At 41.2% G+C, this 288,358-nt stretch overlaps 10 protein-coding genes and 1 long non-coding RNA gene across 18 annotated transcripts; 5 read left to right on the top strand and 6 right to left on the bottom strand.

Moving 5' to 3' along the window:
* Nucleotides 1–59,489: 59,489 nt before the first annotated feature.
* Nucleotides 59,490–71,137, bottom strand: LOC106904372 (WW domain-containing adapter protein with coiled-coil-like). 2 transcript variants are annotated; one of them, XM_014968696.2, is made up of 13 exons: nt 70,458–71,137; nt 70,004–70,037; nt 69,396–69,588; nt 68,497–68,588; nt 66,644–66,753; nt 66,415–66,512; nt 65,613–65,888; nt 63,348–63,464; nt 63,065–63,213; nt 62,903–62,991; nt 61,105–61,240; nt 60,892–61,019; nt 59,490–60,803 (listed from the first exon to the last, which is right to left on the bottom strand). In XM_014968696.2, exons 1-13 carry the CDS (start codon nt 70,496–70,498, stop codon nt 60,734–60,736), a joined length of 1,533 nt encoding a protein of 510 aa, XP_014824182.2. In that variant the 5' UTR covers nt 70,499–71,137; the 3' UTR covers nt 59,490–60,733. The 2 variants fall into 2 exon arrangements, with proteins under 2 accessions (XP_014824182.2, XP_014824181.2); XM_014968695.2 differs by having other exon boundaries at nt 61,105–61,243; nt 70,458–71,132.
* A 7,310-nt stretch (nt 71,138–78,447) lies between these two features.
* Nucleotides 78,448–99,091, top strand: LOC106908056 (MAGUK p55 subfamily member 7-like). Its single transcript, XM_088014741.1, has 15 exons — nt 78,448–79,057; nt 80,802–80,936; nt 83,119–83,200; nt 84,735–84,820; nt 85,870–85,947; nt 87,124–87,320; nt 87,405–87,463; nt 87,971–87,991; nt 88,369–88,422; nt 92,039–92,212; nt 93,960–94,040; nt 94,154–94,247; nt 94,353–94,461; nt 95,075–95,215; nt 98,719–99,091. Exons 1-15 carry the CDS (start codon nt 78,986–78,988, stop codon nt 98,947–98,949), a joined length of 1,614 nt encoding a protein of 537 aa, XP_087870867.1. The 5' UTR covers nt 78,448–78,985; the 3' UTR covers nt 98,950–99,091.
* A 5,234-nt stretch (nt 99,092–104,325) lies between these two features.
* On the top strand, nt 104,326–117,024 carry LOC106908054 (homeobox protein Mohawk-like). The gene is made up of 6 exons (XM_088014376.1): nt 104,326–104,909; nt 105,040–105,208; nt 105,292–105,445; nt 105,800–106,138; nt 113,178–113,211; nt 116,613–117,024. Exons 1-6 carry the CDS (start codon nt 104,728–104,730, stop codon nt 116,944–116,946), a joined length of 1,212 nt encoding a protein of 403 aa, XP_087870502.1. The 5' UTR covers nt 104,326–104,727; the 3' UTR covers nt 116,947–117,024.
* A 1,351-nt stretch (nt 117,025–118,375) lies between these two features.
* Nucleotides 118,376–123,473, bottom strand: LOC106908055 (ras-related protein Rab-18-B). The gene is made up of 7 exons (XM_014974013.2): nt 123,256–123,473; nt 122,808–122,863; nt 122,630–122,691; nt 122,095–122,167; nt 121,058–121,176; nt 120,723–120,789; nt 118,376–119,478 (listed from the first exon to the last, which is right to left on the bottom strand). Exons 1-7 carry the CDS (start codon nt 123,321–123,323, stop codon nt 119,306–119,308), a joined length of 618 nt encoding a protein of 205 aa, XP_014829499.1. The 5' UTR covers nt 123,324–123,473; the 3' UTR covers nt 118,376–119,305.
* Nucleotides 123,474–124,278: 805 nt separating this feature from the next.
* On the bottom strand, nt 124,279–135,714 carry LOC106908053 (ATP-dependent zinc metalloprotease YME1L1-like). 2 transcript variants are annotated; one of them, XM_014974009.2, is made up of 18 exons: nt 135,503–135,714; nt 135,046–135,180; nt 133,584–133,770; nt 133,358–133,456; nt 133,095–133,204; nt 132,641–132,791; nt 132,482–132,565; nt 132,097–132,270; nt 131,004–131,156; nt 130,148–130,280; nt 129,957–130,019; nt 129,754–129,866; nt 128,858–129,013; nt 128,025–128,176; nt 127,805–127,931; nt 126,589–126,662; nt 126,425–126,511; nt 124,279–126,336 (listed from the first exon to the last, which is right to left on the bottom strand). In XM_014974009.2, the coding sequence occupies exons 1-18, from the start codon at nt 135,536–135,538 to the stop codon at nt 126,193–126,195; spliced, it is 2,178 nt and encodes a 725-aa protein (XP_014829495.2). In that variant the 5' UTR covers nt 135,539–135,714; the 3' UTR covers nt 124,279–126,192. The 2 variants fall into 2 exon arrangements, with proteins under 2 accessions (XP_014829495.2, XP_014829496.2); XM_014974010.2 differs by having other exon boundaries at nt 132,097–132,249.
* A 1,327-nt stretch (nt 135,715–137,041) lies between these two features.
* Nucleotides 137,042–148,055, bottom strand: LOC106928306 (acyl-CoA-binding domain-containing protein 5-B-like). 5 transcript variants are annotated; one of them, XM_088014755.1, is made up of 13 exons: nt 147,810–148,055; nt 147,253–147,401; nt 146,778–146,901; nt 145,468–145,540; nt 145,055–145,196; nt 143,452–143,622; nt 143,149–143,364; nt 142,191–142,285; nt 141,117–141,303; nt 140,382–140,584; nt 140,189–140,239; nt 138,032–138,147; nt 137,042–137,956 (listed from the first exon to the last, which is right to left on the bottom strand). In XM_088014755.1, the coding sequence occupies exons 2-13, from the start codon at nt 147,383–147,385 to the stop codon at nt 137,923–137,925; spliced, it is 1,545 nt and encodes a 514-aa protein (XP_087870881.1). In that variant the 5' UTR covers nt 147,386–147,401; nt 147,810–148,055; the 3' UTR covers nt 137,042–137,922. The 5 variants fall into 5 exon arrangements, with proteins under 5 accessions (XP_087870881.1, XP_087870880.1, XP_087870882.1 ...); XM_088014754.1 differs by having other exon boundaries at nt 147,253–147,477; nt 147,810–148,054; XM_088014756.1 differs by having other exon boundaries at nt 137,042–137,935; nt 147,253–147,477; nt 147,810–148,053.
* A 912-nt stretch (nt 148,056–148,967) lies between these two features.
* On the top strand, nt 148,968–238,227 carry LOC106928308 (abl interactor 1-like). Of its 2 annotated transcripts, XM_015004466.2 has the most exons (10): nt 148,968–149,344; nt 216,997–217,164; nt 223,601–223,777; nt 226,118–226,221; nt 226,844–226,984; nt 227,803–227,903; nt 228,024–228,239; nt 230,891–230,980; nt 232,909–233,094; nt 233,992–238,227. In XM_015004466.2, the coding sequence occupies exons 1-10, from the start codon at nt 149,228–149,230 to the stop codon at nt 234,165–234,167; spliced, it is 1,476 nt and encodes a 491-aa protein (XP_014859952.1). In that variant the 5' UTR covers nt 148,968–149,227; the 3' UTR covers nt 234,168–238,227. The 2 variants fall into 2 exon arrangements, with proteins under 2 accessions (XP_014859952.1, XP_087870724.1); XM_088014598.1 differs by lacking the exon at nt 230,891–230,980 and having other exon boundaries at nt 148,970–149,344.
* Nucleotides 238,228–239,882: 1,655 nt separating this feature from the next.
* On the bottom strand, nt 239,883–256,676 carry LOC106928297 (amyloid beta A4 precursor protein-binding family B member 1-interacting protein-like). Its single transcript, XM_015004441.2, has 13 exons — nt 256,621–256,676; nt 252,697–252,756; nt 250,142–250,226; nt 248,307–248,512; nt 246,829–246,900; nt 246,590–246,749; nt 246,384–246,505; nt 246,251–246,319; nt 246,002–246,145; nt 242,293–242,403; nt 240,768–240,866; nt 240,604–240,688; nt 239,883–240,424 (listed from the first exon to the last, which is right to left on the bottom strand). The coding sequence occupies exons 2-13, from the start codon at nt 252,754–252,756 to the stop codon at nt 240,375–240,377; spliced, it is 1,263 nt and encodes a 420-aa protein (XP_014859927.1). The 5' UTR covers nt 256,621–256,676; the 3' UTR covers nt 239,883–240,374.
* Nucleotides 248,530–251,857, top strand: LOC106928298 (uncharacterized). The gene is made up of 3 exons (XR_001420445.2): nt 248,530–248,644; nt 250,395–250,494; nt 250,975–251,857. It is a non-coding gene; the product is annotated as an uncharacterized LOC106928298 (long non-coding RNA).
* A 3,135-nt stretch (nt 256,677–259,811) lies between the features above and the next one.
* On the top strand, nt 259,812–267,172 carry LOC106928296 (uncharacterized). The gene is made up of 6 exons (XM_015004440.2): nt 259,812–260,761; nt 261,441–261,646; nt 263,570–263,740; nt 263,889–264,041; nt 264,644–264,710; nt 264,824–267,172. Exons 1-6 carry the CDS (start codon nt 260,110–260,112, stop codon nt 266,386–266,388), a joined length of 2,814 nt encoding a protein of 937 aa, XP_014859926.1. The 5' UTR covers nt 259,812–260,109; the 3' UTR covers nt 266,389–267,172.
* A 4,584-nt stretch (nt 267,173–271,756) lies between these two features.
* LOC106928305 (annexin A13-like) lies at nt 271,757–278,564 on the bottom strand. Its single transcript, XM_015004455.2, has 11 exons — nt 278,107–278,564; nt 277,448–277,523; nt 276,687–276,781; nt 276,368–276,538; nt 276,156–276,189; nt 275,865–275,944; nt 275,290–275,358; nt 274,092–274,193; nt 273,920–273,995; nt 273,728–273,840; nt 271,757–272,910 (listed from the first exon to the last, which is right to left on the bottom strand). The coding sequence occupies exons 1-11, from the start codon at nt 278,119–278,121 to the stop codon at nt 272,791–272,793; spliced, it is 951 nt and encodes a 316-aa protein (XP_014859941.2). The 5' UTR covers nt 278,122–278,564; the 3' UTR covers nt 271,757–272,790.
* Between the last annotated feature and the right edge of the window lie 9,794 nt (nt 278,565–288,358).

Raw genomic sequence — 288,358 nt, 5'->3', positions numbered from 1 at the left:
CAGAAAAGATTATGCCCTTAAAATTCAAAATTTTTTTACTTGTACAATTAAACCTTATCAGTAGGGAGCAGCTTGATGGTAGGTTATGGTTTTGGTAAATTCAAGAACATTGTAATCCAGCCAGATTTAAATAACTAGCTAACTAAGTAGCTACCTTGCTAACTAGATACATATTACTATATAGCTATCTGGCTAACTAGCTAGCTGTCTATTTATCTATCTAGCTATTTATCTAGTCATTAAACTACTTGTCTGTCTACATACATATATTTCCCACCACAGCAGATTGTACTATTGTTATTGCAATGAATCTCCTCTGCTTTTATACTTAATATTATCCTACTCGCTTATTCTCCTCAATCTGCTGCAGTGAATGTATTTTTTACCTGCACACGATAGAGACCCAAAAAAAAAATCATTATTTTTAAAAAATGTGAGCACAATAAATGAGCTCTCAGGTGAGAAGTGGATTCTAGCCTTCATGCTAATGAGCCGGCACCCGGCCCTGGATGAGTAACAGACGGCACAATGTTACAGCAAGAAGGGAGTCTCTTACATAGAAAGCAGCGGCTGATGCCTCTTTTACCAAAACACCAGTGCATTACTCACCGCGGGCTTCATAAGACGACCGTCTGGAAAAAGTGTAACAGGCGGTAAACTTGCTGACGGTCCGTATCTCTGAGCGTTCCCTCGGTGACTGATGGTGTGTTCTTTGGGACTGGCAATGGAGAAGTGGGACAGCGAGAATATTTATGCGTGTGTGTGTGTGTGTGTAAGAGAGTGCAGGGAAAAGATGGGGAACATTGTGTAGGAAAACCCAGAATAGTCAGTGCAGGCCACATTTGTTTGCGCCGCTGGTAAAAATCCTAAATATGAATTATTCTTTTATCACGGCAACATGATTTCCCACATAAACTTTAAAAGAAGTAAGCTGTTAATTTGAGTATACTTTTTTTTTCAGTGTCAGGAAAACAAAATCAACGGATGATTGTTTTAAATGAGGTGTCACTTGTATTCGTACTTTAGTTGATGGCGCACTTTTACCAGCAGGGAGTTTAAAGCAGCAGTATGTAACATTTATTAAAAAACAAAATGCTTTTTGTACATTTGCTAAAACTGATGCTATGTCATGAAAGCAGGGTATGAAACAATTTGAAAAAGAAATAAAAATCTAACAAATATACTGCTGTATTTGTTTGTCAGAAACAACCAATCAGGGCCAGGGGGAGGCTCTTACCGCGGTCAATCATGCTTGTATACCCGCCACACACATTCTCACATTTTCTCTCTGCTACACCACAGCTGGTTCACCACAACAAAGCCTGCCATGAATGCTAACACTGCTTAGCATGGCCACTGACGATATCAAGAGATAAAAGGTTTTCCTGGAATGGTAAGTTGTTTCGCCACCACTGGCACATTTAGCAACACGTACACAAGGTTGATTAACAGCACGAAGACCCTCCTCCTTGTTGTGATTGGCTGTTTCCGACCAGGAGTGGTCCATTCCTTCAGACGACAACAGTAGTTCAGGAAAGAGGTGGAGGAAATCGATCTTTTTTACAGATCATCTGTCTCACATCAAACTGTCATAACATGGTGACAGTTTCAACAAATATGTAAAAACCATATTTTTGTAAAAGTTACATACTGTAGCTTTAACGTGTCACCCTGTTGGAGCACAGAGAGAGGATGTTCTTTGACCATTCCCCTTTATAAATGTATGTAAATTATCCATGTGTTGATTTATCTTTTCACTTATTACTCAAAGTGATGATCTGGAACCAATTTTCTGGCTGAGAAAATTTAACCATTTTTGTCTGAAATGGACAGACAGGAAAGGTCACATTAAAAACACTTGGTAGAGGAGTGCTGTGGTGGCGCATTAAGCACAGCCCACATATGGAGGCCTCAGTCCTTGATGCGGATGTCCCAGGTTCGATTCCCGGTAGGCGATAAATGATAAATCAATTAATCGCACAATAAATTAAACCTATCAACATCATTTTAATTATCGGCTTTATTGTCTCTTCCTGCCTTTTTTCTTTCTCTTGATGACATTGAATGAAAAAAGGCTCAACTCCAGTGTTCTTCACTAACCTACCCCTAACCCAAACTCACAACCATGGTGATGCTAACAAGTTTCCCAGGATTCTTCACAGAGAAGCAGTCTCACCTCATCACAGATTCTTCACCATACTCAACGGCAAACATAATGCGCTTTTACCTCACATTGATCTTTGGTTTCACATCAATCCTGCTGTTTGTTGCTAAAAGCCTCAATCTTTGTCTCATCTGGACAAAGCCCAGAGATTCAGCTATAAAGTCACGCTTCAGTTTAGCAATTTTCACATTTTAACAAATGAAAAGAATGTTTTATCCTCCAGTTTTATTTTGATACCTTAAGGTCGGTGTTAAGGTATCAAAGCTAAAACTTTGATACCTTAATTAATATTTTGTCTCTGACAGAACAAATTATTTTACGTAGTAGCAGACTCTGCCTGCAATTCTTTTCTATTATTTTTATTCTTTTGTTGCTTTTTGTGAAATTTATTTAAAGTTTGAATTCTGTGCAATGGTCACATACCAGCAACAGTCAAAGCCACACCAGAGCATTTGTGGCTGGTAGTTCATACACATTATGGATACGTTGTTTCTGTCTTTCCACGCTTTGTTCGAATGTACATGACCTGTGTGAGTTTTCATTAACCCAAAAAACGTTGGGCGTGTATGATATATATACGGCATTTTTTTTTTATAACAACTGAAGGTAATATAGTTACTTGATTGTGCTGTAAAACACATAATACCACCCATTTAAAATAATTTCCCCATGGCTTAAAAATTGCAAACACTCTCAGAGAAAAAGTTTTTATCCGGCTGCTGGTTGCAGTCGCAGTACTTAGGACTAAAGCGACCTATTGTCTACAGTCACTGATGTATCGGTCCAATCATAATGTCCACACTTTAGAAAGCATTTGCCTGTACAGAAGCCACTCTGCAAAATTTTTATAGTCTCTGAATCACAAGGCAACTTTATGAAAGTGATATCTACCAATAAAAAAAAAACACTTTACCTTTTAAATATCTATTTTCCGGGGACTGATTTTGGTTTGTATATGTTGTTTGCGATGCATCTTGTTCACTCTGTTGCTTTCTGCATAAAATACAATGTTAGAGAAGCTGCAAATGTGCAACTTCTCGCTGTAAGGCATAGACTCTGTGATTTCAGCAGAAACTTTGTATATTAATAATGTACATAAGTTGATACCAAAGCAGAGAACATGTCAATATTTTTAGAAGGATGTTCAATAAAGTTTTTTTTTTGTTTGTTCGGCAGAATTTCTTTAGCAACTGGAGAGTTCAGTGAATTCAGGAATAAAAAGGCTGCAAAGTGGTAATATATCATTTTCAAAGTGTTTTGTCAGCATGAACAAAGGTGAGTGTTTTTGTTTCAGAGCGACTGATATTCTGACTTTAATACAACAAAATGTCTGAACTTCAGACCTGAATACTCTGTGTCTCAGAAGGTTCTGGAAATATCTACAGCAGGTGAACAAAATAGCTACGTTTTCATTGATTATAAAAAATTGCGCAAATTAGACTGTAGAAAATAAATCTGCTTAATGGAAACATAAATTTTGGAAAAACAAAAAAAATCTAAAATTTTTCAATAACATATTTTGTGTGTCAGTATTAGGTGGTTTTTCAGCCATATTGAAACGTGGACAACGGCCAGATGTTACTACTGGCTGAAAAGATGAAGAAGGAGAAGACAGGAAGTGGTAGGAAGATGATGGAACTGTGGGTTTTTTAATGGCTTATCACGTGAACAAACGTATTCATGTGTGATTTCAATCACATTTCTTATTTATTGGAATGTTGCAAAACTGTGTGTTTTTGACATTAGTGGAATATCAACAAAGTTTTGCGCAAAACCGTAACAGGAACGCAGCTAGTTTTGAAATTCAGTCAGGTTATTTACCCTTTGTTCAGCTCTTTTCTTTGTATTGAGAGCAGCTCTGGTATTTATTGAAGCTAGCATGTTGTTGAAACTGTTAAAACTGATGTTTTTTCTCTTCCAGAGCAGGACTTTTCCCAGATTTTCCTTATGACCAGAACAGATTAAATGAAGCCAAAAAAGCCGACTCTGATGATTCTTGAGCTGAACAAGTGCCGATAAGGATAATGACTTGTCCAAATGAATTTATTTAGACTCCTTTTATTTATTTATTTTTATTATTTTTTTCCCTTAAATTTAGCTGAGAACAGAAATCCCAGTATTTTTCCTGTCAGCTGGCCTCGCACTGATACATTCAGCTTGTTTGCGTCTTCATCTTTACCAGTATTTCCTCCCAGCTTGATGCTCCCGTCTGTCACCGCAGAAGCTTCTGGTGTTGAGCCATAACCTGTTGACCCTTCGGCCTGATGCGGCAGGTGTATTTGTTTTGTGTTTCTGGGAAAAGCAACAACCCCAAAAGAATCAGAAGGCCCTTTTAGACTCCACGCCTCGGGTTTAGTCATTCTGCTCACTAAAACTGATTTGAAGTCACTTCCAGGCTCCAGCGCTCCTCCAGGGCTGTTCTGCTAATTGTTTCTGTGTAATGTTTGGGCCTGAGCCTCCCCTGTTTACAATGAAGCCCCTGGTGGAGCGCAGATAAGAGGCACCTGAATAAATGAAATATGCAAAACACGACATTTTCATTCCAGAGTCATCTTTACAAGACATTTTCTGCTAAATAAACCACCTGTGGTCCCGAAGCCACACAGAAATACAGTTTTTTTTTTAATTACTTCGGATATTAGCTGTGTATTTTTGATCATTTTAAACTTTAAGTGAGATGCAGAGCAAAAGAAGTGCATGTTATCCCACAGACTCAAGATTATTTTTCTCATTACATTTATGAAAGAGCATTTTTAAACCCTAAAAGTTTGATCTACACTACGTTTACTATGCTCTATTGCAGGACTGAGATTTGAGATTCAGGGTGAACTTTCGACATCAGCTCTGTGACATAAACAGAACATAAGGAGTATCCAGAGTTGATAGAGTTTTCACCCCTTGGATGTTTTACTCTTTTTTATTACTTTTACAAATCAGTCATGATCAACTAAACCGCCAGAGATCATTCATTATTTTTAAAAACATGCTGGAGAAAAACATGAGGTCATCTTTAACGACATAAAAGTGAAGCCGAAGACGATCCTGCAACCCAAAAAGTCCCAGCAAGTCCATTAAGAACTGACTGACAAGTGAGACGCTAACAGTTCTGAGTCTAGTCAAAGCCCAAATCCACTGTGTTTCCATTACAAATGTAGGCAAAACGTTGTCCAAATTCTGCTAATGTTTAAAAAGAAAACAATGTGGTGTTTCCCTCAAATAAGAAACTAGAAGAAATTAAATTCACATGTGAATAATCTTGTTCACGTGTTAAGTCATTAAAAAACATCCAGCGACATCGTCCATCCACCACTTCCTGTCGTTTTCTTCGTCTTTTCCACCAGTAGTAATATCCGGTTGTTAATCATGTGACTCTTGATGCAAAGCAAGTGTTTCCGTAGCTGTTTTGCGAAATGCACAAATTTCATTGTGAAAAAAAAACACAGACATTTTAGTGAAAAAAACTTGATTTACATGGGGAATTTTCCTAAATTCCCTATGATCAACGGAAATGCAGCGAGTGAGATTCTGGAGAGTGACTTCACTCTCCTCGAAATGTTTATTAAATCTTTAAATGTTAAACTGGCCACAAATTCCATCTGATGCCAAAAAGATTTAAGAACCAGTTGAATCATGACACTGTCACGCAAAAACAAAACCAGGATGAAAGCAAGTAAAATCCTGTGCAAATAATGATTATAATAGCCTCAGCAGTAACCAATTTTATAGTCAATGTAATTTTTCCTTTTAACATTTTTGATGAAGTTATTAATCTTTCCAACAACGCTTGATTGGCCCGAGGAACATATAGAAGAACAAAGAAAAGCACCAAGACGAAGTTTTGATTTTAGAGTGAACATTTTCAACTTTCATTCTCCCCACAGCAGCCAAGGTAAGAAGGTGGAACGGCTTTCATCCTACAAATATAAAATATATAGTGTGTGCTGGAAATATATATTCTTAGCATCCGACAGCTTTGTGTTGCACTGAAAGCCTCATGCCTGGAATGCTGAACGTGTACTCAGCAGAAATCCGTTTCATACGCCTCGCTCTTTGGATGTCATCCCTGCACCGCCTGGCTATTCAACAAGCCTGTAAACTAGGCTGGAAGGTGATAAAAATGTTGTCAGGTTTTTTTCTATAAAGAAAAAAAAAGGTGCTGGAGAATATTCTGTTGTTCCTCGCAAGAGATGCCATTTCAAAACTGACTCTGCCCTGAAAAAGTAGAGGCCATAGGCGCCTTATCTGCCCTGATTTTGCCACAATGCTGCCACAAATTCAGGCATTAATCTATTTTATTATGTATATGTGAGATAAAACAGCACAAAGTTGTAGTGGAAGGAAAATGTCATATGGTTTTCAAATATTTTTCGAAATAAAAATCAGATGTAGCGGCTCTTGCTTTCAGAAGTCAACTTGTACATAAATAGAGGCACCAGGGTGTAAGTTTGAACATTTCTCAAAGCTCGTTGTATAATTTTAAACTCCTTGGTCATTTGTGAACCTTAAATACTGAAGAGCAAAGTGAAACACTGAAACCAGGTGTGAATATTCAATAGAACTCAGACTAGGTAGGAAAGAAGACAAAAACCTGGAAATGATCAGAAAACAAACCCAGAACTAGCCTGATCACTTCCTTCCTGCGCTATTCCGCTCACATCTACTCCAGCTCAGTCTGGGTTTTTTCTCCCTTGACTTGGATTCAGTCCGGTAGATTTTAAACAGAGCCAATCAATGAACACAAGGAGCAGGTGTGAACGATGACGTCAATTTTCTGTGCCGTTTTAGAGTTGTAGTCTGCCTGTAGTTTTCGCGACGGCAGCGGAGGAAGTGAACGAAGCCGTTCAGACCGTGTTGGCCACGCCTACAAATAATCTACGTAACGTTAAGAGCTGCCTGGTCAGGCTCTGTACTTCTCTCTTCGCAGTGGAGGACGGTTGTTTACAGCGCAGGAAATTTCCGGTAAGCTTCTCAGCGTCAAACTGACGCAATACAACAACAAAGTTAGCGGTTGGGTAAAGTTTCAAACTTCCTTACAGAATTTGCTATCAATACGCCACAAAAATCCGTCGCTATGAGTTGTGCTTTCTTATTTAATTAGCATGAATGACCAGGCAAAAACAAAAAACAGTGCTATGATGTAAAAGAGATACAAAGAGCAACAGGAGGAATTATACCTGCGTTTCCAATTTTGCGCTAGTAGGAGGTGGTTTCTAATTGAATATATCTATTTCACAAGTGAAATAGATATTATTTTGCAAAACCGCAGTGGAAACGTATTTTTTTCCACATCAGGAGTCACTTGGATGTTACTCCTGGTGAAAACGACAAAGAAGATGACAGGAACTGGTAGGAATATGATGGGTTTTTTTAGTGGGGGGTTAGACAATGTGCAGCTGGCTCTCTTAAAAGGTTGTGCTGAATCCATAGCTCTTATGTAAATTTGCTGACTACAAATTCCCCCAAAACGCAGCACACACAGCCACTTACCGCTCCAACGCCTGAATAAGACACCAACGTCTCCTCTGGTGGCTGATGGATGATGAGCGCTAGCATCATGGTGGAATTATGAGCACATTTCATGCAGCCGTTTACATCAGCTGCTTCCATGATTTTTCCATGACTTATCACATGAACAAGCTTACATTTCTTCTTTAACAGATACACCACAATTGCAAAATAGTTTTTTTTTTTTTTCAACGATAGCAGAATATCAACAAAGATATACAAAAAGAATGACATTGGATGGAGGGGAGTTAATCAGATACAGCCGAGACAGAGGGAAGGTGAATAATTAACACACAGGAAGCTATAAAACCAGGGAGGGAAGACTAACATTGATTTAACAGGTTCAACTAACCACAGACTGAGAGCAGAATGCAAGAAAAAAGCAAGCTGAAGCTCAACGTATGAGCCTCTGTGGGAACACTTTTCTAATAACAATGTAGAGAAATTAACTGTACTTGGCCGAACCTTTCAAACATAAATAAACACAGATCACAGCATTAAACGGGTCGATTCGGGCGAAGTGTTTTGCTTCTGCGCCATCTCTATAAGTCCTAATAAGCTCTGTGGTTGCGCTGTCAATTTACCAGATATCCACTGCCATCCCGCTCTGATCTCATTAGAACCTCGGTACCAGCCGGCATTTCAGCCTGAGAGCGCACCGGCCGCTTGTCTGCTGCAGGTAGGACACCAACCACTAACCATGAGTAAGTCACAAAACCTCCTCTTTAAAATACAACCAAACAAACTTTATAATTGGAGAAATTGTGGGTGCTCTCCACCTGACAGCTTCAACTAGTTAAAAAACTTAAAAATAGCACCCAAAGTTGAAACACTACTGCATTTAATTGGATGCACCGGTTTTGGAGGTGCTGTATGTCTTATAACAACCAATGTTTTATATATATATATATATATATACATACACACACACACACATATATATATATATATATATACACACATATAGTTTTGGACCATATTTTATGCCGTCTGCAGTAACCATGGCTCCACTAAGCAGACTATGCACAAATAACGGTAAGTCCAGTTTTTATTATAGTAACATCAACTACTTCCAGGATAATACCCGACGTATTATTAGTGACCATAGTTACGCTCCAGCTGTTGAATAGAAAGTCCTCTGCATTGTAATGTGTTGATGATAAACGTTGTACCGTTAGTTCTCCCGTGTGACAGAATGACGGAGAGCATCATGGGCCTTTCAGCCGATGCCAAACTTTCCCCAACTGTCAAATCTTCATCGTTAGAGCCTGACTGCGCGCTCCCATTAGTCCAACCAGCTCGCAGCGCACTTAGGGCCAGCCATAAGATTTTAATTAGAGCCGAGGGATTCGGATCAGGTCACAGCTTTCTGTGAAGTCTTCATATGCGGTTTAAACCACATATTTACACAGTCTGTATAAAAAGGCATTCAATGTATTTTCCCCCTCATTGTTTAACATTAATACTTTTACTTTTTTTCTATTTTTATTTTTTAGCTTAGCTAGGATTAACGAAATGATTTGTATTGGCGAATGCCAGATAAGCCTTTTGCAATCAGCTATTAATCGTATGATCAATTAAAATTAGCTACATTTTCATTTAGTTGTTGTGGTTTTGGTTGTGTTCCTTTCAAAATGAGTTTACTGGTCTTTCTGATGGTGAACTTACATCATTAGATCAGTATCAAGATATTGCTTTAAAGTGGTCTCAAAACAACAACATTATTGTTTACCCTGATTAGGCCTGTCACGATAACAAATTTTGCTGAGCGATTGTGTAAAAAAGTATTGCGATAAACGATAATATTGTTTTGAGACCTATTGACACTGATTTAATGGAAATCACTAATAATGCATGCGATTTCCTGCCATAGATAGATAGATACACTTTATTTTCAAACAAACACATAACACTGGAACTAATAAACTAAATAAACAAAACAACCAAAAACAACAATAAAATGGATTCTCAGTCTCCATTAACAAAAAACGTACTTGAATAAAAACTAAACATAAAGCCAAAGTGGAAATAAATACTGCATTCAACCAAAAGAGCGCAGATTATGAAGTCTGTATACTATATTACCCTTCAGTAATCACGAGATTTAAATAGAGAAGATGGGCACATCCGGCCACCTGATGCAGTAGTTCATACTACACGATTTTTTTTGCCCGTTTTCCCCTTATGACAATCTTAGATCGTTGGCAGCTGGTGATTTCGTAACCGATCATCCTGCAGTGTGTGGTTTGTTACGGTAGATCGTCGTGGCTGCTCAATCAATGCAGCCCGTTGAATGTGACAGGTAGCCAATCAGAAAGCGCGGATTCTCCTCCTGCTTTTTGAGGGAAAATTATGGAGGGGAATCCCAAACAGCTGACACAGCGCAACCTGAAGTCCTTTATTCAACATTTCGTTCAAAGAATATAGAAATGACAATCGGAGGAACTGGAGCCAAATTGCTACCGCAACCCGGTAAGTTTTCAGCTGTTCTTCGTTAACGTGACATAAATAGGTTATAATGATTTTCATTCAGTCAGGACTTTATGCTGACTCTAGCCACATGCATCACAGGTAGATTCTAATAAAGCATTGATTAATTAATCGACTTTTTTGGGGGCAAAATGAACGTACGTAGCTGAAAATAGACACCAGCATCGGTAGCCTGCAAGGTACTTGTTAAGCTAAAGGTTCTGTATTGATATTAGCTAGCTAGTCATCTTTTAGCTAACATTACCTGCATCCAACAGCTTTACTCAACTCAGTCGGTTAGTTTGGAGGGAAAAACTGTGAAAAGTTCTTTGCATTTTGCTGGTTTGCTGCCGTGATTCTAACACAAACCTACGTAGCTCCGCACAGCAGCAGCAGGTCTCCTTCACAGGTGGAAACCCAGCGCGAGTGTCATAGCGCTCATGTTGCGTTTAAAGGCGGCTCGGAAAAACAGGTTACAACATGTTAACAACGGATTAAACAGTTTTAACTGCTGATAAAAGTGACAGAGGACACAAATATGGGAAGTGTGGAAGCCTCTACTGTATCAAATTGACATAGGAATAACAGAGAGTTGGCCATTCTAAGGTAAAAACCCAGCGAATACAGTGTTCATGTTTTTTTTTTTTTTCATCCAGACGGGGCGCGCCCCACTGTTTGGGAACCTCTGTTTTATAGTGTGTGTGCATTAACTTCTGTTTTCAACTATAGATTCCATATTTAGGTTGACATAAGAAAAAGCTTTTGTAATTCATTACAATGGAAACACAAACACACAGATTAAGACAGTACTCTCATTTATTTACAGAAATAGTGTGCGTGTGTGTGTGTGTGTGTGTACATTCTCCACTCCACTGCTGCCGTTTCTGCCTGAAGATGTGCAGCAATACAACAGCATGAAAGCAATCAATTTGAGACGTAAAAGCAGAATAAATGAGTTACCTTTCATCCTTTGTACAAATGTCATGGAGATTTATGTCGAGCTTGCATTGTCTCTGGAATCGTCCGTGAGCTTCAGGTTCGAGTTCATTTACTGCGACAGAAACTAATGGGGCCTTACGGAGGTAAAGCAGCAAAAATGGAAGGTTATTACGCCATGCTAATTGTCCCATCTGGTATTATATCAGTCCATTGATATAAAACAAAACCCAGGCTGGAAATAAGCCCCAATTAGACACTGCTCACATACAGCCAGACTGAGAGCTGGATGGATGGCGAAGTGAAGAAAGGTTTGTATGGATGGCTGAATGGGAATGGATGGGGAAAATGGAACATTTATGGAATTATAGATATTAAATTAATGTATTAGAGCTTCCTGTAATTTGAGTGGGCTATTTAAATAAACCCAGGGAGTAGACAAAGTCAAAACAGCGTAGCACAAAAGATAATTTACAACAAAATGCAAAAGAAAAAGTTCATTTAATGGGGGGGGGTTTGACCCAATTAAATGAACGGAGCCCAGTGAAACTTTTCACTCATTCATAAGCACTTAGCACATTACAGATCCTTGTTTCTTAATCTGTAGCTAATGCAAATCTTCAGCTTTCTCTCACTCTTGAGTTTCATTGACTTGGACAAAAACTCCTGTTGAAACTTTTCAGTTTGTTTTAACTAGTGCAGCACAGAGAAGTGGAAGGAAAAACTTGCTGTTTTTTTATTTATTTTACAAGCAACAATCCATAAAGTTTGGAGAACCCTGATATATTCAGCTAAATTTATTACAATAACCCATACTTGGGTAAAAATTGTGACCAACTGGATGGGTTTTAAAACTAACATTCCAGATTTAGAAAATTTTTACAAAAAGACAAACCTACCAAAACATGGCCATCCACCTCGACTCAGAGAAGCTGCCATGGTAACTCTGGAGGAGCTGCAGATATCCACAGTAGAGTCCTGTTTAAAGGTGACCTGTTATGCTTCCTTTAAACAAGTTGGGATAGATCTATGGTTTATGCGTAACATATTCATTACATTTTTTGCATGAAGCCATTATCAGATAATGAGATTTCACCAGCTCAGTTCTGCCTATTTTGAACTTCTTTCAGAATGAGCTGCTTTAGAGCGCTGTGACTTTTATGCAAATAGGCTGCTGCTGGCCACGCCCCCCTCCACCCCCCCAATCCAATCACTTGCAGTTAAACTTCTGAAAATGGAAGCAAACTACGATGGCGTGTTAAGGCTGCTGCAGATTGGAACAAAGGGAGTAAATTTCCACCACAAAACAGGGAAATGTCTGCACTCCAAAAGTCTGATTTTGCTTGAAAAAAGAGATGTTTCCATTTCACGTTTGCATCAAAACAATTTTGCCAACGTAAATTCAGTTTCATAAAAGTAATAAAAATCAAATACATCAAACACCCCAAAGTCTGTTGTTTTCCAAGCAGAGACCATTGCAGACAGGTGGTAAATAATAATAATAATAATAAAAACCAATGTAATGTGTTGTACACCCAGGACAACGATGATGGAGAATGATGTCCAACATGTCCATTTCAAAAAGCCCCATAGGCTGAAATATGAAGCCGTCGCAGAATCACAGACGTTGTTGTTCTCCTAATCAATGGACCCATCATGTTGTCATCCTGCCAAAGACAACTCCCATCAGTACAGACATGTTTTATTACCCAACAGTGGCGATCACCAGGAACACTGTATTGATTGGCATATTTCTGTTATCTAATGCATCATTACAAACCTGACTCCATGTTTCAGGTACCACTGTCTATAAAACCAGGGTAAAAAAAGGAGTTTTTAACTCGGAGATGCCACCATCTCTTGTGTTTGTCTAATTTAAAGCGGATATTTTCGCTCTAACGCCCCGGTCAGCTGTTGCGTCGCTCTCGTTCATCCAACAACACAAAGACCTCTCCAGCCTCTTCTCAACAAATTTTTCTGCAAACCAATTTCCTCCTTTGCTTGACCTGCTGCTCTGATCTCGCCAGCATGAAGCGGAAATGGCTCTTTTGGCCACAACAAGACACAAAGAGTGATTCATAACTCTAGCGTCATTGTAGCTCATGTGTCAATTGAAAAAAAAAAATCAGTTTTTATTAAGCAAAGGGTCTCGTGTCTCTCAGATTTGTTGGACTGTTGTTACGTAACCCCAACATTAGAAACATCCTGTATTGTATAAATAAAACTGTGATAGTTAAATGTCCCCTCAGGAGCTACAAAGTGACCTGGATGTAATGCTGCCTTCCAGTTGTACTTGGAAGTGGGATATTCCGACTTCTAAGTCGTAAAGAATCAATTGGAACGAACTTCGAAGTGGAATGTCCCAGTGGGAAACTGGGAGCAATTTACCACTTTACTCCCATAACATTCTGACTTTATTCTCGTAATTTAATTATTTTTATTCTCTTAGTGTGGCCATAAGACTCCGTTGTATAAGAAAAAAAAAAAGGGTTTGTTGATATTAGTCTTAATCCAAACTGGGCTTCACAATATGGTCGATTTTCTCTTTGAAAGCAACAAGAAACTAAATCAAAATCCCCAAATGTCTCTTACTATGAAGAATAACCAATCGAAGTTTTTATATTTTCCCTCTGATGGCAGCAATAAATGACAATCTCAGTTTTTCCCCTTTTAACCTGTGATAAGTTATCAAGTGCATCTGTTATTCCTCAGTTTTCCATCTTTCCACTTCGGTGTCACGTTTGCTGCTACAAACATCCACAACAAAAGTAACTGGGCCGTCCCCAATTACTGAATGTAAGCAGAAAAGCAGAGCAGGTTCGGGGTGGGGAAAGATTCAGACACAGGATAACGAGGGGCCATCTCTCTGTCTGGAGGGGTGAAATTCCCTGGGAAAACAGATGGGATTCCATACTTCATTAATCACCAGTCAGGATGACAGCCAGACTCAATTGGAAAGGCAGACAGTCTTTCTCCATCATCCTTCCTCCCCCCTACTCTTCTTTTTTCGTCTTCATCAGCAGCACTTTCTCTGACCTCTCTGCCTAGTTTTACTTGTTTGCACACGCACACACAAACACACACACACACACACCTGTCCCAATTTTCTCCACAAAACCTCCAATCAAACACTTCCTTCTGATACCATTAGACCTCTTCTTTCGTTTGTTTGTTTCAGGCGAGGTGCTTTGTGAGCAGATGTCGTCTGGTGTCAGAATTTTACAGAGTGATGATTCAATTACTTCCATGTAAAACAAACCAAACAATGCCTTTCCCTAGCTACAGATGGATAGATATACGTAGATGACGAGTGGTAATTTGAGCCCCTATATCTAATTAGTCTGTGCATCGTCCTCTAATTGCTGACATCAACAAAGTAGTTTTGGTCACATTCCTGCCCCCCCTCTGGATATTTTATGTGCTCTTAATAAATTCGGTTCATGAACCCAGTTTGAACTTTCATAAGTCAGGCTTTGCGCCAGGGTTTAGAGTCTTTAATCCACTGAGTTGCCACATTGTCATTGTTTGATTCCCTCTCCATTAACAAGCAGCTCAACAGGCGTGCCTAATAAAGTGGCCAGCATTTTTCAATAAGCGCTTCAGTATTTCCATGTTCACGTCTCACATGGCTCTATTAAACTGTCGTCAACATGTCAGAGGATTACATGAAAAGAACCTTATCAGAAAGTCGTGGATTGGATTTAACAAATTCTCAACTTATTTCAGGATGAAAACTTAGTTCAGGATGAAAACCGCTAGCGCCGCTACCTGAACCATCCGATCAGTATTTCTTCAAAGCTGCTAATTCTGTCAATTTCATTTGAGGCTGCGGCTGTAGCCAGATAAAACTTTCATCAGTTGTCACAGATCTGCTAAATCTTCTGCGTTGCGATCGCGAGAATCCAAGACGGAGCCATTCGTGGGGGAAGAACGACCCGTCAGCTCAGTGAGGTTACCGACTTTCTTTTCTCCTCTGCTGAGAGAATCAAACCAATTACCAACACTGCGGGTCTGACATCTGTCAAGAACCATATGGCTTGTTCAAAAGCCGACTCGACCTTCCTTTGTTTCCAGTGCGATCTTTAAAAACGCTAAGAGGAACTGAACTGCATTAAAATGTCAATTATTAGATGAACAGCTCTAGGTGCTACTGTGAACATGAAGTAACATGTTCATGTTTTTGTTTTGTTTTTTAAATTCATTTACTCACTAATGACTACTAAATCCCACAGTTCTGGACATATTCATAAATATCAGAATATTTGGCAATATTGTATTTGAACTGTGAATGAATGAACAAGGAAAATGTAACTTGAGTGCTTTTCAACATAAAGTATTTAGTGTGGGACGTTTCGTGGGGTAATGATAGGGTTATTAGTGTCCTAATAAGCAGATACTATAGTTTATCTCTCACGTTCAAGACAAAAGAACTAGAATTTGATTACAGCAAACTAAACAGGGCTGGTGTGAATACATCCTCAATCCAACTCTGGTTGTCTACAAAGTCCAGTTCCTTTGAGGAAGTGTGAACATGCAATCAAACTCTTCCTGCGGACCAAAAGGGCAAACTCTGGTCCGCCTAAAAACCCAAGTATTGATCCGGTTGAAGTGAACTCTGATGTGATTCATGTGTCTGATTCCAAAAGCTGGAATCGAACCAAATCAACTCAAATCAAGAGAAATGCATTTGTAACTTAGATTAACTTTGTTGCATAAAACCAGCAGCTGTTGGTGAGTTTGTGACTCTGTCACTGTAATATATGAAATATCTGCCCACCAGGCTTGCTTTACTTTAATCCCCAACATCTCGCACATAGAAAAGAAATATAGGACTCGACAACCTATTAAAAGTAGATTGGGTTATTTTGTCACTGCCTGGCGTTGTTTGCATGTAAGCACAGTGACTCTGCCAGAGTTATTGCTATAATGCATCATTTGTTCCTCAGATGGCTGCAGGGGGTTAATGAGCCTACAAGGAGCACGGAGCGCGCGTTAACGACTCCAAAGCTAGTCTTTATTCAAGGCTGTGTGCTGATGCTCCTGGTTAAAACTCTGCAAATATTGAATATGAAAGAGTTGCTTTCTTATGGTTCCAACACAGTACGGAACATATTTCCACCAAACACAGCGGCGACGCATGGCTCGTCTTTAATTTGTTGTGCCTCTGCTTTGAGTCATCCATCAGAGCCCAGCACACACGCTTCAAGGTCAGAAGGTCACCGAACCGTCTGAGCTTCTACGCAGCCTCACTTTGCTCACTTGTTCTGCAAGTTGAACTGGTTTTGTGTGTCACATGTTCCACCGCGTTTAAGACCGAACGGAGCAGCGACGATCCAACCAAATTTGCAGAACTGTAATTCCGGCACACTTTGGGCTGTCTGAAAAATTCTAACGGTTTCTGAAAGGGGAGACGTTGCACTTTCCAGCCAGTATCGGGTTATTATGGTAATTTCACCCCCCGCCGTTGCAGGGAGTGAAATTAATCTGATGTGACACGCTTTCATTAGACGGTAAATTGTGAAAATAACTTGTTAGATATTTACAGTTGTTATGGATAAATGGGCAAATATATTTACTCACAGGACATTTAAAGAACTGCATACAATTATGATACGCAAAAATATCCAGATTTTAAATTTAGGACATAGAGGGTTAAATATATATATATATATATATATATATATATATATATATATATATATATATATATATATATATATATATATTTACACTTTTAAAGAGAACAGACGATCCAACTTAAATATATTGTGTTAATATGCCACAAGGAATCAGATTAAGTGTATCCCAGTTAATTTCCCAAGTTTATTAATTTATATTTATTTTTTATTGTTTTTTACTCTGTTTTGAGTTAATTTGTGTTTATTTTTTGCTTTATGCCAACTGGAGGGAGCATTAAAAATAAAGAGTTTAAATTTTTGTAATGAAAAATACATTGATAATACTAAGTTAATTAAGTTGTATTTATGTTTTGATTAATTTATTTTTACTCCGAGTAATTTATGCCACCTGGAGAGGGTAGGGAGCGTTGACATTTTTGTAGTGAAAAATAAATTAAATTCTACTTCAATCTAAAAATGATAAATAAAGCTGAATAACAAAATGAGTCTCTTAAGTTGTAATATTAAACAAATGTACATAAAGTAAGTTTGAGAAACTTCTTTCGGTTACTTGTGATCAACTAGCACGTTTTCTTTTTTCAGGTTGGATCTCCATTCTTTTTTTTTGTCAGTGTATAACCTTTCTCTGGTTTTATTTAAATATACTCATATTTATCTGAATGTTTTACATAATTATTCTATTTGACCAGAAACAGATTTTTTTCCTTTTTTGTCCCAATCTAAACATAAGCAGACATATTAGCGGACAACAAGTCATTGCTGACCTTGTGCAGCTAATGAAGTCCCGGCGGGACTGCCGGGCGACCTTCCTCTCTGAACTGCAAAATACAAGGGGCGGAGGGCGTTGTCAGGGGAACACAACGGAAAGCTAATGAAGAGCATTGGTGACTGATGGAAACACAAAAACGTACGACTTTGGCGAACCAAAGTTGGAGAAAGTTCGCCCCCCTCCCGCAGCCCTCTGTGCCCTCCGTCCTCCGCAGGCCAAGAGGAGCAGAGTCGGAGGAAGGAAGACACAAGCCTGCGAGAATTGGACTGCGGGGAAATCAGTGTGTCGTTCCTGAGGTCCTGAGGAAAGAAAAGGGGGCTCTGCAGCTGTTGGAAGGTGGGAGAAAGAGAGCTTGTCATTTTCAGACATTTAATTACTTTCCGTGGTCCCTGAAGCTGGCGGCTGTGGGATTTACAGCGAGGGCAGAGAGAGTGAGGCAGGGCCAGACAGAAGGAAGGGGAACAAGAGCCGAGGTGAGATATGCAAGACGCCGTTTGCATTAAAACCTCTCATGGTTTTCACTGGAAACCTGCTCAAATGGCTTTAGTCTGGAAGAAGTAGAGAAACTATAAGAAACTAAGAAGATGTATGAAGAATACGAGTAAATTATACATTTATACATGTGTTTTTTCTTAAAGGGGCAGTATTATGTAAAGTAGGTTTTTCTTATGAGCTTTACATTCTATAGTTTAGTTTTATTCCCTCATGCATGTTTTGAGAAATCCTCTAATCTCTCATGGCAACTCTCTAAATCCTCTAATCTCAGAGCAGTAGTTTCCAAGCTACTGAGCTTTTCCCTCCCACTGAGCTCCTTCAGACTAGCCAGCAGCAATTAGCAAACATCTGCTGAACTCCGTAGAGGGGCTACTTCCCAGAGCAACGCTGCTAAAAATGTTGCAGGCAGAGACAAAAGCCCAATTTCAAGGCATTGAATTACAAAATCAAATTCATTTTAAGTTGTATTCGATATACATTTTTATAACATCTGAAGGTGACAGTTTGTTTTGCTACAAAATGGCTCTATGGGCCTGGAAGCCACATATGTACCTTTCAATGTGCTTTGCAACATACAGACCCATTCAGTATATTCCTGAAAAGTCAATTTATTTCATCACTAAGTGAAAAACATTATATAGATTAATTACACACTGATTGGTGTTTATTTCTGTTAGTTATGATAATTTTTCCATATGCAAATTGTGAAAACATGACATTTAAAATCAAAAGTTTTTTTACAGGTTGTTATTTTCACAAAGGTGCATTTAATCTGACAAACTAACCTCATCTGAACTCTTAATTAATTGATTATGACCGTAAATCCAGTCACATGGAGATGAATTTCTTTGTAAATTTGATTTAAATCGATCCAGATCTTCACAAAACAATTCAGTCGCATCGACAGATCCAGATTCGATTGCATGCAGTCCACTATAACAGTACAAGCAAAGTCAACCAGAACCTTTATGGTGGGAGGAAGGTAACTTTTCAGATTACCCCTGAACACACCACAGTAACACATGGTGGTGGCATCATCATGTTGTGGGGAAGCTTTTTTTTTTTCTTTTTCCCCAGACTTGAGACATTAAACAGCCAGAGAGCAACGGATTGGTTCAGAACAAACCAACCCGTATTGATGTGTTGCAACGGCTTAGTCAAAGCACAGAGCTAAATTCAATTGAGAATCCATGGCAACATTTTATTTGATATTATATAGCTAATATGAAGCTATTTTTGCTGAAAAGACATGAGTCTAGGCGAGCTGGAGGCTTGTTAAAGAAACAAACATTCCCTCAGTCATAGCAGATAAACAGCTTTCCTTGTTTTCGCGGTAACTTTTTGTGCTTTTCAGAGCACATCTCAGGCTTGGTGTTGGCGGCTGAGAAATTGCGAGCAAATAAAAATGTTTGCATGCCATCATTCTGTTGTGAAGCCCTGCAGAGAGGAGTCTGGACGCCTGCGGAGCTGAAATATGGAGCTGTCATGGTCGGGCACACAGCGGCAGACAAAGGACGCTGTGACCCAGCCAGGAAGTTTGGTGCAGATGTGGTGGGACGAGTTCAGACAGCTTTATGCCTACTGCTGCTTGTCAGCGCCCTCACTCAAGTCCTTATCGGAGTCTGCCTTGATCACTTCAGAGAAAAAAAAAACAAAAAACAAAAAACTGAGCAAACGACAATAAAATTGCCACAACGTCAACCCTCCATCAGCGGGGGACTCACGATAGACGTGGCGGTTGTTTAAACTGGATGAAGCGCCGCGTCAAAACGCGCCCTGCGCTCTCATCAGTTTGCGAGTTCTTCAGAAGAAAGATAAGCCGTTCTCCGAACGCAAGTAAATGGTAAGCTGAAACTGTCAGCGCATCCTCACAGTCAACTCCAGTTTCGCTGCGGTGCTGGCACTCACACCCGCAAGGTGGCAACTGGCTGCTCTTTAAAGGGTAATGAGGTTTGGCTCCTATGATGACTGCCGCTGGGCTGTCCTTGAACAAAACCAAAAGAATAAAGTGGTCATGTCGTATGAGCCGGCTCGACAGAAGGCGTAAGGAGAAAGTCCAGAGATGGCGCTTATGGCTCTTTGAAGGGAACTTGAAGAGGCCTTCAGCCCTGTTTAGTCTGTTTTAATCTAACTCTGGTTCATTTGTCTAGAAAGTCCGGTTTGTTTGGGGAGGTGTGAAAACGAAATGGATCTCTGATGTGAACCAAAACATCAAACTCTGGTCTGCCGTCTTGGTTAGGTTGAGGTGAACTCTGGTCTAGTTCCAGTACATGTGTAGATACAAGCAGACTGCAGTGCCAGACATTCAGGGTACAAACATGAGTTTGAGATTTATTAGTTTAATTTTGGATTTATGTTGTTTGATGTATACACATGGTCAAGCTTTCCCTCGAGTGAGGATTTATGTCACATCATACGAGGTTTTTGTGCACTTTTTAATGGACACTCAGCTATTTTGCTGGATTTTACACTTCAAAAAGGGATTAAATGATCTAATCAGAGTAACTGCACCTTCAGAGTTGACTCTCTGGGATTAGACGATGGGACACGGCTCTCCAGTCCAACCAGTCGACCTTCAGGTTCAGCAAGTCGATGGCGGCAGCAGAGGTCGTGTTTTGCTCGTACGCATTCGCTGAAATGGCCTACTTGCCGGACAGAACTTTGCGATTCTCCGTCTGTTCCGCCGCGTTCTGGTCCGTGAATGTGCGGCCTCGGTGATCATTCATTTTATGCAGCTGAGAATGTTTGCGTTTTTAAATTATCCACAGAAGATTTATGGGGCCGATGGAAGTGTCGGCGTTGCCGCTCTGCAAACGACAACGGCGAGGTGCAATTGTGCATCTGTGTATGCTTCATCAGCTGTGTGGATGTATACAAAACAGGAGCGTGTCGGCTGCTCACATGTGTGCGCAACAATGCGTGCATGAGAGGTACTTGGCAGCAGGGGCAGGTTGTGGCCATGCGATAACAGCGATGAATGGCTCCGCCAAGCGTCTAATGAAGCATTAGTGACACGGGGAGGAAGGGCAACGTTTGCCTCCTCTGCAGCCGTTACTTTAGTTTCCATTTTTCATCCGGCGTGCGAAGGAAGTGGACAAAAGATTCAAACGGAGGTGAAGCGGCGTGGAGGAGGTGCGTATGACAAGCAAAGGACTGTCAGCTCAGCGTTAAGCACCAAAACTCTGCATCTCATTTAATACATTCATTAGCCACAAGCGTTTGCTGAATATGCTAAATGCAGAATGTCTCTATGTATCAGCATGACAGTATTGGTTGTTGGCTGAGTGTGAGAAAAAAAACTGTAATTGAAAATCCATGTGTGGGAACCACCAGCTGGTGCCGCATTAATGAACCACTGAAAACACGTCCGCACACGTCGGATACGGAGCATCGGGAATTTATTTATAGCGCTCCTGGTTCCCTCCATTTTGTTACATCGTTTTGGCTTATCACCTTTATTAAACTAGTTCTATTTTAAATTAAAAATCAAATCTCCATTTTTTTTTTTCCTTACCAGATTCGATTTTAATCAATCGTTTTATTTTATTTTCTCACTTGCTTTAATTTCTAATTAAATTACAAATCGCAAAAATTATTTTGGAAAAAGTGGTTTATTTCAAGCATTCCTGATGCGAATTGTGTGACGCAGTGTCACTTTTGTGGAATTTCGAGAATATAGTCAAGTAAACAGAGAAACTACACAACTTTACAAAAAAAGTGTCTTAAAGTTACAAGAAAAAAGTTATACAAATGAGAAAAAGCTTATTTATCAGAATCTGACATGACCAGCTCAGTTCGTGTGGATTTTTACTTGAACTAGACTGTTTGCTCAATCCCTTAAAAGACCTGCTATTGATAATAACTTGATGCCAACTTGTTCTGTTGGTCATCAGCATCGAACGGCTAGCATTAGCATTGAAGAGGCAGGCAAAAAACATCGGTAGGCTGGTAAACTGTGGCATGTAACTTATTTTTAAAGGAGAAAACAATTTGTCTTTTGTAGAAAAACGGTTGATGTACAATATCTGTAAGTGATATACGTGTTTTTTTGATAGCTTACTGAAATCCAATGTGACACCAAGTATATTCATTGGACCATTCATCTACCAATCACCGGCCCACATGTGTATTGACTCGTATGTATTTAGGGTGTTTCCAACACACCTTCACAAACAACCACATTCCACAATTTTGTCATTTTAAGACATTTATTCAAATGGATTCGCTGACTGCTGTCACCTCTGCAACGACCTTGAGTTTCACCACCTGCACCTCCTTGCCTTCTTCAAAGTGCCAACTATGGACTTGAAATGAGTTACGGCCGGCTGCTAGATCAACATGCGATCCATCCATCACGTTGCTGACAGCGCTTCACTGCTTTCTTGAGACAGAGAGCATCATTCCCCCAAATACTCAGAAATACTCAGAGAGCATATCTGCCTGAAATTGACCACTAACTCGGATGAACCCTCCGACAGTCATTTTGAGCAATCTTACTCATCAATAATGTAAAAACATTTGGCCAGGGACAAGGTGACTTCAACAGAAAGTAGTAAAGTATTCGTCTGTGGTTAAAGTGGAAATTCAACTGGATTCTGTGTTGCCTTTCATGGAACAAAGATTGCTACATTTTCTGCTTTCTCACTGTAAAATTTAGTAACCTTTAGTGACCTCTCTGAACTTTAAAGATGGGGGTTAACTTGATAGTACCTACAGGGAACAATGATATTGAGTAACTTTGACCAGTTTTTAAAACTAAACAGTTTGTGCGAACCTCTTTCAAATTGACAATATTCCATTAAGAAAACTCACAGATGCCCTAAACATGTACAGCCAAGATAAGATTGCAACGCTTTCCCCAATTCCCCAATGTCATTTTTATACAGAACAGCTGATTCATCTTATTCCTGGCTTTGTTGGTGTAACTTTGGGTGTAGGTGCAACTTCTGGTACTGTGATAGCACTAAAGGTTGGTTTTGGTGCTAACCTTTGCTTTGTATTGAGGGTCTTGACCCGTTGCTTCCTGGAGGTGTGGACTCTGTTGATGTTTTAAATGCTACCCAGTCACTAACGTTTAGCCACGACGTATGTAATGTGCCAGTTCGACGCTATGAAGCTTACCGGAAATGGTGTGTGCTGTAAACAACCGTCCTCCACTGTGTAGAGAGAAGTGCCGATCCAAACAAGGCGATTGTTAATGTTAATTCAATATTTATAGGTATGCCAACGCGGAGTGAACGCCTTCGTTCACTTCCTCTGCTGCCATCGCTAAAACTATGGCAATGGCAGCAGATCTTGCAACTAAAGCAAGATGTAAATTGCTTTACATCGGAATAGTGCAGGAAGGCAATGGACAAGGTACCTAAAGGTTGGTTTGGTATTTTTCAAGTGACTGGATTGCAATCTTGTCAAACTCTAGCTACGTCTACGTCTTGATAATCACAGGCTGACAGACATACTGCTGCCAACATCTGGTATGGATACTTTGTTTGTGGCTTTAACTATAAATGGTCAAAGCTGAACGAACCCTTGTCCTCAAGTGTTTGCTAAACATGCACCCAAAGTGAAACAGGATTATTTCTGTGCTCAGTGGCGCATTTTCTTTTGATATGAGCTTCTCCTTGAGACATTTTGCTATTTGTGGTCACGGAAAATATCAAAAATAACTTGAGTATTTATATTGTTTTACAAACATATCTTAAGGTTTTCTTTCACATGATGTTAACATAGCAACACTTTCCAGTTCTCCTTTAAAGCAGAAATACTTCCCACTGTGTCCAGAGACCCAAGCTGAAAATGTCTGCACTGCGCTCTGTGTTCACTTCTCTTCACCTGAATCACTTTATCAGAATATGACAACTTTAATTTATAAGGTTGGGCTGCATCTGCTTGAGATACACTGCAAGTGCCTCAAAGTAGTCATTCAGCACAACCCTAATCAGCAAAATGAATAATAAGCTCTCAGGATGGAAATGCATGCTGAAAGAACAGACCTCAAACACTGCTTGCACAAGCTCTTCGCTTAGAGAGCAATTTTTCACAAACGATTTAAAGTAGAGCGCTACAGCTAATCCCAGCAAGTTTTTTTTGTAATTATTCCAGGAAGCAGATCAATCTGACATCTTTAGGAGGCCTTCCAGTAGTAGTGGGCTTTTTTTTTCCACAGAGGAAATAAATCATTCATTCAATTTATCCATTACCTATCCATTCATAGCCAAAAAGAAGCAAGCTTATTAAATATGAACACGTAGAAATCTAATGGTCAAAGCACAAAGGTTGCAATAAGTTGCAACTTTTGGTCAATATTTTTGCTTCTTTGAAAACCGTTTGCTGCTTTAAAGGTGTGAAAAACTTAATATTTTTGTATTGATCCGATACCAAGTCAATACACTGCCTGTATCATCGATACCAATGCTGATGCCGATATTTTTTGATATCTCACCAAACTTATAACTGTAAGGTGTTTTCCTTTGAATCATTTTGTTCAAAATTTGGACATAATTTTAACAAAGCTTATAGGTATCTACAAAATACTTTAATAATAAATAATTAAAAATATTGTCATTTGAGAGCGAATCATAAAATCTCTTTTTGGAGTAGAAAGTATTACCACTAGTTTTAAATTTGAGCTACACAGATCCAACACAGAAACACAAAGACACTTAGCAACAATAGACATTTTACCCAGCATGCCTTGGGGTGAGAAGTGGGTAGAAACAACTTAATAACAGTGCAGACACACAATAAATCCTATCAGAAAAAAAAATATAAAAAAGTTCAGGAGTTATACAACCATAAAAAGCAATGGCACTTGAAAGGCACAGCAGATAAAAAGAAAGCCGTGCGACACGAATCCCTTTATTTGACATTACAAAGAAAATCAAAATGGGAATTTGCAACTGAAAAAATATATATTCATTTCTTCCCGGAGTGCTTTTGATCGAGATTCAGAATCAATCTTTTGCATAAAGCAACTCTGGACAATAACAAAATAAAATACCACGAAAGGATATTCTGGGTTTTTCGCGACTCACATCAGTCTGACGAAAAAGCAAAAAAGCCCTTTAAACTGTGTAATTACTTAGCTGCAGAAATTCTTCAAGTCAGAGTGAAATTTGATTCTTATTTGAAAATTGAAGACGTATCAGAGAAAGATTTGACGTCCGGGTACTGTCTACTTCGTCCCTTCAGTTCAATTTGTGCAGCAACGGTTAGCAAACAAACATCACCTCAAGGCGCTTTTCATGACAAAAACATTCAAATAACATCCAAATGTAGAGAATTAAAATAAGCCAACGTTCGACGCAAATAAATCCAATTTATCAGTTTGACAATCCAAGTACACAGTTCAGTTTAGCTCAACGCCTTGTGGTGACGATGAAATTCAGTTTAGCATTTCATGGCAATGCAGATCTGGTACGTGACAGCAGTCAAAGTGAATAATTTCCAGATGAATCAAGCCACTGAACAACTGGACCAGAACGTATCTTTATAGGAAAGAAAAACAAAGAATATACAGAGTTAAAAGCAAATGCAGGTCTTTAAATTACTCCACTGAGCACAGAAATGGCTAACCATAAGCTTCATCGTGAAGACATGTTTTAAGTCGAACTGTAAAAGTAAGTTGTTTTCCTCGTGGTGTTTCTGTGTGCTATAACTTATAATTATGGGGAATTAACTTGTTTTTTGTTTGTTTCCTTTTCGCAGCCTTATTGCTAATCTTACTTGAGTTAGTGAGCCGTTAACCACAGACCCGCTGTGCTGACGGTAAATCACAAACAGCTGATTTCCCCGTTAACTGCATGTTTTTGTCTGCATCCTATTTCTTCTACTTGTAAGCTTTTCTTTTTGAGAGGGAGAATTTTTTCAACTGAGAATAATAATAATAATAGTTACTGCATTTCTCTCCAACAAACACTTTAACATTTGCCTTCCTCAAGAAAGTCATCCTGTTTTTTTACTTACCCATTTGCTGTCAAAGTTGCAGGTGCGATTGCAATCAATCGTGTGCCTGGATGAAAACCTAAGCACCTTTTCATTTTACAGAGGATATCTGTGTTTATTCTATGTGAGTAGACAACACAGGAGGTGGACTGATGTAAGCTTCTGCAACACAAAGCACACAGAATATATAAACAAAGTATTTAGTTTCTGCAAATCCGTCTGGATGCCTTTCTCCTGTTGTCTGGGGTAGGTTTCAATTTTCCTTTCAGTTTATATTTTAAAAAATATGAACTGTGGAGTACTGTCAATTGTGTACTCCACAGTTTGTGACATCAAGGGTTGATCGAGAGCAGCTGAGGGGCTGAAGAGGTTCATGCTTGCTAGATTTGATCGAAGGAAGCAAGACGAAAAGACAGTAATCACAATTGTTCTGAAAGATCATTGGCTACATTTCCAGTAACCATAAAACTGCACAAACTGAAATTATGAAAATAAACCTGCCTCATGGAAACATATCAATCTCGAAAAAACTTTTCGATAAAAGGTTTTAAGCACTAAGACATGAGGTAGGTTTTCGGCCAAATCAAAATGGATGTTTTTGACAAAATTGCAATGGAAACACTTTTTTGGTATCAGCTGGATGTTGCAACTGGTGAAAACCATGAAGACAACTGGAAGCAGCAGTAGGATGATGTTTTTTGTTTTTTTCATGAAATGTGCACCTGGCTCCACCAGAGCGCTCACAGCATCATACAGTTCATAAAAGGTTTTGTCATTCCAACGTGTTGAATCCACAGCTCTTCTCTAAAACAGCCAATTGTACTTTTCCTAAAACACAGCGTACATAGACACTCCCAAACATTAGCAGCTTGTCGCTCCAACACCTGAATAAGACGCAGACGTCTCCTTTGATTGGCTGTTGGATGATGTTAGAGCGCCATGGCGGGATTATGAATATATCTCATGAAACTGTTTACATCGTTGCTGCTGTGATTTTAATCAATTTATAACGTGAACAAGCTTATTCACGTGATTTTAATTTCATTTCTTATGTAATAGAAACAGTGGGTCATCAAAACCCAAAGAGCTGTTGCATGTTGTTACCTTTCCGTTCATCCTCTCCTCAGCTGCCTTTGCATCCGGTCATGTCCAGGGTCTCCTCTGGTGTGTAGTTCATTTTGGAGTGTCCACTTGGCACCTGGATGGTATTTTTGCCTTGAGGCTGAGAAAGCAGAGCTGGAGTTCTGTGACTCTCTAAGGACGGTGTGTATTTGTGAGTGAGGAGTTTATGGTAACTTTTTTTTAACACACACACATATATGTACGGGATATGAATCATTTGAGGAAAAATGTCAGTCTATTACATCATCCATTTACTCTCAAGAGCTTAGAGTTCTTTGTCATGAACTGCAGAAGACACTTTAGATCCAACGTTCATCATAAAACTCATCTGGAAATTTATTTTCCTGGCAACACATGTGACCATAATAACAGATGTTTTCTGAGATTGCACTGTGATTTTCTTTCAATACCAATAAGCAAAGGTTATTTCCCACTCTGTGTGACTTATTGCAAAATGTGAAAACAGGAATCAAAGAACCTGTTTACAGGGAAACGACACAAAAACATCCAAAGACACAGAGAGCAGAATCTTTCTTCGCAAAATGTAAATAAAAATGGAGCAGCGTCAGAGTTTAGTGGGTGAAGGATTTCTCCTTTGTCTTTGGTAAAAGACCACAAACCATTTCTTCCGCTAGCGTTCGACTCCAGAGTTTGTTTTGGTCATATTTACCCAAAATGCCCGTGATCAACATCAAGACTTTGAGATATTTGATTACTTACGAGTCAAAGCTCTATTCAGGTCCGTGTTCACAATTCAAGGCCGTAGTCGGAGGTTTTTGTCCCTGCAGAAAAACGATTACAGTGATGTGTGATGGCATGATATGGATTCTCTGTTCAGCTAGCTAAACATTAAACTGGATGAAAATGAAATACCACTGAACATGTCTTTATTACTTTAAAAACTGTCAGGTAAAAATAGATTATGACGGGATTATGACAAATAGTTTTGATGTCAAAACTATTCGGTTAAAAACATTAACTTTTTTTAACCGAATAGTTTAAGTTTATTCCCTAAAGTTCGTCATGCTTTTAATTATTCAGTTCCCTGTTGTGGTGATGACTGAGGCTCGATGCTCCTTACTCTTTCTGGATGAACTAGTTCGACCCCCTGTGACTTTGGCCAACACAGCAACTCCAGTTCCCAAACTTTGCTTTGTGTGTTGGACCTTTGGTGGTATTTAGGAACCCACAGAAAATGGCCGCTGGTCACTCTCTGGGCTGCTGAGAGATGAGTGTAATCGACAGTGTTTAAAAGTTGTTCAGCCGTTATTTGAAAGCTCTTGTCCTGATGCGCAGGGACAAGCGAAAGCTGCAGGAACAATGTGTGTCCTTGGAGAATGGGAGACTGCTGGAGTCACATAGCCTGCATCACAAACACTTCTCCGCGAATATGACAGGTGAAACACGAGATTAATGGTGTCTTTTTCTTTTTACACCCCCTTAAAAAGAAAGTCACTAAAGCCCAAAGCGATCGGCGAGAGATTTGAGGTCAGATAGTACTTTGTATCATGTCAAAATGTGAGGCAAGGTTTTGAATTTAAAGGGAAAATCAGATTGATATCAGATGTGAACGTTTTAGCGGACTAAATCTACATAACAAAGAAGTGTCCGCGTTTGGACACAGTAAAATATAATCCAGAACAATAATTTCACATTTATGTACAAAGCGCATAAGAAGCTTTTACCAAGCAATGTTCAAAGAGATTTGTAAAGAGAGAAAACAAATACGACTTAAAGGAACTGATATGAAAAAGAGATTCAGAACGGCGTCAAAGGAAAGATGCTTTTCAGTTGAATCTTTATTAGTGAGATTAATAAATGCAAATCTTTCTCCATTTAAAAGAAATTTTAAAATTATGAAGAGATATTTTGTTGAATAAGCTGAAGTTTTTTTGTGTATTTGAAATATGTTTGTCATAGTCTTCTGAGTTAACTAGCTAATTTAATTTTCATGCACTTTTTCATTCATGATTTCCTTCAGTTAACTATTCATAATTATTATTGAGTGAATTAAATATAAAATTTTAAAAAAATTAAATCAAATGAAAATCCACAGAGTATAAATCTGCAGAGTAAATTTTGCTCTTATAAAGACATTTTTGTCTCAATTTACTCTCTACCAGAGCTGAATTGACAGAGTACAATTAACTCTTAATTAGTGCAAATTTAATACTTTAATCCACACGATGTAAGAAACAACTTATTGATTATCTGTGGCCATCAGTGGCTGTACTAACTAGCGTTAGCATCCATGGCAGACTGCTTACGGGGCATGGGTGCGAGTACAGGAACTTGATTGACAGCGCGAAGACCGCCCTCTTGGCCCTGATTGGTTGTTAACACTGGGACAACAAAGAGGAGCTCAATTTTTTTCTCCCCCCCCCCCAGTTTATCTGTTCTATACTGTGCAGTCATGATGTAGTGACAGATTCAACAAACACACACACATATATATATATATATATATATATATATATATATATATATATATATATATATATACACATATACAATTACATAGTCCAGATACACCTATGACTTCTGTAACTTTCTCTGTTTTTCATGGACCGAGCTGTAAATTGATACGCTGAATAAATAGCAGATGTTTTTCTTTGAGTTGTGGCTTAAATTTGTTTTGGTTTTTTTGCCTCTACAAATTGTCACAAGTGTCTTATCTCTGAAACCTCGCCACAGCAACACCGTCACAATCCAGGTGAAGAGAAACAACCGGAGAGGCACTCTGAATCAACCCAGCCGACTCCTGTCAGATCACCCGGCGCCCTCCTGGCCCGGTATGCACCGAAGGGGAATTGCTTGTTAGCAACGCTCCTCTTCCCCTCAATCCCTCCATCTGGATGTGTGAAGCTTGTAGATTCTGCAGCTGATCAGCACGCAGGTGTCACGCAGAGGCACTTTTATGGGATTTATATGACGGCTGCCTGGAAGATGAAGGCTAGTCGCGGCTGGCAGGGTGAGGGCGCCGGCGTTCGTTTCAGAGGCCGCAGCTGTTCGCTCTCACCGAGTCGAGACGTGACTTATACGAGACAACACCTCGACGCACCTGACCGCCGTAAACAAGAGATTGATGTGTCGTGGATTTTCAGGAACCCATTCGCCCGTTGTGCTTGCAGGGGACTTTCTATTTATCACTTTATACAGTCGGAGCAAAAATAAACTTTTTTTTTTATTATTTTATAGCGTATATGTCTGTTCTTATTGTGAAAGACGATCGTAACTTTTTTTTTCTTTACTACCCAGACCTGAATGAGACATTTTGAAATCCTTTCATGCTTTCATCGAACAAGCAGGGAATCAATCACAATCCGTTGTGCCACTTCTCCTAAATAAAAAATGACTTTTGTATAAAAATTTTTTCTTTCTTTTCGTCTTTTACTCCACGAAGCCATGAGCAAATATTCCATGGCATTCATTTGATCACAGATAATAGATTTTGTGCGCACGTCTCTCCAGGACGGCCATTCAAGCTTTAATAAATAAAGCAACAAAAGAGCCGTCTGGCGTTTCTCTTTCTTGTTTTTCTTTCTGAGTGTCTCTAAACTGAGGCGAGTGTCTGCATGTAAAGTTAATCTAACAACAGGAATGCATTGCACTAATCACATTTTTGTATTAAAACAGAATGTCGATCTGTGAACACTGGCAGGGAAAATAAGTCTGCCGCTTCATCTCACCTGTAACACGTGAAAGGAAACTTGATTGGAACATAGAAAATAAATGAGAGAATATGAACCATGACATAAACGTTTATTTTTTTCTTTTGAGGAATCCTTTTTTACATTTATTCATTTGCCGACAATAATCAAACTGCACTCAGTAGCACAGGTGAAACCAGATATTTACATACACTACATTTATCTCACTAAAATTAAAGCAAATTTTTGATGTTTAAGGTCAGTTTTGATTACCAGAATTATTTACAACATGGCAGAATGATGAGAAATAGGTTTTTATTATTAACTTTCTTCAAAATCAAGTTTGTGCGCACCAAAATGATCATAGACCTGGTCGATTAAGGATTCAAATCTTCACTCTGAATCGTGGCTCTGCCAGGTCCGCAAGGGGAATCGCTCACCTGCAACACTAACCCAACATCACAGCTATGTTGCGCAATTCGCCATTTTTAAAAATGTCTTCCTTGTTAAAACACGTTTTCTTCGTTTCACAAAGACAACTTTATTCAAACACATGAAGCCTGACTAAAGCTGACATCGTTCTGTCAAACAAACACGTTTCAGTTTACAAGATGCATAGAGTCAGCTGGAGTGCACCGACTTTAAGAAAACAGACGATAAATGAGGTAGCTCCCACCAGTTCAAGTCATAAAGTTCCAACGTGATTATTTTATCGAGGTTATCTTAAATTGGATGTTTTTTTCTTGTTTTGCTAACTACAAAGTAGCATCTGCCACATCGATGTGTGGAAAAGTTTAAAATGTTCCTTTTTTGCAGGATCATGATTTGACAGTGAAAAACATTCTGTTTCTTAGTGGAGTATGTTTATGTTTTCCAGAAATGCTGAAAGTCAATAACTCAATGAAATCTGCTGGGGTTTCTTGACTGGGAACTTTTTTTTTTAACCAATTTGAATGAGAAACTGAACTTGACTGTGTTGTTTGGAAACTAGGATAGATTGGATTGAGGTTTTTTTTTTTTTTTTTTTTTTTTTGCACACTGTCACCAAAACATATTTGGAATTAGTGGCACTTAAGTGCACTAAAATAAAATAAATTAGTAGTGAGCTGAGAGTTTGTGGCAAGATACACATTATTCTTTGATGGGCAGGATTTATAAAAAATGTGTTTTTTTTACAACATAATGAAAAAGAAGCTACATTAAAATAATCATAGTGAATCAAACAGCCTCCACTACAAGTTCAACAAAGTTATTTTACTTTCTATTTATTTATTTTTTTTGCACTATTACTAAATTACATCAAGATATAATGCAGTTTACAACATCCAGCGTTTTGTTTCTTCAGCTTTCATCACCTTTTTCATTTTATTCAATTTTTGCGAGTCATAAAACTTTGTGAGAGAGATGCTCATTTTTTTGGATTGCCTTCTATCCTGCAGAGCGTCGTCACCTTCTGAAAACTAAACTAATCTAACGTCAAGTGTTTCCACTGAACCTGAGAAGAACCTTCTAATGTTTCAGTGACAGAGAAACCGGAATGACAACGTAGAAGTTTGTACCATCTGAAATCACAAATAACATTTTTATTTATGAGGACTCTGTTCTTCTCATGAGCTACTTTTGATATAAGTGTTGGACATGAAAAGGTAGATGTAGTGCATAGGAAGCCAGTTTTATGTAGAAACTAGGATTTAATAAATTCTCGTTGAAATATTCTGAATCGTATTTTATTTTGGACCACCAGCCATGTGATCTTGCTGTATTAACCAACTTTCAGCAGCAGGAAGAGACAGAGCTTCAGAAGGAAGTTTATGTTACAGATAAAAATGCACTTTGTTAATTAACAAGTTTACGGCACTGTTTATTTATATGTGAATTTTTTCTTTTGAGCTTTTATTTTGAAGGTCCAATTTTCGTTGCATTCTTCAGCTTGTGTGTATGTAACTTCCTCTCCCCCACATTGCTGTTAAGCTTTGTGAGGTTAAGTCACAGCTTGAAAAGTTGCTGATATATTTTTTTTTCTACATTTCCTTTGTAAATATTTCCTCTTTTGGTACAAACCCAATGGAAAGTTTAGTATATATTATTCTTAAATGTTACTTTAACACTTTGTTTTTCTTTGTCGTCTTCTACAGGTTTGTGTAACATGTTAAAGGTCAGACATGAACGTACTCGCTGTTTGTTGCTAGTTTAGCTAGTTGGTTGTATAAAATGCTTTTAACAGAAGTTAATTTCCTTTTGTTAATAAACTTGTATGTTAGTCACAAGTTGACTCTTAATTCCATGCAGGTGCGACATCCTGCTGTTCAAGATAAGGCCAGTGTTGGACTTATGTCTATTTATTATTTTAAAACCTAAATTCCTAATTTTATTGATAATTACTGTAAGCAAATATTTTTTCATAGCTAAAGTTAAATCTACTGAAGTGCAACATTGTGATGCCCCCATTAATGCGTTGGCACATTTTTGTTGCCTTTATTGTGAGGCGCCCATACAACACTTATGAGCCAAAGATTCAAATTTATGCAAGCTGCACCGCCTGCATGTAGTTGAGCTATGAAAACATTCTATTATCCCACATTTTATATTTATATTTATGTAAATACTTTATTTACTGGAGGAGATTTAATGAATCAGGAAGATTAATAAGGTTAATTCCAGGTTTTATAGATTCTTTTGCTTACGGACTGCACCTGTGTCGCTCTACCCAACATTCTCCTAATCTTACTCTGTGAGAAACAGAGAAAATGTTAGCAGACCTTCACAACTCACCAAGAGATTTGCTTCCTGTGGCAGAAGATCAAGAACCTGTGGATGGAAATGCTTTGCAGAAACTTGTTAAACTGTCCTTACTGGTATAACAAAACTCCAAGATAACGCATTAAAATTAAATCCAGCTTACAAGATAAGAGGATAGGCCAAAGCCACATTGGGTCTTCGCACATTAGTAACCAAGCATTCATATTTTGTCAGTACCTGTTGCCACACAAACAATTTGAAAGTTCGGAGGAGTTTCTACGCTGTTCTTGTAAACCAAATGTGTTGGATAGCTCTATTAGTACAACGGGGCAAGTGAAGTGCTTCCTTTGTTTCTTCAAATTAAGAGTTTCAGCTCCATTCATCTCTAGAGCTTATAGTAGCGTAAACCTACTTTATGAGATCGGGTCATGTGCTAACGAAAACTGATCTACTTTCACAAGATATACTAGCAATTACCATTGCAAATGTGCACAATACTTTGTCCATACTTTCTAAAAAAAAAACCATGATTTTGCAGTTGCAGTTTTTCCATTAAATAACAAATGCAATTAAAATCACGTGAATATTTGTGTTACGGCCAGGCGTTACTCTCAGAAGATGAGGTAAGTCATTAAAGTTGCGCCAAATCTTTTAATCAAAAAACTGTTGTTTTTTTTTCTTTTAAATTGCTGTGTTTTCATTAAGCAAATTTATTTTGTAATGTCAGATGGCGCATATGGTTAATGGAAACACAGCTGCTGTAACACTGCAGTATTGTAACATCCCTATTCATTTGACTAGATCCCAATTTACTCAGAGAAGGAGAAAAACTTTTTCTTTTCTTTGTCTCAGAGAAACAAATGAAATTGGAAAGCTCAGAGCACAAAAATAGAGCCCCAAACCAGGAACATTTTCCCCAACACCTTTCTGCCCAGCTGTCAGACTTTACAAGAGCAAAGACATTACAAACCAAAGAGAAGGCATCGCGGTGTTTGATGCGACAGGAGGAAGTCCTAAACCTGTTCCTATCTCTGTATAACCCAGATGAAATCTCTTAGTTTCTGGCCGTAGCATCTATCAGGAAAGAGAGTATGGTAATATCATTCAACAAAAAAAAAAAAAAATAGACGGTGAGAGCAGCTTGTACCCAGCTGTGGGGAAAAATGCTCAAAAGCACAATAAGAGACCTTATCTTGCCTAATAAATGGAGGTCTAAGAAGTTCAAAGCTTTTAAGCGAATGTCTTTTTGCTGGTTAAACTCTGACAGAGCCCATGGTGGGGAATGAAAAGGCACTCCTCTGCCTTTTAAAAAGTTCTCACACAGGGATATCTTTAAGGTCAGTTCATGGAGAGCCTTGAAAAGCTGCGCGAGATTGGCACATTTCCCCTGGGCAGCACAGGTGGAGTGCGGCTCATCAACTAGCTAACAACAAGACGGCCAGGAGTTACTCTCAGAAGATGAGGGCTCCTCCAACTGTGATCGCTAGCCCGGCGTTAACCGGCGAACACGCAGGTGGAGAGAGTCTGAGCTGCATTCATACCTGCAGCCTGAATGTGAAAGTGAAGCTCAAGAGTCAAGTGAAAATCGGGGGATTGGCGTCAGAACTCAAACTGGAGGCCAAAACGAACACATTGACGATTTCGAAGCGCTTAATTCAAACGTTCTCGGACAGAACAATCGTTTCTTATTGCTGTGTTACTTTTCGGACACTGCTTTTGTCTTTTTTTTTTTTTTTTACTTGGCACACCGTTCCCTACCACTTTCTTTCTCTCTGATTGACTCCCTCTTTCTCTCGAATTCCGTCCTTTCCTTCCTGTTCTGTCCTGTCCTGCCCGGTACGAGCCGGATAAATGAAGGACCATCGAGAAGATATCAAGATAAACATAAACGTACTCTAGGGTTGACAAGAAAATAAGAGTCATCCATCAAAGGGCCAAGCTACTTTCACGACGTGTCAGAAGAAACCCAGGATTCTCAAGGCACTGCCCAGCTCACTTTAATTTAGGACAGTGAACCGGATCAACACGTCAGCGCAGCAAGCCTGAGAGATGGAGAACGGGAAAAAAACATGCCTAAATGTGATCTTTACCAAGGTTACTTCATTGACCTGTTCGGGCTCCAAGCAGTGTGTTAATTATTTTGAGAAAAGAAGAGTGAGATAAATCTAAATAAGGCTTTTACACCTGTAAAAGACATAAAAAAAAATGCTGCTCTATGGGAAAAGAGGTAGAAATATATATTCTTTTATCCTATGTTAGCTGTGTCTTACTTGGCATCCACTTGAACTAGATGGCACAAATTTTAAAACCCCGTCTTAAAGATATAGATTTAACTCTTTGTAGTTACGTTATAAATTATAACCCTCTCCTTTAGTAGAAAAGCAGATCAATCCTCAGAGCAGTTGGACCAAGCAGCTGTAGTATCTGATTTTACCGAATTAAAACTACTCAAACAGAAATGTTCCTATCCACGCAATGCCGTTTTCAAAGGTCTATAGTGTTGCGTAGGGCTGTTGTAAACGAATATTTTAGTAATCGAGTAATCTATCGATTATTCTTACGATTAATCGAGTAATCGGATAAAAAAAAATATAAAATGAAATATTGGTAAATCTGGCATAATACCGGTGTTACAATCAGATATCAATGTCAGTCCAATTTTTCATATTTGAGCATCCCTAACAGTTGCTTTTTTTGTAGTTTAGAAAACTAACCTGTAACAATAATAGCTCACTTTCTAAGTTAACCAGAAGAAAAGTTATAGAAAAATCTGAAATTATATTGAATTTAATAACAAAGAGGCAGGCTCACAAATATGCTTATAAAAAATGTCTACAATCCAGCTTTTAGTTTATGTATTCATCTTCAGTGAGTTTAATAGATTAATTAAACTCACCTTGCCACCTAACCTGTCACGCTTTGGGTTTGAAAATACGGGAAATGCCGCCTGGAGTGGGAGGAGAGGGCGAATGAACGAACATGGGGTGGAGGGGAGGAAATAGACCAGCGGACTGACGAACCGTTAGACCGGGGGACGAACACGGGGGGAAGCAATACGGGATATTTACGACACCTTCACTGGTCACACTCAGAAACTCATCTACCAGCCATGTACGATGCGCTCCGCCACCCGTTTCTTCAGACCGGGATATGAAATTTATTGTGCGGTTCGTCGGTAAAGCTACATTTACACGGTAAGCATCAGCTACTCAGCCGCCCGCCCTGTTCAGGCTATCCGCTCACCTCAGCGCTCTTCCCGCCGTTCGCTTTCAACCAGCAGCCCCGGAGGAGAAATGCTGCCGTACTCCAGGCATTCCCCCAGTCATTTTAAGGTCGGGCATTATCATCAATCAATAAAATCCCCACGGGCCAATCTTGAAAATTGGACTTTATGCCGCTGAGACTTAGCTTTTGTCAACAACTCAGAGGCGGAAGTGAGAGCTTCGCGCAACGCAAATGAAGTCCCGGCCGGAACACGGTGCGCTAACTAATAAAACATAAATTAACGAAGCTTCGAGGCAGGTAAATTTTCCTCGAGGAATTTTAGTAATCGAGGTACTCGAATCATTCGAGGAATCGTTTCAGCCCTAAGTGTTGGTATGTTGAACTTCAGAAGGGGGGTGTGTGTGTGTGTGTCTTTGGCGGGTGGAGGGAAGGGGGTTGGGCGTTTGAATGGCGGGTGGTGGTGGAGGGGTGCAAAAAAACAGCTTACATTGATTGAACATTTAGATTACTAGTTCTTCCCTAAACCTTATCCTCAAGGCAAACCGGCCTGCGTGTTTTCAGTTCAGCAAAACCCCGTTAATCAGATCTCAATTAAAATCTTGTGTGCTGAATTAGGGAAATGCCTAAAACTTGCAGGGCACTGTGCCTGGTGGACCAGTGCTGAAAAACACTGGATTCGATGTTGGCATTTCAACCAGTGGATGTTAATTGGCTAGAATTGAATGTTTGTTTGATGGTTGATCCAGCTTCTGTCGTTGACCTTAACCATAAATTCAACCTTTGTGATCATAATTCAACATTGAATTAACATCTTTTGCAAACAAGCCAACAGCGAAGTGGCTGTGTGTTTGGGACATCCCAACCACAAATCACCGATTCTAACTATATTTCAATGTTGATTTAATGTTGTGTGCTATCTGGGAATGCAAGTGGATAAATATGTATATATTCAAAATATATGTATTTTATTCAGTTTTTTATTTTGCTGCGTAGCTTCACTGATGGGACACTCAGGATTAAGATTTTCACAACTCTGAGCATAATTAAGTTTCCAAATTTATTGTTTTGGAACAGGAACGTAAATTTACTGTGAATAATTTAAAGAAAATATCTGGTGCATAACGGATAACCTCCCCATGGTCTCTTCAGGTTTATGACTGTTCATAAAGTAAATATATAATTTAATGACTCGGTAGTGTAATATGTAAGTGTTTTGGGAGGGAAAATAAAGACGTTCAGAGGAAAACACCACCAAGTTGATCTTTGCTTGTTAGATGTAGATTATAAGTCATGTTTTCCACCCAAATGTGATGCTAATTTTTTAAATGTTGCAAATTAAGCATGTTTCCTTCTTCTAGTCTGAAGTGAATCAATCAGCCCACGCGAAGCGTAATTTCATCAGATTATACGTGGAAATGTTTAAGAGCTTTGTGCAGGGCCATGCAGAGACCACTAAAGGGGCAGGTGCTCAAAAAAAAAGGGCACATCTAACCGCATTTTAGGACAGAATATTAAAGCCACACAGCTTTCAGAGTTTAATAAACAATGATAAATTACAAAATTGTGAAATATACAATCAAAGCTAAGGAAAATCTCTACACAGAGCATACAACTATGCATATGTAAGATATTTTATTAGTAATTTCTGTCTGCAGGTCTATTTTGTTATAGGAAAGTATTGTAATATACAAACCCGCAATTTAGCAAGATATGTAAATCAGAGCTAGACCACCAGACATATTTTGTCTTTATAGAATTACACTATTAAAAATATAAACAAGGGCCCGATGCAACCTTTTAGTGAACTGTAACCTATAAAACAGAGCTGCCCGTTTGCTGCAGTGGAGATGAAGATGGTCCATTCAGGAAAGCAGAGTTCAGCAGTTCAGTTTTGTGAACAGTTCTTTACTCTGTGAAACTTGTCCAGTTTCAAAATTCAGCATTTATGAAATGTAAAGCTAAGTGCTGATCATATTACCACAAAGGTAAAATTTGTGCTTTGGAAAAGTGAATTATAGTGCTTTTATGGTAGACATGTTATAGTACTAAAATACTCTAAATTTGTGAGTTGATTGTTTTTTCTTTACTCAAAAGGAACCTAGTAGGTACAGTTGTGTAGGACCTTAATTTTCTTGCATTATAAGAATCGGAAAGTTAAGTTTGTCTTATGTCATTTATTTTCTAATACTTCAAGCATAGATGAACATTCAATAAAATATTGCATAAAAACAGTTTCCGTTTCATATTTCCTGTACAAACAGTGCTGACTTAGAAACTCTTAACATAGTTACTCTTAACATTTAAGATTTACAGGGATGCTTGACAAACATTTCAGGTAGAATAATGGCTTGGCAGGTGTAAACGCTCACTGCAGGTGGATGAAGTGGGCATGTGGTTTGGTCCAGTTGATGGCACAACTTCAGACTTCAGTTCCTGGCATGGAACCTCCCAGCCAACCCAAAATCTCATGAGCTAGCTAGGAAAAGTATAAATCTTTTTTGTATAGATACATGGTGAGTTTCCTGTAGAATGGAATCATTCTTAAAGCTGACTTTGAGATATGACTTTATGTGAATGTCTTTTCTATCTAAGAAACTAATCCATATGAATGTGATATCCTTCAAAAATCATTTGAATACCTTTTGCCATGTTCACTAATCAACCTGAAAAGCTTTATCAGCTTTATCTGTGCAATGTTGTAAGACATGCTTATAAGAAAATAAATGTACTGTATTATGCTGGTATTAATTGCACGTCTTATCCTCAAAATAACATATAAACATTGTCCAAATGTTTATACAGACATTTTACCTTCTTCGAGAAACTGACGGAAAAACCCTGTCACCTGCGTAGTTTCTGCTTCCAAGATATCATCGCTGTCGTCACTGTCATCACTTTGCTTCGCCTGTGGCCAAATGATTGACTGCAGGACCATCTGTAATTGTAGAAATAGAAGTAGCTCCAAACGATCACAGTGTCTATCAGAAATATGATCCAGCAAAAAGTTCCTTGAAAAGAGAAAAAAAAAAAAAGTCAAAAACATTGTCAGTATAAAAAAAAGTATTTGAAATCAGTAGGTCAGTATTGAGAAATCAAATTAAATAATGATATTTAATCTAAAATAAGTCCACAGATGTACTTACAAGCATATATTTTCTTCAAAATTAGTTAAAATCAAATGAAAAAAAGGAGGTCGTTTCTAATGTTGCTAGGTAACAGAACGACGTTTTGTACCGCAAAGTAAAAAGAATGTAAATTAATATTGTATATCAACACTTGTCAGATAAGAGAAGCAGTAGTTTGGATGACGCTATAATGACCATAAATTTATTAATTTATTCATAAATGAAGTCACATGAACATTACAATAGATGAACAGAATGGGGTTGTGGTTATAATTAATGTCGGAAGAGTTCACAGCCCCTCCTTGAAGGATACAAGGCAGCCATATTAGCTTACTACATTAGCGGTAGCATCTCCCGGAAAATTACGACTTTACTAAGGCTGCCTGTCTCAGTCTCACCTAAGACAACATACAAACAACCCGGAAAGTCGCCACCCATCGGTTCTCTTTAAAGATTCTAGACTCGGCGCAAGTGGTATTTCTTTTTGAAATAAAACACGGGAAAATTGGGTGTGGGACAGCCAAGAGAAAGGGGGGGAGGAGGGGCTGGGGGTCCAGGAGGTAGCGAAAACTAATATGCCAGCATTACATGGTGTAAGATTAACAACGGCCCAAACCCGTGTTTTAAATCAAGCTTTAAGATAATGTATCAAACTTCATGCGCAAAATAAAATATCCTACAGAAATATGAAAGCATAGACTCACCGGGTTCGCGTTCGCCTCCATGGTCGCTGGCCTCGGTGATGCTGGTATTTCTTCAATATGACACCTGCGTCATGTGATTGGCTGGGTGTTGAAATCTGACAACGATTGCTAATGTCTGTGACCTGAAGTAACCTTGCCATTTTTGTACAGCGAATTTTTAGACGCTGAATTTGAGACAGCGAATTTGAGCAAGTTGAATTTTTAGGACACTGAAAATATAGCATTTGAATTTTTAAAAGTTGAATTTTTTTATATGCTGAATTTTTTTTTAAATTCAGCATATAAATTTTAAAAATTTATATGCTGATTTATCCTCTCTACAGATGGTAGAGAGGATTATAATCCATAAACTCCCATCATCCATGAAAAGTTTTACACTAGAGCTTACTTCTTAAAAAAAAAAAAAAAAAAATATATATATATATATATATATATATATATATATATATATATATATATATATATATATATGTATATATATATATATATATATATATATATGTATATATATATACATAACCTGATCTCAGGAATATGAAATAAGTCGTTCATCTTATTGATTCATGTCAGAGATAAAACATTGGTTACACAGTTTTAGCCTCATTGCGTATATCTACGACATTGTTTAAATAAATTTGACACTGTTGAAGCAAAAAATCTTGATTTAATCTCACACTTTGTCACTTGGTTATAAATCATGCCTTTACAAAATAGAAAGAAAAAACACTAAGAGGTTCTGTAAGTTGCAGCGTGGGATTATTGAAAAAAAAAACAGAAAGTAAACCCAGCAAATCCGCTAACAAGTGACGTGTTGGTGTGTATTAGTTCTAGAAACCTCCTGAATTTAATGTGATTCAAAGAGTTTGCCAAAAGTGGCTGACAGCCCACTTTATGACTCATTACCTTTGAGTCAATACTTCAACATAATGAAGTATTCGCCGCGCCGCCGTAGATAACATCAGCATGTCATGAACGCTGCTTCAGTGTACTGTAATGAACTGCACTTGGTGATTTAATTAAATATTACTAAGTAGGGGTTAAAGCTCAGCACATTTCCTGTTTTTTACTGATATTATTCTGATTAAACCTGTGACTCTCACCAGTTCCCAGGATGTAGATCCCTTCTGGCTATAAATTAAAAATTCTTTCTTTGTCCCTATTTTATGGCAGAGGGATAAATGAGTCTCAAACATATCAGAGTTTGTGGAATCTAGCATTGTAATGAATCCAAACACAAACAGTGAATTCCCGTCAGAATACCGTTACATATAAATAGCAAATTGGTTCTTGGGTTGCATTGTAACTTCAGCTTCCTGTAAATGTGGCCACTAATATGGTGGAAAATGCTGCTTGGGTCTCTGACAAATTTGTGCGTTTCGCAATCCTTCTTTTTCTTTCTTTTTTTTTATTTTTTATCTTAGACACCTGAGTTAATTTGCGAATAAAACAGAGAGTCGAACGTCTGTCGGGATATTACGTATGCGCATGTTTTAACTCTGAAAAAAAGAAGGCGGCAGACAGGCTCCATCCATAATGTGTGTCTGTTCAGAGACCTTTAGCTGTCGGATGATGAGGTCAGATTAAATATGTTTATCTTGTTTCAAAAACGTGTGCAATATGCATCGATGTCAGAAATCCTCCATTCTCTGTGCAAAAGCAGGAGGCAGTGATGTAACGTTAGCATTGTGTGCTGAAATGATCCGTTCGTTGCCTGTAGCCTGTTCACCCAGTGAAAACAAACCTGGAGCCTCTTCCATCTGACCCTGAGAGCAGGGTTGCCACCTTTCCGATCAAATTAAGGGACGTCCACCACGGCGCGTCGCTCCACTCTCATGTGGTGGGACGTCCACTGCAGTGATAGACATTATTTTATGGCGGTGTTTTTTTGTCGTTAAAAAGTGATCCATAGAGCAATCGTTCAAGCACAGAGGTTGGTTAAAGTACCCCAAAATTGTACTCCAATCAGAGTAGTATACTTTAACACTGTCAGCTGTTATTGATTCAGGTTGTGAGCATAATTTAATGGATTCCAGTCTCGTGCAACAAATGGCCATCAAAACCGTTCCGTTAAAAAAGCCCCTTGAAGGTTTCGGCTCTGGACGACAAAGACCTACATCAGATAACTCATCAAACTGTTCCATTAAATCTCCTGATCTCCGGCAATCATCATGAAATGATTTTATTCTTTGTGTTTCAGCAGCCAGCTCGGCAATTATTCTGGGATTTGACTGGTTGGAACATCTTAACTCCCACATCGACTGGTCGGAACGACACGTTATGTCATGGTCACTCATCCTGCCTCTGCTCAGCCATTCCGTCAAGTCCGCCACCGGCGGGTCAGCATGAAGCCGATCCACCAGATCTCTCAACCGTCCCGTGGGTCTTACCATTGTGCTATAGAGCTTCTCCTCTGCCAAATAGCCGCCTGTATAACATTTCTAAAACAGAAAGAGAAACCATGGAAAAGTACATTAAAGAATCCCTCGATGCAGGAATTATTCGCATCTCTTCCTCTCCGTTAGGAGCTGGTTTTTTCTTCGTCGGTAAGAAGGATGGCACCCTTTTGGTGTCAATTTCACATCAAAGTCTGCGGGGTTTTTTTACCCAGACAAAAGTGGAAAACCGCTGCGCTTACCAACCTTAAAGAATCTAACTTTAACAATGAGCAATAAAATCCCACTTCCTCAGTGTTTCAGAGTTTATTAGGAACATTATTGCGAGACACTTTATGACTCTCGCTCTTAATGGTTTCACCACCCGTCATAGGGCTGTTAAAGCATTAGTTTTAAAAAAAATAATGACTAGGCAATCTGGCAGCAAGCTGAAGAGCTTCTAAAACTGTGAAAGCAAATCATTATCATTTATTTTGGGATTACTCTTTGATTTTGTGCTTCTCAGTCACTTTTAGTGATGGCTAAAAAAAGTTATTTTAAAAATCCTGGAAATTAAAACATAATTTTTTCCTCTTGTGTCCACATCATGGATGTCCCCATAAATAAACTGTAGAACATAAAGGATAAAGCATCGCTCACAATTTAGGTTTATTGGTAAGGTGTCATTTTGAACCAGATTCCATCCCAAGGTGCTTTACAAAGATAACAACAGAGCTCAATGGAAAACGGGGTTGTTGTTGGATTAATGTGCTGCAGTTAAATCGAGCCGAGCGCAATGCAGACCGTTTGTCCAGTGGCCTGGATGAAGAAAGCAGCTGACGATAAATTGAGTATTTGCTGCGATTCAGTGCTGAGCATGCCGTGAGGCGACGTGCATCAGTGGAGTCTGAACTGCAAGAGACGTAAGCAGAGTCTAAATTAACGAACCGTTTCCAGTGGGAGTGGGGAGTGGGCCACGGTCTTAAAAAAAAAAAAAAAAAAAAAATCTGCAACAGGACAGAGGAAAAAAAAAAGATAAAGTTACTGATTCGAATCATGACTTAAGACAGTGAGGAAGAGGAGCAGAGAGAGGGCGTGTATATTGTTTTATTTCTGTAGTGTCAAAAACTACATTTAATACTTGTGAGAAAAGCTGGAAGCAGTTCATTCAAACACATTTGATAATATTGGAATGATATTTAATTGGGTACATGCAATTCAAAACAAAATAACATCCGATGCAGTAAAACTCATATTTAGTGCTAAAATGGTAAAAAGTTACTAGCCTAACCTGGGCCTTCCTGTGCAGTTCCGCTCAGAAACGTTCCCTCATACAGGTCAGGTTGGGCTTTCTACCGTTCACTTGGACTCCTTCTGCACAATTTCTACTGGGCCAATCAGAAGGAGAAGTTGTGAATGATGACATCAATTTTCTGCTCTGTTTTAGAACTGCAGTTTGTCACTTGGTTATAGTAGTTGTAGTTTGTGGTAGCGAAGGAAGTGAACGAAGCGGTTCAGTCCGTTTTGGCCATGCCTCCAAAAATTGAATTAACATTAACAGCCGCCTCGGTTAGATCGGACCCTCTAGTCTCTCCTCACAGTGGAGGATGGTTGTTTACATCGCAGGAAATTTCTGGAAAGCTTCATAGCATTGGACTGACACATAGTACGCCACAGGCTAATGTTTGCGATCGGGTAAAACTGAAAACGTCAGCGTCAGGTCTGTATTGATAATGTACTAAAATATTGTGTGTTCATGCATGACATGCTAACTCTTACCTAGGCTTAGCAAGTGGGACACTCCTCTATATGAAGCTCAGTAAAATGAATATTAGTTTAGAAAACTGATATTCTAGAAAACCATTAAGTAAACAAAACAAAACAAAAAACATTTGCATCTTTGTTTACACTTTATTTAAAATGGCGTGTCAAATATTAACAATTCTGTTCTCAATAATCAGTGGAAAAACCAGAAACCTGAAAGCCTCCCTAGAATTCCTCCTGGAGAAAAAGAGCCACCAAGCATAAATGAATTGCTAGTTACCATAAATTAAAGGAGAGCTGCAGTCGAGAAGAAATGAATTAAGAAGAACATGGAGCCTGGTTCTCCATTATAAAGGTCCCAAGTTTCCCTTAAAACAGTTTCTAGGATGAAAACATCTCATCGGTTTCTTGCACATCTCTGCATTTATCCCTCCAATGATTCCCCTTTGCACAATATGAACCCCCCCTGCTGTTCATGCTATCACTTCTGCAGCATTTTAGTTTTCATTTTCACTGCAGCATGCTACAAAGTTATTAAATGTGTCTTTTAATAACTGATCATTTGAAATGATGAAACCAGCTTCATCTCATTGTAATAGTGAGGATGTTGAGGGTCAGTTGATGTTAATTTTCCTCCAGGCAGAAGACATAAAAAAAAAAAAAAAGTTCGTCTGATTTGTTCAAAGTATCTTTATCTGCTTGTGTTAAACTGTCTATCTGGGCTCTGTGGGCGGTTGCCCAGGGTGGCATAAAGAAGAGGGGCGCCCAAGAACTAGAAAGTAAAATATATCTTATGTCAGTTTGCTTTTATTTAAACACAGAGGAGTAAGTTTCCTTTACTTGCAGCTGAGTACTTAGTACTTAAAGCAAGCTTCTCTATCTTAATGAAAAGTTGCTTCAAAGATTTCTTAATTAAAGTGTGCCAGGTTATTATGCACTAGAAACTAGATCAAAAATACTTGGTAAGATTTTGGGGACCAAACACATATGGAAAACCATTTGTGTATTTTTCCTCATTCTTAACAATTTGTGTTGGTTTATTCTAAAAAAAATAAAATAAGGTTTGAGCTCACTAAATCTAAAATAGGTCAAAGGTCGAATGCATTTGCAAGTCTGCAATATAAGCAGAGCTTTTAATGATGTTGCAGTTACTTTAAAAGGACATGGATCTTGCTGCAGGTCCGCCTCAAGTTGATCTTTTTCTGGCTGTGGTTGCCTAACATCCCCAACAATACAGAGGAAGGGAAAAAAAAAAAAGAATCTGGAGAGCTACACGGACTTTACTCTGGCAACCCTCCAAATACACTCAAGATAATCCTGAAACCACAGCGAGGACCCACGGCGCTATTCATCACTGCCAGGTTGGAAGCCACAAGCCATTAGTTTTAGAAGCCGGGGCTGTCCACGCCGACGCTCACCGCCGAGATCATCACAAGCAAACGAGCGAAGCGGCTGAACGGCCGAGCCGGAGGCCGCGCGACCCGCAAACAACTGGGAAAAAAAAAGAAAACAGGCAGAGGTTACATGCCGCGCTATCACTTATCACCTCAATTAGAGCGGTTCGTAGGTTCTCGTCGTCGTCAAAAAAAAAAAAATCTTTAATCTTTGTTTTCTGGGCCTCGCTGTGCAACCGGCTTCCAAGCTACATCACCACTGGCGTGAGAAACAATGGATTATCGATCGAGCAGCGCGCTTTAGTATAATTAAAAACCCAACATAATTAGTAAAAGGGGAGGTTAGGGATAAATATTGGCCGATGAATCTCTCCCTGTATTTGTACATTTGCTGCTGAAGGGATTCTGGCAGGCATCCTCATTTAAGCAGCCAAGTAAATGAACCCAAGCTGCATCTTTACAGCTTTTCTTTTCTTTATTTTTTTGTTATCTGTTTTGCTGTCGAGGTGGAAAGAAAAATGCTGGAGCAGAAATAATGAAGATGTATGGATCTTATTAGACGCTGTGATTGGAAGTAATGCATCAAGAAAAGTGTGTCGTTTAAATTAAATTAGGTCAAAGTGTTACAATTACAAGCAATCGGTAAATGAGAGAAGATGCGTTTTTTTTTTCTCTCTGATATTCATTTTTATGGACGACGGCGTGCTGTGGCCATTGTAGATGGACAAAAGGAGGTTACATACTCCAAAAATTCTCAGATTTTCTACAAAAAACTAAACTTTTGAGTTTGAAAAGTCAAACTTTGAAGAGTAAAAAAAATTGCGAGAAAAACCTCAGGGATTTTCAAGAAAAACAGAAAAATGTTTTGGAATTTTTTTCAAGCAAATTTTTGATTTCTACTACTTTGAAAAAAAAATCTGAAACATTTCTGTATTTTTGTAGCAATTTTTTTTAACTTTTCATAAGTAGAAAAAAAAAAGTTGACAAATTGTTGAAATGGTGTCAAAGCAGTATAGGGGTAAGAGAGTGTAAGATATAATTAAGAAAATATTTCAAAAAAAAAATTCAGTTTTTTTCTAGCTAATTTTCAACTTCTCAAACTCACAATTCAAGAAGGCATCGAAAGAAGATAAGACTTCGAACGAGGGTAGCGGTGGGTAGGGTATCAAAAAGGGAATTCTAAATGTTTTGTAGCAAAATTTTTATTTCTAAAACCTAAATTCTTTTGTCAAAAAAATTTTTTTCAAAAAGGCATTGATAGAAAGAAGTGGGCGGTAAGGCATCGCAAGATCGTAAGGGTCGGTGGGGTAAGGCATCAATTGTTTTTAGCTTTTTTCTAAAAAATTTCTGCGCTAACAGATATAGCCTAGCAACTGCTGCAGCTTTGCAGGACAGGAAACATCGCCTGATTTGTGTCTGTAAAACAAAAACAGTAAATTCTGACTGATGGTGAGACGCAGCGTACCTCCACACCACATTCTGCCCAGTTACCTTATTATTTTACTTTTCAGTGCAGAAGAAAAATCTGCTAACGCGGCACACCACTCGGAGTTGACATTAATGGCAGATGACGAAGCACATCTTCTCCTTCCAGCAGCTGCTGTGATTCATCTCCCATCTAATTCTGCCGTTTCCTCAGCCTGTTATGTTTCATTTTGTCCATCCATGCAGGAGCAGCTCTCCACCGTGAGACATGTTTGGTTCATCTGCCAAATGTTTCGTGAGAACCAGTTGGCTACAACAGTAGTTACCAAACTTTTTGCCACATTGACTAAAATCATTTCAATCTGGAAAGACTCAGACGGAGAAAAGGGAACAATTAAAAGATTTAATGACAGGAGTGAATAACAGTTCTTTGGCGCTCGGGCCCCGGCAGCTGATTTGAGCTGAGATTTGATGTGAACTCGATGAACATCCCAATAACTGATTAGGGATGCTCTCCCCCGGGGCCCGACACTGGTGGTGGTGGTCAGGAAAGGGTTCCATCCTGGAGAACCGAAGAATGAGGGTGGAGATGGGGAGGTGGTGGGTTGAACGCAGCTGGGAAGCGTCTGAGGGTTTGGGTGTGGATCCTTTTATGCAGAGCCTGATTGCTGATTGAACGTGCAGGGTGAGGTCCAGGCTGAGGACGGGGATGAGCATGACGTCGCTGGGTGAACGGAGGGGGTTCCAGCTTGAACTTCTGCTATAGCTCCATTTCTCAGAATTTTGGAATCAGGTGTAAAACGACACACACACACACACAGACACACACACACACGCACGCACACATCAATCACCTTGTCATGTCTAGAAAACCATTGGCCAATTAACTCATTACCAATCTGGAAAAAGCACATGCAGAAAACATGTGCTGGGACACACTGAGCAGGAAACCTTGAAATTCTGATTGCAGATTCCTTACATCCCAGTTTTATGTTGGAAATATTTAGTCTGTAAAAACAGCACCATTCATAAAAGAGCTGCAATATCTCATAAAAAGAAAAAGCTCACATGCATAAAATCCGGGCAAAATGCTTTGCCATCCAGATACAATTCAGATATTTCAGTGGTTTGAAAATACCTCTGCACAAATCAATCAGTTTTGCACGACTTGGTGGGGGGGAGAGAGAAAAAGAAAGAAAAAATAGGAACACGTTTAAAGTACAGCTGCCCTTGAAGCCTCAAAGCGCAGTGAAACTTTATATCCTGAGCCACAAGCGTTAATCAATCAATCAATCAATCAAATTTTATTTGTATAGCACATTTCAGCAGCAAGGCATTTCAAAGTGCTTTACATAATTTTAAACAGTGAGAAAGAAAAAGAAAGTAATAAAAAGATAAAAAGAAAAGATAAAATCACAGCCTAACAGGACAAGGCCTCCAGCCTTGCAGCACCAGGCTCCGTCCGCCTGTTTCGCGAAAATTTTGCGCTAGGACTTTCGCTGTCCTACGCGGATTTTGTGCATTAATTGGTTACCTGTTAGTCTAGAATTTACAGGGTTAAACAGTGAGAAAGAAAAAGAAAGTAATAAAAAGATAATAAAATCACAGCCTAACAGGACAAGGCCTCCAGCCTTGCAGCACCAGGCTCCGTCCGCCTGTTTCGCAAAAATTTTGCGCTAGGACTTTCGCTGTCCTACGCGGATTTTGTGCATTAATTGGTTACCTGTTAGTCTAGAATTTACAGGGTTTTATATACGCGCAATGACTCCCAGTCACTCGCAAATACATAGAAGGCATCAATTGCCATAAGCAACTGTAAACAGGTGGGTTTTAAGTTGAGATTTAAAGGTTAAGTGTTAATGAAATCTCTGGGTCGGTCTCTTGTTTCTGGTGGTTCTGCTGAGCCGGATCAAGGGCTTCCATCAAAACACGTGGAGCGTTTGTGGAGGGCTGATGGGATTTCAATCATCCGAGCATATACTTGTAATCACCGGGCGGAAGACGTTCTATCATCTGTGTGCAAGTGGCTCAGCCGGCAGACATTTATTTACGTGAAGGCGTAAAGACTTTACGATAAAGTGTGAGCGGAAAAAAATCATCTTTGAAACGAGGAAGTTTAAAGAGAAAAAATAAAGAAGAATCTGACTGACTTTAAACCCACAGTGGGGTCTTCAAACTTTATGTATTTTGATAATACACTGTTGTGCCATTTTGTTCCAAATACCCAAGTAACAGGCTGCTCATTCACCGTGTCGCTTCTTCCAGATTAAAACCTGAAGGCTTCATTACTTCTACAGTTTGCCTGACTTGCAGTTGCAAAACCATCTGATCCAGCAGATCTGCTGTCCATGAATACATTTCCTGTTTATTTTTTTATTAAGCATTAGCATTTAAAGTGTAGCAGCAGGTTACAGCGCTGTGGCGTTTTCAGCTGTGTACATGAACCGCCTCTTGAAAGTTGTCTGCTTCAGACATCTTAAAATGACCCAGAGCCATTTTATGGGCCAATGAAAAGTATTCACCCTCTTGGACGTTTTACCTCCCCACCCCCCTTTTTTTTAAATCGCTTTTCCAAATTGCTCAACAAAATGTGGCTTTCTTTGACCAAACAATTACAAGAAAACCCTCTAATGTGAAAGTGAAAACTGATTTGTACAACATACTTACAAATAAGAACAGGTAATAGTGACCTGCCACTGTGACTCAACCCAGTCATCTAACAAAAGCTGCGTTTCCATTGTAATTAATGTATTTTGCCAAACTGCACTTTTTTTTTTGTGATCAACAACCGGATGTTACTACTGGCGGAAATGACAAAGAATAAGACAGGAAGTGGCAGGAGGATGACGGCATTCGGCAGTCAGCTTCTATGCACCTCAAATCTGGAACAAACTTCCAGAAACCTGCTTAGAGTTGCCTTTGATTTGCCTTTGTAAATGGAACATTGATCAACATATTTGATGTCTCTTGATTGATTTTGATGGTGGCGTTTGATGAAATGTATCGTTTGTTGCTTGTTTCACACAATTGGTGACGGTGTGTTTTTATGACGTAAAGCACTTTGAACTGCCTTGTTGCTGAAATGTGCTGTACCAATAAGCTTTAACTTTCAGGGCAACACACACACAAACACAGTGAGGGTTTTTGGTCTGTTCGTTCATGTTTGATTAAGATCAGATCAGACTGGCAGTTTGATCCTGGCAGACCGCAATAACTCCTAGCTGATGCACAGCGCTGACTCAGCACTGACTGGACAAATCCCTTTTATTAAGCCGATGTAACCCGGAGGTCCAGAAGGAGAGCTACCAAGTCACTGAGCAGCAAAACGATGAAGTAAACAAACCATGTAATGGAGACAATTAAAAAATGTGGGGAACTGCTTGGAACCCACTAGGAAGAAAACAAAAGTCTTTCCCATCAGACCCTCTGATGGCGTCTTTGGTGAGGGTTTTTTTGTACTCAATGGCTGCGTTTTTCATGGGCAGTCCTGGGCACTATTAGGCGTAATTCACAACCCCAGAACTCCACACTTTATAGTTTCATCTGGTCTGTTCGCACCCACTTTGTCCTCCTTACAGTATTGCCACTCATTTGTCCAAAAAACAGGAAATGCTAAGAATGTTGAGTCATTTCTGGTTTTGTTTGTTTTGATTTTGGTGTGTGTGTGTAGTTTAAGCTAGAATTGTTCAATTGCAAACAAGTTATAAGTTGCTTAGAGATAAAAAAAATAAATAAAAATAAAACCATAACATTTGGAAGTTCCTTTGAAATCTACCACAGGGACTAACAGCACCCTCCTGTGGTGAAAATGTGTAGTTACAACTTTAAGGTAACAACCCACTGTCACCTATGATGACGACTTGTTAGGATAGAAAAACAAAGAGTATATTCCTGCCAAAAAACAACCTCAAATTTTGAGATTTATCTCAGAAAATTGGACATTTCTTTCTGAAAAGTCGAAACTTTGTACCTTAAGGTTACTTTTAGGTCACATCTGATTGATATGTGCCTTTAAAAATATTTTTTTAAAGCCACATAAAAAATATGTGCCTTTATGTGTCTTTCACTTGTCAGTGAAAAGACAAGTCAGCTTGTCTTTTCACTGTAACTGAATGCTTGTCTTTGGATTCTGAGCATGAAGTTTTGAACAGATGAGCCTTCAGTGTTTGGAGAGCCGGGAAAACATAAATGTGTGTTGAGGAAACAAACAAGAACAAGCCAAAAGATTTTAGATGCGCGTGTGCTCTGTTATGGTGAGAAACTCCAAACTGTGAGTGTGTTCATTTTAAGGGACTTTTATTGCCACAGAAACAATGAGCAGTGACTTGAATAATTCATGTATGCTTTGATTGCTAGGCGATAAATCATGGCGCTGCATGGGATTGTCAAATGGGATTACAGCTTTTTTTTCCCCACGTTGGAGCAAATTTGACATTAACATTGAAGGCCAGCACAGGAACACCTTCTCATGTTGCTTTATGCATTCATGCAACATGGTGTTTAATTTGTACTTTGTTTTCCTGGTAGGGCTCTAGATCAAATCGACAGTCATTAATGTTTAACCCCGCAGTAAGGAATTTTATATCCGACTGTGAGCTGAATAACAACAACTGTACAGCGCGGTCTTCTTTCATGTGGCTCCTTTAGACGTCCCCACAGCTGATGCGCCTGCCTCTGTCGCTCCTATTCCTATTCTTCACACAAACCCTCTGCCTGTAATCCGTAAACCTCTTTGCTGTTTTCTCTCGTTTCCTCCCCCTTGTTAGCTCCATATTCAACATCCTTCACACAGTAAATCCACCATCACTCCTCTGCAGGTCTTTTCAGCATCTCCAAACCAGTGTTGTGAAAATGCATTTGCCCATTTTAATCTCAACTTTGACTGTTTGATAAATTAATCTTAGAAATAGAACCCATCTGACAGCATGAAATAGGCTAAAATATCTCAAAAAGCAACACATCCTGCCCTGCAAGCTTCACTTGCCTCTTTTAAGATCAGTATTCATGATCCAACAATAAGAAAATGTTGGAGTACAAAGACACAGAGTCTTTGTAGCAACAGAAGGGTCCGAAGAGAAAACTACAGTTGACCAAACTAAATACATTTCCTAAAATCTTCTTGATGAGAAAAAGTCAAACTTTTGGGAAAGTGCTTTGGAATGTTCTTTATGGAATTATAATTTATGAATGGAAATATCTTAGCTCTCCTGCGGTCTTAGCATGACACATGCGGAGTCGGTGTAACCCCGCCAGACTGCGCACAGAGGAGACAACTTGTGGTCAAGATGACCCCGTCTCATAAGACGAGAGTGTTAAGGCACAACCAGTTTTTAGGTCTAGGGTTGTAGTGCCAGGTTGCTTTACTGAGTGCCTTGGTAAATAAAACCATCATTTGAAAAATATGCTTTGTATTTGCTCAGGTTGTTTTTCTCTGTTCTTCATCTTTCTGCTGATCTCTTTTCAGAGGTCGCCACAACAAGTCATCCTCCTCCACATAACTGTCATCTATGTCTTCATCTCTCACTCCTACCACCTCCATGCCCTCTCTAACTGCATCCATATGTCTCTTCTATGGCCTTCCTCATTGTCTTTTTCCTGGCAGGTGCATCCCTAACATCCTTCTCCCAGTATACCCACTGTCCTTCCTCTGGATGTCAAATCATCTCGGTCTAGCCTCTCTGACTTTATCAACCAGGCCTTCAACCTGTGCTGTACCTCCAAGGTCCTCATCATTAATCCCGTTCATCCTCGTCACTCCCAAGGAGAACTTCAACATTTTCAGCTCTGCCACTTTCCAGTTCTCCCTCCTGTCTCTTTGTCAGTATCACAGTCTTCAATAATATTGCTGCTTTGGAGAAATTTTACACAGTCTTGTAAAATTTCCTATGGACCTTTGTTGCCACTCTTTAGTCACAAGTTCACTCCTGAAACTTTTCTCCATCCTGGACTCTGCTTTACCACACTCCATGTTTTCCTGGGCAGTGGACACCAAGTACTCAAAGTCTTCCACCTTTGCAACCTCTACTCCTTGTATCCTCACTAGCCACGTTTCCATTACCCATAGCATTGTGCAAATTGAAATTACAAAAATAAATTTGCTTCACAGAAGAACAAATGAAAAGTTTTTCAATAAAAGCTGCTACGCTGGGATGAGGTGAGTTTTCAGCCACTTTGCGAAACGCTTTTCTCGCACGACACGAGCCACGTGATCAACATCCGAAAACCACAAAGACCGCAGGAAGTAGTATGAGGACGATGGTTCTCTTACTCACAGGCCTTATAGCATCGAACAGTTCATAAAAGGTTGTGTGCAGTTCTAATGTGTTGAATCCATAGTTCTTCTGAATACAGTTTCCTTAAAATGCTGTGTTTGTAGCTGCTCCAAAGCTGACAGGGCTTGTTGCTCGAGTGCCTGAATAAGATGCCAACATGTCATCTGATGGATACTAGATTAGTAGTAGCGCCGCGGCTAAATTATGAATTTATGCAACTGTTTATATCCATCGCTGACATAATTTTTAATGTCATATCGCGTGAAAAAGCTTATTTAAGTGTGATTTTCATTTCATTCCTTATTACTAAATTGTGTTTTCTCAACATTAGCAGAACACGGAGAAAGATTTGTGCAAATTTGTAATGGGAAGACAACTACTGTTCCACCTTAACAGAACAGCTGTTGACTTCTGGATTTCATTTCGGGGTATCAGAATAAAGGTAGTTTACTAAGAAAAAGAAAAAAAAGAGGCAAACCCACATATTTTAGATTATGTTTGTGAAATATGTTTTCTTGCTCTTCCCAACTATGCACGACTTTGTGTCAATCTAGCACATATACTTTTTTTTTTTTTTTAAAAACCCCATAAAAGTCTGCGGTTGCAAATTGCCAACAACTGAAAAAGTTTGAGAGGTATGAATACTTTTGCATAGTCCTTTTATCACAATTCACCAGCCTTTAATTCTGCCACCGCCATCCACAACATCCTTCACCTGCAGCCATGAATTCATTATCCCTTCTCCACTAATGCGGCTCTGCTGCATGTACAGACAAATCCTCCCGGCACATGCAGAGACGACTAAAAGTAATGACAACACGTCCCGTCAGTGACACTCCAAACGACGTGAGCTTTTTTAAAAGGCTCTGTGCCATGGGCTCTTCTCGTTCATCAAAAGTTTTTTTTTTTCTTTTTTTTCCCCAAAGTCAACTGGAGCCAACATGTTGGGCTCAGTGTGAGCGGGGGTCGGTCACTCCAGCGAAACTCCTCCTCTGGCTGCGACAACGGGAGCAGGACACTGAGTAGTCAGCAAAGTCAGGAGTGTAAATGCATCAGGGAGGGGCGTACCGAGAGTTCGACTCCCGTTGTCGCTACAGTAAAGCCGAAAAAAATACTCATCAAGGAGAAGAATAAATAGAAACAGGTGAAATGGGATGGAAAGTCAAAGTTTTAGATAGCAGTGGGGGGGTAAAGGTGGGGTTGAGAGGGAGAGGGGCTAATGGTGGCTCAACCACAGCTGGCTCCCTTATAAACGGGTAGCGGCTATAAATATATTATGACAGGCAATCAGCGCAGTTACCCACGTCCCCCAAGGATGTTTTGGGTTGAAAGGCCCAGGGTCCCACACATACACACACTCACACATCGTGACAGATGAGCTGTTGGCGAATATTCAGAGTGTGAGAAGATGTCACAAAAATCTAACCTTCTGGAGATAAACCTGACTCAGAGCAGGTGAGAGAGGCTGAGGACCTTTAACCCCTGACACGTGGGGCCAACACAAACCGCGATGGGATCTATAAATCACAGGGGCTAAAAGACGTGCAGAGGACATGAGGACAGACGGTTCAGGCCTGTCACAGATGGAGGGGGGACAAAACGATAGGTTTTCAGATATAAAAAAAGGACAACATCCTGTCAAGAGGTTCTTTGATGGGAGTTTTTATCAAATGGTTGAGTGGTGTAATGTAAAAGAGAAAAAAAGAAAATTGAGGAAAAAAACATTTCAGCCTTAATCTTCTGAAATAACATTTAGAGTCTTGAACAAAAAACATTTTTAGGTCTTGGATTGGTTTGCCTTCACATCCATTTGACTGTTTTTTTTGGGGGGGGTTTTAGCAGCTCTAAAAGGTCAACGTCGAAAAAAAAAGGAGTTTGGATCATGCCACACGCCTGAATTGCCTAACAGAATCAAAACAAGGGGATTACTCTAAAAATGGTGAGAAACCTAAGGCAGCTCTGCTCACAGCTGTAGAAAAACAACAGTTTATTCCTCTGTGGGGTTCTGAGTCCAGCATTTTCTGCAGCAAAGCGTTCCTGCAGATCGATTCGGTACACAACAGACTCTGTGGCAACACGAGTTGGTCTCATGCCTACAAGTTTACTTAAATAAAAAACACTTGTTCTCCTAAAATGTCGAGGAAAACCCCGTTGTACACCACTTACAGCAACAGCAGATGGTTAGCAGCGCTTTTGTGATGAACTTTTTAAAAATTATTTCTATAAAATGATAAAGATGCTTCACACAGTCAAACTAAACTAATGGATTCTTATTACTCATGTTCACATGCGAGCTACACAAATGTATTGCTTAGTGCTTCAAGCAATCATACTAAAGCCATATTTTGAAATCTTTCTTTTTTAAAAGGTTTTGTTGGCTCTAGTGACGTTTATTTGAAAGTAGTTCGACAGGAAAGAAGGTAATGAGAGAGGAAGACATGCGGCAAACGTCACAAGACCAGGAGTCAAACCTGCAACCACCAGCCTGAGGACTAAGGCCTCTGTACTGGGTTGTGCTTCGCCCCTGCACCACCACAGCATGTAAAACCCTGTTTTACCATGTTCCTTGACTGATACGTTGTACACTGCTAATGCGCTGTTGAAATTAGATTCAGGTTCATAAAGATGAACCCTGTTTTGGTTGGCATTGGTTTTGAAAAGTAGAGCACCTGTTTTTTGGGGGGGGGTTTGTTTAGTAAAAAGACATAAACTTTGTGCTTAATGTTTGGTAGACCCCTAGTATTTAAGGACAGAAAGGATAGATTTGACTAAATTAGACAGAACAAGAACACTAAGTAAACCTCACCAAATTACGCTCTGCAACATTGACATCAGCACCAAGAATATTTAGTAGGAGCTGGAACTGACGTCAGGCCTGAGCGAAGTAACGGCAGGAAGTCTGAATTTCAAAATAAAAAAAAAAGTCTGAATTTCAACATGGCGACGCTCATTATGTAAGTTATGTTTACAATCATTTTAAGCTTCCCATAATCCATCACCACTTTCAATTTGGTACTTTCAGTTTAGAATTGTAGGTTCTAATTTTAGACCCTTTTATTTGTGTGTCTTATGAAAACATTTCCACCTACTACAGTCGATGCGAGGAGCGTCCATTTTGAAACGCATAGTCCGTCTAACTAGTCGTGACTGAAAGTAGTTGGAGTTGCTCCCAGTTTCCCAGTGGGGAATCCGACTTCGGCGGGCGTCCCAGATGAGATTTCCAACTGGGAAGTCGGAATTGCCCAGTTCCGAGGGGAACACACAACACAAGTATTATCTCTTGCCTTTCGCAGCTGCGCCACACTAAGCTTTATTTAATGACAGCGCCCTCTGGTGATGCAATACGGTAACTGTAGTGTAAAGTGCTTTGGGGTCCTCTGGACGTAATAAAACACTATATAAAGTACAGACCATTACCGAATTACAAATCAACCTAAAAGCTACAGCTATGCATTTCTGGGTGTCACATATAAAATTAATGGAGGTAAACTATCCAGCCATCATTTATACCCAAGCGGCGAAAGGCGTGGTGCACTCCGGACAGGTCACCAACACAGAGACATATTGGAGAAACAATCATGCACACTCAATCATTCATGCATAAGGGCAATTTGGAGAGACCAGCTGACCTTAAAGTCATGTTTTTGTACCGTGGGAAGAAACCAACAGTCCAAAACTCCCTACAAGGCCACCAACTGCATTAGAAATTAACTAATTCTATCAACAACAAAAAAAATGCCCTCCACTCTTTTTTAATTCACTACAAATGGGTTCCTGTGACAACAGCTCAAAGTTGTGAGGACGATTTGAAACTGACGGTTTATGATGATATATCGTATGTGGAACAGGAGACACTCTTGAAGCGATTTGACGATATGGGCAGATTTGCAAAAATAACCACTACAATGAATTATTTATGTTAAAGATAGTAATTACAGATACAAGAATATTCTAATTATTATTGTACTCGTTACTCGGTAAATTGCTTTAAGTACACCATGGACAGGTCACCAGTCCACAAAAGGGCAACATGAAGAAACACTCAATTTAGAGAGAACAATCAATCAGTCATGTTGTTTGGACTGCGGAAGAAAGGACAAAAACATTCAGGACAACATGCCAACCCTTTGCACAAAAACAAAAAAAAAATTCTAGGGCCTTCTTGCTGCAAGGCAACAATGTTACCAACTGTTAACTTTTTATACCACGTTGTCATTGTGGAGAAGCATGCTCCACACCAGCAAATTGCCAGAACTCCTGTTTTTGTAGATCTGTTCACAGTTACAGAAAACTCGAGAATACTTCATCAGGAGCGACTCATTTCAACTTTTCCTCCTAAATCCCTATGGAAGAAGCAGCAAGGATTATTATCTTTTTTCCCCCTTTCCTGTCTAGGCACAAGTTGTGTATCGTTATTGATCATCGATGCTGGTGCAGAATTGTAACAGGCCTCAACTTAGTTTGATTTTATCCAACAGCCTGGCTGCTGTTTCAACCAAATTTCACATGTGACATATGAGGTAATGGGTTTTTTAATCTGATGAAACTGTGCAACACGTGTAGATAAGAACAAGGTTCAAGAGAAAAGTGCTCAATGCTGCCATCTGGTGGCCTGGGAAAAACATTGCAAGTGTGGAATTTCACGTATTTTGCTTATTAAAGTCAAGAGCTGCAAAATGGATTATAAAACAAAATACATCAAGTTCATTTTTCGGTGATTCAATTTACCGAAAAACGAACTGACTCACCGAAAACATATGTTGTGTTTAATTAGTGTATCCTTTGATGTTTATGGATAAAGATAGTCCAAAATTAAGTTTGTCAAAATATTTTATTTCCACAGACCAACACAAATTGCTTATTGATGCAGAAATGTTGGTCTAGTGAACTATATGTCCAGGTGCTGCAGAGTACATCTGCACACTTGGTTGGAGGTCATTTTGCATGAATTGCTGCATCAATGTGGTATAGAGGCAATCGACCTTTGACACTGCTGAGGTGTAATGGAAGCCCAGCTTGTCTGCAAAGTTCACTCTGCTGTCTCATCTTCCTCTTGACATCACCATGAGGTTCGGTCAGCCTGGTTTGCCATTTTCTAAATGTGTCTCATTTTCTTCGTCTTTCTTCCTACTGTTCAATCTTTTCTACCTCACCTGTACCCTTCAATCCTTCCCTCCTTGGTTTTTCCACCTTGTCCTTTTAAAGGTATGGTAAACATCCAATGAAAATCGAGAACCCTGGGCCTCAGCAGTTCACCATTTACCTGCATACTTGACTTTCTTAGCAACAGTGTTGTGGGACCACATCTCCTCCACCCTCATCTTGAGCAAAGGCACACCACAAGGGTGCGTCCTCGGTCCCCTCCCTTTTTGCACACAACTGTTCTCTCATTCACACCTGCATTGTAATTTTTTTTTTTTGTCAAAATAATCTTAGTATGTTTCACTTGGTGATGAGTTACTGAAATAAATTAACTTTTCAATAATATATTAATTTATTGAATGCATGCTCTCAATCTTTGTGTATTTATAATCAATTGTTTTGCATAATTGAGTCATGTGAAATGTGTACATTCCTTTCATACATGCCGACACACAGAGAGCTGTTAAAGTGTTTTTTCCATTGTTCCTGTAATGACAAAACATCCATTCTATCAAAATAAAGAATTTAAACACATTAAATGTCACAAAATTCCACTTTTTAAAGGGAATCATTTACATAAATTAAGTTTTCGGTGACTTGCAAAGCAATCAAGAAGAAGCTGAGAAGTCTAGCATTAGGTGCAGTATAGTATTTATTCACATATTTTATGGAATACAAATACCCCTAAACGCCCCAACCGCCCTTTACCCTGGCCCTCCCTCCCACCCCACCCGCAAAAAATGTGCACATCAGACCTGACGGAATCTATTGAAAGAGTAGCGAGACAAAGGAATCTGTTTTATAGGCGATAAAAGGGAATGACTGCAGTTAAATGCGATGTTGGTATAAAAAGTTTTCCCTATTGTAAAGAGTTAATCCTTAAAAAAAAAAAGTTGCCAGATCAGGCTACAGTCAGGTAACAAAAAAGGTGTGCAGCAACAACAGCTGCATCACAAAAAAAGAAAAAAAGAAAAAAAAAAAAAACACTGTCCTTACAGAAACCAAAAAAAGGAGAACTTCCCACTTTACCTTTTTCTGTGTCACTACAAAGGACGGTAATCATCATGTGCAACAATAACTTAGCTTTGCGTGACTGTAAATTCAATCACTTTTGTAATGCGTCACAAAATCTCTCTCCAAGGTAAAATTGATAGGAATGCAGAACTTTCCGGGACCGAAGGCGAAACGTCGGCCGATTGAGTCGAGACTACAGACAGAATGAGAGCGTTGGCGGCTGAGAGACGATAATGTACAGAAGCTCAGTTTCACAGGCGGTCACTGCATGTGTCCTTTAATCAGAATGCTTCCAACTGAGAAAACGGATGTCACATCCTCTCAAATCATAACAGGATGGCAAAACAATTTCTAAGTATAGTGAATAAAAAAAAGAAAAGAAAAGTTATCAGTGAGAATCTGTAAGTTTTAAATGTATGAGAAAGTCTGTTTTAGAAGTGCGACGAACGGCGTCGTTCGTCGACCCACAGAGGTGTTGTGGAAAAGTTCACGATATCTATTTTTAAATCTCGTCCTCAACACTACACGTCAAAAAAAACAAAACAAAAAAAAAAAACACGCCGGAAAACAACTTCACCCAATATGATACACACGATCTGAGCTCTGTGGTCCAAGAAGGTGCCGTCTGCCAGTAATCACAGGTCCTCTGTGTCCACGTGTCTGAACCACGAGGTCTGGCCTTTTCAGACCAACCAGTCAAAGTGGCGGGACACTGAAAAAAATTTAAAGTTAAAACTAAAAGAAGGGAAAAAGAGAAAAAAAAAAAAAAAAAGGGGGGGACTCGGCTGTAGCCTTTTGAAAACATTCCGGAGCAGCTTGCTGTCCATATTTCAGCTGCTTCCGCTCACAGGCTCTCTCAGGTCCTCACACCATGTAGGAGTTCTGGTTCTTCAGTTTGTCCAGCTCTTTGCTCTGCTGCCTCAGAAACAGGACTCTGCACAAAGGAGAAGACGACACAAATCCTCAGTTGGAGACTTGAGTTTGTCCAGTCTGTTCATGCAAACCTCACTTCCTGCTCCTACCTCTGTTCCCTCAGCGTAGCCTGGATTTCACACACTCTGACCAGAGAGCGGAGGTTCTTCATCTCCGTGCAGATTTCAGACATGTACAGGCTGCCCATGTTGTGGAAGTCCTCTCGCAACCGAGCCGCCTGTTGGAATGGAACCACAACGTCTCGTCACGAAGGCCGCTCGTCAGAAAGTTGCAGAGTCGTTCGGGGTTCTGTCGGCACCTACCTGTTTCTCTGTGTTCTCTGAAGGCCACCCTTGGATGTGTCGGATTAGGGTTTCATCGAAATGAGTCGCCAGGGTGGGAGTGAAGGAGCCGGGGGGGTCCGATTGGGTTTGGCTGCTGCCGCCACCGCCACTGCTACTGCTGGTGGATGCATGGGGCAAAACAGACATGATCAATCCAGTGCACAGAACCTCCTGGCTGCTGGAGTGAGACAACTCAACATTTTTTACATTCTGTCAAGCTACATTTCCAAACTTCGATGTATTTTAAACAAGTGGAACTTTTGTTCTACACATTTTGAATGCTGCAATGTGGCTGATGTTGGTTTCAAAAGGCTGGGCTGATGAAGAGGACAGCACATGCTCAAGAGCTTATTCGCCTCGAGACAAAAACGACGTGAGACAGACAGAGTGTGTGTGAGGCTGCTCAATTCTGAAGGCGAAGTGGGCGACTTTAGTGGCGTTGGGTGTTTTCACACCTGATAGTTTGGTAGATTCTGTTCGATTGAGGATCAAAATTGTAATGCGGGTTCACATTTACACTGCACTGTCAAACAATCTGTTCACCACCATGTGATGAACTGTTGAAGGAAACGACATGAAAACCTCAGCAGACACTGAGTGCAAGTTTATTCTTCACGAAATGTAAATAAAAATGGTGTCAGATTTTAGCGGCTGTAGGATTTTTCCCTCGTCTTTGGTAAAAGGTCTTTTTACCAAATAGCTTGTGGTCACAAGCTATTTCTCTTGCTAGCGCTAGACTCTAACGTTTATTGCGGTTGTTTTTACCCAGAACGCCCTGCGCAACAGTTCGCTTCCTGCTTTTGGAGCGGCCTCCGATTCACTTTGCATTCCCAGATGCATTTGAACCGCACCAGAGTTCACTTCAATCAAACCCAGACGAAGGTTTTTAGGCAGACCAGAGTTCAGTTTTTAGGTTGGCATCAGAGTTTGATTGGTCAAACAAAGCAGATTAAAGGGGCACCTTAGTGCACAGGAGGAAGATGAAGATACTGATCAATGGCTTTTCCTGTGTGGCGACTGCATCATCATTATTTTTTTAAGCAGTCGCATTACAAGCACTTTTCAGAGGAAGAACTTACACATCCAGCTTATAATCACATTTCTAAAAAACGTCTGACATAAAAAGACTTCCTTTAAACCTTTCTGAATATAAAAACCCAAAAAACTGTCATGCATTATTTATTTATTTTTTTCCATTTCAAGCTGACAAATTTAAAGCATAGTGATTCATCACAGCGAGAGAATAATTTTTTTTTCTAAATCAATTCACAGCCCATGATTTAAAGACATTTTAAGGCCTTTATTTTAGATTCAGGGATTTGAGCCTTTTAAGGCCTAATTTTTAGATGAGTGGATTTAAGATCTTTTAAAGATGTGCAGATATCCTGTACCATAGAATGGTTCATATCAAAGGTTATTTACATGCTTGAACTTCATCTAATAGTTTAATGGCAAGGCTGGAAAAATTATGTTCAGCATCTCCATCCAATCTGACGGAGTTTAACATAACTAGCGAAAGAAAACAGACAAAAAAAAAAAAAATTCTGTCTCCAGATGTGGAACGCTGGTATGTTTTCCCTTTAGTTGCTCTGTAACATAAGCACCATGTGAAAAAGATCAAAGGGTGCGGATACCACTTTACAGAGAATGGGTCAATCTTCTCCAAAAGTGTATTTCTAAACAATACGAAATTGCGTAACAAAACCTTTTCTATATAACACAGGTGAAATTAGCCTCCAAGATCACAAGTAAAGTTTTGAGCAGCTGGGGCTTATACCTTCTCTGAAGAGTCCTCGGGTCCTCTGGACGCTTTTCTGTTGTCTGACACAAAGACGCTGATCCCTGCTTTCCTGATGGCATACCACCCTGAAGAGGGAAGTGGAGAGAAAATAAGCGGCAGGTGGAGAAGGAAGTGGTGGTGACTCCTGAAGCTACATACTCTAGCTTGTGAGGGTGTGACGCTGCCGATATGCATGCCCAGAAGGGGCTTCTGGCTGTTCTGGGGCGTGCCGTTCCGCGGTGAGACGTATGGGTGCGGGGATGGCGAATCTGTTGTCGCGGAGACCGGGGACTGACTGGAGTGCTGGGCTGAAATCAGAAACAAGACAGAAGAAGGGTGTTGAACGTGGGCGATTCTCTCACTGTTACGCAAACTTTTCGTTTCTGAAAGCGTATTCTGAGGAGGCGAGGAGGACAGGAAACGGCGGAAAAAGATGCCATACCTTGACTGGAGTGCTGCGCAGCTGAGAGCAGAGCAGAGACGTTGAAAGCGGGTCCAGCAGCGAGGAGCTTATGAAGCACAGACCGCAAGGAAGCCTGGGTGACAGCAGCCGCCAGGACTGGAGGGAGGAAAGAAGAAATGAACACACGTGACAGCAGAAACACACATGACGAAGGAGAACTTTGCTTTTTTTTACTGTGTCACGAGAGGCGTCTAACGTACATACGACACTAGGGAAGGAAGTCCAGTGCAACCTGACCAGCGAAAGCGCCACGTTCTCCCAGTAATGTTACAAAATTCATCAGAAATAACGGCAACTACAAAGCGCCGTCATCCATTAAGGAAAGGACCGCATTAAAATCACAATGTATTCAGCACTAAGGACACAAAAATCTCTAAATTATTCAGCCTCCAACTCAAATTTAAGACTTTTTAAGATTGTCAAAATGTAAGACCTGTATCATGACATAAATGTGGAAAAGAAATTTATAGTGGTGGGTTGGCAACATAAGCAAGACGGAACAAATTTATAGGTAATTAAATTTGTACTTACCCATAACAGATACAAAAAAAACTAGCTACCTGGCAACTGTATTTTAGCAGCTAGTTAGCAGTAGCTGCAACCAACTCAAGTCACAGAATTCAATGAAAACGTCTGAGTGACTCAAACGTTTCTAAGAAAAAAAAATTCCCACAGGAAAACTACATAATATATGAGACTAAATATTCCAATTAACAAAATATATAACCTGTGATTAATGTATTTAAAGCCATCTTACTTTTTCCCACAATTAATTTAAGACATTAAGGCCTTAATTTACGATACATTAATTAAAGACTTGAAAGATGTGCGGATGCTCTGGCCCTTTGAACATCACAGAAATACACTTTTAAGTAGAGGTTAGGACAAAACAGCACAAATATCTGAATGTTTCATTGGATGTAACAAAAATGTCTTAGCAAAATGTTATGTCCATAAAATGAGGGGACAAAACTCTCCGTTAGATCCGCCACACACAGAAAGACAGGAAGTTGGAGCTGCTGATCGTCTGTTTCAATTTGACAGTCAAAAGGAACAAAACATGACAGTCACAGCTCAACAGAGTGGCAGATTATATACCAAAAACCTCTGGGATTAGATCAGGAGGATTCCTTAAAGTTAATAATAAACTGTTAGTCAACATGCAAAGCTTGTGGTTTCAGACTGCAGCTGGACTGAAGTGTAGGAAACCTGCACTTGAAGCATTTCATGAAATCATAGAAACAATTACTGATACAAAGTTTCCCCCAGAAAACTTGCTAACTCTGTTGGAGGGTAGGGGCTGCACCAATTAGTCGATTCTTTTCTCTGCAATGACTTTTTTCCTGGGCTAGTCCACTAGTCGCAATCACAAGACAAAACAGATTTTTCCAAGGAAGTGAAAGAAGGTGGACTAGGTGAGTTCGTCAGAAAGTTCAAATTGTATAAAAATGTAAATAATTTAACAAAGAGAAACTGTAAATTACAGCATAGGCTACCCCAAAAGGGGCGTTGCGCAGCGCGGTGGTTAGCGCGGCGCCCCGCATACAGAGACCTTAGCCCGCGGTAGTCAGGAGTCCGTCTCCCGTCCTCCATTCGCTGAGCCCAGGCCTCTCTCCCCCGCTCCGCTCTCTCTGCCCCCTTACAGTCAGGTTGCTCTCAAATAAACTAGGGCCAAAACAAACCTTAAAAAAACAAACAAAACGAAAAAAAGACTACCAGAGTAATGTGCGACAACGCGTCATGATGTCAGGCTTTTTTATCCCTCAACTACCCCCAACCCAACTAGAAAGTCTTAAAATAGACAAACATTAAAAAAAAAAAAAACCTAAATAAATAAGCAATGTTTAGCCTGGCTGGGGCACAATTAAAACCTGGTGGCCCGCCAGGCTTATAATATACTGGGGTAAACCCTGCAATATGATTAGACACTTAAAGTTTGAACATTTACTATGCCGATTCAGGTTCAGGCATGTTGAAGAAGCTGGTTTCCGATTTCACAGAAGCAAAAAGCTGTTTCAGAGTCAGCAAAAGATAAGCACTGTGACATAGTTACTGATTTCATCATCTTAGACAGAGGAGGGCCAGCCAGCTGAGGCTACAGATATGAATGATCCGTTCTATTTTGGACCTGTGAAGCTCAGGTAAGTCACTCAGCGACCCCACATATCCAAAACAGCACCAACTAAACCACGGATAAGCAGTTTTTCTTTTTCTTTTAGGTCTGTCGTATCGTGCCGTCCTCACCTTCGTTGAGCTTGGCCATGTCCATGCTGCCGTTGTTCATCTGCAGAGTCGCCTGCAGAGCCGGTAGGAGCTGATGCAAGAGGGCCGGGTCCTGAAGCAACGCCGACGACTGCGACTGTGCACTCTGAGCTGCCGGTGGCGCTGCTGACGAGGAAGAGGACATGCTGGACGGGTCGGAGCCTAACGGGCCGGCTGCAGAGTTTAGGTTCTGAGAAGAAGAGAGGGAGGAGGAATGGCCGCTGTTTGATGGCGTGGATTGGTCCGCTGATGTCGTCTCTGTGTGTGAAAAACAGAAAAGGAAGCAGAGCAGCCGCCTTGGTGAATTTAAGCATTTTTCTAGCACCACAAATTCACTATTACTACTGTTATTAATAATGTCTTCTGGGAGTATTTTACATTCTACAGCAGGGGCATTTTGTTTATTTATTTTTGCATATTCAAAATATCTTCCAGTTCCATTGTTAAATGTTCATTAGAATTTGAATTTATTGATTTTTGAGAATGTTTTATGCCATTACAATTATATTACTGCAAAATGATCTCAAAACATCAACGTTATGGTTATCGCGATAACTTCTGTGACAATTTATCGTCCAGCAAAATTTGTTCCGGTGGCAGGCCTACTTTCAAGGACCTTGTACAGAAACCAAAACACTTTCAAAACCTTGAAAACACCTCGATGAAATTCAAGATTTTCATGCAGCCATACAAACCCTGCAAACCGGTGAACAGACGATGCTTCAGAAGAGAGAACATGTAGACAACCAAAGATTATTAACGGAGTTTCACAGTCCATTCTTACTAGTCGTGGCTTTGTCCTGCAAGGCCTCTTGTCTGTAGTCCATATCCTTGGGGAAACTGTTTGCTGCCATCTTGGCCGAGTCTTTCTGTCGTTGTTCCCTGAAGCAAAAGCAAGCACAATCTATGACTCCACTGCGACCGAGCACAAAGCCGCTCTATGTGAAGTGCGTAACACTCCAAGCAGTGTAAGGAATATTTCTGGTTGAACATGAAGCGAAATTGGGCCTTGCCTCTCCAGCAGGTCCTTGGGCTTTTCCCACTGGGAGACTTCAGTTCTACAGTTGTAGTAGTACTTCTTGCCGGAGGAGCTAATGTGTTCTGTCCAGTCGTCGGCAGGGTCCTGGAGCAGAGACAGTTGCCATAGTGATAAAGATCAAGACACACCCAGGACAGGACAACGTTTGTAGGGAAAAGGGGAAATATCGCAAAGCGGGACCTCCGTCCACAAAACCGAAAACATCAAATTCACGTATAATCGTCTGGATGAGCTTTCATGCCATCTTTTGGCTGATAGATGACATTACAATTGATGTCAAGTGTTCATAACTTCTTCTAGTTTTATGTTGTTGTTTTTTTATATTTAGACAGAGCGGCTTTCGGATAAAGCCTAAATGATGTAATAAAATAGGAAATACGTTTTCAATCCTTTCAAGTCATTGCTAGCATTTTATGAACACATACAATGTTAGATGACCATAAGTTGCACTATAGGGCCTTGCGAAAGTATTCAAACGTTCTCATGTTACAACAAGCTTATATTTATTAGAACTGTGTGAGACAGACCAAAACAAGTAAAGCTTAGCGGTGAAAGTAAAAGCAAAGCAACACCTGATTTAACACTAAACAGATCAAAATCTGAATAGTGTGTTCTGCATTTGTAATCAAACCATTCAGTAAAATCTGGGGCAAGTCACCATACAGTTACCGTACGTCCCAAGCAGCCATTGATTATTTTAATAATCAACTATCCTGATGATTAATCAGATAAAAAAAAAAAAAAAATTTCTGTAGATTTTTTTTGTTTAAGCTTAATATTGTATTTTATACAATATTAGAAATACGTAAGAAAATGCAAACAATTCAGTTCCTTTTTTAGATAAGAAAAACATTTTCTCGCTTAAAATGCAACAAAGAATTTCTCTAGTGAACGTTTGATCATTTGCAGCAAAGGATGCATCTGCGGCTAAAATAAATAAATAAATAAATAAATAAATACTTCCAACATCATATTAAGAGGTCAGTCATTTCTGCTTGACTTATCAATACAGTGTAGGGTTGATCTACTGACTATTTGTTTTGATTGATCATTTTTGTACAGTTTTGGCTTCATTATTTATCTGAAGGTGTTGTTCTTTCACCAAATGTTTTTTTTTTCAGTCTGTATACTTCAGTCAACGATTAATCGATTCAGTAATTCAGCTGATTTCAATAGTCAATTAATCACAATTAACTGTTTCAGCTTTAGTACCCGTGTTTAATATCTCAGGCTAAGCAATATTACACACCACCAATATTCTTAATTTTCATATCACAAAAGGTTGTTTGGAGCGCAACAGATGCTGGATTACAGATACCAGATGTTATGAACTCGCATTTTTCATGCTAATGCAATAACTCACTCCAGCAGATGCTCCTAAACAAAGCCTAAAAATCTTAACGCGACAGGTGACGAAGTCAAGACGAGAACAATAGGAAAGAAGAAAATAGTAACATGTCGAAACTGATATACTTAAAGTTATCGGCATCGCCAGATTTTCTACAAATGAGCAAACAAAACTTTTTTGGCCCACAAGAAACACACATAAAACTGACAACCTGATGAACAAAAACACAAGATCCTAACAGGCTGACAAGTAATGAAAGCTAACGATCAGTTAGCTGTGTGTGTGTGGATTAGAGTGTGTGGCTCAAGAGCCACCTTTTCGAATATTTATCCATCGAGCGTTGCTGTGGAGTTTGCTTTGACAAACACCGGCGCACACAACGGCCCGTGTCTCGCTTCTGACCACGGTGAAGAAACTCTGAGCAGCAAAGTGAAAAGGGAAGGAAGGTGGAGAAGCAGACAACAGAAACAGTAACTCACTCGTTCTGCAGGCTTGCTCTGGCTCGCATGAGTTTCAGCGCCTTGGTGGGAGCTGTTGTTGTGAGAGGCCTCCTGAGGCGAGCCACTGGTCCCTGGAACAAATTCTTCCTTTAGTCAAACAAACACGACTTGCACACCAGAGTGTTTTGCGTTTGAGGCGTTGTGTTGTGCTGCTATTAAATTGCAAAGAGCGGAAGGATTCAACCAACCTCCATCTACAGTTGACATCATGAACGAGTGCATGGATTTGTTCATTGGATTTTCTCTAAACCCACAAAAAAAATTAAGCCTTCAGCTCAAATATCTGCGTTTACTCCTCCATCAATTTGGTGAAATGTCCGTTTAGAAATTCCAACTCAACTACATCCGTTTTGGAGATATTAATAAGATTCTACCTTGATTATCAACCACCGTTAATCTTGGAGTTCTTCTGAATTAATTGATTTCCTTTAACAGACCTGAATCCACTTTTTTTTTCTAATCTTTTTAAAATATCAAGCCCGTATATCCATATATGTAATTCTGATCATGTCAAAATTTACATTTTAGTAAATGTACAATATTCTTGTGTTTTCTTTTTTAACCCTGCAGTTGGATCCCGTTTGCTCTCATTCCACCCTACAAGAAGAAAGGCTAAAACAACTAAAGCCTGACATTAATATGAAATTCCTACCAGATATGAGTGTATAGAAACTTTTGACCACAAAATTAAGCAAGAGCAATTTGTCAAAACAAAAACGCTACAGAATAAAATGAAAACAAACATTATTTACTTTATCTATAATAGTTTCAAACTTATATATATAAAAAAAACATCTATTTTTACCTCATTGGAAACATTAGCAGAATGTTTCAATGTTTCAAATGAAGCATTAGCAGAATGCAACACCAACACTTACCGTTTTTTCCTCGAATAGGGAAGGAGGTTTTGGCCTTGCCATGCTGCCCGATAGCATCCCCTTGCCTGCTGACGGGACTCTCGTCGGAGCGTCGCAGCACCTTGTATGGGGGTATGGGATCTGACGAACCGTCACGCACCTTGGTGTAGCGGTGAAGGCTGCTGGACTGGCTCTTTGGCTGAGATTTATGGGCCTGGAAACAAGAACAATGGACAGTAGATAAAGCTGATTAGTTAGAGTTCAATCTAAAGTCTTGGACATCTCTAGTCACCCTCAACCTCTTTTCTGAAGAGTTTGTGTAACTAACGGTATATCCAACTGGTTTTTCCTCAAACCAGTTAATACAACATTGAACTTAAGTATTAGCTTAAAGTTGGAAAAGAAGGTCTAATGGATTCTTTTGGCTACAGTGGCTTGCAGAAGTATTCATACTGCTTCAACTTTTTCTACAATGTGTACAAAATACACAGTGTATTTTGTGTTATAAGGAAATACACAGATGTAAAGTGACAAAAATGTGTTTAGGTTCACAGAACAGAAAGACATTTGCAAGGCACTGAGCCTTAATGTGCCATAATAACAAAAAAATAGTAACAGTGAAAGTGTACCTGATAGGACTGAGAATCCCTTCTGTCGTTGCACCTGTGGAAACACAAGGAACAAACGTCAGCTCAATTTATTTTCTTCCAAGACACTTTGTGGACGACTTTAAGTTAGCTAACGTTAGCAAAGTTAGCACAATTTCCATTTGGCTCCCAGTAGTTAGTCAATTTTTTCCCCATGAAATATAAAGAGTAGTCTAAATTTCTCAGTGACTTAAAAAGAAGTATATATGATTTACAAGTTTTAAATCACTATGTTAGTAGTTAACGTCATGCTAACGTATGTAGCCTAGCTAAAGAAGGAAAAAAAATTAACCGGAACCTCCAGCTAACCAACTGCAGTTAGCTGGTAGCCATGACAGCTAACAGCTAAAAGAAAACTACCACTCCTGAGGCTAAAGCAGTTACACGTATGCGCCTTATTTACACATGACAATGCAATGACCAGCGTTTCATTTACCCATCGCTGACTCTTGTTGGTTTCCTTGCATACATCACCATCAAGGCCCCGGTGATGTGTGTGTGTGTTTGAGGGGGAAACCGTGGCCTCCTGTCTGTCTGCTCTCACAGTTCTTTTTTTTTTTTCTTCCTTCAGCTTCCTGGAGTCTGATCTCGGGCCTTTCTCACCAGACAAACGGCTACAAGTCGAGCGCCGAGCACCTGCACTGCATAGCGGGTGGTACAATTAAAACCCACCCTCAGTGCATCATCTGGCATGTAGTTACGGTATGCGGTGAGACTCGGCCGATGTAGCTCAGCGGAGAGCAGCAGAGGCAGGCAGGAGGAAGCGGAGGAGACCGACTTATGGTTAAACGTCTGGTTGGGGGTGAAACTGGTTCCGTGACGACCTGTCAAAATAAAAGAGGATGTTGGTGCGAAAATGTAAGACTCGGTTTTCAGTTTAAAAATCAGATGAACTTGCTGTAGTTTCATTGTAAACTAAATGGAATTCAACAGAACTAGACGGAGTTTCTAAAGGACTTCAGTTTTTTTTCTGCTTTCCAAACTGAAGTAAAACGGTTTGGTAAAAGATAATGATATATATTTTTACTTGCCTGTCTTGTAGCATAAGGCCTTTTCTCACACAGACAACTGAAACCAGACATCGTATTTATTTTATCACTGTCTGACTTTCTCTGTTTTTGCCGTTAGATTATCAACCTAATGTGTATTGACTAAGTACAAGAGTAATGAAAGAAAAAAAATGTAAATCAAATTTATATGTATTTAATAAATAATTGCTTTTAAGCTGTATGAGAGCCATTCATCCATAAGATTCTCACAATACTTTACAGAAATTTTGATTAAATCCTGCTGAAGGACATGAAGCTTTTTGGTATGGCCAGTCTAACTTCATTCTCACTTCCGGTGGCGGTTTCTGATATGGGCAACATAGGCAACCACCCAGGGTGGCATCTTGTGGAGGGACAACATAAAAGGGTTGATCACGTACTACATTAGGTTAGCAAGTGATCCCATCCTTCAGTTGAAGGATGGAATCATTTTTCAAATCCCCACTGTGTTATTGTTTCCTCGAGAAAACCAACAGGAAGTTAACTCTTCACCTTGAGAAAACCATCAGGAAAAAGTATAAACCGAAAACAGGAAATTAACTTATCTTGAGAAAACAGTCAGAAAATTTAACTTATCTTGAGAAAATCATCAAAAACTAATTTCAAGAAAACCATTGAGGAGAAATATATGCGGAAGACGGAAAATTAACTCATTATCTTGAGAAAACCAGAAAACCTTTGGGAAAAAGTATATGAGGAAAAAGTCCCCTCTCTGCTTCCATAGGAATAGGGTTCTCAAACAACTGTCCTGGAAAAAGGAAAAAGCAATCAAATTTAAATCCAGACAGTAGGGAAAGAAAAGGTTGACATGCTTGTATACAGTTCATATACATACCTGGTTTTAACTATATTTCTACGTTCCAAGCGCTGCAGACGCTGCTCTAATTTTGCCGTATTGATTGACCGCTCAATGTAGGTCAGAATTGATGGATATCGACGGAATGGGAGTGAGCCTCTTTTCCAGTCCGCCCAGTCAGGCACTTCACATCCTCTGTTTGCAACGTGAACGTTCAAATGTCGTTTGTTCTTTTAAGATATGCAGCAAACGACTCTGCCTAAACCAGGCCTAAAGGAGAGAGTCCGTGGTGAGTGAAGATTATGTTGTCATTTGCACTGATTTAATATAAATATACAACGCTGGAGCTTAAAGAAAGAAAAAAAAATGCTCTGCTGATTAGACTTAAAGATTTACTTTTCATTTTGGTCAAAGATCTTTTTTAGGCTTTTTTCTACTGTTGCTAATTTTTAATGTTATAAAAACAAAGAGTGTGTTCAAACTTACAAAATAAGAAGATGTGCATTTTATGATAAGACTGCTTCAATTTTTTTTTAAACTGTGAATGTCTGTTGTGAAGCAAGTTGTTCTTCCATTTCATAACTGAACTTATGAAATGGAAGTATTTGATGTCACCAATAGGGGGCACCAATATCTCAAAAGAAGAAAGCTGTTCCATGTAAAAATGAGATTCATATGTATATAGATATACATATATTTCTGTTCTCAGACTGATGATGCAGAGGAGAACTGAGGACAGAGGTATGTTCAGGTTTTATCTTTGTTACATCTTTATTTGAAAACTTACAGCAGTCTGAGAAAAGCACATTTTCTTTCTGTTTAAAGAACAATTTTTTCCAGAATAGTATGTTGATCTCTGTAGTTGTACATTAAATTTAAGTTAAAATGTAGTTTAAAATAAAATATCAAGTAAAAAAAAAGAGAGAAGAAGTTAGAGTTCATCCACATGCACCTTTTCTCCTTTATTCGGTGAATTTAGCAGTCAGTGAATAAAATTAAACTCAACTGAATTTTATTCATCTGAGCTGAAAGAAGTTCAACTCAGCCACATGTAAATGAACTGAAGTGAGTTTAAATGAACTGGAAAGATCTGGACTCAAAATTAGTTCATTTAAACTGAACCGAATCGGACTGAATCAAATTCAGTCAAACTGATCTGAACTAATTTTTACCCAAACTGAATCACTTAGTACTGAATTGAAATAAACTGAATGAAATTCAATTTAAACAAACAGATTTTTTTTTTTGTATTAATTGATCCTAGTTCGGTTTAAACTGAACTAATTGGTTTAGTTCAGTTTACCAATTGGTTTAGTTCACATGATTCTAGTTCAGTTTAAACCAATTCGGTTAGTTGAGTTTAAACCGAACTAGAATCATGTGAACCGAGCAGCAGCCGAACCGAACCGAACTCGATTAAATCATGTCGACATAAACTATTCTGAAGTGAATGACATTAAACGTATCTAAGATTGAATTCATCTACTACACCGAGCTGAATGTGACCGGACAGAACTGATGTGGACTTCATTCATTTGATCTGGACTCGAGTCGAACCAAATGACATTTTTCGAATCCTCCAGGCGTGTGTAAGCGGTTATCCGCAGCGATGTCTGCGACAGAGTTTCACACCGACAGAGAGGAGGACTATAGATTCCTGCACAGCATGCTGATGGAGAAAAAGGTCCACCTGCTGTTTAAGGTAAACATTCCTCTCTCTCTCACTCTGTCTCTCTCACACACACACACACACACACACACACACACACACACACACACACACACACACACACACACACACACACACACACACACACCCTTGGACTGCGCTTTTTCTAAGTCGAAAAATAGATGACGGAAAACTAAAGTGAAATATCACCCTGGCAGTAGCGAACCAAAATACTAAAAGCTTAAGTTGTAATCTTTTCCCGGAGTGAAACCCATTCTTCTCGTTTTCTCTCTCTCTCTCTCTCTCTCCAATCTTGACAGATTCACGAACGGCTGAAGCGCTTTGAGAAGCGGAGGCCTGGTCCCGTCCAGCAGCACGCGGCGAGTCTGGCCTCGCAAGTGTGTGACTCACTGCTAACATCTTTAGCAGACCGACGAGCCGCTGCGGGTGACAGTTTGACAGCCGAGAGAAACGAGACGTTTTTCTCTCCTCTGTTATAGAAAAGACTTCCCCGTCAGACACACGCGCGACTGGAATTTGTTTTCCCCGCATATTTGTCCCGAATTATTTCCGTAATTCGCACTTGGAAAGGCTGGTCGAGAGATAAAGGGGTGGGGGGGGGGGACTTCTGAGTCGTGTGTTTTACGATTTAGGATATTGTAGCTGCATGGGGGGGTGAAGGATGGGCTGCTTGAGCTATGTAGTCGGTTGGAAAGTAAGATTTTAGATTTAAAGATAAAGTTACAAAACACTTTTCCCCAGTGAAAAGCAAAACGGCACGTGGTGATCTTTTTTTATTGTTATTATTTCATTATCTCTCTCCTTTCATTCTTTTGTGGTTAATCTCTCTATTGAACTGACTTTTTGGTCATCATTCATCTCCAGCGTCCAAATTCCCCCGTTGGGGAACTTAAACCGCCAGCAATCAAGAGATCTGCCATCACACACGTGTCAAACTCGAGGCCCCAGGGCCAAATCCGGCCCACCACAGATTTTTATGTGGCCCTCCAGACTCTAAAACAACCTTCACAACCCAGAGAGACAATTTTGTCCACTGTCTGGTGAAACAAAACTTGCTTACAAGCCGTAAAATTTATATGGCCTTTTGGAAAAATAAAGAGCTGATAGAATGTTGTTGTCATTCTTACAGAATCATCCATTTTTTTTCTATTTTTGGATTTTACAATCAAGAAAAATGTGAACCTTTGTAAACAAAAAAAATGGGGTAGGTACATTATTTTCCGTGGAAAATTATGTAACTCCTCCCAACTCATATATTTTAAAACCTAGAGATCAAAAAACTGATTTACTAAATGTCATGTGTTGTTGAAATTCATCCCATTTATTCCAAAAATCTGGATTTGTGATTACAATTATGCCTTAAATGGGCAGTATTTTGCATTTTTCCAGGCAAAATACTGCCTGATTGACATTGTAGAGCACAATCAAGTAATGATGTTACCTTCAGTTGTCAATAAAAAATGTTGCATATAACAAATGTGACTTAAGAGTATTGTCATTTAACACCTTGAAATTGGCTCTGTATGTCTTTAAGAAGCTCCTGCTCTGTCTGAAACCCCGCCTTCAGGAAGTCATCACAACATGGCTCGTCTACTAACCCTTTAAAAATCTTTTTACCAGTGTTTCAGCAGAAGTCGAAAATTTTCGACTTTTGAAACGTAGAAATATTTTGTCTTTTTCTAAAAAAAAAATAAAAAAAAATTCTGATTAATCTAAAAATTTCTGAGTTTTTTTTTTAATGGAAATTTGCTCCTTTTTTCCTCTGTCTACGAAGGTTTCTAATATGTCATAACAGAGACATTTTGTCATGAAACTCAGAAAATTTATACGTTTTTTCTAGGAAATTTTCAACTTTTCAGACTCTGAAACTTCCACTTTTTTTTTGTTTAACCTCAAAATTTTCAAGATTTGTGGCGGAGATTTACTCTTCATTATTCATTCTGTCTACAATGGACTTGATACGCCGCCACGCATTTTAAAATCCAATTCACAATCACAGTGCGTGATTGTGACGTGGCGAAAAAGTTAAAAACCTGAAGAGGAATCTTTTTTGGGTTTTTTTTCCAACTCTCCGCACTCTCCCCTATTTAGTTTCATATTAGCTCTCCGCTGTCCTCACTATTGGACTGCATGCGCAGCATTTTCTGCCATCTTTCCATTTGATCTCCCCTGCATTTGTCTCTTTTCCTTTCGTCGCGTTGCTGTTGATTTGGTTCGACAGCCGCTCTGCGCCTGGCTTAAGTCAGGAAGGGCCGTTTCGGAGGGGCCAAGCTGTGGTTCTGTTTCCTCTCACACAGACTTGTGTGGGTGAGAAACGGTAGGAAGAGTAAGTGAGATGATGTTAGATAAGGATAATGGCTTTGTGCTTGTTCGGTTAAATAGTTAAATAAATGCACAGTTATTCAAGAACTTGTCTTGTTTCCAGACCACTACACTTGTGTTTGCTCTCGGTGGAAACTAATGACCTCTGTGCGCGTTGTGACTCCGGAGATTGCCGAGAAGGCACCGCAGTAACGAGCTTCACGAGATCAGCACAACGTGTTTGTTCAAAAACGACCACGCTAAAAACTACAGCAGCTTACCGGAAAGAGAGAAAGAAACTCGCTGTGCGTGATTTATTCGACACTCTTTTAGCTGCGTCTCGTTCCTATGCCTCTCTACGCTGGCTTGAAATAAATCCTAACAAGTTTATGCCACTTTTTTCTTCCTTTTTTTGTTTCAGTTGGCAGAAGAGCTGCTGTACCACGGATGGAGAGATGAAGTCAAAGAACTGCTTACACTTATTTCCAAACCTCACTTTAAGGTGAAAAACTATTTCTTTCCATGCTGATGCATTTAGCTTTTAAAAAGTCTGTGTGGTCTCGAACATTTTACAAGTCTTCAGCCCAGTCAAATCACACATTGTCCACCGAAGGAAAAGACGCGTAAAAGATGTGATGTCATGAAAATACATAAAAGAAATTGTTTCGCATAGTTTAGGTTCCAAGAGATGCCAAAAAAAATAAAAAAATAAAAAATAGAAAAATGTTATAATGAAGGAATATTTGGACCCAGTTAAATATGTCCTAATACTGACCAGGCCGATCAATCAATCCTGGTTTAGGGAGAAAAGTTAACATGTTAGAATGAATTCAAAATGTTTATTACGAAGTTGATAACATTTTACGTCTAAAACATACCCCTTTATTTTTGATGCCAGACGAGGACGATCTTAAAGATGGGTTAGGCTACCATTTAACTAATTTCGTTCAGAAATTAGTTGGAAATGTATTTAAAAATATTGTTTTGTCAAGGTCTTTACTCCACAAAAGCAGATAGGTTCGGGGGGTTTTTAAGTCAAGTAAACCCCAAAGAGAGAGAACTTTGGATTCAGAGTATGAAACACAACAAAGTTTCTTCTAACTAAGATGACCAGATCTCAAGTGGAAGTTTTTGTTGTTTTTTTTGCATCGTATGATTTGAAAACGTTGGATAATTCTCTATTCTGAGTCATTTTTGGCTCTCCGTTGCCAGTTTGAGCCACTGGACTCTTATCAAGTCTGACAGATTTTCACCCCAAGTGAAGCCAAAAATAAAACTGTAAGAGACTTTCTGGTTGATATATAACACGATTTCCATTTGTGGACGATGAGTTGAACAAAGCAAAGTAAATTAAAACATTTGTTGTCTGTCTGGTGGGTATGATAAACGCGTCGTAGGTCAGAAACATCCAGCGTTTGATGACTTCATTTCAAAGATCCTGTGACACATTTTGGTTTACATTAACACCTTGATTCCATGAATGTCATTTTTAATGTTTTAATTCAGACACATTGGAGTTTGGTTTTCAAGCATGGAAAGCCTGTTTAGCACCATCTCAAGTGATCATACTTTGACTAGGCTGATCCAAAACATTTTTTTCCCCTTTGTGAAATAAACAAAAAAGAGGTGGATTTGCTGACATGGTTTGGATCATTTTCCTGCTTTTTAATCTTCTTAGTTCCTTTTGGGCCTCCTTGTTTTAGGTGTCAGTGCCCTCTTGGAGTAATATTGGTAGACCAGCCACTCCTGGGAGGGTTCACCTATTTTCCATTTGTGGATAATGGCACTCACTGTGGTTCAGTGGAGTCCCAAAGTCTTAAAAGTGGCCGTGTAACCCGTTCCAGATGAACAGACAGAAGAGTTTCCCATCTGTTTTTGAAATTCTGTAGTTCGGAGGCAGGATGTGCTGATTTTAGCCCACATCATGTTGTTAGAAAGTGATTTTTCTTTCTTTCTGTCTTTTTTTTTTTTTTTTAGAAAAAAATCTTCAGGTCTAGCAGTAATTAGGTCTGTAATCAGCTTCTTTTCTTAAATAAATGAAATCACCATTGAAAAATGACCAGAAACATTAAAGTGCAATTAAAAAAAAAAACTGAGAAATATCAGTGTCAACGGTATGACCCAAAGTTTCCAGAATAGCATGGCTTTGTGACACAAAGTTCATTGTTACTCATCATCTGCTTGATATTTTAATGGCTTGTCTAATCAGACTCAAATGACAGTTTACGTTACTGTAGCGGTAAACCTAGTAATTACTAAAACACAAGCTGTCACGGACATTTTCTTTCTCACTTTAATCCGCTTGGGCGGTTCACATTTAAAGGAATTACAGTGAATTAAGCATGTTCACAACTAACGCTGTTAGAAGCGGAGGTATTTTCATTGCACACTACCTTGACATTGGATCTATAAATAATAATAATAATAAAAAGTTTAATTTTCATGCTAACACACTTCATTTGAGTCATTCCGCTAGAGTGACTGAACACAGGAGCTATAATGACCGACAGCATTCTGTTTCCTACAATAAAGTCAAACATGAGTCACACGCAGCGACAAATGAATCCAGCAGTAAGTAAAACGTATTCAAATTGATTTTCACCACATCCCCGCCCCCCCAGGAGGTGCTGACATCTTTTAACCACACTGGCACCGAAGCTAATGTTCTTCCAAACTATGTTCATTACAGCGGACCCGGAGATGCCCAGACTGCTCCGGTGAATGTTTTCCTATGTCGAATCTGCTGACAGCCGTGTCTCAGATGCACTCATACGTTCATAAATGCACACAGAACGTATTTTCGTTTATAATGTGTTGCCAAAAATTGTGTGTGTGTGTGTGTGTGTGTGTGTGTGTTTTCTTCTTCGTAATTTATGAGGAGTCAAAGCCAGCCGGTAAGCTAAAGTTTGTTTAAACAGCCCTAATGTTCTTGGCCGCAGCGCTGGAGCTCACACATACTTATGAGCGATGCTGGATATAATGCTGTAAATGAATGTTTGTTTCCTTAAAAAGAAAAGAAAAAAAAACACCTTATGAAAGTAGCCAGAGCCGAATTGCTCACGCGCTGGCAGCTTCTGAACAGAGCAAGTGCTGATGGACTTTGGTGTATCCAGGAGAGTTACTGACAGATGGATTGTCTGACTGGTAAAAATGAAGTTGACGAGCAGATGTTTCCCATATTCACATTCCTCCTCGTTACGGTAAATCTCCACTTTTTAATCCATGATCGCAGTGAAAGATTAAAGGCTTTTCTGAATAATATTTTTCCGCAAGCAAAACAGCGGTTGATACCGTCTCGCAAAAGCAAATGTTTAGAGGAATTTGGTCTGATAGACTCTACAAAGTAGTGCATATTGTAAATGCATGGCCCCGTTGACTGAACGTGTTTTGCTGCAATTACAGATGGACAGGGTGTCTGCCAATCCTTAAAAAGTCTTAAATTTACGTACGTAAAATTAAGGTCTTAATATGTCTTAAGTTCATTAAAAATGGAAGTTGCACTTAAATAGGTTAATCACAGGTCTTAAAATTGGTCATGGCAGAACTATTTACATATATTGTATGTTTTATTTTATTTTATTTTTGAGGCGCATGCAGATATCTTCTTTGCGTTCTAGGACTCTTGGCAAGCGAGGCTGAAATTTATCTACAGTTGTCTGGCGATGTTGGTCTTGGCCACTGCCTCACTTCCTGTTGCCAACCCTGCATGATGCTACGCAAATTTTGTACGGGGAAAAAAACCTAACTGCTATACCCTTTCAAGCTAGCCAGCTAGCTAACTTCTTTAGATTGGTCATGGGTTACAGAACTTTAAAATTTATTGACAATGGGCTAGATGACATTCGTCTTTGACACTGGCTCACTCCTGTTTCCAACCCTTACGATACTATATGGATTTTGAGGAGAAAAACACTAGCTGCTAATATACCCTTTCTAGCTAGCTAGCTAATCAACTTAAATTTTAAAAATTAAAAGTTTTCTAACCCATGATAGATAGATTAGGAAACTTTAACATTTATTGGCAGATGGCTGGATTACGTTGGTCTTCGCCACTAACTCATTCCTGTTTCCAATCTGTACATTAATTGCAATGAACTAGTAGCTAATATACCCTTTCCACCTAGCTAGCTTTTTTGCATTTGTCATTGGTTGGGTAACTTTAAAATGTATCTGCAGTTGACTGGACAATATTAATCTTCTCACACCTGTTGCACGATCCTGTACAAAGCTGCTGCCAAAAGCCTCAACAGACCCCATAAATGTTAGTTTTGACATAGCGAGACTAAAACTGCCCAGAAAACGAGCACAGATCTCAAAGCAGCATCTGATGCGTCACAAACTCTGAAGTCAGAAGTTTAGATGAGGAGGTGAAACGCTAGTAGTCTTACTAGGACTAAATTACATTCATAAAAAAAAAGTCTTAAACTTGAGTCAGTGAAACTTGCAGAAACTCTGGATGCAGGTCTTTTGAGTCTTATCTGAACAAACTTTGCAAGGAACAAGTTTCTTAGGGATTTTTTTTATTGCAAAGTACCTCCAGACTCAACATGTGAACATTGCTTTTCAAGTTTCGCAACACATTCTTCACTGGATTTAAGTCTGCACTTTGACAGGGTTATTCTAATGTGTGAACATGGTCTGATCTAAGCTTTTCCATTGTAGCCCTGGCTGTAATGTTGAGGGTCTCTCTCCTACTGGAAGGTGCCATCTGATGTGTGAATTGTTTTTTTCTGACTCACACACTGTACCACTTTTGGCCACTAAACTTAACAAGTTTGACTTCTGTCTTGTTTTGCCAGAGTACCGTCTTGGTGTTTGGAGTTTCAGGCGACAAATGAGACAGCCCATGGCAATTAGTGACAAAAAAAAAACGACACAAAGGACAAAAGTCAGAGTGAAGGAAGCCTTGAACACATTTACAGTCTTTTTTTTGTCCTTTTCCAGAGTCTTCTGCGTACCCATGACTCTGTAGCCAAGAGAGACTTTGAACCTGCTCTGCCACCCCTACCTGATGATGCAATGGAGGAAGATGAAGAGTCAGTGAAAATTGTGAGCCTTGTGAAAACCAAAGAGCCACTGGTCAGTATTTGTGTGGCAGTCAATCTGCAATCAGACCATCAACAAAAGATCTCGGACTTCTCACTTCATTTTATTGTTTTACAGTGCAAATTTTTACATAAAGAGTTTTCATTTATTTCTAAACCTATTGCTAAGAAAAAACCCACATGGAAGTGCAAAAACGTTTATAATTTATTCAGGATATTATTTGAATTGCTCAGATTTCTGTTTAAGATTAATCGTAATATACCGGTCACTTGAATTGTATTGGTTTTCTTGCATGGCTGTAAGATGAGAGACTCGGGTCGGGAGGAAGATAAAGTAAATTGGTTGCAGTTGCCGAAGTCACCGCTAGGTGTCACAAAAATGCAGATGGAATAATCATAAATTATTAGAAACACTGTAGGCTTTCGAGGTCTAAAAGAGTCATTAGCAGGGAAATTAAGTATTAAAAAAATATAATCAAATATATAGTTAATGTAATCAATATTTATAATCAATTAACATTTTGTTAGCCAAACGTTAACTATAAATACAGTGTATTCGATGAGCTACAGTTTTTTTTTCTCGCTACACTCTGCAGCGTAGGAACCACGACAGCTAATTTCAAATAGTTTTAAGATATAAAAACTTCTAATTTTAATTGATTTCACATGAAATACCTTAATGAGTAATAATTTTTTTTTACTTTAATATTAAAAATGTAATAACTATTCATTTATTACATTATGGCTGTTCTGGCATTTAATGCAGCTGCACCAAAAAGCTTCAGCTTCTTAAAGTTATCCAGCCACATCTCAGAATTTGAGACATATGGAGCTCATGGTTATATTATAATATATATATATATATATATATATATATATATATGTGTGTGTGTGTGTGTGTGTGTGTGTGTATATGTGTGTGATTTCAAAAACGCATTCATACCAAGAAAAATGCCTGCTAAGAATCATTTAAAAGGAACCTATAGGACTCCCGCGGCAGCCTGTGCTGCTTTTGTGTTTAAACTTTTAACTTCGTTCTTAGTCCAAGTTTTGTTTTTTTTTCCTTTCCACAGCTCTTTTTGCTACATATCACTGTGACACACGACACACCGCAGCTCCAGCTGTTCTGTTTATCTAAAGTGAAATAATGCAAACACTGACATCATAATTGAGTCATTAAAGCAGCACTGCAGATTTAGAAGGCCTGGGTTAATTTATGTTTCTGTTTCTAGTGCGCATTGATTAGCTTGGAGGCCTTTAATCACGGGCCATTTTCCTGATGCTGCTCAAATGTTCTGCTTTATTACTTATTCCATGTCATTGTCTCTTAATTTAAAAAAAAAAAAGTTTCCTGGATTGAGTAAAGGAGAAAAGGCGGGAGGGGAAGAAAAACATCCTGCAATGATTCGAGAGCGGCAGATGTTCAGCAGTGCCACAAAACCTCGAAATTTGTCGTTTTAGTGAAAATAAGATAATATAAAAAAAACAACTCTGGATTATTTTTTTTAGTTTGCAACTGGGACAAGTTTTTCCATCTGAAACATAAACATATTCCAGTTTTGACTCAACAGAAGAAATATTCAGAAATACATTTAAAATGTAGAGAATCGATGAAAGATTTAGTGAATATGCAAATATGCAGGTTGCCAGGTTTTGTAGATATATTGCAAACCAGAAGATAAACTTCCATTAACATCTCTGGAATAGCAGCAAAAAAAGAAAAAAAAATCTCTTTGTGACTCATCTATCAAATACGCATTTTTGCTGGCGTTTCTGCATTTGAGAGACACTTTTGGACGGATAACTGTGAACATTTTTGCGATGGTTCCGACGCTAGCCTGGAAGAGAGGGCTGACCTTCCTCTGACTTCGTCCCGCTGATCGATCCAACATGCTCCCATTTTCCAGACAACAGGGTTTCACCCGAGCGCGAGCCGATTGCAGCCAGCCAGCCTGCCGGCCGGCCCGCCCGCCCATTGCATCAGATGCTGTTTCCATTCTTGCATCGCCGCATCAATAACATCTGTTGTAAATAACGTCGCTTTTGTGCGGCTCGTTGTGTGGAACACAAAGGCGTATAAATCATTAAAAAAAAGATTTGTTTTTAATCAAACCAAATATATGAGCTGAGCTCGAAGCGTTTCTGCGATAAATTCAGTATGTTATCTTCACTCTGTATCCGTTTGTCGGTTCTTCTTTTTATGTGTGTGAATGAAGGGAGCGACAATTAAGAAGGACAAATCCACGGGGGCCATCGTCGTCGCCAGGATCATGAGAGGAGGCTCAGCCGATAAGAGCGGTAAGCAGACTGCTAGAGTCGTAAGAATTCAAGTTCAAAAACACTTCACTGATCCCAAAGGGGACATGAAATGTTTCCTGAAACTCATATTAATTCAAGATCCCTCAAAGGTCTCCTGCAGCAGTCCGTACTGCGTCCAATTTGAAGAAGCCTCTGACTGGAGACGGTGAGGACAGTTTCACGAGGAAGCGGCTTACGCACAAAAACACATAGCATGGTCTAATTAATCCTGCTTATGTGTTATTTATTGTAGTTTATGATGGTGATAGTGATACTTTAACACTACTATTAAATTTAGCAGATCTGCGTTCTATATTTTTAAATGCTGTACAAAATGTTGGTTTTTTTTTTCCTCTTAATCTTTTTGACTAAAAATCTTTAAGCACCAACCAATGTTTGTAAATACAGATATGACAACAAATGTGGATTTTTAGTGTGAATTCCTCCTCTGTCATTGAATAACTGCATCGAATTTACACAACAGAAAGTTACTGTTGTCTGTAGGTTGGAAACATGGATTTTTAAAAAATGTTTCCACAAATATAATCGTCACACAGAAGAAAACATTTGTATCCGTTTTCATATGTATATTACCAAGTTTCATGTTTTTTTTTTAATTTCAAAGCCTAAAAATAGAAAGAAAACAGTGACAACATCCCTACAGAAGATATTTCACTTTTTTCCCTCCCTTCCAAAAGGTCATGTGACATTTGAGTAATAAATGAGTTTAATGTTACTGTGCTGAGAGTGAAAATGGCTCTTTGGACTGGAAAGGTTGCGGAGTGCTATTACGGAGAAACAAACCTGCACCAAGCTGAGATTAACTCCTGACTCAGCCCATCAGCTAGCCTACATCCTGCTGCTGAACAGATTTCCCTCTCCCACACTGACAGCTGTCACTTTAAAAATAAATGATTTATTGAGTAAAAAAAAATAAAAAATATCAGTGCATACATTGTTTAGGTCGTTTCTCCAGAGCCAAAGTACATTGATTCAAAGCAAACAAAGTAAAAATTTGGGAAATAGGTGATAACTTTTGTTTCATTATCGATTATAATCTGGTTACATTACAGCAAACAGAATTACCAAACTGCAAACACAGCCATCAAACTACAAATATTTATGATTACCGCTCTTAAATAAATCAAAAATTTGTGGAATTTGAAGCTCTTCTATAAATTGCAGGTTTGGAAATCTTGAATTAACGTAATTTGGCTACAAATTACAAATTTGACAACAGGTCTGGCACTTTTGCAACCAAACCAATTTTTCAGCAATGTTGCTCTTCTTGTAAGCGAGGGAAACATGCAGCAACCTTCTTGGAGCCAGCTGACCGGCAGCCTGCAGCACCAAACGTGACAGAGAAAGCTTGGCGTTACTCTGCGCCTCCTACAAATTCGGGAACTCCAGAAGATTGGAGCGCTTCTTCTGAAAAGCTAAAGGAAAACCTGAGCATTTTGCTGGAAAATGTTTGAGTTCAGTAATTAGTCATATTCCAAACATAATAATAATAATGACGCGATGTGTCTTTAAGGCCTGATTCATGAAGGTGACGAGCTGAAGGAGGTGAATGGAGTTTCACTGGAGCACAGGAAGCCAAAAGAAATCCTTCCTCTCCTGGTCAGTCACGTCACTTCTTTGTCTCATTTTTCTGCTGGTCCTTGTTCTTCCTCTTCCTTGTTCATTTAAAGAGGACATATTGCTTTAGCTTGCATTTTTATGACTGCTAGTGTGATACAAAAACAGCAAAGCATAAGTTTGTGAGTGGTAAAGCTGAAACCGAGTGAGGTTCGCTGAGTTGCTACTGCAAGTCGTCAATGAAATAATGTCCTACACAGGCTCCTGTAGCCTTTTAAAGGATGTCTTCAGCTTAACCGTGTTCCAGCTGTAAGCCGGATACTTGTTACGATTTTCCTGTTTTAAAGAAGAATGTGTTTGCAAAGTGACGCTGCGGCATTATTTTTACGACTACCATAGAGAGATGCAAGCAGTCCAAATGCGCAAATAAAAAGTATATTACTGCAACTTCCATTGCAATGCGTACATGTGGCAGCCATGTTGGACAGGGAGACTGGGTCGGTGGGGAAACTTCTGGATTTCCAACTGAAATCTGAGTTTTAAATCAACTCACGTGTCTCCTTTAGCCTGAACCGCAGCATCAAGGCTTTAAGATGGTTTCTAAAATGAACTAGGTTTTCAACGCGTTTGCTAGATATGGTTTCAACGTTAGTGTTTTTATAAATTATATTTATTTATTTTGTTTTCTTCCTTATAAGATATGCATAAATCTCAAGAGCTTCCTCGTCTACCATACTTGATTGGTTTCTGTTACTTTAAGTTTTTTATTCTTAGTAATTACTATTTCTTATCCTTGATTTTGTCATTTTTATCATATGTTTTCATTGTGTATCTTGTGGTTGATGCATAACTAAGATCTTTGCAAATATTTTTGAAATATAAAGTGAAGATTGACTGGAAAGTTATCAGACTTATTTAAACCGTTCATTTCACTTTATGTTTCCAACCAACTTTCCATTTTAATATTATTAATTAGCCGGTTAAAAATATATATATATAAACAGATTTTTTTTTTCATGGTTTCCAGTTTTGAGTCTTTCTGTTTGAATATCCTGAACATGAAATAGATTTCTGTGTTTTATTCTGTGTAGGCTTGTTCTGAGGGTGCAGTTAAATTCAAAATCATTCCTGGATCCACCAAAGAGGAAATGACATCACGTGTGACAAAGGTAGATCAAACAATGAAGCCACTCCTCATGCTGCGTGCCTTGTTTTTAATTTTTGTTTAGCATTTAGCGTTTAGCATTCAGCATGGCTACATGAATTTATGGAGAAGAGTCGACTGGAATCTGCATCCCTTTAACTTTTACACTCTGTCAGAACCAGAAACTTCAATGTGTTTTATTAGGATTTTATGTGACGCAGCAACACAAAGTAGCACATAAATTATGGAGTGGAAAGAATTAGGCCCTACTTTGTTTGTGTTGGATTCATTTGGTTAATTTTTTATTTTATCATCCAGTTAGCTGTCATTGCACTGCAAAAACACAAAATTTCTAGAGACAAATTATAAAACTGTTTAGATTTTGCATATTACTTGCATTAGATAATATACAAATAGATATTTTCTTGTGCAAACATCTTAGTACAACTGAAATAAGACAAAAGTAAATTTCAAGTTAGTTTTCAGCAAGATATATGAGATTGTTTTAAGTAAATAATTCATTATTATTGGTGAGAGAAAAAATTAAGTTTCACGTTATAACAAAACATTTTTTCCTTGTTATAAATGTAATATTTTAGCAATTTGAAGGAATTGCTGACTTACAACGAGCTCCTATATCCTGTTGAAAAGTTACTTATAAGTTAGTTTTGTCTTATTTCAAGTGTACTAAGATATCTGCATGAAAAGAGACCAAAAATACTTGTTTGTTCGAGTTTGTGTTTTTGCAGTGTATATACCACAGCCTCCTCCTCGACATCTGTTGATTCTGTCAGAATCCCTTGGCACCGTCTACCGTTTGGGCTCCTTTTATTTAAATAAAAATAATTAATTGTTATGCTGTGCAGAAAATATTTGCAGCTCTACAGTCTTTGTGTTCAGAAAGAGTTATGGACCACAGCCCTGTTGTGCGCCGCGCAGGTTGGACGGGGAAGCTGGAAACGGACCTGAGAGCAGGCAGCGTTCGCAAATTATTTTCAATAATTGGAGTCGTTTTTCAAAAATGACACATAGGGGGAAGTTAAAAAATGTTGCGTTTCTTGTCAGAATACAGATGTTCAAACAGCAGCCAGAGGACAGACATACGGAAAAAAAAGAAGTAATTTTCCATGTTTCTCACCATTCTGGGTTCTCAAAGCCGAAAATGAATAAATAAATAAAATAATAAACTGTCATTCCTCAGGTGTTTGTGCGGGCGCTGTTCGACTATGATCCCACGGAGGATCCGACCGTCCCGTGTAAAGACGCGGCCGTGGCCTTCAAACGAGGCGACGTCCTCCAGATCGTCGGGACGGACGACGACACCTGGTGGCAGGCCCGTCGCCTCGGAGACGGCAGCGGTCGGGCGGGCCTCGTCCCGTCAAAGCAGCTGCACGAAAGGTGATCTTCTCATACCGCCAGTCGCTTGAATTTTGGGAAAGAAAATCAAACAAATATCCGTTCTGTTTCTTTTAACTCCTGCAGAAGAGTTGCATTGCAGCGACCCAGAGCTCTGTTCAAGCTTCAGAACATCAAGCCGCCAGGTGATAGCTTTTGTTCAAGGGTGTCCAAACTGTGGCTAAGGGGCCATTTTTGGCGTGTCAAAGAATTTTTTTCAGTCCCTGACCACAAGTCAAGAATGGTATAAATTTGGCCAACAAAACAGAAAACAGTTGCTGACCCAAAAAATTTGGAAATTGTCTGCCATTCTTTTAATAAAGCAACTGTCTGAAGACTTTTTCATGTTTTGGATCTTTAATGATAAACTTTTTTTTTTTTTTATAAAATCTGTGTATCGTCGGGAGAAAAAAAAATCATCGTAAGCAAATTTTTGCATTTTTAATTTAATGAATTCTGTGCCACGCCATTTGTTTAAATTTGCCAATTTTGGCCTCCAGCAGAAAAAGTTTGGACACCAGTGCTTTAGTTCATAAAGTCACACCACCTGAAAAGCATAAAACACTTTGTAAAGAACATCTTCCAGGATGAGAAGTGGAACCCAGTGCAGGAGAATAACTTTGTGTGTTTTTTTTTCTCCACATGCTCGGCAGATGACAGGGAAGGTACCGTCAGTACGCATTCTGTTTTTCTGAAAGCTCTCCTTTGGCACAACTCATAAAATAAATGCGCATGCGATGAATCGCTTCAGCAGTTTAACATTTTAAAACGTTGACTTTTCCGAGACCAGTGTGTATTTCTCAAGGTTGCCTCCTCCTCCCCTAAGATGTGAAATTTTTACGAGCCGTATCTATGCTGCAAGTAAGATTGTTAAAAGTATCCATGAACTGAACGGGCTCCCTTATACGGTACTCACAGTTACTTAAATTTTACAAGGCTAACGTATTTCAGAACGTTTGTAATGAGCATGAGGTTCATGTTTCTGGATCATTTTTTTTTTTTTTTTTTTTTTTAGTAAAGGTTTTTCACATTATCTGTTTCTCTCCTTCAGTTTTTCCAGTCCCAGAGGACGTAGACTACGGAGCCATATCAGGAATCCACATCGGTGAGACGCTGGACACTCAGAGCACACTCACTCCTATCTGAAGACAGTTTTTAAAACATTTTTCACTATTTTATTCAACAATAAAAGTGTTCTTGAAGTGATTCAGCTGTGGAACGGCAGAACATGATGCTTTAAAGTGCATATTTTCAACTTCAACCAAACCACAAAGAAGACTGCTAATCTTTTGGATTATCTTCAGCCCTGTTAGAAGGTGTCATATTCACAAGGATTAATGTCTGAAATCCACAAATACTTCAAAATGTCTCCAGAGATACTTAGAACTGCCTATTTTAATAATCCAAACACCAAATATGCCATTAATACACCCAGTGGAAGCCGTTTCACCACTAACACAGAAGCTAAGGTCCACACTTTTTGCTATTTCCGCTCTTGAGAGTACAGCCAATCAGCTCCAAGGAAAATGAACGGAGCTCCTGCATTGGCTGCTTTGGAAATGCCAGCCGATAACAGAGTTATGTGACGTTATTTGAAGTCCTGGGTATTTGCTGGATAAAAAAAATAAAATAAAATCAGCAAACTGGTGAATTTTCCACAAATAATTTCTAAAATATGTTCTTTAGTTATCGATAAGTGCTATTAATAAACCAAAACCATGTGGGTTTCTTTTTTGCAAACTTATATTTACAAGGGTGATGAATTTATTTATCAAAGTAACATCAGCTGGAACGGATCCACTATTGTTACCTTAGTGTAAATTGACAAACATGTTGGAAGACAGAAGGATGAAGGTCAAATCTGAACCTAATCTCAAACTCGCATTGCAAATGCTGTGGAAAGTATGTTGCCATAGCAACAGTTCTGTCTGTAAAAGTGCTGCAAGACATCATGTGGAAGGGAATAAGAGTGAAACTGAAACCACCGTAGGGACTGAAATCACTCACCGGACACTTTCACACCTCGCCTGTTAGTTCTGGGTTTCAGAAGTAAAAATGGTGTTGATGAAAGGAGTCCACATCACTAAATGTTTAAATTCTTTATCGAGAAACGTTAACATTCTGACGTTTAAGCAAAACTTTTTTCACTTGAACAGGGAAATTAATTTCGTTTTGCTCATCGAGCAAAAAATCGAAACAAAAACACATTTTCTAGACAAGGATAAAGTTAGGACACCCTCCTCTCTTTGGGAGGCTAAAATGGCACGAGTGAGAAAACGTCTCCGTCTGAAGGTTTTACACTCGTCTCTCAAAGTCAGCGACATTTCATAATGTCTTGATGTAATTTATCTCCAGCAAGCTTTATAGTCTGAACTTTGTGTTTCTCTCAGAGAGCAAAAGTTTCCCGGCTTCAGTCTCTGAAGAGATTTAAACAGCTCAATCCATCAAAGTGCTACAAAATGTCTAATGACGTCTGATGTGATGGTTGTACGCACCGATACATTTTCTAAATAACATAATTACAGTAAAATCACCAACTATGATTTACCAAAAACTTCCATTTAGCAAAAAAATATCCACGGATTACTGGTTTAAGCAAACACACAGTGACGTTTAGTGCGACGCGTGAATGGAGCTCACTGCCACAAAACATCAAACAAAATACACCATAAAAATAATGCATCCTTTTAATACATGTATATGTGTGCGTTTGTGTATTTACGAAAGTAGAAACGTCATTGTACACCCTGAGAGTGTCATAGTATAACACAAAACAGACTAAAATGAATGAATGAAATATTTTCGCAAACCTATCTTGAGGGATGCTCTTATTTTCTCACACAGCTGTACGTTTCAAAAACAACCCAACAACGCCATCATGAGCAACATCTGACTACTGCATGGAATAATATCCTTTAGAATCACTTATTGTTCTCTGACTTAAGTTTTCAAGTCTTTTGTGATGCAGAATGAAACTCAGATCATTTCAGCTGTACTGGCTCAGTGCAAGACTCATTTACAGCATGTCCAGAACGATCTGCAGGAGGATTCATTTGCAAACGACCAAGAGATTCTCTGACAGAAAGACTTAAGATTGAAGAAATATGAATTTATGTTATGTTTCAGACTCAACGCAAGTGTTTGAAGGGGCTTTCCAGGCACACAGTGCCATTTTACAGCACAATCAAGTCACTATGTTAACTTGAGTTGTCATAAAATTGCTATATATCAAACTTGACTTCATAATTTAACACCTTGACATTAGGTCTCTGTCACTTTAAAAGCTCTTCTGAAACTCCGCCTTCAGGAAGTCGTCAAAACATGGCTCCTCTGTTAACCCTTTAACTTTTTTTTTTTACCAGCGTTGCGCTGAGAAGTAGCTCGTATGATGAGATCTACAGCTGCTCAGTTCCACCAGGTGTTTGCTAATTGCTGCTGGCTAGTCTGAAGGAGCTGAGTGGGAGGGCTACCCTGTGACACAGAAGCTCGTAACCTTGGAAACCACAACTCCGAGGGTGAGCTGCGCCTCAAAGGCGGGGCTAGGTCCACCCGGATGTTTTGCACAGCTGATTGGTTGCCGCGGGAGATTAATGGATTTCTCAAACATGAATGAAAGAATCAAAGCAACACTCCAAGTGTGTTTTTGATGTGGAAATGACATCATAACGTGATATGAAGATAAGAAAACAATCCATTTCACATATTACTGCCCCTTTAATGTTTTCTTTTCTCCACAGAGGAACATTCTTCTTTATGGGGCCAAAAGGAACACATTTAAACATGCTATAGGAGTTAAAATTAGTAAAAAAAAAAAAAAAAAAAGGGCAACTGGCCTTGCCACCAGAGTGGTGGTTCTGATCGTGAGCCGACCAAAGGAGCCAGACCACAGACGCGCTACAGCAGCTGGAAGTCAGACAGAACACCAGCAAAGCGTGACGGACCGAGTCGTGTCTTCACCGAGACATGCTGCCGCGTTGCACAACGCCAGCACTCCGATGGCTCCTGAAGCAGGGGCCGCTCGCAGTCTGCCACTCAGTAATTCCCCTCTCTGTGTTTAGCGCCGAGCTTTATAATTTGTCCCGTTAAACAAGCCGTTCCCGACTGGCCCGCCGCCAGGGACGACGCTGAACGACCCGAGCAGTCCCTGAAAGAAGCAATACGTCAAAACAAATGACCGTAATTTTGCTTCAGGATTTATGAAAATTTGATCTGATCTAAAACGTTGAGCTTTTAAAAACGTCGGGGGTTTTGCGTTTCTGCTTGAGGAGAAAAAGATGGCGGGTTCATAAGCAGACGGTTCTGACGCTACGTCACACAGAGCACGACGTTACACATCAGACCTGTCAAAGTTTTGAATAACTGAGTTTTTACCATCTGGACACAGGATTAATTTAGTACTTTTTATAATAATTGTGATGTAGTTTCCTTACTTTGTTTTTACTGATGTATTGATTGTATTTATTGACAAAACTTAAGTCATTTGTGTAACCTTTGTTTGTTTTTAGCGAGACACATTACTCATTATCCAAGGACAACAGATGAAAAATCTCCTTTTGGCTAATTCTGGCACATTTACACAAATGTTCATTAATGTAACTCTTACAAAGAAGTTATTAGCTAGCTATGAGTAACTATAGCTTTAGCTATAACTGGCTAATTAATAGTTTAGATTTCTGCAGTTTCAGACGCTTTAAAGACTGTTGTTGGTTTTATTCCTCCAGCCGGTCTGAGAAGGAGCTTCCGACTCGGACGGAAAAGCAGCAGAGCCAGGAAACCTGCTCAGTTACGGAGGTGGAGCTCTGACACTCATGGTGCAGTCTGTCCCCGTACTTATATAGAGGTGGTACCCTACCATAAGGAGCCAAAGGACAGACAACGCCTCATTGTCCTGGTTGGTAAGTGAAAAAAAGACAAAACTGCATATGAATCTGTAAGGCTGGATTTCTGTCTGATGTGCATCAGCTTTGTAATATACTACACTGACGTGCTGCAAATGGTGAAAGTTGGTGGAAAAAACAACAACCCGTGGTGCTGTGGTCCGTTGAATTCTGCTTTATATCTGCTCCCTTTATGGCTAAGCGGGAACACAAAACACCTTCGTCCTATTTATTTGAATAAAACATATCGAGCCTGTTGTTGATCTAAAGAAAAAAGTAACGCCTTGATGAAGATTTATGTCTCCACTTTTGATCGGAAAAATGATCCCTTTCCATCAGACCCACGTAAACAGTGTCAGAAATCTGTGAGTCAAAATATATTGCGTTCACTTAAGCAAAGCAGCGGTCCAACCCCGCATTCACTCCTCCTGCCAATCCTGCAGGTCTGCTCTGTGTATTTTTGAGCTCTATCTCCCCACAGGGAATTCCACCGCGAGCGCCGCCAAAGGTCTTTTTAATGTCATAATAGGATACAACTGAAGGTCACGGAAGAACCGAGGGGGAATAAAACAAGGGAGGAAATGTGGGGAGGCGGAGGAAGAAAAAGTAAATTGTGAAAAAGTGAAAGACAGGAAGGCGAGAAACACCAAGAGCTGAAGAGATGTAAAAGCAAGGTCAGATAGGGAAGAGATAAAAGACAGCTGACTGGGAGGACAGAGACGAATGCTCACGAATCAGATCCCTTACGATGTCCGCCAGAAGGTTTATCATCAAACTGGAACACTTAAGCCAGCTTGGATTTACATTTAGACTCCTTTAATTGAATTGGGGCTAACCTCGACTCCGGGTCCAGTTTTACTGTCGACTGTCGCTGGGGACAGTCGACATCGTTAGGTCATCATTAGGAATATATCGCTCACAGGCAATGAAAAGTTACAGACAGGAAAAACCTAAACCCGGGGCTCCCCTTTTTGCGAGACAATGAAGGCCGTTTCTGTCCTAATCCAGGACCAGATGGAGGATGTTAAACCAAATTAGAAGAACACCTTTACCGTTTGCGTCGCTTACACGTTTCGTCTTAAGGTAAAGACCCGTTTACCGCCAGACGGCATGATAAGTGTACCCTGTAGCTCTTACAAAGAAATTAAGACTGGAGAGCTTCCAACGGGCCTGATGATAGTCCTCTGCAAGATCTGCATAGCAGCTGTGGAGCACATCAGCGGTGAAAGAGTAGCAAGTCCATAAACTGGATATTTGGTTATGCATCAAACTCATGGATCCCAGTGATGGAAAAGGCAGGTATGACAGGAATCCTGCTTTTAGACTGCACCCCAATAGAAACCGATGCAATCTGGCCGCGCATCAATCCCAGCTGCTACAGTACTGAACAAGTGGACGAATGCCTGCATGCGTGCATGTGTGTGTGTGGTTGTGTGTGTGTGTGTGACTCCATCCTGCGTATGCTACATTATAACGACACTGATACTGCACGGCTTTGCAGATGGTACATTTAGATACGATGCTATGGCTTTTCCAGAGAGTGTAGGAGCATTAAGACCGATCAGACAGAAGGCTGTTTGAGCATCATTGTTCGAATGAAATCAGAGCTCCGTCTGTCTGACTTTCATTTGCTCTCTAATTCTCTGATGATAAAGACAGCTGTGTCATTTGCCATTGGGCTCCGCTCAAGGAAAGCATTACTGCACGGCGATATTGAGAATTAAAACCCACATTCAGAATACCGTGTTCTGATCCGTGTCTCCAGGGCCCAGCGGGGTTGGCGTGAACGAGCTGAAGAGGAGGCTGGTGATCTCGGAACCGGACCGCTATGGCGTCAGTGTGCCGTGTAAGTTGCACATCTTGAGGTTTCATTACTTTCAGCTTTTACGTCCGGCACGCAGCGTAAATTCTCTCCCCGCGAACACAAAGCGGTGTCCCGTCTCTTTTCCTGTTTTGCAGACACGACACGCAAGAAGAGGAGGCAGGAGAGCGAAGGCCTGGATTATCATTTTGTTTCAGTTCAGGCATTTGAAGAGCTCATCCTCAACCACAGGTGTGGGATAAGTGGCCCTACTTGAGCTGTTCGCCGACTGCAGGTCTTATTCAACCATTCGAAGACTTCTTACCCAGTTTTCTGCTTGCCTCACCGTGTCTGTAGGTTTGTAGAGTATGGACAGTACAGAGGTAACTACTATGGGTCAAATCTGGACTCGGTGCAGAGAGTGATGGCTGAAGGCAAAGTCTGCCTCCTGGATGTTCACCCAAGCGTAAGCATAACCCCACCAAAAACACGTTCACTCAGTTTTGATGAACACTCGCCGCGTTTTCGTTACAAATGTGCACAAATCTTTGGCGATGTTCTGCGAATGTCAAAAAAATACAATTTCTCAATTGCTGTGTTTCCATTAAATAAGAAATGAAATTAAAGTAACGTGACTGAGCTTGTTCACGGGTGAAGTCATTAAAAATTGTGGTAGCGACAGATGTAAACGGCTACATGACATATATTATATATTCAGCCACGGAGCTAGCGATCATCATCTATCAGCCAATCAGAGCAGAGGTCCGTGTCTTATTTTGAATCTTCTGAGGGATGTTTCTGATTTGACTCACTGGTTATGAAAAAGTTGCCCAAATCAGAAGTGGATCACGAAAGCATACAGGATTTACAAAAAGGAAATTAAAGCAAAAAACTGAAAAAAAAAAAAAAAAATTACCGTAACAAAACTTTTTCGTACGAATTGCAATTTCTTTTACAATATAGCATTGAAATTACATTGACAGACAAAAAATGCTCACAAACCATTAATCCTCATTTCTTTTATGTTATGCATTCATCTGACCTTATCCTTTTTCTGTTATTTTTTCCCCTCTCTGCAGAAAATAAAGCATGTTTACACTTCTGAATTCAAACCATACGTAGTGTTTGTGAAACCGCCAATGATTGAGGAGCTGCGCCTCACCAGGCGGAGAGCTAAATTTGTCTGTGATGAAGACGGTATGCAGGTCAGGATGTTTTCAGTAAGTACATATGGATACTTGTCAGTTCACATAACTACTTCCATCCATCCATTTTCTGAACACCCTTGTCCCTTAGTGGGGTTTGGAGGGGTGCTGGTGCCTATCTGCAGCGAACATTTTGGCGAGAGGCGGGGTACACCCTGTCGCAGGGCAACACAGAGACAGACAGGACAAACAACCATACACACACACACACACACACACACACCTAGGGAGAATTTAGAGAGACCAATTAACTTATCAGTGGACTATGGGAGGAAGCCAGGGAGAACCCATGCTTGCACAGGGAGAACATGGAAACTCCATGCAGAAAGGCCCTGGGCCAGGAATCGAACCCAGGACCCTCTTGCTGCAAGGGATCAGTGCTAACAACTGCTCCACTGTGCGGCCCACATAACTTCACGCATTTAATTCTATTATTTTCACAGAGAGTTTTCTTATCTGGAGAGTTGTAAGTAGTGACACTCAGTACAGTTAATAGCTTCAAAGCAAATACTACCTGCTAACAGCGTTAGCAGCTAAAGTTTAGCCAGTCATGGCAATCTCATAGTGTTGGGAAACCATTGTGTTTTTTATGTTACTGTAATACCATTTCTGTTTTATACAAGTTACCCAAAATTTTGCTACATAATCAATTTAAAAGGCAGTCAAACATAGATGCAACTAGATGTCAAGCTAACAGCACATACTTTTATATCAGGGGCCCATAATAACATTATGAGCTAACTTTACCAAGCAATGATAGGGACACTTTGTGAGACAGAGCATATAATTGATAAATGTTATAGACCAACATAATGAGCCTTATTATGAACTGCAAGAAAGAGTATACAGTTTTAATACCTTTTTCTTTTTTTGCAAAAAGAAAAATAAAAATGTCTGACAGGTGTGTTGTGCATTTGTATTCAGCCTCCATGAGTCTACAGTTTGTAAAACCACCTTTTGGTGTAAATGTAGCACCGTTTTAGGGTTTGCCTACACCAGGAACTGAAGCAATTCTTTCCAAAATATCTCAAGCTCAGTCAAGTTCATTGATGGTAGGTACGATCCCATCCATGACCCAAGAGAGCATCACTGATCAGTGATTTTAGGTCTTCTTGTCACAGTCTTGGATTTAGTGAATGTAAGTAGGCTTTCCGACCAACATTGAAACAGCACTGAAACTGGTTATATGAAGTCGGGTGCTTATTGCATGCCTTGACACTTGCAGGCCAATGTGGGGGTTAGAAACCAGGCACACACCTTGCTTTAACCGTGTAATTTGCTTCTTAGACACTCCAAAGAGACAGGAGACATTACGGGTACTATGCGGGTGGCTTTCTTGGTCCTTGGCCGTTTGCCCAGAAAAACGTTTGCATTTTTGTAGATGTGCAATGTTTCTAGTCAATGACTGAAAGCAGGTGGTGGTTCAGTTTATCTTGTAGGGTTTTTTTCCCCTCAGAGTGCACATACATTTACTAAGAAAGACAAGTAAGCTTTTTCCTAATTACCATATGGCTTCACATTTACTGTCGGACTCTGTTTGTCCGTGTGGCCCTCATTAGAACCGTGATGCAGCAAGGCTTTGGTGCTTTGCCTGACACCAACAACCCAAACCTTCAAAGAGTCTGAGCCAATCCAAAAAGTCTGCTTTCAACTGGAACCACATCTGGTCTGAAAAGGTCTCGTAGCCATTACGCAGAGCATGTAACTGCTGTGGCATGCCTCACCAGTGCAGCTCTGCGGTCATGGTTTTGAATCCTGTTGTGTTTGAGCGCTTCAGGTTAAACTCAAAAAACCATCAGCAACAGCGAGGACCTCTGTGAATTCAGGTGGTTTAGTGGATTGCTGGTTTGGAGAATACAGGTGTGTTTTAGCAAATGTAAAGACATTAGCAATGACATCAAAGAAGCAATTGTTTGTTGCCCGTCAATCTAGGATGGGTTACAAGGCCACTCTCATGCACATTTTTTTTTTCACACATTCAAGATAGTTGCCAGTCTTCACATGGATGTCTGGGAGAATTTACCCCAAGGATGGTCCGGGAAATACTTAAAAAAAAAAAAATGCAAAAAAACCAAAGAAACCAAAACTTCAGTTGAACTTCATGACATGACAATCAGAAACAGGGAAATGAGTATTCCTTGTTTAGAGGGATTGCCAGAAGACGACTTCATCCCTTCAAAAGCAGATTAAGTTTTGGCACCAGCAAAAGAGAGAACGTTGGCACAAACATGTCAAAATATCTGTTGAGTATGGCGGTGGAGGAGTGATGATTTGGGCTTTTCTACAGCCACAAGACCACCAAGTGAATCATGGCGTTAAGGGTCATCTGGGTCACCAGAGAACGCTCTGTACAAACTGGTTTATATACAACCAATAAACCAGTTTGCTCTATCTACGGGGGTCAAACAACACAGTCCACTGATTGATGGGAGAGTTGGTTATAATACACAATACACTTAAATTTGTATTACTAATTCAGGTTATTGCCATTGAAATTTGTTCTGTTAAATAACAAATCTTGATTCGTTCATTTTTGTTTACTTGATCTTTGCCAATATATCTTTGGTTATTTAAACGTGTATTGAATTTTTAGCAGCGCATTAAAACAGAAGAAATAACAGGAAAGACTAAACCAAGGTGCATATACACATCACACATTCACAACAAAATTTAAAAGATTGTAAACTCTACAAAAACTACTTATTTAAATATATATATATATATATAAAGACTCCGCTCAGTCCTGTAATTTGGCTATCAATAATTCAAAAGAATTAGTTTCATCCGTTTTTATCCATTCCCTACACTAAGGTCTATCTTGACGTTTCCAGAAACTATTCAGCACCAAAAGGAAATGCATATTTGGACATTTTTAAGCAACTTTGACCTGCCTCAGAAAAACAAAGCTGAACCAATTCAGGCAAAGGTATACCAAGCCATTTCCCCATTGTTCTGATTATCTTTTGCCAAAAAGGGCTGAACTAAAGGACCGGACCCACGTTGCATGGATAAAAGCACCTTCAAGACTCTTCCATTTTTCCAGCACAAGCTGTTCTCCAGCATACCCACTTTAAAAAGATGATTAGGTGTGAAATAATCACGGTTAAGTATCTCATAGCGTGTCAACTTTCCTAGTGCCTCTCTTATGAAGCACCTAACATATTCTTAGAAGTAAACCCTAGAATAAGGGTTAACTTTTTTTATATACCCGTTTTCCACTTTTCTATCTACTGACATCAAGCAACAAAGTCCACTGATCGGGGCATAAAAAAACATGACAGCTAGAGACAAGCTGGAGACGTACCAGCACGGTTGTCGTCAAACCAGTACGACGCTCGGCCAGTGAGAGTCCAACTGGCAGTGGAAACGCTGTCCGTCAATAGTGCGGAATATACTGGAGACAAAAAACATACAAATTATACCGACCGGTGTCCTACTGCTTAGTGAATACAAAGCGGACGTAACCTTCCTTTTTCCAGGGTGCTCAAATAGTTGGGGGTGTTTTTCTGGGTTGACAGGAGGAGGACTTTGAGGAGATGCTCGACCAGGCTGAGATGTTGGACAGCCAGTACGGCCACCTGTTTGACAAAGTGATCGTCAACGGAGACGTCGCCGCGACATTCAGAGAGCTGAAGGCCGACGTCGAGAAGCTGGACGAGCCAGAGGTCCAGTGGGTTCCCGCAGCGTGGATGCGCTCGGCACCAACAAAAGCGTGGAGAAGCTGCAGCAGCTTGACTGGCTGGATTTAAACGGGAATCGCTCACGATTGCATCAAATATTCCTTAAGGGCCCCTTTTAAATCTCATTTAATATAGTCTCCTTAAAAGTGATGCACACTATGTTCCTCTGTGCATAAGTGCTGCGTTTGAGTTGAATAAATTTAGATAATAATCTCTGTCATTTTTATTAGTTTTTCATGATTCCCAGCTTCCCGAAATTTTTACATTGGTGATCTAGTTTAATCAAATCCATCTCTCTCTCTCTCTCTCTCTCTGTTAATGCTTTTTCCAGTCGTCTCGGACTCAGCTTCTCTTTAAGCATTTAGTTGACATAACTTTAATTTGTAGAGCAAAGAAGGGGGGGAAAAAACTCGATCTTGTGAAGAGTTTGCGGCCGAGTGTCGTCCTTTGCTGCCAAGTTGCAAACATCGGCATGGAATTATTCTGACAGCTGCTGCACTTCAATTAGCTGTAATGTGCACCAGTGAAACATTAGTAGCAGCTCGTGAGGCTTTCTGCCAACTATGCGCTCGCTGTGTGAGACGCACATAAACAGGAAAACAATCACAGATCAGAGCTGAATCACAGGTATCCACGCTCCTTGAACTTTTTCAGATTCCCTCATGTTTGAGTCGCCTCTCACCTGCGTTTACAGCTGTGAGTATTTTGGGGTATTTATCAGCCTTATACATCTAGAAATGGACATTTTTGGGTCTTTGTGAAATATCTCAAGCTTAATGGGTGTAGATTTAACGTATCTGAGCAGCGATTTTCAAGTTTTATCCACTGGATAAAAGAGTGGACTTTAAATGGGCCGTTCAAACCCATGAAAAAACTTTAATTTTGTTTTTTGTCTTCATAACATGGCAGCAAAACAAAGAATCATATCCATTGTCCCTTAGCAGACAATATATAACAACTTTAAATGCTTACAAAAGACATACAGTGAAATGATGAAGAAGCATAAAATTCATGGTATGAAGTGTGTTTGTTACGTGCCAGATCATTTTCTGGAATTAAAAAATGATTAGTCAGTCCCCTGGAGAAGATCAAGAGCACGGGACTCCTAACTAAAACCAGCAATTAACAGAGCAGACTCCATTCAACAAGGCTTTTATCCAGACCGCTCCGTTCTAGAACTGCCTGGCACAGTCTAGTCCATAGAGAAAGATACAAGTATAAACGTGGAATGGTGCAGGAAAGAAGTAATGAACACGCATGTTTAGAAAGCTAAGAAACCAGCTGAAATCTGGCCACAGACCTTAGGACCAAACTCAGCTTTAAACCTCTTCACATCTTTCTATCCACCATTAGACTGAATGATTTCATTTAGGGTCATCTGATTAAAAGGGGCTAAACACAAATTCACGTCACATTTTTCAGATTTGTATTCATAAAAAGGTCTGAAAACCAAATTTTCTTCCTCTTCATGTTATGCACTACTTTATGTTAGTCTACCGAATGAAAATCTCAATAACATACATTGAAACTTTTTGGTTGTGCTCTTATAAAATTTGGAAAACAACTCGAGATACTTTTGCAAAGGTCTTTGAGTAGACATTTGCATTAGGTGTTACAACTGCTTGAACCCTCCAACTCCAAAGGCTTCAGGGATTTTTCTCACCATCATGAGGTACTTAATTATCCTTCCATTCCTCTAAAATTCATGGGGCTTTTATTCTCTGTCGGCGCTCCGCTCCATTACGTGTGACAAAGTGTTAATCTGCTTCATGTAGCGGGGAAAGTTGGGAACAAGGGAGCGCAGTGTCATGCCGGGAAACGCCGATGGCTCTCGAGAGACATGACCATCACAGAGAAATTATGAGCTGCCATAAAAGCTGACTATCAAGGTGGAGCACTGATGAAAAGACCGTTATTTGAGCAACGGCGGAGAAAGACGGTGGCAAAGTGTGCAGACGAGTCGCTCGAGTTCAGGCAGGCTTGTGCCAGGCCTGAAGCGCGGCCGAGACCAAAACCGTGGCAGTATAATTTAATCGGCGCGCTGAGAATCTGCAGGCACCCTGTGAAATCATAACAATGCCATTAAAGACACGGGAGCCATCCAACCTAAACCCACCGTTTTATGTGCGCCGCACCTCCCACATCAAAGGTTCGAAAGAAATGCATGATGTCAGCAGGCCTTGGATCATTTCAGTCCTGATCGTCTGTTTAAAGCGTGTTAAAGTAAATGCAGTGGACGTTCAACATTATCTTCATCTTACAGAGTCTATGTGTGTCTTAAACAACCAGCATGTGTTTAACTCACAACTATCAAATTGAGCTGCAACTGCCACTTTGTAGAATTGGAAAAGCACTAGCTTTTGTGTTTGAAGCAATTAATGTTACATGAGTGATATTAGTTAGGCTTTTTATGCAAATTGCAAAAGTAGCAAATTAGCTTTGCTCCTTTTTTAAACAAATTTCCATTCCCATTACGTTCAAACTGCTGAGCTAAAACAAGAATTCAAAGACTAAGACAAACTTATTTCTCCGTTAATGACAGATCATGGAACATATTTCCCATGTCTATAGATAAATAAACTCAATTTGGATAGAACTCTTTAGAAGATGGACCAAATTGAGATTAATGAGTCATTTTATGACGGGAAGATCAACCTGTTGATTAACAACATGGTTTCTTATTGTGGTTTTTGAGTTTTGTTAGTTTCATTCTTATCATTGCCTGTATTTTATCGCATCACGTTCAGCTTCTCTTTCACCTGCATTTGTGTCCTTCCTAAAAACACTCGGTTTCCACTACAAATGGAAACCGAGTTACAGTACAGTGTTTTAGCAAATCATCAAAGCTTACTTTTAATTGATACATAGTTATTTATTAATCTAACCAGACGCTACAAATTTTACAACCAAATCAAACTGGCACATAAATGCCACGCTTTTTAATGCTGTATAGAGATGTAATACCGTAAGGAAAATAAACACTACAGCTTTTTCCTTCCATACATCTGCGTAAATGTGACGGAATTGACATAGGACCAAGTGCTACTGAAATGTTGCAGCAATGAACCAGGAATAGCATTACCTAATAACACACATAACCATGAGTCAGCAAAAGCCTGGGTCACCTGTGGACCCCTTGAAGCCCACGCGTGCAGGAGCCCGCCCCAATTTTTGCTGGAGGGCAAAAAGCCGCTCGCAACGACTACCATTGGTTTTAGCTGTTATCAATAAAGGCCCTAAATCTTAAATGTATCCCTGATATATAAGGTCAGGAAAAAGTTTTCAGAAAACAAAAAAAAAAAAACAATAGTGAGGGAGAGCTGCTCAGTTATGGTTGCTCGACTTTGGCAGCCGTAACACGTAGATGTTATGAGGAATTTACTTGTGTTTGGGTTACAAGTGCGAAATTTCCGGACATAAACAATAACATGCAGGGGCTCCATACCTGATAAAGACCTCATAAGCTAGTCAGTGAAGTCATGGCTTTCTAATATGATAGAAAGCTTCTGAAAGCCCACTTGGAACCGCAGCTATTCGGCAATACTGCAAAAACGCCATGTTTGACATGGCTTCCCTTCTCCCCGGCGTGAGCTCGCTACACGTTTGGCCCTTAGGCTGATGAGCCCAGAGTTTGTGAACCTGTAAGGCAAACACTGAACAACTGGAACGAGCACCAAATTATCCAAACAAAGCAGAAATATGTGTCCTCCTCCTTTTTTTTTTTTTTTACTGCCCCCCCACTGGCTGCAGACGGCCGCCGTGTTCCTGCTAAGATCAACAGTGCTGCCGCTGGCCGGCTCGCAGAGGGACGGGGGGATAAACGGTGTGTGATAGCAAGGCAAGGCCAGGCGCTCTCCAGCCGCCGCCGAGGAATGCGAGCGAGGAATTTACGGCACCTACCGGAGATGCTTCTGCTCCATGTGGTTTTCAGCTCTGAAAGCTCTAAAACTCAACCTGCCCATTCATAGTGTTGAGTTATGAACTTGGAAAAGACATTTGTCTTTAAGTGTGTCGAAGAGCGCTGCTTGAATTTCAGCCATAATTTAAAGGAGACCCCACTTAGAAAAATAATTACAGTGCCTTGCAGAAGTATTCACACCCCTTTGGACTCCCCCCCCCCGCCCTCCACACACATTACTGCATTACAAAGAAAACTATAAAGTATTTTTTTTTCTTTATTTTATGTTATAGGTCAAATCTTAATTGGGTATTATTTCAAAGTGGAAGGATTTTAAAGTGTAATTATACATCCTTAGTTTTTTTTTTATAGATACAAATCAGTAAAGTTTTACTTTTATTCTGCTAAATAAAATATAATGTTACAAATACTTACTTCTAGCAGGACAGATATACAGCAAGAGACACAACTGAGTTGTTTAGATCAGAACAGATGAATGGCCTAGTTAAAGTGTAGCACTAAATCAAACTGAGTAAGACTTTTACATTAGTGTCCAAGGTCACTTTGCATCCAATATACTTGAGCTTGAGCTGATTTACAAATAGGAACCTGTAGGGCTGGACACAATCAATAACAGCGAGATAATCGATAATACGTCATTATAGAATATTGAATATATAAAGAATATTCACTGAGCTCCGATCCAGAATTGAACAGCATTCTGGGGGATGTAGGCAGAGCTGGTCAACCTCTCACAGCAATCAACTAACTCGCTCATTCTTTGGTTACCTAGCAACAACTTGCTGATTAACTTGCGCAGCAGCAGTTTCGGGTTTCCTTTCCTCATAACTGCTTAAAAATAATTAACAATGGCGTGGAGAGAAAGCTGGATCAAACAGGAACGCCACCAGTTTGGCAGTATTTCGGATATTTAAAACTAAAAACTAATCAGTAATTATAAATATCGACTGACATAAAATGCTTATATCGCGATATGTTTTTCCAGCACTAGGAATAGGTAAAAAAAACAAAAAAAACAACAACTTTAGTTTCGAAATAAATTTCACAAGAGGCCGTATGTCATAAACACTATGGGAAACACATTAAAATGCACGGAATCATTCTACGTGTCTGGATGAAGATGTGTCGAAGATGTATCTATCATTTATTGTGAATTATTTATGAGCACATTTGCGATCCTAATTGAATGTATCTACAAGCTGAATGCGGTTCCTCTCTGAACAGCTGGTTTTTACTGAAATCCATACCGAAGTCCCCCCAGCCTCTCCTCCAGAAAAACAGCGGGATTTCCTGCCTGACATGAGCCGTCGTTTTGTGGTTTTTAGCAACCATGTTATTACGCTCGTAAATTTCCAGAATCCCCTGATAAAACATGGATTATTATTTGCTGACACCATTCTTAGTGATGCCGCAGGATCCGCAAGAATCGCGCGGCTCATGCTGAAAATATGAGGCCACGCTTAAGCAGCTTCGCACAGACTGACAGAATCACTTTCTAGTAAATCTAATGACTGGGTTTGCTGATATTCTTTGGAGTGGACCCATTTTTCACATCCAGAGGTACTGCTGCAGGACTCTCTCTGCGAGACAGGACTTCTGCAAGGAAAGGCTTGCAGAGTGTTGCAGCGAGGCGATTGGCTGGCGTGAAGACCAATAGTCTGCAGAGCTGAGTGTTATTTGAACTCTTCTCAGACAGAACAGTAAAACCAGACATCACCATCTGACTTTTCTAAAATTATTCCCTGGTAAGGTTCAGTTTTTATTTGCTCCTGAGACTCCAAAAATAACAAACAAAAAGAAAGGAGCAGAAGCATTTATACATATATTTTTTTCCTTGTCTATAAAGAATGAGGATCTACCGTTTGTGGACGTCTTTGGGAGTCTGTTGATGCACCTGTTGACAGAGGAGAAACCCTGCGTGTTTAAGAATGGACAAATTTGCAGCGATGAAGACTGATGAGGATCAGTTTTGTTTGGACAACTACAGAAGAGCTGAAGACAGGATCGGCCCGAACTGTGAAGACTCACCTCAGACGAGTTTAACAGACGGACAGAGCCCAGACATGCAGCCGGCCGAGAAAATCTCTGCCTTGAAGTACAGAAGATGCAGGTCAGAATCTTTTCTTTTTTTTTTTTCTTTACAGCATTTAAATTTTAGACTTCAAAAAGATATGATCTGATTTATGGAAGTTCCAACCTAAAACAGGAAAGATATATGGCATGAAGTATTTGTCCTGTAGCTCTCCCAGGTCTCATCTCGGTGGGGTGAAAGCTCGTCACAAAAGGCAGGTACTCCAGGACATGGCTCGGCCGCTGAAACATTGGCTGTACAAGCACCGGGACAACCCTTACCCAACAAAAACCGAGAAGGTTCTTCTCGCTCTGGGTTCACACATGACACTAGTGCAGGTGAGACCGTCTCGTCAAAAGAATGTTTTTTTTTTTTTTGCTAGGGCTAGTCATACTGATGGATCAAGTGATGTCTGTGCAAGGTTTCCAACTGGTTTGCAAATGCCCGGCGAAGGCTGAAGAACACAGTGAGGCAGCCAGACCTGAGCTGGGCGCTGAGGATCAAGCTCTACAATAAATACATCCAGGGAAACGCTGAGAGGCTGAGTGTGTGCAGTGACGATACAAACTCGGACGGTGAGGCGTTAAGATGAACGGTTCGACATAGTTCAGCCTTTTCGTTTCACTAGTCAAGAGAATTCTAAGAATCAGGTCTGGACCAGTGGTCCTCAAGGGCCGATGTCCTGCAACTTTTAGATGTCCCTCTTCATCAGCACACTTAGCCCGAGAGGTGTGAGAGAGATTGACTGCATGTTAGTGAGGCAGTTTCACTGTTTACTTCAAGTGTGTAGGACAAGGGACACATATAGAAGATTCAGGACTTCATCCCTCGAGGAATGTAGTTTAGAAAGTTTAAATCTGCTGCTATGTCCACTAAATCTCTCTTGTTAAGCAGAATTTGCAGTGACGGTTCTGTTTCCTCCTCTCTAGACGAAGAGTGCACCCTACCGAATCCAATCGCCCAATCAAACTTTGGCGGCTCGTCTTACCGCCGAAGTCTGCTTGAGAAACAGGCCAGCGTCCTCGCTGGGGCGGACTGCTCCAACGAAGATGACGGCGCGTCTCCTCCATCCAAGTACAAGAGCAGCTTGCTGAACCGCTACCTGAACGACACCCTGCGACACATGATGGCGGCAAAGGCTGACGCCATTGCCGCCGCTCGCGGGAAGAGATGCCTTTCCCAATCGTTCAGCTCCAACGAATGCGATCGAGATGTTGTCTCGCCGGATTTTTCCTCCGAAGCAGAGGCCAACTTCATCTACAGCATGGGTGAGAGATTATTAGCCTGGTAAAAGCTCTCGGCTATTAAGAAACGAGTTCTTCCAGGAGACGTGAACTCTGTTGAAGGTTTAAATTTTACCCAGTTGTGACATACGTAATGCGCCAGTTCAACACTATGAAGCTTACCGGAAATTGTAACAACCATCCTCCAATGCAAAGAGAGACGTGGCAAACCAAACAAAGCTAGTGGTAACGCTAATTAATTTTTTTTGAAAGCGTGTCCTACACAGACTCAACAACTTTGTTCACTTTCTCCGCTGCCACTGCTAAAACGTCGCAGAAAAATGACGTCATCGTTCACAGCTCGGTAGAAATTTGACTCTGCTGTGAGCAAGATTTGAATAGCGCAGGAAGACAATGGCCAGGGTAGTAAGAGACGGCTGACCTTGTAGGAACAGCAAACAGGTTAGGATGTTATATACATCACGGTTGATGGAGAGAAACAACAGGGGTCCTCCGGCTGAAGAAATAATAAAGACATCTTCCTCGTTAATTAAAGATTAACGATGAATGCAAAGCACACTGGCAGTTTTACTACCCTGTTTCCTCGCAGTTCCATTTTAAAACACCACAGTGTGCAGTAAAATAAGAACACAGCAAACAGAAACCTCCAACTTGGCTCCCGAGGGCGAGCTGACATTAATAAATCTCTGGCGTCCGTCTGTAAGTCAGAAGCTCGGCGAGATTCAATCATAAACGCAACGGCGAAACAGATGGGGGAGCTTGACACATGGTTACCTTCTCAGACTTACGGGGAGCACAGCGCACTGGCACGTCTCAAAGCCACCCGGAGAAGTCAGCCAAAGCCTCTGCAAAGATCACTAATAAAGACTCACGCAGATGCTGAAATCCTACATTTAAGAATTGGAAGGGGCTCTCGCTGGCTGCCACCGAACACCACAAATATCATTTCCATATACTTAGAATGTGCCATTTGTTCCACTTCGACTTCTTGCCTTGGTGGAAATGTCCAGTCCGGCCTCAAGGACAATTACAGCATGTCTGAGACTTTATTTCTCCCAGGGTGAGAAGTGGAAACATCAGCCTGGGTGTAGAAAGGGAACAGTCTGTCGGCAAAAAGAAAAAAAAACAAAAAACGCTGAAGACAGACGGATTGTAGAGTAAGTGCTGCAGCAGCCACGCAAATGTGAGGCAACACGCTAATATTTACTTGGCTTGTTCTAGCAGTCTGTGAGGATGTAGCTGTGTGCCTTGGCAGTCTGTGTCTTCCATGTGTTGCTTTCCTGCTCGAAAGCAGTTTCATTTGTGTCGCATTAGAGGAGTTGTGTGTAGTGTTTCTGTAATCACTTCCACTCTTTAGCGCCTCCATATAGGTTTCTCTCCAACACTGAGGACGGCGCTGCCTAATTATTCCTGGCAACAAAGAAGCTCCAGCCTCGCAAAGTTACTCAAGGAATGTTTTTTTTATATATATATAGTTTGAGTAAAACTTGCGTGTGAAAAAAGTAGCTCGGACATAGGTAAGCAATTAAACAGGAGAAAAGTTTAACAGCCGAACACAAACTTTCTGTGGTTACACAGGCTGACGAAACCAGTGTCACTTTCATTTTAAAGGTTCGTCATGAGCTGAAAGTTAAAAGTGTCGTGGTTTCGTTTATGCTTTTGCTTTGTGAGGAGTTGTGTCCTTCTCTTAGTGGTTTTATCTTCCAGCTATCGGTTAATCAGCGCACCTGTTACTCATCCTGTGATCACTCTGCTGCTCTGCTTTGTTCATTGTCAGACAGACCCCTGCCAGTATCATTACCTGTATATTGTCCTCTGCTTCCCTTTGCTTTTGGGGTGCTGCTTTTTCAGGTACTTTTGCATTTTCTCGATTCTCTCGGACAACTAAACGGTTTTGTATCGAAGGTACTCTCTCAGACATCTGCTTCTGGAGTCTGTCTGAACTTGGATTCGTTTGAGCCGCTCCATTAGGACAGGAAAATACCAGAAACTCTATAGTTTATTGCAGCGTTCATATATTTATTATATAGATCTTTAAGACCCCTAAGTTTCAATGGTTCAGTGGTGCATCCAACACAACAAAATACAATGCAGTAAACAATTGAAAATCGTCACAAAGACACGTAAATAAGATTATTAATTTAAACTAAAACTAAGACGGTACAATCATTAATGTCACTTTTAAACTTTGCTTACTCTCTACTGCTTTTTAGAAATGTTTTGAACTGAAAACTAAGCTGTGATTCCAGGAAAGCAGGTTTAATAAGTATAGACTGAGTTTTTCTAGAATGACTTTATAAGTATCTTCTTACTTAGAAGATTACAGCTTTTGGATGAAAAATACGATAAAGCATACAAATAATGCTAAAGCGTCCATTGAACAAGGCCAGAATGACAACAAAAATTATGTTTTACAGTTTTCCTTCTAATGGTTTGATTTCAGGAGGTCCTGACAAAAACCATCGCTTGGTGTTTCAAGAAAATTGGGTCTGCAGCCATTAAACTGGCACAGCTGCCTTTTCAGTTTGTTTTTAAGCCAAAGCCGTGTCTTGAAACAGTCATAATCTGGCTGCAGTCTTTAGCGACACTTAGCTGCAAGACTTAGCCTCTGAGATCTATGCTAAGTGTGGAAAATGTTTTATTTCTGGGGGTATTTTTACAGTTTGCCCTAAAGATTTTTTTTTTCAAGTTTTCCCCAACATTTGCAGTTAATGTTGGTGAGTCCATTCTGAGGACGGAAAAATAGGGCGAAACAATGAAGCTAGCACGCTAGCATCTGTAGTATTCACTGTGTTTAAAGTCTTAATTCCTTCCTATGTTGTCGAACCGTTTGCACTGAATTTAAAACTGGGAAGCATTGTAGCTTAAAAACAATGATAAAAGGATTTTTTCTTGTCAGTGTAACATATTTAGAATCAAGCCTTGCTTCAGTATTATAGTGGTTAACTATAGCACAAAAAGCAAGGAAATTTGTGTTGGCCTGGTTATTCCTTTGTTGTACAATCCTTCCTCGCAAAAAAAAAAAGAAAAAGTATTCTTTTGGAAAGTTTTTTTTTAAATATATATATCCAGTTAAATGGTGCTACATTTTGAAAGGAAAATGGATTTGCTGGTTTAACAGCAGAGTTATGTGGGCAACGCGACCTGCCAAATCCACTCCATGAATCCCTCCTTCTCTATTGACTCTGGTTTGGTGTTGGATTTCGGGCTGTTTTGGACTGGAAGATGACTGCAGTTTGAAAAATTATTCATTTAGCAAACGGAGGCCAGAACAGCACAGTGTGTGTGTGTGTGTGTGTGTGTGTGTGTGTGTGTGTGTGTGTGTGTGTGTGTGTGTGTGTGTGTGTGTGTGTGTGTGTGTGTGTGTGTGCAGACCATTTCATTCTGTCCACTTCCAAATCCTGGAGGTGGCCTCTGATAAGCCCCAAATCGGTGGGCGTTGGCATGTTGGATAGTTTTGGTTTCTAAGAGTGGAGATTCGGTATGGCCACTGGTTGCAATATCTCATCTCCATATTTGAGCTGAGACGGCCTTCGCTGATGACATGCATTATTTTTTTCCCATTAGGGCGTTGTCGCCTCACACCCTCACAATACCTCCACAAAGAGCTGATTGGCGTTGGCAGAGAGGCCTTGGCAAGCCTTTCATGGGTGCTGCCAATACACTCAACTCTGCTTATTAACACACAAATGCATTTTCCTTACAAACGTGGCCCCGTTTAAGGGGGAAATAAACAGGCTCTCCAACAGTATAATATTAATTGGCAAGAAGCTTTGATACATCAAAGAAATAAATTGACCAAAGGCAAACTTCATTGCTCTTTGTGCTAAGCTTAGTTAACCTTGTATAGGGATACTGTAGTCAAAGGAGAGTTTCTTTTGAAGCTAAGAAAAACTGGACACTTGAGACATTACTTCTTCTGCCAGCACAGATAAAATACACCGGATTTTGTCTGGAATATTTTTTATTAACTTAATGAAGAGAATGCTTTGTTCATGTAAATTGTGACTACCCTTGTGAAGCCGTATGATAAATGATATCCACCCATTCATAGGCTGCTACCTTTCACTAGCAGCCATTAGGCTGAAGGCTGGTGCACAAGAGATACTGATAATAATCATTAAAGCAAAAAAAAAACAAAAAACAAAAAAAAAAAAACTTTTATCATAATTGATTGTTTTCAATAAACACTGTTCAAATTTAAGCTGTTGTAAATTTTGTACACATAACACATTAAAGGTGTTTTACATATTTTACAGTTTAGATCTCCTTTAAAATATGCTAATTTTAATATTAGTCAAACATCTGTACATAGCTATGTTTGCCAGGATCTTATTTTTATTTTATTTTTTTCAAAATGTCAATTAGTTCCTTCACTCACTGAAAATGCTATGATTACACTTAAGCTACAAGCTAATGTTATCTTAAATGGTACAATCATTTAAGCTAACAATCATTTACTGGAATGCTACTTCCAATAAATGCTACTTTATTGACAGTAGCATTAATGTTTTTATTAACTTACTGAAGTGAATGCTTTGTTCATGTAAATTGTGGCCATACTTGTGAGACCATTTGAAGCTACTTGTAGCATTTAAGCTAACAGCATTTTAGCAAATTTTTATAAGAAGGCTAAGAATTACATACTAAATGGAGTATGTCTTTTTTTTATTTCTGGATTATTTTAAGCTTACCTTCTTGCTAGAAGCCCCTGAACACTATTCCGCTCATTCAGGCTACCCCCCTCTTGGTCATTATGGCTCCTCTGTGAAGATAAAACAGAGAGTCTCGCTGCCAGAACATGACAATCAACGCTAATATGTTTTCAGAGTGCATGGGAGACGCTGAAGCAGCCACTAAACCTGCAGTGTGCCTGAGTTATGTGATGCCACTGGAGTGTGTCGTACAAGTTGTCAGTCTCAAAGGTGGTAAAAGTATAAGGAATGGTTTACTGGGAATTTCATGATTTATTATTAAGGATTGTTTATGGTGGAGACGGACACCAGCTCCGTTTTACCTGTAGGGATCCTGTCAGTGTGACTGGAGCTGTGTTTATTGGAAAGGTTTCAGGACACGGGCCTTGCTGTGTTTTTCTTCACCCCTTTTCTCTCCCTCTGTTTTTTATTGTTTCAAAGTGGGGATTATGTTTCTAAAAAGATGTATGCTCTGAGTAAAAAATAAAAACACTTTGCACTAAAAAAAAACAAAGGAGAATGCAACTCAGACTTAAAAAAAATGAACTGGTCACATTCAACCGAATGGAGTTTGTCAAGCTTCCTTTTTTATGTTTATTTAACTTCATGACTTAATAAACTTAGTAAATTAACTTTGCATAAACTTAATATGATTACCCGCGAACAATCGACAACATATTTACGTTGGATCACATTAAGTTTTTAGGGAGTCGGGACTCTGGGTTTTGCTTTAAGACCCTTAGTCTTTCTGTTTTGATTTTTTTTTTTTTTTTTTACAAAACACAGACAAACATCAGGCAGATACATATTTTCTTAATTCTTAATTTGTGTGTGAGTTTATGTATTAAAAAAGCTGGGTAACACTTTAGTTGAAGGGGTGTGAATAAGACTGACATGACACTGTTATAAACATGACATAACACCTGTCATGAACATAAAGAAGTCTTTATGAATGTCTATGACTGTTGTCATGAAGTGTCATTTAGTAAATAATGACACTTTTAATGCAAAGTTGCTCTAAAAGTTGCATTAAAAGTCCATTAAAAATGCCAACTTTGCATTAAATTATCATAATTTACAAAATCATGCAAAGTTGGCACTTTTAATGGACTTTTAATGCAACTTTTAGAGCAACTTTGCATTAAAAGTGTCATTATTTACCGAATGACACTTCATAGCAACTGTCATAAGCATTCATAAAGACTCGTTTATGTTCATGACAGATGTTATGTCATGTTTATGACAGTGTCACGTCAGTCTTATGCACCCCCCCTTCAAATAAAGAGTTACCAAAAGCAGTAGCAGGTAAATTGCCGTTTGTGGCAGTGGAAGCGGAACAGGTGCGCACAACGTTTACATTTCCAAAACCAGAAGAAGTGAAACAGATATTTGCTACTTGTGCGCCAGACTGCAGCTTTATGAGCACGAAGCCATGATCTATTGCGCTCACATTTTCATATTGATTAAGATGTATAACCGACTGGAAACAAAGCACTGATTGGATTCATTGCTAACTTCTAAAATTAAGTTGTCACTAATCCCCTCTCGCATAGTGAAACTCACCAGAGGTAAAACTAAGTTTTTTCCCCCTGGCCATAAATACAGCAGAGGTACGGAGCTACTTTCTTGGCAGGGGCACTTTATGGCTTAGGAGGGACATGGTGAGGGATGTTCAGTAGCAAAGCAAAAAAGCATAACACACAAAAGTGATTTACTATCAGCAAGAAGTTACTTTTGGCTCAGGTTTGCGGTATGTTTCAGACTGTTAGCGCCGAAAGGCTTAGTTTCAGCATCTAATTTCTTTTTCTATTGGACTCTGAAGAAAAATCGGTTTTGGCCCCTATCTATGTACTCAAACCTAAAATAAGGCTGTAATCCAAAGCAAAGATGGAAAATATATTCTACAAATATCGCACATGTACGCACAGACCACGAACAGAAATTGTAGGCTAGAAGCAACGTAGCATTGGTTATGGTCTCTCTCTCTCTCTCTCTTCTTTTCCTCTCGTCTGTGCTCATAAAAAAAAATCTTCGAAGCCCCTTTGGAGAACAACTGATCCTTAGTTATTCAGGAGACACAGGCAAGGCATCCAGCATTGATTTCTGAAATGTTTCTTACCCGTTAGTGCTTGTGCTTGAGCTGAGATAAAGACCTGCAACCCACGAACTTTAGAGACAAACGACTGATTATTTGAAAGGAGGGAGGAGAACACATACTGAAAGAATTTGCACCAAACATTCGATCAATTGCTTGGACACATGCAGAAAATTGAGCCAGTTTTTGCAGCAAGCATACGACAGCCTAATAATCTGGTAAGGAGGTTTGTGGTACATTTGCTAAGTTTTCCATGTTTTTTGCTCTTTTACAGATACAACTGACAACACTTCAGTTAAAAGTTGCAGGTTAGTACCATTATTCATATCTCATAACCCTGTCAATGCAGCTTGTACTTTTTGCACACTTAAAAAAAAAACAAACTCTGCGTCCAGTGTCGAAGATCTTTCTAAATACATTCCTCTTTTATTGCAGAAGCATAACCTTACTGCTAATTTTGGCAAAGTTAAACCTTAACTTTGAGTAGGTTGACTGATTCAGTGTTAAAGGGGCAGCATTTTTTTTTTTACATCATGTTATAACGTTTTTCCCTCATCAGTAACACACCTGAAGTGTTGCCTTTATTCTTTTATGCATGTTTAAGAAATCCTTTCATCTCCATGGTAACCATTCAGCTGTGCAAAACGTCTGGGTGGACCTAGCCCCGCCCTCAAGGACAAAGCTCTCACAAAGTTTCCAAGCTTCGGCCTCACAGAGCAGGCTCCACCCAAAAAACGTTGTTAAAGGGTGAATACAGGAGTGATGTTATGACTCCCTGAAGGCAGAGTTACAGTTTTTGACATCTCTGGTGTCGATACTTAAAAATATACTTTTGTAAGGAAGTGATTTTTGCAAAGTCTCATTAGATTGTCCAGAGTCCTGGGGGATCCGAGGGACTGAGACAAATATTGAATTTGAAGAAAGTTGACTTTGTGTTTCCTGTAACATTTCCAAGTCGTTTTGGCCGTTACATGCTTTGGGTGGTTATTGTCAATGAACGCATGGTGACAACCCGTTAGAGGCTACCAGTCCTTGGGATTTGTTTACGACGTGATTGTATTTCGGGCTTCCAGGCTCTCTGTGTATGTGGAGGAGAAAAAGGCCAACAGAATCACATATTTTCCACTCTGCTCAACAGCGGGCATGAAATAATTTTCCCCATGTTCATCCTCTGTTTCACATCAAACCCACCTGGAGTTTGTTACCATTAAGCTCGAGCTCGGTCTCATATGACTGAACCGGACTGTTAAAGTCCAGGTACAGTTTAGCAAAGTCCACATGTCTGTGTTTGTGTTGGAAGGACGCCGTTTCTGTTTGACTCAAATTCAGCCCAAGCATGCTTTACTTATCACAAAGGAAATCAGATATTGTCAAAACTCATTATGTGCTGCTGCGGGAAAGACGGATCTCCTGTAGCAGTCAGCTTTGCAACACATCTGAAGATGCCTCTGATTGAAGACTGTTGCATTTTGTCTCATAACTTCCATGAGATGCTAATATCTTATCGATAGTTCACAGTCGACATCGCATGGATGACACCATCAGTTGTTGGTGAGCACTGCTAATCCAGCTGGTTTGCATTTGCCGCTCCAATTTAAATCTCTGCCTGGCCGTGTGCTTAGAAAGTCAGGCAGTAATAATAATAATAATAGTGAATATTATATTCTTTTCTCTCTTCTCTTTGGACCTGCTTTTCATCCACGAAGCCTTTTGGTTCCAAGTCCTCTGGGATTTTGGTTTGCAGTTCAGGTTTTATTAGAGCTTTCGAGATGCTAACCAGCTGCTCCTGGATGCAAAAATAATGGCTTTTTCGCCACGGTTACGCAGCATAACAAACCGTCCAAAAGTTCAAAAAGTAAGAGGAGTAATCCCAAAACCAGACAGAATATCTGCCCAAACATGCAACGCCTCAGTCGAAAAAATTATGAACTAAAAGTCTACAAAATGTGACTCCATCATGAGCGGCGCACTCCCGCATGGAAAGGGTCCAACGGTTCTTATCAAGACTTGCTATGTCGTCATTTTTTTCGCTGTAGTTCCGTAGCTGTAGGGTTTGGAAATGTTTTATTACCTCCTTCATCATGTTGCTCACCACATGTGATGGCAAGATAAATATGGCTCTTTGCTCAATCTAGTGGTCAGTTGGTAAAAAAAAAAAAAGAAAAAAAAAGAAGAACGGGCCTCTCATATCATATTTATAGTCCATGAGAACGGAAAGTTGCGGATTACGGATTACACTACAAAAACACGACATCTCACCGAGTATTTCTGGTCTAGTTCTGAGTGCAAGTACCTCAGTACACTTTGAATAAGACAAAACCTACAAACAACTTTACAGCAAGAGATATGAGTTTGTTTTTAAGTCAATAATACCTTAATATTGATGGCAGCTTATGTCATATATAATATAGATGTTTGAAGAGATTTCAAGCTTTTATGTGTTTTTACATCCTTCATTGGCCTTAACCATCATCATTTCTCAGAGCCTTGAATGTAACTTTGTCAAAAAAAAAAAAAAAAAAAAAAAAATTATATATATATATATATACATATATATATATATATATATATATATATATATATATATATATATATTCCTATGCTTTTGTTGAAACTGTCACTATATTGTGACAGAATTATATGAGACAGAAAATCTGTGAAAAAAATTTAACTCCTCTTCCTGCTCGCAGTGCTAATGAGAATCAACCAATCAGAGCCAGGGGGCGGGTCTTAGCGGTGTCCATCTCCTTCCGTCTGGCGCTGCTCCCCCTCCTCCACTTGCTCTCTGCTATGCTGCAGTTTTACTCTGTCAGCAGATCCTGTTGTGAATGCTAAGGCTAGTTAGCAAAGCCACGGCTAATAGAGATAAGCGGATAAGCTCCAAGTTGTTTTTCTGCCATTAGCGCATTGAGCAGCGCATACACAAGTTGATTGACAGCACTAAGACCCTCCTCCTGGTTCTGATTGGTTGTTTTTGGTTGTTGTATTTCTTCAGACGGCAAAAGTAGCTCCGAGAGAAGGTGGAGGAGATCAATCTATTCACAGATTATCTGTCTCATGTTAAAGGTTCCATACTGCAGCTTTAAATATGTAGTGACACTTCTGGTTTTATTTGGCTTGTTCTGGTTTGCTTTGCTGTGTTTTCTATGTCTGTTTTTCACGTTCTTTTTGACCCTGTCAAGAATTTTTGGTCTCCCATACTGTGGTTGTGTAAAGTGTTATAAGAATTACTGATCAAATGTATTTCTAAGGTTGTGAGTGAAATCTGCCAGTGGAATTAGTCTTTTTTTTGGTCAAAATAGAGAGATTCATTTTTGACTTAAATGTTGAAACAAGCTCCCATATGTTTCTGAAAAGTTCCTTGTAAGTTGGTTTTGTCTTCAAGTGTGCTTTAGATATTTGCACTAGGAACTAGACTAAAAATACTTGGTAAGATTTTGTGTTTTTGCAGTGAGAGCAAAATTTTTTTTTCTAGAAACACACATGAAATTAAAACAGCAACATAAAAAATGAAAAAAAAAAAAAAAAAAAAAAAAAAAGCTTTGGCTACAGCTGAATAAAGGTGCTAAAATTAAAAATATCACTTTCCTCAATGCTGCTTCTGCTGCAATAATTTTTTATTTTTGTTTTTATGACAAGTGGCGCGAATAAAGTACAACCTAACCTGGCAGCTCTAACTCATCTGGACTCACTGGCTGTTTGTTCACAGGGGCCAGCTGCAAAGCCGAAACCCACCGAGAAAAGACGGCCAGGGCTGGAGGGAGATCCACGCCGCCGTGGCTCTCACCAGCCTGGCCCAGGGCAAGAGCTGCAAGGCGGCCCAGAGGGCTGACCCGACATCCGGCGCCGCCACGGGGCAGAGCTGCACCGCGGAGCCCTTCTCCGTAGCGAAAGCCAGCCTCACGGGGAGGCTGTGTGTGACGGGAGCCGTGACGGCCCTGAAGCAGAGCGCCGGGGCTGCCCTCACCAGCCGCATCATCCAGAAATCGTCTCACATCTCCGAGGTCCAGACTGTCAAAGCCCCCCTGGCAAACACCGGGTAGGCACTGAACGCCGTGTTCCACTCGCCGCCAGCCAAGAGTGCCTTGTAGTGTACACAGTGTACAGGCCTAACGTTTTACACCTTTCTAATTATGTTATATACTGTAACATCTAATTAGTACCCAGAAGAGTAAATCCAAATAATGTCTGCTTGCTTTGCTACGCCCTGCGTCACCCTCGTTTTCCATAACTTATAAGAACTGTCAGGACACCGGAGAATCCTCCCGTGATGAAGTTTTACAGCAGCCGTTTGAATAAAGCCAATGTGAAAGAGTCTGGCCTGGCTTTTTTTTTTCTGCTTTAAATCATTACTTTACAGGGGCTGAGACAACCTAATTATGTTCCACGGAGCTGTAGTTAGTGGTAGGTTTCATGTGCTTTATGGCCTTTCATTTTGAAAATGCACCGTGGAAAAAAAAAAAAAAAAAAAAAAAAAAGGCACACCAAGAGGAGTCCGAGGCACAGAGGTCAGAGAGAATCAACTGGGATGAAAACTGGCAGACACTGACCGCTGCTGTTCTTCATTGTTTTTGCCACTAGAACATCCGGCTGTTGATCACGTGACTCGTGTGACGCGGAATAAAAAAAGGGTTTTCATCACAGTTTTGCTAAACTCTTACAATAAGAGTTAATAAGAGTTGTGATTTCTGTAATTTAGCTATTTCTTACTGAAATTTCTCATCTTATGCTTCCCTTTGATATTTCCTCTTTTTTTTTTTTATTTATTTCAGTGTTTTAAATGTGCAGGACTGTTTAATATAAACTATATAAAAATGAAATTGGACTTTGACTACTATTTGGAACTTGCAAAAACCAGATGATTTATGGATGGGCTGATAGATTAATGTACGATGGACAGACAAAGTGATGTTCAGAAAGTTGGACTGATTGATTTATGGACAGATCTTCGCTTTAAGTTGGGATAAACAAGGATATTAGCAGACTGGCACATTATTGTATTATTGAAAAACTGACAAATAGACGGAAAGATCAATAAACAGATGCATGGTTTAAAGTCTTTCCGGCAAATAATTTTCAGATAAAGTAATGAATGTCTGGATTAATGGACAGATATCACTTTTAGACAGTGGGATAAGGAAAATAGTCTGGAGATACATTTTTCCAAACTCAGTTTTATCCATTCCTATCCCAACTTGGAAAATACTTCCATACTTTTCCAGACTGCATTGGAAACATTGAAAACATGTTACTTCTCCACTGCTACAAGTATTTCTGAATTATTATTATTTTTTTAATCATCTATCTTGGATTTTCAATGTGTGCTAGTTTTGCTCTGCAGATTTCTTTTGGGGGGGAGGGCGTTGGGGTGAATAATTTTTTTTCTAAGAAATATTTCTTTCTCACATCCAGTCAACAAAATAACTACGCCAGTTATCAAACAGCAAACAAACAATTATTGGAGCCGAGAGATCCCATCTTCAGGTTTCTATTTATTTAAGTTCAAAACAAATCAAATGCTACTCGACTGCAGCTCTCTTAGTGTTAAGGCAGGTCTCAGGTCAACGTGTGACAGTACATGACTGAAAAGCACAACCAAGCATCAGTAAAAAAAAAAAAAAAAAAAAAGATTAAATTCATTCCTTCTCCCAGGCAACAGTAACTAGGAATAATAAAGTATTAATTAAAGCTGGAATTCAAAAACATAATGGGAGGGGAAAAGTGCTTGGGAATGTTCTCATTATATGGTTAAATGATAATTGCAAAGGAAGCACTGCAAAACGAAAACTCACTAGAGATGGAATTAAGCTGGACAACAATAAGTGGGAATATTTTGTAGGAAAAAGTAACGATGGGGAGACAGGAGTGTAAAGACGGAGGCAAAAAAAAAAAAACTGTCAGTAACTGGGCTCCACTGTTTGATGAATCATTTGGGATAATTCACAGTGCTGAGGTGTAATAATAAAGTCGGGAATCTGAAGGGAATCGGACATAAACTAGGATATTTAAGTTTTTTTTATTGTTTAGGATTAAATATTCAGAATAAAACCTGAAGCTCCACCTAAAATCTGATGATGTTACAGGCACGATAATGATAAAGTAATGCCGAACCGAACTGTTGCCAATGATGGAGATCCGCCCCAGACGAGTGCTGCTGCGACGCCCTGGGCACGTCTCGTTTTATCTGAAAACACCATTCCACCTCTGATTGATGCGCTCGCTAACGAAACATGATAAGAGTCAAATAAGTGACGATGTTTGAACAGTAATTGTGCAAAACTGCAGTGTTCGCTTAGATGACGGAGCTCCCAACAATTAACTTCCTTTTCTTCTTCCGCCCCTCTTTAGTTCCATTTCTCTGGTCCATATCGTTTCCCCGTCAGGTCGCCGTTTCTGTCGGTTTCAGGGTATGGAGCAGTATCCGCCACACGCCCGTCCCCTGTCCTGTTCCTGCTGCCCCAGCTGGACCTTCTGACCCTGGTTGTCGCTCTCCCAGAGTCCCGGAGTCTGGAGGATCTTCTCCACTAGCTCCTCAAAGGCACACTGGACGCCATCTTTGGTCTTAGCACTGGCCTCTGAACACAGACGGGATTAATGTGATCAGGGAGGTAAAAGTGCTTCAGAAGACAAACAAAAAACAACAATGACACAAATGTCACTGCGGGTCTAAAAATGTAAAAACTGTAACGCTGCTTCTCGGTGAGCCTTTATTGTATCGTTTATCGCGATACATTTCTTGTGACAAGAACTTTGATTTATTGTTGTTGCGATAAATTCCAATTAATGTTGTTTAAAAAAAACGAACTGTTCTTTATTATTTCCTCCATTGTTTGTTCAAAGAGTATTCAGAAATTTGAAAACAAATGATTAAATGCAGTTACTGTGTGCAGTTTAGTGACACAAATCACACTTCATGTGATTGGTGTGAAAGCCTTTCTGTTTCAATTAAAAACCCCATAATCTTTTGCTGCATCACTGTGCAAAACTGCAGTGTTCGAACACAAACGGCAACAAGATGGAAATAAACATTTGTCGTTAATTGGCTCAGTTTTGCTCATCGGACCAATCCCGATATGTAAAAAATTACCGATACTGACGTTGATGCCAATATATTGTGCATCCCTAGTTCATATCAAATTCTTCACATCAAGACTAAGAAATCGGTATCAGCCAGGAGAAATCGGCCCATTTCTATTTCAATACAATAACTGGAAGGATTTTTCTGAATTTGTGCCAGTTCTGTAACTTCAGGACTGTTTTTGAGAAATCATTCCTTTTATTTTAATATGAAGATATTATTGTTTAGATATTTCACTTTTCAATTTCAATTCTTCTTCAAAAAAAATCTGGATCAACAAGTCATAAATGTCCAGGGAACCTTTTAAATAGTGCATCTCTAGATAGGAAATAGCAATTAGAATAAAGAGCAGATTAAATCCATCACATCTTGTAATTTTGCCTTTAAACTTCTTCATTCAGTTTTTCTAAAACAAATTCTAGATACATTGATGAAAAGGTGGAAGTCAGGACCAGACGCTGACAAGGATTTGGTCTCAAAGCATTTAAGTTTCAATAATAACGCCATTTTTTTTTCTTAGTTGTCTGCATCCCTCGATTTCTTGTTGTGAGCAAAGCGCTGTAAAACCAGCCCAGCTAATCTGAGCTGTGTGCATGACTTCCTCTGTGACATTTAATGACAGCTGTAACTTTTAAATACAATTTGAAGAGTTTTATAGGCGCCGGCTGGGACTTTACGGCTTTCTTGCTGTAAACGAACATGACCGACAACATCTGATTCCACACTTACGCCAGTGCTTACCAATAAAAAGCATCGAGTGTTTCCTGGCAAATTTCAGCCCTTCATTTCTGTCCACTTCACGGTCATCCTGAAACCACATCAGATGTTTAAGAACCATAAAAGAACTACTCCATGCCGCACACGCACAGCAAAATCCAGACCGGCAGCAGCAGAGCAGCACAAAATGCATAAAACAGATATTTCACTGCTCATTTATTTTTTTGTTTTGACCAAAGAACAATAATGTAAGTCGTCCTGCATTTATGAAAACAGTCAAATTAAAACTTAAAATGTCTGTTTTTAGCATTAGGATCAGTCACATGTTGTACATGTCAGAACTCCAGGAAGTGACTCACCTTATCGATTTTGTTGCCGACCAGCATTTTGACAATGTCGTTGCGCGTCGAGTAAGTTTCCAGTTCGTTCAACCAGTTTTCAAGCTTCGTGAAAGAGTCGCGCCGTGTGACGTCATATACTGACAAAAACACACGAAAACACAGCGCGTTGTGATTAGTCATTGATACGTCAGCTCCAACACTGTTGTTGATTGGATTTGAACTGAAGCAGATAGGCAGACTAAGCGGTGTGGTGTTTTTTTCTGAAAATATCGGTCCAAATTTTCGCATCGCTGCGTCTGTAGTTGTGTTGACTTATGCTGGTGAAAAAATGGTTGAGATCTAACTTCACTAGTGCAACTTAAAAACCTTTTATCTGACGTTTGGGCAATTTTCTTCAGGTTCGGTTCTGTTGTATTGTACATTTCAAAATATATAAAATCAGAATTTTATGAGCTAAACCAAAAGCATAACCACAGGTTTTCTATGCGTTTTTATTTTAGTATAAATCCAGCCGTCCTGTTAAGGCCTCAGAGGTTTGTTATTAGGGAACATTAGTGAATAAACAGCATCAAGACGGCAGAGGCGCACAGCAGACAAGTCAGGGAGAAAGTCGTGGAGAAGTTTAAAGAAGCGTTACACTGTAAAATAATGAAAATTTTCCCCAAAATTGATTAGGAAAAAAAAAATCTATTTTCTTCCAGGTAAATCTGGAAGAAATTTCTCTATTATAAAACCTAAAACTAGAAATGGTTCTTTAAAAAAAAAAAAAAAAGCTTTCTATAGTACATAACTTAAAAATAAAATAATTTCCTTGTTCAAAAGATCATGTAATTAGATGAATTTTATTTAGCTGTACTGGGGGCATAAATGGATTTTTGGATTGGAAAGGTTCAAGGAGTCTTAAGATTTAACGGAAGGCGGTGTGTGCAAAGTCAAAGCAAAATATTAAAACCAAAACACGAGGTAAACAAGTACAAGTGCAGTGGATGGAGGGGGTAAAAAAAAGAAAGCGAAAAGGTAAGGGTAGTTTGACTTGAAAAGTATCAGCTGTTTACCGAGTATGACTCCCTGCGCACCGCGGTAGTAGCTGGGTGTCAGCGTGCGAAACCTCTCCTGTCCAGCAGTGTCCTTAAAAAGAAAACACACCAGACTTCAGAGTGACACTTTCCACCACTTAGTACAATGCACTGCTAATCTCAATGACAACGTCCCCATTTACTGCTAGAAGTCTCAGAAATGACCCTTTAATAAACTGATCATTGCTTTAACAGTGTTTATAAGTCCACAAAGGGATCCCTTTGTAGTCCTTGGGACATTTTGGCCTGTTGTGGGAAAAAAAACAACCAGCAAACATTTCACCTTCTGAATAAGGATTAGTTTCTAATTTCGTTGTTAAAAGGCGCTTCGACTCTTACTGTGACCCCAGGCCGCAGAGCTTCAGCTCAACAACAGCTGTTGTTCCACAATAGTATTTACTGCTGAGCAATGTCGCCACCGTGTGGAGGAAACGTTCAACTTCACAATGTTTGTTTCCTAACTGTATTGCAGCGTTTGTGAATGTGGGTGAGGATGGAGGTCAGGAAGACTCACCCAAATGGCTAGCTTTGCTTTGTTTCCTTCAATTGCTAGGGTCTTTACTTTGAAGTCCACACCTTAAGAAACACGACAAACAAACGAGAAACTGGATATAAGAGAAATATTTCCGACATGAAACAGTTTCTGTATTCTACATCGGCATTTAAGAGTGTATTTATGACTGTAATAGAACCTATTGTGGCCGACTGCTCTGGGTCAAAAGTGTCTTCTGTGAACCTCAGGAGGAGGCTGTAAGGGGAAACAAGGACACATTGGAAATGAACATTCAGCAGGATATTGTGGGGTTGAACTCATAAAGCTAGCTTTCTGCCAGGAACATAATAAAACGACAACAACAAAACAACAATACATTTTTGGTACCGAATGTGCAGCACCATTCCTTCAGAGCGAAAACAAAACAAAACTTTCCCAGCTGCTTGTGAAATGTTTACGTAACAAAGTCAATAAGTACTACGGTTTTTTTATAGCAACTTTCACTTTGTGTTAAACAAGTAGTAAACATAAAACAATGACATTAGCACTAAGCAGCAGCTGTTGAGCAGAGAAGAATAAACTTACGTAACGACGAGGATAATGTCAACATCAACAAGAGGCTAGCAGCTGCTAGCATAGACACAAACCTGGACTTCCCCACTCCGCTTTCTCCAATTATCAGCAGCTTCAGGGTGGTCAGCACGTCCTCGTCCATGTTACCCAGGTTGGCTATAAGCGGACCTCCAGGTGCAGACGCTTTGAGCGACAAATGCTGAACTTGTTGTTTGCAGCAGCAGGCGGCTATCGGCTACGATGACAGCTGCCTGCTGGCCGCGCGACTTCCGCCTAATCTGCTGTGACGCGCGCGACGTCGTTGACGTTCACGAGGACTCAGTTTTAATACAAAAAATAATTCACCTGTTTAATACCGACAGTCTCTTTGTTTCTGCATTGGCAAATAATATTTAAAACGATCTCACTCTTTATTTTGTTTCATGAATCCAACTAATTATTTTTGTTCTATTATAATTAACTCGTTCAAAATTATTCTGGTTAGGTCAGGGGTCAAAATCAGTCATGAAAGTCAACAGGCTCAAATACACGCAGATCAGAAAGTACAGAGTGCCGAAGTAAAGTTACACGGTCTGAAATTGATAGCAATGAGCAAGTTTATTCTTCTCCATACTAAATATTGAGCTTGCTAACCAAATATTAAGTGTGGAGCTAGATGTTTGGCTTGTTGGCTTTGGCTAGATATTTAGCTTACTAACTAAACATCTAGTTTGCAAATTAAATGTTTATTTTAGAACAGTGACATTTCTAAATGAATTATTGGGGATGCAAAGTCAAAACCTCCATTGACCAAAAAAATGCTTCCAAAGGCATCTCACATTTATGGACGATACCATAAACGTTATTGGAAAATAATCTCTGGACTAAATGAGGTAAAAGTGAAACTTTTTGAAACGTATGCATCCAATAAAAAAAAAAAAGAGAAAGAAAAAAGAAAGCTTATCAGAGAAAGACAATCCAGATTATTGTAATTGATTATTGTAATTGGTTTTTTAATCATTTTTGTTCTGGTCATAAAACAGCAAACGTAAAGATTTTTTTCACTGAACCGAAAAAAATTTGCTATGGTTTTAGAAGAAGAAATCGGCCACTTTCCATTTTTTTATTTTTAAGATTTTATTTGGAGTTTGTTTATTTCTGCTGCACATAATCAATCTTTATCACACTATGAAAGCGATCTACAGTGGGGAGCCTTCCAGAGAGTACACAGCATAAAAGCATTCCTATACATTTATATACAGGTTTCCCACCGAGTCATATGTACATGCCAACCAAAGCTAAGAGGTCAAGAAACAAGAGAACGTGTAAAACTGAAGCCAACGTCAAGAAAATATTGCTAACTCTGTTGATTATGGTATAGATTTAAATAATGGACTGCTCTAGACTTCGTGTATGCCACGATAAATTAAAAATGTCCAAACATTTCCAGAGTCTAGGATGTTTGCTTCCTGGTTCAGCTTTAGCCAGCCTGACACATTTCTTCACTGGTGAAGAGTCACTTCTCCGACTGAAGAAATCTTAGCTTACAAAGAGAAAAAATGAAATGTAGGCAGGAGATTTGAACGCAGAGAAGAAGAGAGACGCAAAATGGGCCTTTTGGTTCATCTTCACTTCACGTCTGTAATTACAAGGAGACTAAGTGTTTCACTCGGAGGCTTTCCAAAAGCCAAAAACGAAATAAATAAGGATGGTTTTGACTTTAACATGAGAAAATAAAGTGCACAGACAGTAATGCACTGACGTAAAAAAAAAAATAAAATAGCTCGTTACGCAATCACCCAAAAGGCAGTCTTTACGATGGAGGAGCATATTCCTGTGGAGGGCAAAGGAAGGAAGGAAGGAAGGAAGGAAGGAAGGAAAGAAGCAAGGAAGGAAGTGGGGATATTTATGACGCGCCTCTTCAAACACTAAGATGGAAATGTGTTTTTGTGTTATTAGTTGATCATTTTTACCATCATAGTAAAATCTTGGTGTGAGACACCTCCCGGTGCATTAACGCCACGACATCTTCTAGGAAAAATGAAGGTTCATCCACTTTTAGTTACATTCATGAATCATTACAGGTGAGGACGGACGTGGATAAACGAATAAACTGGATTCCTCTTTTATAGTAGCAGCATAACCTCACGCTGAAAATAATAATAATAATAAAAATCCTGCCTTGAGTTCTATTTATTTAAGCGAGAAAAGGAAAAATTCCCCAAACAAAATCATCATCTATCTAAAAAGATACAAATTAAAAAAAAAAAAAAAAAAAAGGAGCATAATTTCTGGGGGGTTTTTTTTGGGCCGGTTGGTTTCTACCCTGTTTACGTGACTTGATGTTTATCTAATTTATTATGGAATAATAATAATAATAATAATAATAATAATAAAAGTAATTGCGCTTAATAGACAATAATTTGCGTCTGTTTTTGAGAACTCTTTCATCAGCAAAAATGTTACCCTTAAAATAATACAAATAAACATCTAAACTACAGAAACATCAACCGCCTCTCCTTGCTTAAGCAAAAAAAAAAAAAAATTATATATATATAACTTTAATAATAATAATTCATAGGGCTGTAAAAGGCTCCCTGACACTCCAGGATCTAAACAGTCTGTACCAAGATCTCTCTCCAATATGTCATTGATGATTTAATATTGATTATTTTTCTCCCACATAATAAATACAAATAAATTGAAGTTGATATTTCTTCCCCTACAAATTTCAATGTGAGATTATGACCCTGCCATAAAAGATTTATCCATCTAAAGGCGCTCCACACATCGGTACCATGAGGCTCAAAAAGGACAGGAAAAAGATCTGCTGGCATCAGAACGCACGACGCTGCCGCCGACGCCTTAAGAATCAGTGCGAACTGTTTGGGAGGTTCCATGAAGTCATGAGGATATAAAGTGGAGCACTTTTTAAAAAGGAGACACTACGGATGGATGCCTCTGATTTAATTCTCTTTAAAATTTGCCCGTTCCCTCCCCCTGCTCGTTCCCCGGCTGTGTTCCTGCTGGTTCTATCTGGTCTCCAGCGTTTTGCCCTCCAGGACCAGCTGAATCTCTTTGGCGTCCAGCGTCTCGTACATGAGCAGAGCGTCGGCCAGGTTCTTGTGCTCCTTGGCGTGAGACTTCAGCAGGGATTTGGCACGCTCGTAGGAGTCCTGAACAAAACAAAGAAACAAAACAGGTGTTACACAAGGCTTACAGGAGCAGAGAAGGTTCATATGTGTAGATACGATCGAGGTTGACCTTCAGCAGAACCCTGACTTCTTGCTCCACAGCAGCTTGTGTCTCCGGACTTTGGGCTGTCAGGTCGGAGTAGGTCATCACGCCCAACTGAGAGACAGGGAGCGGAGTCAGAGCGCAAACAAGCACCACGTTTTTCTGCCTTCAGCTGAAAGTTTTCGGCTTACCTTCTCACACATCCCGTATCTGGTCACCATCATCTTAGCGATCCTGGTGGCGCTGTCGAAGTCGCTCGATGCGCCTTAAAAAAGGAGGAGCGACAACACCTCGTTTATGTCAACGTATTTTGAAGTGTCGCATTAGAAAAGGTTGTTGGAAACCGCAAAGTTCGACATAACTTCCTCAATTTTGAGAAGAAGTTTAGACGCCGTCTTGAGTTAATGCGCGAAAGGGGAGATGGGAACAGATTAGCTCGATGGGTTCTGAGATCAATGAATTTTCCCATCCACTAGGCTGTGTGCCTTACCAGAGGCATGGAGAACTCTCTGGTTCTCTGAGATGTGCACTCCGTGCTAGTTTGCAACCTCTGCTTCCTGTTTGCTACAGAAATACAAAACGTCAACATCTGACGAAATTACGCTTTGTGTAGCCTGGTTGATTTGCTCCAAACTAGCAGAAGGAAACGCCTAAGTTAAATTTTTTTTTCTTTAAAAGAAAAGAAAAAAATGACATTTAAAAGAAATTTACTCAAAATTCGTAAGCCAATTAGATGGAAACATAGCTACGCTAAACATTAGGGCGATATGGCATAAAAATTAAATCTCTTTAATCAATGTATTTCCTCCCTTTGCTTTCTTTTCTAAAAACTAAATTACAAATGACAGAAAACATTTTCAAAAAGTGAATTTTAGTTCAAACGTTCCTTCTGCAAGTTGGATGAGAGCTTATGAAAATTTTTGCTCAGTTATGTTAATAATATTAGCAGAATAAAGGTGTGATTTTACGAGAGTTACGTCTTAAAATTACAAGAAAGTTGTTTTACTGAGAAAATAACTCGGATAATTAATTTTTATTTTTCATGTTGAAGTTCTCGTAGCATTACTGTTTAATTCTCCTAACATTACGATTATGTTCTTGTATAATTATGACTTTACTCTCCTAATTAACACAAAGTTGACTTGAATTCAAAGTCCAAATAAATAGAAACTGTAAAACGCACTGGTCAAACAAGATGGCCGCCCTGGGGGTGCTGATATCGTTCTGAAGTACGGAAACTCAAAGAGTTCATTGATGGAAGAAAAAAATCCAGATTTACCAAAAATTTAATAGTCAAAAAGCAAAATAAAAATGAATTAATTTATAAATCTATCTATCTCCCAGTCCTAGTAAACAATGTTCTATACTTCCTTCTCCCTATCACCTCCTAAAGGGGCTGTTTCCTACCTGTTGTGATGTTTTCGTGGCCAAAAATAATCTCCTCTGCCACACGGCCGCCCATACTGACGTCCATCTGTGCCAGAAGCTGAGAGCGAGTCTCGCTCCACCTGTCGTTCTCTGGGAGCATGGACACCTGGAGGACGGAGAGGCCGTCAAATGTTTACATCACGCTAATAAAAACCCCCATCATAGTTCAAAAGAAGAAACTAGATCTGGATTCCCCTACGTGTCCCAGACTCGGGCCTCTGGGCATGATGGTGGCCTTGTTGATCGGCATGGCGTCTTTGGTGTAGTACGCTACGATGGCGTGACCAGACTCATGGTACGCCGTGATGAGCTTGTTCTTCTGGTCTATTTCTGCACTTCTTCTCTCAGGGCCTTGAAGAAAAAAAGCGAGGAAGACGAGGACGTTCAGGGTCTCCTCTAGATGTAACTGATGGCGGCGCTCTGCCACAGCAAAATAAACGCCTCCACACCTTTCAGAATTGAGCTTTTTTTTTGTTTTTCACATGTTAGGACAGACAGATGCTTACATAGATAGATATATGCATGCACACTTATACTAACCACCATCAGAGTTTGAAATGAATTTAAATATCATGGAACGTTAATATTTTTGTCTGTCTGTCTGTGAAGGTGGCTACTGTGCGCTGCTATCAGGAGTGAAGTAAAACTAGACGACAGTCCGAAGTAGAGGGAAAGAACCGGCGAAAGAACATTATCTAAGGAAGATTAAGTTGAATGCATTTTTAGTTGAAGCCTTTGAAAACAATCCTAATGGTTACACATGCTACATTTGAACAACAATAATGAAGTTAACATAGTTTGGCCTTCATGCGTAACGTTCCAGGTACATTTTGATGGCTTCCTGATCCTGGTATTTAATCAGCAGCATCGTGCCATCCTCCCTCCCCATAAACTCTCCTGGGCAGCCCTGCCAGCCCACCACCACGGTTTAAAAACATCCTTGAGGAAACTCTGGCTTGAGTTCATTTCCAGGAGCTGGAACGCCCGTAAATGAACTCCGGTCTGCGACTACGCCGGCGTGGCGTTACACACCCATGAGGATTTTGTCTTTAGCGAACTCCAGCTCCTTCATGGTGACCATGTCTTTGCCATCGACCGCTGCCTTCAAGGCGGCCTGGTTCACCAGATTTTCCAGATCGGCGCCAGAGAATCCGACTGTTCCCCGGGCGATGACGTTGGCCTCAATGGCTGCGGACAGAACAGAGAACAGGCGTGTAGTCGGGGAATAGTTTGGATGTGGTAGTAGCAGCTTTGTTTAAATGCTTTATCATACTATATTACTGTATCACAAAATACTTGGGTGTACAGAAAGTGGACATACAATGCTTTACAAAAGTGTTCAGGCCTCCTGAGTGAATATTTTTCAGAAAATTACACCTGTGAGAGTTTGTGGCATCTTTCCATCGCTTTGCACATTTACAAGCTTTAGATTATTTCACCAGTTTGACTAGATGAGAACAACTATGAGTGTCAATGTCTGGATTTAAATCCAGACATTGTGTTGAGCATTTTAAATGATCTAAACTAATCAGTTTTAGCTCTGACTCTATGTCCAGAGTCGTCTTAATTCATCTTCCCATCAGCTCTGACCAGCTTACCTTTTGAATGATTGATTTATTTACGCAGCTTCTCTCAATAAGCCTGATATGCTTTTGTTACCAGGCATTTTACTTAAAATCAGTTCAATAAATGCAGAAAAATGTGAAACAATTCAGAAAAAAGTCTGCATATCTTCTCTTCTTCTTTGATATTTTGCTGGTAGTTTCTGTTTTATTCCCGGGTTCGCTGCCCCTCATACAGATGTGCTGCACTCTGACCGGACGAGCCCCCACAGAGAAAACTCTGCCCCCCTCATCTCAATGTGAACATGAAATAGCAAGAGTGTGAAATAACTTGATTCGGATGAAGTAATGCTAACAGAATCTAACCTCGATCTACTTTGATCTTCTTCAGGTACCAGTTGAGAATCTCCGTCCGTCCCTTCACGTCTGGTTTGGGTACGGTCACCTGCATGTCAAAACGCCCCGGGCGGATCAGCGCGCTTCGAACACAAACACAGAAACAGAGTAAACGCGCAGCTGTGCAGAACCTGAACGGCGGGTACTGCATTACCCAGCGACATAAAACATACTTATCCAGAGCCTCTGGGAAGTTAGTTGCTCCGATGATGATCACCCCTTCATTAGGCTTAAACCTAGAAGAAGAGCTGGTCAGTGTCTCTGGGGACATTTTCTGATTGGCTTGAACAAATGCTCAGCTTGGAAGATGGGAGATTTTTTAAAATAACAACGAGCCAAATTAAAAATATGTTTCCGAGATTACCCGTCCATCTCAGCAAGCAGCTGGTTGATGGTCTGTCTGGAGTAAGGGTGCATAGGAGACTCGATCCTTTTCCCTCCCACGCTGTCCAGTTCGTCAATGAAGATCACACACGGAGCGTTAGCTTTAGCCTCCCCTGAGAAAACAGCAGCTACATCTAAATGAATGCCGCAGTTTTTTTTTTTTTTTTTAAATATGTTACCCGTTGAAGTAAACAAAGCTCAAGGGATTGATAATCACCGTGGATGTGATTCATAGAGATATGATGATACAAAACACAACTGCAATGATTTTTCTAAATAAGACTTTTCTATATAATTTTGAATCTAAAATGTATTTCATGAAATCCACAAAGGCTCAAGACAAAAATAAAGAAACAATCAAATGTAGACATGCGCGTACACTACTTCTAATATGGGGTTAAATGTCTTATGGACATTGAAAATTTTAATTCAAATTCAAAAATGCTTCATTGAATTTCCTTTTTGAAAATTAAAGCTTTAGTATGGAACTTTTAATTAAAAAAAATATGTTTTTACATATTTGTTAAAACTGTCACCATGTTGTGACAGTATAATACAGATAACCTGTGAAAAAACAGATTTCCTCAACTTCCTTCTTGTGCTGTTATTGCCATCTGAAGAAATACACCAAAAACAACCAATCAGAGCCAAGGGAGGGACTTAGTGCTGTCAATCAACCTAGTGTATATGCTGGTAAATGTGCTAATGGCAGGAAACCCTTTTAACCGTTAAATATTCCAGCCTCAAAAGGAGACGCCCGATACAACCAGTATGACATTCATGTCCATGATGAGAGTAAACTTCTTTAGGCTCCCAAAGAAGGAAAAACTACCCACTGAAAAGGTTCCTGATGCGACTCGCTCCAACGCCAACAAACATTTCGTCAAACTCTGAACCAGAGGCGTAGTAAAATGGCACGTCGGCCTCTCCGGCCACGGCTCGGGCCAGCAGAGTTTTTCCTGTCCCTGGAGGACCAACGAGCAGAACGCCTGAAATAAAAACAGACGCAAGAGAAAGTTCAAATAAAACAACAAAAAAAAAGATGCCACAACTAAACTTGTCACTAATAAATTAAAATGAGCTCCATAGTTTCCATTCTAATGATTAATATTTTTTGGAGGGAAACATTGTTCACGGAGAAATCATAATTTTATTCATAGGTTTGATTGTCTTTGGCTTTTATTTACATTTTGTTTATTGTTATTGGTTGTTATGTTTTTTATTTTGGATGTTCATTTTTGTGAAGAAAACCTCACACTGCAACTTGGAGATTTCAGAGGGCAAACTTGCATTATTATGCCATCATAAATATATTAGGGCTGCAACTAACAATTATTTTAGTAATCGATTATTTTGGCTTTTAATCGGATAAAAAAATTGACACACTTTGCACTTAACTACTTAAGCTTGTTTGTTTTTTGGGGGGTGGGAGGGTTTAAACACAGTATATGAAATACATTAAAACTTGCGAATAATTCAGTTACTTTTGTGAATGAGGACATCTTTTCTTCCGAAAATGCAATAACATATCATGCCTTCATTTTTTAAACAAAAAAAAAACAAAAATCAAAAAAAGACGTTTATATTTACTGACTAGTAATGAATTTATTTTTAAATGGATTTATAATTTTATTTTACATAATTTAAACCAGCTGAGTTCTGGGTTGAACATATTAAAGAAAGTTTTTCACCTTATTATTCAGTTTTGGCTTCATTTCTGCTCTGACTGTGTTGTTCTTTGAGAAAATTCTATCTGTTTTAGAGTCTGCATACTCCCAAACACAATTATTCAATCACTAAATTGGTTGATGATTATTTCAACGATCGATTAATCGTGATTAAACATGATTAATTGTTTCAGCCCTAAAGCATTTCACTTGAAAACGGTCTCAAAACAGCATCATCGTTTTTTCACCCGTGACCTCTCACCCTTTGGAAGCTTTCCTCCGAGGGCCGTGAACTTCTGCGGGTTCTTCAGGAACTCCACCACCTCCTGTAGCTCATTTTTGGCCTCCTCGACGCCCTTCACGTGCTCGAACGTCACGTTTTTCACCTGCACCGGGTCCACGGCTGAGTCCAGGCCTGTTGTTGTTCGGAAGCGCACTGTCCAAGTTCAATACAGCACAGGAACGTTATCTAGTCAGAGCAGCGAGCGGCTCAGTTGTGCATTGAGCTGAAGCTGAGCTCCGTGGAAAACGTTTACACCCGATTTAAGCCGATCAAGCAGCTAAAAATCCGAATCGAAAATATGAAAGTAATTTTCTGTAACTGGGAAAATAAAAAAAGAGAGAAAAGAGGAGAGGCGGACGTTTACCAGATATGAACGGAGTCTTGGAGATGCCGTAGAGCCCGACCAGAAGCAGGACCAGCAGGAACAGACGAGTTCTCCTCAGAGAGTCTGAACAGTCACAACAGAACCGTTTTAGTTCTGCTATCGGTTCTTCTCTCGGTCAGATCAGGAGTTAAAACTTGCCTTGGGTGCGCTGCGTCAGCGCCTGAGCTTTGAGGAAACCCTCAGCGAAGCCCCTCTTGAACGCCTCCTGCTGCCCATCAGGTATGTTCTTGTTCCTCAGCAGACCATCCAGGCTGTCAGCGTCCAGCCCCTTATCGCGCGTCAGGAGACCCTGTAGAGAAAAAATAAAAATGAAAAATACAAGACTGAGTAAAAGTATGAGTATGTTTTGTTTGATTACAAGAAAATTGTCACAATATTAGCAGACAAAAGATGCAATTTTACCAGAAGAACATCTTTAAATTTCAGAGAAAGTCTTGGATAATTACATTTTTATTTTTTGCGTTGAAATTCTCATAACTACTACCTTTGCAACTAGTACCAATATTACAAATTACTACTTTATTTTCCTAATATTTTAACTTTATTCTTGTATTTTTTAGATTTCACTGTCATGTTTTCCTTCAGAACCCACCTTGATAAACGATGGTGCGAACGTCTCGGAGTCGGCGGGCCGTTCGAAGGCCGACTGCACTCGCCTGGTTTTGGTCCTTAAAGTTTTGAAGCCTCGGCTCTGAAACATCGCTTGGAAAACCAACAGAGTCGTGAACACACCGGCTGAATTTATCACGCCGCACAGCAATACATTGCAGAACTTTGTAATTAATTTGGACTTATTAGTCTCTCAGTGATCACAGTCGACTAAACTGCTCATAAATGCAACTAATCAGCAACTACCTGGCCAGTGTTTCAGCTCTGTGCAGACCGTCTGAAGGGGAGACAGGCGCTTGTTTAAGTAGCCAGGAGGCATCAGGGGCAAGGCGCCCAACGAAAAGCCTGAGCAAAACAGACAACAACAGCCGTCTGTTAACTGTGAGACAACGAGATGAAAACACCAACAGGCTGCCATGACAACCGATGAAAAACTAAATATTTTTTTCTAAATAAAGCAGTTCGTTTTCACCGTGCTTATTGTGGAAAAAGGAGTGAGAGGAGAGGTGGGAGGTCCTCCATGACGACTGTCCCCAGGCCGGAGGAGGCGCTTCCTGCGGGCTCAGGCGTGGCAGCACCTGGCTCACCAACTCCTCCAGCTGCTGCTTTCCAAGATCGGACAAACCGAGCTCCCGTAGGTTCCCGGCGGACAGCGCGTACTGAAAAACACGCATGCAGACGACATGAAATGTGTGCTAAGGTTCAAGAACATTTGATTTTTGTTAAAACAAGGAGTACAGAGCTCTGTAACGCAATCTGATCTAAAGGAGTACTCCAAAAAATAAAAAAATTAAATCTGAATTTCAGAATGGTTATTAGAGTTTGACAGACTTTTCTCTACCCTGAATATTTTCCCACGTTTAGATTAATTAAACTTAACGGGTTGCAGCTTTTGATTGACGGCAGCACTCTCCTACTGTTACTAGAAAAACAAATCAAAATTCGCAGTATTTTTATATTTGTGTAGACTACAATACATACATGTTAAAACAAGTAAAAGAAGAAACAACACCTTGTACTTGTCTTCTAATTCAAATTAGGTCTTAATATTAGAAACAGATTACAAAATTACTTTTCGCATCATCAACCTTGTCATGATAAATTTTTCCTGCCGATAATTTGTCCCAAAAGTTATTGCGATAAATGATAACATTGTTGGTTTGAGACGATAATGCCACAAAAAAATGCAAGTTCGCTCTCTTAAACATTCGTGAACTTTAATTTCTAATGGACATTTAACACATAAAATGGACACTGAGATCTCTACATAAAATGCAAGACTGAAGACATTTGTCATCCACTATTAGGTAGAAAATGAGATAGACACGCATAAAATCAAATATTATACAAATGGAAATTATCGAGCTTGTTTTAATTTATCATGCGATTAATTGATTTATTTCTTATTGCAATAGGCTTGATTATAATCCATTCCATTCGCTTTGTCTCAGCATCTTGGTCACCAACTCCTCTGGTGTCGGAATCAAGGGAATTTGATGAACTGAAAACACCTTACACCCAAAGTGTGAGCGATTAGGACTTGAAATAACCTACCATAAGTTGAATCCAAACAATTCTCTGTGACTGTTAGTGAATATATTGTGCATCTTTATATATATATATATATATATATATATATATATATATATATATATATATATATATATATATATATATATATATATATATATATATATACATATATATATATACACACACACACAATTCTAGACTTGAGGAGGAAAAAACAAATCAAGAACATCTCACGAAAAGTTAATCAAGAACTCCAGCCAGACGATCAGAAACAAATGAAAGCATAATCTTAAAGCACAGATTGTTTACTGTGACTGAATCCGACTTGGTTTAAGGACAAAAAGACTGACATCAGATGATATCTGAACAATTTGACGTCGCCCAGAGTTGTTGCATTATACCTCTGTACGGTGCAGATCTTCATCCGGGACATGCTCCTTTTGTTTTCTTGACTTGCAGGTGGCACTGCTACTGCTTCCCACTGAGCTCTTCAGGGGGTGAAGGATGTTGATGAGGTGACTGAGAGGTAGAGTCACCTGCGATGATTCAAACAGCGGTGATCAAACCCCCATTTGTTGTCCCATAATTATGTTAAAGCTATATCTGAAACACGCTAACTATTCCGCGTATTACTATTACTCAATGTGGTGAAGCAAGGCTGGAACAGTTTAAATGTATACCAAGGTAGAATAGGAAAACATATGTACAATTGTTGAGTGTCCCTAAATGTCCACACAAACTAATAAGGTTTCATGAGATAAACAGCAGGGTCTGACCTAGCAGGCGAAGCCCAGCTGGGTAGGTCAGAAACAAAAACAACAACAATGCTAAAGCTAGCTCGGCCTTCTTGTTTCTTACCTGTGGCTGGACAGACATTGACAAGGAAAACATCATCGGCTAATATCCGCTGCGGCAGTCTGAGTCACTTTCTATCACTATTCCCGTAGAGTTAAAGGCGTCGGTATGCTCCCCTAAGCTTCTCTGCAGCAGGCATAGCAAGTTCAACTGCGAACTTCAGCAGAGCAGCACTGACACCGGCGGGGAGGATTAAACCGGATATGACGTCAAAGTTATTGTGGCAACAACAACAACAAAGGGGGTTCCTGTCGAAAATTATTTTGTTTTGATTAGTTCCGTTGGTTAAGAAAGTTGTAAATAATGGAGAATCAGCTCGAATAAATTCTTGAAGTGAATTTAAAATGACGTTTGTCTTAACAGAATAAATTGGTGGCGTTATAATGGTGACAAAGTGGCGGAGTAGTTGTGTTATGGGGTTTTTTTTTCTTGGCTTTTTTCTCGTGTTTTTGTTGTTGAGATATTGCATACTTAGACAATTATTCCCTGTGGTTTTTCATTCTTTGGATGCGAATTATTATTTTTTTGGTCTTATTTGTTTACTTTCAGACAATTGTTATGATGCGTAATCGTGGAAACAAGGTATTGTTTTAAAACTGGGAGCAGCTTAGTAGCGTTCAAAAAATGCACATAAAACCTGAACTATGACGCCAAATTCCAGAGCAAGTGAAACATAAACTACAGAATAAACTATTGAATATTGACATATCATATAAATATAGGGCCAGTGTAACAATACTTTTTAATATTTAATTTTAAAATATCAGGAAGCTTCTGACCTTTACGTGTTTTTATGATTTCTCTTTTGAATTATTTTGTTAGGACATAATTTGGAATAAATTTGTCTACAAAATACAACATACTAACATGATAAACAGAAACAATAGAAAAACAAAATAAACGTGTTTTCATTTTCCCCTTACAGTGCAAAAAATATATAGAATTTAAGAACAAAATGAGGTGGGGTAGAGTTGAGAAACTACATTACAAAAATAAAATAAAATTTCAAGAAGCAATGTGCTGATTATTGACGTTATCGACAATATTTTGGTTCGAATCACTCACTGCTACAGAGCAGAACCAGAGACCAAAGAAGAGTAAGTTCTACAAGAAAATTTTATTTCCTTTTTGGATAAAAACTGTATTTTTTTATTATTTTTTAGCTGGGTTAAAACTTCACATTTGTTTTGTTTTTTGTGTGCATCTTACCCAGCTGAGTTCCACTTAACACCCAGAATTTTTCTAACCCAAACAAAAATAGAGAATTTAACACGGAGTCCTTATTTTGCCTATTCGGGGCTTAAATTTCATTCCATTTTCTCTCCATTTGCACCCCATATATACAACTGGGATGGTTCATAGGCTAAATGAGCTGACTGTGGCAGCTTCTGTAGATTCACAAGCACAAATGCTCATAAACATGCCAGTATTTAAAAAAGAATAAATAAAAATGCAAATATCAGCTGAGGGAATCAATACTTAGTGCATGGAATGTTTTCAACAACCACAGACAATAACTTTAAACATTGACACAAGAACAAGTTTGTTACAAAAATGTTTTATTATACATTTCAAGTTTCATAGTCACATATTACAACTAGTCTTGCTGTAAGATTGTGTAAAATTTACATTATCTTAATTTATACTGTAAAACTGATGCATGATTAGCTAAGGCTAACATAGATTGTCTGTAGTATATGTTGCAAATGTAGGAGGAATTATGACATAAACACACACCTGAAACCACATACTGCAAACCTCGCAGTATGTGCAATAGAAGTTTCTTTGTTGCTTTTATTATTTTTCATTTTTTAAACGTATATGTTTTTCTTCTTTTCTTTTCCTCCACCTCTCAAGTTTTTTTTTTTCTAAATTACAAAAACCGACTCAGCGGTCAGCTTTTGACTCAGCTACCTCTCCATGTAAAAGGAGGAATCGTTATTTATTAGTGCACTGCAGCGACAAGCTACATATTAAAATCTCTGCTTGCTACATGAAATGTATATCAGATATTAAGAGAAATGCCCTCAACCTATTTAAATGTAAAAAAAATAAACAAATACGCATGTTAAACACTGATTTATTATTTATAAATATATCTTCCCAATACATTAAAATTAACTAAATTGCACAAACGTGATCCACCAAATAAATAATAACGAGAATCTAGAAAACTCCCAACACTGGTGAACTACAGTCACTGTATAATCATAAACTATCATTTCATTTCAGTCATTTTGTGGCTACAGGCTATAATTAAACCTTCTCACACACCTAACAGGGCTCCCCTGGCTTAGGAGAAACCACCAATTTCCTGCAGCTTTCAGATTTAAGTTTCATAACTCCACGTTTGGAACGTCGGCTGGAGCGAAGCCACAGGGAAACAAAAGTGCGTTTTTGGTTCCTGCAGAGTGTCAGAACCCTCACGGTATTTTCCTGTGAACAGAAGGGTGGAGACTGACTCGAAATAAAATATTAAAATCTAGTTAGCTTTTATTATTATCATTATTATTAGGCATGAATCCTGCTCACCTTCTTTTACGCTGGAAATAAAGTTGGACAAGCCAGTGGGTGACAAGAGGCCAGAGCGCCGTCAACACCACAGTGAGTGGAGAGAGATGGAAAGGCCACCAAGACGGCCTCAGGAGCTACAACACACACAGGCAGCCGACAGAAACCGAAATGAACAAATGATAACATTTTGGTAGCGACTGCAACACGTTTTGTAACATGTGAAAGCAGCTGCTCCTTCCACAGCCGTTATCGTGGATTACCCTTTTCATGCTGTTTTCCTTAGATCAGAAAATAAATATCTATGAAAGTGAAATGAAATGAAATGAAAGTCTTTATCTTTGGTTAAAGATGCATCATGCAACTTTTATTTATAAAACATATGATTTTATTTTTACGTATTTGTTAAAATTAATATTCTGCCTTCTCCCAGTGCTCCCAGCACTAACTACATTAGAACACCATTCAGAAACAGATCACTGCCAGGAGGGTCTTTGCGCCGTCAATAACTCTCATGCTCACCCCTTCTCCTGCTTGCTCTTTGCTAAGCTATCGCTGGTTCACCACAACATAACCTGCCACTAATGCTAATGCTAGGTCGCACAGCCACAACTAAACGTTTTCCTGTAACAGTAAGTTGTTTTTCCACCATTAGCACCATGTGCTAATGGTGGAAAAACACCATTTTTTCCACCATTAGCAATCACCATTAGTTGATTGCGCTAAGACAATCAACTTGTCTTAGCGCTGTCAAGTTGATTGACAGCGCTAAGACAGCCCTCCTGGCTCTGACTGACTGTTTTGACCGACAGTAGGAGTGCTGAGGAGTCGGAGGAGCTCAGATTTTTCACAGATTATCTGTCTCATACAAAACTGTCACAACATAAAGACAGTTTTAATAATTATGGAAAAAACATGTTTTGTAAACATGCCGCTTTAATGCAAAATGTTACTCATTATTCCAAAAACTATCTTTTTTATTGAGGTAATGGGATATTTGTCAGGGGAGAAACATCATTTTTGAGCTCATAAAATGATTATGAGTAAAAACAATTATAGCTTTCTGAGCTTCACACAAAAACTGGTTACCATGGTGCAAATTTACGCGTCACTGCCTGAACCTTACCAAAGTGGCTAGACGACAAAATCTTTGGTATCTCGGCACACTTTAAATGAGACAAAACTAGGTTACAAGTAACTTTTCAGCAAATCTAGAGATTGTTTTAAGTCCTTAATAGTGATTTTTTAAAAAAAGCACTAGTTCCACTGCCAGATTATTTCACTAGCAGGACATTTTTTTCCATTTCATCTATGTTTTTCTATGTTCTTTTGAACGGTAGAAAATATTAATATTTTATTTTTTACAGGAAGCTGTTTAGTTTAGCAGGAAGCTACTATTGTGTAATTACCGTCTTAATCTAGATTTTAAACGATTCGGATGTGGTTTTAACAGATGATCCTCACTGACATGTTCAATGTTTTTTAAAGCTGGGTCTGATGTTAGTGTCTTCACGTCATCGCATCATGTAAATCCCACAACCAAATACGTGAATAAGTTCCTCACTGCTACCTAAATGCCTCCTTTATTATCATTGTGCACACTTAAAGCTTCAAATGATTTTATGTCCAGCAGATGGTTGCATTAAATACAAATATCATTCAAAAAATCAAGTGAAGAGGAATCGTTTTTTTTCTAAAACTTAAAAGTTGCATCCGTTGTCCACGCCTTCTTAAATAAGATAATTACACAAGTAAATCCAGAATATATTTTTTAACCCCTTAAACGTTAACAGTTTGCCTGCATGCCATTTTTTCATCTTATGTTCTGGAGGTGAGAGTTATGATGATTTGATTTATTCAGGCAAAAAAAAGGAAAAAAGAAATTAATTCCTATGTGAAAAATAATTGCTACCTAAACCTATTAACTAGTTGTGCCAAGTTTTTTTTTTACGTAATTACATTTTTTTTTTGGCTTTTTTTTTTTTTTGCCAAAATCTATTTTGGCCAATAAATGACCATTAATAAAAGGTAACCATTAATTTTGTCAGCTCAAAACTAAAGAATCTCATGAAAATTTTATGCAGAAAACCTTATAGAAATATTTATGCCAGTGACGTTCACTCTTTGCTACTGTAATAATAAGAACGAAAACAGTGAGAAGACAGAAATGACGAGAACCTTTCGTGGGACAGGTAGGAAGCCTTCCTGTCTTGGAGACGGAGGTCTTGACTAAAAATAAGAAAATAAAGGCATCTTTGAGGATACGCAGACCGTTGTCAGTAAACGAGGTGAGCAAAAAATGTGACGTAAAACAGAACAAGTCCGGATGCCGCTGAAGCAAATAAAGCAGCCGGCGGTTCTGGTTGATCACCTGTGACCTGGTGAGCTCTTCTAGAGCGTGCAGCCTGTGCAGCACGTCGGCCATGTTGTGCTGCAGCCTCTGCAGAGCAGCTGCTATTTGCTCGTTCGTGTTTCCCCTCGTAGCAACGGCAGGATGTCTGCTCCGCAACACGCAACCACAGGCAGCGTCTGCGCTTGCACAACGCAGAGGGAAGCAGGTGGCTCTGGGCGAACCTGCGACAGAACAAGAGATGCATCGAAGAGCAAGAACTTTGTGGGGAAAATCAACGTTTTAAAGGGGGGGTATTATGCAAAATTCGACTTTTTTGAGCTAAAGATCGCGTTATAATTTTATTCCCTCATCAAAAACAAACCTGTAGTGTTGCCTTGATTATTTCATGCATATTTGAGAAATCCCTTAATCTCCCATGGGAACGATTGTGTGCAAAAGGTTTGGTTGGACCTAGCCCCACCTTCAGGGATGAAGCTCCTCCTCCGAGCTGCAGTTTTCAAGCTATAGAGTTTCTACCTCACGGAGTTTCAGAAACACCAGGAGTTTTTAAAACGACAGAGCCCCAATTTCAAGGCGTTAAATTATAAAGTCAAATTTAGTATTTGATACATGTAGCAATTTAAAAAAAAAAGAGAAACTGAAGTTAACGCAGTTACTTGATTGTGCTATAAAATGGCACTAAATGCCTGGAGAACACGTAATACTGCCCCTTTAGTGATGCAGTGTAATCAGGGGAAACTACTGTAGGTTCACCTCGCCCTCGTTTCGACAAGGAGCTGCTGTGCTTTCTCAGAGCCGCTCTTTCTTTCATGTGGAAATCTCCCGCCGGTCCTTCGTCTTCAGCATCTTTCAGGGTTGTGCTGCTCTCAAACCAAACGTCGCTCGTCTTCGCCGATGTAGCTCCCGATCCGGGGGACCGGCCTTTAGACGGAGGCAGCCGCTGCGCATGCAAACGAGAGTCGGGGAGAGGAGAAAAGAGTTACACACCGATTATAGACAACCACCTGCACCATGAATAGTGGTTTTCTTTGAGGTCCGACTGAAAGACTGCAATTTTTTTAAAGCAGTGTAATAAACAAGAAATGAGACACGTTTTTTATTTTTTTTTATTTTAAATGTAGTAGTTTTGAATCCAATAGAGAATAAAGACAGACACTGCAAAAACACAAGTATTTTTGGTCTAGTGTCTAGTGCACGTATCCCAGTACACTGGAAATAAGACTAAACTAATTTACATGCAACTTTCCAGCAAAATATAGGAGCTTGCTTAAGTCAACAATTCCTTAATCTTGATGAAAAAGTAAAACTTCCACTGGCAGATTATTTCAGTCATAATGCAACATTTTTCCCGTGTTACAAAGGAAATAATCTGCCAGTGGAACTAGAACTTTTTCTTTTTATCAGCATTAAGGAAACATTGACATAGTTCTCATATCTTTCCGAAAAGTTACTTGTAAGTTAGTTTTGTCTTATTTTAAGTGTGCTAAGATATTTGCACTAGAAACTAGAACAAAAATATTTTGTAAGCTTTTGTATTTTTGCAAGTGTATAAGTTAATTCCAGTATCAAAAAGGTGTCGCAAACCGTTATCGGATTTCTATCCGATAACTTTACAAAGTGCTGTAATGTACTTCCTGTAGGTCGATGTGTTTATAGGCTGAAAATTGTGAGACTTTCTAGCTTTATATTTAAAAATCCAAACTACCATCTGCCAATCAATCCAATCAGGAGTAAACTTTACGGTTCAGAGCTGCGTTGTTTATCTGACTGGTACATCTCCAGTTCTGATGTTTATTTTCATCGGGGAGACGAAGAGACACGGCAAACCTCCTCCATGGCCAGATGCTCCATTGAGTCACAGAACTCCTCGTTGTCAGAGTCTGTGGGTCGACAGTTCCGCTCAGGATTCGCATTGTGGTCGTCTGAGTGGCCAGAAAACAAAGCATACCAAAAACATAAATGTGTTACCAGAAAAAACAAAACACTAATCCCATCCATCTAATAATTGAATATTTGGTTTGAAAATCTGACAGTGAAACTGCTTCACTAGCACACAAGCCAACATTGGAGTGTTGTTTCCATTAAATCAGAAACACAATTTAAAAAAAAATAAATAAAAAATGTTTGTTCACACGATAAGTCATTAGAAATCATTCCACGCCATGATTCTCCAACTACTTCCAGCAGGAAATAGTTGTCACACTTTTCTCATGTGACAACATGAGAAACATAAATAAATACATAAATATCAACTAATATTGGTTGATATTTAGAAATCAACCAATTTCTAAATATTCTGAATCATTTCCCCCAAAATCACTTGATCGCCAAAACTTATCAAAAATCAATTTGTTCCTCCCCCCAAGTAGGCCATGTTTCCATTAAGCAAATTTTGTTTTTGAAATGTCAAATTGCACAACTGGATGGTCAATGGAAAGTCAGCTGCTGACTAACTTCAGAACTATGTAGAAAAGATTCAATTGAAAAAATAAAATCAAGTTGAAAAGGAAAAAATGTCTCAAGGTCGTAGTGTCTGCAAAGACATGAAGCTCTGATAAAGTGAGGGGGGGAAGCTGTGTTTTATTTTCATTGAGTTCCATTGTTTTTTTTCAAAAGTTCAGGAAAAAACATTTACCAAGTTCATATTAAGAGCTATATAGTGATATAATGTTACCTGAAGTTTTCCTCTTTTTTTTTTGCATTTAGTGAAAGAAGATTAATTTTTCATATCCGATTGTTCTTACTGGGACTATTTTTGACCCAGTAATAATGTGGGGGATCCTACCGTTAAAGTATCCATTAAAGTGCAGATATGGGTTGTGGAGCCCAGTGGGCTCCATGGAACAGGCCAGCTCCTCCTCCTCCACCTCGCTGTTCAGGGAGCTGTGCGTGCCGTTGGTGAAGGACGACACGCTGGGCTCCAGGCTGCTGTTCGACCCCTTAGTGTCAGAGCGCCACCTTCTATCCTCCACGGTTAAAAAGCGTGGGTCCTGGTCCCAATCTGGGGTCAAAAAAACAACAACAAAAAAAACAGGAACATTTGACAATGTCTCTTTTTATCTTTGAATTTCTGCTTTTTTCGTTGTACCTCTGGTCTCCACGTTGTCGGCGCAGAAGTCTTCATTCCAGTTCTCCCTGCTTTCCTGTGTTATGACTTTGTCTCCCTCTGCCTCCTCGCTGCTCACACTTCGTCTCAGGGCACTGAGGTCTCTGTCTCTCTCCTGGACATTTTGAATGTCCTCCCACAGATCCCCATAGCCTGAAATGTGACAAACAGCACTTCAGAGTCTACAGTGTCTTACCAAACATTCACAGCACTTAAACCTAAAGATAAAAACCTTTTTCAGCTGCGGGAAAGACTGACGTGGAACACTTCATTTTGATTTTTTTTTCTGATGTAAAACATCTGATAATTTTTTCCACACAGTTTAAAACTAAGGTGTCAAAGTCAAAACCTTTGACACCTAGCTTAGTGCTATCAGCGTAGCATGCTAGCAGCAATTGTTGCTGGGCTTACATTTACTCTTCGTATGACTAAAAGATGCTTTCCGTGATAAAATTCTCATTGTATGTCAGGAGAAAACCCTTTAAAAAACATATGTAGTCGTGTTTGTTTAGCAAAAGTTTTATTCATGTCCTCTTGTACAAGTTTGAGGCAGGCATTTACCTCCAGCTGTTCAGGCAGCAAATAAAGAGATCTTATCATGTGACCATTCACACTAGCTATATGAAAATGATATTACCTAAGAGAGCCAAAGCAAAACTTTTACAGCTTCCAAAAGTAAAGAAAAGAAACTACAGGTTATTCATATCTTCAAATTTATTGATACTCATATGGACAGTCTCAGGGGTTTTAAAACATAATTGATTGGAATTTATTGTGACAGCAATAAATCAAAATCTTATGATAACTGATGAATGATACGATAACTATATACCCATGAGGGGTGAATACTTACGTAAATGTGATTAATTGGTTTTCAATTTTTTACAAAACTGTAATATAATTGCACATTTCATTCTGTTTACATTACATTACTTGTCACATTTACTGTATTTTTTTTTAATAAGAGCTATCGTGAGTGTTTTCCCCAGGTATCTGGTTTTTATTGCATGTTTTTACTTTTATACATATTGCACCAATTTGCACCAATTTAATTTCCCTTTGGGATCAATAAAGAATTTTTGAATTTAATTAATTGTTTCCAGTTTTGTCTATGTCTTTTATACTACTGGTTGTTTTGGCAATAAAGTGAAATTGAACTGAATTGAAACAAGGGCGATTCATGTGGAAAAGCCCCATAGGGAGGATCAATACTTTTGCAAGAAGCAGAACATTATGCGCACACACACACGCACACCCACGCTCACACACTCACATAAGCTTTGACCAATTCTGAATTCTGCATGAACACAGGTCAATTAAATACAACATAAACAATGAAAACACACATTTGATCTAATGTCCGCTCTTTAACTAGACCAAGCTAATGCACAACACAACCCATCTCTACTGAGTCTAAAGCAACTAACGTCAAAGACTTGCCTTCCATCGTTGGCTTCTTAATCGATTTAATCAGCTCCTCTAATGATACGAACACATGGCAAAAACACAGTATGCTCTTATTACATTTGATGTGCCTTTAGGTCTGAAGCAGCATGAACGTTGGGTTGTTACTTATCTTCTTTACCTGAGTGATCCGCAAAAGGCCTGGTGAAGGGCCTCCTGACTGACTGGTTTCCTTCCTCCTCTCCGTCCACCTCGGTGTAGAAGTTGCCAAGCGTCTGCACCAGCTCTGTAACTTCCTCTGAGATTGGGATGGTCTCCAAAATCTGACAGCAATGCGCACGCACGCACGCACGCACGCACGCACGCACGCACGCACGCACGCACGCACGCACGCACGCGCACACACACACACACACACACACAGCAGAGTTCCAGTGGATATGACACCAACTCAGTAGCACAGAAGTCCAATGTCTTTTTTTCTGGGCAGTTAACACGGACGTGTCAACGCTCGTGCACAAATGTTGATGCACGGAGCAAAACTCGAATAAGTTACTGTAGTCTATGCTTCTGTTTTGTGGGAAAGCAGCTTACCAGCTGGATGTGCTCTATGTAATTCTTCATGGCTTCCTCTTTTGTCATGTTTCCCAGAGAGCTCCATGCGTCCCTGACAACACAGTCCAAGTTCAACACAGAGGAAAGAGATGAATGCCATATAACTCAAGCGAAGTCGTCTATCTGAAAGTCTTTTTCAGAAAATTAATAAAGCAGTAAGCTTTGGGTAGTGATCAAATGCAATGCCTTGAAAAGAGTATTACAACACAACCCTTAAGTTTCATTTATATTTTAAATTATTTTTTTTTAATAAAAGCTTTGGCCTTTTTTTCTTTGAAAGTTAGCTGAAGCTCAGTGAGATTGGGTGGGTCTTTGGATATCACTTTTTAAGTCTTGCCACAGTTGTTTTTTTCCACTAGAAAATAAATCCCAATCTTTATCCCTTTTGACCTTCAACAGGGTTTCTTCCTTCCTAAACAAACCCAGTGTTTAAGTCTCTCCATTAACCATAAACCTTCCTGTCCCTGCTGATGAACAGCATCCCCATGACAGGTCTGTTAATGATGACAGAGGCCAGAAAGTTCACCTTTGGTCTTGTCTAACATGAGCACTGCTTTTCAGATGTTTGCTGTATCGTTTCTACTTCCATGATCTTTGGGACTCACTGAGCTGCATGGTTTAGACGTTTCCCTGTCGTCACATCCCTGGTTAAAGTAAATGAGTTTGCAGGGATGTTATGGAGCAGGGGAACATGTAAAAACATGGAGGATAGCAAGCCCAAAGGACCACTGGTGTGCATAACTTGTGGCAAACTGAAAACTTGACTTCTTCTAAAGCTGCAGAATAACTTATTTTTCACATATATTTTTTTAAACTGTCACCATGACATAGTATGAGACATATGATCTTCCAAAAAACAATAAATAAAAAATTCAAGCTGTCCCACCTAGTGCTACGATTGCCATCTGCAGAAATACATGTGCAGGAGCATGATTAACAGCGCTAAGACCCGCTTCCTTGCTCTGATTGGTACCTCTCTGTTTAGAAGGAGGCCCACATCTTGGAACCAGTTATGCAGAACCTTTTATTTTTGAATAATGGACTGATCTGCCACCAAAAACAATCGGTTGTTCTGAATTTGATTTAAGATTATCCCTGAAAATGGGGATGACAACAACATATTAACACCACAATGTTTAAATTTTTGCTGGTTTTTACAACCATATTGACTAAACAAAATAACAGTTCCAAGGCAATGCAGATGATCTCCAAAGCATGGATGAGCTCTAATAAAGTCATCTTTGCATATTTTTAAGTTTAATTCAGCTTAAAAAAAAGTTAAAGTTTACCATTTAGCTTTGCCTCCAGTGTCCCAGAAGCCAGTCGGTCTGGGGAAGTGACAGGGCCCCAAGGTGGCCTGCTTATAGTAGCTATAAAACATCAGCATCATGTCATCAGAAGGCTGGAAAGGACCTAAGAAATGAAGAAGAAGACCTATGACATGATGATATTTAAAACCTCTTTTCTTTTTAAATATACAATTTAAAAGATTCCTTTTCAGAATTGTGTGTTAATCCATGATCTAAGCCTCTAGACCAGACAAACCACGGACTCCATTAATCACGGCTCTTTATCCTTGTGCAGCAGCTTTATGAGAGCGCGGGGGGGCAGGAGTGACAGCTCCGCATGTAGGTCAGTCACCTGGATTGTTTACACTCCACAAGGCGCGCACGTTACATGGACTACTGCGCACAATTAGACAACTCTGGGTTTATTTTATAATTGCCCTTTCTTTTTTCAGAACAGATCGGGATGATTCATCACCTTCATCCGGCAAACTCCGGATCACTTTAACCGCAGCCGTAAATTTCGCCTCCAGGCTGTACTCGTCCTCCTCGTCCTCCTCCTCCTTCTTCTTCTCCTGCTGCGCCATGCCGAGTCCACGCGGGGATGACATGAAAGGAGCCTCAGATCTTGGACGAGAATTTAAAAAAATCAAGGTGGATCAGAGAGTGTCCGATGAAGGGTGCAGTCCCCCTGCCCTGCAGCCTATGGAGAGAAACAGAAGATACGCATGCTTTCAATCCTCGAGGGCAGCCGGCACCCTGCATGTTTTAGTTCTCTCGCTAGTGGTAGTATCAATTTCCTCAGCAAGTCAGTGTTCTCCTTAGGCCTTCTAACGAGCCATCATTTGATGCAGGTGTGTAAAACCAGGGAGAGAAATAAAACATGCTCTCGAGGACCGACTTTGGACACCCCTGGTCTATAATATTCGCGTAACCCATTAAATCTGTTGCAACCTATGTGCTTTCTTTTTTTTTTCTTTTTATTTAAAGTCATATTTCCCCCAACCTCCCATTTCTGATTTTGAAGAAACCCACCTTATTACTTCATAAAGCCGGTGTCTGCCTGCAGTGTTGAAGCAGAGAGCCAATCTCCTCTCGGGTTAAGGATGAGCCCAGCAGTTAACGCTTGAGCGCTACTCGTTTGTGGGAAATGTAGTTCATAGCAGCAAGAGCCACGCTGTAAGAGGTTCGCCTCCCACCGCTGAAGGCGTTCAAATCCCACAAACCTCCTTTACTGGGGGGATTTAAAACACAGGTTGGTTATGGGAAATGTAGTCTTAAAACATGTTTAGTCTATGCAGCAAAAAGCTGAAACCCCGTTTGTAGCTTTAAGAAGTCAGTCTGCCATATCTTTGGAAATGCATGTCATGCGCTCTGGATTTATTTGAGCGTTATCACAATGATTTATGTAAATTTCGGACAAATGTTTTACTTACAAATATAGAAAATAAGGATTGATTTGAATTATATTAGTCCAAGTTTGCTTATTCACTATTGTCTTATAAGACAACAGGGAATGATAAAGTATCTATCTATCTATCTATCTATCTATCTATCTATCTATCTATCTATCTATCTATCTATCTATCTATCTATCTATCTATCTATCTATCTATCTATCTATCTATCTATCTATCTATCTATCTATCTATCTATCTATCTATCTATCTATCTATCTATTCTGTCGGGCGATAGGAGCGAGGGGGTTTATGGGAAATGTAAGCTTTGTTCAGCAAAATCTGAAAATAAACGCTGGTGAATGCATACTTGATATTTGTCATATCAATTTCATGTAATTTTACAAGTTAAAAAAAATCTATTTAATTTAGAAATTTTATTTTTAATACGGAAAATTTGGGATTTCTGTATTTCATAGAATGCTCGATATTGTTGACAATTCAGATTTGTGAGTATATTTGTGTTATTGGATGACAAGAGCAAGATATTTTTTAAATTAATTTAGTATTCAATTTGTAAATTCACTTCAACTTTATTTGATGATATACGTCAGAGAGATTAAATGTACACCTCCATTTGTGATTTATTATTGTAATTAAAATTTTAATAATTATTACAGGCTTTTTTTTACTATGACAGTTAAATATAAAAAAGACAAAAATTGTATAATCTATTTATATTACCATATTAAATATTACTTTTCTATACTAATTAAATGAAAACTACTAAAATATTATACGACCATATAATTACGTGTAAAACCGCCGCAGCGAAATCTGATTGGTTAGCTCCTCCCCCCTCTCGGTTTCTGAACCAATGAGCGCTGTCCGTTTACAACGTAGCTGCGATTAGTCACGCACTGTTGTGAATCTGAGGCCAGCGCGGAGCGACAATGCCAGACGGGGGAGCCCCTTTCTCAGCAACACAGCACAGCATCACAGCCTCGCCTCACTGAAAAAAAAGACGGGCAGGAGAGCAATGCAAAGGGATGTAAGATGGCAGAGCTACAAATGCTATTAGAGGAGGAAATCCCGGCCGGTAAAAGAGCGCTGGTGGAAAGCTATCAGAACCTGTCCCGGGTTGCAGAATACTGTGAAAACAATTATGTTCAGGTAAGTAGAGGCCGCTAAACGCGATAATTTCCTCCCTCACTCCCTTTCTCCGTCGTGCCTGCGGTGTTGTAGCTGAGGAGAGTGAAACCACAGCGACAGGAAATGCTGGTCGCAATGAAAGCGGTTCTCCAAGCGCTGGCCTCGCCGAGTGGTCTGGGCTCCCGGTGAGCTGTTTCTGTCAGCCGCGGCTCGGTGTGGGCTCGGGCAGGGCTGCTCGTCGGCGTTTTCTCCCTTCGGCTTCGTTTATAAAGCAAGGGGCTTTGCTCGGCGAGCTAAAAGCTGCTGGGGGTCTTTCAGAGGGTGTGTCGTTATTAAGGCTAGAAGTGGTTTGTCACTTCAGTGTCTTATAGGTACCTGTAAGAGACAATGTCGACCCCATTTTTAATTTGGACGTTTTTAGTTCTTTTCTACACGAATCCTACTGAGTGTACTGGCAACGTTCAGGCGTCATAACAGCGTTGCGAATGTTAATTTTTCAAATGAAACATGGGTTCTTAAAAGATAGAAATATATATAAATGTATTTGGTTTACCTAAATGTGACACTTTTCTTCTGTTAATCTTAGCACTGAATTACAGTAGTAATATTCACTTATGCGTGCCACAGAGTAAGCCATTACCTTGCAGATAAAAAAACAAATCAATGCAGAGATGCACCAATCAGTAAGCTAGAGATCGGAATCGGTCAATTTTCCCTCAATCTTCCCCGATACGTAATCAGCAGGTCATATTAGTTTAGATGCAAAAAAAAAAAAAAAAGAACACAAAGAATTCCCATTATATTTCATTATCTGCATGAACTTTGATGTGTTTTTTAGTTGAACAAAAAGTCCATAAATCTTATGGACATCAATAAATGGTATCAACATAAAAAAAATCTGGCTGTTGCATCTCCACTTGTATTATTACATTATATCAGGTTTCTTTTAAGGCGTGTTTGTGTGCTAAACACAACTTTTTGTGAGCAATGGTGCACAGTGATAAGATGTAATGCTGCGATCAATTTGTTCTCTGTCAGAACCTGTGCCACATTTTTTATGTTTTATATGGTGTAATCTTTGGAAATCTAAACCATCAAAAATCAGAGTAAGCAGGTCAGAAAACCAGAAATTAGCATCAACCAGGAATTTCTCCAGTTATTTATGACTAGCTTGTTGCCGACTTTGGTTGCGTCATAACGATTAGCCACGTTTTCCTCCCTCTCTTCCTTTTTCCCAGCATGCCATTGGCCACATGCCGCTTTCTCACCTATCACTTTTTGCATCACTTAAACCTCATGCCAAGTTTGAACTGAAGAGTCCATCGAACTGGCTAAATGTGGAATTTGAACGTGAAAGCGAATGCACCGTGATACGATGCTAAATGTTGCATGTTGAAGATTGCAGAGCTTGATGCTGTAATGACGACTGCGATTTGATTTCATATTGCTCCTCTCCCGCTGAGTGTTTTTAGTAAATGTGCGAGCCGGCATCGCTGGCTGAGTGGTCTGGTATGAACTGTTGTGTCTCTCAGCAGTGAGACCAAGACTTGTGCTCCACAGTGTAATTATTTTCACTGTGATGCTGTGAAAGACCATAGCTGCAGTTCGACATAATAATCTTTTTTTTTTCCTTTTTTTTTTTTTGCTTTACTCCAGTCACAATCAAAAACACAATTGTGACTTTCCTATATAAAAGTAGGGTTGAAAGGATTAATCCAATTTATTGTGATTGAAACAATCATCAACTAATTTAGTAATCATTAATCATTAACTGGAAAAAAGGCCATTTCCTGAAAAAAACTAAAGATATTGAGAGCAGGAATTAAGCCAAAACTGCACAACATACACATTTTGCCTGTAAATAAATATGAATATGTTTTATTCAAAACTACTCAAGTGGCTTTTTTTTTTTTTTTTTTTTTTTCTTTTTTTTTAATATTCAACCAGTTCAAATTCGGTAAAGGAATTCTATGTTATTGCGTTCTAGGCAATAAATATTTATTTTCTTATTTAAAAAATTTAATTGAACTATTTTTTACTTTCATATTTTAATGTTTTAATAATATTGTGTAAAAAAAGACTTAAAATTGTTAAGTAAAAAAATCTGTGAACTGTTACTATATCAGCTTGTTTGTGGTTTACCTCGGACATATTTTGCACAAACAATCTCTTCAGACAGGCCAATTCTACCATTAATTTATTAATTCTACTTTTATTTCAAAACAAAGACATAAACAAAATTCTACAATAAACAACCTATTTGGAAATATGTTAAATGTCTTAAATGTTTTAAATATATCGTTTATTAATTATCAGCAACTTGTGATATTTATTCAAATATTAAGCAGCTATATTAGTATTATAAACTGCATAATGACAAAACTTTCTGTTGTGCATAGACAGTAAGTAGATATATTTCAACTTGGTGGGTAAGAAATGCACACATCTGTTTGTTGTCATAACAACTTTAAAATCTCTTTAGTACTTTCTTAACCCATTTATCAAAATATGATGACACAGTTATTAGGCCCGAGCAGCTAAGCGCTGCGAGAGCCTATTGAAACTGTGCTGTTTATTATTATTAGGCCCGAGCAGCTAAGCGCTGCGAAGGCCTATTGTAATCGCGCTGTTTATTAGGCCCGAGCAGCTAAGCGCTGCGAGAGCCTATTGAAACTGTACTGTTTCTTATTATTAGGCCCGAGCAGCTAAGCGCTGCGAGAGCCTATTGTTCCTGTACTGTTTCTTATTATTATTACGATTCTGCCACCCTTTTTAGGGGGCTTTTTGGGGGCTTTATCATATTCAAAAACTCACCAAACTTGGCGGGGGCATAGAGCCCGGTGAAAAATTTCGTATTTTAAGGTCCCCAGAAAAATCGCACAAGAAACGGCTCAAGGGCGCCACCTAGCAACTTTCAAAAGACCCTTTCCTATTCACTTACTTTATCGTAGAGACTTGAAACTTGGTACACTTGTAGAGCTCCCCAAGACACTCAGAATTTACAATTAATGTCATAGTGCAAGTATCACAGATTGTCGGCCATTTTGGATTAAAGTTCCGATTTTGACCCGATTTTGGGCGTTTGCAGGGTTCGCATTTGATCGAACTTGTCCTAGGGATTTCGACCGATCGGCTTCAAACTCGGTCAGATCGTTCATAAGGCATGGCCGGTCCAAAGTTATCGTAGGTTTGCGTTTTCGGGCTTGCTGAAGGGGTCTTTCCGGGGGTCAAAGGTCACCGATTCGCCATGACACATCAAACTGTTATAACTCTTTGAAAAAAACTCATAGAAGCACCAAACTTTCAGTGATTGATCATCATGGGATGCTCTACAATACCCAACGGTCAAATGATGACGTCACTTAGGCCACGCCCCCTAAGAACAGGAAGTGTCATTTTTTACGCTGAACGGTCGCTATCTGACCCCTTTGACCTAATCGAGGTGAAACTGTGTCCACAGACAGAAAACATGTTGGTGTGTTGAGGATTCCAAGCCAAGCTCATTTGAATCCAGCAGGTGGGCGTGGCGGCGTGGCGAAGTGACCCTAAACGCCGTGTCCTTACGTTTGGCTGTGGATTCCACAATTTTGAGGCCAGCTGCACCAAACTTGACATGACTGATCCTGGTAGGGTCCCCTACGATCCTATGTTGTCATAGTCTGACGTCATCTAAGCCCCGCCCCCTCAGAACAGGAAGTGCTTTTTTTTCCATGGAAAGCTGCCTTTCTGGCTCACTGCACCTAATCAACATGATTCTGTGTTGGATGACAGATAACATGTTAGTCTCACTTGCTTTAAAGCGCCAAGAGTCTTCTGTAGAGGGCGTGGCCGTGGGACCGCGGCGAAGCAGAGGTAACGCCGCCGCCATACGTTTGGCTCTAGATTCCACATCGTTCAGCCCAGCTGCACCAAACTCACTAGGATGCATCCTTATCCATCCCCGAACAGGAATCCATAACAGTCGTTGATGGGCGTGGCCTAATTTCTCTACAGCGCCCCCTAGAAATTTTTAAATGATCAGCCCCAAGCCATGCTTTAACCTAGAATTATGAAACTTGGTACACATGTGTATCATGTCAGGACCTACAAAAAAGTCTCTTGGAGCCATGGTGCAAACCCAACAGGAAGTCGGCCATTTTGGATCAAAATCAGCCATTTCCTCTTTTTCATAGACATCGCATCTGATCTATCTCCTCCTGCAGCTTTTGAGATAGAGACTTCAAACTCAGTCAGCAGAGACTTGAGACATTAAAGATGAAAAGTTATCGTAGGAATTTTTCTATGTCAAAGCATGTGGGCGTGGCTAAGTCCCAAACTTTGACTATTCGCCATGAAACATCAAGATGCAATAACTTCCACATAGAAGGTGACAGCTGCATCAGACTTCCTATATCTGACTACAGACCACCCCTCATCACATTGAGATGGTCAGTTGATGACATCACCTTAACCCCGCCCACTTCCGACAGGAAGTCACCTGTTTTTTCTATTGTATGTCTTACTTTTACTCTCTAAGTCATATGGGTTTCATCCGGTGTAGGCTGACATGACATGATATGATGATGAACTCTCCCATGATGAACTCGACTGACCCGTGGGGGCGTGGCTAAGTCCCAAACTTTGACTATACACCATGAAACATGAATGTGAAATAACTTCCAAATGCCAGGTCAGAGCTTCATCAGACTTTCTATGTCTCATTATAGATAAGCCCTCATCACACTTATGTGGTCGATTGATGACATCACCCTTGCCCCGCCCACTTCCGACAGGAAGTCACCTCTATTTTCTACTGTATGTCTGACTTTTACTCTCTAAGTAATGTTGGTGTGTCATGGATTCCAACCCTGTGCAGGCTGACATAAAATGAGATGATGATGAACTCTGTAAATGCCTACTGCTAAGTTTGGGACTAAGCGTGGCTTAGTCCCAAACTTTGACTATTCACCATGAAACATGAATGTGAAATAACTTCCTAATGCCAGGTCACAGCTGCATCAGACTTTCTATGTCTCATTATAGACCAGTCCTCATCACAGTTAGGTGGTCGATTGATGACATCACCTTAGCCCCGCCCACTTCCGACAGGAAGTCACCTGTTTTTTCTACTGTATGTCTGACTTTTACTCTCTAAGTCATATGGGTTTCATCCTGTGCAGACTGACATAAAATGCCATGAAGATGAACTCTGTCAATGGCATCTGACCCTTGTGGGTGTGGCAAAAATGGCTGTCCCTCGCCATATGCATACGATCGTCTCTTATTGACAAACGCATCATCCCATTTGCTCCAGACTTTTTATGAGTGACACTTGTGAACCTCTAAGGAGCCCAATAGAGTTTAATTGCAATTTGACTCTACTGCGCACCCAGGTTAATCAAACACCTGTGTCTCCTTGCGATATCAGCTGATCTACACCAGATTTTTGTGCATTGACTGGGAGCAATGTCGAACATGACAGGGTGACTATCTTCAGGGCGGGTTTGGCAGCTCCGTGAGAGCAAGGCGGTGGCTGGGGGTAGGCGGTGGCTGGGGTGACATGGTGCTGAGGGGAGGCAGTGGCTGGGGGGAGATGGTGCTGAGGGGAGGCGGTGGCTGAGGGGAGGCGGTGCTGGAACATCCGCGGTGGCTAGGCTTGAGCGGCGCTTGGCTGCGAGGGCCGCTTGAGGCTCCGCGGAGCTTTAATTAGGCCCGAGCAGCTAAGCGCTGCGAGAGCCTATTGAAACTGTGCTGTTTATTATTATTATTTTTATTGTGCCAAAAGAATTGGCTTTTTGGGGGCTTTCTCATATTCAAAAACTCACCAAACTTGGCGGGGGCATAGAGCCCGTGTAAAATTTACGTATTTTAAGGTCCGTGGAAAAATCACAACAGAAACGGCTCAAGGGCGCCACCTGGCAAATTTCAAAGGACCCTTTCCTATTCACTTACTTTATCGTACAGACTTGAAACTTGGTACCCTTGTAGAGCTCCCCAAAACACTCAGAATTTACAATTAATGTCATAGTGCAAGTATCACAGATTGTCGGCCATTTTGGATTAAAGTTCCGATTTTGACCCGATTTTGGGCGTTTGCAGGGTTCGCATTTGATCGAACTTGTCCTAGGGATTTCGATCGATCGGCTTGAAACTAGGTCAGATCGTTCATAAGGCATGGCCGATCCAAAGTTATCGTAGGTTTGCGTTTTCGGGCTTGCTGAAGGGGTCTTTCCGGGGGTCAAAGGTCACCGATTCGCCATGAAACATCAAACTGTTATAACTCTTTGAAAAAAACTCATAGAAGCACCAAACTTTCAGTGATTGATCATCATGGGATGCTCTACAATACCCAACGGTCAAATGATGACGTCACTTAGGCCACGCCCCCTAAGAACAGGAAGTGTCATTTTTTACGCTGAACGGTCGCTATCTGACCCCTTTGACCTAATCGAGGTGAAACTGTGTCCACAGACAGAAAACATGTTGGTGTGTTGAGGATTCCAAGCCAAGCTCATTTGAATCCAGCAGGTGGGCGTGGCGGCGTGGCGAAGTGACCCTAAACGCCGTGTCCTTACGTTTGGCTGTGGATTCCACAATTTTGAGGCCAGCTGCACCAAACTTGACATGACTGATCCTGGTAGGGTCCCCTACGATCCTATGTTGTCATAGTCTGACGTCATCTAAGCCCCGCCCCCTCAGAACAGGAAGTGCTTTTTTTTCCATGGAAAGCTGCCTTTCTGGCTCACTGCACCTAATCAACATGATTCTGTGTTGGATGACAGATAACATGTTAGTCTCACTTGCTTTAAAGCGCCAAGAGTCTTCTGTAGAGGGCGTGGCCGTGGGACCGCGGCGAAGCAGAGGTAACGCCGCCGCCATACGTTTGGCTCTAGATTCCACATCGTTCAGCCCAGCTGCACCAAACTCACTAGGATGCATCCTTATCCATCCCCGAACAGGAATCCATAACAGTCGTTGATGGGCGTGGCCTAATTTCTCTACAGCGCCCCCTAGAAATTTTTAAATGATCAGCCCCAAGCCATGCTTTAACCTAGAATTATGAAACTTGGTACACATGTGTATCATGTCAGGACCTACAAAAAAGTCTCTTGGAGCCATGGTGCAAACCCAACAGGAAGTCGGCCATTTTGGATCAAAATCAGCCATTTCCTCTTTTTCATAGACATCGCATCTGATCTATCTCCTCCTGCAGCTTTTGAGATAGAGACTTCAAACTCAGTCAGCAGAGACTTGAGACATTAAAGATGAAAAGTTATCGTAGGAATTTTTCTATGTCAAAGCATGTGGGCGTGGCTAAGTCCCAAACTTTGACTATTCGCCATGAAACATCAAGATGCAATAACTTCCACATAGAAGGTGACAGCTGCATCAGACTTCCTATATCTGACTACAGACCACCCCTCATCACATTGAGATGGTCAGTTGATGACATCACCTTAACCCCGCCCACTTCCGACAGGAAGTCACCTGTTTTTTCTATTGTATGTCTTACTTTTACTCTCTAAGTCATATGGGTTTCATCCGGTGTAGGCTGACATGACATGATATGATGATGAACTCTCCCATGATGAACTCGACTGACCCGTGGGGGCGTGGCTAAGTCCCAAACTTTGACTATACACCATGAAACATGAATGTGAAATAACTTCCAAATGCCAGGTCAGAGCTTCATCAGACTTTCTATGTCTCATTATAGATAAGCCCTCATCACACTTATGTGGTCGATTGATGACATCACCCTTGCCCCGCCCACTTCCGACAGGAAGTCACCTCTATTTTCTACTGTATGTCTGACTTTTACTCTCTAAGTAATGTTGGTGTGTCATGGATTCCAACCCTGTGCAGGCTGACATAAAATGAGATGATGATGAACTCTGTAAATGCCTACTGCTAAGTTTGGGACTAAGCGTGGCTTAGTCCCAAACTTTGACTATTCACCATGAAACATGAATGTGAAATAACTTCCTAATGCCAGGTCACAGCTGCATCAGACTTTCTATGTCTCATTATAGACCAGTCCTCATCACAGTTAGGTGGTCGATTGATGACATCACCTTAGCCCCGCCCACTTCCGACAGGAAGTCACCTGTTTTTTCTACTGTATGTCTGACTTTTACTCTCTAAGTCATATGGGTTTCATCCTGTGCAGACTGACATAAAATGCCATGAAGATGAACTCTGTCAATGGCATCTGACCCTTGTGGGTGTGGCAAAAATGGCTGTCCCTCGCCATATGCATACGATCGTCTCTTATTGACAAACGCATCATCCCATTTGCTCCAGACTTTTTATGAGTGACACTTGTGAACCTCTAAGGAGCCCAATAGAGTTTAATTGCAATTTGACTCTACTGCGCACCCAGGTTAATCAAACACCTGTGTCTCCTTGCGATATCAGCTGATCTACACCAGATTTTTGTGCATTGACTGGGAGCAATGTCGAACATGACAGGGTGACTATCTTCAGGGCGGGTTTGGCAGCTCCGTGAGAGCAAGGCGGTGGCTGGGGGTAGGCGGTGGCTGGGGTGACATGGTGCTGAGGGGAGGCAGTGGCTGGGGGGAGATGGTGCTGAGGGGAGGCGGTGGCTGAGGGGAGGCGGTGCTGGAACATCCGCGGTGGCTAGGCTTGAGCGGCGCTTGGCTGCGAGGGCCGCTTGAGGCTCCGCGGAGCTTTAATTAGGCCCGAGCAGCTAAGCGCTGCGAGAGCCTATTGAAACTGTGCTGTTTATTATTATTATTTTTATTGTGCCAAAAGAATTGGCTTTTTGGGGGCTTTCTCATATTCAAAAACTCACCAAACTTGGCGGGGGCATAGAGCCCGTGTAAAATTTACGTATTTTAAGGTCCGTGGAAAAATCACAACAGAAACGGCTCAAGGGCGCCACCTGGCAAATTTCAAAGGACCCTTTCCTATTCACTTACTTTATCGTACAGACTTGAAACTTGGTACCCTTGTAGAGCTCCCCAAAACACTCAGAATTTACAATTAATGTCATAGTGCAAGTATCACAGATTGTCGGCCATTTTGGATTAAAGTTCCGATTTTGACCCGATTTTGGGCGTTTGCAGGGTTCGCATTTGATCGAACTTGTCCTAGGGATTTCGATCGATCGGCTTGAAACTAGGTCAGATCGTTCATAAGGCATGGCCGATCCAAAGTTATCGTAGGTTTGCGTTTTCGGGCTTGCTGAAGGGGTCTTTCCGGGGGTCAAAGGTCACCGATTCGCCATGAAACATCAAACTGTTATAACTCTTTGAAAAAAACTCATAGAAGCACCAAACTTTCAGTGATTGATCATCATGGGATGCTCTACAATACCCAACGGTCAAATGATGACGTCACTTAGGCCACGCCCCCTGAGAACAGGAAGTGTCATTTTTTACGCTGAACGGTCGCTATCTGACCTCTTTGACCTAATCGAGGTGAAACTGTGTCCACAGACAGAAAACATGTTGGTGTGTTGAGGATTCCAAGCCAAGCTCATTTGAATCCAGCAGGTGGGCGTGGCGGCGTGGCGAAGTGACCCTAAACGCCGTGTCCTTACGTTTGGCTGTGGATTCCACAATTTTGAGGCCAGCTGCACCAAACTTGACATGAGTGATCCTGGTAGGGTCCCCTACGATCCTATGTTGTCATAGTCTGACGTCATCTAAGCCCCGCCCCCTCAGAACAGGAAGTGCTTTTTTTTCCATGGAAAGCTGCCTTTCTGGCTCACTGCACCTAATCAACATGATTCTGTGTTGGATGACAGATGACATGTTAGTCTCACTTGCTTTAAAGCGCCAAGAGTCTTCTGTAGAGGGCGTGGCCGTGGGACCGCGGCGAAGCAGAGGTAACGCCGCCGCCATACGTTTGGCTCTAGATTCCACATCGTTCAGCCCAGCTGCACCAAACTCACTAGGATGCATCTTTATCCATCCCCGAACAGGAATCCATAACAGTCGTTGATGGGCGTGGCCTAATTTCTCTACAGCGCCCCCTAGAAATTTTTAAATGATCAGCCCCAAGCCATGCTTTAACCTAGAATTATGAAACTTGGTACACATGTGTATCATGTCAGGACCTACAAAAAAGTCTCTTGGAGCCATGGTGCAAACCCAACAGGAAGTCGGCCATTTTGGATCAAAATCAGCCATTTCCTCTTTTTCATAGACATCGCATCTGATCTATCTCCTCCTGCAGCTTTTGAGATAGAGACTTCAAACTCAGTCAGCAGAGACTTGAGACATTAAAGATGAAAAGTTATCGTAGGAATTTTTCTATGTCAAAGCATGTGGGCGTGGCTAAGTCCCAAACTTTGACTATTCGCCATGAAACATCAAGATGCAATAACTTCCACATAGAAGGTCACAGATGCATCAGACTTTCTATGTCTCATTATAGACCAGCCCTCATCACAGTTAGGTGGTCGATTGATGACATCACCTTAGCCCCGCCCACTTCCGACAGGAAGTCACCTCTTTTTTCTACTGTATGTCTGACTTTTACTCTCTAAGTTATGTTGGTGTGTCATGGATTCCAACCCTGTGCAGGCTGACATAAAATGAGATGATGATGAACTCTGTAAATGCCTACTGCTAAATTTGTGACTAAGCATGGCTTAGTCCCAAACTTTGACTATTCACCATTTAACATGAATGTGAAATAACTTCCAAATGCCAGGTCACAGCTGCATCAGACTTTCTATGTCTCATTATAGACCAGCCCTGATGACAGTTAGGTAGTCGATTGATGACATAACATTAGCCCCGCCCACTTCCGACAGGAAGTCACCTGTTTTTTCTACTGTATGTCTTACTTTTACACTCTAAAACATGTTGGTGTGTCATGGATTCCAACCCTGTGCAGACTGACATAACATGAGATGATGATGAACTCTGTCAATGCCTACTGACCCGTGGGGGAGTGGCAAAATGGCTGTCCCTCGCCATATGCATACGATCGTCTCTTATTCACAAACGCATCATCCTATTTGCACCAGACTTTTTATGAGTGAGACTTGTGAACCTCTGAGGAGCCCAATAGAGTTTAATTGCAATTTGGCTCCACTGCGCCCCCTAGGTTAATCAAACTGCTGTATCTCCTTGCCACATGGCCCAATCTGCTCCAGATTTTTGGTGCATGGCCAGGGAACGCTGCCGAAGGCATAAAAGCGGATCGCGTGGAGGACGGCGCGCGAGCGTCGGCGGTGGCCGGCGGGAGGCGGTGCTGGAACATCCGCGGTGGCTATAGGCTTGAGCGGCGCTTGGCTGCGAGGGCCGCTTGAGGCTCCGCGGAGCTTTAATTATTATTATTTTTTTTATCTTCCCAAATGAATTGGCTTTTTGGGGGCTTTATCATATTCAAAAACTCACCATACTGGGCGGGGGCATAGAGCACGTGTAAAATTTACGTATTTTAAGGTAACAGGAAAAATCGCACAAGAAACGGCTCAAGGGCGCCACCTAGCAAATTTCAAAAGACCCTTTCCTATTCACTTCCTTCATCGTACAGACTTGAAATTCGGTACACTTGTAGAGCTCCCCAAGACACTCTGAATTTACAATTAATGTCATAGTGCAAGTATCACAGATTGTCGGCCATTTTGGATTGAAGTTCCGATTTTGACCCGATTTTGGCAGTTTACAGGGTTCGCATTTGATCGAACTTGTCCTAGGGATTTCGATCGATCGGCTTCAAACTCGGTCAGATCGTTCATAAGGCATGGCCGATCCAAAGTTATCGTAGGTTTGCGTTTTCGGGCTTGCTGAAGGGGTCTTTCCGGGGGTCAAAGGTCACCGATTCGCCATGAAACATCAAACTGTTATAACTCTTTGAAAAAAACTCATAGAAGCACCAAACTTTCAGTGATTGATCATCATGGGATGCTCTACAATACCCAACGGTCAAATGATGACGTCACTTAGGCCACGCCCCCTGAGAACAGGAAGTGTCATTTTTTACGCTGAACGGTCGCTATCTGACCCCTTTGACCTAATCGAGGTGAAACTGTGTCCACAGACAGAAAACATGTTGGTGTGTTGAGGATTCCAAGCCAAGCTCATTTGAATCCAGCAGGTGGGCGTGGCGGCGTGGCGAAGTGACCCTAAACGCCGTGTCCTTACGTTTGGCTGTGGATTCCACAATTTTGAGGCCAGCTGCACCAAACTTGACATGAGTGATCCTGGTAGGGTCCCCTACGATCCTATGTTGTCATAGTCTGACGTCATCTAAGCCCCGCCCCCTCAGAACAGGAAGTGCTTTTTTTTCCATGGAAAGCTGCCTTTCTGGCTCACTGCACCTAATCAACATGATTCTGTGTTGGATGACAGATAACATGTTAGTCTCACTTGCTTTAAAGCGCCAAGAGTCTTCTGTAGAGGGCGTGGCCGTGGGACCGCGGCGAAGCAGAGGTAACGCCGCCGCCATACGTTTGGCTCTAGATTCCACATCGTTCAGCCCAGCTGCACCAAACTCACTAGGATGCATCCTTATCCATCCCCGAACAGGAATCCATAACAGTCGTTGATGGGCGTGGCCTAATTTCTCTACAGCGCCCCCTAGAAATTTTTAAATGATCAGCCCCAAGCCATGCTTTAACCTAGAATTATGAAACTTGGTACACATGTGTATCATATCAGGACCTACAAAAAAGTCTCTTGGAGCCATGGTGCAAACCCAACAGGAAGTCGGCCATTTTGGATCAAAATCAGCCATTTCCTCTTTTTCATAGACATCGCATCTGATCTATCTCCTCCTGCAGCTTTTGAGATAGAGACTTCAAACTCAGTCAGCAGAGACTTGAGACATTAAAGATGAAAAGTTATCGTAGGAATTTTTCTATGTCAAAGCATGTGGGCGTGGCTAAGTCCCAAACTTTGACTATTCGCCATGAAACATCAAGATGCAATAACTTCCACATAGAAGGTCACAGCTGCATCAGACTTCCTATGTCTCATTATAGACCAGCCTTCATCATAGTTAGGTGGTCGATTGATGACATCACCCTAGCCCCGCCCACTTCCGACAGGAACTAACCTCTTTCTTCAATTGTATGTCTTACTTTTACTCTCTAATTCTTATGGGTTTCATCCTGTGCAGGCTGACATGAAATGAAATGATGATGAACTCTGCCGTGATGAACTCTACTGACCCGTGGGGGCGTGGCTAAGTCCCAAACTTTGAATATACATCATGAAACATGAATGTGAAATTACTTCCTAATGCCAGGTCACAGCTGCATCAGACTTTCTATGTGTCATTATAGACCAGCCATCATGACAGTTAGGTGGTCGATTGATGACATAACATTAGCCCCGCCCACTTCCGACAGGAAGTCACCTGTTTTTTCTACTGTATGTCTTACTTTTTCTCTCTAATTCTTATGGGTTTCATCCTGTCCTGACTGACATAAAATGAAATGATGATGAACTTATTGATGATGAACTCATTGATGATGTACTCTACTGACCCGTGGGGGCGTGGCAAAATGGCTGTCCCTCGTAATATGCATACGTTCGTCTCGTATTCACAAACGCATCATCCGATTTGCACCAGACATTGTATGAGTGACACTTGTGAACCTCTAAGGAGCCCAATAGAGTTTAATTGTGATTTGACTCCACTGCGCCCCCTAGGTTAATCAAACACCTGTGTCTCCTTGCGATATTAGCTGATCTACACCAGATTTTTGTGCATTGTCTGGGAGCAATGTCGAACATGACAGGGTGACTATCTTCAGGGCGGGTTTGGCAGCTCCGTGAGAGCAAGGAAGTGGCTGGGGGTAGGCGGTGGCTGGGGTGACATGGTGCTGAGGGGAGGCAGTGGCTGGGGGGAGGTGGTGCTGAGGGGAGGCGGTGGCTGGGGGGAGGCGGTGCTGGAACATCCGCGGTGGCTAGGCTTGAGCGGCGCTTGGCTGCGAGGGCCGCTTGAGGCTCCGCGGAGCTTTAATTAGGCCCGAGCAGCTAAGCGCTGCGAAGGCCTATTGTAATCGCGCTGTTTATTATTCTTATTATTATTATTATTATTATGCTTCCGCCAAATAAATTGGCTTTTAGGGGGCTTTATCATATTCAAAAACTCACCAAACTTGGCGGACGCGTCAGGTCTGTGTGAAAATTACGTATTTTAAGGTCCTCAGAAAAATCGCACAAGAAACGGCTCAAGGGCGCCACCTAGCAACTTTCAAAAGACCCTTTCCTATTCACTTACTTTATCGTAGAGACTTGAAATTTGGTACACTTGTAGAGCTCCCCAAAACACTCTGAATTTACAATTAATGTCATAGTGCAAGTATCACAGATTGTCGGCCATTTTGGATTAAAGTTCCGATTTTGAACCGATTTTGGGCGTTTGCAGGGTTCGCATTTGATCGAACTTGTCCTAGGGATTTCGATCGATCGGCTTCAAACTCGGTCAGATCGTTCAAAAGGCATGGCCGATCCAAAGTTATCGTACGTTTGTGTTTTCGGGCTTGCTGAAGGGGTCTTTCCGGGGGTCAAAGGTCACCGATTCGCCATGAAACATCAAACTGTTATAACTCTTTGAAAAAAACTCATAGAAGCACCAAACTTTCAGTGATTGATCATCATGGGATGCTCTACAATACCCAACGGTCAAATGATGACGTCACTTAGGCCACGCCCCCTGAGAACAGGAAGTGTCATTTTTTACGCTGAACGGTCGCTATCTGACCCCTTTGACCTAATCGAGGTGAAACTGTGTCCACAGACAGAAAACATGTTGGTGTGTTGAGGATTCCAAGCCAAGCTCATTTGAATCCAGCAGGTGGGCGTGGCGGCGTGGCGAAGTGACCCTAAACGCCGTGTCCTTACGTTTGGCTGTGGATTCCACAATTTTGAGGCCAGCTGCACCAAACTTGACATGACTGATCCTGGTAGGGTCCCCTACGAACCTATGTTGTCATAGTCTGACGTCATCTAAGCCCCGCCCCTCAGAACAGGAAGTGCTTTTTTTTCCATGGAAAGCTGCCTTTCTGGCTCACTGCACCTAATCAACATGATTCTGTGTTGGATGACAGATAACATGTTAGTGTCACTTGCTTTAAAGCGCCAAGAGTCTTCTGTAGAGGGCGTGGCCGTGGGACCGCGGCGAAGCAGAGGTAACGCCGCCGCCATACGTTTGGCTCTAGATTCCACATCGTTCAGCCCAGCTGCACCAAACTCACTAGGATGCATCCTTATCCATCCCCGAACAGGAATCCATAACAGTCGTTGATGGGCGTGGCCTAATTTCTCTACAGCGCCCCCTAGAATTTTTTAAATGATCAGCCCCAAGCCATTCTTTAACCTAGAATTATGAAACTTGGTACACATGTGTATCATGTCAGGACCTACAAAAAAGTCTCTTGGAGCCATGGTGCAAACCCAACAGGAAGTCGGCCATTTTGGATCAAAATCAGCCATTTCCTCTTTTTCATAGACATCGCATCTGATCTATCTCCTCCTGCAGCTTTTGAGATAGAGACTTCAAACTCAGTCAGCAGAGACTTGAGACATTAAAGATGAAAAGTTATCGTAGGAATTTTTCTATGTCAAAGCATGTGGGCGTGGCTAAGTCCCAAACTTTGACTATTCGCCATGAAACATCAAGATACAATAACTTCCACATAGAAGGTCACAGCTGCATCAGACTTCCTATATCTGACTACAGACCACCCCTCATCACATTGAGATGGTCAGTTGATGACATCACCTTAACCCCGCCCACTTCCGACAGGAAATCACCTGTTTTTTCTATTGTATGTCTTACTTTTACTCTCTAAATCATATGGGATTCATCCTGTGCAGGCTGACATGAAATTACATGATGATGAACTCTCCCATGATGAACTCGACTGACCCGTGGGGGCGTGGCTAAGTCCCAAACTTTGACTATACAGCATGAAACATGAATGTGAAATAACTTCCAAATGCCAGGTCACAGCTGCATCAGACTTTCTATGTCTCATTATAGACCAGCCTTCATCATAGTTAGGTGGTCGATTGATGACATCACCCTAGCCCCGCCCACTTCCGACAGGAAGTAACCTCTTTCTTCAATTGTATGTCTTACTTTTACTCTCTAATTCTTATGGGTTTCATCCTGTGCAGGCTGACATGAAATGACATGATGATGAACTCTCCCATGATGAACTCTACTGACCCGTGGGGGCGTGGCTAAGTCCCAAACTTTGACTATACACCATGAAACATGAATGTGAAATAACTTCCAAATGCCAGGTCAGAGCTGCATCAGACTTTCTATGTCTCATTATAGATAAGCCCTCATCACAGTTATGTGGTCGATTGATGACATCACCCTTGCCCCGCCCACTTCCGACAGGAAGTGACCTGTTTTTTCTACTGTATGTCTTACTTTTTCTCTCTAATTCTTATGGGTTTCATCCTGTGCAGACTGACATGAAATGAAATGATGATGAACTCTGCCGTGATGAACTCTACTGACCCGTGGGGGCGTGGCTAAGTCCCAAACTTTGATTATACATCATGAAACATGAATGTGAAATTACTTCCTAATGCCAGGTCACAGATGCATCAGACTTTCTATGTGTCATTATAGACCAGCCATCATGACAGTTAGGTGGTCGATTGATGACATAACATTAGCCCCGCACACTTCCGACAGGAAGTCACCTGTTTTTTCTACTGTATGTCTTACTTTTTCTCTCTAATTCTTATGGGTTTCATCCTGTGCAGACTGACATAAAATGAAATGATGATGAACTTATTGATGATGAACTCATTGATGATGAACTCTACTGACCCGTGGGGGCGTGGCAAAATGGCTGTCCCTCGTAATATGCATACGTTCGTCTCGTATTCACAAACGCATCATCCGATTTGCACCAGACATTGTATGAGTGACACTTGTGAACCTCTAAGGAGCCCAATAGAGTTTAATTGTGATTTGACTCCACTGCGCCCCCTAGGTTAATCAAACAGCTGTATCTCCTCTCTACATGGCCCGATGTGCTCCAGATTTTTGGTTCATCGCCAGGGAGCTCTGCCGAAGCCGTAAAAGCGGATAGCGTGGATGAGGGCGCGCGAGCGTCGGCGGTGGCGGGCGGGGGGCGGTGCTGGTACCCCCGCGGTGGCTATAGGCCGGAGCAGCGCTAGCTGCGAGGGCCGCTTGAGGCTCCGCGGAGCTTTAATTAGGCCCGAGCAGCTAAGCGCTGCGAAGGCCTATTGTAATCGTGCTGTTAATTATTAGGCCCGAGCAGCTAAGCGCTGCGAAGGCCTATTGTAATCGCGCTGTTTCTTATTATTATTATTATTATTATTATTATAGTTCTTGTGCCAAATGAATTGGCTTTTTGGGGGCTTTATCATATTCAAAAACTCACCAAACGTGGCGGGGGCATAGAGCCCGTGTAAAATTTACGTATTTTAAGGTCCTCAGAAAAATCGCACAAGAAACGGCTCAAGGGCGCCACCTGGCAAATTTCAAAGGACCCTTTCCTATTCACTTACTTTATCGTAGAGACTTGAAACTTGGTACACTTGTAGAGCTCCCCAAGACACTCAGAATTTACAATTAATGTCATAGTGCAAGTATCACAGAATGTCGGCCATTTTGGATTGAAGTTCCGATTTTGACCCGATTTTGGCCGTTTACAGGGTTCGCATTTTTTCGAACTTGTCCTAGGGATTTCGATCGATCGGCTTCAAACTCGGTCAGATCGTTCATAAGGCATGGCCGATCCAAAGTTATCGTAGGTTTGCGTTTTCGGGCTTGCTGAAGGGGTCTTTCCGGGGGTCAAAGGTCACCGATTCGCCATGAAACATCAAACTGTTATAACTCTTTGAAAAAAACTCATAGAAGCACCAAACTTTCAGTGATTGATCATCATGGGATGCTCTACAATACCCAACGGTCAAATGATGACGTCACTTAGGCCACGCCCCCTGAGAACAGGAAGTGTCATTTTTTACGCTGAACGGTCGCTATCTGACCCCTTTGACCTAATCGAGGTGAAACTGTGTCCACAGACAGAAAACATGTTGGTGTGTCGTGGATTCCAACCCTGTTTCGATTTGATGGAGCAGGTGGGCGTGGCAGCGTGGCGAACTGACCTGTAACGCCGTCGCCATACCTTTGGCTGTAGATTCCACAATTTTAAGCCCAGCTGCACCAAACTTCACATGAGTGATCCTGGTGGGATGCCTTACGATCCTATGTCGTCATAGTCTGACGTCATCTAAGCCCCGCCCCCTCAGAACAGGAAGTGCCTTTTTTTGACTTGTAAAGCTCCATCTATGGTTCTCTCAACCTAATCAAGATGATTCTGTGTTGGATGACAGATAACATGTTGGTCTCACTTGCTTTTAAGCGCCAAGAGTCTTCAGTAGAGGGCGTGGCCGTGGCAGCGCGGCGAAGCAGAGGGAACGCCGCCGCCATACGTTTGGCTCTAGATTCCACATCGTTCAGCCCAGCTGCACCAAACTCACTAGGATGCATCCTTATTTATCCCCGAACAGGAATCCATAACAGTCGTTCATGGGCGTGGCCTAATTTCTCTACAGCGCCCCCTAGAATTATTTAAATAATCAGCCCCAAGCCATGCTTTAACCTAGAATTATGAAACTTGGTACACATGTGTATGATGTCAGGACCTACAAAAAAGTCTCTTGGAGCCATGGTGCAAACCCAACAGGAAGTCGGCCATTTTGGATCAAAATCCGCCATTTACTGTTTTTCATAGACGTCACATCTGATCCATCTCCTCCTACAGCTTTCGAGATACAGACTTCAAACTCAGTCAGCAGAGAGTTGAGACAATAAAGGTCTGAAGTTATCACAGGAATTTTTGTGTGTCAAAGCGTGTGGGCGTGGCAAAGTCCCAAACTTTGACTATTCACCATTAAGCATCAAAGTGACATAACATGCACATACAAGGTCACAGCTGCATCAGACTTTCTATGTCTCATTATAGACCAGTCCTCATCACGGTTAGGTGGTCGATTGATGACATCACCTTAGCCCCGCCCACTTCCGACAGGAAGTCACCTGTTTTTTCTACTGTATGTCTTACTTTTACACTCTAAGTCATATGGGATTCATCCTGTGCAGACTGACATAAAATGACATGAAGATGAACTCTGTCAATGCCTACTGATGCGTGGGGGCGTCGCAAAATGGCTGTCCCTCGCCATATGCATACGATCATCTCTTATTCACAGACACATCATCCGATTTACACCAGACTTTTTATGAGTGACACTTGTGAACCTCTAAGGAGCCCAGTGGAGTTTAATTGCAATTTGACTCCACTGCGCCCCCTATGTTAATCAAACAGCTGTATCTCCTCTCTACATGGCCCGATGTGCTCCAGATTTTTGGTTCATCGCCAGGGAGCTCTGCCGAAGCCGTAAAAGCGGATAGCGTGGATGAGGGCGCGCGAGCGTCGGCGGTGGCGGGCGGGTGGCGGTGCTGGTACCCCCGCGGTGGCTATAGGCCGGAGCAGCGCTAGTTTTTTTTATTCTCCCAAATGAATTGGCTTTTTGGGGGCTTTCTCATATTCAAAAACTCACCAAACTTGGCGGGGGCATAGAGCCCGTGTAAAATTTACGTATTTTAAGGTCCCCAGAAAAATCGCACAAGAAACGGCTCAAGGGCGCCACCTAGCAACTTTCAAAAGACCCTTTCCTATTCACTTACTTTATCGTAGAGACTTGAAACTTGGTACACTTGTAGAGCTCCCCAAGACACTCTGAATTTACAATTAATGTCATAGTGCAAGTATCACAGATTGTCGGCCATTTTGGATTGAAGTTCCGATTTTGACCCGATTTTGGCCGTTTACAGGGTTCGCATTTGAGCGAACTTGTCCTAGGGATTTCGATCGATCGGCTTGAAACTCGGTCAGATCGTTCAAAAGGCATGGCCGATCCAAAGTTATCGTAGGTTTGCGTTTTCGAGCTTGCTGAAGGGGTCTTTCCGGGGGTCAAAGGTCACCGATTCGCCATGAAACATCAAACTGTTATAACTCTTTGAAAAAAACTCATAGAAGCACCAAACTTTCAGTGATTGATCATCATGGGATGCTCTACAATACCCAACGGTCAAATGATGACGTCACTTAGGCCACGCCCCCTGAGAACAGGAAGTGTCATTTTTTACGCTGAACGGTCGCTATCTGACCCCTTTGACCTAATCGAGGTGAAACTGTGTCCACAGACAGAAAACATGTTGGTGTGTTGAGGATTCCAAGCCAAGCTCATTTGAATCCAGCAGGTGGGCGTGGCGGCGTGGCGAAGTGACCCTAAACGCCGTGTCCTTACGTTTGGCTGTGGATTCCACAATTTTGAGGCCAGCTGCACCAAACTTGACATGAGTGATCCTGGTAGGGTCCCCTACCATCCTATGTTGTCATAGTCTGACGTCATCTAAGCCCCGCCCCCTCAGAACAGGAAGTGCTTTTTTTTCCATGGAAAGCTGCCTTTCTGGCTCACTGCACCTAATCAACATGATTCTGTGTTGGATGACAGATAACATGTTAGTCTCACTTGCTTTAAAGCGCCAAGAGTCTTCTGTAGAGGGCGTGGCCGTGGGACCGCGGCGAAGCAGAGGTAACGCCGCCGCCATACGTTTGGCTCTAGATTCCACATCGTTCAGCCCAGCTGCACCAAACTCACTAGGATGCATCCTTATCCATCCCCGAACAGGAATCCATAACAGTCGTTGATGGGCGTGGCCTAATTTCTCTACAGCGCCCCCTAGAAATTTTAAAATGATCAGCCCCAAGCCATGCTTTAACCTAGAATTATGAAACTTGGTACACATGTGTATCATGTCAGGACCTACAAAAAAGTCTCTTGGAGCCATGGTGCAAACCCAACAGGAAGTCGGCCATTTTGGATCAAAATCAGCCATTTCCTCTTTTTCATAGACATCGCATCTGATCTATCTCCTCCTACAGCTTTTGAGATAGAGACTTCAAACTCAGTCAGCAGAGAGTTGAGACATTAAAGGTCAGAAGTTATCACAGGAATTTTGGTATGTCAAAGCATGTGGGCGTGGCTAAGTCCCAAACTTTGACTATTCGCCATGAAACATGAAGATGCAATAACTTCCACATAGAAGGTCACAGCTGCATCAGACTTCCTATATCTGACTACAGACCACCCCTCATCACATTGAGATGGTCAGTTGATGACATCACCTTAACCCCGCCCACTTCCGACAGGAAGTCACCTGTTTTTTCTACTGTATGTCTTACTTTTTCTCTCTAATTCTTATGGGTTTCATCCTGTCCTGACTGACATGAAATTAAATGATGATGAACTCTCCCATGATGAACTCTACTGACCCGTGGGGGCGTGGCTAAGTCCCAAACTTTGACTATACACCATGAAACATGAATGTGAAATAACTTCCAAATGCCAGGTCACAGCTGCATCAGACTTTCTGTGTCTCATTATAGATCAGCAATCATCACAGTTAGGTGGTCGATTGATGACGTCACCTTAGCCCCGCCCACTTCCGACAGGAAGTCACCTGTTTTTTCTACTGTATGTCTTACTTTTTCTCTCTAATTCTTATGGGTTTCATCCTGTGCTGACTGACATGAAATTAAATGATGATGAACTCTGCCGTGATGAACTCTACTGACCCGTGGGGGCGTGGCAAAATGGCTGTCCCTCGTAATATGCATACGTTCGTCTCGTATTCACAAACGCATCATCCGATTTGCACCAGACATTGTATGAGTGACACTTGTGAACCTCTAAGGAGCCCAATAGAGTTTAATTGTGATTTGACTCCACTGCGCCCCCTAGGTTAATCAAACAGCTGTATCTCCTCTCTACATGGCCCGATGTGCTCCAGATTTTTGGTTCATCGCCAGGGAGCTCTGCCAAAGGCATCAAAGCAGATCGCGTGGAGCACGGCGCGCGAGCGTCGGCGGTGGCTGGCGTGAGGCGGTGCTGGAACATCCGCGGTGGCTATAGGCTCGAGCGGCGATGGCTGCGAGGGCCGCTTGAGGCTCCGCGGAGCTTTAATTAGGCCCGAGCAGCTAAGCGCTGCGAGAGCCTATTGTTCCTGTACTGTTTCTTATTATTATTACGATTCTGCCACCCTTTTTAGGGGGCTTTTTGGGGGCTTTATCATATTCAAAAACTCACCAAACGTGGCGGGGGCATAGAGCCCGGTGAAAAATTTCGTATTTTATGGTCGTTGAAAAAATCGCAAAAGAAACGGCTCAAGGGCGCCACCTAGCAACTTTCAAAAGACCCTTTCCTATTCACTTACTTTATCGTAGAGACTTGAAACTTGGTACACTTGTACAGCTCCCCAAAACACTCTGAATTTACAATTAATGTCATAGTGCAAGTATCACAGATTGTCGGCCATTTTGGATTAAAGTTCCGATTTTGACCCGATTTTGGGCGTTTACAGGGTTCGCATTTGATCGAACTTGACCTAGGGATTTCGATCGATCGGCTTGAAACTCGGTCAGATCGTTCAAAAGGCATGGCCGATCCAAAGTTATCGTAGGTTTGCGTTTTCGGGCTTGCTGAAGGGGTCTTTCCGGGGGTCAAAGGTCACCGATTCGCCATGAAACATCAAACTGTTATAACTCTTTGAAAAAAACTAATAGAAGCACCAAACTTTCAGTGATTGATCATCATGGGATGCTCTACAATACCCAACGGTCAAATGATGACGTCACTTAGGCCACGCCCCCTGAGAACAGGAAGTGTCATTTTTTACGCTGAACGGTCGCTATCTGACCCCTTTGACCTAATCGAGGTGAAACTGTGTCCACAGACAGAAAACATGTTGGTGTGTTGAGGATTCCAAGCCAAGCTCATTTGAATCCAGCAGGTGGGCGTGGCGGCGTGGCGAAGTGACCCTAAACGCCGTGTCCTTACGTTTGGCTGTGGATTCCACAATTTTGAGGCCAGCTGCACCAAACTTGACATGAGTGATCCTGGTAGGGTCCCCTACGATCCTATGTTGTCATAGTCTGACGTCATCTAAGCCCCGCCCCCTCAGAACAGGAAGTGCTTTTTTTTCCATGGAAAGCTGCCTTTCTGGCTCACTGCACCTAATCAACATGATTCTGTGTTGGATGACAGATAACATGTTAGTCTCACTTGCTTTAAAGCGCCAAGAGTCTTCTGTAGAGGGCGTGGCCGTGGGACCGCGGCGAAGCAGAGGTAACGCCGCCGCCATACGTTTGGCTCTAGATTCCACATCGTTCAGCCCAGCTGCACCAAACTCACTAGGATGCATCCTTATCCATCCCCGAACAGGAATCCATAACAGTCGTTGATGGGCGTGGCCTAATTTCTCTACAGCGCCCCCTAGAAATTTTTAAATGATCAGCCCCAAGCCATGCTTTAACCTAGAATTATGAAACTTGGTACACATGTGTATCATATCAGGACCTACAAAAAAGTCTCTTGGAGCCATGGTGCAAACCCAACAGGAAGTCGGCCATTTTGGATCAAAATCAGCCATTTCCTCTTTTTCATAGACATCGCATCTGATCTATCTCCTCCTGCAGCTTTTGAGATAGAGACTTCAAACTCAGTCAGCAGAGACTTGAGACATTAAAGATGAAAAGTTATCGTAGGAATTTTTCTATGTCAAAGCATGTGGGCGTGGCTAAGTCCCAAACTTTGACTATTCTCCATGAAACATCAAGATGCAATAACTTCCACATAGAAGGTCACAGCTGCATCAGACTTCCTATGTCTCATTATAGACCAGCCTTCATCATAGTTAGGTGGTCGATTGATGACATCACCCTAGCCCCGCCCACTTCCGACAGGAACTAACCTCTTTCTTCAATTGTATGTCTTACTTTTACTCTCTAATTCTTATGGGTTTCATCCTGTGCAGGCTGACATGAAATGAAATGATGATGAACTCTGCCGTGATGAACTCTACTGACCCTGTGGGGGCGTGGCTAAGTCCCAAACTTTGAATATACATCATGAAACATGAATGTGAAATTACTTCCTAATGCCAGGTCACAGCTGCATCAGACTTTCTATGTGTCATTATAGACCAGCCATCATGACAGTTAGGTGGTCGATTGATGACATAACATTAGCCCCGCCCACTTCCGACAGGAAGTCACCTGTTTTTTCTACTGTATGTCTTACTTTTTCTCTCTAATTCTTATGGGTTTCATCCTGTCCTGACTGACATAAAATGAAATGATGATGAACTTATTGATGATGAACTCATTGATGATGTACTCTACTGACCCGTGGGGGCGTGGCAAAATGGCTGTCCCTCGTAATATGCATACGTTCGTCTCGTATTCACAAACGCATCATCCGATTTGCACCAGACATTGTATGAGTGACACTTGTGAACCTCTAAGGAGCCCAATAGAGTTTAATTGCGATTTGACTCCACTGCGCACCAAGGTTAATCAAACACCTGTGTCTCCTTGCGATATTAGCTGATCTACACCAGATTTTTGTGCATTGTCTGGGAGCAATGTCGAACATGACAGGGTGACTATCTTCAGGGCGGGTTTGGCAGCTCCGTGAGAGCAAGGAAGTGGCTGGGGGTAGGCGGTGGCTGGGGTGACATGGTGCTGAGGGGAGGCAGTGGCTGGGGGGAGGTGGTGCTGAGGGGAGGCGGTGGCTGGGGGGAGGCGGTGCTGGAACATCCGCGGTGGCTAGGCTTGAGCGGCGCTTGGCTGCGAGGGCCGCTTGAGGCTCCGCGGAGCTTTAATTATTATTATTTTTCTGCCACCTTCTTTGGGGGGCTTTTTGGGGGCTTTATCATATTCAAAAACTCACCAAACGTGGCGGGGGCATAGAGCCCGGTGAAAAATTTTGTATTTTATGGTGGTTGCAAAAATCGCAAAAGAAACGGCTCAAGGGCGCCACCTAGCAACTTTCAAAAGACCCTTTCCTATTCACTTACTTTATCGTAGAGACTTGAAACTTGGTACACTTGTAGAGCTCCCCAAAACACTCTGAATTTACAATTAATGTCATAGTGCAAGTATCACAGATTGTCGGCCATTTTGGATTAAAGTTCCGATTTTGACCCGATTTTGGGCGTTTACAGGGTTCGCATTTGATCGAACTTGTCCTAGGGATTTCGATCGATCGGCTTGAAACTCGGTCAGATCGTTCAAAAGGCATGGCCGATCCAAAGTTATCGTAGGTTTGCGTTTTCGGGCTTGCTGAAGGGGTCTTTCCGGGGGTCAAAGGTCACCGATTCGCCATGAAACATCAAACTGTTATAACTCTTTGAAAAAAACTCATAGAAGCACCAAACTTTCAGTGATTGATCATCATGGGATGCTCTACAATACCCAACGGTCAAATGATGACGTCACTTAGGCCACGCCCCCTGAGAACAGGAAGTGTCATTTTTTACGCTGAACGGTCGCTATCTGACCCCTTTGACCTAATCGAGGTGAAACTGTGTCCACAGACAGAAAACATGTTGGTGTGTTGAGGATTCCAAGCCAAGCTCATTTGAATCCAGCAGGTGGGCGTGGCGGCGTGGCGAAGTGACCCTAAACGCCGTGTCCTTACGTTTGGCTGTGGATTCCACAATTTTGAGGCCAGCTGCACCAAACTTGACATGAGTGATCCTGGTAGGGTCCCCTACGATCCTATGTTGTCATAGTCTGACGTCATCTAAGCCCCGCCCCCTCAGAACAGGAAGTGCTTTTTTTTCCATGGAAAGCTGCCTTTCTGGCTCACTGCACCTAATCAACATGATTCTGTGTTGGATGACAGATAACATGTTAGTCTCACTTGCTTTAAAGCGCCAACAGTCTTCTGTAGAGGGCGTGGCCGTGGGACCGCGGCGAAGCAGAGGTAACGCCGCCGCCATACGTTTGGCTCTAGATTCCACATCGTTCAGCCCAGCTGCACCAAACTCACTAGGATGCATCCTTATCCATCCCCGAACAGGAATCCATAACAGTCGTTGATGGGCGTGGCCTAATTTCTCTACAGCGCCCCCTAGAAATTTTTAAATGATCAGCCCCAAGCCATGCTTTAACCTACAATTATGAAACTTGGTACACATGTGTATCATGTCAGGACCTACAAAAAAGTCTCTTGGAGCCATGGTGCAAACCCAACAGGAAGTCGGCCATTTTGGATCAAAATCAGCCATTTCCTCTTTTTCATAGACATCGCATCTGATCTATCTCCTCCTGCAGCTTTTGAGATAGAGACTTCAAACTCAGTCAGCAGAGACTTGAGACATTAAAGATGAAAAGTTATCGTAGGAATTTTTCTATGTCAAAGCATGTGGGCGTGGCTAAGTCCCAAACTTTGACTATTCGCCATGAAACATCAAGATGCAATAACTTCCACATAGAAGGTCACAGCTGCATCAGACTTCCTATATCTGACTACAGACCACCCCTCATCACAGTTAGGTGGTCGATTGATGACATCACCTTAGCCCCGCCCACTTCCGACAGGAAGTCACCTGTTTTTTATACTGTATGTCTTACTTTTACACTCTAAAACATGTTGGTGTGTCATGGATTCCAACCCTGTGCACACTGACATAACATTAGATGATGATGAACTCTGTCAATGCCTACAGACCCGTGGGGGAGTGGCAAAATGGCTGTCCCTCGCCATATGCATACGATCGTCTCTTATTCACAAACGAATCATCCTATTTGCACCAGACTTTTTATGAGTGAAACTTGTGAACCTCTGAGGAGCCCAATACAGTTTAATTGCAATTTGACTCCACTGCGCCCCCTAGGTTAATCAAACAGCTGTATCTCCTTGCCACATGGCCCAATCTGCTCCAGATTTTGGGTGCATGGCCAGTGAACGCTGCCGAAGACATCGAAGCGGATCGCATGGAGGACGGCGTGCGAGCGTCGGCGGTGGCCGGCGGGAGGCGGTGCTGGAACATCCGCGGTGGCTATAGGCTTGAGCGGCGCTTGGCTGCGAGGGCCGCTTGAGGCTCCGCGGAGCTTTAATTATTATTATTATGCTTCCGCCAAATAAATTGGCTTTTAGGGGGCTTTATCATATTCAAAAACTCACCAAACTTGGCGGACGCATCAGGTCTGCGTGAAAATTACGTATTTTAAGGTCCCCGGAAAAATCGCAACAGAAACGGCTCAAGGGCGCCACCTAGCAACTTTCAAAAGACCCTTTCCTATTCACTTACTTTATCGTACAGACTTGAAACTTGGTACACTTGTAGAGCTCCCCAAGACACTCTGAATTTACAATTAATGTCATAGTGCAAGTATCACAGAATGTCGGCCATTTTGGATTGAACCTCCGATTTTGACCCGATTTTGGCCGTTTACAGGGTTCGCATTTGATCTAACTCCTCCTAGGGATTTCGATCGATCGGCTTGAAAATCGGTCAGATCGTTCAAAAGGCATGGCCGATCCAAAGTTATCGTAGGTTTGCGTTTTCGGGCTTGCTGAAGGGGTCTTTCCGGGGGTCAAAGGTCACCGATTCGCCATGAAACATCAAACTGTTATAACTCTTTGAAAAAAACTCATAGAAGCACCAAACTTTCAGTGATTGATCATCATGGGATGCTCTACAATACCCAACGGTCAAATGATGACGTCACTTAGGCCACGCCCCCTGAGAACAGGAAGTGTCATTTTTTACGCTGAACGGTTGCTATCTGACCCCTTTGACCTAATCGAGGTGAAACTGTGTCCACAGACAGAAAACATGTTGGTGTGTTGAGGATTCCAAGCCAAGCTCATTTGAATCCAGCAGGTGGGCGTGGCGGCGTGGCGAAGTGACCCTAAACGCCGTGTCCTTACGTTTGGCTGTGGATTCCACAATTTTGAGGCCAGCTGCACCAAACTTGACATGAGTGATCCTGGTAGGGTCCCCTACGATCCTATGTTGTCATAGTCTGACGTCATCTAAGCCCCGCCCCCTCAGAACAGGAAGTGCTTTTTTTTCCATGGAAAGCTGCCTTTCTGGCTCACTGCACCTAATCAACATGATTCTGTGTTGGATGACAGATAACATGTTAGTCTCACTTGCTTTAAAGCGCCAAGAGTCTTCTGTAGAGGGCGTGGCCGTGGGACCGCGGCGAAGCAGAGGTAACGCCGCCGACATACGTTTGGCTCTAGATTCCACATCGTTCAGCCCAGCTGCACCAAACTCACTAGGATGCATCCTTATCCATCCCCGAACAGGAATCCATAACAGTCGTTGATGGGCGTGGCCTAATTTCTCTACAGCGCCCCCTAGAAATTTTTAAATGATCAGCCCCAAGCCATGCTTTAACCTAGAATTATGAAACTTGGTACACATGTGTATCATGTCAGGACCTACAAAAAAGTCTCTTGGAGCCATGGTGCAAACCCAACAGGAAGTCGGCCATTTTGGATCAAAATCAGCCATTTCCTCTTTTTCATAGACATCGCATCTGATCTATCTCCTCCTGCAGCTTTTGAGATAGAGACTTCAAACTCAGTCAGCAGAGACTTGAGACATTAAAGATGAAAAGTTATCGTAGGAATTTTTCTATGTCAAAGCATGTGGGCGTGGCTAAGTCCCAAACTTTGACTATTCGCCATGAAACATCAAGATGCAATAACTTCCACATAGAAGGTCACAGCTGCATCAGACTTCCTATATCTGACTACAGACCACCCCTCATCACATTGAGATGGTCAGTTGATGACATCACCTTAACCCCGCCCACTTCCGACAGGAAGTCACCTGTTTTTTCTATTGTATGTCTTACTTTTACTCTCTAAATCATATGGGTTTCATCCTGTGCAGGCTGACATGAAATGACATGATGATGAACTCTCCCATGATGAACTCGACTGACCCGTGGGGGCGTGGCTAAGTCCCAAACTTTGACTATACACCATGAAACATGAATGTGAAATAACTTCCAAATGCCAGGTCACAGCTGCATCAGACTTTCTATGTCTCATTATAGATAAGCCCTCATCACAGTTAGGTGGTCGATTGATGACGTCACCTTTGCCCCGCCCACTTCCGAAAGGAAGTAACATGTTTTTTCAAATGTATGTCTTACAGTCTAATTCATATGGGTTTAATCCTGTGCAGACTGACATAAAATGAAATGATGATGAACTTATTGATGATGAACTCATTGATGATGTACTCTACTGACCAGTGGGGGCGTGGCAAAATGGCTGTCCCTCGTAATATGCATACGTTCGTCTCGTATTCACAAACGCATCATTCAATTTGCACCAGACATTGTATGAGTGACACTTTTGAACCTCTAAGGAGCCCAATAGAGTTTAATTGTGATTTGACTCCACTGCGCCCCCTAGGTTAATCAAACAGCTGTATCTCCTCTCTACATGGCGCGATGTGCTCCAGATTTTTGGTTCATCGCCAGGGAGCTCTGCCGAAGCCGTAAAAGCGGATAGCGTGGATGAGGGCGCGCGAGCGTCGGCGGTGGCGGGCGGGTGGCGGTGCTGGTACCCCCGCGGTGGCTATAGGCCGGAGCAGCGCTAGCTGCGAGGGCCGCTTGAGGCTCCGCGGAGCTTTAATTATTCTTATTATTAGGCCCGAGCAGCTAAGCGCTGCGAAGGCCTATTGTAATCGCGCTGTTTATTATTAGGCCCGAGCAGCTATCGCTGCGAGAGCCTATTGTTTCTGTACTGTTTCTTATTATTATTTTTTTTATTCTCCCAAATGAATTGGCTTTTTGGGGGCTTTATCATATTCAAAAACTCACCAAACTTGGCGGGGGCATAGAGCACGTGTAAAATTTACGTATTTTAATGTACCTGGAAAAATCGCACAAGAAACGGCTCAAGGGCGCCACCTAGCAAATTTCAAAAGACCCTTTCCTATTCACTTCCTTCATCGTACAGACTTGAAATTCGGTACACTTGTAGAGCTCCCCAAGACACTCAGAATTTACAATTAATGTCATAGTGCAAGTATCACAGAATGTCGGCCATTTTGGATTGAAGCTCCGATTTTGACCCGATTTTGGCCGTTTACAGGGTTCGCATTTGATCGAACTTGTCCTAGGGATTTCGATCGATCGGCTTGAAACTCGGTCAGATCGTTCAAAAGGCATGGCCGATCCAAAGTTATCGTAGGTTTGCGTTTTCGGGCTTGCTGAAGGGGTCTTTCCGGGGGTCAAAGGTCACCGATTCGCCATGAAACATCAAACTGTTATAACTCTTTGAAAAAAACTCATAGAAGCACCAAACTTTCAGTGATTGATCATCATGGGATGCTCTACAATACCCAAAGGTCAAATGATGACGTCACTTAGGCCACGCCCCCTGAGAACAGGAAGTGTCATTTTTTACGCTGAACGGTCGCTATCTGACCCCTTTGACCTAATCGAGGTGAAACTGTGTCCACAGACAGAAAACATGTTGGTGTGTTGAGGATTCCAAGCCAAGCTCATTTGAATCCAGCAGGTGGGCGTGGCGGCGTGGCGAAGTGACCCTAAACGCCGTGTCCTTACGTTTGGCTGTGGATTCCACAATTTTGAGGCAAGCTGCACCAAACTTGACATGAGTGATCCTGGTAGGGTCCCCTACGATCCTATGTTGTCATAGTCTGACGTCATCTAAGCCCCGCCCCCTCAGAACAGGAAGTGCTTTTTTTTCCATGGAAAGCTGCCTTTCTGACTCACTGCACCTAATCAACATGATTCTGTGTTGGATGACAGATAACATGTTAGTCTCACTTGCTTTAAAGCGCCAAGAGTCTTCTGTAGAGGGCGTGGCCGTGGGACCGCGGCGAAGCAGAGGTAACGCCGCCGCCATACGTTTGGCTCTAGATTCCACATCGTTCAGCCCAGCTGCACCAAACTCACTAGGATGCATCCTTATCCATCCCCGAACAGGAATCCATAACAGTCGTTGATGGGCGTGGCCTAATTTCTCTACAGCGCCCCCTAGAAATTTTTAAATGATCAGCCCCAAGCCATGCTTTAACCTAGAATTATGAAACTTGGTACACATGTGTATCATGTCAGGACCTACAAAAAAGTCTCTTGGAGCCATGGTGCAAACCCAACAGGAAGTCGGCCATTTTGGATCAAAATCAGCCATTTCCTCTTTTTCATAGACATCGCATCTGATCTATCTCCTCCTGCAGCTTTTGAGATAGAGACTTCAAACTCAGTCAGCAGAGACTTGAGACATTAAAGATGAAAAGTTATCGTAGGAATTTTTCTATGTCAAAGCATGTGGGCGTGGCTAAGTCCCAAACTTTGACTATTCGCCATGAAACATCAAGATGCAATAACTTCCACATAGAAGGTCACAGCTGCATCAGACTTCCTATATCTGACTACAGACCACCCCTCATCACATTGAGATGGTCAGTTGATGACATCACCTTAACCCCGCCCACTTCCGACAGGAAGTCACCTGTTTTTTCTATTGTATGTCTTACTTTTACTCTCTAAGTCATATGGGTTTCATCCGGTGTAGGCTGACATGACATGATATGATGATGAACTCTCCCATGATGAACTCGACTGACCCGTGGGGGCGTGGCTAAGTCCCAAACTTTGACTATACACCATGAAACATGAATGTGAAATAACTTCCAAATGCCAGGTCAGAGCTGCATCAGACTTTCTATGTGTCATTATAGACCAGCCATCATGAAAGTTAGGTGGTCGATTGATGACATAACATTAGCCCCGCCCACTTCCGACAGGAAGTCATCTGTTTTTTCTACTGTATGTCTTACTTTTACACTCTAAAACATGTTGGTGTGTCATGGATTCCAACCCTGTGCAGACTGACATAAAATGAGATGATGATGAACTCTGTCAATGGCATCTGACCCTTGTGGGTGTGGCAAAAATGGCTCTCCCTCGCCAGATGCATACGATCGTCTCTTATTCACAAACGCATCATCCAATTTGCACCAGACTTTTTATGAGTGACACTTGTGAACCTCTAAGGAGCCCAATAGAGTTTAATTGCAATTTGACTCCACTGCGCCCCCTAGGTTAATCAAACAGCTGTATCTCCTTGCCACATGGCCCGATCTGCTCCAGATTTTGGGTGCATCGCCAGGGAACGCTGCCGAAGGCATCGAAGCAGATCGCGTGGAGGACGGCGCGCGAGCGTCGGCGGTGACTGGTGGGAGGCGGTGCTGGAACATCCGCGGTGGCTATAGGCTCGAGCGGCGATGGCTGCGAGGGCCGCTTGAGGCTCCGCGGAGCTTTAATTCTTATTATTATTATTATTATTATTATGCTTCCGCCAAATAAATTGGCTTTTAGGGGGCTTTATCATATTCAAAAACTCACCAAACTTGGCGGACGCGTCAGGTCTGTGTGAAAATTACGTATTTTAAGGTCCTCAGAAAAATCGCACAAGAAACGGCTCAAGGGCGCCACCTAGCAACTTTCAAAAGACCCTTTCCTATTCACTTACTTTATCGTAGAGACTTGAAATTTGGTACACTTGTAGAGCTCCCCAAAACACTCTGAATTTACAATTAATGTCATAGTGCAAGTATCACAGATTGTCGGCCATTTTGGATTAAAGTTCCGATTTTGAACCGATTTTGGGCGTTTGCAGGGTTCGCATTTGATCGAACTTGTCCTAGGGATTTCGATCGATCGGCTTCAAACTCGGTCAGATCGTTCAAAAGGCATGGCCGATCCAAAGTTATCGTACGTTTGTGTTTTCGGGCTTGCTGAAGGGGTCTTTCCGGGGGTCAAAGGTCACCGATTCGCCATGAAACATCAAACTGTTATAACTCTTTGAAAAAAACTCATAGAAGCACCAAACTTTCAGTGATTGATCATCATGGGATGCTCTACAATACCCAACGGTCAAATGATGACGTCACTTAGGCCACGCCCCCTGAGAACAGGAAGTGTCATTTTTTACGCTGAACGGTCGCTATCTGACCCCTTTGACCTAATCGAGGTGAAACTGTGTCCACAGACAGAAAACATGTTGGTGTGTTGAGGATTCCAAGCCAAGCTCATTTGAATCCAGCAGGTGGGCGTGGCGGCGTGGCGAAGTGACCCTAAACGCCGTGTCCTTACGTTTGGCTGTGGATTCCACAATTTTGAGGCCAGCTGCACCAAACTTGACATGATTGATCCTGGTAGGGTCCCCTACGATCCTATGTTGTCATAGTCTGACGTCATCTAAGCCCCGCCCCCTCAGAACAGGAAGTGCTTTTTTTTCCATGGAAAGTTGCCTTTATGGCTCACTGCACCTAATCAACATGATTCTGTGTTGGATGACAGATAACATGTTAGTCTCACTTGCTTTAAAGCGCCAAGAGTCTTCTGTAGAGGGCGTGGCCGTGGGACCGCGGCGAAGCAGAGGTAACGCCGCCGCCATACGTTTGGCTCTAGATTCCACATCGTTCAGCCCAGCTGCACCAAACTCACTAGGATGCATCCTTATCCATCCCCGAACAGGAATCCATAACAGTCGTTGATGGGCGTGGCCTAATTTCTCTACAGCGCCCCCTAGAAATTTTTAAATGATCAGCCCCAAGCCATGCTTTAACCTAGAATTATGAAACTTGGTACACATGTGTATCATGTCAGGACCTACAAAAAAGTCTCTTAGAGCCATGGTGCAAACCCAACAGGAAGTCGGCCATTTTGGATCAAAATCAGCCATTTCCTCTTTTTCATAGACATCGCATCTGATCTATCTCCTCCTGCAGCTTTTGAGATAGAGACTTCAAACTCAGTCAGCAGAGACTTGAGACATTAAAGATGAAAAGTTATCGTAGGAATTTTTCTATGTCAAAGCATGTGGGCGTGGCTAAGTCCCAAACTTTGACTATTCGCCATGAAACATCAAGATGCAATAACTTCCACATAGAAGGTCACAGCTGCATCAGACTTCCTATATCTGACTACAGACCACCCCTCATCACATTGAGATGGTCAGTTGATGACATCACCTTAACCCCGCCCACTTCCGACAGGAAGTCACCTGTTTTTTCTATTGTATGTCTTACTTTTACTCTCTAATTCTTATGGGTTTCATCCTGTGCAGGCTGACATGAAATGACATGATGATGAACTCTCCCATGATGAACTCTACTGACCCGTGGGAGCGTGGCTAAGTCCCAAACTTTGACTATACACCATGAAACATGAATGTGAAATAACTTCCAAATGCCAGGTCAGAGCTGCATCAGACTTTCTATGTCTCATTATAGATAAGCCCTCATCACAGTTATGTGGTCGATTGATGACATCACCCTTGCCCCGCCCACTTCCGACAGGAAGTGACCTGTTTTTTCTACTGTATGTCTTACTTTTTCTCTCTAATTCTTATGGGTTTCATCCTGTGCAGACTGACATGAAATGAAATGATGATGAACTCTGCCGTGATGAACTCTACTGACCCGTGGGGGCGTGGCTAAGTCCCAAACTTTGAATATACATCATGAAACATGAATGTGAAATTACTTCCTAATGCCAGGTCACAGATGCATCAGACTTTCTATGTCTCATTATAGACCAGCCCTCATCACAGTTAGGTGGTCGATTGATGACATCACCTGAGCCCCGCCCACTTCCGACAGGAAGTCACCTGTTTTTTATACTGTATGTCTTACTTTTACACTCTAAAACATGTTGGTGTGTCATGGATTCCAACCCTGTGCACACTGACATAACATGAGATGATGATGAACTCTGTCAATGCCTACAGACCCGTGGGGGAGTGGCAAAATGGCTGTCCCTCGCCATATGCATACGATCGTCTCTTATTCACAAACGCATCATCCTATTTGCACCAGACTTTTTATGAGTGAAACTTGTGAACCTCTGAGGAGCCCAATACAGTTTAATTGCAATTTGACTCCACTGCGCCCCCTAGGTTAATCAAACAGCTGTATCTCCTTGCCACATGGCCCAATCTGCTCCAGATTTTGGGTGCATGGCCAGGGAACGCTGCCCAAGACATCGAAGCGGATCGCATGGAGGACGGCGCGCGAGCGTCGGCAGTGGCCGGCGGGAGGCGGTGCTGGAACATCCGCGGTGGCTATAGGCTTGAGCGGCGCTTGGCTGCGAGGGCCGCTTGAGGCTCCGCGGAGCTTTAATTATTATTATTATTATTATGCTTCCGCCAAATAAATTGGCTTTTAGGGGGCTTTATCATATTCAAAAACTCACCAAACTTGGCGGACGCGTCAGGTCTGTGTGAAAATTACGTATTTTAAGGTCCTCAGAAAAATCGCACAAGAAACGGCTCAAGGGCGCCACCTAGCAACTTTCAAAAGACCCTTTCCTATTCACTTACTTTATCGTAGAGACTTGAAATTTGGTACACTTGTAGAGCTCCCCAAAACACTCTGAATTTACAATTAATGTCATAGTGCAAGTATCACAGATTGTCGGCCATTTTGGATTAAAGTTCCGATTTTGAACCGATTTTGGGCGTTTGCAGGGTTCGCATTTGATCGAACTTGTCCTAGGGATTTCGATCGATCGGCTTCAAACTCGGTCAGATCGTTCAAAAGGCATGGCCGATCCAAAGTTATCGTACGTTTGTGTTTTCGGGCTTGCTGAAGGGGTCTTTCCGGGGGTCAAAGGTCACCGATTCGCCATGAAACATCAAACTGTTATAACTCTTTGAAAAAAACTCATAGAAGCACCAAACTTTCAGTGATTGATCATCATGGGATGCTCTACAATACCCAACGGTCAAATGATGACGTCACTTAGGCCACGCCCCCTGAGAACAGGAAGTGTCATTTTTTACGCTGAACGGTCGCTATCTGACCCCTTTGACCTAATCGAGGTGAAACTGTGTCCACAGACAGAAAACATGTTGGTGTGTTGAGGATTCCAAGCCAAGCTCATTTGAATCCAGCAGGTGGGCGTGGCGGCGTGGCGAAGTGACCCTAAACGCCGTGTCCTTACGTTTGGCTGTGGATTCCACAATTTTGAGGCCAGCTGCACCAAACTTGACATGACTGATCCTGGTAGGGTCCCCTACGAACCTATGTTGTCATAGTCTGACGTCATCTAAGCCCCGCCCCTCAGAACAGGAAGTGCTTTTTTTTCCATGGAAAGCTGCCTTTCTGGCTCACTGCACCTAATCAACATGATTCTGTGTTGGATGACAGATAACATGTTAGTGTCACTTGCTTTAAAGCGCCAAGAGTCTTCTGTAGAGGGCGTGGCCGTGGGACCGCGGCGAAGCAGAGGTAACGCCGCCGCCATACGTTTGGCTCTAGATTCCACATCGTTCAGCCCAGCTGCACCAAACTCACTAGGATGCATCCTTATCCATCCCCGAACAGGAATCCATAACAGTCGTTGATGGGCGTGGCCTAATTTCTCTACAGCGCCCCCTAGAATTTTTTAAATGATCAGCCCCAAGCCATTCTTTAACCTAGAATTATGAAACTTGGTACACATGTGTATCATGTCAGGACCTACAAAAAAGTCTCTTGGAGCCATGGTGCAAACCCAACAGGAAGTCGGCCATTTTGGATCAAAATCAGCCATTTCCTCTTTTTCATAGACATCGCATCTGATCTATCTCCTCCTGCAGCTTTTGAGATAGAGACTTCAAACTCAGTCAGCAGAGACTTGAGACATTAAAGATGAAAAGTTATCGTAGGAATTTTTCTATGTCAAAGCATGTGGGCGTGGCTAAGTCCCAAACTTTGACTATTCGCCATGAAACATCAAGATACAATAACTTCCACATAGAAGGTCACAGCTGCATCAGACTTCCTATATCTGACTACAGACCACCCCTCATCACATTGAGATGGTCAGTTGATGACATCACCTTAACCCCGCCCACTTCCGACAGGAAATCACCTGTTTTTTCTATTGTATGTCTTACTTTTACTCTCTAAATCATATGGGATTCATCCTGTGCAGGCTGACATGAAATTACATGATGATGAACTCTCCCATGATGAACTCGACTGACCCGTGGGGGCGTGGCTAAGTCCCAAACTTTGACTATACAGCATGAAACATGAATGTGAAATAACTTCCAAATGCCAGGTCACAGCTGCATCAGACTTTCTATGTCTCATTATAGACCAGCCTTCATCATAGTTAGGTGGTCGATTGATGACATCACCCTAGCCCCGCCCACTTCCGACAGGAAGTAACCTCTTTCTTCAATTGTATGTCTTACTTTTACTCTCTAATTCTTATGGGTTTCATCCTGTGCAGGCTGACATGAAATGACATGATGATGAACTCTCCCATGATGAACTCTACTGACCCGTGGGGGCGTGGCTAAGTCCCAAACTTTGACTATACACCATGAAACATGAATGTGAAATAACTTCCAAATGCCAGGTCAGAGCTGCATCAGACTTTCTATGTCTCATTATAGATAAGCCCTCATCACAGTTATGTGGTCGATTGATGACATCACCCTTGCCCCGCCCACTTCCGACAGGAAGTGACCTGTTTTTTCTACTGTATGTCTTACTTTTTCTCTCTAATTCTTATGGGTTTCATCCTGTGCAGACTGACATGAAATGAAATGATGATGAACTCTGCCGTGATGAACTCTACTGACCCGTGGGGGCGTGGCTAAGTCCCAAACTTTGATTATACATCATGAAACATGAATGTGAAATTACTTCCTAATGCCAGGTCACAGATGCATCAGACTTTCTATGTGTCATTATAGCCCAGCCATCATGACAGTTAGGTGGTCGATTGATGACATAACATTAGCCCCGCACACTTCCGACAGGAAGTCACCTGTTTTTTCTACTGTATGTCTTACTTTTTCTCTCTAATTCTTATGGGTTTCATCCTGTGCAGACTGACATAAAATGAAATGATGATGAACTTATTGATGATGAACTCATTGATGATGAACTCTACTGACCCGTGGGGGCGTGGCAAAATGGCTGTCCCTCGTAATATGCATACGTTCGTCTCGTATTCACAAACGCATCATCCGATTTGCACCAGACATTGTATGAGTGACACTTGTGAACCTCTAAGGAGCCCAATAGAGTTTAATTGTGATTTGACTCCACTGCGCCCCCTAGGTTAATCAAACAGCTGTATCTCCTCTCTACATGGCCCGAGGTGCTCCAGATTTTTGGTTCATCGCCAGGGAGCTCTGCCGAAGCCGTAAAAGCGGATAGCGTGGATGAGGGCGCGCGAGCGTCGGCGGTGGCGGGCGGGTGGCGGTGCTGGTACCCCCGCGGTGGCTATAGGCCGGAGCAGCGCTAGCTGCGAGGGCCGCTTGAGGCTCCGCGGAGCTTTAATTAGGCCCGAGCAGCTAAGCGCTGCGAGAGCCTATTGAAACTGTGCTGTTTATTATTATTATTTTTATTGTGCCAAAAGAATTGGCTTTTTGGGGGCTTTCTCATATTCAAAAACTCACCAAACTTGGCGGGGGCATAGAGCCCGTGTAAAATTTACGTATTTTAAGGTCCCTGGAAAAATCGCAACAGAAACGGCTCAAGGGCGCCACCTAGCAACTTTCAAAAGACCCTTTCCTATTCACTTACTTTATCGTAGAGACTTGAAACTTGGTACACTTGTACAGCTCCCCAAAACACTCAGAATTTACAATTAATGTCATAGTGCAAGTATCACAGATTGTCGGCCATTTTGGATTAAAGTTCCGATTTTGACCCGATTTTGGGCGTTCGCAGGGTTCGCATTTGATCGAACTTGTCCTAGGGATTTCGATCGATCGGCTTGAAACTCGGTCAGATCGTTCATAAGGCATGGCCGATCCAAAGTTATCGTAGGTTTGCGTTTTCGGGCTTGCTGAAGGGGTCTTTCCGGGGGTCAAAGGTCACCGATTCGCCATGAAACATCAAACTGTTATAACTCTTTCAAAAAAACTCATAGAAGCACCAAACTTTCAGTGATTGATCATCATGGGATGCTCTACAATACCCAACGGTCAAATGATGACGTCACTTAGGCCACGCCCCCTGAGAACAGGAACTGTCATTTTTTACGCTGAACGGTCGCTATCTGACCCCTTTGACCTAATCGAGGTGAAACTGTGTCCACAGACAGAAAACATGTTGGTGTGTTGAGGATTCCAAGCCAAGCTCATTTGAATCCAGCAGGTGGGCGTGGCGGCGTGGCGAAGTGACCCTAAACGCCGTGTCCTTACGTTTGGCTGTGGATTCCACAATTTTGAGGCCAGCTGCACCAAACTTGACATGAGTGATCCTGGTAGGGTCCCCTACGATCCTATGTTGTCATAGTCTGACGTCATCTAAGCCCCGCCCCCTCAGAACAGGAAGTGCTTTTTTTTCCATGGAAAGCTGCCTTTCTGGCTCACTGCACCTAATCAACATGATTCTGTGTTGGATGACAGATAACATGTTAGTCTCACTTGCTTTAAAGCGCCAAGAGTCTTCTGTAGAGGGCGTGGCCGTGGGACCGCGGCGAAGCAGAGGTAACGCCGCCGCCATACGTTTGGCTCTAGATTCCACATCGTTCAGCCCAGCTGCACCAAACTCACTAGGATGCATCCTTATCCATCCCCGAACAGGAATCCATAACAGTCGTTGATGGGCGTGGCCTAATTTCTCTACAGCGCCCCCTAGAAATTTTTAAATGATCAGCCCCAAGCCATGCTTTAACCTAGAATTATGAAACTTGGTACACATGTGTATCATGTGAGGACCTACAAAAAAGTCTCTTGGAGCCATGGTGCAAACCCAACAGGAAGTCGGCCATTTTGGATCAAATCAGCCATTTCCTCTTTTTCATAGACATCGCATCTGATCTATCTCCTCCTGCAGCTTTTGAGATAGAGACTTCAAACTCAGTCAGCAGAGACTTGAGACATTAAAGATGAAAAGTTATCGTAGGAATTTTTCTATGTCAAAGAATGTGGGCGTGGCTAAGTCCCAAACTTTGACTATTCGCCATGAAACATCAAGATGCAATAACTTCCACATAGAAGGTCACAGCTGCATCAGACTTCCTATATCTGACTACAGACCACCCCTCATCACATTGAGATGGTCAGTTGATGACATCACCTTAACCCCGCCCACTTCCGACAGGAAGTCACCTGTTTTTTCTATTGTATGTCTTACTTTTACTCTCTAAGTCATATGGGTTTCATCCGGTGTAGGCTGAACATGACATGATATGATGATGAACTCTCCCATGATGAACTCGACTGACCCGTGGGGGCGTGGCTAAGTCCCAAACTTTGACTATACAGCATGAAACATGAATGTGAAATAACTTCCAAATGCCAGGTCACAGCTGCATCAGACTTTCTATGTCTCATTATAGACCAGCCTTCATCATAGTTAGGTGGTCGATTGATGACATCACCCTAGCCCCGCCCACTTCCGACAGGAAGTAACCTCTTTCTTCAATTGTATGTCTTACTTTTACTCTCTAATTCTTATGGGTTTCATCCTGTGCAGGCTGACATGAAATGACATGATGATGAACTCTCCCATGATGAACTCTACTGACCCGTGGGGGCGTGGCTAAGTCCCAAACTTTGACTATACACCATGAAACATGAATGTGAAATAACTTCCAAATGCCAGGTCAGAGCTGCATCAGACTTTCTATGTCTCATTATAGATAAGCCCTCATCACAGTTATGTGGTCGATTGATGACATCACCCTTGCCCCGCCCACTTCCGACAGGAAGTCACCTGTTTTTTCTACTGTATGTCTTACTTTTACACTCTAAAACATGTTGGTGTGTCATGGATTCCAACCCTGTGCACACTGACATAACATGAGATGATGATGAACTCTGTCAATGCCTACAGACCCGTGGGGGAGTGGCAAAATGGCTGTCCCTCGCCATGTGCATACGATCGTCTCTTATTCACAAACGCATCATCCTATTTGCACCACACTTTTTATGAGTGACACTTGTGAACCTCTGAGGAGCCCAATACAGTTTAATTGCAATTTGACTCCCCTGCGCCCCCTAGGTTAATCAAATAGCTGTATCTCCTTGCCACATGGCCCAATCTGCTCCACATTTTGGGTGCATGGCCAGGGAACGCTGCCGAAGGCATCAAAGCGGATCGCGTGGGGGATGGCGCGCGAGCGTCGGTGGTGGCCGGCTGGAGGCGGTGCTGGAACATCCGCGGTGGCTATAGGCTTGAGCGGCGCTTGGCTGCGAGGGCCGCTTGAGGCTCCGCGGAGCTTTAATTAGGCCCGAGCAGCTAAGCGCTGCGAAGGCCTATTGTAATCGCGCTGTTTCTTATTATTATTATTAGGCCCGAGCAGCTAAGCGCTGCGAGAGCCTATTGTTCTTCTAATGTTTATTATTATTATTATAGTTCTTGTGCCAAATGAATTGGCTTTTTGGGGGCTTTATCATATTCAAAAACTCACCAAACGTGGCGGGGGCATAGAGCCCGTGTAAAATTTACGTATTTTAAGGTCCTCTGAAAAATCGCACAAGAAACGGCTCAAGGGCGCCACCTGGCAAATTTCAAAGGACCCTTTCCTATTCACTTACTTTATCGTAGAGACTTGAAACTTGGTACACTTGTAGAGCTCCCCAAGACACTCAGAATTTACAATTAATGTCATAGTGCAAGTATCACAGAATGTCGGCCATTTTGGATTGAAGTTCCGATTTTGACCCGATTTTGGCCGTTTACAGGGTTCGCATTTTTTCGAACTTGTCCTAGGGATTTCGATCGATCGGCTTCAAACTCGGTCAGATCGTTCATAAGGCATGGCCGATCCAAAGTTATCGTAGGTTTGCGTTTTCGACCTTCCTGAAGGGGGGTTACCTGGGGTCAAAGTTCACCTAGTCGCCATGAAAAATAAAACGGTTATAACTTTTACAAAAAAACTCACAGCAGCACCAAACTGTCAGTGATTGATCATCATCGGGTCCCCTACAATACCCAATGGTCAAATGATGACATCACTTAGGCCACGCCCCCTTAGAACAGGAAGTGTCATTTTTTACTGTGAATGGTCGCTATCTGACCCCTTTGACCTAATCAACATGAAACTGTGTCCACAGACAGAAAACATGTTGGTGTGTCATGGATTCCAACCCTGTTTCGCTTTGATGGAGCAGGTGGGCGTGGCAGCGTGGCGAACTGACCTGTAACGCCGTCGCCATACGTTTGGCTGTAGATTCCACAATTTTAAGCCCAGCTGCACCAAACTTCACATGAGTGATCCTGGTGGGATGCCTTACGATCCTATGTCGTCATAGTCTGACGTCATCTAAGCCCCGCCCCCTCAGAACAGGAAGTGCCTTTTTTTGACTTGTAAAGCTCCATCTATGGTTCTCTCAACCTAATCAAGATGATTCTGTGTTGGATGACAGATAACATGTTGGTCTCACTTGCTTTAAAGCGCCAAGAGTCTTCAGTAGAGGGCGTGGCCGTGGCAGCGCGGCGAAGCAGAGGGAACGCCGCCGCCATACGTTTGGCTCTAGATTCCACATCGTTCAGCCCAGCTGCACCAAACTCACTAGGATGCATCCTTATTTATCCCCGAACAGGAATCCATAACAGTCGTTGATGGGCGTGGCCTAATTTCTCTACAGCGCCCCCTAGAATTATTTAAATAATCAGCCCCAAGCCATGCTTTAACCTAGAATTATGAAACTTGGTACACATGTGTATGATGTCAGGACCTACAAAAAAGTCTCTTGGAGCCATGGTGCAAACCCAACAGGAAGTCGGCCATTTTGGATCAAAATCCGCCATTTACTGTTTTTCATAGACGTCACATCTGATCCATCTCCTCCTACAGCTTTCGAGATACAGACTTCAAACTCAGTCAGCAGAGAGTTGAGACAATAAAGGTCTGAAGTTATCACAGGAATTTTTGTGTGTCAAAGCGTGTGGGCGTGGTAAAGTCCCAAACTTTGACTATTCACCATTAAGCATCAAAGTGACATAACATGCACATACAAGGTCACAGCTGCATCAGACTTTCTATGTCTCATTATAGACCAGTCCTCATCACGGTTAGGTGGTCGATTGATGACATCACCTTAGCCCCGCCCACTTCCGACAGGAAGTCACCTGTTTTTTCTACTGTATGTCTTACTTTTACACTCTAAGTCATATGGGATTCATCCTGTGCAGACTGACATAAAATGACATGAAGATGAACTCTGTCAATGCCTACTGATGCGTGGGGGCGTCGCAAAATGGCTGTCCCTCGCCATATGCATACGATCATCTCTTATTCACAGACACATCATCCGATTTACACCAGACTTTTTATGAGTGACACTTGTGAACCTCTAAGGAGCCCAGTGGAGTTTAATTGCAATTTGACTCCACTGCGCCCCCTATGTTAATCAAACAGCTGTATCTCCTCTCTACATGGCCCGATGTGCTCCAGATTTTTGGTTCATCGCCAGGGAGCTCTGTCGAAGCCGTAAAAGCGGATAGCGTGGATGAGGGCGCGCGAGCGTCGGCGGTGGCGGGCGGGTGGCGGTGCTGGTACCCCCGCGGTGGCTATAGGCCGGAGCAGCGCTAGCTGCGAGGGCCGCTTGAGGCTCCGCGGAGCTTTAATTATTCTTATTATTATTATTATTATTATGCTTCCGCCAAATAAATTGGCTTTTAGGGGGCTTTATCATATTCAAAAACTCACCAAACTTGGCGGACGCGTCAGGTCTGTGTGAAAATTACGTATTTTAAGGTCCTCAGAAAAATCGCACAAGAAACGGCTCAAGGGCGCCACCTAGCAACTTTCAAAAGACCCTTTCCTATTCACTTACTTTATCGTAGAGACTTGAAATTTGGTACACTTGTAGAGCTCCCCAAAACACTCTGAATTTACAATTAATGTCATAGTGCAAGTATCACAGATTGTCGGCCATTTTGGATTAAAGTTCCGATTTTGAACCGATTTTGGGCGTTTGCAGGGTTCGCATTTGATCGAACTTGTCCTAGGGATTTCGATCGATCGGCTTCAAACTCGGTCAGATCGTTCAAAAGGCATGGCCGATCCAAAGTTATCGTACGTTTGTGTTTTCGGGCTTGCTGAAGGGGTCTTTCCGGGGGTCAAAGGTCACCGATTCGCCATGAAACATCAAACTGTTATAACTCTTTGAAAAAAACTCATAGAAGCACCAAACTTTCAGTGATTGATCATCATGGGATGCTCTACAATACCCAACGGTCAAATGATGACGTCACTTAGGCCACGCCCCCTGAGAACAGGAAGTGTCATTTTTTACGCTGAACGGTCGCTATCTGACCCCTTTGACCTAATCGAGGTGAAACTGTGTCCACAGACAGAAAACATGTTGGTGTGTTGAGGATTCCAAGCCAAGCTCATTTGAATCCAGCAGGTGGGCGTGGCGGCGTGGCGAAGTGACCCTAAACGCCGTGTCCTTACGTTTGGCTGTGGATTCCACAATTTTGAGGCCAGCTGCACCAAACTTGACATGACTGATCCTGGTAGGGTCCCCTACGAACCTATGTTGTCATAGTCTGACGTCATCTAAGCCCCGCCCCTCAGAACAGGAAGTGCTTTTTTTTCCATGGAAAGCTGCCTTTCTGGCTCACTGCACCTAATCAACATGATTCTGTGTTGGATGACAGATAACATGTTAGTGTCACTTGCTTTAAAGCGCCAAGAGTCTTCTGTAGAGGGCGTGGCCGTGGGACCGCGGCGAAGCAGAGGTAACGCCGCCGCCATACGTTTGGCTCTAGATTCCACATCGTTCAGCCCAGCTGCACCAAACTCACTAGGATGCATCCTTATCCATCCCCGAACAGGAATCCATAACAGTCGTTGATGGGCGTGGCCTAATTTCTCTACAGCGCCCCCTAGAATTTTTTAAATGATCAGCCCCAAGCCATTCTTTAACCTAGAATTATGAAACTTGGTACACATGTGTATCATGTCAGGACCTACAAAAAAGTCTCTTGGAGCCATGGTGCAAACCCAACAGGAAGTCGGCCATTTTGGATCAAAATCAGCCATTTCCTCTTTTTCATAGACATCGCATCTGATCTATCTCCTCCTGCAGCTTTTGAGATAGAGACTTCAAACTCAGTCAGCAGAGACTTGAGACATTAAAGATGAAAAGTTATCGTAGGAATTTTTCTATGTCAAAGCATGTGGGCGTGGCTAAGTCCCAAACTTTGACTATTCGCCATGAAACATCAAGATACAATAACTTCCACATAGAAGGTCACAGCTGCATCAGACTTCCTATATCTGACTACAGACCACCCCTCATCACATTGAGATGGTCAGTTGATGACATCACCTTAACCCCGCCCACTTCCGACAGGAAATCACCTGTTTTTTCTATTGTATGTCTTACTTTTACTCTCTAAATCATATGGGATTCATCCTGTGCAGGCTGACATGAAATTACATGATGATGAACTCTCCCATGATGAACTCGACTGACCCGTGGGGGCGTGGCTAAGTCCCAAACTTTGACTATACAGCATGAAACATGAATGTGAAATAACTTCCAAATGCCAGGTCACAGCTGCATCAGACTTTCTATGTCTCATTATAGACCAGCCTTCATCATAGTTAGGTGGTCGATTGATGACATCACCCTAGCCCCGCCCACTTCCGACAGGAAGTAACCTCTTTCTTCAATTGTATGTCTTACTTTTACTCTCTAATTCTTATGGGTTTCATCCTGTGCAGGCTGACATGAAATGACATGATGATGAACTCTCCCATGATGAACTCTACTGACCCGTGGGGGCGTGGCTAAGTCCCAAACTTTGACTATACACCATGAAACATGAATGTGAAATAACTTCCAAATGCCAGGTCAGAGCTGCATCAGACTTTCTATGTCTCATTATAGATAAGCCCTCATCACAGTTATGTGGTCGATTGATGACATCACCCTTGCCCCGCCCACTTCCGACAGGAAGTGACCTGTTTTTTCTACTGTATGTCTTACTTTTTCTCTCTAATTCTTATGGGTTTCATCCTGTGCAGACTGACATGAAATGAAATGATGATGAACTCTGCCGTGATGAACTCTACTGACCCGTGGGGGCGTGGCTAAGTCCCAAACTTTGATTATACATCATGAAACATGAATGTGAAATTACTTCCTAATGCCAGGTCACAGATGCATCAGACTTTCTATGTGTCATTATAGACCAGCCATCATGACAGTTAGGTGGTCGATTGATGACATAACATTAGCCCCGCACACTTCCGACAGGAAGTCACCTGTTTTTTCTACTGTATGTCTTACTTTTTCTCTCTAATTCTTATGGGTTTCATCCTGTGCAGACTGACATAAAATGAAATGATGATGAACTTATTGATGATGAACTCATTGATGATGAACTCTACTGACCCGTGGGGGCGTGGCAAAATGGCTGTCCCTCGTAATATGCATACGTTCGTCTCGTATTCACAAACGCATCATCCGATTTGCACCAGACATTGTATGAGTGACACTTGTGAACCTCTAAGGAGCCCAATAGAGTTTAATTGTGATTTGACTCCACTGCGCCCCCTAGGTTAATCAAACAGCTGTATCTCCTCTCTACATGGCCCGATGTGCTCCAGATTTTTGGTTCATCGCCAGGGAGCTCTGCCGAAGCCGTAAAAGCGGATAGCGTGGATGAGGGCGCGCGAGCGTCGGCGGTGGCGGGCGGGGGGCGGTGCTGGTACCCCCGCGGTGGCTATAGGCCGGAGCAGCGCTAGCTGCGAGGGCCGCTTGAGGCTCCGCGGAGCTTTAATTAGGCCCGAGCAGCTAAGCGCTGCGAGAGCCTATTGTTCTTCTAATGTTTATTATTATTATAGTTCTTGTGCCAAATGAATTGGCTTTTTGGGGGCTTTATCATATTCAAAAACTCACCAAACTTGGCGGGGCCATAGAGTCTGGTGAAAATTTACGTATTTTAAGGTCCCCGGAAAAATCGCACCAGAAACGGCTCAAGGGCGCCACCTAGCAACTTTTAAAAGACCCTTTCCTATTCACTTACTTTATCGTAGAGACTTGAAACTTGGTACACTTGTAGAGCTCCCCAAAACACTCTGAATTTACAATTAATGTCATAGTGCAAGTATCACAGATTGTCGGCCATTTTGGATTAAAGTTCCGATTTTGACCCGATTTTGGGCGTTTGCAGGGTTCGCATTTGATCGAACTTGTCCTAGGGATTTCGATCGATCGGCTTCAAACTCGGTCAGATCGTTCATAAGGCATGGCCGATCCAAAGTTATCGTAGGTTTGCGTTTTCGGGCTTGCTGAAGGGGTCTTTCCGGGGGTCAAAGGTCACCGATTCGCCATGAAACATCAAACTGTTATAACTCTTTGAAAAAAACTCATAGAAGCACCAAACTTTCAGTGATTGATCATCATGGGATGCTCTACAATACCCAACGGTCAAATGATGACGTCACTTAGGCCACGCCCCCTGAGAACAGGAAGTGTCATTTTTTACGCTGAACGGTCGCTATCTGACCCCTTTGACCTAATCGAGGTGAAACTGTGTCCACAGACAGAAAACATGTTGGTGTGTTGAGGATTCCAAGCCAAGCTCATTTGAATCCAGCAGGTGGGCGTGGCGGCGTGGCGAAGTGACCCTAAACGCCGTGTCCTTACGTTTGGCTGTGGATTCCACAATTTTGAGGCCAGCTGCACCAAACTTGACATGAGTGATCCTGGTAGGGTCCCCTACGATCCTATGTTGTCATAGTCTGACGTCATCTAAGCCCCGCCCCCTCAGAACAGGAAGTGCTTTTTTTTCCATGGAAAGCTGCCTTTCTGGCTCACTGCACCTAATCAACATGATTCTGTGTTGGATGACAGATAACATGTTAGTCTCACTTGCTTTAAAGCGCCAAGAGTCTTCTGTAGAGGGCGTGGCCGTGGGACCGCGGCGAAGCAGAGGTAACGCCGCCGCCATACGTTTGGCTCTAGATTCCACATCGTTCAGCCCAGCTGCACCAAACTCACTAGGATGCATCCTTATCCATCCCCGAACAGGAATCCATAACAGTCGTTGATGGGCGTGGCCTAATTTCTCTACAGCGCCCCCTAGAAATTTTTAAATGATCAGCCCCAAGCCATGCTTTAACCTAGAATTATGAAACTTGGTACACATGTGTATGATGTCAGGACCTACAAAAAAGTCTCTTGGAGCCATGGTGCAAACCCAACAGGAAGTCGGCCATTTTGGATCAAAATCAGCCATTTCCTCTTTTTCATAGACATCGCATCTGATCTATCTCCTCCTGCAGCTTTTGAGATAGAGACTTCAAACTCAGTCAGCAGAGACTTGAGACATTAAAGATGAAAAGTTATCGTAGGAATTTTTCTATGTCAAAGCATGTGGGCGTGGCTAAGTCCCAAACTTTGACTATTCGCCATGAAACATCAAGATGCAATAACTTCCACATAGAAGGTCACAGCTGCATCAGACTTCCTATATCTGACTACAGACCACCCCTCATCACATTGAGATGGTCAGTTGATGACGTCACCTTAACCCCGCCCACTTCCGACAGGAAGTCACCTGTTTTTTCTATTGTATGTCTTACTTTTACTCTCTAAGTCATATGGGTTTCATCCGGTGTAGGCTGACATGACATGATATGATGATGAACTCTCCCATGATGAACTCGACTGACCCGTGGGGGCGTGGCTAAGTCCCAAACTTTGACTATACAGCATGAAACATGAATGTGAAATAACTTCCAAATGCCAGGTCACAGCTGCATCAGACTTTCTATGTCTCATTATAGACCAGCCCTCATCACAGTTATGTGGTCGATTGATGACATCACCCTTGCCCCGCCCACTTCCGACAGGAAGTCACCTCTATTTTCTACTGTATGTCTGACTTTTACTCTCTAAGTAATGTTGGTGTGTCATGGATTCCAACCCTGTGCAGGCTGACATAAAATGAGATGATGATGAACTCTGTAAATGCCTACTGCTAAGTTTGGGACTAAGCGTGGCTTAGTCCCAAACTTTGACTATTCACCATGAAACATGAATGTGAAATAACTTCCTAATGCCAGGTCACAGCTGCATCAGACTTTCTATGTCTCATTATAGACCAGTCCTCATCACAGTTAGGTGGTCGATTGATGACATCACCTTAGCCCCGCCCACTTCCGACAGGAAGTCACCTGTTTTTTCTACTGTATGTCTGACTTTTACTCTCTAAGTCATATGGGTTTCATCCTGTGCAGACTGACATAAAATGCCATGAAGATGAACTCTGTCAATGGCATCTGACCCTTGTGGGTGTGGCAAAAATGGCTGTCCCTCGCCATATGCATACGATCGTCTCTTATTGACAAACGCATCATCCCATTTGCTCCAGACTTTTTATGAGTGACACTTGTGAACCTCTAAGGAGCCCAATAGAGTTTAATTGCAATTTGACTCTACTGCGCACCCAGGTTAATCAAACACCTGTGTCTCCTTGCGATATCAGCTGATCTACACCAGATTTTTGTGCATTGACTGGGAGCAATGTCGAACATGACAGGGTGACTATCTTCAGGGCGGGTTTGGCAGTTCCGTGAGAGCAAGGCGGTGGCTGGGGGTAGGCGGTGGCTGGGCTGACATGGTGCTGAGGGGAGGCAGTGGCTGGGCGGAGGTGGTGCTGAGGGGAGGCGGTGGCTGAGGGGAGGCGGTGCTGGAACATCCGCGGTCGCTAGGCTTGAGCGGCGCTTGGCTGCGAGGGCCGCTTGAGGCTCCGCGGAGCTTTAATTATTAGGCCCGAGCAGCTAAGCGCTGCGAGAGCCTATTGAAACTGTGCTGTAAATTATTATTATTATTATTATTCTTATTCTTCCGTAAAATAAATTGGCTTTTTGGGGGCTTTATCATATTCAAAAACTCACCAAACTTGGCGGGGGCATAGAGCCCGGTGAAAATTTACGTATTTTAAGGTCCCCAGAAAAATCGCACAAGAAACGGCTCAAGGGCGCCACCTAGCAAATTTCAAAAGACCCTTTCCTATTCACTTACTTTATCGTACAGACTTGAAACTTGGTACACTTGTACAGCTCCCCAAGACACTCAGAATTTACAATTAATGTCATAGTGCAAGTATCACAGAATGTCGGCCATTTTGGATTGAAGTTCCGATTTTGGCCGTTCACAGGGTTCGCATTTTTTCGAACTAGTCCTAGGGACTTCGATCGATCGGCTTCAAACTCAGTCAGATCGTTCATAAGGCATGGCCGATCCAAAGTTATCAGAGTTTTGCGTTTTTTTTTCTTCTAAATGGAGTTACCTGGGGTCAAAGTTCACCTTGTCGCCATGAAAAATAAAAGGGTTATAACTTTTACAACAAAACTCACAGCAGCACCAAACTTTCAGTGATTGATCATCAACGGGTCCCCTACAACACCCAATGGTCAAATGATGACATCACTTAGGCCACGCCCCCTGACAACAGGAAGTGTCATGTTTTACTGTGAACGGTCCTTATCTGACCCCTTTGACCTAATAAACATGAAACTGTGTCCACAGACAGAAAACATGTTGGTGTGTCATGGATTCCAACCCTGTTTGGCTTTGATGGACCAGGTGGGCGTGGCGGCATGGCGAAGTGACCTGTAACGCCGTCGCCATACGTTTGGCTGTAGATTCCTCAATCTTGTGCCCAGCTGCACCAAACTTGACATGAGTGATCCTGGTGGGATGCCTGACGATCCTATGTCGTCATAGTCTGACGTCATCTAAGCCCCGCCCCCTCAGAACAGGAAGTGCCTTTTATTGACTTGTACAGCTCCATCTCTGGCTCTCTCGACCTAATCAAGATGATTCTGTGTTGGATGACAGATAACATGTTGGTCTCACTTGCTTTAAAGCGCCAAGAGTTTTCAGTAGAGGGCGTGGCCGTGGCAGCGCGGCGAAGCAGAGGGAACGCCGCCGCCATACGTTTGGCTCTAGATTCCACATCATTCAGACCAGCTGCACCAAACTCACTAGGATGCATCCTTATTCATCCACGAACAGGAATCCATAACAGTCGTTGATGGGCGTGGCCTAATTTCTCTACAGCGCCCCCTAGAAATTTTTAAATGATCAGCCCCAAGCCATGCTTTAACCTAGAATTATGAAACTTGGTACACATGTGTATCATGTCAGGACCTACAAAAAAGTCTCTTGGAGCCATGGTGCAAACCCAACAGGAAGTCGGCCATTTTGGATCAAAATCAGCCATTTCCTCTTTTTCATAGACATCGCATCTGATCTATCTCCTCCTGCAGCTTTTGAGATAGAGACTTCAAACTCAGTCAGCAGAGACTTGAGACATTAAAGATGAAAAGTTATCGTAGGAATTTTTCTATGTCAAAGCATGTGGGCGTGGCTAAGTCCCAAACTTTGACTATTCGCCATGAAACATCAAGATGCAATAACTTCCACATAGAAGGTCACAGCTGCATCAGACTTCCTATATCTGACTACAGACCACCCCTCATCACATTGAGATGGTCAGTTGATGACATCACCTTAACCCCGCCCACTTCCGACAGGAAGTCACCTGTTTTTTCTATTGTATGTCTTACTTTTACTCTCTAAGTCATATGGGTTTCATCCGGTGTAGGCTGACATGACATGATATGATGATGAACTCTCCCATGATGAACTCGACTGACCCGTGGGGGCGTGGCTAAGTCCCAAACTTTGACTATACAGCATGAAACATGAATGTGAAATAACTTCCAAATGCCAGGTCACAGCTGCATCAGACTTTCTATGTCTCATTATAGACCAGCCTTCATCATAGTTAGGTGGTCGATTGATGACATCACCCTAGCCCCGCCCACTTCCGACAGGAAGTAACCTCTTTCTTCAATTGTATGTCTTACTTTTACTCTCTAATTCTTATGGGTTTCATCCTGTGCAGGCTGACATGAAATGACATGATGATGAACTCTCCCATGATGAACTCTACTGACCCGTGGGGTCGTGGCTAAGTCCCAAACTTTGACTATACACCATGAAACATGAATGTGAAATAACTTCCAAATGCCAGGTCAGAGCTGCATCAGACTTTCTATGTCTCATTATAGATAAGCCCTCATCACAGTTATGTGGTCGATTGATGACATCACCCTTGCCCCGCACACTTCCGACAGGAAGTGACCTGTTTTTTCTACTGTATGTCTTACTTTTTCTCTCTAATTCTTATGGGTTTCATCCTGTGCAGACTGACATGAAATGAAATGATGATGAACTCTGCCGTGATGAACTCTACTGACCCGTGGGGGCGTGGCTAAGTCCCAAGCTTTGAATATACATCATGAAACATGAATGTGAAATTACTTCCTAATGCCAGGTCACAGATGCATCAGACTTTCTATGTCTCATTATAGACCAGACCTCATCACAGTTAGGTGGTCGATTGATGACATCACCTTAGCCCCGCCCACTTCCGACAGGAAGTCACCTGTTTTTTCTACTGTATGTCTTACTTTTACACTCTAAAACATGTTGGTGTGTCATGGATTCCAACCCTGTGCAGGCTGACATAAAATGAGATGATGATGAACTCTGTAAATGCCTACTGCTAAGTTTGGGACTAAGTGTGGCTTAGTCCCAAACTTTGACTATTCACCATGAAACATGAATGTGAAATAACTTCCAAATGCCAGGTCACAGCTGCATCAGACTTTCTATGTCTCATTATAGACCAGACCTCATCACAGTTAGGTGGTCGATTGATGACATCACCTTAGCCACGCCCACTTCCGACAGGAAGTCACCTGTATTTTCTACTGTATGTCTGACTTTTACTCTCTAAGTCATATGGGTTTCATGCTTTGCAGACTGACATAAAATGAGATGAAGATGAACTCTGTAAATGCCTACTGACCCGTGGAGGCGTGGCCAGATGGCAGTCCCTCGCCATATGCAAACGATCATCTCTTATTCACACACGCATCATCCCATTTGCTCCAGACTTTTTATGAGTGACACTTGTGAACCTCTAAGGAGCCCAATAGAGTTTAATTGCAATTTGACTCCACTGCGCACCCAGGTTAATCAAACACCTGTGTCTCCTTGCGATATCAGCTGATCTACACCAGATTTTTGTGCATTGTCTGGGAGCAATGTCGAACATGACAGGTGACTATCTTCAGGGCGGGTTTGGCAGCTCCGTGAGAGCAAGGCGGTGGCTGGGGGTAGGCGGTGGCTGGGGTGACATGGTGCTGAGGGGAGGCAGTGGCTGGGGGGAGGTGGTGCTGAGGGGAGGCGGTGGCTGGGGGGAGGTGGTGCTGGAACATACGCGGTGGCTATAGGCTTGAGCGGCGCTTGGCTGCGAGGGCCGCTTGAGGCTCCGCGGAGCTTTAATTAGGCCCGAGCAGCTAAGCGCTGCGAGAGCCTATTGTTCTTCTAATGTTTATTAGGCCCGAGCAGCTAAGCGCTGCGAGAGCCTATTGAAACCTTGCTGTTTCTTATTATTATAGTTCTTCAGCCAAATGAATTGGCTTTTTGGGGGCTTTATCATATTCAAAAACTCACCAAACTTGGCGGGGGCATAGAGCCCGTGTAAAATTTACGTATTTTAAGGTACCTGCAAAAATCGCACAAGAAACGGCTCAAGGGCGCCACCTAGCAACTTTCGAAAGACCCTTTCCTATTCACTTACTTTATAGTAGAGACTTGAAATTTGGTACACTTGTAGAGCTCCCCAAGACACTCAGAATTTACAATTAATGTCATAGTGCAAGTATCACAGAATGTCGGCCATTTTGGATTAAAGTTCCGATTTTGACCCGATTTTGGGCGTTTGCAGGGTTCGCATTTGATCGAACTTGTCCTAGGGATTTCGATCGATCGGCTTGAAACTCGGTCAGATCGTTCATAAGGCATGGCCGATCCAAAGTTATCGTAGGTTTGCGTTTTCGGGCTTGCTGAAGGGGTCTTTCCGGGGGTCAAAGGTCACCGATTCGCCATGAAACATCAAACTGTTATAACTCTTTGAAAAAAACTCATAGAAGCACCAAACTTTCAGTGATTGATCATCATGGGATGCTCTACAATACCCAACGGTCAAATGATGACGTCACTTAGGCCACGCCCCCTGAGAACAGGAAGTGTCATTTTTTACGCTGAACGGTCACTATCTGACCCCTTTGACCTAATCGAGGTGAAACTGTGTCCACAGACAGAAAACATGTTGGTGTGTTGAGGATTCCAAGCCAAGCTCATTTGAATCCAGCAGGTGGGCGTGGCGGCGTGGCGAAGTGACCCTAAACGCCGTGTCCTTACGTTTGGCTGTGGATTCCACAATTTTGAGGCCAGCTGCACCAAACTTGACATGAGTGATCCTGGTAGGGTCCCCTACGATCCTATGTTGTCATAGTCTGACGTCATCTAAGCCCCGCCCCCTCAGAACAGGAAGTGCTTTTTTTTCCATGGAAAGCTGCCTTTCTGGCTCACTGCACCTAATCAACATGATTCTGTGTTGGATGACAGATAACATGTTAGTCTCACTTGCTTTAAAGCGCCAAGAGTCTTCTGTAGAGGGCGTGGCCGTGGGACCGCGGCGAAGCAGAGGTAACGCCGCCGCCATACGTTTGGCTCTAGATTCCACATCGTTCAGCCCAGCTGCACCAAACTCACTAGGATGCATCCTTATCCATCCCCGAACAGGAATCCATAACAGTCGTTGATGGGCGTGGCCTAATTTCTCTACAGCGCCCCCTAGAAATTTTTAAATGATCAGCCCCAAGCCATGCTTTAACCTAGAATTATGAAACTTGGTACACATGTGTATCATGTCAGGACCTACAAAAAAGTCTCTTGGAGCCATGGTGCAAACCCAACAGGAAGTCGGCCATTTTGGATCAAAATCAGCCATTTCCTCTTTTTCATAGACATCGCATCTGATCTATCTCCTCCTGCAGCTTTTGAGATAGAGACTTCAAACTCAGTCAGCAGACACTTGAGACATTAAAGATGAAAAGTTATCGTAGGAATTTTTCTATGTCAAAGCATGTGGGCGTGGCTAAGTCCCAAACTTTGACTATTCGCCATGAAACATCAAGATGCAATAACTTCCACATAGAAGGTCACAGCTGCATCAGACTTCCTATATCTGACTACAGACCACCCCTCATCACATTGAGATGGTCAGTTGATGACATCACCTTAACCCCGCCCACTTCCGACAGGAAGTCACCTGTTTTTTCTATTGTATGTCTTACTTTTACTCTCTAAGTCATATGGGTTTCATCCGGTGTAGGCTGACATGACATGATATGATGATGAACTCTCCCATGATGAACTCGACTGACCCGTGGGGGCGTGGCTAAGTCCCAAACTTTGACTATACACCATGAAACATGAATGTGAAATAACTTCCAAATGCCAGGTCACAGCTGCATCAGACTTTCTATGTCTCATTATAGACCAGCCCTCATCACAGTTAGGTGGTCGATTGATGACATCACCTTAGCCCCGCCCACTTCCGACAGGAAGTCACCTGTTTTTTATACTGTATGTCTTACTTTTACACTCTAAACCATGTTGGTGTGTCATGGATTCCAACCCTGTGCACACTGACATAACATGAGATGATGATGAACTCTGTCAATGCCTACAGACCCGTGGGGGACTGGCAAAATGGCTGTCCCTCGCCATATGCATACGATCGTCTCTTATTCACAAACGCATCATCCTATTTGCACCAGACTTTTTATGAGTGAAACTTGTGAACCTCTGAGGAGCCCAATACAGTTTAATTGCAATTTGACTCCACTGCGCCCCCTAGGTTAATCAAACAGCTGTATCTCCTTGCCACATGGCCCAATCTGCTCCAGATTTTGGGTGCATGGCCAGTGAACGCTGCCGAAGACATCGAAGCGGATCGCGTGGAGGACGGCGCGCGAGCGTCGGCGGTGGCCGGCGGGAGGCGGTGCTGGAACATCCGCGGTGGCTATAGGCTTGAGCGGCGCTTGGCTGCGAGGGCCGCTTGAGGCTCCGCGGAGCTTTAATTAGGCCCGAGCAGCTAAGCGCTGCGAGAGCCTATTGAAACTGTACTGTTTATTATTATTATAGTTCTTGTGCCAAATGAATTGGCTTTTTGGGGGCTTTATCATATTCAAAAACTCACCAAACGTGGCGGGGGCATAGAGCCCGGTGAAAATTTACGTATTTTAAGGTCCCCAGAAAAATCGCACAAGAAACGGCTCAAGGGCGCCACCTAGCAACTTTCAAAGGACCCTTTCCTATTCACTTACTTTATCGTAGAGACTTGAAACTTGGTACACTTGTACAGCTCCCCAAAACACTCAGAATTTACAATTAATGTCATAGTGCAAGTATCACAGATTGTCGGCCATTTTGGATTAAAGTTCCGATTTTGACCCGATTTTGGGCGTTTGCAGGGTTCGCATTTGATCGAACTTGTCCTAGGGATTTCGATCGATCGGCTTCAAACTCGGTCAGATCGTTCATAAGGCATGGCCGATCCAAAGTTATCGTAGGTTTGCGTTTTCGGGCTTGCTGAAGGGGTCTTTCCGGGGGTCAAAGGTCACCGATTCGCCATGAAACATCAAACTGTTATAACTCTTTGAAAAAAACTCATAGAAGCACCAAACTTTCAGTGATTGATCATCATGGGATGCTCTACAATACCCAAAGGTCAAATGATGACGTCACTTAGGCCACGCCCCCTGAGAACAGGAAGTGTCATTTTTTACGCTGAACGGTCGCTATCTGACCCCTTTGACCTAATCGAGGTGAAACTGTGTCCACAGACAGAAAACATGTTGGTGTGTTGAGGATTCCAAGCCAAGCTCATTTGAATCCAGCAGGTGGGCGTGGCGGCGTGGCGAAGTGACCCTAAACGCCGTGTCCTTACGTTTGGCTGTGGATTCCACAATTTTGAGGCCAGCTGCACCAAACTTGACATGAGTGATCCTGGTAGGGTCCCCTACGATCCTATGTTGTCATAGTCTGACGTCATCTAAGCCCCGCCCCCTCAGAACAGGAAGTGCTTTTTTTTCCATGGAAAGCTGCCTTTCTGGCTCACTGCACCTAATCAACATGATTCTGTGTTGGATGACATATAACATGTTAGTCTCACTTGCTTTAAAGCGCCAAGAGTCTTCTGTAGAGGGCGTGGCCGTGGGACCGCGGCGAAGCAGAGGTAACGCCGCCGCCATACGTTTGGCTCTAGATTCCACATCGTTCAGCCCAGCTGCACCAAACTCACTAGGATGCATCCTTATCCATCCCCGAACAGGAATCCATAACAGTCGTTGATGGGCGTGGCCTAATTTCTCTACAGCGCCCCCTAGAAATTTTTAAATGATCAGCCCCAAGCCATGCTTTAACCTAGAATTATGAAACTTGGTACACATGTGTATCATGTCAGGACCTACAAAAAAGTCTCTTGGAGCCATGGTGCAAACCCAACAGGAAGTCGGCCATTTTGGATCAAAATCAGCTATTTCCTCTTTTTCATAGACATCGCATCTGATCTATCTCCTCCTGCAGCTTTTGAGATAGAGACTTCAAAGTCAGTCAGCAGAGACTTGAGAGATTAAAGATGAAAAGTTATCGTAGGAATTTTTCTATGTCAAAGCATGTGGGCGTGGCTAAGTCCCAAACTTTGACTATTCGCCATGAAACATCAAGATGCAATAACTTCCACATAGAAGGTCACAGCTGCATAAGACTTCCTATATCTGACTACAGACCACCCCTCATCACATTGAGATGGTCAGTTGATGACATCACCCTTGCCCCGCCCACTTCCGACAGGAAGTCACCTGTTTTTTCTACTGTATGTCTTACTTTTTCTCTCTAATTCTTATGGGTTTCATCCTGTGCAGACTGACATGAAATGAAATGATGATGAACTCTGCCGTGATGAACTCTACTGACCCGTGGGGGCGTGGCTAAGTCCCAAACTTTGAATATACATCATGAAACATGAATGTGAAATTACTTCCTAATGCCAGGTCACAGATGCATCAGACTTTCTATGTGTCATTATAGACCAGCCTTCATGACAGTTAGGTGGTCGATTGATGACATAACATTAGCCCCGCCCACTTCCGACAGGAAGTCACCTGTTTTTTCTACTGTATGTCTTACTTTTTCTCTCTAATTCTTATGGGTTTCATCCTGTCCTGACTGACATGAAATGAAATGATGATGAACTTATTGATGATGAACTCATTGATGATGTACTCTAAGCAGCCCCAAGCCATTCTTTAACCTAGAATTATGAAACTTGGTACACATGTGTATAATGTCAGGACCTACAAAAAAGTCTCTTGGAGCCATGGTGCAAACCCAACAGGAAGTCGGCCATTTTGGATCAAAATCCGCCATTTACTGTTTTTCATAGACATCGCATCTGATCTATCTCCTCCTGCAGCTTTTGAGATAGAGACTTCAAACTCAGTCAGCAGAGACTTGAGACATTAAAGATGAAAAGTTATCGTAGGAATTTTTCTATGTCAAAGCATGTGGGCGTGGCTAAGTCCCAAACTTTGACTATTCGCCATGAAACATCAAGATGCAATAACTTCCACATAGAAGGTCACAGCTGCATCAGACTTCCTATATCTGACTACAGACCACCCCTCATCACATTGAGATGGTCAGTTGATGACATCACCTTAACCCCGCCCACTTCCGACAGGAAGTCACCTGTTTTTTCTATTGTATGTCTTACTTTTACTCTCTAAATCATATGGGTTTCATCCTGTGCAGGCTGACATGAAATGACATGATGATGAACTCTCCCATGATGAACTCTACTGACCCGTGGGGGCGTGGCTAAGTCCCAAACTTTGACTATACACCATGAAACATGAATGTGAAATAACTTCCAAATGCCAGGTCAGAGCTGCATCAGACTTTCTATGTCTCATTATAGATAAGCCCTCATCACAGTTATGTGGTCGATTGATGACATCACCCTTGCCCCGCCCACTTCCGACAGGAAGTGACCTGTTTTTTCTACTGTCTTACTTTTTCTCTCTAATTCTTATGGGTTTCATCCTGTGCAGACTGACATGAAATGAAATGATGATGAACTCTGCCGTGATGAACTCTACTGACCCGTGGGGGCGTGGCTAAGTCCCAAACTTTGAATATACATCATGAAACATGAATGTGAAATTACTTCCTAATGCCAGGTCACAGATGCATCAGACTTTCTATGTCTCATTATAGACCAGCCCTCATCACAGTTAGGTGGTCGATTGATGACATCACCTTAGCCCCGCACACTTCCGACAGGAAGTCACCTGTTTTTTATACTGTATGTCTTACTTTTACACTCTAAAACATGTTGGTGTTTCATGGATTCCAACCCTGTGCAGACTGACATAACATGACATGATGATGAACTCTGTCAATGCCTACTGACCCGTGGGGGAGTGGCAAAATGGCTGTCCCTCGCCATATGCATATGATCGTCTCTTATTCACAAACGCATCATCCTATTTGCACCAGACTTTTTATGAGTGAAACTTGTGAACCTCTGAGGAGCCCAATACAGTTTAATTGCAATTTGACTCCACTGCGCCCCCTAGGTTAATCAAACAGCTGTATCTCCTTGCCACATGGCCCAATCTGCTCCAGATTTTGGGTGCATGGCCAGTGAACGCTGCCGAAGACATCGAAGCGGATCGCATGGAGGACGGCGCGCGAGCGTCGGTGGTGGCCGGCGGGAGGCGGTGCTGGAACATCCGCGGTGGCTATAGGCTTGAGCGGCGCTTGGCTGCGAGGGCCGCTTGAGGCTCCGCGGAGCTTTAATTATGATTCTTATCCCAAATGAATTGGCTTTTTGGGGGCTTTATCATATTCAAAAACTCACAAAACTTGGCGGGGGCATAGAGCCCGTGTAAAATTTACGTATTTTAAGGTCCCCAGAAAAATCGCACAAGAAACGGCTCAAGGGCGCCACCTGGCAAATTTCAAAGGACCCTTTCCTATTCACTTACTTTATCGTAGAGACTTGAAACTTGGTACACTTGTAGAGCTCCCCAAGACACTCAGAATTTACAATTAATGTCATAGTGCAAGTATCACAGAATGTCGGCCATTTTGGATTGAAGTTCCGATTTTGACCCGATTTTGGCCGTTTACAGGGTTCGCATTTTTTCGAACTTGTCCTAGGGATTTCGATCGATCGGCTTCAAACTCGGTCAGATCGTTCATAAGGCATGGCCGGTCCAAAGTTATCACAGGTTTGCGTTTTCGACCTTCCTGAAGGGGGGTTACCTGGGGTCAAAGTTCACCTAGTCGCCATGAAAAATAAAACGGTTATAACTTTTACAAAAAAACTCACAGCAGCACCAAACTTTCAGTGATTGATCATCATCGGGTCCCCTACAATACCCAATGGTAAAATGATGACATCATTTAGCCCACGCCCCCTGACAACAGGAAGTGTCATGTTTTACTCTGAATGGTCGCTATCTGACCCCTTTGACCTAATCAACATGAAACTGTGTCCACAGACAGAAAACATGTTGGTGTGTATTGGATTCCATCCCCATCTGGCTGGGATGGAGCAGGTGGGCGTGGCGGCGTGGCGAACTGACCTGTAACGCCGTGTCCATACGTTTGGCTGTAGATTCCACAATTTTGAGCCCAGCTGCACCAAACTTGACATGAGTGATCCTGGTGGGATGCCTGACGATCCTATGTCGTCATAGTCTGACGTTATATAAGCCCCGCCCCCTCAGAACAGGAAGTGCCTTTTTTTGACTTGTAAAGCTCCATCTATGGCTCTCTCCACCTAATCAAGATGATTCTGTGTTGGATGACAGATAACATGTTGGTCTCACTTGCTTTAAAGCGCCAAGAGTTTTCAGTAGAGGGCGTGGCCATGGCAGCGCGGCGAAGCAGAGGGAACGCCGCCGACATACGTTTGGCTCTAGATTCCACATCGTTCAGCCCAGCTGCACCAAACTCACTAGGATGCATCCTTATTCATCCCCGAACAGGAATCCATAACAGTCTTTGATGGGCGTGGCCTAATTTCTCTACAGCGCCCCCTAGAATTATTTAAATAATCAGCCCCAAGCCATGCTTTAACCTAGAATTATGAAACTTGGTACACATGTGTATGATGTCAGGACCTACAAAAAAGTCTCTTGGAGCCATGGTGCAAACCCAACAGGAAGTCGGCCATTTTGGATCAAATTCCGCCATTTACTGTTTTTCATAGACGTCACATCTGATCTATCTCCTCCTACAGCTTTTGAGATACAGACTTCAAACTTAGTGAGCAGAGAGTTGAGACATTAAAGGTCAGAAGTTATCACAGGAATTTTTGTGTGTCAAAGCATGTGGGCGTGGCTAAGTCCCAAACTTTGACTATTCACCATTAAACATCAAAGTGACATAACATGCACATATAAGGTCACAGCTGCATCAGACTTTCTATGTCTCATTATAGACCAGTCCTCATCACGGTTAGGTGGTGGATTGATGACATCACCTTAGCCCCGCCCACTTCCGACAGGAAGTCACCTGTTTTTTCTACTGTATGTCTTACTTTTACACTCTAAAACATGTTGGTGTGTCATGGATTCCAACCCTGTGCAGACTGACATAAAATGAGATGATGATGATCTCTGTAAATGCCTACTGGCCCGTGGGGGCGTGGCAAAATGGCTGTCCCTCGCCATATGCATACGATCGTCCCAAACTTTGACTATTCCCCATAAATCATGAAAGTCTGATAACATGCACATACGAGGTCACAGCTGCATCAGACCTTCTATGTCTCATTATAGACCAGCCTTCATCACAGTTAGGTGGTGGATTGATGACATCACCTTAGCCCCGCCCACTTCCGACAGGAAGTAACCTGTTTTTTCTACTGTATGTCTTACTTTTACTCTCTATGTCATATGGGTTTCATCCTGTGCAGACTGACATAAAATGACATGAAGATGAACTCTGTAAATGCCTACTGACCCGTGGTGGCGTGGCCAAATGGCTGTCCCTCGCCATATGGATCGTCCCAAACTTTTACTATTCGCCATAAATCATTAAAGTGACATAACATGCACATACAAGGTCACAGCTGCATCAGACTTTCTATGTCTCATTATAGACCAGACCTCATCACAGTTAGGTGGTCGATTGATGACATCACCTTGGCCCCGCCCACTTCCGACAGGAAGTCACCTGTTTTTTCTACTGTATGTCTGACTTTTACTCTCTAAGTCATATGGGTTTCATCCTGTGCAGACTGACACAAAATGAGATGATGATGACCTGTCATGATGAACTCTGTAAATTCATACTGACCCGTGGGGGCGTGGCAAAAATGGCTGTCCCTTGCCATATGCATACAATCGTCTCTTATTCACAAACGCATCATCCTATTTGCACCAGACTTTTTATGAGTGACACTTGTGAACCTCTAAGGAGCCCAATAGAGTTTAATTGCAATTTGACTCCACTGCGCACCCAGGTTAATCAAACACCTGTGTCTCCTTGCGATATTAGCTGATCTACACCAGATTTTTGTGCATTGTCTGGGAGCAATGTCGAACATGACAGGGTGACTATCTTCAGGGCGGGTTTGGCAGCTCCGTGAGAGCAAGGGGGTGGCTGGGGGTAGGCGGTGGCTGGGGTGACATGGTGCTGAGGGGAGGCAGTGGCTGGGGGGAGGTGGTGCTGAGGGGAGGCGGTGGCTGGGGGGAGGCGGTGCTGGAACATCCACGGTGGCTAGGCTTGAGCGGCGCTTGGCTGCGAGGGCCGCTTGAGGCTCCGCGGAGCTTTAATGTTGATTTTATTTTCTGTGGATCTTGAAAATTAGGGGTGTAGCGATACATCTTCTTTCAGTTCCGATACTGATATCACAGCTTTCAGTATTGGCCAATACCGATATTGACCTGATACAATGTCAGCACGAATTATTGTTACTGTTTTTGTAGTGTGGAATGTTAGAAACGGCTTGATCAAGAGATGTTACTCAATAAGTATGAGAAACACTGATGTATTATTATCCAATGGGATAGAAGCGCTGCTGGATGGAAATGCTGGGGCAGAATGCTTCTATCGGAGATTTTATGCAGGCCGATATAATCTGATACTCATTTTTAGCTTGATATCGGACCGAAATCCGATATCAATATCGGTTCAAGAAACCCCTATCGAAAGTTGTTCACTAGTGCAGCGTTTCTCAGCAGGTCAGCCATGGAATATGAAGATGAATCTTTTTTTGGTTTCTGTTGAATAATAATCCCTTTAGGGAGATTGGAAACAGTTAGAATCTGTGTGCATCTTAACGCGCTTTTAAAAAATTATGCTATGAAGCATGCAAATGGTGGGCCAAAACAGCTTCAGTTAATATTCTCCCCAAAACGACTGGTAATATGTCTGCTGAGCGTTATGACTCGAGCCTCCTGTTGTGAGTCAGTGATGTTGAAGCCTAGAGCTTAACTCTGCTCACCTAATTTCAAATAGTTCTTCATGCTCCTGCGTATAGGCCATTTAAAAAGCACTCATATTGTCAGATCATCAGCCTAAATGGCAGCGCTGCACAAAAACAAACAGCCACGCTGTGATATGGAGATCATTTGCGTGATGCTTCAGAACTGGAGTTTTATTCTTAGATCAGATATTTGCAAAAAAAAAGAGAAAGAAATCCATTTTGGAGGAACTGTCAAACTGTCACCCATAAAATCTGGTAAGAATAAAGCATGTTTTAAATTCATTTGAGTCATTTGTTGTTTCTGGGTTACAGATAGGCCAGTGTGGGATAAAGGAAAGAAACACTATTTGTTCCACCGTTCTAATTTTACTCTGCATGTTGAACTCATTGCCTCTAGAATCTCAGTTTGGGACTTTGTTGGACAAATTGTAGTCAGTCACTTCAACTTTAAAGTAGGTTAGAGGAATAACTTTCTAGACATGGTGCAGTAATGTGCTTAGAAGTTACAGTCATTTCTAAAGAGGAGGGTTTTTTACGTTCATTTTGTGTTGATGTCCACAACATTTGTTGAGGCTGGATTACAGCTGCTTCACTTACCTTGAAAGCCGTCTCCTGAAACTGCATTATGTCCATATTAACCGTGGTCCAGTTGCAATGTATAAAAGTGGTTGAATTTTCTTTGGTGTTGCGCTCAGAGAAAAAAAAATCAGTTCTTTCTATTTGGTTTGCAAACATTAGACACGCCGACATCCAATATTTTCCTCATTAATTTGTTTTTAGGAACTATTAAGTCAAGTATTTGTAATATATCCCTCATCTGGTGTAAATGAGAAAATTTACAAGCCTATACTTTTATTTTAAGGAGGCAAAATACTTATTTGGCTATAAGTTTTATCTTTAGTGTATTAGTGATTAGCACTGTGAGAATTAGTAACTAGAAAGAATGTTCAATTTTACTTAAATTTCTGAAATTTGCAAATGGCTGCCAACATTTCCAAGTCCAGCATGCTCTGTGACGGACAACGGTTTGAAGTGAAAAAGACAAAACAGGCTATCTTTGCTTTGATATGTTCAGCTCTCCTGCTAATTGCAATATTTATTTGGTAGTTAACTTTTAACTCATTCTCTGCCTTCCCTGACTTTAACTTTAAACACCTCACTAATATCAAAAATAACTAATTGATGTTTCTTCCCTTAGTAACACCTTCTACTCCAAAGAGTGTCATAATTAGGGCAACCGAAATCTTTACGTTCAGTGTTGGTAAAAATTGATTTTTGTGTTACGGAGCCGGTCATTTACTAATTGCACTCACCAAACGATTTCTCTGTACATCCCTAACCTTTCAGTCTACAACCCAGCTCTGTTCTAACTCTGTACAGTCTGGCTTATTTGCTTCCATCCATTCAATAGAAAAGTAATGCATTTATTTTTCAAGTTTTTTTTCCTAAACCTCATTAGTTTCACTTGTGAATGGATCACTGATTACTGACTATTTTTAGTAAGAAAGCTAAAATAATTTGCTTCGCGGTTCTCATCTTTCCTCTGAATCTTTTGTTTAACAAAACCTTTTCGACCCATAAGGGATCATTTTGTTTCCCAGTATTCCAGCAGTTTGGTGGCCAGGACAATTCTACCGCATTAAATTGCGCAAAGGTTGCTGTTTAAGTTAATATTTTGTTAAAATTAAAAGTTCTGTACTCATACTTTAGCTTCCAAGCACTTCTTCAGGTGCTGGTGTGAGAGTAATTGTAGTTATGTCTGTTTCCTATATACATGCATGGAAAACGTTTAAATATGGACCCTTCATCCAGTGATTGTGATAATACTCAACCAGCAGGGCGTCTGCTGTGTAGCAGGTTGGTAAGCTGGGACTCTGCAGGTAGCAGCAGAGCCTTTCTACAGATATTAGTGCAGCAGGTGGCCTGTCATAGTGGAGGAAGTGGAACAGGAAAACTGCTTTCACATCATCTTTAACGTCATTTTCAAACTGCTTTCAGCTTATCGGGCTTCTTAGTTTTTCATCCTTTAAAAGAATGTTTCTTCAAAAAAATTTCTTTCTCCTTTTTAACACATTGCTATTAAGTCTTTAGGATGCTAATCAGCCTAATTTGTATGGAGGGCAAAAAGGGACAAAATTAAATAAATACACCCCTAAGTGGTTAATTAAATGTACCATGAGATAAATAAAAGGTTACTTAAATGTTAAATTGATGAACAATTTGTTAAACAAGTCATTAAATTGTTAAAATGCAAACTCCTGCTTCTAGCTCTCCATTACATGAGCTGCCATGGTTTTCAAAGGATGAAGCTTATAATTTAGCATTAACCTCGCCCATTTACTCCGCCCCTTGACTTCAATGGGCGAGCTTTACAGATAAAATGACTTCATGGCGGAACTGCAGGAACAGGAGCCGTGAAGTAATTAAATAGTAAATTGATTATTATTTATTATTGTTATAAGTTTGCATTTTAGTGAATTAATGACAGGTTTACAATGATAAACGAATTGAATTTAATTATCAAATATTTATTTATTTAAATACATTTATTCTAATAATTGATTAATTTGTTTATTTAAATACATAATTTAAGCATTTAAATGCTTAAATAGATAATTTATTAATTCAACAATGATCTATTTCATCATGATGTACTGAGTTACTTAATTTTGTCCCATTTAACCCTCCGTACATTCGGAGAAATAGGTCAGTGCTAGCCCCGCCCACTTTTTATCTCCACTTTGACAGATAAAATGATCTTATGATCACAGGAGCAGGAACCATGAATTAATGAAATAGATATTTACGCAATTAGTTGCATTGGCTCTTATAAGTTTGCATATTAATGATTTAATGAATGACATTTAGCACATTAATTATCTATTAGATAAATGACTTAAACATTTAATTAAACATTTATATGTTTCATGATACAGTTAATTAATGATTTAATTATGTATCTGTGTTTAATTTTGTCCCTGTCGACCCTCCGTATATTAGAAGAAACTGAACATGTAACATGATAAGACCATTTACAGCGACGACTGGCCTTGCTGCTGAAATGTGCATTTACTAAGCTAGTTTTTTAAATGCGGGTCAGCAGTGAGCTGGACGATAAAGTGTGCTGCTGCAGTGAGATTAGATTCACCTCGTAACGAAAGGAAGAGTCCAAGTCATTGTTGCTGCGTTTAAGTCTTTGTTCTGATAATATAGGCACCAAGAAGCAAGTCATGGTCGGCCTTGAAAGCTGTTCATAACACTGCCTGACATCCTTTAAGCAAAGATTAGAGATAGAGCGGCATTAAAATTGCTGCTGGTGAATTAGAAAAGCCCTGTGTCATGCAACAGATCTTCAATATTCTTACATAAACCAAACAGTAAAATCACATCTCATCAGATTGGGCAACAAACGCAGCCTTTCTCATATTTAAGTTGACTACTTAGCTTCAAAGAAGGCCTCCTTATCATCACCCTTATGTATATTTTCCTTCGCAGATATAAGTCATTCCAAAATGTTAATATGATGTCAAATCAGAAGAGAAATGTTGATAAAACAAAAAGATTGTTTCAAAGCTGAAGTAAATCCTTTTGGGCTTAGCGGTGTGTGTAGTTCAGAAGTCGAAGACGGCATTGATCATATTAACTTTCAGATAATCCTGGAATTCAAAAACACAACTAATGAGTGGGTGGGCTAATTTGCATATTTATGGAATTTTTCTTCCCCTACAGTTTTTTTTTAAATTTATTTATTTTTAGGATTTAATAAAGCAACAAATTCCACCGTGACAAGCTGCATTTTGATGTGCAAAATTAGATCTTTTTTTTTTTTTATTGAAAACATCTGTGGAATAATTGTAGTCCTGCTTCCTAACCGGACTTGGCATTTCCCCTGTTAGAGAGCCTCTCTGTGTGTGGCTGCATTATCCCTGTTTGGTTTCCAAACTATAAATACGTCCACTCAATCTCAGTGCTATGCAGAGACATCCAGAAACAGATGGTTTGTGCAGCCGGGCAGAGATTTGGGATCCCATAAAAAAAATAAAAATATGTCCTGGCATTCCTGCATTCTGGGCTTAACTCCCACCATGCACCTGTTCCCACCCTGCCAACCTGGCTTACTCTGGAGTTGTGTGGTGAAATTTCCTGGATTGGGTTATCTTCCTCTAGAGTCTCGCAAACTTGCCCTTGCTTCTCCTCGGAGCTTAACGGGGGCTTTGCGGTTTGAGAACAGCCAAGACTGAATGGTCCTGTCAGAAACCCGCTCTCCACACTCTCAGCTTAAAAAAACAAACAAAAACGAAACTGACAAGAGAGTAAAAATTAGAGAACAGCGTTTCCTCCTACCACACATCCTTTCACTACTTTTTTAAACATTGTTTTTTCTAACTTCTGCTTTCTCTTCCTCTCCCTGCCAGGCTCAAGACAAAAAGAAAGCCCTGGAGGAGACCAAAGCCTACACCACGCAGTCTCTGGCCAGCGTTGCCTACCAGATCAATGCCTTAGCTAATAATGTTCTGCAGCTGCTGGACATTCAGGCCTCGCAGCTACGACGCATGGAGTCCTCCATCAACCACATCTCCCAGGTACAGAGGCCAGATCGACACCTGGGAGTCTTTAGTTGTGCCTGAGTTGCCTCAGATGATTTCGACACGAACCGTTTCACACACTGCAGAGTTTCCTCTACATGTAGTTCAAAATAAAAACACAAGTAAAGCATAAAAAATGAATATATTTCCATACTTATAGTATCCGTAATCAGAGTTTGAAATTTTGAATTTAAATATAAAACATGAACATTTTCGCCTGTCCGGATGTGAAGCTGGCTACTACTCCTTTCAGGAGTGAACACACACTGAGGTTTAAAAAAAATCCCAATTCGGGTTGGTTAATATGGCTGAAAAACGTATCACGATATAAGCATTTCAGAACCGCACAGCATTCTGGGAGATTTAAGCAGATGAAGGCTTCATCCGCTCAACCTTTCCTGGCCAGCTAAGCAACGTTTGATGGCATCAACTATATAATTCATTAGGCTACCTATGAGGGTGCACCGATTGCAGTTTTCTGACCGAACGCCGATACTTAAAAAGCCTGATCTGTCGATTCCCATTTTGGCCAATACCAATTTTTTTTTTTCTGAAATGTCAGTAAATATAGCAAGAAAGCCACAGAGTTGGGATGACTGCTGTTAGCTGCAAAAGTGCAGATATGACCTGGTGAGCTGGTCTATCAGTCAGAACTCTGTCACGGCAGAGCAGAAGACAGTTGATGATTTTTAGACATTTGCAGAGGTAAATAAGATTGTGGGAAAAGATCGGCTTCATATGTAATTATTGGCCGATCACTGATGTCTCAAACTTAAACGGCGATAAATCGGCTGGCCGATAAATCGGTACACCCCGAGTTACATAGCAACAACTTGTTGAGTAACTTCAATAGCAGCGGTTTAAAGATTTCGCCCGTCTCAAAACTGCCTAAAGATAAAAAACGACGATCTGGAATGAAAACTGTGGATAAGAGAGGAAAGGTCACGCCATCATTTCATATATTTAAAACAAAAAACTGATGAATAATTATTAATATCAGCTGATATGAAACGTCCTACAGCCCTAGCCTTTCACAATAAAAACTGTTATTGTTTTGTTATGCTGTTGTATTCCGCATGATTTTAATTTAAAAATTCATTCCAGTTAAGTACAAAGACATGCATTGCACTGATGTTCTCCAGTAGGATAACATTAGAGGAAGTAATAAACTCTTGGAGAAAGATATGATGGAGGGCATGCCACACCTCCTCTGTCTGCTCTCTGTCTCTCTGTCAGTCAGTGAACGTCCCGTGCCCTGCCTCCATGCTTCATTAAGCCCGTCAGGAATGAAGAAAAAATCCTGACAGCAGCACTCTCTCTCTCTGTTTCTGCATTCTCGCCTCCCGCGGCCGGATAGAGCGGCGTTAGGCGCGGTCCGACCAAGAACAATGCGCCGCCTTTATCGACCCATTAAAGAGGCTTAGCGCCCAATCTTGTTTCCCACTTGACATCTCTGCTTGACATTTTATAGCCCTCAGTGCTAACCACAATGAAACTCTGACCAAACATCAAGTGCAGAATTCTCTGTCAGTAATGTAACTTGGACAATTTCACATAATTGGTGTGGTAATAACTGTTAAAAATGTAGTTGGTGTTTTTTTTACCCCACCAATTGACAAAAAAATTAAATTATGATTAATCACTATGCTTCATAAGTTTGAAATATAAATATGCATGCAGTTGGGCTTGCCCAAGAACGGTGCTCTGGGTAAGTCCCTCCTTCTCCGCTTACACTTCAACCAATGAAAATGCAAGCAATAATCAGATTTTTGTAGCAGAAAGTAGGTAATGTAGTCTCCCAGTACTCAGCAGCTAAGAGAAACTTACTTCACTACTCATGCATACAAGTTGTAGCAAACTTGTTCAGGGGAAAACCGACAGATAAGATCAATTTCATTTTCTATTTTTGGGAGCCCCACTCCTTTCTGCCGATACACTCCTTTGTGTATTTGTTGTTTTGTTTGTTGAGGCACTTTGTGATTTTTATCTTTAGAGGGGCTTTTCAAATAAAGCTTTACTTACTGACTTTTCAGACAAAATAATTGCAGAAAACTGCAATCGGTACAAGCCTAATAATTATAGGGCAATTCTTCAAGAAAACTTTGACTGCATGACAGAAGCTAAGTTTCCAGTGACTAAAAAATTGTGCGAGTTGGAATTACGGGAATACATTTGCTGAAAGTAAACAAACCGACTTTGCACAATACATTTTTAAACTACACATTTTCCTTTCACTTTCCAATTATTTACTACATTGTGTTGGTCCTTCACATAAAATCCCAATAAACTCCCAACTGAAGATCACAATTGTAGCATGAGAAACGCCACAAGGGGTATGAATAATTATGAATGTCGTCCCCCCCTCCCCCCTCGTTCGCATCTAAAACAGGCATTTCTGGCTCTCGTTCAGCGTTCAAGTGTTTTTGTGTCTAAGGAATTAAGTTTGAACTTCCAGCTTAGTTCAGCTGAAACGGTTGAAATGAGATTAGAGCGAGAAGGAAGCCAGACGTGGCTTGCCACGTCCAAGTCTTGTTTAAAAAGCCCACACCAGAGGAGGCTGTGATGGAATAACACGAGGAACGCTTCGACATAAACACGCCATCTAAAGCTGAGACGTGAATCACTATTTAGGTTGGATATTTGTGGCTAAAAATATCTTCAATGCAGAGGTAGATAAAACACACACAAGCTCTGGCTGTGTAACACCTGCTTTTTTATTTGTTTTTCTCCATTTTGTTCCCCATAAACACTACGTCAGTGTCAAGTGATCCAGTCGAGCTGAGTAGCTGAGAAACTTGGGTCCAAAGTAAATCTATCTGAATAGGAGATGCACCGATACTAATATCTGTATTGGCCCCGATATTGTGAAAACAATTCTAGATTGAGTATCAGTGAAAATGTTCCCAATGCATAAGAGCAGATCTATTCAGTGTAATTCTATTCTATGCTTATATCCTAATTGCACTGTCTCAACCATTTGAATGAAGGTTTGTTACACTTTATTTTTTTTTTACATTTTTGACCAAGGTAAATCTATTGTTTTTGCCAGTTTCAGTTTCTTTATTATTTATTTTACATCGGCTGTTCTGACCAAACAAATGAAAGTTGTGTTGTTTTAAAACTTTTGAACAAACTTGTGAAGCTATCGGTGTAATTAAGTGTGCTGAACTGGTGCAGAGTTATCAAATAATTCAGTAGATTTATGTCTGTGTTCACAAAAGAGAAACTCTTTAAATCAGTTCAGCATCGTTTTTCTGTATCGGATCGGTATCAGCCGATACTAAAGACTCAGATATCGGTATCAGGAGTGAAAAAAGCGTATCGGTGCACCCCTAATCTGAATAACACATTCATGACGTTTGAAATCATCTATCTGGTCTTGGACATTATCCTACCCACTCCAGCCACAATTCAGCATATTTGGCTACTTTGTGGCAATGAGGAATTGTTTTGGTAAAAAGGAGATTTATTAGACCGAGGCAGGAGATCATCGCCCCTGATCAGGGACGTCTCTGAGGGCAAAGATTACAAAAGAAAATGAGATGGAGCGAGTGCAGGAAGGGCAGACGGAGTTGTGCCGTCAGCGATTAGGTAACCAGTTATTACGTCTGAAAGTTTGACACAGATCATCACGCGTGTTCGGGCCTTCGGCAATGAGCGCTCGGAGGAAATGTTGAAATAGAGATGACGGTGCAGCGATTCAGGATTACCGTGTTTGTTCACTGCTGTGGTAGTAGAGCAGAAGACGCATGACGGATGTTTACGGCAGCTGTTGTTGCTGAGAAACATATTTATTCTGTGTGCTGGATTTGTTTTATACCCTATACGTAAATCTGTAAATCTCCTTTACTTTTTTCCCCTCTTCTTCATAGTTTTTTTTTAAATCTCAACGAAATGTCAGAATCCTCTGTTTGCCCTATCTCTTTCTGTTCTTCTTCTTGGTTTTTCTCACTTTATCTAATCTTCACCTCAGCTCGCCTGTCGCTGGCAGGAAATGGGCGGCTCTTTTCTCTTACTTCCCAGCTGAAGCTGGGTGTGTAACGTTTGTTTCCTCTCCTAAAAAAGGGCTCAGCTGGTTCTCTATATTTAACTCTCATTCAGCCAGTCAGAGACTTCAGATCAGGCAAAGGCACTTGACAACACCTAGCAAAAACATCCACTCATTCCTACATACTGGGTAGTACACTGTTAATTAAAAAAAATTACTACCAGCTACGATCATATCACAACTCTGTTTTAATAAAAATATTTATATATCTGCACACCATGAAGAGGCATTCAGTCCTTACCAGTTGAACAAATGCAACAGTAATGTTATTATGTGAACAATTGCATGAAAAGCTAAGTCTGTCAATTTATTCAGTATTTCAATGGACTAATAACTCTAAATAATGATTTTGTACATATGCTCAAAATATGCCATGATAACTAATTTTGCTGAATGATAAATTGTCCCAGAGGTTTTTGCAATAAATTATAATATTGTTGTATAGTAACATACAAGTAATATAAAGGTAGTGGCATAATAGTACGAGAACAAGTTCTCAAAAATCAATAAAATTTAAGTTCTAACAAACATTTAACACTGAACAGGAAGACATTTTAAATATCAAAAACTCATCAACAAAACAACTGAAACAACAAATAAAATGAATTGTGAACAAAATGTGAATGACTTTTTCATCTAGTTTTTGGTAGAAAGAGAGAGAGAGAAAATAGAAAAACTATAAATCATGACAATGGAAATTATTGAGCTTGATTTAATTTATCATGGGATTAATTTATTGCTTATTGCGACAGACATACTCAAATATCTCCACATAATTGATGAAACAGTGTTTTTCTTGAGGTTACGTGATAATATTTTAGCATAATTTTTTTCTTCTGGTATTAACTTTGCGGGTGATTTTTAAGGTGTTGGTAGACAAACTGTCTTTGGGTGCAGTTGCCTCTAAATATATCCTGTGTGGTTTCCTTTTTTACATTGTTGTTTTCCGCCTGTGTGTTTTGTTACTGTGGTTATGCGGTTTGGATTTTTTTCTCTTTCTGCAGGTGTAGAAACAGACTTTTCTTGTATTCCCTTTATCCTTCTCTCTTCTATGATAACTTAACTGATATCTGTCTTTTTGTCAAATCCAGCCTGTGTAGCTAGTGTAAAAATAGTTGAAAATATGGTAAGCATTAAAAACTGTGCATATTTGTGGAATAATACCTTTGAAATAAGCTATAAAAAAGCTGCTGTCTTTGATATATTCATTTTGTTTATAATCCTCCAAATGAAGATCTTCAGATTGTTTAGAAGCAGACTTTTGAACCCTCTTACATTGATGAGCAGCTACAATTGCTTCATTTGAATGATTGCTGCTACATTTCTCCTGTTAAATAAAACCTCAATTCTCCAGAGAAGCTGCTTGACCTTTTTATTCCTCCAACTCTTCTAAAACAGGAAGAATGCTCTTTGTTGTTCCATAATCTACCACAGCATCTTGGCTTAGTCTTATTAAAACAAAAAGACAGTACGCCTTTTATCGTAAATCATCCGAGATATTGATCAAATTTGTAGGATTTCATTAAGGCCGGAGAACGGGGAGCTCTTACTTTTTACTAGCAGTTCGTTCATTAGGAAGGTAAACCCGGGGCCGGCTTCAACTCCAATCGTTTTTCCTCCTGCTCTCCTTAGCCCCGCCCATCTGCCTCTGAGCATCACTCATCCGTTCCAGTTTCATCCATCATTCATAGATTGAGGGCCAGTTCATGCAGGAGACTGCTGTGAGTGATAATGACTTAAGCCTTAGAGGAGAAGTAGGTCATTGGTATTTTCAATTAGTCCTGGTGTGAAGGGCCAAAGGGGATCTTTGTGAAAATTGCACTGGAAAAACAAAATTAATCTCCAGTTTATTAGTTGGCTGTTTGCTCTTTTTTACTTTTACTTTTACTGTGGTTAAAAAAAGACAAATCCCAAAGACTTCCTTTGTTTTGTTTTTAACGATCTTGACACATGGGATGTAAAGAGCTGTAATATGATCCCTTAAAATGAAAATGTAATAGTTTTAATGTGTTTTTAGCAATATAATACAGCATTTCTTTATAAAACATCATAAAATGGATAATGAAAAACAAAAATGGATAAAAAAAAATAAAATAAGCACAATGAGGGTGTGCTGTGTTGGCAGAGGGGTAAAGGACAACCCACATAAAGAGGCCTTAGTCCTCGACGTTGCCGTCGCAGGTTTGATTCCCGGCCAAACATATAGAAATTAGTGTTTTTTGCAAAACTGAAACGCAGCAATTGCGAAATTGTGTTTTTTCAATGTTAGCAGAATATAGACAAACTTCTGCGCACATTTGTAAAGGAAAGAGTGTTAAATATTTCAGATGGCTAAACGTGCTGCGTCCCACCATGGGGGTTTCATCCGCCATCTCTCTTTTTCAGACGGTGGACATCCACAAGGAGAAGGTGGCGCGTCGCGAAATCGGCATCTTGACCACGAACAAGAACACCTCTCGCACCCACAAGATCATCGCCCCGGCGAACATGGAGCGGCCCGTGCGGTACATCCGGAAACCCATCGACTACACGCTGCTGGACGATGTGGGACACGGAGTCAAAGTAAGAGAAGACGTCTAAGAGTTAAACTTCAGACGAAGGCAGACAGAGCCAGAGGTTCACTGAGGTGATGAATCAGTCAAGGTACCACAGAATGGTTGCCACGGGAGATTAAAAGATTTTTCAAAGATACATGAAAGAACCAAAGCAACACTCTGAACATGTTTCTGATGAGAGAACAACATTATAACAAGATATAAAGCTAAAAGAAGAGTGGATTTTACATAATATCACCGCTTTACAAATGTCGAACGAATAACAGAGAAACCCAGAAATGAGATTCTGGAAGAGTCTGGAGTTCCGACATTAAAATGTGTGGGAACTCCACGTGTCGCCCTTTACCAGTCAATGCTGAGCTGGTTGCTGACTGTGGCTGAAAACAGATTTACTAACCCAACCTCTTTTTTTTTTTTTTTGGGGTCCAGTACTGTCTGAAGCTGAATGTTGTTTGGTGTGGGTGTGTGTGTGTGTGGGTGTACATGTGTGAGCAAGGACGGAGACATCTTTGCCAAGTGTTATTCACACATCCACTGTTGAATCGTAGAAGAAAAGAAATCTCTCAGCCTTCTTCCGTTTCATTTTGGGAGTTTTCTTATATTTCTCCCCATGATCCATCCGCTCCTCGCCCCACTCTCTCCCGTGCGTTTTGTGCATGCTCGTGCGTGTGCGTGCGTGTGTGTGTGTGTGCGGTCATGTGCGTAATGTGTGATTCGGCCTGTGTCGTTTTCTCCTACCTCCCCCCCCTTTTGGGTCTGTCTCTGTTGAGATAGCGGCTGTCTGCCGATTTTCAAACATCCGCTGATTCAAATTCAAAAGCCACTGTCTCCTCCTTTGAGAGCTGGCTCACACTGAGGCAGATCTGGCATGGCTGGCTATGCAAATCAGGCATCATTCATGGACACAAGAGATGATGGATCTCTGTAGAAATCAACGCAGATCAGTGGAGCCGGAGGTTGTTGGAGCTCGAAAAGAAAAAAAAAATCAAAGATTTAAAGCGTTTAATTCAACTAGGTTTGGAATTTATTAGGATTTATTTCTCGGTTTTAGCTTCTTATTTGTCTCTCTCTGTCTCTCTCCTCCTTCCAGCTTTGTGTGTGTGTGGATATGCATTTAAATAGATCCATGTGGACAGAAATACATATCGCATTCCAGTCCCTCCCAAGCCCTTTCTTCCATACACATCTGCAAATAGTTCAGAAGCAATGAAACCCTTCGCTGCCACAAAAAATCTACTGTGCAGCTTATTAGTGCTCCATCCCTTCGAAGTGTTTCGTTTAAGCTGTGGCAGATTCCCTGGAGCTCCTGAGGCATTATCGTTGTCGTCCTTCTACCTCTTCTTTAATTTCCCCTTCATCAGTTGAAAAAGGAAGCTGGGAATTTGGAGACGTTCACATGCAGCGTGTTGACTGAGCTCTTCTCTTCTTTGCCACAATAACCTTTGTGGACATTTCAGAGAGTTTCCACAGCGACAGATTTTCTAACAGGTTACAGCCTTCCCATCCCCCGGACTGTCTGCTGTTATTTATGACCTCAGGGTCTCTCCTGGTTCTCGTCCAATAGCAACGCTCGAGACATCAGCAGGCCACGTCAGTCAAACAGTATGTGGAGAACAAATGGGCTACAAAATTAACATAACCCAATTTTTTAAGAGTAAAAGAAGAGGCAGTGTTTTCCCCCAGAGTATTATAAGCCTGGCGGGCCACCAGGCTTTACTTGCTCTAAGCTTCGTTTGTTCATGTACCACAGGTTAAAAAGGGAAACGGTTGGAAACGCAACATAGTCTGGTCAGTACGTGAACACATGGGGAGACGGAGGTCAGGTGTCTTTTGCTTTATTCATCAAAATTCCAGAACCACTTCCTGCCTTTAGCGCGCTCTACATGCTAACAACTTCAGCGACTAAAGTGACAAGTCATAGATAAATAATCAATAGATTTTGGGCACTTGAATCAACTGAAGAGCAAAAAGTTAATATTTATTTTAATTGTTTCATCATTTTTGAGGTGGGGTCATTTTGACCTAATCTTGTAACTTCTTTAAATTTCTATGTTGTATAATGAGACTCACCCATAGAATGGATGTTTTTCATTTTAGTTCTGTTTTTCCCTTCACTCCTTACTAAGAAACAGTGTTGCTAACCAACCTTAATAATAACTTGTTTGTCTCCTCTGCCTGCTTTCACTCAGTGGCTTAAAGCCAAGGTAAGAGTTGACTTTGTCTCTTTCTTCTCCTCTGCGTTGAATAGAATGGAAATTTGAGTTTTCATGACAACTAATTTTCACTCCTATTTAAATCAGCAGAGCTATGAATGAGCCCCAGACTTAACTCCTCTTTGCTTCTCTAGCAACACGGGAACAATGCAGCAGGACGAGGAGGAACCCTGTCCAGGACCAACCCGCCTTCACAGAAACCCCCGAGTCCCCCTATGGCTGGCCGGGGGACGCTTGGGTAAGAAGCTACAGTGTAATGCCACATACAACAACGTGTCTCAGATTTATTTTTACAGAGGACCAAAACTGAAATATCTGGGGGGTTTTCATGGCTGTTGACAGCAGCTCTCTTAACACCGTAGTGCAAACTTTTTTTTTGTACAGATTGCGTGGAGCGTCATGTGGGTTGGTGGATATGAACATAGTCAGTTTACTGCAATAAATTTACGCTTACATGAAAAATGTTAGCCAGCTAGCTAGCAAGTATTAAAAGCTGGTAGCTGGCAGCTTCATCTAAGTGCAGTGAGTGATGATGTCTGCATCTGGACTCAGACTTTAGCCTGAAAGAACAGTCGCATTAGTGCAAGACCTGTGATTAATGTATCTTAGGCAAGCTTATGTTTTCTTTCATGAATTTAAGCCTTAATTTTACGTTAATTTAAGAATTTTTAAGATTTTTAAGGATGCATGGAGACCCTGTAGAAATATTCTTTTCCAATTACTTTTAATAGTAAATCTGATTTCTCTTTGAGCTTCTTCTGAAGGTTTTATCCCCCTTTTGTTTCGATTGTGAACGTCTTTTTTTCTCTACAAACTGAGGTTGAAATCAACTCTCTTTCACCTGGCTGGTCTGAATCCAGGCGTAACACCCCCTACAAGACCCTGGAGCCCGTGAAGCCTCCGGTGGTGCCTAACGACTACATGACGAGCCCGGCCCGACTGGGGAACCAGCACAGCCCCGCACGCACGGCCTCGCTCAACCAGAGACCCAGGACACACAGGTAGCAAACCTGAGACCGTCTGTCTAAATCAGGGGTCTGCAACATGCGACTCCGGAGGCTTAAACATAAATAAATGAAGAAATTCAGGTTTTTACTAGGTTTTTTCCCTGGAGTGTTGGCATTAAATTCTTACAAAGAATGACACTGAGGACGCATTCGCACCAGACCAGTCCTCTTTTATCGAACTCCAGTTCGTTTGCCTAGAAAGTCTGAATCATTTGTTGAGGTGTGAAGATGCAATCAAACTCTGATGCTAATCAAAAAAAGCGAACTCTAGTCTGCCTGAAAACTTCTGTCTGGGTTTGGTTGAAGTGAACTCTGGTGCGGTTCGAATGCATATGTGAATACCAAGCTGACTGGAGACCGCTCCAAAAGCAGGAGGCAAACCGCAGCACAGGGCATGTTGGGTAAATACAACCAAAACAAAGGGAGATAAAATGCTGGTTATTAAAAGACAAATTAAATTATAATTTGTCCTTTTTCACAACGTCTTGTGACATTTGCGGCTCTGAAAACATTTTATATAGCCGGCCTGAGAGCGGCAAAAGCCTCTTCAAGCTGTAAAGGTGTGTGTGGGCTAAACGAACACACACCCAGATGCAACGGCGACGCACGCCAACAGCAAACTGTTGTTGGTCCACTGTGGAGCTGCAAAACGCAACTGTGAAACATTTTTTGCATACCACATGTGAACCTGTTACCATGGCGATGGAATAAGTGTTGCGACAGAATGACACATGGCGGAGTAATGATGGCCTGCCAGACCCGGTTGTGTAATTAGGGCCTTCTTGAAGCTTCTTCTTCTGCTGTGTCTGCAGCGGCAGCAGCGGGGGCAGCGGTGGCCGGGAGAACAGCGGCGGCAGCGGGGTCGGGGTCCCCCTCGCCGTTCCCACTCCGTCCCCGCCCAGCATGGGGCAAGGTGGGTCCCAGCAGCTGGAGCGCCTCACACCTCGTTTGTCCTCCATCAAACATGGAATAATACAGCAGCCGATCGTTTCACCGTTTTAACCCTGCTCACCGCCCTCTTCCTGTCCCGCAGTGGCGACCTCCGCAGCGTCGGTGCCGCAGGGCCCCGGCTTGGGTCCCATCCCCATGTCCCAGTTCGGCACCATCTCCCGCCAGATCTCCCGCCACAACTCTTCCACCACTTCCTCGGCCTCCATGGTGTCGGCCACAGGGACCTACCGCCGCGCGCCCTCCGTCTCCTCCCAGCAGCCTCACGTCAACGGGGGCCCGGCGTTCCAACAGAACGCAGGTAGGTCAGAGCTTTAGGAGGGAAACACTTTAGTATTCTTTCTTGCATTTCAAATATAAAATCATTGAAATCATTGAGATTTCTTTTGTTTATGTTGTTGTTGACTTGGATGAAAATGATTGAAGAGATTTAAAAGTTATGTTTATCCCTTAATTTGTCATATCACAGCCACATTTTTGGCTGGGACTTCATGTCATTGAATGGGAATAAATGCGAAAAATAATAATTAGGGCCAGGACTTCAAGTAATTTCAATGAATTAATAACTGATTTGAATGTGTTAAATACATTAACGCAAATGATCTTTTTTTCTTTTCTTTTTTTTTTTAACATACAAAGTCTCAAGGCGGAACCTTTGCATTCATTTGTCTCTGATACGCCTGTAAATCTGACGCACAAGCGACAAAAACGCCTCTTATCTTGGCCCACTGGGGTTGAATTTTTTCTTCAATCTAACGGGAGGGTGGAAAAGACTATTGTTATGTTGAAGTTGTGCTTAACGGAGTTAGCATATTAGCAAAACTATCAAAGCCTAAAATAGCACCTGAATCCTAAACGTAGCAGCAGCACAGACGTCCACAACGCTGGACATCTATGCACAACATCCACATTTCTAAAGGAGGTCCATGAATTATCAGGGGTTTCTGGGTAGAATAACACTTTGGACCAATCTGACAATTGAATAACAGATTAAAAACAATAAATATCTGTGTTGTTAAACTTATACTTTTACATGTGCAAAATTAGTAGAGGGGTATCTCAAAAAACTACTGGACTTTTTAAAAAATGTTCTTTATGTCTGTAGCTTTTTTTTCCCCCCTAAACGTAAGAAAAAAAACTTCTGAGTGTGTCTCCAGCTGAGGCTTGGTCTCCAAAGTATTGTTCCAGGCCGACTGAATTTTTCTTTTATTTAAAATGTTTTTTAAGCAGTGTATCATTTTCCTTCCATCTCATAAATATGTGCTACTTTGTGTCAACCTAATAAAAAAATACAAAACTTTCTAGGCTTAATCATACTTATACAAGACGCTGCAGATGATGAGTCGTGTTGAAACCATCCGGTTTCCGTTCTGATTTGTTTCATCATTACTTCTCACCACTTCACGTAACAAACCTTTAAATCACCGGGAGGAAACTTCCTGCTCTTTAGACAAAGTGGGTCTGAAACACAAACGTCCGCTGGACAATGGAGGAAACCCATTCCTTCTTATGCAGGGACTTGTATTTATTCTCCCCATTCTCCTCTAACGGCTCTTGCCTCCGAGGATGACCTGCCTCTGTCTGCAGTTTCTTGGCAGAAAACGCAGTCAGACGAGGCAGCCTCTGTGCCAGTGTAGCATAACCGGACTAAAAGTGACTCCTGGATCTGTGGCGGTCGGTGGCGATTACAGGAAGCGGCTGGGCGGGTTGACACGTTTGAGCCGTAGACGGACAGCAATAAGGCGTCGGGGCGCAGTGAGACGGCAGAAGCCCTTCCATCACATGTGATTTTGAGTCAAAGTTGGCATGTGTCTGCGTGTGACATCATCTTTGAGTGAGGACGGTGGTTTGCCTGTCTGCTTATCTCTCTTTTTTTTTTGAGACGGTGGGGGTTAAGCTGTTTTTTTATACAGACATAAGATGATATTCCATCAATATATATGATATATATTCTTAAATGACCTGTATTAGTTATAAATGCTGCGACTTTCTGAATGCATTTTAGTAGGGCAAAAACAATTAATCGGATTAATCATGATGAATCCATTGTTGAAATAATCGTCAATTAATTTAGCATCGATTAATCATTAACTATATGAGCATACAGACTCAAAAAGAGCAGTAATTAAGCCAAATCTATGCAAAAATATCGACATTTTACACTTAAGTTGATATAAAAACTTTGTAACTATGTTCAGGTGACACAGTTTGACTTTCACCTGGTTCAAAGTCTGTACAAAAATATCTTAAGCACCTTTTGCTCTCCAATTATTAATCTGTTAATCCAAAAATAATCAACAGCTCAGCCGTATTCTGGATTGATTTTTCACATGTTGATGTTAGAAGTATTTTTTTAGATGCCAGTGATTTCTTTGAATTAAATTATCAATATGTTGTTGCATTTAGGCAATAACATATTTGTTTATTATTTAAAGAAGACATTGAACTGTTTATTAGCATATTTTAATGTATTTCTAACATCACATATGAAAGGCTTACATGAAAAATCTGCAGGAGGTGGCAAATTGTTTTATCCGATTAATCGTCAGAATATTCGACTCTGACGATTAATCAGCTGGCGCCGCTGCCATGTGTTTGGGTCTGTGCAGCTCTTTGCTTTCTTTTTACTGTGTCTGAAGCTTTCTGCAGTGTGCAGTTTATTTTTTAATAAAAAACAAACAAACAGAAGTTGTTGAGGGAGATCCTCAAACCGAGATTAGAAGAAATTCCACTTTAGACCAGAAAACCAAAATGCATTTCTTTCTGCACATTTTTACCTGCTCTGGCTATTATTTATTTATTTATTTATTTTTGGTAGTCTTTCTTACCACGCTGACTTTCACGCTCTTGTCATGTCCTGTTTCATGTCTCCATCACTCTCCCTGTCCACCTCCGCTCCCCGTCTCTCTCTGTTGCTTCCTCTGCTTTCTCGCCTGGGCGTCGCTGCTTCAGTGTCTGTGAATCCTCCGCCTCCTCCCCCCATGGTCCAGCTGACCCCGCAGATCCCCCTGACCGGCTTCGTGGCCAGAATGCAGGAGAGCAGTAAGTACAGCATCACACCCAGCCGCTGGTGAGGACACACACGTTTACACACATCCGGCTTCAGAAGGGCTAGCTTTTGCTCACGCAGCCTAGCGAGGATGCTGGCGGAGCACCCTCTCTGAGGTCTGGGGGGTGTTGCCATGGTGATGAATCAGCCTGGGTTCTCGACTGTCTGTCTGCTAAAAGATAGAAAATGTGACCTGATGGCTTGTCCTGAATTCTCCACCTGTCTGTCTGTGTCTGCCTACTTAGAGCACAGGAAACATTCCAGACATTTAATCTGGATTATTTTTGAATGTAATATTTCCAACTGCTTTTCTTTTCATGAGTTTTCTGTCTTGATGCTCCCTGCCACACAGAAGTTATTCATCAGAAAAGGGACTATCAGTAAGTACACAGCCTTGTAAAAGTATTCACAGCCTGAAGAAGACTTTGGAAAAGGCTTACAGGGGCGGTAGCCCAGGGCACCAACTTTTAGAGGTGGCCCCAAAGATTTTTATTTAGCTTTTTTTTTGTTTCTTAATTAAATTAAATCTTTATTTCAAACAAGTAAAATGTCAGAGAAATAATAAAAATGATGAAGAAAACAAAATATATATCATAATAACAATCAAACATTAAAACATAAGAGAACAAAACATCTGCACCCAGTTTGAAAAAGCAGATTAAAGAAGACGAAGCTTATTAAATCCTACCCCGAACTGTCTCATCCAAATATGTCCCACATCACACATATTTCCACATCTATGAATGTGTGTTTTGGAAATGTTGTATAAAACTTTATTTAAAACTCCTAGGCCAAAAATTATGTGAGTTGTAACATTTTAGGATTTTATTTTTTTAATTAGAATAATATTCAAGTATTAGAAGATTATGAGATTATAGTCGATTACTTTGACAGCAACATGGAGTGATTGGCTGGATGACATTTTAAACCAATTCGGTTCATACCTGCAGATGCACAGAGGGATTATTTGTTTGTAAATACAGTGGATAAACGTGCAACTTGACTGCAGAAACTGCACTGGTTGCCATGGCTACCTGCATTTACCTTGCTGTTCTAACGTTATCTAGCATGTTGTTGGCATACTACTGTTTATCACAGTGAGATAAAATGAGTTACGCCATCAAATTGACATTAGTGGAGGAGAAACATCTTAAGGAGCCAAACTTGTTGTTGCATATAGGTGAGTGGATAAATGACGAGAAAAAATGGCCGTCATGTTTCGCTCACTTGGAACATTAATGCAGTTTTGTTCACGGTAAGATTACCAGTGAGATGAAAGTGTACATGGTTTCTAAACAGATTGCAATTAGATGCAATTTTTTTTGTTGGTCTGTCCCTAAAGCTCAGAATACATTAAATAAATTAAGCTTACTGTATTTGCAAGAACAGAGAATAGCAGGCCGTAAGTTAGAATCACGCATTTTAACAAGGGAGCCTCCCTGGACAGGGACCTTCAAAGGGTGGAGCATTTCAAACAGGCACTACTGTCGCTTTGTGTATCATCCTTAACGCTGTTTTGTTACAGAAACCTTTGCCAGAAATATACTTAAGGTCTGACTAAATCCAGAGTTTTTACTGCAGGTAATGAAACTGCTGTCAGGGGTCGTTTTATCGTGAACTTAAAACATCGCTGGAGTCAATTGGTCGACCAATGGGAACCAAAGAGTTGCTTTAGTACATTAGAAAGACATTGTTTATAAAAACTTAGCATGTGAAAACAGATGTGACGTAGACCTACATGCCAGACAAACTGATTTTTAGCCAGGATCCTTCACTGCCCTCTGCTGGTCAGAGTATTTCATCATTTCTTTGCTGTTTTCTTAAATTAAATAGAAAGGTTTGTGACGACATTTTACTCAGCATATTTAGATCAAATTGAACCAAAAAAACTAATTGTTTTCTGCATTTTCTTGTGTTCCAGTAACAGACAGTCCAGCTCCACCTCCTCCACCTCCCCCAGAGGACATAGGTGTGTTTGAGGAGCCTGCTCCCCCTCCACCTCCTCCGCCTGTGGACTACGAGGAAGAGGAAGCTGCCGTCGTTCACTACAGCGATCCCTACGCTGATGGAGACCCGCACTGGGCCCCCAAGGTGTACTTGGAGAAAGGTCAGTGCCAGTGGAAACCATATAATATTATTCAGAGTCCCTCACAGACTGGAAAGGATAGAGTGTCACTGATATACATACTGAGCCAAGTTCGGTTTGGTTTACGTCAGCTGTGTCAAGATGCAAACAGGACTAAGCAAATTTCTCTTTTCTATTGCATAATTAATTTCACTTTACATAACTCCTGCTTTAGGAGCCATAGTCTGCGAAATACTTTCCGAAATAATTCATCCTATATCAACAAACGAACGAGGCAGTTAGTCTAGTCTTTGTCGTTTATTGAACCTCCAGAAATTCCACGGCCACAGCAAAGGGAAAAATTGCTGAAAAATTGTGGAGAAACAATTTCAAAACCACTCAATTGTTTTTCTCCTGCTCTGAATCGACTTTACTCCACATGGATACCTGTTGTCGTGGCAACCAACTGACAACAGCTCCACAGAGCAGACATTACGCAAAATGGGACATCAACACAGAAATATTTCCCACACTAAAAAAATAGAGCATTCTGTCCATTACAGTTTTATAGTTTCAGGTCTTATGCTTATTGCTTATTAATAAAACATTAGCTCTGGCTAATTAGCTAATTTAAACACCTATTCTGCTGATGATCTGTCAGAGAGTAAGCTTTTTTTAACTGAATTCTGCAGCACATCTACATGCTAAGGTTGTCAAAGTTAAGCTAGCATAATGAATTATCTAGTTAACATAATGAATTATCTAGTTAACATAATGAATTATCTACTATGTAAGTTCATAGTGAGCATTTGTATTTATTGTTTTCTATGGGCTGATATTGGGCACGGAAAGGTCTTGAAGTTTGACATGGAAAATTTGTACTCATCCAGTCCTTTATATTCACTAAACATACAGCACCTTGTGTTTCTTCTGACCCAGTTGTGGCCATCTATGACTACACGAAGGACAAGGAGGACGAGCTGTCCTTCATGGAAGGCGCCATCATCTACATCATCAAAAAGAACGACGACGGATGGTTCGAAGGCGTCTGCAACGGCGTCACCGGACTCTTCCCAGGAAATTACGTCGAATCAATCATGCATTACGCTGACTAAAGAAAATAACCCAAAAATGCGAAGAAAAACCTCCAATAATGGAGCTCAGTTTTTTTTTTATACATAAGATCTACATATGTACAGCCGTATGACGAGAAACGAAGCTCCCATTTTGAGTAAAGTGCCATGGTGATTCTTTTTCTTTTTTTTTTTTTTTTTTAAACTTTATTTTTATTTATTTTTAGCAACAACACATTCCCACATTTAAATTTTTCTGTCTCTTATTGACAAATATCTTCAACATTATAACTTGACAAAAGAAAATGAGACTGCAAATGTTCTAACAAATGTAATAATGAATACACAACAACAGAGTGAAATAAAAAGATAGCAGCAAAATAAAATAAACAAAACATACAATTAAATCCCCTCTGAGGTAAGATGATCCACACATTGCTAACCACAATGATATTTTAAAAGACTCAAAATACACAGTGAATGCAAAAAGGCAATCCTGTTAAGGTGTCACTGAATTAATAATGGTATGACAGGGCTCCACCTTATATTAAAAACTGTTTTTTGAAGCCTTAGGGAATATGTGATTTCTTCCATCAAATAAATGTCCCAGACTTTTTGTATCCATGTGTTATATGTAGGAGGCCCTGGCTTCAGCCACCTGATAGTTATGCATTTCAAAGCTGCCGTAAGCAAGATATTTAGAAGATATTGATCACCCTTCCTGTCTATTCCATCAGGTATTTCTCCCAAAACTGCCACCAGGGGTTTTTTTGGAACATCTCTCCTGAAAATTACTTTGAGAGCTTCAAAAATCTCCTCCCAGAACACACTTAGTTTGGGACAGGACCAAAAGATATGCGTATGATTTGCATTCTGCGTCCCGCAATTTCTCCAGCATGAGCTGGGTTGTGTTGGGCCCATATTACTAGTTATTGCTGGCGTTCTGAAAAACCGGACTATTACTTTCCATTTGAATTCTCTCCATGTATTAGAATTCGTTGTTAATTGTGCTTCAGTACATATTTCTTCCCATGTGTCCCCTGCTATTGACTCCTGCAATTCAGTCTCCCATTTCTGCTTAATGTTTGTGGAATTGTGCATATTCATAGATAAAAACAGGTCATATATTTTACTAATTACTTTTTTATTCCCCTTTCCCCTTTGTATGTCCATTAGGAAATTTTCTATAGGTGTAGGCTCATGAAGTTTAGTCCAATTGTTGTGTGTCGTCACAAAGGTTCTGAGTTGTAAGTATCTATAAAAGTCTGTCCTAGGGAGACCAAATTCACTTTTAATCTGTTCAAAGGTTTTGAAATTTCCCTCTTTAATTAATTGATGGATATGCAATAGTCCATAATTAGACCAGTTTTTGAACCCAGAATCTAAATTGTTTGGTGCAAACGACTTCTATTCTTTTTCTTTTAAAGGATTTTACTTAGATCCGCGCGAGATGTGCTTGCATTTATTTAGTCTACTAAAATACGAATGTTGCACAAAAACGGGGAAGGAGTTTAACATTTGACAGGCTGCGGTCTGCTAATTTACACTGGAAATACAAAAAGAGGAGCCTCACTAGAATTTACCCTTAACCATACATTTGTCATTGCAAACTACTATGAAAAATACAGTAGATTCAGTCTGAAAACTGAGACGAGGCTCCTTTAGCTTCAAACCTGATTATTTGCACTGCGGACCACCAGAGCGACTCTTCCCTCCGCTCCGACGGACAACTAAAGCGTCAACAAGTGCATTTAGTTCGGACACGACTGAATGTTCCACGCTGTCTAAATCACGAAAAACGCTTACGAGCGGGAGTGTGAAGGTGTGTGTATTTACACTGCTCTGTGTCGAATTACAAAGGAAGGTTGTTCAGAATGCATCAATAGACGACAAAAAAGGGACAATTTCCTTCTTCAGTCTGGTGGAGTTTCTTTCTGTACTCTAACGTGTATATAACGTGTAACGTGACCAACTGCCAGTACATTTTGTCGGTGTGCTTCGTCAGTGGAGGTGAGCGGTGCCAAGGTTGGATTTCTTTATCAATTTAGCTCATTTTTACTTGAATGTTCCAAATTTTTTTTGTCCTCATCAGTCACGGTGCCATTTCCGTTTTGGCGAAGTGATTGTGTCTGTTCCGCTCTGATTCGGTCGTCGCCGCTGTACTCGGTGACGCTGTCCGGCTTCAGGACTCACTGTTGCGTCTGCTCGTGTTGTTTTTCTTTGTGTCTTAGCTGCACTGATACTTATCAACGACTGTAGTGACTTTGATTTCCGTCTCGCGGTTGATTGCAACACGCCGGTCGCCGTCAAGCGGGGAGCTACGAAGGACGCCTTCGGGAGAAGTCGTTTATTCTGCAAACGTTTGCTGGTGCGGTGCTTTCCAGTTGGTGCTCACCGACCCGAACAACCTCAAGTGCGACACTGCTTAACAGAGAACTGTAACGAAGAACGCGGAGGCGTGTCTCTTTATTTTCCAACATCGCTCGCTTTTTGATTGTAAATTCCGTCAATCATATCTGTAATGTGAATGTAGGCAAATCAGCAGTAGCGCGCTGTCAGTCACTCCTGATCTCTGGTCCAAGATTCTGTGCTAAACATCTCTAGCTACTGCTGAGAAAATAAGTTTAAAGGGATACGTAAGCTTTGCTAAGCTAACATTCTACTAAAAGTTTTAGTAGTAGTTCCCTTACCTGTGGTAGAGGCACGAAATATTCCAGTGAGTTTGCGGAAAAGTTAAGTCCTCAGCTAGTCAGTCATTGTTTCAGCTAATCTTCTGCTCCTGTCTCCCAGCAGATTAAAATGCTTGAAATTATCAGAAAACCTGGGATGTGATGAATGCAGCGCAGTCCCATAGAAAACAAATATTGTAGGCTCCTTTTTTTTTGGTGCCTATTCTACATAAGAGGGCGCTAACTACCCCTTGAGTGCACTTGAGTGAAAGTAACAGGAAGTGCTTAAATGACCAACATGTTCGGTCTTTTCATCTGATACTTCAGTGCCTCCCTTTTCTAATGCCGCCCTGTGTAAGTGCCCAGATCAAGAGCCACCACTGCCCTTTGAATACAATGCTACAGTAGAGGATATGACGTAGAGTTAGGGTTCACATGTAAATAACCATAACTCAATCAGCAGAGTTTAATGTAGTAAAACAGATACTGAGTGGCTGAGAAAATAGCAGCAGGAAATGGTATCCTGTGATATGTAGACAATAGATATCCACTTATGTAGCAGTGTGCACCGAAGATGTAAACATTGTTCAGTTTCCGTTGTTTTAAATGGAGGAAATACGATAAAACGTCTGTAACTGGCTAGCTGTTAGCCTCCTACCACTCTCACTTTTCTACAAACTCTCTCTACACTCTGCTGCAGGTAAAGGAAGCTCACTTCCAACAATATGTGAACTACACCTTTACGGTCTAAGGAATGAGGGCTGTTGGTAGTTTCCTCTCTAAAAAGAAAACCCTGCTCTTACAAAATGATTGTCGGTGGAAGTAAAACTCCTACATATCTCTGAAGCCTATTGATCACACACTCGTTTGTACTTTGAAGTGACGGCTTTTTATCATTTTTACTTTACCAGGGAATGTCCTGATATGAGCAGTATTCGTTCAGCATGATCATGTATCATTTATAGACTATGATTCTCCAGTGCGTTCCTGTCTTGATTGTATTTGACATCATGAGGCCGTTTGTGTTTTTTTTAAATTGAGAAGACGACTTTTTTTCTACGCGATGCATTTTTAACTTTGTATTTCACTTGTTTTTTTTGTACGTGAGAAACAGCAGAGAAGCGTTTGCTCGCAGTTTGTATGTGAAGGCTTTATTTATACCCTTTTTGTTCTCATTTTGGAAATTATGAACTGGCCACCGGCGGGCAGAAAGTGTTTACTCGCCCCTAATGCCAGGGCATCACGAGACATGGCACCCTTTCTCCAACGTGTTTTCATATGCTCAAACGTGGAATCAAGAAGAAAAAAACAAACGTGTAACTTAAATGTTCATGGGAATAGAATCTGTTTGTCCTCCTCTCAGTTTGTACATAGAATGTGCTCATTGAAATGTATGTACAGTCTTTTTGTAATAAACAGCTCATTGAAACAGATTTTAAGTTGTTTTTTTTTCCAAAACAAAATGGAAATGGAAGTAAAATTCCATATTTTTCAAAATCGTTCATATTTTCCTTGGCGTCATATACATGTTTGTTGGGACGTGTGTTGACACTTGAGTCAGAAAAAAGAGAAAACTGGGACCCTCAAATTTTAGGCACTTTTTTTTTCCTGTTGTTGGTTGAAGGTAGCATTAAATTAGGTTCTTTTTACCTGAAAATAATAATAAGCAATGAAGCATAGTACATTTATTCTGATTTTAATAACTTGCTGCTGATTAAGCTTTACATAAACGTGTTTGTAGTTTTAGCAAAGGCAGCGGAGTTTGGCTGTAGCAAAGGCAATTTCCATTCGGCTTCACAAACTGTGTCCGAAGTCCTGTGCTAATCAAATTACCGACTTTGCCTGAATTCATACCACATGGTTTATATCACTCTGTCATAAACGGCGTTTCCCTTTACACCGGAGAAACATTAAAAACATACGAAAGATGAGATGCTAACCAGTTTTTTTCATAGGCTAAATAACGCAATAGCGAGCCACATCCTGCTCTTGTTGCTGAAAATACACACACACAAATCTGGACAAACATCTTAAATCAGCTTTAATAAAAACAATAAAATAAAATAAAAAATTGTGGCACAGAAAATACTTTCAGCTTTACAGTTTTGGCCACGTTGGCAAAACGTTTGTACAACACACAGAGTTTGTACAGAGTTAAAGATCTCTTTATCGTCCGACCTCGGAGACAAAGTGATGTCTTTTTGGAAATGGGGAGTAGGACAAATGTTCACAGCAGGACTCCCATGATTGCACTTCTTATACGTTTTTTTTCCCATAAACAATTATTTCCTAACCCATTACTGCCTGAATTTTACATTTTTATTTTAAGAAAATTATAAATTGTATTTACAAGTATATGTCATTCACACTGTGATCACTAGATGGTGCCAAAGTGCCTCCAAACAGAACCTTTGTGTTAAATAAGCAACAACAGGCAACTGGCAGCAAATTGAGACGATTTCTCAAGAACAATAGTCTAAATGGGATTAACACAGAATTCCTCTCTCTGACTCTGTACATCCACGATCTACAGTACAAGGTCAAGCTTATACTATGAGGTACAAGCATGACCTTGCACCTTACATTACAAGGTCATGCCAGTGCAAATAAAAATGGGTTTATTTGAGGTCAGAGATGTCCAAAGAGTGGCCCCAGGGACAATTCGCGGCCCACTAAGTGATTATGGACATCCTCTGACCACAAATTTGGAATAAATCACAGACAGTTGATTCAGACATCTATTTGATCTTCCAAGATTGCATTTTCAGACTGTGTGTGTATATATATATATATATATATATATATATATATATATATATATATATATATATATATATATATATATATATATATATATATATATATATATATACTATCCTACATTAATCCTTGTTGCAAAGTGCTTCAAAAGAAATATTAAGAGTTTGCAATAATAACTCTTAATGCAATAATATTTGCACTCTATAATATTGCAATATTGTAGAGTGCAGGCAGGCACACACACACACACACACACACACACACACACACACACACACACACACACACACACACACACACAACACATACTAGAGCCTCATCCAGACTACAGACTACAAATTTAATATTAAAAATGTGGAAATTGTAATGATGTTCTATAAATAAACACAATTATACACAACCCATTTTATGTTTCGGGTCTACAATGTTCCATAGATCGCTTTTCTACAAAAATATGACTATTTTGTTTCAAGAAAATTTTGCATGTTAATTTATTATTGAACATATGAAAATAAAAAAGAGGCACATGAAACTTGACTTTAAAATTTTCATTTATAAAGAAATTATTTTTGTGGCCCCCAACAGTTTGTAACTTGACAGTTTTGTCCCTTCTGGGAAAAGATTCGGACACCACTGTTCTAGGCTTCATTTTCTTCCACCTCTTATCCAGAGGTGTGAATAAACGAGACCTGCAAAGTGATACAAACTCCAGGCAAAATGCTGTGCTGAAGGAAGTTCTTGTTTGTCTCAAAGATATTCTTGTCCAGGAGGATTGAAGAAGTCAGGTGTCAGGTGATGGTTTAGTTTCAGTGAAATTAGCTTATGAACTTGGGTACGGGCTTTCCAGGGAGGTAGCACTGTTGGATTTCTCTGCAGAGAAATATAAAAAGTTCCAATTTTAGAATCGAAACATTTAGTCAACAGGTTGTCCTTTCCTGATTGTTGTATCGCTACATTTGACGTATCTAGAGAGATTTGGAGGATTTAGCTGGGATGGAGCTGTTTCAGACAAGCCATTTGTTTTTTCTTCTGCATTTCTGGGTTCTCACCTTTGTTTGCTGCTGAGTAGGGAATCTGCAGAATGGATGCTCTGGTCACCGCAGCTTGATAGTTCTTGTACAGCGCAGCGCCGTACTGAAACACACACACAGAGGACACACATCTGAGAACACGCAACACAATGCGCATCACAGCGAGCGGCGATGAACCTGACCTTTGCTATTCTGATGGAGTTGACCCAAAGCAGAAGCGTGTGTTTGTCTTCGCAGCACAGGATCTTGATGTAGGGAGACTCCTTCTGGATGCAGGGATGCTAAGACAGAGTATGTTTGTATTTTATTGCAGAAGGACGGTCTCACGTTGGAGCATTTGAAAACTGCAACCTTAAATTTCAGTTCACTTTTAACGCTCCTCTTAGGTTTGCCCTGAAACAAGAAAGCAATGTGTGGGAAAGCACCTCATGTCTACCGTTATGTACAGTGGAGGATCTGTAATGCTGTGGGCCTGATTTTCTTCCAAAAATCCCTTGTCAGAGTCCATGACTTTATGAATACTTTGAAACAAACAGGTGACCTAAAAAAGTGTTATCAGTGAGTCTTTCAGTGTGACAATGTTCCAAAACGTGGAAAAATAAGCTCAGAAATGGTTTACCAAGAAAATCTGTACGGTGAACTGAAGAGGAGTTTGTACAAGAGATGACCCGGGATTCTGGGTGATTTAGATAAATAAATAAATTAATTAATTAAAAAAAAAAACAATGGTGAAAAATTGCTTATTTGTCATATATTTTTCGATGGGATTTTTGTCCCCTCACTGAATAAATGTATTCTGGTGTTGCATCAATTTGTCATCGTGAGATTACGCCGCCATAAAAGCTGGATTTATTTTAAGACTGTTGACACGTCTAGGTGCCAACAAATGTGCCTGAGTTTGATTAAACCACTGGACTCGGTTGTTTTGCTACAACCCCTCATTTTCCAAACTGGGTCAAGCTGAGATAAGCACGCTGACACTGTTGACATTTTTCATTTAGAGCTACACAGACAATGAATGTATTTTATTATGCCTCGTGTAAGGCGCTGTAGGAAATGGTTTCATTATTTTCTTAAATGAGTAGTACAAAAAAAGAGCCAGCAGAGGGCAGTGTGGGCACGCTAAAACTGAAAAAAGAAGGGATTGTATTTGATATTAGTTTTTTTTTTTTTTTTACCCGTATCTAGAGAATTTAAGCTGTCCTGTTTTTGTTGTGTAAAACCAAACAATATGTCAGCATGCCCTCTTAAACCTGCAGCTTGATATTTGACTCCACATGTTGTTACCAGCCCTCTTGCTGCTCTCGGATCTTTTCAGCTGAAACTACGGAAACACCTCGGCTCACTCTGGTTTAGGGCACCACCTCGCCGCCCTCTGTTCCTTATTTTGCGCACCGTCTTCCTCTTTCACGTTGCTGTTTTCATATGTGCACCTTCAAGATTTCAGACGGGGGCTAAAAATACACCCATCTGTGAACTCTGAATGCAGCACATCTGTTAAGCTGCAATAAGCCCGAGAGGCAACTCATTGGTACAAAGTTGATCATGAAACTGCATTTCTTATACTTATACTGGTCACTCAAGACCAGTTTGAACATTAGGGCGAAAAATATAGTTTCCACCAGTGAGTGATCAAAGTACTTTTCATAGAGAAAAAAAAACGCCTGAAGAGTAAAGGAGCTCTTTAAATCCTGAACAGCACCTTACCTTTAACAGGAAACAGAAGTCTGTGGGAGCTCGGTATTTCTGTTTGTAGCTGCTGGTGGTGTAGACGTTGACTTTTTCGAAGCGAACAAAACAGGTGAGATCAGTGGAAGACTTTGAAGAGAGAAAGACATTTTTAGGGTGTGCATTGCTGAGAACTTTGGAAGACGTACAAAGGATGTCGCAACTCCTTCAAGACAAGAATCCGTAGCACCTCTTTGCTGTCATGAGCTACAGCAGATATGATTCATGGTCTGGCACCACGTTCTGATGAACCGTACCTTTCTCCTCATGTGAAAAGGCCTTTGGACATTGGTTCCCAACCCCTGTCCTCAGGCACTCGTCTTCTCCATGTTTTAAGCGTGTCTTTATTCCAGCACACCTGATTCAAATCATTGCATGACCTCCTCTGTTATGCCAATTGTAATCACTCAGTTGTTTAAGTCAGGTGTGAGGCAGCAAGAAAACACCTGAAACATGCAGGAAAGGGGCGCTTGAGGGTCGGGGTTATAGGAAGTCTTCTGTAACCAACTAGAACTAATACGGCATTTTCTGCCTGGATTTGCAGTCCCGTGATTAAATCTAGCAGTTTTTCACTACCGGACAAAGCACAGCAGCCCCGTATCATCACATAGCCGCCACCATGCTTCATTGTCGCCAAGATGTTCTTTATTATGGACAAGCTAGACATGTTTCCGTTAACCTCTGTGACTCATTTATGGAGCTGTGAGGAAACTGGAACCGATTTTTGTGGTTTTGTTCGGCCTGCAGTAGTGTGTCTTGGAGTTCAATAAAGAAGGATTTCAGCGTTTAGTTTTTCACCACCTGGCCCTTGGCAGTCGGTGATTGCTTCCTGTTTTTACCCCGACTAGGTGGTGCAGCCACTGCTCCTTCAACTTTAACTCTAAAAACCTTCAGCTGTATCTCTGGGAACAATCACAACCTCTGTTTTGTTTTTGTATTCCTTTTTTTTCTTGTTTGCACAAGGTAAGAATCTCTTCTCTGGAGATATTAGACAATTACATTGATGGAGTATTCATTGAAAGTAGGATAAATCTAGACAAAAACATTGGAAATGTTACTTTTATTTAACAGTTCCTGTGTGACTTGTTTCTTGAAGCACCTACACAATTTTGAATGCGGCAAAGGAAGTCTATTTGTAACGGATTGAATAGTTTTAGGTGCAACTGAACTTGATATTTATCAATACATTCTAAAGAACTGTAAAAATAAATAAAAGAATCTGAAAACAAGTTAACATACACAGTTCACAGGACAGTGTCTAAAACCTTTACAGCTTTTCTTCCTGTTTTCTTTCTCAGCAGATGAGAATAATGTTGACACATTTACCCTCACCGACAAACTTGGGTTTGTTGGTGACGAGTTGAAGCCTATTGACTTCCTGAAAGTGAAGCTTTTTGACTGGCTGCTATTTATTTCTCTCATTGCAATGAGTTTCAGTCATTTTTCCACAACTTGTGTAATATTTTTTTTTTTTTAAATAGAGTCCGGTATATATCAGCTCATAAGAATGACTGTCTGATCATGTGGGAATATGGCAAATGGTGCACGGCTTGTGCTTGTATCAAGTTCAGAGGACTCCAAAGCGCTTTACTCTACATTCAGTCATTCACACGCTGATGGTGGCGAAGCTACTACACTGTAACCACAGCTGCCTTTGACGAAACGTAAGGCAGGTGAAGTGTCTTGCCCACGGACACGACGGCTGGAAAATATGGAGCCGGTTTCCGAAATGGCAACCCACCAGTTACAGGAGAAACTCCAACCACCATCACCTCAATACAAAATGTGACGTTCAATGAAAAACCCAGATGCACATTAAAAACTGTGGGATTTTTAATGTGCATCTGGGTTTAAATCAACTCAAAACTGGCTTTTTTTTTTTTTGCAAATCAAGTCTAATCAAGTTTTCAATTTTGAGCAATTTTCACAGCAAGAGTCTCTGTTAAGACGAAGCCTTAGTCTGCTCGTCAACATTCTCGAAGGAGATTTTCGGACGTGGGGGCTGAGTGTTTGCAGTTGTGTCCTGCAAACAACCACTTCTAAATAAAGTTATTTTCAAACTCGACACGGTCACGGTATAAAAATGTCACGCTGTATCGGTTCTACACTTTTACACATCAGCATATCAAAAACGAAATGCTCTTTACCAGATTCTAAAATTAGTTCAGTCTTAAACCCAAAGAGCAGAAAAACCTCAGTTTCCAGGTTGAAATTATTCACATTAGAAAGGTTAAACTATGGTGGAAAAACTATAAAGCAGTGGCTTATACCAACCACCAACAAGAGCAAAAACTACTGGTAGCCGTTTGTCTTTCATATTGTGGTGAAGTAAATTGTTGCTGAGTCTTCTTTACAACAGCAATTCACATAGTTTTTAGGGTATTTGCTTCTCTACGCTCGATGTTCTAATAAGGTCCACTACAGCATGTCAGTCAGGCTGAGATCGGGGCTTTTACTGGCTCCCTGCATCACGCTGAGTCATTATCTACAGCCGTTCTGTTGTAGATTTGCTGCCATGTTTGGAGACATTTCACTGCAGCCTGACTCAGTTTTTGCTAAACATCGTGACTTGGCATTTGGGCAAGTTAGAAGTCAACCAAACCAAGCCCAGGTCATCACCTTTCCCCTCTGCGTTTAGCAGTTTCTGTAAGGTGTTTTTCCACGAGCTATGTTTGGGTTTCAGCAAACAGAGTCAAATATCTCTCTACTGCCCCCCCCACCCCATCTGTCGAAAGAGTCTTCTTCGACAACTTGTGATATAGTCAGATACAATCCAGCCAGAATAAATTATGCTGCTTCCTTCTGTTTGGACAGACTGATATTTCTTGGTTTTTAGCTGACTTAAATGTTTTCCTGTTGTTAATAATCTTATTGTAGAACAATGGACTTCAGTTCTCCAAGGTCAATGCTGATGTCTTTCCTTCTTAGCGTTGTGTTAACACACATCTGCACGCTCCGACCCATCTGCGAATGATTAGATAGTCCACTGCTTTCAATTTGAACCACCTGGATCTCACTTTACTTCTTAAATCGTTTAGAAACAATGCAGTAGTATAATTAAAACACTTTTTCACTAGTGCTATAAATAATGATGTGTTTTTCTACTCTTGAGGTTAGATTTGAAGGAGCAGTATTATTTTCACATAGTGCCATTTAAAAAAAAATCTAAATTAAATAACGATGTTACCTTCAGTTGTTTTAAAAATGCTATATATTCCAGATATGACTTAAAAGAACTTTTACTTCTGGATTTAGCGACAATGGAGGCCGCCTTGCTCTTTCTGAAACTCCTTCAGGAAATCATCACAACATGGCTCCTCTGTTAACCCTTTACTAATGTCTTTACCAATGTTTCACTGAGAGGTAACTCATGTAATGAACTCAGCAGATGCTCAGTTTCACCAGGTGTTTGCTAATTGCTCCTGGCTAGTCTGAAGGAGCTGAGTGGGGGACGGCTGCTCTGTGAGGCAGAAGCTCTGAAGGCCGGACTGGGTCCAACCAGGTGTTTTCCACAGCTGAATGGTTGCCATGGGAGATGAAAGGATTTCTCAAACACACATTAAAGAATCAAAGCAACACTTCAGGTATGTTTGTGATGAGCGAATAACATTATAACATGACATAAAGCTCAAAAAGGTTAGTTTTACAAGATACTACCCCTTCAGTTTCTTTCTTTTATGTGTCATACCTTTGTTTTTCCTTTGGGGACATAATAGATCCCAGAGGCTCTAAGCATGAAGTAGCGAGGTTTCCAAACCTTCTTCCCATCCTCTTTTAGGTATAACACGCCCTCGAGATTAGGGACAATAGTGGTAGAACCTCCGAAATGCTCCTATTGTAAGAAATAAAAAAACAGCACAAAGGTAATTCTTGGCTAACCGAGTTAAAATGTGTGATGGAGAGGAGACTTTTTTTTACGGTTTTTACCGTAACCAACCTTGATCAGAAGCTCTTTGGCCTGGCTGTTCATATCGCCGCTAGATTTCTTCTTCCACATGTAAAAAATCTGCACATTGGATTAGGGTTAGGGTCGGTAGTGCATTCAGGCATTTCTCATGAAGGGGGCTTACCTGAGGCTCTGTGAACATCATGTACTTTTGAGGGGTTGACAAGAAGTAGAGTTTGTTTTCGCTAAGCCGACTCCAAGCCGACAGCGGCTCCACGAGACACTCGTGATCCTCAAAGGCCCTTTCTGAGACAATTTGAGGAAAACGCTGCCTGAATGAGTGCCCACATGGGTGCGGCTCAAATGTTCGGCGTGTGCTGGTTGCCTCACCAGTCTGCAGGTCTGGATTGGTCTCACACAGGCTCCATTCAATGCTGTTCTCACAGTGTGTCTTCTCAAACAGAGTGTCCAAAACGTCCCTGACTGTCTGCCTCTCGTCCACCATCAGCGTCTTGGAGCTGTTGTCGCTCATCAGCACCTTTATAATCAACTGTAAAGGGGCGGAGTGCTTGGTTTAATTGAGCTGTGCTACTGCAGGGTGGAAGTCAGACGGTGAGCGCTGAGTTTACCTTCCTCACTTTGGCTTCTTTCAGTTTCTCCAGAGCCACTTTAATTTTATCCGCCTTCGTTTGGGGCTCGTTCTGGAAACCATGAATTACAACGTCAGAACAACCAAGGGAAAACTATGATCCACGTCATGACGCCTCGTCCTCTGTCTCTTTAAGGCGTTTCTGCTCTTTCTGACACTTTGCCTTCAGCGTGTCAACATGACGTTTCTCCATTATGCTATTTACAACTGTTCTTAGGAGTGAGAAGTAGTTTGGAGGATGTGTTCAGCAGATTCACAGATCTATCAGGTGTTTGCTAATATCTCCAGCAGTATTACGTTACATCTGTTTGTTTAACTTCATATCGTGTTATGTTATTTCCTCATCAGAAACACACCTGGAGTGTTGCTTTGATTCATGCATGTATGTTTGAGAAATCCTTGAATCTCCCATGGCACCCATTCTGCTGTACAAAACACCTGGTTGGACCTAGCCCCGCCTTTGAGACGCAGCTCCTCCTCAGAGCTACAGTTTCCAAGCTTCAGAGCTTCCGCCTGACAGATCAGCCCTCCCCCACTCGGCTCCTTCAGACTAGCCAGCAGCAATTAGCAAACACCTGGTGAAACTGTACATCTGCTGAGCTCTTTATTCGAGCTGCTTCTCAGTGGAACGCTAGTAAAAACGTTGTTAAAGGGTTAATAGAGGAGTCGTATTGTGATGACTTCCTGAAGGTGGAGTTTTAGAAATAGCATAAGTTTCATAAAGAGACAGAGGCCCAATTTCAAGGTGTTAAATTAGGAAGTCTAATTTCTTTCAAGTCATATTTGATATATGTAGCATGAAGGTAAAATAGTTACTTGATTTTGCTATAAAATGGCACTGAGCACCTGGAAAATACATAGTACTGCCCCTTTAAGAGGCAGGATAGACCTTTTAGAGGGAGCTGGGCCATCGCAGTTCATTTGAACTCCCAGTGTTTTATTTTAAAAAGTGCCTTAAGACGACATGAAATTACAAAACTGAAACTTGACAGTAGTTTCATTTGGTTTAATATTCTAAACTATTTTTAGCATTTTTTTGTTGTGATGTAGCATTAGTATAAAATGTCTGGAAAATAGTCTGTATTATATGTATGTGGAAAAATTGGGAGAAACAGGTAAACAGTGGTGGCCTGATATATTATTTGTGAAGTATATATTATGGTGAAGATAACCATACAAATAGTAAACCACTACCTTGACAGATTCCAAGTTCAAAGCTTGTAGCTGATACTTTTTTGTAACATGGTGGCTAACACACATCTACATTTTTAGCATCTAAAATCAATTCCAGACATTAAAAAAAAAAAAAAAAAAGTTTTACACCACATGTCTGTGTGTTTGCCCAGACGTCTGCAGAGCATTTCAACGTTGAGCTATTTTGAACTAAAGATGACAGTTTTTTTTTCAGGCTTAAATAAATTTGCGTGTGCAGTGCCTTGTGAAACTTTTGAGTCCTACCATTTTCACAGCTCTCGATGACTGAGTGGTGATCATAGGAAAGGTTACCACAGGCTCGGACTCTTGATAAACGGCAGGTGGTGAGGTTTCATTTCCTGTCGGGTTGCGGGTGTCATTGTGTGTGGAAGATTGTTGATCGGTGGACTTTGACTCCAGATCGACCATCAGAGCATCCAGATCATGGTCCTCCAGCTCATTCAGAGACTCTGCAGAGGGATACAAAGGAAAGCTTTGCTTAGACAGACCTTCAGCTTTACACATTCTGTCACCACAGTAAGATTATACACTTTGTGCTACCAGCGAATGCTAGCAGCCTGCATCGCTAAGCCTAGCCACAGGTGAGTTTATTATTATTACCTTTAACTTCCAAACAGCTTATTAAAATATGTATTTTTTGTTATTTCTAAACTACAAAATTCTGTAAAGTACGAGTGACTTCGACTGGGATGCTGCACACTCAGAGAATCCCACATCTGCTACAAGTTAGCTTAGCAGCTTAGCAGTTAGCTTTTGGCGCCAGGGTGGGCAAACATTTTGCTTCCAGAGAGCCATATTGGTTTAGTTAAAGGAAGAGGAAGACCATACATTTGTTTTGAAACATTATTCTTCCAGGCAGCTACGTTGGAAAACGCTTTCATGCTTTATTTTCTGACGATGACAAGTTTGTAGCGCAGTTAGCGTGTCGGCTCAGAGGTTTCTCCTTGAACACAGTGCCGGTCTCCTGGCACACTGTCTGTGAAATGACATCTGTGATGATACGTGCAGTTTGTGGTTAAATGTTGGACCACTTAGAGGTTTTTTTTTTTCTATTTTCTTATGTTTTTAATAATCTGACTCTGCCGAACATGTCTGTCAAAAAACATGAGGCGTTTTGTAAAAAATGCTTAATGTTTTCAGATGTTTTTAGCTTAATAGAAGTTTCTTTTAGAGAAAAAAAAAGAGACTCTGGTGGTTTGTTTAAACTAATTTAGATTGCGCTTGAGGAGATCGAGTTCTGAAAAGATATTTACTTCTGACCTGCTCTTCCAATTAAATTTTTTTCACCACGTCATCCATGTGCATTATTTTTAGCATTATGTTCTGCCATAAGGGTTCATTTTGATGCAAAGCGATAAGGGCTGCATGCTTTTCCCTGGAGATAACTGTTGCTAACGCGGGAGGAAATGAATGCAACATTATCTGCCCGTCATGCATCTGCTTATGATATGACCTGGCTGAAATTGTGCAAGCTCAAAAACAAGAGTGAAAAGGACTTCTTCCTTCAAATATTAATACATTTCTCTATGATTTTTTTTATGCATTGAATATTGAATCTGACTTTCTGTTGTAAATTTTCACAACAAAAGCTACATTTGGCTAAAATTACATAACAAATCATCGTTCCCCCCCCCCTTATAAATAAACAGCAATTTTATAATCACAATTTGAATCTTCACAAAAATATAAATCTTGCATGCATGTATTCACTTCCAGTATGAAATGAATACATTTCATACTGGAGTTTGGCTATCTCAAAAGCCCGTTAAGCTTCAGCTAATACCGGATTAAACTGTGAATTGTTACATTTGAAATTGAACAAAAATCTGTGCTGACAATTGTCGGAGAGGTTTTTATGTAAATAGTTTGGTTGGAGATGTTTTTTCCACAAAAAAAAGGAATTAATCCGCTAACGTGAAATGACGAAGTGGACCTGCTGAAAATTTCTCTTTCCCATTTCGCCCATAACTCCTCATCCTTCTGATCCGCAGCCGCTTCCGCCTACAGAATGTTGAATATTTGCCGATTTATTTTGCACCAGCTTCAGACGAGATAGTGGAGAATGAAGGAGAACTTGCCGTTCAGGTTGTTGAAGCCGATGGAGAAGGAGCTCTCCTGCGGAGCCGCATCCTCTCCTGATGAAACTGTGGCTTCTGTTAGACTCTGCAGAGAGACGTGGAGGGACCGGAGGTCAGGGTTCAAATTAAATACTGAACAAACTAGAGGACTAACAGAACAAAGAAAGTTTAGTTAGTTACATTTTAACTCACTTGTGATATTTGCACAAGAAACTAGAAGAAAAATATTTGGTATGATTTTGCGTTTTTGCAGGGGATGGAAGCCTTAGAGTGATCAGATAACCATCAGCTGATTTTGTCAGTGGGCCGGGCTGCTGTCAGTTGGAGTCCCTTAAAGGATTCAGCATGCTGAGGTGAGTGAATCTTCGTTAGTGAAGATGGAGCGCTTGCATAGAGTCGCATGAGATTAATTAATGCACCTGTCTGGACCTTCGTTTTTGAAAGCGTTGAGCATGTATTTATGTATTTTGCAGCAGTGGTGCGTTTGGGGATATCTTTGGCATCTCAGAGTTTTGATGGTCAAAAATCTAGAGCAGCCAGGCCTGGCTGTCGATGTAGTTCGTACTTTTACAGTTTTGGAAGTGATAGGGAAAGGCAAAGCTGGAGTTTTAATTACTTATTGCTCTGTTTCCTCAAAGTCAATTGAAGCAGATAATTAATATCATGATGGGGATGATTGTACTTTAATTTAAATCCTTCTCATTCACACTCTCTTGTTTGAAATTGCTTTTCCAGTTATGATTTTGCAAAGAAAGTGCTCCAAACTATCAGTGTGAGTCAATCTGACATGAACTATAGACTGATCCCATTCTCTGCATTGTTCTCCTTTCCAGCCTCTATGCAGACAGTGGAGAAGGAGAATGGTAAAATATGCCTCAGGCTGAGTCTCCATGAGACATCAGAATGCTCTTGGCGAAAGCTGCAGTTTTTATGATGAGAGGCTTACATCATCTCCACGGTCTGACGTCCGACCCAAATGCAAGCGGCTCCGGTTTTCATCCTGTTTATGATCTGCAGAGTCCAAACATAAGAGCGTCTGGTGTAATCTGAAATTATCCGGACAAACGTGGCAAACGTCGCATGATTAACTTATTCCCCAAACGTTGATTTGAGCAGAGAAAGGAACCGTCTTCTGACCGTTCTGGTGACACTTAAAGTAGAGCATCTGCAGAAGAAACGGCTGCGAGGCCTTTAAGACTTAAAGCGCAGTTTTATTAAGACAGAAAGTCATTTATCAGTGGTATCTGGTCCTGTGGGATCGTTCCTTTAGCTGAGCTGACCCACAAACATGTGAGGCTGCAGCTCATTTTACGAGATGCAAAGCCATCAGTAAATGAGTTAGAAACAAACGGATCTGTTGATGCTCAGGAGCCTGAAACATACCGACACAGACAGTTAGGAAAGTCAAGAGATCCTGAAGAAATTATGAATTCATCAGGATCAGACTGTTAGGTGAAGGGAGTTATCTGTAAACAGCTGTTATCCCAGAAAAGAAGAGAATGTGAATTGAGAAATGAAGAGGAATCATTTGGCCATACATTTACAATTAATATTCTGAGCCGCACAAGAATGTTGGCGAATTTAAACCAACCAAAGCGTCAGGGAAACATCGTCTCGCCAAATCATTCATATCCATGAATTGTCACAATCGCAAACCTTCTTGCATTTCATTTTTGTTGCTGTTTGTTTCTTTTGCCAATAAAAATATGAAAAGTGCGGTGGTCATCTTTGAATAAGCACCTCTTAATGCAAACGGAGCACTAAGCATTGTGCTGCTTGCATGTAGAGCCTCCTTGTCTACAGTCCAATCGCTAAACCTTACCTAGAGTTAAACCAGAAGTTTACGTACACATAAAAAAAGGACACACTTTTTATTTATCCATGACGTTAAGTCAGACCAAACTTCTCTTGTTTTAAGTCTTAGAATTTTTTAAAAATGATTTCTATTTGCTAAATATCACAATAACGAGAGAATTAATGTGTCAGATTTAAACATATTTATTTATTAAAGTCTTCAAAGTCAAAAGTTTGCATACAGAATTATTACCGTCTCTTTAAGCAACGAACGAAAGTTCAGACGATGATGTCATGGCTTTTGAAACTTCTTATAGGTTAATTGACACATTTAACTAAATTGGAGACCTAAACACAATACTTTCTTGTTAGGCATAATTGGATTTTAAGACAAAAAAAAAAAAATTAAATCTCTTGATTTTACAAGCTCTGTGGAATGTAAGCAAAATAGGTAACACTTTATTTGAAGGGGGTTGAATAAGACTGACATGACACTGTCATGAACATGACATAACACCTGTCATGAACATGAATAAGCCTTCATGAATATTTATGACTGTTGTCATAAAGCGTCATTCGGTAAATTGTGTCTGTCACATTTTCTTTCCTCTGACGCTGTGTGTTCACTTTTGATCAACACCAACACGCCGACTGACTTGCATCAAACGGACAGCCGTCCACCAGCTGGCTTGTTTATAAATTATAAATTAACAAGCCAGCTTGTTAATTTAACAAGTTGGGGAAAAGAAAAAGGAACTTACCTGAGAGAGATGATCCATCTCTCCCAGCAGGTCGCTGAACATAGCATCGATATCATCCATCTGCCAAAAGTAGCAAAATTATTACTATACATACATCTCCTTGCAAAAGTATTCATATCAACTAAACTTTTTTTTTGTCATTTTGTTATATTACAACCCAAAAAACCTACTTTTATTTTATTGCGATTTTATATGGCGGACCAACAGAACGTACAGGGCACGACCATAAAAATCTAAAAAGTGTGATGTGTGTTTGTAACACACCTCCTTTACTCTGATTTTCTTAAACGTAATTGAGTGCAACAAATTGGCTTCAGAAGTCAACTTATTTGTAAATTGAGTCCATGAGCTTTCAGAGCATGCAGACGGGAATGTGGAACCAAAAGAGTCGTAGCTTACAGCTAAGCAATACGAAGGTACATGAAGCATTTCCCCTTTGTTTGCCTGAATCCCTGCGTCAGCTGCCCAAATGTATTCAGAAAATCTAATGCAAGAAAATGTGCTTGTACTATTTTAATATGATTATGGTTAAAAGTTTGTAAAGTGATCCGACTCTGCTTTGGTCTTTGTTTAGCTCTGGTCTCAGCCTTCCTCGACGTATTGGTCTTGTTATGCTGTGGCCTCGATTCCGACACAAGTCAGACTGCAAACTTGAGTCTAATTGAGATTCTGAGGCAACACCTGACAACTGATGTTTGTTGACGCCGCCACTCCAATCAAACAGGCAATAATGCCAGTTTCCAGATGTGCATAGGTGATATAAACGCACCCCAAAAGACATGGCATCCATGTACAAATGTTCACTTGACAAGTCAACATTTTCTCAAATTTGTGTCACCTACTTTGTGTTAGTCTATTACACATAAAATAGTACACTAATGTTAGAGTCTGGAACTAAAAAAACATAAATAAAAAAAATGTAAGGGACATGAATACTTTTTGCAAAAGTTGAAAGAGAATATGTAGTCGATTACAAAGCAAAGCTCATCAGGAACTGAAAACTTACTGACACTTTCAGTTCAGCTTAAAATCAGTTTCTGGCAAGAAGCACCGAAAATCGAAACGGTTTGGGCTTAATCCACTGACTTCACAAAAAAAAAAAAAAAAAAAGAACGTTGGGCAGCTTGAGCGACGCTCTGCACCACGATGCAGAGTTGTAAAGAAGCGGAGCAGAAATGGTTTCCATGCTCCTCTTGCTGTAAACAAATACAAAGTGCCTTTAATCCCCGGGCAGCGTGCTTCACCCCCAATAAACCCAGAATCAAAGAGGTGGGATCTCAATCTAGTCGGCGTCCCACGTCAATTTCTATCCACACACCTTGTCCAAATGCATTCACTTAAGCCTCTGCTTAAGCGGCACGAAATGTTTTGCATTTATTGTTCCAGCTAAAAGGTTTCATTGAAGTGGACAGTGCTTCACGAAACTCAGCGTCTGGGTGTTTCCATATGGAGGCATCGTCTTGCCAGCTCCCAGGATCAAATATATACCTTTCATGTGGATTGACTTCAAAAAGCAAACTGAAGAACGAGCTTTGTGTGGTTGCCAACTTGGTGAAAGCACTGCAGAGAGGGTTTCCCACCAAGGGTTTCAAAGGCAGAGATTATAGAAACTACAAGCAAGAGATATAAAGAAGGGAAACGGCAAAGAAGGACAGTCATGGTGCACCCGCGTTTTGACTTTACACATTGGTTTGGTATGTGACTGAACGAACGCACACAAACATAAAACTCAACTAACTTTTATTTTACTTTATTTTTTATTAAATATTATTTCTCAGCCACTTCTTGTTGGATTCACTGGTATGTTTTGGGTCACAGTTTGTTTCAGAAACAATTTGTTTCTGTTTTAGTTTTTATTTTTCCAGTTTTTATTTATCCACAAGGAACCTGGATTGTTAAGGTAGATTCCATGACAATGAGCTGGCCACATCCTGCAGCAACAAAGCATTCCCAAAACTTTCCCAAACTTTCGCCTCCATTCTTCACCGTTTTGTTGCAGAGTGTTAGAGTACATTCACACCAGCCTTGTTTAATCAAACTCCAGTCATCTCTCTCTACTCAGAGGCTCCTGAACCTGCTATTGATGATCTCCTACTTTCTCAATTCCACAAAATCTGGCCCATCGTGGACCCTTCATCAATATAACTATGGCGTAAAAGGAAACCCGGATCAGAGTCGATCTTTCCTGACTCATCATGAAATATGTTTTGAATTAGAAACTTCTTCTTTCCCCACTGTGATCAAAAATTACCATCGTCGTTTCAATACTTTCGGTTAAAGCTAAACAATGGGAAACTGCAGCGTGGCAGGACAAATATGCTTCTTGTGCTTCTTAATCTTTTTTTAAAGAGTGTTTGAACACGCAGTCCCTGACTGGGAGGCATCTAGGGGTTAGCCATCCTTTAATCAAGGCAGTAAAAGCATCATAGCTCATAATTGATTTCCATTTGCTAGCTGCAGACAGTTCCTGGAATCAAGATGCATTAATGGGTGTGTTGATGCAATGACTTAATAATGACATCAAAGATGAACGGGCCACCCAGGACTACCCAAACTCACTCAATGATCTGGAAAACTTGGCGACTCGGGCTTTGAAACTTATCTCATCAGCCACTAACTTATCTCTTCCCTCCTCAGCGGCTCCTGAATCTGCTGGTTTCCTGCTTTTCCACTTTCAGAAATCTTTAAACGATTACTGATTGCATCTGGCTGGAATTTTGGGTCCTCAGTGCTTTTCATTACAATTTTATACCATTTCAGACAATGTCTTCATGAAGCTTTAATAACAAATATTTGTACTATCTAAACTTTACACAATGCCACTAAATGAAACCGTCTCTGGTACATGAATCCAGGATTTTTCTCTGCAGAAACAGCTCCTCATTTCTATACAAAAGGCAAATAATCCACTGTAAATACAGACAAACTGAGCAGAAACACTGTGCTGTTCCACTTGTTCTTCTTATGTGTAAGTTCGACTAAACAGACTACCCATTTGCTATAATAAAGGGGAACAGGTACACATCCTTTGACGCCAAGTCTTGTTTTCGCATGAAAGTGAAAAACACTGTCCAAACTTGCGCCTGCACTAGATGTGGGAATTAAGATTTGGTTTCTGTCTTCTACTGCCTTTCAGCTGAAGAACCGCAATCGGGAATAAATACATAAATAAATGAAGTTTTTGAGCATGATTCGTGACAAACCCACAAGCGTTGTATGATGCCACTGTCTCGTCTCGGGCCTGTCAGGAGTTGTCGCTCGGTGGGAGGCATCGACCTCACGCGTCAACAAAACGAGAAACTGCTGCAAAACCACCGGGCACGTAAACAATCGACTTCAACCCAAACTTTGGGTAAGAAAACGATTTATCAAGGCCGTGCGCTTGGAAGGAACACGACAACTGCAAACTGCTGACAGGCGACTGTCATGTCTGGTCCCTTTTTTGTGGCTGAGAGCTTCTTGGTGTTTCCTAATTAGTTGCACGTCCCATGTGTTGGCTCCTGTGAGCGAACATGTGTTTGACTTAATCGAGGCTGACGTGGATATTCTGGTATTTAACTCTTAAAAGATCCGGCGGCGTGCACATGTAAAAGAGCTTTGCGTCGCAGAAAAAAGGCCTGATGAGTTTTAATGTCGCGTCCGCTGTGTGATGCTGAAGCCCGGCGTTTCACTCAGACCCGCCGAAGCACATTCGTTCACGGAAGAAATTCTAATTTTCCTTTGTCGTGCAAACAGATAAAAGATGTTGTTGTGACAAAGACAGTTCTCACACAACGCGTCTTTGCTTTGCATCTGCACCAACTAAACTTACAGAAAACAAATACTACTTTATAAATGCAACATACAGTTAAAAATCAACTGAAAAGACACACGAACACACACACTCATGCACATCTCTGCTAACTATAGCTGTAACCTTCTTACCTCTCCTGCCTTTCAGACATGCGATCACCCCCGACAGTGTGACTGATGAACAGCCCACAGGTCACTTTTATAAAGTAACCACATGTCCACATGACTTCTAGCAGATATTCACTGAACTTCCTGAGAAATCAGGAAGTAGATCAAACTTCTCTAGTAAAACCCTGTGAGGTTTAGTGGGTTTTTTTCTCTAAACATATTGCATACATGTGCTTCTGCACCACAGATAGACTGGGGCATTTCTTCACGCCTGTGTGACTCCGCCACTGCAGAGAAGTCTCATTTAAATACAGCTGTATTGAGCATAAGAAGCCTTTGTGGCTTGTTTGTCTAAGTTGCAGCTATTTACATTTTCTTAATTACTCACCAGGCATCAGATAAAGACAAGCTTAAGTTATTTTCCAACTTTCGATCAACCAAAGGAGTTTATTTGTATACCGCATTTCAGCAATAAGGCAAATCAAAGCGCTTTGCATCATGAAAACATGAAAACATCAAAGACACATCATGCAGTCAATAACTGCACAATGTGTGCCATGATAAATCATCAATTCATATCAAATATTTTGGTCAATGCTCCAGTAACTACGGCTCAAAGGTGGGTTTTTAGTCCAGATTTAAAGGAACTCAGTGTTTCAGCACTTTTGCAGTTTTCTGGAAGTTTGTTCCAGATTTGTGGTGCACAGAAGCTGAATGCTGCTTCTCCACGTTTGGTTCTGGTTCTGGGGATGCAGAGCAGAACCAGAACCAGAAGACCTGAGAGGTCTGGAAGGTTTAACGAACACAAATCTGTCTGGGTTGAATGCTATGTTTTCTTGTTTTTACCCAGTTTTGAGAGTGGCTAAGAGGAATGGCTTCCCTGTCATGTGAGAGGATAAATGTAATCAAGGGATGCACTGCAAAAAAAACAAACAAAAAAAAACCTACCAAATCTTACAGAGTATTTTGGTCTAGTTTCTACTGCAAATATCTTACTACACTTGAAATAAGACAAAACTAACTTACAGTAACGTCTCAGCAGGATATAGAAGCTTGTTTTAAGGCAATAATTCTTTAATATTAATTTTAGAAAGTATTAGTTCCAATGGCAGATTATTTCACTTATTGTGAAATAATCTGCCATTGGAACTAATACTTATTTTTTAATCAATATTGAGTAATTATTGATTTAAAACAACCTATAAATTGAGGAAAGGTTACTTATAAGTTAGTACATTTGAAATAAGACAAAACTAAGTATTTGCACTATAAATTACACCAGAAATACTTTGGTGTTTTTGCAGTGTGTCAGTGAGATACACCACACACTGTCAAGTGTAATGCTGTACACTTGACATTACATAATGAAGCTTCAATATTACCAGACATGCAATACTTCCTGGTTACTTTATATTCACCTATATATAAAAGTAAAACAATATTTTGAGCTGCTAAGGGAAATGATGCAAAAAATAAAAAGGAAGTTAAAGACTAAAATATGTAAGAATTATTTTTAAAAAATACATATGCATATTTTTACTGTTTGTCTGAGGGTTTGGGGTTTTCGATAGGATCAAGCTGTTTCCTGTCACTACGGTTTGAATATCCAGATTCCTTTCTCACTTGGCCGTATGTTTTGATCTCTCCTTGGAATGTAACACAATAAAAAGAACTACGAAAGGAAATATGGTGAACAGAATCCGTTGACGATACGTTCCTTTGACAGAGCTGTCCAACCAGGGCCGCCGCATGCTGGTTCTGGACACAACCTTCCACAAATTTACTGGATCCGGTCCCGACCTGAGGACCTGTCAGTCAACGAAGCTCTGCTTGGCCATGATAACGTACTGATGTCCTGTTCAAATAATTCAAAAATAAATCAGTGGAGAAGTTAAGGGGAGGTTTTCACACCTAACACTGCATCCTCGGTGTACAAAGGAGCGTTAACTCAGACCCTTCCTCCCAGCAGCTGATACACTTTGTAACCATCACAACTCCCAACAGACTCAATAACTCTTTATAACTTTACTCTTATTTGCAGTTTTTCTCATTTCAAATAACTTTCCTGCACATTCCTGCTGTCAATAGGCTGCTGTTTTTTTACACACTTATGCATACATGCACAACTTGTGCTTTTTTTCTTTAAATTACCTGCCATGCTGCACCTTCCTTGAAATATGAATATGCCATTTTTAATAACTGTACAGTATTACTTTATGTTGTAAACCTGCCCTTATTACCGATGGTCACACTGCACTTTTTTACTACCTATGTATGTTTATTTATTAGCATGTGTGGACTTAATTTCCCGCTGGGCTCAATAAGGTATTTTTTAATTTGAATTGAATTTTATGAATTTGGTTGTTACTTTTGAGTCTATTTGTACTACTCATGCACAATGAAATTGTCCATCAGGGACAAATAAAGTTATTTGAATTGGATGGAAATAAACTGAAGAAACGTGGCGCCTATATTTGAACCAGTTTCAGAGAAAATCTACAGGAAGTTTTAAAAAACTGTAATTTTGACACCAAGTTTTTGTTTTGTGTATAATCTCAAATCGTAAAGCGTCAAAAATATATTTGAATCTCTTGACCAATGTGAGTATATGTAAATTCTGGTAATACTACGGTATCAGTCTTACTGTATCATCTAATGTTAATTTACTATTAGGAACAGAGGGGAAGAATTCTAAGAACTGAGAGAAGTCACTGATTATAGTAATAATGTTCGTAGAATGACGACTTGTGTGAAGGCTAAAGAGAAGAAATAGAGAATTTTCAGGCAATTTTTAATCTTTAGTAAACGGAAATGAGAGTCGTAATGAACTGTCATAAAGACGACTTAACGGTTTTGGCCCTAATTTTAAGAAGACCGTGTTCCAAAAGTCCCACCACAGCCTTTTTATTCAAGCAAGATGAAAGTCTGAATGGCATTTCAAGTTTATAATCCCTACAGAGCACGTCGGCCTGTTATACCCCCCACAAAATAGATCCTTTCATCAAAACGAAAAGCGTGGAGAGAAGGTAAACGTTTCCCTAAAAAGCCCCTCTTTCCTTTTGAAGTTGTAAATGTCTTGACATGATGGGTGCAAATATTAAACGGCGTGAAAATAAAATGGAGATATCCAAAAATATTAACCAAACAGGATATTTGGGGGGATATTTGGGTGACTCGGTAGAGAGGTATGTCCGGGAAAGCTACGGGTTAATTTAAGACTAGGAGCAAAGCCTGGTGCCAATTAGGAGCAGTGAGCACCACATGTGGGCGAGACGCAGATAGAAACCAGAAGCCGTGCGCGATGGAGGCAAACTGAACCAGTGCAGTAAAGTTGAGTTATGTAGATATTTGCGCAGAAAGATTTTCTTTTTTTCCCCTCCTCACCGTGATGATCAAACGGGACCCGTTTGATCATTACTTCTCATCATAAATCTGAGAAGTTGGACGAGTGAAAACTTTGGCCACCGTCCCCACGTGGCCCTTTGCACATTTCTCCCGTGGAACAACTGCAACATGAGGACTGCCAGTGCGACCTTAGTGCTCCTTTCCATTTCTGCCCTCTGCTCGGGGAGCGGACCCGAGGCGTGCCAGGGGACACGCTGCTTCCCTGGCCAGGAGTGGAGCAGCAGACCGTGCGTTGGAGCACACTGCCAGGGGCGCACGGAGGCGTCCGCTCCACGAAGGCAACCCCACCACGCTGCGCAATCTAGGACAGGGCAGGTTTATCCCAGCTACCAGCAAGACGGTCAGTTCCGCCGTCACCACCAAGCTCAAAGCACCCCGATATCCTCCTACAGCGGTGTGCAGAGTCAGCACGGAGGCTTTGGAACCGACGGCACCAGGAGGACGAACCCCAGGACTATCACGGCGGAGGTGTTTCATCCCGGCTGCTCCGGCGGGTCTTGTCCGACCACCGTTTCTCATCGTGGAACCAATGATGACAAGGGAGAGTGCAAAGGGATTGGGTGCAGATTGACCCCCAGGGTGAGCCAAAAGCAGCAGCCGTGCGTCGGGAGCGGCTGCAGGATGCATGCTGGAGACGACGGGAGGCGAGACTCTTCTCCTGTTCAAGCGACGGACAGGGCTGCGCAGTTCCTCGGCGAGCTCCCGGACTTTGGCTTGGATCGTGGCGCTTGGATACAGCTGGCATGTGACATGAAGCCAGGTGAGTGTCAGAGGAGACTTCAGGGTGTCTTCTAGGACTTTTTTTTTTTTAAACTTGTGATGAAAGGTTGTCTCGGGTTGGGGAAAAGGGTTAGTAATATTTAAATATTACACACGTCGCAGTAACAGCTATCATTTCTATCTTGAGGGAACTGGAGCACAGTAAATTCCTTTGAGCATCCCCATCTAACTTTAATGTCTTCCTCAAATCCCTTCCTCTTCTGAAAATATTTCAATATACTCTTCTGGAAATGCAATTACCCAGCATTAATCTTTGACTTGCTGTTCGTAAAAATGCAACATATAGTAACAGGCTTGAACTAAAAATGCATTTAGGTACTTCAGACTGTCATCTCTGGCTTTCCTGCAGTCCTCAGAGCAGTGCAGTGCACATTAGCCAACTTCACAGTCAGATAGGCTGGAGCCGATGGTGTTGGTTTATCAAAATCAAGGGAATTTTGACATTTCATGATATTTAAATTCAATTCAAACTCTGATTGTGGTTAGCATAAGTGTGCAAATATAAAATAAAATAATGGCCTAATCACATGTGAGAGGAAGTCCTGAACTTTGTCTGATTTATGTTATGTAGAGGAGAGGTCATTAAAATACTTCTTAATCTGGAAAAAAAAACAAAACAAAAAAAACAGTTACATAAAAAGTTTCTGTCTTCCCCACAGGGTCCAACGAGGTTCCATCAGAGGACGCTCTTGTCCTGCAGCTTCAGCTATCAAAGGGCCAGGAGAGATTCGTCGAGGCCCTCAAGGGCCAACAGAGTGAGGTCAAGGAACTGCAGAGACTCCTCAGTGAACAGCAGGGGGCGCTCGTTAACCAGCAGAGGGAAATACTGGAGCAACAGAGGAGGATGTATGATCAGATGGAGCAAGTACGTCTGCAGCGACTGATGAGGAATGATTAATGTTTGGTTACTGGCGATAAGAAGAGCAGATCTAAAAAAAAAGAAAATCTGAAAAAGAACAATTGATTCCAGGAGTGAATCTGTGTCAAGTATCAATGTTGCAAAAATATTCACACCCGCTGAGCTTCTCACATTTTGACACAAACTGGGATGTATTTTATTGGCTTTTCATGTGAAAACACATTCATGAAAAGTACTAAGTTCATTTGCATTCAGCTCACAGGGATCAATTCTGTGTAGCACCAGCGCTCAATGCAATTACACATGCTAATCTTTTGGAGTTTGTCTCCAGCAAACATTCTTCTTTTCAAATTAGCTCAAGCTCAGAGAGGCTGGATAGAAAACATCTGTAAACATTCATCCCAAGTCTCTTTTCAAACCCATAACATCTAATTCTGAAACCCTAATCCTCAGGGGTCAGTTTCCTGCAGCTTTTAGGTTTTCACTCTTCAGTACTCCTACATCAAAACAGAGGGTCATTAGCAGAACCCAGTATAAGTTGATCCTAAGCTGATGATATAATTGAACCATTTGGTTCTGGCTTGCTGGATCTGGGATGTATCTAAAAGTTGGAGGGCACCAGTACTCTAATACTGCACAGACCCAAATTCTTACACATTGGGTAAAATTTTCAAGACCTTATTTGTTGTCATTTTGATGATTATGGCTTAAGCCTTAGAGAAAACAAAGACCCAAATATCAGTGTCTCACAAATTCAGAATAATCTATAAGGTCAATGGAAAAAAAGCATATTTTAAACAGAAATGTGAGGTTCCTGAAAAGTATGTTCACCCAGAACTTGGTTGGGCTCATTCCTTTTACATGAATCAATCGAAGCAATGTGGGATGGAAGTGACTGGTCTGCTGGGACTGTTGGGTTGTACTGAAAGTCGAGGTTGCTTTGACAGCAAACTCTAGGTCATCTGCACTGTTGTGTCTGGTGTTCCTCATCTTCCTCTTGACAGTACACCATTGCTTCTCTTTAGGTTTTAGGTTAGGCCAGTTTGCTGGACAATCACAGTAACACTGTGGTCACTTAATCAAATTATGGTACATTTAGCAGAGTGGGCAGGTGACAAATCCTGTTGGAAAATTAAATCAGCATCTCCACAAAGTGTGTCAGCAGGGAGAAGCATTAAGTGTGCTAAACTTTCTGGGTAGACAGCTGCATTGCAGAGGACTTCAGTGGACTAACACCAGCAGATGACATAGCAACCCTAAATCATCTCTGGCTGTGGAAACTTCACACTCGACTTCGAGCAACGTTGATTCTGGCTCTCTCCACTCTTCCTACAGACTCTGGGATCTGGGAATAAAACATGAGCTTTGTTTTCGTCTGAAGAAGGCAACAGTCCAGATCTGGTTTATGAGAGGCCTGACACGAGAAATGTAACATTTGTGTAGCCCATGTGTAGGATTTGTTTGTCTCTTGATGCACTGAGTCCAGCCTCTGTCTCTCTGAAGTTCCTCTAAATTCTTGAATGGATGTTGTTTGACAATCCTCCTTAGCCCGAAGATATCCCTGTTGCTGGTGAACCTTTTCATAAAACACTTTTATTTTACTCAACTATCTATGAACTCTTGGAAACAGCACAAACAACTACTTCAGCAATGACCTCTTGTGCCTTCCCCTTCTCGTCAATGAGTGTCTTCTGGACATCTGTTGATGTCTTCTGATCGTGCAGCCTAGAGCATTCTTTACTTATTTTCCAACACAATCCCCATCCATAAGGTTGTAATTTGACTAGATGTGCAAAAGCTTAGGGGTTGTTAATAATTTTGCAAGGTATTCCAGATAAGACACAGAACAAGAAGCATTTTGCATCTTTGTGTTCAAAGTGTAACGTCTGTTCAATGACCACACTGAAATGAAGAGATTTATGTGTGCAGGTAAAAGCTCAGTACGGCATTTTGATGGACACCATCAAGCAGACGTCCTTCCAGAACCTTCAGGAGGAGCTGGACAGTCACATGGACACCCTGAGTGGGCAAGTCAGACCCCATCGAACACAACAAGCTATGTCATTGCATAAAATGGACATGGAGGCCAGTGTGATGGAGGTGAGCTCATGTTATTCTAGACATTGAGGTATCTAGATTAGCCTCAAATTTAAAAAAAGACAAGATTCCTGATCCGTCATACCAGATTAATGTTTAGGTCCTGCTACTAGTTCAGGGATGATCACTTCACTGCATGTCATGTGATCAGGTGAGACAACCCCAGCTGGCCTGTGGGAGCTGCGGTCCTGAGGAGTACTGCAGCTACAGCAGCGGACATCCTGGCTGTGAAAAATGCACAGTTTGCCCTCCTGGCTTCTTCCTGGTGGCCCAATGTTCTGTCCACGCTGACAGGATCTGCCAGGTTTGCAATTTTATGCTTTCAACGAATGGCTTTCTTAACTCAACTGAGTCATGCCAGTTTGTACTTTTTTGCATTAAGCAACTTTGTCAATACACTTCTAATGTCGAAAAAAATACATTTTGCAATTGCACTGTTTCCACTGAATAAGACACGAAGTTAAAATCACAGGTGAATAAGCTTGTTTATCCGATACGTTGTTAAAATAAACATGTCCTGCCATCATCCTCCTGCCACTTCTTTTCTTCTTTGTTTTTTCCATTGGTAGTAACGTCACACAGGTCACATGACTCATGAGATGCAAAAAAAAAAATCTCCATTGGAGATTTGCGAAATACACACCTATTTAAATTCTGCTGAAAAGCCACTTCGTCCGTAAAAACCTTCTCACGGAAAAAGTGCTTTTTCAAAATTGCCGTGTCTCCATTAACCAAATTTATTTTCCAGTTCCAATTCACATAATTTTATGATCAATGGAGACACAGCTATTGTCAGCTATTATGTGCTAACAAAATATAAAGTAATGGTTTATAAAGTAAAGGGAACAAGCAGGCTGAGTCTTCTTACTGCAACCAGTGGCTCTAACAAGTTTGTTGTTATTACAGGACCGAGATGAATGTCTTGAAATATCAGACTTGTGCAGAAATAAACAGAAGTGTATTAACACTCCAGGTATGATAAATCATGCTTTTAATTATCGACATTGCAATATTTTCTCTCCTTTCTCCTTTTCTGATTGATGGATTTTTATTTCTTCTCCAATTTGCTTTCTGTCGTATCACCAGGTGGATTCAAGTGCCAGGGCATGACAGTACATGACGCCAACTCTGGAATGTGTGGCCATGGCTACTTCTACAACTCTGAGATGGATGAGTGTCAGGCCTGCAGCGAGTGCGACGGGGAACCGGTGGTTTCCCCTTGCACTTTAGTCACAGACACTGTCTGCTCCGGGTCTGTTACCGATGTTCCTGCTTTGTCGCTCTCCTGGTCTGGAGACATGAGTCTGAAGGGTCCAAAAGGCCAGATACTGGTTCACACCTTCCCCAGCGCACAGCTTCACATACAGGGAAGAGACGACATGGGTCTGGTTTCAGCTGAGGATGGGCAGCTGGTTCTGAGGCAGCATGGTTTGGTTTGGCTCGACGGAGTTCTGTCCCTTGGTCACGGCTGCCGTAGCTTCATCCAGGTCTGCCTACGTGTAAACCACACAGACGGGTCCGAGGGTCGTGACCTGAGCGGCATACGGGTGGAGCACCAGGAACGAAGGTCTCTTCAAGGCGTCAGCATCAGTGGGGTCGCAGAAGTCGCCCCAGGTCACCTTATGTCCCTGTTTCTTCGGAGCGCCAGCCATCACTGCAACCAAAGCAGCGAAGGTCTGCAGCTTTATGACACCTCTGTAGCCATGCTCTCCCTCCTCTGGCTCTCTCACGACACCGGGGCTGTTGCCATGACAGCACAGGCCGTGGTTTCTGCGCATTACCACACAAATTACCGCCCGGCCTTCCGCATCTCCTCCACCTCTGACCCCTACGTAGTGGGGCTGAGTCACGACAGTCGAGGGATCCGTTTCGCAGAGAGCGGAACTGTGCGTTTTGTGTTCCAGCAGGCATTGTATTCTATGGGCCAAGCTTGTGTGAGTGACGGCTTCCAGCTCGTGGCATATCTCAACAAAAATGGAACCTCCACTGAGATGTTTCGGGTCTTCAAACCAGGGGTTCACTACCGAGACACATCTATATCTCTGTCTGGAGCCGCCACAGTCAGTCCCGGGGATGCCATTGGCTTTGAGATCCTCTCTCCTGCTCAGTGCAATGTACGCTTCTTTGGCGATGAGTCCGGCATCAGTCTTTTCAGTCTATTTTGGGTCCCTGCTGCCATCTCATCCTCTATGACTGCTTCTGTGGCCAACACTGGCCTTCCATCTGGAGCGGTACGGAACAAGCCTCTGTTCTTCCACCAGACCAGCCCCCAGGTGCCGCAAATGGGACTGTTGGTGAAAGGATCTCCAAACCAGAAAAAGGACTTTGTCTTCAGGGAGAGTGGCACAGTCAGTGTGGCGTTGGACCTCAAACTCATTCACTCCTGCAACTTGGTCAAGGTGACTCTGCTGAGGCGAAGTGACTCTGAAGGGGGCCGTGAAGCAGAAGGTCTGCGGCCTGTACCCATCGCCCAGCAGGTGGCGGGTCAGATGCTTGAGGGGTGTCAGTGGGCTAGCTTGAGTCTACGGGCATCCTTTCAAGTTTATAATGGCACCACTGTCTTCTTCATCCTAGACTGCGTACGTGGACGAGTCAATCAAATCAGTCACCAAGCAGGAAGTGGGGTGTCAGCAGTTTGGGTGGCAGCATGATGAAAAAGAGCCAGAAAGGGCAAAACCTTCCCATATTGATTCTTCCTCTTTGAGTTTAACAAAAAAGGCCACAGACATTCATTATTTTACTAAAACGCATTGTCACTTAAAGTAGTAAATGCTAACCTCAACGTTTCACCTAACATTTGCATCAACACCTCTAAGTTAAATGACAAAGTTGCTACACCAGAAAAACAGAAAATATTATCAAGTATTTTATGTCTAGTTCCTCATATTAGTACATTTGACATACCCAACTTACAAGTAACTTTTTAGCAAGATCCAGGAACTTGTTTCATGTCAGTCGTTTCGTAATATTAATTATAAAAAGTACTAGTTCCACTGGCAGATTATTTCTCTCATAAGACATTTTTCCCCATGTTATATGTGAAATAATCTTGCAGCACCTTTTCATTAATATTAAAAAGTTATTGACTCAAAACAAGCTCCCATATCTTGGGGAAGAGTTACTTGTTAGTTTTTGTCTTATTTCAAATGTACTAAGATATTTGCACTGGAAACTAGACAAACAAAACTTGGTAAAATTTTGTGTTTTTGCGGTGAACTCATTTGGCCCGTTCAACATTCAGGCCCGTTTGAAGTTTTGGATTTTTCACACTTTTTTGGTGTGAATCCTGTTTTTTACTCTGGGATGTTTTGTACTACCAATGCCTCAATCCACATTAAATGGAGATGTTTCATTATTTTCCTATATTGTAATCATAATCTAGTACTCTAAGAACAAAATTTTATATGACTGAAATAAATACATCTATTAGCAGGAGGTCACCTAGAGTCGTTTGGTAAAGTGGAATTGGCTTCATTTTTAACTCCTATCATGGCTATTTATTGCATAAATCTTCCAGCTATCCATTCATCAATTAGCTATAACCACAGCAGAGCCTGGAGAGAATCTAAGGATACAAAGGGAGAACAGGTAAGCTTCATGGAAAACGACTCCAAGCTAGAATTCAAATCCAAGATGTCGCTGTCAATCACGAGCATGATTGACCGCACTAAGATACTCCTCCCTCGCTCTGATTGGTTGTTTTTGACTGGAGGAGTGAATTTCTTCAGATGGCAATAGCAGCACTGGCATAAGGTGGAAGAGCTTGAGCTATTCACAGCTCATCTGTCTCATGTTATACTGTTGCATCAAATGACCATTTTAACAAATATGTTAAAAAAAACCTAATAATTTCACCTTAAAAATAATGGACTGAGTATTTTTTTTTTCTTTTTTATTTTGCCAAGTGATTTTTTTTTTCTAGTTTGTGCTTAAATCACCTTTTTGACACACACACACACACACACACACACACACACACACAAAGACTTTGGGCATTATTCTAGGAAGGTGAAAGTACTTTAATGAGTTACATAACCCACCTTCAAAGTAAACTTCCTATTACTTCAACTGTTCATATTAATTTAATTTTACATGCATTTGTAGCAGTTTGAAAGCCGGTTTATCAGCTTTAAAACTGACAACCAACAAACGGCGCGGACTGCATTCTAACAATTATTAATCCAACAATGTCAAGGTCTTTAAACTGGGTGCTGCTCACGCTGAAGTACGCGGTGGAACATAAATTATTGAAACCAAGCGTCTCCACTTCATCAGCAGTAAGTGCCATACTGTGCACCCCCCCTCCCAGCACAAGGTCAGACTTCATTGTCCCGCTGAAGTTCAAAAGACATGGCGAAAGCCAGCTGTTTCCTCCATACCGTTTCATTCTGCCGCTGTGTTGCAGTAGCCGCCTTCAGACGCTCCCAGAGTTTTTGTCAGCTGGAAAATATCTTATCTTGTAAATATCGCCTACTGATGGCAAAACAAAGAAATTACATTTCTCTTAATTTTTTTCCCTATAAGCTGCTTGATGATGTACTCAAGCTATAATTTACTTTTTTAATCTTTTTGGATGAACTACAGGATATTTAATGAAACAGAATTGATCTTTTATATAATGGAAAAGCAGTGGTTTATTTGTACATAGTTATTGTTCACTTATTCCCATAAGACAGTCTTTCAAGCTTTCTGTTCTGAATTGTCTTCAGCTTGCATGTTTTTAGTTGTTGTTGTATATTTAAGTAATTCAGGCAGCCTACTCTGTTATGCCGAAAGGCCTTCAGATAACTCCAGTTGTTTAACACTGGTTTCTACTCATTTTAAGAGCATGTGTTTTACATTAGATGCCAGTCTTGTTGCTGTGAGTCTACTGCACCAAGCATGCAGAGTTTGGCTTAAATATGAACAGAAAGAGAGACTGAGGCCATGTAAAAACAAACAGCCTATTTAAAACTGACAGTGACATGTATATTTGGTGTTTTTCTGTTAACGCAATAAAACTATTTGCTATCAAATTTGCTGTCAAGTCTAATTATGGGATGTATGTGATGTATAAAGTAGGGTATAAATGTAGGAGACAAAATTTCAGAAACAAAGGTGTTAGTTTGTGCAACTTTTAAGTTTGTGCAACTTTCCTATTACTGAAGAATTTTGAGCTACTTTACCATGAGCTGCGCTATAAAATAGCAGATGTTGCAAACGCAGTGCTTTGTAGCTTGGCTACTTGAGTTGACATTCCCTCGTAGATTTCCATGATGAAGATTTCAAATGATGGACTTTATCAAGTGAAAAAGAATTTCAAAACAAACCAAATCTCAATACAGAATTTAATTTAAATCCCCTTTGGTAAATCATGAACTAAACGTGATTTTTTTTTATTACTTATTACTGCCAGACCTTTAGATTTAAGAAATAACATGAAGTAGGCTAAAACATCTTAAAAAGTAACGCATCACGTCCCAGATCGAAACAAACTCAAGAACAGGTTAAAAACAAAGACGCTGACATCTATCTGCCTGAAAATACTTCCAAAGCCTTTGCTAGGGCTTTAGAACTCTGGAGAACCACAGCGAGTCATTATCTACATTATCTACAGATGGAGAAAAGGTGGAACAGCAGGAAGCCTTAGTATTAGAGCTAACAAAATAAAATCAAAAAATGCATCAAAGCCTCATCCAGGAGTTCACCAACTAGCAATCTACTACAAGCCATCTTCCCCCGGTCAGTTCTTACGACTCAACAATAAAGAGACACTGGCAAAAAATGGTTTCCACAATAGTTTTCATGGGAAAACTACTACTGACCAAAAAGGACACAAAGACCCGCCTCATATTTACTCCTAAAAAAAACAATAAAATAAAACAAAAAAGATGTTGACGATTTTCAATACTTTTGGGAGAATATTCAGTTGAGACAAACTGTTTGGATTGTGTGTGTGCTTATATAGCTGGTGTAAAACTAAAACTACAAATTACATTAAGCAGTAATAACATGAAAGCAAAGCCTACCTGCATGATCCACGGAAGGAGGAGGACAGATTCCCAGGCTCTGGTGGCGTAGCTGAGACTTCATTTCTACTCTTTTAGGCAAACCTTTTGACGAAATGTAACTGCTTAAAAAACCGCTAACTAAATTTTACTAACTTCACGGCACAGACACATTTACTTTACAGCCAAAATCAAACTAACCAATAAAAAATATGTTCTTATTGGGGCTGGGTACATGTGCCCACCCCCAAATACTCAAACAGATGTGGGCCATGTAAAGGATGTTTGACCATTTTTATTTTTTTCCACAAATGTGTTAATAGTAAAGGGGCAAAATAACAATAAAAAGTCAAACATAAAATAGATTTTTTTTTTTACACAAAGGGAAATCTCAAGGTAAGCGCAGATGCAAAAGCACTGCTGTCAATCGATTAAAGAATTTAATCAGATTAATCACACTCTGATTAATCACAATTAATTAGCATGCTTAGCTTTGTAAGCTTGAAATGTAAAAATGCGGGTTATTCTAAAAATGTTAAGGAAAAATAATGTCTCAAACCATACATCTCGGTTTTCTTAATAAACATTAACCATAAATTGGTTGTGCTTCGGTAGAAGGATAATTTTCATTGCAGTCAGTAGGCTGCATACATACTACCTTGGTTTCAACCAAACGTCCATCGCTGTTTTTTTTAAGCGAAATTTCCCGTTGGATACATCAGTCCCACTCTCCTCACTCATCTTTTCACCTGAGACGCCAATGACCGCAGAAGAGGACCGCGGTGCCTTGAAGTAGGTATCCCTACGCTGGAGCGACGTTTTTAGCTTATAATAGGTAGTACGATTAATCTGCATTATGTAACAGTAGCTGCTTTATATGCAAATGTCTGTAAAACCTTGTCAATATGCCACTAATGTCGAAAAAACATAATTTGCATATGCGGTGTTTCCACTGAATAAGAAACGCAATTAAAATCACATGGAAATAAGTTTGTTCAGCGATAAATCATTTAAAAAAATATGCCGCGTGATCATCCTCCAACTACTTCCTGTTTTCTTCTGGTTTCCGCCAGCGACAACATCCGGTTGTTGATCGTGTGACAGTTGTGATGCGAAAAACGTGTTTCCATTGCAGTTTTGCGTAATAAACCAATTTCGGTACGGTCAAAAACACATCATAGCGCCAAAACGATCGAAAACAAGTATTTTGTTTTATTCAAAAATTGGCGTGATTCCATTAAGTGAATTTATTTTCGAAATGTTAAATTGCACAATTATGGTAAATGGAAACGCAGCTACAAACAAGTAACCCTTTTAGATTAATCTAATGTGTTAGCACATAAACGTTGAAAGCCCTTTTTAAAACAAAAATAACAGCAAAAGTGTTCATTCCCTTCCACAAACAAAGAATCCTACACCAGACTCGTGTCTACAGATCCTGAACCTCTCTATTTATCTGCAGCCACGTGTGGTGGGGCCAACACGCCTCAGCCAGGCAAATAAATGGCCAGTCAGAGTTGGAGAGGCCACATATGGTGCACAGACTAGAAGCATATATATATATACAGAAAGTACAGAAAACAGGTGCACACTGATCTCTGAAACTGGTGAAATAAACCAGGAGAAGTTCGGAGAAAGAGGGGGGGAATCTAGAGGCAAAGGGAGAGACACTGGCTGTTTATGTGACAGCAGCACATCTGGAATCATTTCATACTTTATTTTTTTACTGTCAAGTTTTAACCCAGCCAGCAACGTCACACAGGATTTTCACTCTGGTATAAATCAAAAGGTGACTGGGGTCAAACTTGTTGACGGAAACCTCTGTGCAATCCTGAAATGTAGAAGTTAAACACACATCACTTAGAAGAGCAACTAACATCACCTTCAAGTACAACATTATCATCCTGTTATATTTTATATTATGTGTGGCTGGAAATATTTGACTGTACATCATTAGTGTCATTGTTTTTTTCCTCCCACTCGGGGGACGGAAATGGTTCAACACTGCCCTCTACAGGAAAAATTAAATCAGTTCAGGTGGTTAAAATTTATTAATATCTATTACATAAGAGTATTGTACAAACACTAACAGACATCAGACATCAGTTATTAAATTTTGTTACATGTATACAGTTACACCAGTTACATTGTAATATGCAATATTTCAATTATGCCTCAATGCGTTCATACTACTCTACTTAACAGAGCTCAGTCTCAGTGTGACTACTTTAGAACGTTGCACTTCAAAAGTTACGTACTAATCAGTGTGGTTTCAATCAATTATAGCTATTTTTTAAAGCAGTGAATATGAATACTCAATGCAACCCAAAAAAAAGTCTAAGAGTGTCTAGAAATCTAAGAACAAGGCAACATGTGAGCTTTCAAAAATGACTTGGAGCACTTACACATCTCGCTAGTCTTTTGAAATACGTGACCAAAAAGCCTGCAGCGAATCCCTTAAACAACCAAGCCTTTCAGAAAGAGGTGGCAATATTTGAAGTTCCTAGAAAATGCTCAAATGTCTTCGGATTTTAAAGACTCGGCACAATAATCGGGCACTTCTGTGTTGCAGCAGAAATTAACTTGCATCGCTTATAATCTTGTGAAGGCCATCCTTCAGGCAAATAGTGATGTGAACAATTAATGAGAAACAAATGCGTGTTATTCTGTTAGACGCTTAACGATCGCAGCTTGAAATAGAGAAATAACAGATGATAACTTCGCTGTAACTTTTAAGATGCATGAACGTGATGCTGTTAGTTCCGCTATTATGTGGTGTTGTTGAGTAACTGGACTACAAGTTGAATAGATTTACCAAGACGATTTTCTGAAAAGTCTCAAAAGTGTTAACAAACCCTGTAAAAAAAATTACCACACGTCGAAACACTGAACTGGATTACATCGAGTTGATTTTTTTGGTCCGTGCTGTAAGGTGAACTGTCCGAGACGGAGAAAGGACAGAGTAGAAAGTGAAGAGTGATAGAAAACAGAGTATGTAGTGGCATCCTGTTACATCACAGCGGAATAAGGCTGGGTGAGGAGTGGACGTGAATGTAAATGTGTGATTCAGTGCAAGATCTCAATGAGCAGACGTTTAAAGTCTCCCCCACACTCCGAGTCCAGGGCGTCTTTCAGGGTGACGTCATACTTCTCCAGGTACATGTCCTTCACCGTCTCCAGGTCGATCTGAGGGTTGGAAACAAGGACAGTGGTGCATCCATAACATTTACATTCTGTAATATTTATATTTTTATTGCTCAATTCATCATCAATGACTCAAAAGACATGAATGTACCATCAAATGAATGGAAAGTTCTTCAAGTCAGTGTAAAAAGTTATTGCCTTTTGCTAGAGAGTTGGCTAGAGTAGGCAAAAATTGTACTCAAGTTCTACTTTGATTTATTTTTACTCAAGTACGTAAAAAGTATCTGTCCAAGAAATGACTCAAGTAAGAGTAAAAATACATTTAATAAAAAAGAAGCTCACGTACTGAGTCACCGATCAAAGAATCAATCATTTAATAATTAAAAATTACCTTCCCTAGACATGTATTACCAAAGTTCTGTACAGAAAGGCGGTGAACATTTATAGCACTGCACTTTTGCAAGACGTGAAGCGTCGCAATCATACCTTTAATTCCCTGTCAAGTCTATAATAACACCCCAGGCTGTGTATACACACACACACACGCATGTGCACGCACACAAACACACACACACACACACACACACACACACACACACACACACACACACGTTTGCATGGGTATCTTTGTGGGGACTTTCCATTGACTTCCATTCATTTCTACAGCCTAAACCTAACCCTAACCAAAACTCAATTCACACCTTAGTCCTAAATCTGACCCCTGACCCAAAAACAGCGTTTCCCCTTGTGGGGACCAGACTTCGGTCCCCACAAGGAGCAGGGGTCCCCAGAACGTCGTATGTGTCAGGTCCCCGCAAGGTATTACAAACACACACACACACACACACACACACTTTACCTCAGAGCGGCCTACGATGATGCGTATGAGCGTGTCTTCATCAGTGCCAAGTCCCTTCATTGCAGCATTAAGGCGGCGAGCAAAATACAGCTGCGGGTTCTTAGCACACCTCACTGTCAATAAACACACATACACAGGAAATAAGCAGGTGTCAGTCGTAAATAAATAAAGTGATAAACAATTTCTGCTTACCAAGAGTAACATAGCAGTCCTTGAGGGTTCCTGTCGCCTCGGCATCAATCGTGTCCAAAATGTCTGTCCCCGAAAGCTGCATGCGATCAAGGCAGCATAAGCTTGTGTGAAATTAATGAAAGGAGGCAAACTGATTCATTTTGGAGTAGGTTCACTACGGTGCGGTACGTACGGACTCATAGGCCTTAAAGGTGGCCTGAAGCTGCATGTAGTTCCTGTGTGTCAGGATGTAGGTGAAGGTCGACTCGTCTGTACCAAACCTGCCCTCACCTGCCTGTTGTGTACACAAAACGAAAACAATACGCCAACATACGTGAGTGTTTGCAGTTGTATTAGGTATCTCTCTCAGACTGTTATTTGCTCACAAAGCGGTTAAGAAGACAGTTGATATCTTGGCCAGGTGTTAGAGAAATGAAGACAATTTTAGGAGGCTGGTTGCAAGTTCTTTGATGACTGAGGAGTGATTGTGAAGAGGTGGTGAATTTATATTAGAAAAAGTAATGCACTTTTGTGAAGAAGGAAAATGATAAAGTTTTAAAATTAAAGTATTTTTGATCTAGTTTCTATTGCAAATACTTGAAATAAGATAAAACTAACCTACAAGTAACATTTCAGCACAATATTGTTTGAAGCCAATTCCTTGATACTGATTAAAAACCTCTTAGTTTCACTGGGAGATTTTTTTCACTTATAACAAGACATTTTTTTCTCCATGTTGGAAGTTAAATAATCTGCCAGTGGGACTCGTAATTTTTCGTCAGCTTTAAGGAATTAAAACAAGCTGCCATTACTTGCTGAAAACTTACTTCCTGAAAACTTACTTCCAAGTTATTTTTGTCCCATTTCACATATACCAAAATATTTGAACTTGAAACCAGGCCAAAAATACATGGTGACATTTTGTGTTTTTTTGCGGTGCAGCATTGATGATCTAAAGTCTCAGATTTTCTGCCCATTTCTCCTTGCAAAAATACTTAAAGCTCAGCGGGATCAGATGAAGAGCCTCTACCTTTTTAACAACCTAAACCTGCTTCAAGCATCTCCACAAATTTGTTCTTGCTGCGCTCCTCATCGCTCACTACTGTTTGTTCACTCTTGTATTATCTTACAAACCTCTGAGGGCGTTCCAGAACGTCAGCCTTTACTCTGAGATTAAATTACACCGACAGCTACCGATTCGTTGACTTCTGAAAGTAATTGGTGGAACTGGATTGTATTAGGGTAGTGGGGGCCTAAATCTGAATCCATGCCTTTGCTTTTCTGATTCTGTATTTGAAAAGAACTTTTGAAACTGAGCCATTTCCTTCCGCTTCACCATCATGTTTCCCTTGAGCTGAATGCATCATAAAGAGGAGCTTGTACTAGGACACCTCAAACAGAGACAAGGCGTCCTGTTCGGCCAAATCCTCATCCACCTCGTAGCCCTCGTCTCTGCTCGCCTGCGAAGGAAGACATAGGAGAGCGAAGAGAGGGGAGAGGATCAGAAAGATGGGTGGAGAGAAAGAGAGAGAGAACATTAGGGGCAAGTCAAAGAGGGTGGACAACAAAAACAACACAAGGCGTTTAATGAGTCAGCAGTCATCTGGAGCTCATAAATAGGAAACAGTTGAAGGCCACTGAAGTTCCCCAGAACGGCACTGCTGTAAGACATGAGTCACTCTCTCTTTTTGTCCTTGTTTTTTTTTATTTACCCAGGGGAAGGAAGGAAAAAGAGAGGAAGCTGAGTTGGAGGGGGCACGGAGGCCCAAGCGTGCCAAGCTATGCGACGAATGTGGCAGTGGGTGAGCCGAGGCACCGGCAACGACTCTGAGAAACAATCTGAGGGAGAAAGAACACAAGCAGCGTTCTTCTCCCGTCTGGACTCTCCTTCCAGACTCGGGCGGCGGGGCCAGAGGGAGTGCTTTCAGTCGATGACCGAAACCCCAACAATGGTCGATTTTTGTACCTGCAGCAGTGAGATCAGCAGGTTCCTAACGTCTCCGCTGGTATCGCCCTCTATGTCCGCCTCCAGGTCACGCTCGTTCACTGAAAGGAAACAATAAACATCTAGAAAACCAGGCAGATGGATGGTACCGAAAGACTTGAGCAGAATTGTTTTTTTGTTTTGTTTTTTTTTTTTTGCTTTGTAGCAATTGTAACCTGACCAAATAGGAAAAAGTTCTTCCTTTCATTTGGCTGGCTGTACTTTTCATAACGAACAGAAAACAAAAGCCGATAGATAGTTTGAAAATCCTACCCTGGACATAAGCCTCCTTGTAGCTCCTGATGTCCTGTGGGATAAATGAAGACGAGGCCGAGTGAAAGTCAACACCAACACACAGTTAAAACACACTGAATCTCAGTTCTACAGTTTTTGTTTTATTCATTTTTTTTAAAAAAAAGGACAAAAGCTCAAACACAACGTATTCCTCCTTTTATTCAACACCACCAACCTAACTCACTGCCCACCTCGTTTGTAGCCGTGCACAGGATCTCCACCAGGACAGCCTCGTCCGTTCCCGCCCCCTTCATCGCCTTCCTGAGTTCCTTGGCGAAGAACACCTGCGGCGCGTCCAACATGGCCACGACGGCGTTTTCAAAGCTACCAGTGAGCTCCTTCTTCAGCACCTCCTCCAGCTCCTGACAGACAACACAGCTCAGCTGGGTTTGCATCAGAGGGCACACACACACACACACACACACACACACACACACACACACACACACACACACACACACACACACACACACACACAGAACAGAGAACAGAGGAGGGTGGGGCACTCACATCGTCATACTTTTCAAAGTAGGCCTGTTTGATCTCCAGACGCTGAGCCGCAGAGCGATTGACCAGGATCTGGATGATAGCTTCCTCGTCTGTGCCTGGAAAACATGAAGAAACACAGAAATTGGAAACTAGAGCGTCTCCCACACAACTAATCACATTTTAGGCTCTTCATTAGAGGGGCGGTGTTATGGATTTTCCAGGTACAACGTGCTATTCTGTAGCACAATCAAGTAACTATTACCTCAGTTGTTATAAAAAAATGTTGTGAATATCAAACGTGACTTCAGGCCTCTGTCTCTTTAAGAAGTTGCTGCTCTGTCTGACACTCCACCTTCAGGAAGTCGTCACAACAACCTTCTTCTGTTAAAACGTTTGCATCATTTTTACCAGCGTTTCACTGAGAAGCAGCTCCTATAACGAGCTCAGCAGATGCTCATTTCCACCAGGTGTTTGCTAATTGTTGCTGGCTAGTCTGAAGGAGCTGAGTGGGGGAGGCAGCGCTTGGTTATGCCACTCGTCTTCTGCATCCAGGGTTGATTAAAGGATTTCTAAAACATGCATGAAAGAGTCAAGGCAACACTGCTGGTGGGTTTTTGATGAGGGGAAAAATATAACATGATATAAAGGTAAAATAAAATAAAAAAGTTGATTTTATATAATATTGCCCCTTTAGGAATGTTCCAGTTTTAAAAGAGTTTTCTAACAATGTTCATAAAGATTTTGTTTGTTTGTTGATGTTTTTTTGGTTCCTGTGTACTTACCTAAACCTTTACATGCTTTTCTAATGTTTTTGATGTCAGCCGTAACGTCAAAGTCCTCACATGGGACTACGGTGGGCTGAGGGGAGAAAACAGAGACAGATGATTGAAATATTTACTTGCAAGAAAAAGAATCACAAAGTGACTACAATTAAAAGGAGACGCTGCAGAGGATTTGTTATGGTATTGCATCCAGGAAGTAGTCTCTCCCGCAGGAGCAGGGTGCTGCTGCCTGTGCTGAGTCATGGGGGCCAGCAGCAGCAGCAGCCTCTTCCTCTGCTCTCCTCTTCCTCTCCTCTGCTCTCCCACCCTCTCGTCAACACAATGCAGCCTTATTGATCTGAAATTCCCTGATGTATCCGCTTCTGGCAGAGCACACTCCCTGTTTTACTGCGCCACTTGCGTTTCATGCGGTTTCCGCTGAGACTAATTGTCTAGAGGAAATGACAAAGCCGAGTTTTTTTTTTTTTTTAAGTATTATTTTAGTGAAATTTAGGCTTCTGATTTGTATTTTTATTCGTAAAACTGAACAAATTCCATTTTTTAAAACGAACTATTAAAAAAAAGTGTTTCTCCTCAAAGTAGTCGCTTTAAGTGGATTCCAACTCAAAGGTGCGTAAATTAGCAGAACAAGTTGGGGGATAAAAAAAAAAGATTACTACCTGCACGTTGCCCATATTGTGCGCACGGATCCCTGCTGTGAAGCGGCTGGGGGAAGCTGGCTGCTCTGCGTCCTGATGTGTTGCTGCTGTGTGCCGTGATGTGTTACGCGTGGCGTGAGCAGCAGTCGGGATGGGCAGAACCGGACCGGACCAGGCCGGGCTGGGCTGGGCCAGGCCAGATAGGGGCGGAGGCTGCCGAGTCGCAACTCGGCAATGTCCGCTGGCACAAGGATGGCGTCACCTCTATGGAGGTATATTAAAGTCACAATACTCAATATTCAAATTATGCTCCCGACGTAGAGGAGGAGAAAATTCGCGGGGAACTTTTTGTAGTTCTTGGACATTAATGTTTCATTAAATGGGAATATCAACGAGGCACCTGGAGCAATAAAGGGAATTTATGGAGCTTCAGACAGTCAAGTCAATGAGCAAACTGCGCTTTATTACCAACTAATCTGAGCTTTGAAATTGAAATTTGAATACATCCTACTTATTGCCTGGTGTGTTGTGATACTGATGTTATGAGCTCCTTTAAATCAGTGTTTCTCAACCCCCCCCTGCCCTGCATGTTTTAGGGGTTTCCCTTCTGCCACACACCTGGATTGAATCCGTGGGCGATTAACAGACTAATGCAGAAGTCTCATCCAATCCTTTGGATCAGCCGTTCTGGAATAGAGGCACATCTAAAACATGCAGAGCATGTTAAATAAAAGCTCACCTTGAGTTCTTTTGAACCATGATGAATGGAACATGGACCAACATGTGTTGTGATGCACTGATGGTTGTGATTATGGTACTTAACAAAATGCATTTAGTTTCTCGATTTGTGACTGTGTGTTGTTTTTATGACATTTTATTATTATTTTTGTTCTCATGATGTAAAGCACGTTGAACTTGTTGATAAATGTGCCACTCAAATAAAGTGATGTTTTGTTTTTGTTTGTTTTTTAAAAATGTTTTTAGCTGTAAGTTCAACCAAAATCAGATGGGGATTTACGGAAACTGGACATACGATCTGAGGATACATTCTGTCATTAGATCACTTAACTGATTAAAAAAAAGTTTCATTTTCCTTTATTTTCATTTCTATCCCTTTTTGTGTATATTGAAGAGGTAATTACACAAGCTACTTTTGAGTCTCTTTACTTAAAAAAAAATCTTACTGAAGTACCAGTACCTTCACATAATTTTGTATTTTCTCTGTTTATGTCATTCCCACAAACTAAATCAGAACAGTACCAGCAGTTACTTTTTCACTTTTACTGGAGTAATTTTCTGAATGACGTTTCCTCTCTATCCACCTCTGCTTTTGCGGTCTTTTTTTAACCATTAAAACAGCACGGTGAGAATCATACCACTAGAGGGAGCCATTTTTGTAGCACTCTGATCTAATTGTAGGTCTCCACAAGGTGAGGAAGGCCTTATTCTTGGAAGCTGTCCATAGTGACTGATGTTACCCTGTCCTTCACTCTGACAGGAGCTCTGTGCGTTCAGGTGCAGCAGAGTAGTGTCGTCTTTTTCAGGTCTGGTTTTATGCTGTAGCTCCTGTCCTGGATACAGTCCATGCCTTGGGAATCTTCCTCAAACACTTCAGTTGTCTTTTCCTTCAGCTATGTTTCCACGCGTTTTTATTCCCCATTAATATGCTTTGTATACAGCATTCTCTGTGACTTACGGTAAGTCACTTACCCTTCTTGTACAAAGAAACAGTGACTGTGACAAATGTGAAGTCAGCAGTTTTCACCATAATTGCCCAGGGCAGAACACGGTGGACATGACATGTCTCTATTAAAAGTCCTTTTAAAAACTAACACTGTCACAAAGTTCTGATGTTTGGGTTTCGGTTTTCTGCTGTGCTATTATTCTGGTATTTTTCTGGACGTTTACTTGTGTTCACTTTCTAAGTCGTTCTTGTGTTTCTTCTTTTTCTTTTTTTTCTTAGCTTTTATTGGCGGTTGGCAAAATGTAGGCCTATCACTTTTTGCACCTAAAAATAAATTAGCTTTTCTTTTTTAAACCTAATTACTTAAGTTCTTTTTAAAGAAACGCCACTTTTACTTCATAACCAACGTGTTTAAAAAGAACCTCATAAATCAATGTGATAACTGAATTTATCTGTGGTAAAGCGCCCCATCATTTTTACAGTAGAGTTCTGTCCCTTTAACAAAATGATGAAATTCAGACTTTTAACTTACAAAATTATAAAAATTTGTATTCAATGGACTCGCAGCTTTGGCAAGAGGGAACTTGCAAGTAAACAATATGCAATAAACCTGTTACGCCATATGGTGGCAGTGTTGTAATGACAATTCCAATTTAGTAGATTCAGTGGAATTTATATAAAACTATTTTATTTGAAGAAGCAGCTTGAACATGGACAAGCACAGAAATTATACTTTTGTACTGAGATATATATTTCTAACTCTGTGGCGAGCTACAATTGTAATTTTGAGTTTGTGACGGAGAAAGTCACATCCAAACGATGGCTAACTACAGATGATTTACTATAGCAGTCCTGAAAAGAACTGAAAGTCGCTGCAAGTTGGCTTTTCTAGAAATCTTTAATTTGAAATCAGTAACATTATTTGCTTTATTTACATGCAACACGATAAGAATACATTGTACAAATAACCGCATGTGGATGGCACAACCATTTTCAAGCTGCTGGAGCAACAATATACTGCATAAACAAGCATTAAATAACGTGTAGTGGGCAAACGATGGCATTCCGTTACAAAATAAAAGGCCTCTGATTATGAAGCCGTTCATGTTACACATCAAAGTGCATGATTAAATACAGCTAAAATGTAAATAAGTGTGCTTGGAAGTATCCTTTTAAGTATTTTATAAGATATGATTATTTTATGCTTCCAGGGAACTTACGGGGTCATATTCTCGCTGTCATGCACACACACAACCGTCCTGAAGCTGAGCTGAGTGCTGTGTTTGACACAATGGCATGAGTTGTCGGTGGTGGGTGGCTGATCGCAGGACGGACAGGCTGACTGTTGTTTATGTTGGAGACGATGCCAAAATGATTAATTACTCTCTCTGTCAGAGAGAAAAATATTCATGCGAAGGGATCTTAGCGACTGAATATGTGTGCATTTTTGAAGAGAGGTGCATCCAGGCAGATGAAATGGGCTAAGGAGGGGATGAAATGTATTATTCACAACATCCACGATAAGCAGATTCAGATTTGGTCCTTTTGTTTTTCACTGCATGTGTAGAAAAAAAAAAAAAAACTACAGCCAATGAGAGAGCATCTCTTTATATAAAAATAAGACACCCCAGCCAGGAGAGTAGAGTAAACACCAAATAAATACCAACCTCAGCACTGCTCAACTGTAAATGGCATGCCATATGAAATGCGGACTCTGACACAGCAATGCACGCCAATTCAAAAAGCATCGTGTGCTTTGCAAGTGGACAAAGACCGGACGCAACAACATCGAAACTCCCACCGTCATATTTGAGAACAAGTTCACCAGTAGACATTTAGTTATTTGATGCTGGATAGTTTTACCACATGCAATGGTTTTTGTAAAAAAAAAAAAAAAACATTAAAAAGAAAATAATAATACACAGAGCTTTGCAAAAGCAATCATTCCCCTTGAGCATTTTCATATTTTGTCATAAACTTTAATGTGTCTAATTATCTGGATTCTACATGACAGACCAACAGAAAGTAAGACAAGAAGGGAAATAAATGGTTGAAATGCTGACAGTTTTATATTTATTATATACATTTTGCTACATATTCAGCCTATTTGTATCTAGTGCTTGTCTAGATACAAATAGGCTGATTTCTGAACAGAAGTTGACAGTTTTTCATTGAGGTTTATTAGAATAAACCTTGGTTTCAGAGGGTTTCACCAAATCAAATTTAAGTTTTAAGACCATTTTGACTGGAATTTAAGACCTGAACTCCACAGAAATGTATCAACTCTGTCCAGCCAACAGCCAATAAACTTGCACTTATCCATGACAAATTCAAATAAGCTAGCAAGAGTTATGTTAGCAGCTAGTTAGCGGTATAGCCTCAACTGTCTTAAGTCACAGAAGGCAATGAAAATGTCTGAGTGTGACTCAAACCTTTGCCTGACAGAAAAGTCTTGAGAGGGCAAAAAAGCAGTGATTAATATATTTAAGACCAACTTACTTTTTAAATGAATTTAAGGCATTTAAGGCTTTAATTTAGGACTTTTTAAGGATGCACAGACACACTGATAAAGGAGGATTAATACAAATGCGACCATTTGTGGTTGTAGCATGAAAAATGGTGAAAAAGTTTTAAGGGACATGACTACTTTTGCAAGGCGCTGTAAATGGAGAACCGTTGCCAAAAGACAAAGCTTTCCTCATTTAGCTGTGCTGCAAACCTTTGTTATTCCCACAACTGGTTGAGCCAACAGATCGTCTTCATGACATTAATTATGCATTCAGCCCAAAGACAAGCTGCTTTCCTCCTGCGTCTCAGCGCTTGTGAGCCAATACTCTCCGTTCTTCTGAAGTTTATCTTTTTTGTTCCTCGTGCGTCTTCAACATGCAGAGAACTTGCCAGTGGATTCGTCTGCTGGGCTGGCCAGTGCAGGCGTGAATCGTTTACAAAATCTTCAAGATGCATTTAAAGGTGATAAAACGGTACAAACTCTCACAGATGTGCAAACAGGTGTGCAGAGAAAACAAATGATCTCTTAAAAGTGACACGGTTGCACTCAGAGCTGCGTCATGGAAAGGGCTCCCAAAACCCTCTTTGCTAGGACAACATGAAGGGGGGAAAAGAAAAACCTTTTTACCAAATACACTGGTATATTTTTAGCATCCCTTTGTTCTGCGAGCTCTCAGTCAGCGAGTACAAAAAGATCAAGTCGTACCAGCAGTCATCACGCCCTCTCCCCCGACTCCTTCTCTGGGAAGTCCCAGGGGCAAACGTCAACCATTTTTGCGGCACTTAGAACTGCGGGTTTGTAGCTACTGCGCAAAGACTTCTCCTTCTTCTTTTCGGGGGATTTTTTAGTCTGAGCCAGGCCGCCGTGCGCGTGCAAGTGCTCGGTGTCACGGGAGAAAACCTCGGCGTCTCTGGTCGAGCTCCTCCGCCGCTCCATCGGCCCCCCGCTCTCCGACGACTGGCTGACCCGTCTCCTCTCCGACGGCGGCTTGCTGGATGAGCTCCGCCTCTCCCTGCTCTTCTCCCTCGCTCGGTCCTTGTCAGATTTGTGGTTCGATGAGGAGGAGCCCTTCCGTTTCTTCTTGTGTGTGGTGGGACTGTTACAGGTCTTCTCCTGCTTGGGGGAAGGCGGCCCTCCGTAATCCCATGGGGAAATTTCTACCATGAGAGACGGGGGCTGGAGGAGGCTCCCTGTGGACTTGGAGTGGTCCGAATGGAGCCCTTTGGGTTTCCCGTCAGTGGGGGTGACACTTTTCTTCCTCATGATCCTGTCCGGAGAGATAGAGTCAGAATCTCCTCCCACCATGGGCTGCTCGTCGAACTCCCATGGGCTCACATCCGGCTTGAGAGGAAGAGGCGATTTGGGCGGCCGGGACTTCCTCACCTCTCTTCCATCATCTCTTTCTCCTCCTTTATCCTTGGAGCGCCGTCTGTTGGACGGAGACTGCCCGGGTTTCTGCCTCACCTGAGACCGGCTGACTTTAGCTGTTCCCGAGCTGCTGCTGCTGCCTCTCCGGCCCGCGGCGGGTTCTACTGGAGCGATGGACACATGCTTCTGGGTCTTTGCCTCAGAAGGAGTCTGGGCCTCATCCAGCTCCCAGGGACAAACCTCAGACACGTCGTACAGGCTCCTTCCTGTCTCAGAGCAAATGGACGGCTGGCTGCCACTCACCTGAAAAACAATCAAAGATGAGGAAACAATGAGATTGGATTCTTAAACGACTGAGCTTAGAGATAGAGTTCGATTTGGGGATTGGTGTATTGATGATTTTGATAATTTGACAAAATATAATGTTTATTACCTGTTTCGCAACTGGTGACTATTTTTATTATGCAACACACTTTAAAATGTCTTGTTGCTGAAATGTGCTAAAGAAATAAAATGGCTTGACTTACGTGCCTCTGAAGTAATACTGACCATTCAAAGCACTTTATAGAGCCACCTATATCCAATCGTACGCCAAATAAGTAAAAAAAATAAAATAAAATAAAATAAATCCTTCAAAGATGTCAAACTAATTTTTATTCTGGACCACATCAAGATCATGAATGTCCTCTAGGGGGCGGTTGTGGAAGAATGTATTGATAAAAGTAGCCGTTAAAAAGACCTAACTATTTACTTGTTACTTAATACTTTCTCTGCACTCGATGAGTATCTCTTCAAATTAAATATTTTAATTCTTTTCACATTGTAATGTTGCAGTATACAAAGAAAAAATTATTCGACTTGAATATTAAGATAATATTCAAACACACAACTGTTGTCTTGAAGAGATAATGAATTAGAGCTAAATTCATTTAGCCACATATTTACAGTCTTTTGACAGCCAAACAAAGCAGAAAGACAAAAAGAAAAGAGGTTCAAATAAAATGTGCTGAGCTTTGTGAAAAAACGTTCAACATGCATCAGCTACCTGCACATATGCACAGATTTACCTGTTGCTTCATGATTCCCATCTTCATGGGAGTCTTTGAGTATTCCACCGATTGGCTGATGATCATTTTGGGGAAATGTTCGGGCGTCTCATCCACTTCTGACAGAGTCCTTTCCTCCGGCCCCTTCTGGCCCTTCTTACTGGCGTCTTCCACACTCTGCGTCTTGCTGGAAAGTCCCGGCATCTTCTCCTTGGCGCTCGTGATGACGCTCAGGGACTTCTGCATGATGGAGGTCCGCAGGTGGATGGGTTTCTTCTCGTGAGTGAGGTTGTGGGCGCTGGCCGACTTCCAGAAGAGCGGGACGGACTCGGTGGACTCGGCCGGCTCCAGCCTCGGCAGAGTGCTGGCCGGTTCCAGCTGCTTCTTGGTGTGTCTGCGGCCGATGAGGGAACCCAGGAGAGAGCCGTCTCCGCCGCTTCCAATGGGAGTCATTTTGTCTCCTGGAACCGAGCCGGTTTGGCTCGTTGTTTCTGCATCCTGCTCACAGACATGGTCAAAGCTGAGCGACTTCGTCAGACCAGTCAGTTTGTTCTTCAGGGAATCGTCTTGAAGTTTTCCTGAAGGAAAGTAGTTTAGAAAGTCACATTCTTTGATGTGAAATTAACCAGGGTATACTTTTTGAACCTATCGATCTTCAAAGACGGTTAGACTCACCGTCTGTCATTATTTTCCTTTGTTGCAGACAAAAACCCCCACATCCCTCAACATTGTAAGGATTTGTGTAATATGTGTGCAAAACAGAAAGCATAAACTATGTGATATTCAGATTTTTATGCTATCATTTAGGGTTTACCATCATTTAGGGTTTACCAGTATCCAGTTTCATAGGTTAGCTCAATGTGTCCAGAATATACTAAATCAGTTTTTGAACATTTAACCAATCTTATCAGAAATGATAGAGATTAGTTAAAATGTTTGGTTTTAAGCCAAACGGGTGACTTTTAAGCATAGTCCATGCAAGAATATTTCAGAAGCTTTCACTTTAGCCTCCGTTATTTAAGCCAAGTGTTGATTAAATTACGTTGAAGAAACTGAAGGTAGTCCTACTTTCCGTTTTGTGTAATTCACCAACATAAGTTAAGTTTGCAGCAGAGGCTTCAAACTTCGAGGCTTGCTTCTTCCTGAACCTGATCAATTTCCTGACATCTGAAGGTGACAGTGTAGGTAAGATGATGGTTGAACCTATGAGACAGTGACTAATGTTCTAAAAACGCACATAACTCGGATGAAAACTGGCTTAGTACTGGATAAAATCATTGAATGTTGAAGTCACTAAGAATTGTTTATTTATTAATATGACATCATGCTGATGACGACTGTGTGTAAATTGACTACCAGAACTGGTACTGGAACTTTAAGATTTGGGAAGTTTCCAGAAAAGGTGCTTCGTTTCCAGAAGATTACTGACCATAACTCAAAGAAATTAAAGAGCAATAATGTATTTTTTTAATCTTCTTTCCTGACAGATATGAAGCTAAAATCAAGTTTAAAAACATGACATTATTGAACACCAGATTGTGTTTCCTCCCCCATCCTGCTGCTAACCTACATCCAGATTTGTATCTGTGAACTTACCCTGATGGCTGGCCTCCAGCTGGTTTCTCCTCAGGGTGCCCCGGTTGCTGCCATGTTCGCTGCCGTCGTCTCGGCTGCACTGGCGGTGTAAGTGCATGGTCTCCGGGATCTCTGTTATCCGCTTCATCAGGGTGCGACCCAGGCCTTTCTTTGAGTTTCGCTTCTTTTGAAGGTGGGGGTTGTTGGCGAGCATCTTCTTCCTTTTGTGGACCTCCAGCTGGGCGTACAGCTTCTTCAGCTCTTCCTGTATGAAAATTATGTTAATGCCCTGTTACATTGATGCACCTACGCAATTAGATACAAGTTTAAAAGGAATACTTCAAAATGACATCTGAGTGTGAAATCCAGTGCTTAAAGAAAATTATGTTGTTTTTTTTAAAGTTTCATTTCTGGTCAGGATTTTAAAAGCTGCGTCACCCGTATGTCCTCTGGGTCCAAGCTGTGCTCGCTCCAGGCGGACGTGATGCTGCTGTTCAGATAAGAGCCAGATCTTCCCATGTCCAGCTCCTCTTCATAGGCCTCAGTGGCAATATCGTCTCGGGCCTGAGTGCCTTTGGTCAGGAACTAGACCAGATGGAAACAAAGTGTTAAGACTGAGTACACAGTGGAATAACTGTGTACCGCCCCCAACTTTCCCCATTAGTTTAGGATAATATGCAGACTGAGCAGATGCATATTTTGCTCAAGGATCCCTTCGTTCATTACACTGCAGTTAGAAGCACGGATGAAGCAATGAAAAAGTCCAGATGAAATCACTATTAACTTTAAAAGACTTCTTGTCATTTGTTAGCAATGGATACCACTGGAGAAGAATGTAGAACCACCTTTGCAAAGTAATTGGGCCTCCTGTGTAAGGAAACCTAAGATCATTACCTCTGAAAGCATAAATTTATACATCGTCAATAACCAGAGACTCAGTTATCAGGAACACTTCAGGAATTTCACAACTACCCAGCAAGCTAGAGGAGAGCTCTACAGCTCCAAACTTGTAGACCTTATCTGTGAAGCTGATTCTCATCCAAGGCTGTGCATCCTCCAGTAGCTCTGGCAAAAAGCACGCATGAACACAGATAGATTGAAAATGTCCTCAAGGAGGAACTTCTTCCAACAGCCCAGACACAATCTGGTGAGGATCTCTGTATTTCAAGTGTTATTGAGCATCGCGTAATGCAGCCAAAGAGATAACAAAGTGGCTCAAAGATTAAAACCCCAGTGAGATCCGCTCACAAAGCAGGTGGCTGAACAACTCAGAGCAGCGATAAGATGAGAATGAGTCACTATCAGTCAGGATCTGACCCAGGAGGTGAGACGCTGCAGACTGAGCTGCAGAAAGAAAAGCGAACAATGAAATGCTGAACCATCAAGTATATTTAATTCATCTCTCTGTTGTGATTCGTGTATTTGTGAACAAAAGTCCTGAAAACTTGAAATGATTTGATGTTCTTTGGTAAACCTTTGAAACATGGAGATAAGCCAGAAAAACATTTTGTACTTCAAAAACCTTCAGCCATGAAAGGCAAGAGTTTGTCATTAACGTATAGGAGGAACCCAGATGTAAGAATCATAGAAAGCTTTGTTTTCATAAACTAAGTGCCAAAAAACAAGAATGGTGAAACAAAGGCATTGAAGAACTAAAACTAATAAATACCAGGCAAGACATGAAGCACAAAGCGAATTTAGACCGCAAGACAGCAGGACAACAGGAGCAACAATAGGTTTGACAGAGGAAGGATCTGGCAAGGGAATGGCTCAATAGAGAGGCTTAAATGCCAGGAAGGGCCGATTACTGAAATGCTAAACAGGAGAGAGGCTGCTAACAGACTGCAGCTGTAGGGAAAAGCAGCGAGACAGAGAGAAATAAAGAGACTGGCAGGGAAATGACTCTAAATACGCAGGTATCAGTGACGGTGATCAGAATACAAAACACAAGGACACCCTGAAAGCATCACGACTGAAAATTAAAGTGATTGACTAAAGTTCACAGAATCTTGATCAGTAGTGACTGGTCATTAGGGACAGCACTGAACACGTCAAATCAAAATAAAACCTAGATTTCATTTACTAATACAA

Source organism: Poecilia mexicana, unplaced genomic scaffold, assembly GCF_051168715.1.
Source record: "Poecilia mexicana isolate PSO_F unplaced genomic scaffold, ASM5116871v1 scaffold_17, whole genome shotgun sequence".
Lineage (NCBI taxonomy): Eukaryota > Metazoa > Chordata > Actinopteri > Cyprinodontiformes > Poeciliidae > Poecilia > Poecilia mexicana.
The sequence above is the reverse complement of the archived record's forward strand: the minus strand, read 5'-3'. Positions and strand labels throughout refer to the sequence as shown.

What these genes read in the sequence shown, in the direction of transcription:
- LOC106904372 (XM_014968695.2), bottom strand. Translation starts at nt 70,498, where the DNA reads ATGGTGATGTATGCAAGGAAACCAACAAGAGTCAGCGATGG. An exon ending in AGAGCAAGCCTGCAGAACGA is followed by an intron (nt 66,754 to 68,496) that starts GTGAGTTACTGT and finishes TCTCTGCTCCAG; the next exon opens with GACCCTGCCGACGACTGGAC. An exon ending in TCACACCCTCACAAGCTAGA is followed by an intron (nt 62,992 to 63,064) that starts GTATGTAGCTTC and finishes TTCCCTCTTCAG; the next exon opens with GGTGGTATGCCATCAGGAAA.
- LOC106908056 (XM_088014741.1), top strand. Translation starts at nt 78,986, where the DNA reads ATGGATTGTCTGACTGGTAAAAATGAAGTTGACGAGCAGATGTTTCCC. An exon ending in TCAGAACATCAAGCCGCCAG is followed by an intron (nt 87,464 to 87,970) that starts GTGATAGCTTTT and finishes CATGCTCGGCAG; the next exon opens with ATGACAGGGAAGGTACCGTC. An exon ending in TCCTGGATGTTCACCCAAGC is followed by an intron (nt 94,462 to 95,074) that starts GTAAGCATAACC and finishes CCCTCTCTGCAG; the next exon opens with AAAATAAAGCATGTTTACAC.
- LOC106908054 (XM_088014376.1), top strand. Translation starts at nt 104,728, where the DNA reads ATGGACAAATTTGCAGCGATGAAGACTGATGAGGATCAGTTTTGTTTG. An exon ending in CAACTTCATCTACAGCATGG is followed by an intron (nt 106,139 to 113,177) that starts GTGAGAGATTAT and finishes GCTCTTTTACAG; the next exon opens with ATACAACTGACAACACTTCA. An exon ending in ACTTCAGTTAAAAGTTGCAG is followed by an intron (nt 113,212 to 116,612) that starts GTTAGTACCATT and finishes GTTTGTTCACAG; the next exon opens with GGGCCAGCTGCAAAGCCGAA.
- LOC106908055 (XM_014974013.2), bottom strand. Translation starts at nt 123,323, where the DNA reads ATGGACGAGGACGTGCTGACCACCCTGAAGCTGCTGATAATTGGAGAA. An exon ending in AGCGGAGTGGGGAAGTCCAG is followed by an intron (nt 122,864 to 123,255) that starts GTTTGTGTCTAT and finishes TTCCCCTTACAG; the next exon opens with CCTCCTCCTGAGGTTCACAG. An exon ending in TGCGCAGGGAGTCATACTCG is followed by an intron (nt 121,177 to 122,094) that starts GTAAACAGCTGA and finishes TGTTTTTGTCAG; the next exon opens with TATATGACGTCACACGGCGC.
- LOC106908053 (XM_014974009.2), bottom strand. Translation starts at nt 135,538, where the DNA reads ATGATGTTTTCCTTGTCAATGTCTGTCCAGCCACAG. An exon ending in GCTGACGCAGCGCACCCAAG is followed by an intron (nt 132,566 to 132,640) that starts GCAAGTTTTAAC and finishes GTGACTGTTCAG; the next exon opens with ACTCTCTGAGGAGAACTCGT. An exon ending in CCACGAAAACATCACAACAG is followed by an intron (nt 126,663 to 127,804) that starts GTAGGAAACAGC and finishes TCCTTTTTTAAG; the next exon opens with GCGCATCGAGCGACTTCGAC.
- LOC106928306 (XM_088014755.1), bottom strand. Translation starts at nt 147,385, where the DNA reads ATGTCATCCCCGCGTGGACTCGGCATGGCGCAGCAGGAGAAGAAGAAG. An exon ending in CCGGAGTTTGCCGGATGAAG is followed by an intron (nt 146,902 to 147,252) that starts GTGATGAATCAT and finishes TTCATTTCTTAG; the next exon opens with GTCCTTTCCAGCCTTCTGAT. An exon ending in ACATAGAGCACATCCAGCTG is followed by an intron (nt 145,197 to 145,467) that starts GTAAGCTGCTTT and finishes CATTGCTGTCAG; the next exon opens with ATTTTGGAGACCATCCCAAT.
- LOC106928308 (XM_015004466.2), top strand. Translation starts at nt 149,228, where the DNA reads ATGGCAGAGCTACAAATGCTATTAGAGGAGGAAATCCCGGCCGGTAAA. An exon ending in GTGAAAACAATTATGTTCAG is followed by an intron (nt 149,345 to 216,996) that starts GTAAGTAGAGGC and finishes TCTCCCTGCCAG; the next exon opens with GCTCAAGACAAAAAGAAAGC. An exon ending in ATGTGGGACACGGAGTCAAA is followed by an intron (nt 223,778 to 226,117) that starts GTAAGAGAAGAC and finishes TTGCTTCTCTAG; the next exon opens with CAACACGGGAACAATGCAGC.
- LOC106928297 (XM_015004441.2), bottom strand. Translation starts at nt 252,756, where the DNA reads ATGGATGATATCGATGCTATGTTCAGCGACCTGCTGGGAGAGATGGAT. An exon ending in AGATGGATCATCTCTCTCAG is followed by an intron (nt 250,227 to 252,696) that starts GTAAGTTCCTTT and finishes GTCTCTCTGCAG; the next exon opens with AGTCTAACAGAAGCCACAGT. An exon ending in CGGCTTCAACAACCTGAACG is followed by an intron (nt 248,513 to 250,141) that starts GCAAGTTCTCCT and finishes ATCCCTCTGCAG; the next exon opens with AGTCTCTGAATGAGCTGGAG.
- LOC106928296 (XM_015004440.2), top strand. Translation starts at nt 260,110, where the DNA reads ATGAGGACTGCCAGTGCGACCTTAGTGCTCCTTTCCATTTCTGCCCTC. An exon ending in GGCATGTGACATGAAGCCAG is followed by an intron (nt 260,762 to 261,440) that starts GTGAGTGTCAGA and finishes TCTTCCCCACAG; the next exon opens with GGTCCAACGAGGTTCCATCA. An exon ending in GAAGTGTATTAACACTCCAG is followed by an intron (nt 264,711 to 264,823) that starts GTATGATAAATC and finishes TCGTATCACCAG; the next exon opens with GTGGATTCAAGTGCCAGGGC.
- LOC106928305 (XM_015004455.2), bottom strand. An exon ending in AAAAGCATGTAAAGGTTTAG is followed by an intron (nt 276,782 to 277,447) that starts GTAAGTACACAG and finishes CATGTTTTCCAG; the next exon opens with GCACAGACGAGGAAGCTATC. An exon ending in CCTTTAAGGCCTATGAGTCC is followed by an intron (nt 273,996 to 274,091) that starts GTACGTACCGCA and finishes GATCGCATGCAG; the next exon opens with CTTTCGGGGACAGACATTTT.